Below are 280000 nucleotides of genomic sequence, written 5' to 3' on the forward strand. Positions count from 1 at the left end.
GAAACCGGGATAAACTCCGGCTCTCCATGGGCCGAATGGCTCTGAAGGACTACTTTCCAGAGTCCAGCAATTAACGGTTTAATATTTTAAAAACGAACCCCAACGCGTTTTGCATCATACGTAGGCTTTATTCATTATCAACAAACTAAGTGCTTCTTGCAAAATATAACGTGTTTTTATAAAGAGAAACAAACATTACGGGTTGATCATTAATTATCAATAAGCATATTCAAAATCAGACGTGATTTAGATGTTATAAACATTGCTATTTATTGGTATATTGTAGACATGGTAAAATGAAGCGGGCTTATGCAGGCTACAGTGTCGAAATTAAAGAGGGGGGGAGGGAGGACAGAAAGCCGGGAAAGAATTCAGTGACCAGTTGGTTAACAATGTATGGATCTTCCTATTTTTCTCTCGTCGTCCTTAAATTTAAACATTGCACTTTACACACAAAACTCACGGTTTATATTTTTTGTACACTGAAAAACAGAATATTTTCATTAAGGCTTGAAATAAAAACGTATAATTCATAAATCAATAGACAAAGATGATAGCCAAATCGTCAAAAAAGATTTAAACCCGAGACTTCTGGGGGAAACCTCAAATGTAAAACCTGTAGACAATTTGGAGGTTATCATTACCTTTTGATGACATGAAATAAAGCTTTCTGACCAAAATGAAATAAATATGTTTGTCAGAGTACAGTGGTATACGCACAAAAAGGTGGAAATGGAAAAGCTTCCGTGGAAACAGTACAAACAATGGAAGTTACGAATACAAATCCTTCGTCAGCAAAACAATAAACTAAGGAATGTTGAAACAAATAAAGTAAAATATGTGGACACGCTACAATTCTCACTACATTTGGTTTTATTTCTTTCCAACCTTACTTTGTTTACTGTTTTGCAGACTAAGGCGCTGTGCTCAAAACGTATATTGTTTGTACTCTGTCTATCTGAAGCTTTTCCATTTTTACCTTTTCGTTGGTAGTTTGACGCCCCAGGCTTCAGACAGACCCCATCGCTCTCTAGTAGTTTCATATTTGCAGTAATGGATGTTGTGAATTGTACGCACCTAAATAGCAACAAGCGTAATGTACAAAAATTATTATAACAACTTCAAAAAATAACCCCCCAGAAAAACAGTTAAAATGTTAAGACATTATTTGTTTTTATTATAGCTAAAGAAAGGGGGGGTTTTTTGTCCGAAACGTATAGTTTTTATTATTCCGTTCTTTTATAAGTTATTATATTTATTTTTTGCAAATTACTTTTTACAGTCTACATAGCATAGTATTCACAGCAACAAGTGTATTACGTAAGTGATCTTACTATGGCAGCAACATATTTTTCACGTTCGTTTCACCATTAGACTCGGAATCAATACTTCATTCGATATCGTCACCCTGCAGTATGAATAAACATATGTCAAAAGGGAATTATGGTAGCATTCGACAAAAAAAAGTCATCAATATTGAATTGTTTCTGAAAGCTGTGGAGATATTTAGTTTTCATCAGATTTTATAGGATAGATATTTTTTTTAATCATCTAAAAGCTGAAAGCACAAAACAAACGGTAGAGCTTCTCAAATGGTGTGGACACTTTTTCGACACTTTAAATTCTCTTATGGCAGCAAATCCCGACTTTTTTAGAATAATTTTCATTATTTAACCAAAAGTAAAACTGATGACAACGATATGTTTTCTCACTGTTACAAAATATTTGAATACTAGTGTCGACTGTCACGAAACGACCTTTCGGCGCAGCCTCAAATCTGTTGTACTCTGAAGGAAAGAAAAAACATTTAAAACATTTTGGTTACAAAACTTGTACTTCAAATATGGATCGATTAAACTGGCCCTTTTCTTGCCAAAATTCTGAAACCTTGAACTTCAAGGAAGACCTCGAGGAAGTCCCAGAAGTGATAGTTTTTGGCAAGACGAGGATCATTTAAATCGGTCACTATCTAAAGGACTAGTTTCCTGGCCATTAGTTTAAAAATGTATTTGGGTTTTGGTTTTTTGTTGTTTTTTTTTAAGAGTAGGCAGAACTGCTGAATCGGTGTTGCAAATAATTAGAATAATACTTTGTCGTTTGAATGGCTGAATTTTTAATTGGAAAACGTCACGAATTGCTTTTCAATTTTGGATTAATCTTAACGGTTTTGAGTTGGATAAGATATATAAAATTTTTGAGCAGTAACATATTTTGAGCTATGCCATTATCCAATGAACAATAACTTTCGAGGATGTAGTCGCCTGAGATGGATTATTTTCCTTGTTTTTGATTTCCCGCTGCATAATTGTCTTAGGGTCTTTGTGATTGGATAATTGCGGAACATTTTAGCAGACGGGAAAAGTCACGAGAAGGAAGTGACGGGATTTCAAATAAAACAAAATCGACTAGTTACTTAACCCTCTCCTTACCAACTGTAGTAAATCGTCACATTCGTTATGATACAAACAACATTTTTTTTTTACTGTTCAGATTTCTTTTATAAATCATTTAACAATGGAAGAAAAATCATTGTTATATCTCCAAGAACTTAATGCTGTTTTTGTAACGCCTGTTTTAATCAAGAAAATGATATATAGCATGCACTTATTGCTGTTAAACTGGATTTTTAAATTTTAATATGTGTAATGTGTACGTATGACAGGTCATGAAGAGGAATGAAAGAAGAGAGTTAAATTATTCACTTATTTAAGTAGGACATTTTAACAGCTGGTTATAATGTAAGTATTGTAAATATCAAAATATGTATTTGAAAAAAATGCTACTTTGAGATTTCAAAATGGTTCGTGATTTTGAGAAGTCCGCAATTAGAAAAGTTAGAAATGTGGCCAAAAACAATCATGTTTTTAAATAAAAGATCTCATGTTGATAGTCTTTGATGGGGAATAAATACTACATAATACAATAAACAAATGTTAAGATTTACCAAACCATAGCTTAATGAAAAGAATATTTGGATGGGTAGCCAAGAAATAAGTAAAAATGACTCAAATAGCCTGCAGCTGGGGCGAGATGGAGCTTGTTGATATTTTAACTCGAATGAGTGGATGGTTTTTGGTACAGACTGCATAGTGTTTATAAAACGTTTAGTAATAGAGGGATTTTTTTTTAATTACATTCTAATATCATTGTAATTAGATACACTGGAAAAAAAAACTTAAGTAATAGATAGATGGAATTAATTTTCGAATGTTACATTTTACTAGTATATCATTGTAAGTAGATACATTAAAAAATAACTTTTAATAATAGAATGACTTAATTTTCGAATGTTACATTATTACTAGTCATTCTAATTAGATGCGTTTGAAAAAGAAATCTTTAATTTATCCTCAGAGGAATATTTTCTTTTTGTGTGTCTTTCTCAAGCAATTCTTTATCCACTCAGTCTTCATCTCATTCAATGTCAATTTTCACCAGTTAACTGCCGTACTCTGGAAAAACAAGGATTAAAAACTTTGGCTAGAAAACTCGCCCTTTGGACTTTGCAAAGTCCCAGAATTTTTTTACTTTTTGCCAAGATGAGGGTCATTTAAATCGATCGATATTTGAAGGTCAAGTTTTCTGGCCAAATGTTTAAACACGTGTTTTCCAGAGCACAGCAGGTAACTGGTTAAACCTGTAAATGGCCGTGCTATAATCATTTCACCGAATTGCAGGGGGAAACGACATTTATTGAAAACCACGGCGTATTAATATCATTTCAATACATGCTGTATGCTTTCAATCAACATTCATAATAAATATTCAATCAAAACAATAGAATTTTTAAAATAGAGAAACAGAGTTAAAGGGAAATAATGGAATGAGAAAAAGTAAACAGAAAAGAGTGATAATAATATTGCTCAAAATTACGGAATCTTATATTTTCTGTTGGGCGATTTTAGTTTACATTTTTTCCAACATAGACAACGCTGGTAACGGTTAGATGCTCATTCAAAATTGAGTACCGTGAGAGAATTTGGGTAAAGAGCCTTTTCCAAGGACTCAACTAAGTGCCGCTCATGGCGGTAGTCGAACCCTGGACTTTTAAAGTCCACAAGTTTTGTATTAAAAAAATAAATTTCACTCATACCAGGCAGCATGCAATTTTTCCCTGACTTGTTACGCACGTCATGTGTGCACTATTTTTTTTTGTTTATAGACCAAATCTTCACTATTAATATTAAAGGAATAAAATTTCTGCCTCACAATACGTGATGGTATGCCATAAAACTTTGGTTTTGAGAACCGTAAAGAGAATTTTATAATTTTCATCAGGGCTAGATATATTATTATTGTATTCGTAATATGCAGACCAAAAGATTGGTTCCGTCTGTTTGAGCAATGTGGGATTAAAAACGAAAATGAATAATGGATAGACAGTAGAATGTAATTAAATAAAAATAGCAATAGCAGCAGAGAGTGTAGAAGATGAAGAAGAGTATGAGGGGGGTGGTGATAGTAGAAGTAATAGTAGTAGAAGTAGTAATAGTAGTGTTGTAGTAGTAGTAGTAGTAGTAGTAGTAGTAGTAGTAGTAGTAGTAGTAGTAGTAGTAGTAGTAGTAGTAGTAGTAGTAGTAGTAGTAGTGGAAGAAGAAGAAGAAGAAGAAGAAGAAGAAGAAGAAGAAGAAGAAGAAGAAGAAGAAGAAGAAGAAGAAGAAGAAGAAGAGGAGGAGGAGGAGGAGGAGGGGTAGGAAAAGGAGGAGGAGAAGAAGAAGAAGAAGAAGAAGAAGAAGAAGAAGAAGAAGAAGAAGAAGAAGAAGAAGAAGAAGAAGAAGAAGAAGAAGAAGAAGAAGAAGAAGAAGAAGAAGAAGAAGAAACAAGGAATAGAAAGATGAAGGAATGATGATGATGATGATGATGATGATGATGATGATGATGATGATGGTGATGATGATGATGATGATGATGATGATGATGATGATGATGATGATGATGATGATAGTGAAGCATATTTGCAGAGGAAAGAGTAAGAAAAAAAGAAGGGGGGGGGAATATCTAATACAACTAGAATAGTGATAGAAAAAACATTAATCTTGGCATAACACTGAGTGCAACTTGGAGGAATACAAACGTTATGGCTATACATGCATTAAAGATGACGCTTTCGACATACACGAGGACGACAGATTCTTCCTGGATCCAAAGCTCCGCAATTCTAGGCTGGAACTTTTCATCAACGGTTTAGCCGTTGTTCGGTTTGAAAGACCCCATACAAATATACAGCCATCGGTCGAGGTGGAGATAAAGCAACGGTTGTTGATGCTGAAAAAGAGGCCGCTGACATTGTGACTGCTGGTAATCGACAAAATTTTCCCGTCGGTGTAATTGATGGCGCTGATCGTCCTATCGGAGCATGCCGCTAAAAGTAAATTGCTCCTCGAATCCAGAGCGATCTTGTCCACGCGAATGTTAATGTTGTTGGAGGACCTGAAAACGCGGACTGGGTCGAACGTGTTCATGGAGAAAACGCTGATGTCGCCGCTGACCGTGCCGAATCCGAGAGTGTTATCACGTTCGTGGATGACACAGTCCATTATGCTGCTGGATAAGCATCGGTTGTAACAGACTGAGAAGGTAGGTAATAAATGTATATTGGAGACGGAGAGAACCATCGACCTGTCAAAGACAAAACAAAGATGTATTGATGCTGGATAGAATGTACCATCATACAAAACAATGTGTAACCTTAGAAGTTCATTGTCTTATTAATATAATTTAGTGAGAAGTAATCAATAAAATGGCTGTCTAAATATAATAACAAAAAGCTGAGTGACGTCAATTTCGTTCCTTCTATGTGAAAAGGAAATATCAGTCGGATGTCTTTAGGTGTGTACACTCAAAAAAACATAGATTATCTTTTTAATTCTCTCCTTACCGTCCATTTTCAGGATTTTCAAAAGATTTGACACCCAACCAAGACCAAAAAATAGAGCTTTTCACCCAAACACAAAAGCAGTAATCCCATGCTATATATATTTTTTCAGCAAAATATGCTTACAACACAGTGTTAATTTTTTTTTATAATTATGACAAAACAAAATTCTTATTATTTTGTGATCTACGAAGGCAATCAAAATGAGAGAACGTTTGGTTGTATCGTAAAATATGTAACGATATTCCTGTGGTTGGTAAAGAGAGGTTTAAGGTCGGATATTTATATTGCAAATAAAATATGATGGACATATCCAGAGGGAATGTGGATATCATTTTTATTCCACTGATAGTAATCAGGGTCCATTTCATGTAGAATGACTAAGTGCATAGACATTGACCCTAGTAATTTAATACGAAATTCAGTCCTTATATTATAGGCTTACTAAATTATAGTCCAATCCTAAATTTGCCCTTTAACCTTCAATCTTAGTCTGTCGGAACTCCCCCGACTTAATCTTCAGCCAAGGTCTAATGGCTAAGAAAACTTCTCTTGTCAAAAAAGCGGCAGCAATATCGATTGGAGATTTACACCTTCGATAAGAGAAAAAGAAATCGACCCGAGAACATGATAGAGGCATAAGTAACCTTGATGATCTTGTTATTAGCTTTAAATCTTCTAACCATTTACAGATTGTCAAAAGTACGCATTTTTCTATGTGGAAACTATAAAATTGAGTTTGATCGGTAGTTGTCAGTGAGAATTTTGTCTGAGACCGAAGCAGGTTTATCTCGAAGATAAATAAAACGATTAGAAAGTACAATGGAAATAATATGAGTTACTTTGCTGTTATTTTTGTGACTTACTGAAATAGTATTATGTAAACAGTGTGGTTCGTCTGAAAATAACTTCTGTTTTATTTGTTGGGTTGGTTTGTTTTGTTTTTTGTTGTTGTTGTTGTTTTTTTTTTGTTTTTTTTTTTTTTTTTTTTTTTTTGGGGGGTTTTTTGGGGGGGGGTTTTTGGGGGGTTTTTTTTTTGTTTGTTTGTTTTTGTTTTGTTTGTTTGTTTGTTGTTTTTTTTTTTTTTTGGGGGGGGGGCTTCGCTTGATTTTTTAATTATTTTTTTTGGTTATATTGTGCATGTGTTTGTGTGTGTTGAAAAAGTTAAATAAAATAAGTACTAAGTACACACATTGTGTTGTAAAGATGTGAATGTTACTCCATTGTGAATAACTATTTTACCCCTTAGGTCTCAAATGTGTCTACTTAGTAAAAGATGTCTTTGGTATATGAGTTACCTGTCCAAACCACATGACACTAAGAATATACGTCCCTCCCTCTCGAATACTTTCAAGACCGTTATTGTTCCAGAATGGAGGAGGGTCGAACTCAGTACTTTGAGTTTGTCGTTCAGATCGTACATAAAGATTTTTCGGTCCCTGCCTCCACTTAGAAGATACTGTAAAGGCAAGAGGATTCAATGATATACGTTGTTTATTCGCATGATACGCATATCAATACACATTTTATTTATGGAAGAGTAGTGTTTTGAGAAAAGTTTCACTTATTGAAAATGCAAAACAAAATTTCAATTTCATAAATTCCATATGCTATGTCATGAATATTGGTTGAAGTTTGTTTTTTTTTTTTAATTTTAAGTTTAAATTTCAACATAGTGAAAAAAAGGACAATAATAATTGCTTACTATCTTTTAGAAAGACACTAGTCTATCGCAAAGTACTTTCCGCCAGATCTAGCAGAGCCTGCTAACCAATCACTTTGGACAGAGGAGGGGGGGGGTGTCTCGAAATAATTTCGACTGCTCCTGGGATCGATCATGGTCCCTTTGCGTGTGAAGCGAGTGCTCTACCAACTAAGCTTTCGGGACCTATACATTATACGCCTTGATGTTCTTACTTTATGGTTGGTTACTTCTGAAGTAAAAATTTCCACACATGACACGGCACGAATATGTTGTTTGACGCTGGCCACGACTTGGAGATCACTCATATTGTAGGCAACAACATTCCCCTGGTTGTCTCCCGTCGCTATAAAATCCTCACACATCTGGTGAGAGAATAATATTATTGTTGCCGCAATTAAATTTTTGTTTCATATATTTGTATATAACCCTTCCTCTCTCCTCTGCTTTAATCTGATATTATAAGTAGATTACTCCAGAAAACGAGACATAATTTTTAATGTTCAAAGTTTCAAACTGAAATAATTTCTCTTCCATACAGCTCTTTAATTTAAGTTAGAATGTACGACATGGGAAAAGTAGAGAGCGACGGGGGCTGCCTGAAGCCTGGGATCGTGAAAATACTGACGAAAGAGTGAAAATGGAGAGGCTTCGGATAGGAACAACACAGACAATGGACGTTTCGGGTACAAACCCTTCGTCACCACAACAATAAATCATCGTGGAAAACATGTAAAATAAAATGCAGTATAACATGTATCGTCTGTACTCATCACGATGATATGCCTTTTTGATAAGTTACAGGAAGCCTATTTAAGTGTGAGTCTGTGTGTGTATTGTGCATTTGTGTGTGTGTGTGTTTGTTTGTTTATGGAAAGTTATAATATATTCAAAAATTGTTTTATTCCACCTCTCCTATTAGAAAACCCCATCATTTCTGAGTAAATACGTAATCGTTGAATAATGCTTTGGACGCGTTAAATATAAATTTTATTCAACGATTGCAAAATATTTTCGCACATTTTATTGGTATGAAATATGGTGTTTAAAAAAGACAGCTGTTGGCAAGAACTAATAGTATTTTAGTGCGCATGAATACAAATTCACCGTTTTTAAATTTTGGATCAAATTGTAATTCAAGCGGATGGAGAAAAACACAATTTTGAATAAAAGTACTAATACGATACACTCTGGTCACGAAATATCTAATAATCTTACATGGAGAGTGGAATAAACATATTCTTTCATTTCAAAAAATTTCTTAAACTCGTTATATTTTTATCGTGCAATTACACATACTCGCAAGCTCGCAGTGTTATTGGGCACGATAAAAATAACTCGTTTAATAAACACAAAGAAATGAAACAATTGTATATTCTTACGCCTTCCGTTTAAAAATACCAATCAGCAAAGATTGCTTTGAAATAAGATAAGAAATTATTTGATCATTTCATTTAACCGTTAAATACAAGGATACGCCATAAACAAACAAGAGATGCAATTATATTATTGCGCGTCTAAGAAACAAAAAGTAGTCGATTACTCCCCTTTGTTTACGATCTGCAACGCCTCTAATCATTACTAAGAGATGTATTCAATACTGGGTCTTGACGCGTAGGATTCCTGAGGTTGTGCTGTGTCAAGACCTCGACGCTGGAAATCATCAAAATTTCAGAACTCGTATATCATTTCATACCTTGCAAGCGGTGAGTAGGTCGCCCTGAATTGATTCGTCCGAATTGTAAAGGGAGTAGTCTATTTCATCGACAGGAGATGCCAAGTCGGTGGACATTATAGTGACACCATCACAACAAATAGTTTTCGTCACATCCAAGCCCCACAGACGAATGGTGGCATCGGTAGCCACTGTGACTAGCACTTCTCTCTTTTTATTGCTCTTGGATTTCAGTGGCAGAAGGTCTGACCCAGTGATACCACCGCAATGGTTATAGATGTACAGCCTTGGCTCAACAAGGAATAGAAGGAATACATGAAAATGGATTATGCATGGACTAATAGTACAAATTAGTTTGCCAACCAGCCAGATCGAATAACCTCTCAGTTTTTGAGCATTTATACTTGGACTCTTTGAATTGCATTATGACATTATATTGCGCCGTGCATTTCACTTTAACTTGTCCAATAATCTTGAAGAGTTTTCGAAATCTGAAAGACAGGTTACTTATTCAGCTGGCAGACATGTTTTGAAAATAACCAAGGCACAAAGGAAACTATTTTAAAAAATCAAGTTTCAAATTCAGAATATTAATTTAACTTCATAATTATATTGATAGCTTTTTGAGCTCATTTAAAATTCTCACCTGAATTACCTGAATAACAATGAATGAAAAATAGTTATGAACAACACACCCATTTTGATTTATACTTTACCGCTTAAGGCTAAGGGTAAATTAGAAAGAACTTAATCTGGGCTGATCACAACACTCGGTGGCTAATAATGGCAACACAAATAATAATTAAGTGACCTTAAGAGTATAATGTAATATCTTTAATTGCGTATAAATCGAGGTGCAGTAATTAACAACTCGGGAAATAGTACGATATAATGAGCTTATTCTAACATTCCTGTAATTGACTAAATGTTAACATTTGTTTGAGAGCGTTTTCATTACAAAAAGATACATATACATGTATATACATATGTGTGTTGTATCTCGCAATGAATCATACATATCATTCTTTTTTAGATTTTTTCTTTAATATTTTCCTTTTCATACAAATTGAGAGTCCCGGTAGCTCAGTTGGTCGAGCACTCGCTTCACACGCAAAGGGACCAAGATCGATCCCAGTGTAGTCGAGAATTTTTCTGACCCCTCGGTCCACCCAGCAGTGATTGGGTAGCTGGTTCTGTCAGGGCTGGCGGAAAGTACTTTGCGATTGACTCGTGTCAAATCCGAAGGATAGCGAGGAATTGCTAATGTCCATTTGAAGCAATAGAAACTGGGATAAACTCCGACTCTTTGGGTCTCATGGCTCTGATGGACTACTTTTTCCATACTAATCTAATTCTCTCATTCTTACATTTTCACAATGTTGTGAGGATCTTGGACATTCCAAATGGTCAGTTTGCCTCCCGTGGAAAATACGGACAATATTTTGTGGACTTGGTCATAGCAGATGTAAGTGTTCATGCGAGAATTAGTTCCCAGTAATCCCGAATTATTACTGAAGGCTTCGCCGTGAACGGCTTTTGGTGGCAGGCAACTTATCACCTTGGGAGACAAAGTAAACACATCTTCACATTTTGGAGGCAATAAATCAGGAATGAATTTTATTTCGTTTTACAGCAAACGCAATCGCCTCAAAACGGCATCATGTTGTCTAAAAAGATTCCAAACGGTTATCTTTAAGTTAAAATGACAAGAAAGATGAAATTTTAATTTTGGCTTTTCACGAAACTATTATCCACAGTTAAACATATAGATTTTTTTTAAGCATTTATTATATAGCGCAATATTCACTTTACATGCTCAGCACTTTTCAAGGAGTCCCTAGCCAACAGCAACACTTAACATATAAGACTAGACATGACGCCTTGTGAAGCTTTTTTACAATTTTTTCGGACAGAAACAACTCTATTAACGACCAGGTACTCATTAACACGTGATTACGGGTGAGAGAATGTGAGTAGATAGCCTTTTCCAAGCTAAAAAGCTAAACTCGAACCGAAGACGAGTGTTATACCACTAGACCACACAGCCGCACAAAGCCTCACCAAAGTTATATATTCTTCGTCTAAAAATTCAATTTTGAGCAACTAAATTACCCTCGACATATTCCGTTTTGAGGATGTGGGTCATACAAATCAATATACAATCATAATCGATACGTATCATATTAGTTCCAAAGCGAAACATTTCTCATCACCTTAATTGATATAGATACCCCCTTCAACGCCATAGCTAAGCCCTTGTTTGTTAAGCCATAAAATTATTCAAATTAAAGAACTAAACACGATTACACACTGTGGACCGTAAAACAAGAGGGAGGCTCTTAAAACAGTCATGACTTTAGTGATCATTTTTTCATCACTTTGACATTCAAATGAGAAAACTTGTTTATTGTTCAAGTTTTATGAACCATTAAAATAGAACGATGATAGCCGAATATTCACAAACATTGCGAGTATATATCTAAAAAAAGATTGGTCCGTTTCATGCTTTATTTTGTATAATGATCTGCATATCATATTAACTTGACCTTAATCCTAATTGATGTGTATCGTCAATGAGAAAAACATTTTGCAAAATCAATCTCATCGACTTTGACAAGTTCCGTGAAAAACTTGGTTCTTTTAATTTGTTGGTGGATAAATGAATAAGGGGCGGAGTACATTATGACGCATCAGAAAATGAAAACTTATGTCCAATTTGAAGCAGATTAGGCTCAGAAACAAAAATTGGGGGGAGTATTGGGAGCATTATATACATTACGTCACCAAGATTACCAAAATCAACATGAACTTAAAAGACCTCATTTTTCTCTCCTTTTATTTCAGAAAAGCAAAAAGGGCGACATAAATTGATTGTTTGGCGGGAGTGTGATCGATCTCTCACTATATGTCTCAACAAATTTAAGATATCCTAATAATTTTTTTAAAAGTTTTTTTCCTTTAATGGTCTGACTGGGCTATGAAAGCTTGTTAAGCTACGTTTGACGAGTTCGTTTCATGTAATCACATTACATAAAAAGATTTGGGTCGCACTTTTGACATTCCATAATAGAATAGAGAACAAAGGTCTTTTAAGTTCAGGTTGATTTTGCTAAATTTGGTTATGTAATGCGGGTTGATGACGAAAGGGCATAAATGTATGACTTTTCTTTAGAAGATGGCGAAAACAGATGCAAATATTACCTATAACGGTTTTAGAACAATAAGTCTTTGAAATCAAGGAAAGACGTTATGGATAACCTGTACTTCGATTATATGCAATCGCCTCTATCTTGGATTGTGGAGCTCCATAACGTTGGGAGTATAAAGTCTACGTTCTGAAATCTAGTCAGTCATACTCTAAAAAAGCACTTATGTATTTAAAAATTTGGTCAGAAAACTCGTACTTCAAATATCGATTGATTCAAGTGACCCTCGTCTTGCCAAATCAAAACTCTCAAACTTGGGACTTCCATTGTAGGACGGGTTTTCTGCCCACATTTATAAATACGTGGTACTTTTTTTTTAGAGTAAAGTTTTATTGATGTAATTCGTAAATACGTGATCCATCGCGTCAAATTGCTACTGTGATTAGTTGAACTAGATAAAACAAATTGAGATCAAGATTCAATTGATGACAATAAGGAAATGATTGTTTTAATCAAAGAATAAAAACTCACATTCAGAAGAGAAAGCTTTTATTTTAACACATGTTTTGACAACATAAACTCAAAAATGCAATTTTAAGCCTCGTTTATCCCTTTATAATACCGTTTTTGTAACGATGTGTCACATATGCACTGATTAGTTTACAATGAAATTCAAAAACATCAATTTTGCAAAAAATCCTGATTTCAGGACAATCCTTTTTCCCCCTTTAATGCCAAGCTGCAACTAAGCGACAAGGGAGATAAATGTCACAATTCCACGTGTCAAGCAACTTTATATTATTCATGTGTCTATCTCATTAACGTAAAGTTTTTATGTTTTTTGTTTTTTGTTTGTTTGTTTTTGTTTTTGTTTTGTTTTTTTTTTTTTTTTTTGTTTTTTTGTTTGTTGTTGTTTTTGGGGGGGGGGGCGGTTTGGGTTTTGTTTTTTTTTTAAGAAAAATATTCACATGACAACACAAATTGACGTTACCTCACCTCTAAACTCAATGCATTGCAGAAAAAAACGTTCCCGTCCTTGGCTGCAACAATGAGTGTCTCATCTTTGACTGAGATGCTGGACAGTTGCTTCTTACCGAGGCTTTTCAACCTGATAATGTCACGCATCCCAGAGGACAGCTAAAGAAGAAATACTGTTAGAATTACCGAGTTATCAAATCAATTGTGTAAAAATGAATTTAACATTCTAAACACTGGCTACTGAACTGTCGGCGTTGTGTGGATGTTGAAGCTACATAGTTATGGGCGGTAATATGGAATACCGAAATCCACCGAAATCTACCAAAATCCACTCAAGTGGGGAGACATTAGAGACTATGGTTCTCTCCCCACTGTTGCGCATCTTCCATAGCCGAAGGATTACTCCCCACTTATTCCCACCTCCCTTAGTTTCGGGTTCAATCCCCGGTGGTGTCCACCTCCCACAGTCCCAGGTTCACTCCAGACTTGTGACCATCCCACTTAGATTTGGGGTTACTCTCCACTAGGTGTCTTTTTCCTCCCGTCTTGGGTTCCATCCCTAGTAGTGTCCACATCTCACAGTCCCAGGTCAGGTGTATTTCAACCTATAGTCCTTTGATCATTCCCCATTGGTGTCCATTTCAATTGTTCCGGGTTCGCTCCCCATTGATGCTTACCTCCCATAGCCACGGGTTCACTCAATATTCACTTCTATCCATATCTTTGAGTCCCGAGTTCGCACCTCATTGGTTTCCGACTACCATTTTCCGATCCCAGGTTTTCTCTCCACCTGTGCCCACCTCCCTTAGTCCAGGTTCATCACCTCTGGTGTCGGCCTCCCACAGTCCCAGGATCAGTCCCCACTTTTGTCCACCCAAGGTATTACGAGCTAACTCTCCATTGGGTGTCTTCTTCCTCAGCCTTGGGCTCGCTCCCCAGTATTGTCCACATCTCACAGTCCCTGATTCACTCGCCAATTGTATCTCATCCTATAATCTTGTGTACGTCCCAGATTGGTGTCCACTCTTGTATACGTTCCAGATTGGTGTCCACATACCATAGTCCCAAGTTCATTAAACATTCATAGTACCAACATCTCAGTGTCCTGGGTTCGTTCCCTACTGGTGTACACTTCCAATAGATCACCCAAATAGATGACGTTAGGGTGCGTAACTCACTTTCAAGGCCTTCATTTTACTTAACCAGTAATTTTAAGTTCTTTTTTAACTGCCCAAATAGATGACATAATGATGTGTAGCTCATTTACAAGTCCTACATAACTAGAAATTTTAAGTTCGTTATTAATGGATGACCAAATAGATGACGCAATGGTGCAATACTTACTTATAAGACCTGCATAACCATTAAGTTTTAGTTCTTTTGATGGATCACCAGAATATGTGACGTAATGATGTGTAACTCACCTACAAGGCCTACATATCCTGTATTTTAAGTTCTTTTTAATGAACCACCTATTTGGATGACGTGACGATGTGCAACTCACTTACAAAGCTTATATAAACAGTAATTTTAAGTTCTTTTTTTTTTGTATGGATCACCCAAATAGATGACGTAATAATGCGTAACTCACTTACAAGGCCTACATAACCAGTACTGTTTATTATGTATACGAAATTGGACGTCCTGTCTGTTCCACACGCGACCCCGAGAAAGTTGGACATTTTGATATTGCCCAAGACAGCAGGCCGTCCATATAGGACGGTGCTTTCAATCGTATTTCTCGTCTTTCCCGTCCTGTCACGCTCAACGGGTTGTGGATACCAGAATTTGATGTGATGAATACCACAGGTGACAAAAAATGAGCTACTCGAATGGAATGCCACGTCCAATATTTCCTCTGCAATGATGAAAGAGATAAGTTAAGAGATACATATATACATATATATATATATATATATATATATATATATATATATATATATATATATATATATATATATATATATATATATATATATATATAAAATCTTCAGATTCTATTTCCTTCTTTCTGTGTGGTCTAGTGGTATGATAGTCGCCTTCGGATCGGTAGGTTCAGAGTTTGTTTATCTATCTGTTTATTTATCTATATATCTATTTATCTATTTATCTATCGATCTATCTATCTATCCATATATATATATATATATATATATATATATATATATATATAATATATATATATATATATATATATATATATATATATATATATATATATATATATATATATATATATAACCACAAATAACGTGAACTCTATTGTGTGGATTAGAATGGACACTCGCAAAAAAAATATTTAAGATAAGATATACTTTATTGATTCATAAAGGAAATTCCCATAATGTTACATATCATTCATCGTTATATTAGCGCAGATGTATGCACTATCGTGAACTAATTGATGAAATTACGAACTAATTTAAAACAAAATAAACATAAAATAGAATAAAATATTCATAAAATATACAGCAGGTACACGCAAAGCTATAAAAATCGGACATAAAGGTGGAACAGATTTGTAAAACAGGATGTGTAATGTAAATAGAATTTTGAAAATATATTGGGGTAGGATTGCACATAGCCAACACAGATTTATAAAAAGTAAATGTAGAGCATGGCATTTGAATGTATAAATATATACTAAATTATGTAAATATAGCACAACGTAAAAATGCATAAATTAATAAATTTTAGAGGGAATAAAGTATTTTTCAAATTTCCTATAATAAAAATCATCCTAAAGTTTCGCATTGCTCAATGGTAAAAATGAATTAAAATATCTTTGTCTTTTGGTTTCCGTGTGTATTATTAGGCTGTTACTCCTCTGGCCCATTCTAATTTCGCTGCTCATAGGATGGGACTCGTCTCTTTGAAATTTGTTAATCTTAGCATCAGCAATATCTTTGTGAAAATCTTCAAAATCGTCCCATACATAATTTTCTAACATTCGTTTAGCATGCTTTATAATTCTATTTATTTTTATTACTTCAGATTGTTTACATTTCCCACCCCAAGCAGCTACACAGAAACAAAAGAGACTTACAATACAAGATATATAAAAATCAAACTTACCTGCAAATCTATTGACGGCAAGTTTCTCTCTGTGTGGCCAGGCCCATATGTAAATAAACCCATCATAGATATTACCAATGGAGACAATTATGTCCATTTTTGGTGAGAACGACACACACTTGATTCCAAACTCGTGTCCATACATCATAGCAATGCACATCCGGTGGGCTACATCCCACACACACACGGGAGGCATATGCCCGCTACCCCCAGTCACAATGTACCTTCCATCTTCTGAGAAACGAATGGTCCCAAGTGGCTTTTTGGACTCCTTCATGTAACCTATTTGCCTGTAGGGACGCTTTCACATTTCAATGTCATCATCATCATCATCATCATCATCATCATCATCATCATCATCATCATCATCATCATCATCATCATCATCATCATCATCATTATCATCATCATCTTCATCATCATCAACAACAACAACAACAACAAGAACATCATCACAATTACCATCATCATTGCAGCAGCACCAACAAGAACAGCAACAGCATCGTTATCAGCGTCGTGGAGTCATCATCATTATCATTAACATAATCATCATTATCATAACCGTTAACACTATCATAATTATAATATAGTAAACCTTGTAAAATAAAGCTATATACTGATTTCAAGCCAAAAGTAATTTGTACACAAGGACTCTCAGAAAACTTTCAAATAGAGACTGATGTAAAACAGGGCTTTGTATTATCCCCATTTCTTTTTTTTTTTTTTTGGCACTCCATTGGGGGGTGAAAGAATCGATGAATGGGACCAAAACAGGAATCAGATTTAGACTTTTTTAGAGATGTTGGAAGATCTGGATTTTGCAGATGACATTGTTCTCATGTCACAAAAATTTCAGGACTTGGAAACAAAAACACAGAAGATCGCCCACAATGCCCTGAAAATAGGCTTAATGATAAACATAACCAAAAACAAAAACAATGACAATAAATGCAAAACTAAAAGAATCCATCAAACAATTGGGAGATAGGAGAGAAAACATGGCCGAATTTTGCTATCTTGGAAGATGGGGTCACAGTTAAGGAAATAAATGAAAGGTTTAAGCCCGTAAAAGTTTTGGCACCCTAAACAAATTTGGAATGCAGATAAAATTTCAACAAAATCAAAGATGCGCATATTCAATAGTAATGTGTTATCAGTTCTTTTATATGGAGCAGAATCTTGGAAATCAACAAAACCGTTTGTTGCAAATTCGATATTTTCCTAAACAAATGTCTACGAAAAATCTTCCACATTTTTTGGCCCAACAAAATAACAACTAAAGATCTTCTGCACAAAGCTGACATGACTCCTATTTCTGAAATGGTCAAATAAAGAAGATTGAGACGGATTGGCCATGTTTGTCGGATGAAGGAGGGAGCAATCTCGAAAACAGCGCTCAGTTAGACACTGCAGGGTAACCGCAATAGGGGAAAACCACTGGAGACTTGGATAAGATCGGTGGAAAGAGAGATGACATCCTTCGGTTGGACCGGGTGTGAGCTTCCGAAGCTGGCTGAAAATAGAATAATTATCATCATAAAAATGATCACCGTGAGGACGATCAGCATCACCACATCTGACGTACAATGACACTTTTTTAAAATTTGGCAAGAAAACTTTAGTTTTTCAAATATCTATCGATTGAAATGACTCTCAACATGCAACAAGATTTCAAAAATTTAGTGAAGTGTCCGGTATGAGGCTAATCAATTAATCTTATTCTTCTTTTTCTTCTCCATTATGTAGAGTTTTAAGTTTGAGGACCGAACTCCATTTGATGTTAGAATGGATTAGAAAATGATAGGAATTAATAAAGGATTGTGTTGAACGTGTCAAATAATGAAATTGTGCGATTGAGGGTGTTGCTGAATACGCAATGACACCAAACGATTAAAAAAAACAAGGTTGTCAAATTCCGCTGCATCAGATGGCGAATGATTTCATAGCCTAATAAAAGGTGGTAAGATGGAATTTATGTGGACGTTTGATTTTGATGGGTAGAATCATCAGTCGATAAGCATGCCCTCTAGTCGGTTTGTAGATGTGCTTAATGTTTTCTGGGAAATTAACTTCAATTCGTTTGTGGTAGACCTCATCGAGGAGGCATAAGTTGGCTCTTTTGGGGGGGGGGGGGGGGGGGGGGTTTGTAGTGCCGCGCTGAAGACCGGTCTGGACCGGCGGTCCCACGGTCTTTTAGCTGTGAACCGGAGACCGGTCCCATAGGGGAAGACCGGCGGCGGTCCTCACTTCTTATCAACTTGCAACTAGTGCGGGGCGGTCCTTGGCAAGCTTAAGGACCACGGTCCTACGGTCTCGCGCCATAGCCTACTACTTCCCCAGCGATTCGTTGCTTCGGTTGCCTATCTTCCACCAATCACCACCCATCCCACTTAATTAATCACACCCACCCCCCTTTGCCATACACTAAACGACACAGACGACCATACAGGCAGACGACCACCAACCTCCACTCCGCAAACCACCCTTTCGTGTGTGAGATGGGGGGAACAGGAGGCGCACGTCTTGGACGATTCCATTATACGGGGTAAATTTCAAAATTTACTACACCATAATGATCGCAATGACAATGATCTATGGTGAAGGCATGACCCCTCTTCTCTAATGGGTTATTGTTTGAAATGTATGTGACTACTAAAGATGTGTGTGTTTGTGTGTGTGTGTGTGTGTGTGTGTGTGTGTGTCGAACCTAGCAAGTAGCAAATCCGATTTTTTGTTTTCTTTTGTCCATCTCTTGTCACCACTCCTTTCTATCGCAGTGTTGTCATTTAAAATAATACAATAATATTAAAATTTCGTTTGGTGTTTTTACTAATCAAATAATATGAGTTTCATTAGTTTCTTCCTTCCAAAAAACCCAGTTATAACGTCTGAATTTTAAAAAAGTCCAATAGAATATTTGGAGACCCCGATAGCTCAGTTGATAGAGCACTCTCTATACGCAAAGGGCCAGAGATCGATCCCGGGTGCAGTCGAGTTTTTTCTGAATCCCTGTCTACTCAGCAATGAATGGGTAGCTGAGTTTGTTAGATCTGGCGAAAAGTCACCATCGACCCCTCTTATTACCTCATCCACCCCCTCTTATTATAACTTCACGTCTCTCTCTTACTCTTCAATGCTCGCTGCCCTCTTGCGTGTGTCTATCAACGCCACGAACAACTCGATCAACCCCTTGGGCGATGCCATTATCTCCGTTAATGGGGATAAATTTCAAATTTTATTAAATTATCGAAGTAACAATGAAGTACGGTGAGCAAATAAAGAAGGCATCACCCCTCTTCTCTAATTAGGTTACAATTTGAAATGAGTGTGACTACTCCGTGTGTTTTACTCCTGTAGACCACGGTTTTCATCGTGTAGCGGTCTTTAACGGTTCAAGAATGAACGATCCCACGGTCTCAAAGGTCAAACCGGTTCGAATTTCCAACAGTCTCTCAGGAATGTTCAATGTCGAAAAGGACCGGTCCTAGGACCGGTCCTTGCGGTCTTCATTTCCCAAGGACCGTAGGACCGTGGTCCTTAAGCTTGCCAAGGACCGCCCCGCACTAGTTTTTTGGTTGTTATTTTTTTGTTGGGTTTTTTTGTTTTTTTTTTTTTTTTTTGGCCGATCTAAAAGTTCACAAAGCTCAGACTTTTAACCAGTAACGAGGCTCTTGTTTGTGATGAGAAGTTGTAAATTTGCCTGGCATAACTCGCCTGTTTAATTCCAAAACGGTGATATATTTTCGGAGATAAGGGTCCCAGACAATACTCGCAGAGTCTAAAATTATTCGCACGAACGTTTTGTAGCAGTGGACTACGTGGATGTTATTTGGACAGCTTATCGGATTACAATAAATATATCCCCTTTATGTTCTTTAAGCCCTTGATATTATCTTTGCGATATGTTTGTTCCACTTCATTTTCGGAATATTCCAATTCTTTATCAGTGAATAATAAATGGACACCATATATTATACAAAGGCGAAACACTATTTTGTCCATAATCATTGTTCTCCTCCAAGTATCGATTAACTTGTCAAATACAAATTCTTAAACCTGACACTCTTTTTTTAAGTCACGGATGTAAATAATTTTTGACAAGTTGAGCGTCACCTTATTCCATTGATAATTGATGTATAAATAGGGAGTAAAACTGGGATGTCAAAATACTGGTTCCAATCTCATTGGAAGTGTAAAATCAAACTACCGGAGGACTGGATACATACCTTGTACATCTGCGCTTCTAGTGTCAGAGTGATGGCATCTTATTTTCTAGTCTATATAATGCTGGTCGTCAATAAAGAGCATCCATCCTCGCTCTTTTACGCCCCTAATCCTAAGAATATGCTTATACATTCTGCTGCTAAAATAGTTATGCCGCCTTATGATTCAATATTTAAATTGTTCCTCCAGAGGACTGGTTACACACTACCAATGAGTTTTGAACCGGAATAGAGGAAGGTGTGATGTCACGAATTCTCTACCCTATTTTAAGCTAAAATTTAAAAGGCGATGTGCCTACCTGGCATTTATTGTATCAAAGAGGACGACGGCGTTCGACGCTGTATAGGCACAGGTTCCTGACTCGGGGTGGACGGAGATGCAGTTACCAGCTGGATATGTCATCCCTAATACCATCTTTAATCTCATCGTCATCGAGAAGTTAGGCCTGAAAGAGGAGTTGTGGAGTAATAGCTTTTCGCAATGGTTCAGTCCTATATACCCCTATTTGCAGGTCTGATAACCCAATTTCTTGTCGCTTCATTGTCATAATGGAATATATTCTCAAACTCATACAAAAAATATTGTTCATTACAATATTGAATCAAACCAATAATTGTGTCTTCATACGCAGGTTCAACAGTACAAAGCCTTTTGTCGGCCCTCTAATTCTTTAGTATTTGTTACGCCGCCAAAACTGTTTCCACGGATGCATGAAAATTTTCAGGTTTTAAGGAATCGCGAGAGAGTCGTCTTTCAGGCAGACACGAATGTTCGAAAATTCCCTTTTTGTCCTAGGAGATGTCAGCCTGAAGTAAACTTCTAAACATTTTGATTGGCTCTTTCTAACTAAACCACAAACTAAATTGTAATTTTTTTAGATCAGAAACTTAAAATATAAGCAACAAAACTTGATAACGTTTAATTCGAAAATAAAAAGGATAAAAAAAAAAACGAAACAAGCGTCGGCAATAATTCTTATGATTATCAATCAGTATGCTAGGTCTTAACTTTTTTTTATTGATCGCTTTTCATTAATCTGGGGTTCCCAATAGCTCAGATGCTAGAGTTCCCGCCTCACGGGCAGAGTAGAGTGACTGGTATCAATAACGAGTGTAATCGAGAATTATTCTGCCCCCTCCCCCTTTCCCTCCCTTCTACTCTATCCATCTAGCAGTGATATGGTAGCTAGGTATGTAATAGATTTTTAAGAAGAAGAAGAAGAAGAAGAAGAAGAAGAAGAAGAAGAAGAAGAAGAAGAAGAAGAAGAAGAAGAAGAAGAAGAAGAAGAAGAAGAAGAAGAAAGTAGTCCTTCAGAGTCATTCGGCCCTTGGAGCATCAAATACTTTGCGATAGACTAACGTCCTATTCAAAATGTAAAAAGTATTTGCTACTGTCGTTTATCGCTTTAGAAAACAAGATAAACTCCGGCTCCAATGTCCTTATGGCTAGAAAGGTTTACTTTTTTTTATACATGTGTTCCTTGAAACTGGAGTGACGACAATCGAGCAAAGTGCCGTGGTCGACCCTTACCAATAATATACCCCTGCTCTAAGAGTCGCGCACAGTGCAAGAGGAAAGAAAAATACAATTAACTAGTTAACTGCCGTACTCTGAAGAGACACGTCTTTAAAAATTTGCCCAGAAAACTAGTTCTTAAAATACCGATCGATTAAAATGACCCTCATCTTGACTTCACGATGTCCCAGCTTTGAGAGTTTTTTCCAAGATGAGGGTCATTTGAATCGAGCGATATTTGAAGGGCGAGTTTTCTAGCCATTATTTTTACAAATATGCGTCTTTCCAGAGTATGGCATGATTCAGTATTCTTTCTTTACCACCAAGTTATGCTTCTAAAGGAACGTTACTGGCAACTGGCCAAGAACGCTTACCTGGCGTCCGCATCGCTGTAAGAACGAAATAAAATCTTCCTCTTCCTTGCGGATTTCGAGTCCTTTCCAAATCGTAAGATAGACGATGCGGACTGAACCATCATGGGTTGCGTGAAAGAGATAAACAGAATAAAACATTTATATTGGGCATTATCCGACTTTCTTCATAATCGTGAATTCCATGTAAATCACAGAGGAGATAAAATGGATGTTTAAACAGCGCATTTCTGGATTTTATTATATCTAAAAAGACTTAGACGTTTTTATATATAGAGCAATATCCATTCAAATGTGCTCAAAGCACTTTACAAGTGGTTCCAAGTCAATAGAAACACTCGAAATGTCAGACAAATTGTTGGACCACGCTGTTTCGAGACCGGGTTCTTATTTTACATCTGAGTACGGTGAGAAAATTACTGTGGGTAAAGAGCATTTCCCTGGAACTTAACCTTGCTCCACCAAGAGCGAGACTCCAACCAGGAACCCATCGGTCCAAAGGCGAGTGTAATACCACAAGACGATAAAGCTACACAATACCAGTCTCAAGGCGTTTCATAGTGCATAATTCAATTCAGCTGCAGGCCATGTCAAACCAAATTTCCGTTTTCTTTGACTCAACCCACATGTTAGGTGTCCTTTGTATAAAAAGGTCAGTGCGGCTATGTGGTCTTGTGGTACAGCACTCGCTTTCAGATCGGAAGGTCCTGGGTTCGAGTCTCGCTCGGCGCGTAGTTGAGTCGTTGGAAAAGGCTCTTTACTCAAATTCTCTCATCGTACTCAGGGGTAAAATGAGTACCTGGTCGTTAACAGCGTTGTTTTTGGTAATATCGCCTAACAGGCTTCATGTCCCGTCCTACATGTTAAATGTTGCTGTTGGCCTGGCACTCTTTGTAAAGCGCTGTGAGCATGTTTAGTGGATATTGCGCTTATAAAAGCTCAATTTCGTAATTTTTCTTTTTTACATTCTTCGCCTTGTTTATGACTAGGAAACTATTATTATTATTATTATTATTATTATTATTATTATTATTATTATTATTATTATTATTATTATTATTATTATTATTATTATTATTATTATTATTATTATTATTATTATTATCATTACTATTTTTTATCATTTTTTAAAATAATAATAATAATAATAATAATAATAATAATAATAATAATAATAATAATAATAATAATAATTATTATTATTATTATTATTATTATTATTATTATTATTATTATTATTATTATTATTATCATTATTCGATTATATGCGCGGACGGTTGTGCCCTTGCTTACCAGAGCAAGCAGTGACTGGGACCATCTCGAGAATGTACTTCAAGGACGTAAACAACTACAAAAACTACAACGTTCTTATAAAAAGCGGCTGGCACACACGGAAACTGAATGTTAAAGTCAGAGACCAGTTAGTCTCGTCAAGGGTATGCGATATACCTGGGGGTCACGTTGTACCGTATTGTGTCCATATCTAGGGGGTTTCCAACAACGGTCTTCTGATGGAGCTGATGGGAACAACTTGGGGTGCGGACTGGGCACATTTAAGGACCTCCGCGTTAGCAATATGATTATGATATTCCGCCGCGGACCATTGCGCTCAAGGGTGAGGTAGAACCAGAAACGTTGAGAGGGTAGATGCAAAACTTCACAAGTCTATGCAGATAGTGTGGAAAGCTAACAACAATACCCAAGGAATGGGACCCGGTAATTGGAGCAATACTTGGCTCTGGCTTGACAAAATTGAGAAGGTAAGCGGTATAACAGACGCCGGAATAAGTCCACAACCCTTGTACTTAGCTTCTCTGATTACTGACGGGGTGTTAACTCGAGATAAGTTGTCAGGCTTCTGTGCCATTAAAAGAATATACTGGGTGGCTCCAAACAGACTTCGGTCTAGAACCCGAAATAAGTCCCGGCAACCCTTGTACTTAGTTTCCCTGACCACGGACGAGGTTTCACCTCGAGAGAAATTGTCAGACTTATGTGCCAGTGTCATTAAAAGGAGATGTGTATTGGGTGGCTGTAAACAGACTTAGGTCTAGAACCCAACAGTGGCCACATTTCATCAGTTGGGGCTTTCCACCTCTCGCAGACCATCTGGTCAAACGTTGCATAGTGGGTGTTGGGTGGGTTCGCCACTGAACACGAATGTGGTAATGATTTCGCCACGTCGATGACGTTGAGAAGGTAGATGTAAAATTTCGCAGGTCGATGCACATAGTGTCAGGAACGCTGGCAACAACTCCTAGAGAATGGGGCCCGAGAATGGCAGCGATCCAGCCCCTCGATATCCGGAGGGAGACGATTAGGTAAACTGGCTAAATAAGATCCGAGAGAGAGGGAATGGGAATACCCCTCTGAAGCGCATTATGGACGGCGCCCCCGTTTCGACCCGAAATAAGTCCCGGCAACCCTTGTACGCAGCTTCCCTGACTACGGACAGAGATGCATATACGAGATGGAAGTCGGTTTGGACGAATTCAATCCCTCGTGGGGGCGGGGACGTACACTCCTCTAAGCTTGGTGAGAAGTTGCCAGGGTTTGATACTAGTAAGAGGAGACACTGGGTGGCTGTGAATCGGCTTCGGTCGAGGAGCTGCCTAACAGCAAGTGTGCTTGATCAGTGGGGACTTTCCACCTGTCCCACATGTACCCAATGTGGGCAAGAACCCGAAACGGCAGAGCCTCTAGTTGAACGGTGTGTTGTGACGATGCTACCGGGCGGGTTCGCGACGGTGCACGAGTGCGGCCCGGACTTTGCTGATTGGGTCGATCGTCATAACATAGTAGTGTGAGGACCATACGAGGCTGCTGCCACCTTGATAGACTGTCATAAAACTGTAGTTTGATGCCACCAGAAGCTGCTGCCATCTTGGTTAGTTACCAGTTTGTCCGAGAATTCCCGGTACTGTCCAAACGAAATAAAGACCCCAATTTTAGACCTGAAATGCATTTGGTAATATTAACCCATATAGTATTAGTGTTAATCCTACCAGTTCAGGTTCTTTCTGTGGATAAATAAAACTTTAATTCAAGGCGAGCAAATGTGTCATGTTTGCACTGGTAGAATTTTTCCTCTTTTTCTTTATCAATAAATCCATTTGAATTTGAATCTCGTGATGTTTTAAAATTGAAATATTATACGGAATAGAGCCCGAATTTAAGGGGAGGCCTTACGAAAGCTCCTCGTGCTAAGGGAAACAACCCAAATATTCCCTCAACTCACCCTAAGAAAAAATAAACCTATTACCTTTAACCAACGAGTATATAATATTATTGCTTTATCTAACCTTATTAGGAAAAACAAACACCCTATCTAGTACCTTTACTAAGACATATAACCCAATAGAAAGAAGAGAAAAACCCTTCGACCTCGAGCTAACCCCAATAGAAAAAAAACAAACTAGGACTACTTAGCACTACCTTTCCCTCCTTCTAAACACAAAATGGCAGCGTAGAACCAAAATACGTACTGGTCACATAATGGAAATTTTAAACTTTCACTAATCTATCAAGGCTTTTTCTAGTGTTTTTTTTAATTGAATAAATAAACGCCAAACAAAAGATCACGGTGAAAATACTAATTGAAAGAGATGCTAGACCGAGGAGCTTACGGAATTTCTCCCAATTTGTCTATAAGGCAACACCATTAATATATGCTGTTGTTCAATACGTCAGACTGTTTTTATTTAAATTTCTAACTCATCAACCTTGTTTTGATTTAAAACGGTGCACTTTTCAGTGTAATATTGATGATAGACAAAACCGGGAAAATCTTACCGCCACATCCATTCTTCCCATTAAGATGAAAAATCCGTGACACCTTTCAAACCTTTTCTTTTCCTAACATCTTTATTGTTATTATAAAAACAAACATCCCTACGGACCTAAAGTATGTGCAATGATTTTTCTCTTTTAATCGTTTAGTGAGAGTACGGAAGTGTGCGGATTCAAATTGATTCACATTTCTTGTCTAACTGAGTTGGTTTTTCTCACGATTGACATAGAACAGGATAAAATGCAGAAAAATAATCAAAAGAAACCAAAAAACGAAATAGGGCGCAAACGACGTGAACACATTTTGCAAATAAGTACTGTACACATTATGTACGAAAATGGCTGACAAGAAGTGGACAATTTTAGGTCTTCTACACAACATGAAGTTGGATTTCTGATGTTGCAATGAGTACCGTATCGTCTGCGTATCTTATATTATTTATGGTGTGACCTCCTACTTTTATTCCCTCCATATTATTTATGCCCCTCATGATTGTTTCTTGGTATAGATTAAACAGATCTGGTGAGGCAACACACCCTTGACGGACTCCTTTCTTAATAGGAATGGAATTTCCTGTAGAGTTTCCGATTTTGATAGATGCCTGCTGGGTGTAGTATAATGTTTGCATGAGTCTGAGGTCTTTCTCATCAGCGCCAATGGAGTGCAGTTGTTTTAGTATTTCTTCGTGGCGTACTCTATCAAAAGCTTTTTTGTAGTCGACAAAACAGAGGTATAGTGGGGTCTGAACCTGTATAGCTCTTTCACTTAAAACACGGAGGAGGTATATTGCGTTCCTTGTCCCTCTGTCAGGTTGGAATCCATATTGTTCTTCTGCGATTTCGGGGTTAATCTTATTCCTTAGCCTGTTGATAATTATACGCAACAGTATTTTGTTGATGTGGCTTATTAAACTTATAGTTCTAAAATTTTCGCATCTGAATGCACCTGCTTTCTTTGGTATTGCTATGAAAATAGAGTTACAGAGATCTTCTGGAATTTTCCCAGTATTGTATATATTGTTGAATAATATGTGAAGTTCATCAATTGCTAGATCTCCTAGGCTTTTTAATACCTCTACAGATATTTCATCAGGGCCTGTTGCTTTACCATCCCTCATTCGTTCCATGGCATGTTCAATTTCACTTTTGGTGATGTTTGGTCCGCTTAATGGTTCTTTGAATTTCAGTGGTGGTTCATTTCTATTTGGATCATTGTACAGTTCGCCTATGTATTCTACCCATCGGCTTTCTATATGTTGTTCTTCAAATAGCAGTTCCCCTTGTTTGTTTTGGATACAACTTCCTGCTGCTTTGCTTTTCCTTTTCCCTGATAGTTCTTTTATTCTTTGGTGAGCTTGTTGGGGGTTGGGTTTGTATTCTCTTTCGATTTCGCAGCATTTTCAGTCTAGATAGTTCTCGTGTGCCTCGATGCATTTGGATTTAATGTGGTTGTTCAATGTTTGGTATTCTGCAGACCCTCTGTTGCATTTTCGTCTTTCTTCAAATAGGTTTAGAATTTCATTTGTCATCCATTCCTTTTTGGTGTTTATTTGAGCTATTGGTAAATGCTTTTCTGCAGTTGCTTTGACACTTTTGGAATATATCAAATTGTTTTTCACATTTTTCGTTATCAGGTTCACTTTGGCTTTGTATCATGAGTGCATTTTCAAATTCTTCTCTCATTTTTGTTTGTATGCCATTGTCTTTGCATAACCTGTAATCCCTCTTTATTCTACCAGCTGTTCTCTGAATAGCTTTAAACTTTATCCTTACTGTACAAACAACTGGGACATGGTCACTGTCTACATCGGCGCCTGGGTAGGTACTCATTGCAACATCAGAAATCCAACTTCAAAAGATTGTTGACAAAGTGGTAGTAGATAGTGAAGCCAAGGGAATGGAAGTGAATATCACCAAAACGGAATGCATGGTAATACAGAAAAACCCCGAAAACAACAACACCTGCAATATAACGATTCACGACGAGCAACTTACCAACGTAGAAAGTTTTAAATACCTAGGTTCAATAGTGACAACAGATGGAAGATGTAACCGAGACATACGAGCAAGAATAACTCAAGCCAAACAGGCCTTCATGGACCTGGGAAACATTTTGAAAAACAAACAGATGTCGTTCGGGATTAGATTCCGAGTCTTGAAGTGCTACGTGTGGCCAATCTTGTTATACGGATGTGAAAGCTGGACTACAAATGCAGAAACACAAAAGAACATTGAAGCTTTTGAAATGTGGTGCTTGAGAAGGATGCAGAGAATATCGTATACTGCACACAAAACGAACGAAGAAGTGCTAAAACAAACATACCAACAAAGGAAACTAATGCCCTTAATAGTGGATCGACAACTATCCTTTTTCGGACACATAGTAAGGAAAGATAAGAATGAATACCTGGCAAGTTGTGGAAAAATACCTGGTAAACGCGCCCGGGGAGACAAAGAAAAACACTCATAGACCAACTGAAGGGCTTCACCAACCTAACAATCCAAGAGCTGTTTGAAAAAGCAAGAGACAGGGAGGAATGGAGAGAGATAATTCATGCAGTATCCGAAGCCTGGACCAGGCATGGAACCTAGAAGAAGAAGAAGAAGAACACAACATAAAGACAGAATCGAGACAAAAGTGGATATTGTCTAAACCCGACGTTATGGTCTCGTTGCTGTAATGGAAATATACTCTCAAACCCAGACAAAAAATTGTCCATTCCAATGTTAAATCAGGCCGACAAATGCGTTCGGTCATCAGCCTGCAAACAAGTGCACCTAGTCTCGTCCGAAACTCTTGTGTCTGCTTCTCCAACATATGTCTTTTCAATACATGTATTTAATCTGTCATGGCAGGTTTTTTTTTTTTTGCATCGCATGCGCCGCAAAAAATGGCAAAAAAAAAATGCTGATTTGCATTGCGGCCGCAAAATTTGAACATTGCAAATTTTTGCAAATTTACGAGATTTTGCAAAAAAAAAAAAATAAATAAATAAAATAAAATTTTTAAAAATTTAGTGGGGACCAGTGACGGTAATCTTCCGCGGAATTCCGGGATTTTATGATTTTTTTCATTATTGTTCCATTGTTTTTGTCATGTCAAACATTTTAAGCTAAGTGGCATTTCAGGAGAAAAATATGCCTTCTATCATTTTTTACACCTCTGCTCAGTTGCATGAATTTTGGTGACACTCCCTTATTTACGACGTTAGTCTAGACACACTGGCGCCAAATGTCAAAAGTAGCACAAGACACATGGTGGCCATGGGTGAGAAGATGATCGAAAGGGAAGGGGATGGAGCAAATGGGTGTAAATATTTGTGTACTTTTTAGCTGTAGCATGATACATAGTACATTTGACAATTTTATAAGTTTTATAAGCTGTCTTTTTTTTCTCTTCCTTTTTGATTAATTTTGTTTGTTTGATTGTTCTGAATTTATTAATGAATTCATTACAACTTGTGTCTAATTATAAACCATTTTTTTTTAAACAATTAAAAATCAATTCATAAAGTATTCTCTCTCTCTCTCTCTCTCTCTCTCTCTCTCTCTCTCTCTCTCTCTCTCTCTCTCTCTCTCTCTAATATCCATATTTCTCTCTCAGCCACCCTTCTATCTTCATATTATGTTTATATATATATATATATATATATATATATATATATATATATATATAATATATATATATATATATATATATATATATATATATATATATATATATATATAATTTGGTAATAGAGAGATAATATGTAACAGTAGGTTAGGCTGATCGATTTAAGAAATGATTGTTTAAAGGCTAGATTAAATTTGCTTTGTAGATCAGGGATGCCACCAGGCAAATTAAAAAAAGCCTGAAAACTTGCGCGGACGATATACAAATCAACGTCAAGGGCTTTGTAGGGATTTGAAAAATATCAAATTTGGAATATTGGTTCAGTACTTATTATTGCAATTGAGAGCAAATAACACACAAAAGAAAGGAGAGTTAACAGTTTTCAAATTGATAAAATAAGGTGCTGAAAACAAAATATAGACAAATTAATATCAATGGCTATCAGGGGTGAGAATGACTGGTCACATAAAAGGAGAAAATTTTGCATTGTGAAGATCATGACCCACCCATGCAACCATAACCTATAAATTTAAACTTCACTCAAATTCACTGAGATGCGAGCCAAAATTTGTCTCGCAGCAATTTCTGACACGACTCGGAGCATTTCAAAAGTTGAAAGTGTAATTGCATTTGGTGGTTGTAGTAGGGATGATGATGTGTTGATGGTTGTAGTAGTAGTGGTGGTGGTAGGAATGATGTGGTAGTGATTATAGTAGTAGTACTGGTCGTACGGATGATTGTATGGTGGTGGTTGTAGTAGCTGTGGTAGGAATGATGATGTAGTGGTAGTTGTAGTAGTAGTGGTGGTAGGGATGATGTGGTGTTATTTGTAGTAGTAGTGGTGGTAGGGATGATGGTGTGGTGGTGGTTGTAGTACTGGTAGTAGGGTTGATGATGTGGTTGTAGTTGTAGTGTGATGGTAGGGATGATGGTGTGGTGGTGGTTGTAGTAGGAGTGGTGGTAGGGATGATGTGGTAGTGGTGGTAGGGATGATAATGTGGTGGTGATTGTAGTAGTAGTAGTAGTAGTAGTAGTAGTAGTAGTAGTAGTAGTAGTAGTAGTAGTAGTAGTAGTAGTAGTCTTAGAGATGATGATGTGATGGTGGTTGTAGTTGTAGTGGTGGTAGGGATGATGATGTGGTGGTGGTTGTAATAGTAGTGGTGGTAGAGATGATGTAGTGGTTTTGGTGAGTGTTTTTTTTTTCAGTGATAATAATAGCAATTTGTCAAAAAGGAGGAAAAATGTCTCCGTCTATCGGTCAAACGCAAGCAAAGTGTAAAAATAACAGGAACATAGTTTTGAATTGGTATTATGTAATATAATACTATGACTAGTAGAAATCCATTCTTATCATTAAACATAAATTTAGTTTTTGTAAAGATTTAATGGATGGTTGCGAGAGAGAGAGAGAGAGAGAGAGAGAGAGAGAGAGAGAGAGAGAGAGAGAGAGAGAGAGAGAGAGAGAGAGAGAGAGAGAGAGAGAGAGAGAGAGAGAGAGAGAGGAGAGACTTCTCTACCAAAATAATTTATGAACTGATGTTAGGAATTCTATATCCAAAAAAAAAAAGAAAAGAGAAATGGGAAGAAAGTCAAAGGGAAAGAGGAAAAGAGAGAGAGAGAGAGAGAGAGAGAGAGAGAGAGAGAGAGAGAGAGAGAGAGAGAGAGAGAGAGAGAGAGAGAGAGAGAGAGAGAGAGAGAGAGATTTGTCCCTCCTCTTCCCCTTTAACCATCAACCAGCTAATAAAAGTACACCACTGGTCGTCTGTGTCAATTGTGACATCTGGTGCCATTCAGTCTGGCCCGACGTCATAAAAACGGGACCGTCACTAAATTTCACGAGACTATTGCACAGGTGTCAAAATATGACATAAGACATAATGGTGATTTTGTGGTTTTGAGGGAAATGTTTGACACGGCAAATTCAGCGGAAAATTTCTGAGAAATCCTCAAAATCACTATTTATTTATCAAAAAATCAAAAAAAAATTTTAAAAAGGAGGAATTGTGATGGCGTTGATAAACTATCATTTGGGTGCCCAAATATTCGACCGGCGGTGACAGCCCAAATTATTCACCCGGCGAAAAAGTTCCGGCTCAAATCTCGATCGCGATTTTTTTCTTCTTCTTTAAAAAAAAAAAATTTTTTTTTAATAGTGACGACGGACAAAAACCGGAGGTTCCGGATTAAAACCGGCTGGTGGTAAAAAAAAAACGGATTTCCGGCTAAAACCGGAAAAGTGGCATCCCTGGTAGATGGAATATGTTTTGCAATTGATTAAATATTCTTATTTATATTTATAAGCTGCATCATAAAAGGTTGCAATAATACAGACACTAGCCGGGTTTGTTATGTAAAAACAAATACCTCCTGGTCCTTTGGCCAAAAGTTTATCATATCTTGATATAGTAGGGAGCATTATAAATAGTTATAGGCCTCTAAAATGTATAATTGGAAATGACAATTCATTAAATTATATTTGCAAAAGGTCAGGATGTGTCTAATGATCAGAAGTGCTTTAGGACTAATAATATATTAAATAACTATGAATAGCTATGTTATATTTGCATTAGATTTGGGCTTGACTGACGGGAGGTAGATTTTCCTCCCTTTTGGCAAATTGTCATTATCACACTCGGGGACTTGTGCTTTTGTCAGGATGAAAGATTCAGATTATCTCAAAATAAGTACACTGATAGCGTGTTCTTCCTTTTTCTTGGGTACTGTAATTGTAATTCTACAACTTTTTACTAGATCCCATTTCCTTCCTTTTTACTGGCGGTGAAATGACCTTACTTACATTTGTTGCAAGCACCATGAAACCCTTAAAAACAAATACCTTTCTCTTTCATGAACTAATTATCTATGGGTTTTTAGGAAAATTAACCGCAAATTTTAGCACTTTTTTGTGCAAATTTTGCTGTTTTTAGCTTGCAAAATTCAGGATTTGTTTTTTTTTTTCAAAAAAACCCGCCATGTCAGATTAATCTTTGGTGTGCAGTAAATGTTATGTGGGTTTAAATTTTAATCGACAACAAAGCGGAGAAAACAATTGTTTTCGTGCATCGGTCGATTTCTGCTAATGTTGATGTTTTACTCTTAGATAAGGTGACAAGGTTCATCCTAAAAAAAAAATTTGAGAGCAAATGTATTCACCAGACTCTGGTGTAAAACGAGTACCTGGTCGTTAACATCGTCGGATAAAAATGTATGTACTATCATCTATTATCACAGGAGTCCCGTCTCGTTCTACAATGTCAAGTTGGCTTGGGATCCTTTGTAAAACGCGTTGAGCACGTTTAGTGAACATTGCACTATTTAAAAAAAGCTCAAGCTAATTGTTGAGTTGTTTTGTTTTAATTTACTGTGCCTCATCTCAGCTTAATTGGTACACTTACTATATTTATATTTTTAAGCAGTATGAAAAAGAAGGCTTAGACTTAGACATGATGAAATTTCCAATGCAGAAAACTACAATGGATTATATGTGGAAATGAATACTGTTTCTGGTCTATTCATCTCATTACATTTGGTAAAGCAACAAGCGAAAAAGTAAGACAAAAGGGAATGGTTTAAATAGGGATTGGATAACCTAAGTCTCCTCCAGACATAGGCACAAGATCCCACTAAGAGGAATGCACTCACTCATTAATATGTTTACAAACCAAGCAAAACAGTACATAACGGAGAGACGAGTTCCATTCAAGAAAAAACATATCTTGTCTCAAAATAATAATAATAATAACTATACATTCGACTGTTTCCCTCCCAACTCCCATCCAAGGACTCAGGGTAGTACCAATACCAAGTAAAACAGATACACACATAGGGGATATATGAGACAAGCGACCTGCCCATTATGGGAGGATATAAAAAAAAAAAAAAAAAAAAACCCACTGAGAACGACATATTTGCATTCATTTTAAGACACTTGCCTGCCACGCTTTTGGGCGACTTCACCAAAGGGCAAAAAAGAATTGACAAGTAAAATAAATTTTGAGTTGGCTTGTCTTTTGACAAGAAAAAAAATGCCAAGAAAAAGTGAGACAGAAAATAGATCACAAAATCTTTCCAGTGTCATCTGAAAGCGTCAAGAGTCCCAGATACAACGGTAAAGGATTCCTTCTAATAAAGATGTAGCAAAGGGGGAGGGAGGAGGTACAATTTGACAAGCAAATTTGACCGTTTCCCTGAATCCCAGCTTGGACAGGGTCAGATGCAATGTGGAAAAGTAGAGTTGTTTTGTCCTGTCCGATTTTTAGGGTTTTACTTTTACGGCACTTGTGACGGGACGCATTTTAAGGTCATATCAGCGCCAGTAAAAAGGCAGAAAATTGGATAAACAAAAAAAAAATATAGAATTACAAAGCACCCAATGGGGATTGGTTCAAACAGGGATAAGATGTAGATTCAAAGGGAATATCATCAATGTACTTGATTGAGATCACCTAAGTCTCATCCAGACATCAATACAGGATCCTACTAAGAGGAATACACTCAAAATGTTTATAAGATACGATCAAAGCAAACGATATAAATATATAATAAATAGCAAGATGACCTTAAAGGGGAAAAAATATCTAACAAAACTAACATCACACATTTGACTGGCAAGGGCCAGGACAAAACCTAGTGCTCCCATTCCAAGACAAAGACAGAGAGCAGCCAAGAAAATAGATGTAGGGGGATATAATACAGCAAGTCACCTCTTGTCCACTCAGGAGGTCAGAAAACCCCACCCAGATAGAGGCCAAGGAAAGTTCAGCAAGACTAACACCTGACCCACCACAGAAGGTCAAGAGCACCTTTTCCAATATGCAGAATGACAGAGGGAGATCACAGAGGTGTCACTGGTTCCAACTCGGTAAAAAATGAGTGAAGTCCTTGAAGCAAAGTTAAAAATAAATCGAACAATTCAAGGGTTCCAACACACCCAAACAAAACTGATTTGTTCACGTGACACATAAATTATCATTTTTGAGCTTTATTCATAATTGTTTTAAAATAATCCAATCCAACATAAAATGATGAAAACAGACTATACACGAACAAGATAAAAGTGACCAATGAGTGATGAAGTACATGAACATATGATCATTTATTAAAAGTGAGATTTCAGCAAATCTGGATGAGAGCAGCTGTAAGTAATTTATTCCGCAGGAGAGTCTTCCCTGTCATCATGATGATCATGATGATTATCCTTATCAGACTTTGCTGGACTCCTGGATTTGGATCTGCTTCTTGATCTGGAACAAATAAATATAAAGATAGCAAGATGATATACCATTGTTAACAATATTTTGATAGGACAGATTGTATTTACAAGAAAGATCTTGATTAATGATCATTGTTGATTTGTTTCTGTTTACAGGGGTTTTTAGCGCTTGCGACACTATTAGGTTATGTGTTTTGTTTATTAGGGTTTTACGGTATTTCCAACACATTTAGTCATTTCAGCGCCAGCAAAAAAGGAAAAAAATGGGATAGTAAAAGATTTGAGAGTTACAATTAAAACCATCCCAAAAATGATAGCAAAACAAACAAATGATGTAGATTCCAAGAGCTCACTTTCGGTGCACTAAATTTACATCATTAAAAGTCTCATCCAGACACAAGCAAAGGTCCCCACTTTGAGGAAGACACTCAAATGCTTACAAATCATGATTTTCTAAAGAAAGTAATAAGATAGTAGATAACAGAGATGATTTACAAGGAAAACTACGTCATCTCCCAAAAGTATAACTTTGACTTTTCCCTCCCAGCTATTGATTCTGGCCAAAACCAGCATAAAAAAGTAATCTCATTACAAGACAAAGAGAGTTGGAAAACAGACATAGGGGGAAAGAAGAGGGTAAGTACCCTCACATGAACCTCACTATAGGAGGACAAAAAACTCCACCTAGAATTAGGTCACTTCAGCACCAGTTAAAAGGAAGAGAAAAGAGAAAAAGATGTAGATCTGAATTTAAAAGAACCAAAGAAAAAAATTTACTTTAAAAAATAATCGTTGATCAAATTTTATCTAAAACTAATTCATTAGCCACTACTTAACAAACCATTCCAGATCCTTATGTATTTATATACCCAAAACCAAAAGCTCCATCAACAACATATAAAAACAAGGTTGCCAATTCAGGAGGCAAAAATTTACTGAACTTTTACGCAAACACAATGACCAACCCCTTTCTGAGAGTAGAACTCCAGTAAAAAGACATGATGTACTTACTTTTGCCGTTTAGCGGGTGATTGGTAAATATACTGAGGGTTTATAACAAAGTAAATTCCATAAATATATGTAAAATTGGCAACGTTGAAAAAAAGCTAGCATCAATTGTTACCACTAAGCTTATTTTAAATACTAGTGGCAAACCGGGAATTATTTCAAAGAAATAAAGGCTATTAGGAGCAGGCGGTCATCTATTATATTATATATACTTCTTCCACTACTGTATTGTACTTTTAGATTTTCCAGTAATTCTGTTTTGTTCTTAAGGGTTTTACAGTGCTTGCAATACACTTAGGTCATATCAGCGCCAGTCAAGAGGGGGAAAATGGGATGGTAAAAAGTTATAGAAATACGATGAAGGTACCCAAGAAAAAGTAAGACAAAGGGGAATTAGCTCAAATTGGGAACAGATGTAGATTCCAAGAGCACACTATCAGTGGACTTGAGATCACCTATAATGTCTCATCCTGACACATGCTCATGTCGCCACTAAAGGAACACACTCAAATGTTTACAAATCACATACATGTAAAACAAAAATAATACAATACATGAGAGAGATGATTTACATGGAAAAAAAAAAAATAGCTTCTCCCAAAACTCTAACTATACATTTGACGGGGCCAGGACAAAACCAAGTTATCTCATTCCAAACAAAGACAGAATGCATGTTGGAAAACAGACATAGGGGATAAAAGACAGTAAGTGCTTCCCTGCTCATTATGGAAGGTTAGGAACTGCAAAAGATATGAAGTTGTGAAATAAAAGGGAACAAGACTCACTGCTCATCTCGTTTTCTGTCATAAGAATTGGATCGGCTCCTTGATCGACTGTATGACCTCCTGCTGTAAGAGAAAGAAAATGATAAATGATTCCAATTGGAGTAACAAACAAAAAATCTATAGCAACATGGTTTGCACCAATTCTACCCCTATTTCTGTTTCTGTGATTTGTCAAATTCAAAATGCATCAAATTTGACAAACGATATGCAGTATGATCCTCTAAAAAGATTTTTTTAAATCCATATCAGGCTTTAAAAAAAAAATTAAATTAAATATTCATTAAATAAGTACAAGTGATGTAAGGGGCTGCCAACCCAAAATGCCATTGAGATAGCAAATTTAACAATTTTCTCTTTTCATTGAATTTTTCTTTCTTTAATCTGTTTTTGAAGATCAGACTTCATTCCATTTTTAAAAATCAGATAAACCCCTTCACACTGATAAAAATAGAAAGATTTGTGCGGACAGATAATTCTGAATAAAATTAGACACAGTGAATTGAAAGTCTTTGTAAATGAAATAAAACATATCATGAATACTAAATCTATCTCACAGTTTACGTCCCAACAAAAGACTGTAGATTGGGCCCAGGGCACAATAATAGTCTTACCACAGAGCAAAGCTGCAAGGAAAGGGCAAATAAAATAGGGGGACAGAAGAGATTGCAAGGCTATGGTCTGACTCAGAGAGGACCAACATTCCCCCACTCTAAAGAGAATTCCCAAAAAAAAAGCCTGTATATCTCTACCCAGATCAGCCAACCCTTCACAATCCATAAGCGGAATCAGAAAGTCAGAAAATGGGAATTTGAAACAAAAAATAGGAATATTTTAACAATGGACAATTCCGCATCAAAATGACCACCAACCACATAAAGACAGTATTCAGACAGCTGGCAAAACTACATGTCAGATGTATAAGGTAATGGAATGGGGAAGGGGGAAAGGAGTGCAATTAATTTCTCTATATGACAATCATTAAAAAAAAAATTTCACCTTTTTACAACAACCACCCCCCCCCCCCCCCCCCCCCCGCTTTCTTTTTACCATTATCATTTTTTTTTAGATTGAGACTTTAGGGACAATGGCATCATTAAACCAAGAAAGTTGACATAGAAAGCTAGTCATAGAAAAAATAAGAAATATAAGAAACTCATATAGCCAATGGCACAACTGGACCTATAAAGTAAAATCTATCCCTACAAACAATGTGCATAATTTTTTAAAAATTAAATAAAATTATTTACCTCTCTCTCCTTGGTGAACGACTTCTTGATCGAGAGCGCCTGTAAAAAAAAAAGATATATTAAGAGCATTTCTATAGCACTTTTTGCCAAGGCCTTGAAGCGATTTACATAGATCAATTGCAAAAAGCTAGGTAAATTTCCGAACTCACACATACCTGTGATGTTATGACTGGGATGTACAATACTGGTGACAAATAAATTATACCTAACAGCAACCCCATGAACCTGGACTCAATGTACAGGCAGGCCATTTAGAAGCGAACTAACTCTTTGCACATCAAGAGATGGTGACACACAAACACAAAGGCAGTGTTTATTATTTTTGACTTTATCAGCTTTTAAAATTGATATCACAAGATTCATGTGCACCTTGTATTGGTGACTCCCATAAAACATGGCATACATCACAGAGATGAATACTATTGCTTTTTAGCCCATTAGCCTAGGTGCATGGGAAAAGATCCCACAGGATACAGTTCAAATAGTTTTCACACGAGAGAGAGAGAGATGATTTTACAAGAATCAAAAGACATCTTTCTAATAAGACCCAAAGACCTATGTATGAAGATTTTCAACAAGGTTTTTTGTAATCAAATTATCATAAATCGACCAGGTGTTGATAAAATTAAAGTTCTTACAATTCACACATCAAAAAAAAAAGTAAAAAATATCATCCATGTTGAAAAGCAAGGAGGCTACCCCCCCCCCCCCCCCCTTATTTTTTTTTTTCGGTCTCATCTCCATGCCATGGGAAGAAGGGAGAGACAGCAACAGTGGATTGTCTTTTACTTACAAGTCCTAACCCTATTCCCCTCCCTCTCAACTGTAATTCTTAGCTGATAGGAAAGCAGATTAAAGGTTAATAAAAATTTTAAATACCTGCTGCTTCTGTATGGACTTCTTGAATATGACCTTTCATATCTGTGAAACAAAGAATGAAAAAAAAATGTTTTTGTTAGTATCAATCCATAGAGGAAACCACCAGCAGCCGAAACAATGCAATGCACCTCTGAACTTCTTGTTTGAACATCAGTCTTTAAAAAAATACTCCGATTAAAAAATATAATACGAAGTTTTAAAAACTTGAATCAAGTGTCGCAAGAAGAAATTCAAAATAGCAATTTACAATGTCAGCTGGATTGTTACATGAACATACCTGCTACTATGGTTAGGACTCCTGGAATGTGATCTGTACCTATTGAAAAAAGAAATGGAAAACATTTGCAGAATCACTGCAAGACAAGAGGCAAACCAAACTTTCAGTGACCACAAGAAAACTTAAAAGATGGAGATTTTTTTTTGTTGTTAATGTAAGAAAACCAATTTCTTTAAAATGGCATATGGTCACCTTAACCTAAAAAAAAAGAAGAAAAAAAGAAGAAGAATTCCCGACTTTTCCTCCCAGGAATTATAGAACAAGAACATTAAGTAGCAATGACTATCCCGCACAAATCTTTGGGCCTCTTTTTCGCTCACGAAGTGCCCAAATTCGCGACAAAATATGGGACGAAGTCGTTTGGTATATGCTATTTTAAAAAATTAATTACGACGCTGTTTATCGATGAATATGACTGAAAGTTGGCACACAGTTAGAAAAAAAGGTCATTTTAGATTATGTCAAGCGACAAAACTCATACGATTACCAGAAGACCGTTAAAAATAGATCTTTACTATTTGGAGTAAAATATTTCTAAAACTACCGGGCGTGTAGGTTTTGTCGCTGACAAGGTAATACATGAACATTTTTGTAAAATGGTTGTAAAATTTCATATGAATATGACGAGTACTTTTCCCGTATTTTTCAAAACACCATCCTAATCTGTTCTTCATTTGTAAAAGACAAAGCCATTTTGCCCCCCTACAGCCCGAATCACAAGTTCAAAACGATTTGGCACCAAACAGCGGCTGAGCGAGTCGTGGCAAAGCGCTTTCTGATTGGTTGACCTCGTTTTAAAGTTCATGACTAGTCAAAATGTCTTCAATAAACAGCTGATAATTTGACTGTTTAATTTACAAGAATTTAAGAAATTATAATGTTAAAAGTTTTCGATTGCAATATGATCTACAATCTCAGCATGGGTTTAATTATTGTGTTCCAAGTCACGTTCTATCAGTAACCTTTGTCCCCTTGTCCAATTTCTCTTTTCCTTCTTTATTTCTTTTGTTTACGTACGCAATCTCTCTCTCTCTCTCTCTCTCTGTGTGTGTGTTTATATACAAGTTAGAACTCTTCTAATGTTTTCATCATATTCTCTATCAAATTTGCCATAAAATTGCCAAATTTCAATCTTTTAATCCACTTATTACGCAAGATACAACCAAAGGTCGAAAAAAAATGCCGAAAAAGCGTCCCATATTTTCGCGTTTTTTTCCTCTTTGCGGGTCATCCAAATAAATGACACCTTTGAAACTGCATAGCTTGTTTATTTATGAATGGATTTTCAAAATTCAAAAACATTTTTACCCAGTGGAGATAGGGCTTTGATTTCAGACAAAAATGTTCCTCAAAAAGAGAAAAAAACATTTTTCATAGTCATTGCTACATTAAGTGGCACAGCATAATAATACAGCCATGTATGATTTTTATGAATTATATAGGCCATAGAACAGGGATTCCTGTGGTAACCGAGCTACCCCTCCCCAATTAACTCCCAGGTCATATAAGAAAGTGTAGGACTTAAAACAGCTGTTTAAACTATAGCAATTGAACAATGTGTAAAATCTTCAGCAGAAAGTGTACAATGAATGAAAATACTTAAGAATATGTATATTTGACGCAAGGTTGGCAGCACTGGTTTACGTACAATGTCCTTTACAAGAAAAAATATTGAATTTTCTTTTTAATTTGGATCAAGTGAAAGGATATAACCGTTATATATTAAAGCAATCTGTAAAACAAACCTTGGACTGCGACTTCTTGACCTGTATCTTTTTCTGTCATAATCATCATATCTGGAATAGGGTGAGCCACGCCTGCCTCCTCCTCTTTCTTTGCCTCTCATCTGATGAGGAGCTGGGGAAAAAAAACAAAATCAAAAATAACATTCAGCCAAAATCCACATACTTACACAGCAACAAAAATAATGTGTATTAAGTGAAAAAAAAAATCTGCACCCAACCACAATTCACAAATTTCAGTTTCTACGATTTTATGGCATTTACGACACATTGAGGTCCTTTCAACACCAGTAAAAAGGAAAAAATTCAAGTTTTAAAATTAAAACCACACAAGAAAAGTAAGATAAAAGAAAATGGTTCAAACAGGTAAAAATGTGGATTCCAAGATCACACTATCAGTGTACTTGATTTGAGGCCACCTAAAAGTCTCATCCAGACATAAGCACACAGGGTCCCACGGAGAGGAATACACTAGAATGCTTATAAACCATTGGATATTCATAACAAAAAAAAAAACAGTGCATAACATAGAGGTGATAGACAAAGAAAAAAAATCTACCAAAATTAAAATTATACATTTGACAGTTTCTCCCCTCAGCGAAGGACTCCCGCCAGAGTCAGGACAAAAACAAGTCTCATTCCAAGACATGTTTTTGTTTGTTTTTAAGGGTTTTACGGCGATTGCAACACATTTAGCTTATATCAGCGCCAGTAAAAAGGAAAAAATGGGATAGTAAAAAGTTCTGGAATTACAATTAAAGCACCCAAGAAAAAGTAAGACAAAAGGGGAACTAGGAACAAATAGGGATCAGATGTAGAATCCAAGAGCATACCACCAATGTACTTAGTTTGAGATCACCTTAAGTCTCATCCGGACACAAGCACAAAATCCAACAAAGAGAAAAACACTCAAATGCTTACATTATACATTAAAAATAAATATAATGATACATAACAGAGAGATGATTTACAAGGAAAAAAATATCATCTCCCAAAACAATAACTATGCATTCGACTGTTTCCCTCCCAGCCCGGACTCCAACCAGGGCCAGGACAAAACCAAGTGACCTCATTCCAAGACAAAGACAGAAAGCATGTTGGAAAACAGATATAAGGGGAAAGAAGACACAGTATGTACCCCCCTGCCCGCTATGGAGGTCAGGATCCCCACCCAGTCAAAAAATTTAATTAGCAGGTCAAATAGTAACAGTTACAATTTTATTATGGCAGTTGGCCATGATGTATCTAAATCTGTATATATTTCTCAAAATCCACATTTCAAGAGAGAAAAAAAATCATTGAGATGCATGACTCAAATCCTTCTTTCTATAAAATATATTGCTTTTAAAAAGACTTACTTTTTCGATCTCCTCTGGCAAATTCAATTTCAAGTTCACGGCCCATGAATCTCGATCTATCCAAGTGATACAAAGCATCATCAGCATCACGTGGGTGCTCAAACGTATAAATGGTTAAGGCATTGAATGACTTGGGGGTGGGGAAAAGGAGATTTTGCATTTAAAAGAAGAACAATCAAATGAAAGGTAAAAATTGAGAAACCGAACGAAACTCAACCGAAAGCCGAACAATTTTTTAAAAATGGACTACCATTTTTCTCTACAAAATGAATACAGGAACCTATTTGAAATGTGGCGGTAAATTGGAAAATTATCTTGAGAAAACTTTTTTTTTAAAGATTAACTTGGGAGTAGGGATAGCTTTTAAAATAGGCATTTGTTATTCATAAAAGTTGCATGGTTATGACAAGAAAAATTGGTTCCAGTACACCACTATTTTCTTTTGATTGATTAAAAAATCACTGGAGAATAGTTGTAAAAATAGAAAAACGTTCTTAACCAGCTACCCACTTCATTAGATTAGCTTCTTTCTTTTGTTTTAAATTCATCTCCCCTCCAGCCCAATGAGCCCTAATTTATAACCAAAAAATTGCTATAAATTTTGAGCGATGAGCTTGACTATTTTTCTTAATATGCACAAAATCCTGCAACTATAATAGTTCATTACATCTACATATTTAAAGGAAAATCTAGCTCTCGGTTTTTCCTAAGCATTATTTTTTTTTCCACTGGGGAAAATGTAATACAAGACACAAACCCAATCACCAAGCACATGACACTTTTTGAGGATATATGTGTCTTGCTTGACTTGCTTGCTTGCTAACTTGTAAAGAACACTTGAACTTGATCTTTATTTACTTTAACTTGGTTCATATGCTTGATCTTGCTCTTTAAAACTTTATCTTGAGCTTTAAGCGAATATTAACTCCCAACTAGACTTAGGCTGTGTTCTTGTTTTCTATTTCTTTCAACTTGAGGACTTGACAGCATAAAATATAACTTGCACTGGACTTTCTTTGAAGTCACTTGGCATTCTGATAAGAAAAAAAATGCAGAAAGATATTGAACTAATGCGAAGAAAGTCTTGATCTAGACATAGTAAATAACAAACTGGAAAATAAAACTATGATGTTAAAAGCTTCTTGACATAATTAACAGAAGTCAAGAGTTTAAGAAATATCGGATAATGGCTTTACTTGCTGACAATTAAACAGTGAAACTTTACAAAACATCAGTGAGCCTGTACAAGAACCAGCAAAGTCGTCATAGTTATGACGACCAAAACCCCCTGACCCAACATATTTTACTTTTGGGAAATAAAAATTAATATCTGGCCTAAATGATTTAGTGACATACATTTTGACTAGACTAAGATAAATCAATTGCATGCATAATTATGACATGTCACTATAAAATGAACTATGATCAAATCAGAACAGAAGACAAGTATTGTAAACCTGTTAGAATTCGATTTATGTAATGCATTGACCATACTGTCACATCTTGTGAAATTATTGTTAAAAAGCTTAGCCACATATGCCAAATAAGAATTACTTGCCACAGACCCTATAATAATAATAGTGACAGAAGTCTAAGATGACCTATTTGTAAGGCCAGAAAGTTTCTGCAATTTAAACATTTGAAATATTTTCAGGTCCAGCTCAGGAAATCTGTTAGACATTGAACAACCAAGATTATATTTTTCACTTATTTCCAACATTGTATGTGATAGGTAACAAACAAGGATATTGGACATAGGCAAACCCACGTGGGCGTCTTGTGTAGTAATCCAGTGGAAGGTAGACATCAGAAATGGGTCCATATTTCATGAACAAGCTTCGCAATTCATCTGATCTGTAAGCACAAAACAAAGGGTGAGAATTCAGTTGTGGCCAAAAATTTAGGATCAAGCTCTTTAGTATTTTGTTATAACAAATCATCTGAGATGCTGCCAGAACATTGTAAAATAAAATCTACAAGGATAATCTAATCAAATCCTACAGGAAAATATATCGAGTTGGGTTACGAACACGTAGATGCAGAAGTAAATGCTCAAAGCTCGCCGAATCGTCACTAAATGAGATATTGCTGCTTTCATCATTCAAAAGTCCCAAAAATATGGTCACAGTCAATATGCCATAATATCGACTCACCTCTAGAGTGCCAAATGGACGTTTACCAAAGTCAGTACCTACCCGCACTGCATCCCTACCACTGATTTTTCTCTAAGTCTCCAATACACAAAGCAAGTTCTCTGCTCTTTTACCAATGCTGTGAACCAAGACTCAACACCCCCTCACCCATCCCCGATAAGCCTCAGCCACAGTGAGCCTATCGGCAGGGCTGCTAAGAAAGTCAAAATGAGACATTTTGGGACAGAATGGGGGATGGAATGATATTGGTAATTTTGCTATGGTACTGGCACCTCAGATTAAGTACCATAAAGTGAGGTAACGACAGAGTGCTGTCAAACATGCTTCGCAATTCCCCCTCAGTTCCGCATGCATACCACACACACACACACACTACACGTAACAAATTCACTGACACTTAGCACAACGAGGAGAGCAATGTCATCTTTCATTTAACACAAACAGTTCCAAAAAAAAAATTCAACTGACCGCAAGGGAATGTCCAGTTTGTTCGAGAATTCTGTGTTGCCAATACTAACAAAATAGAGGGATTAAAGCGGGGTATTATACAAAGTGAGATTTCCGTGATTTGCATGTTCGAGATTTCCATGCTCGAGTGAAGTATAAAATATTTCAACACTGACCCTAGTATTGGAGGCATCATATAATAATACCTCGGTCATTGATCTCCCTAAAATATAATATCTGACATCAACTACATACACTTTGAAGGGACTATTCAGACACACAAAATGTGTATTGATTGACCTTGTAGGACGATATCAGTCATATTCTCCTCATAGTTATAACTATCATTAACTGGGCTAAAATGCAAGACATTCATGAAGATGTGATGCGGGACAGTCCCGCATGATGCAGGACATTTGGCAGCCCTGTATCGACAGCCACTTCTCATTATCATCAAGTGCCTATTTTACTTTTACTACGGAGCCCTATTTTACAGCCTTTCAATAACTTAACTCAAGTGGTAATAGTACACGTTACACAGGTCCATGAATAGGCATCAGATGAACATAACTGGGTCAGTGGCAGGGCCCGTTCACCAATTAGGATGAGTTGGTCTTGACAATGAGAGCCTCAGTCCAGTATTGAGGACAAGGTCAGCCATGTTTATGAATGGAATTGTTGACCTTTCTAATTTCTATATTTGGAAATTCGATTGATTCTGATTGGTTGATGGTGTCCTTCAACTTCAACTTGCTGAAAGAAAGTTGGTGACTGTTCAAGAAGATATGAAGTGAGTAGAAAAGTGCCAGAAGACAATAGAGAATAAAAATTTTTTTCGCGGCGGCGGTGAGGTTTGAACCTGCGACCTTATTGGTACGACAACTCCGCCTGGCAGGTGAGAGCGTGGCTCTACCGTGTGAGCTATCCACGAACACAAAAATATTCGTTTCAAACCCAAAGTCATTTCTAGATCCCTCTCACCCACTTCTTGAGATCGCCGATTCGTTCGCCACCATCGCGAAGTAATTTTGACCAGCAGTTAAGCTTAATAGCCAATATTCTCATCACAAACATATAACATAGAAACGATTGAGACATTGAGTATGCTCCGGTGTATGGGGTGAATTTTTAATTCAGAAAAGTGAGTGGAGCAGGCACTTATGTTGGTAACAACAAGATATGAAGTGAGTAGAAAAGTGCCAGAAGACAATAGAGAATAAAAAAATTTTTTTCGCGGCGGTGGTGAGGTTTGAACCTGCGACCTTATTGGTACGACAACTCCGCCTGGCAGGTGAGAGCGTGGCTCTACCGTGTGAGCTATCCACGAACACAAAAATATTCGTTTCAAACCCAAAGTCATTTCTAGATCCCTCTCTCACCCACTTCTTGAGATCGCCGATTCGTTCGCCACCATCGCGAAGTAATTTTGACCAGCAGTTAAGCTTAATAGCCAATATTCTCATCACAAACATATAACATAGAAACGATTGAGACATTGAGTATGCTCCGGTGTATGGGGTGAATTTTTAATTCAGAAAAGTGAGTGGAGCAGGCACTTATGTTGGTAACAACAAGATATGAAGTGAGTAGAAAAGTGCCAGAAGACAATAGAGAATAAAAAATTTTTTCGCGGCGGTGGTGAGGTTTGAACCTGCGACCTTATTGGTACGACAACTCCGCCTGGCAGGTGAGAGCGTGGCTCTACCGTGTGAGCTATCCACGAACACAAAAATATTCGTTTCAAACCCAAAGTCATTTCTAGATCCCTCTCTCCCCACTTCTTGAGATCGCCGATTCGTTCGCCACCATCGCGAAGTAATTTTGACCAGCAGTTAAGCTTAATAGCCAATATTCTCATCACAAACATATAACATAGAAACGATTGAGACATTGAGTATGCTCCGGTGTATGGGGTGAATTTTTAATTCAGAAAAGTGAGTGGAGCAGGCACTTATGTTGGTAACAACAAGATATGAAGTGAGTAGAAAAGTGCCAGAAGACAATAGAGAATAAAAAATTTTTTTTGGCGGCGGTGGTGAGGTTTGAACCTGCGACCTTATTGGTACGACAACTCCGCCTGGCAGGTGAGAGCGTGGCTCTACCGTGTGAGCTATCCACGAACACAAAAATATTCGTTTCAAACCCAAAGTCATTTCTAGATCCCTCTCTCACCCACTTCTTGAGATCGCCGATTCGTTCGCCACCATCGCGAAGTAATTTTGACCAGCAGTTAAGCTTAATAGCCAATATTCTCATCACAAACATATAACATAGAAACGATTGAGACATTGAGTATGCTCCGGTGTATGGGGTGAATTTTTAATTCAGAAAAGTGAGTGGAGCAGGCACTTATGTTGGTAACAACAAGATATGAAGTGAGTAGAAAAGTGCCAGAAGACAATAGAGAATAAAAAAAATTTTCGCGGCGGTGGTGAGGTTTGAACCTGCGACCTTATTGGTACGACAACTCCGCCTGGCAGGTGAGAGCGTGGCTCTACCGTGTGAGCTATCCACGAACACAAAAATATTCGTTTCAAACCCAAAGTCATTTCTAGATCCCTCTCTCACCCACTTCTTGAGATCGCCGATTCGTTCGCCACCATCGCGAAGTAATTTTGACCAGCAGTTAAGCTTAATAGCCAATATTCTCATCACAAACATATAACATAGAAACGATTGAGACATTGAGTATGCTCCGGTGTATGGGGTGAATTTTTAATTCAGAAAAGTGAGTGGAGCAGGCACTTATGTTGGTAACAACAAGATATGAAGTGAGTAGAAAAGTGCCAGAAGACAATAGAGAATAAAAATTTTTTTCGCGGCGGTGGTGAGGTTTGAACCTGCGACCTTATTGGTACGACAACTCCGCCTGGCAGGTGAGAGCGTGGCTCTACCGTGTGAGCTATCCACGAACACAAAAATATTCGTTTCAAACCCAAAGTCATTTCTAGATCCCTCTCTCACCCACTTCTTGAGATCGCCGATTCGTTCGCCACCATCGCGAAGTAATTTTGACCAGCAGTTAAGCTTAATAGCCAATATTCTCATCACAAACATATAACATAGAAACGATTGAGACATTGAGTATGCTCCGGTGTATGGGGTGAATTTTTAATTCAGAAAAGTGAGTGGAGCAGGCACTTATGTTGGTAACAACAAGATATGAAGTGAGTAGAAAAGTGCCAGAAGACAATAGAGAATAAAAATTTTTTTTTGGCGGCGGTGGTGAGGTTTGAACCTGCGACCTTATTGGTACGACAACTCCGCCTGGCAGGTGAGAGCGTGGCTCTACCGTGTGAGCTATCCACGAACACAAAAATATTCGTTTCAAACCCAAAGTCATTTCTAGATCCCTCTCTCACCCACTTCTTGAGATCGCCGATTCGTTCGCCACCATCGCGAAGTAATTTTGACCAGCAGTTAAGCTTAATAGCCAATATTCTCATCACAAACATATAACATAGAAACGATTGAGACATTGAGTATGCTCCGGTGTATGGGGTGAATTTTTAATTCAGAAAAGTGAGTGGAGCAGGCACTTATGTTGGTAACAACAAGATATGAAGTGAGTAGAAAAGTGCCAGAAGACAATAGAGAATAAAAATTTTTTTCGCGGCGGTGGTGAGGTTTGAACCTGCGACCTTATTGGTACGACAACTCCGCCTGGCAGGTGAGAGCGTGGCTCTACCGTGTGAGCTATCCACGAACACAAAAATATTCGTTTCAAACCCAAAGTCATTTCTAGATCCCTCTCTCACCCACTTCTTGAGATCGCCGATTCGTTCGCCACCATCGCGAAGTAATTTTGACCAGCAGTTAAGCTTAATAGCCAATATTCTCATCACAAACATATAACATAGAAACGATTGAGACATTGAGTATGCTCCGGTGTATGGGGTGAATTTTTAATTCAGAAAAGTGAGTGGAGCAGGCACTTATGTTGGTAACAACAAGATATGAAGTGAGTAGAAAAGTGCCAGAAGACAATAGAGAATAAAAAATTTTTTCGCGGCGGTGGTGAGGTTTGAACCTGCGACCTTATTGGTACGACAACTCCGCCTGTTTTCTGACTGTTCAAGCAAACACGAAGTCAAATCTAGACTGTAGACTTTCCCAAAAGTAAGGGCAATAAGTTAATAACTTATTGCCCTTACTTTTGGGAATGTCCCTTAGTCTTAGCACAAGGAAGGCCTTCCCTGTGCTAAGACTAAGGGCCAAGGGAAACAACCCTACAAATATTCCATCTCAACCACCCTAAGAATCAAGAAGAAACAGTAACCAGGCACCTCGCCACAGGATCTACGTTCAAGGTAACAACTGGTTTGCCATTGCTATACAAGCAATGGATGGACGTCGCTCTATGTTGTGTGTGTGTTGTTATTTTTAGAAATCAAGTAATCAAGGACAAGCACTGACGGCAATGGCAAGGCAAAGGCAAAGGCAAAGGCAAAAGAAAACCAACACTAACACATTCACATTCTGATTCATCATTCACAGAGTCAGAGTCACTCTCGCAAATAACCAAAAAAAATCTTGAGAACGGAAACCGTTCAGAGAAAAAAAAAATCAAGCTTATTTTCCCGAGCATTCGGAGAAATTTGAGAAATAGTCACTTCGTTTTTTGGGGGTTTTTTTGCACCGCTGACGAGTAACAGATGAGTCACTGTCAGAGTCGCACACAGGACAGAAGGATGTCCATTACGACCTGCAAACAAAAATATAAATAGAGCAAATTGCAAGATTTACCTTGTACCATCAGGAACATTTCTGATGTAAAGTGAAGTATTTGGTGGCCTTGAGTAACGAGACATTTCAAATACTCAGACATACAAAGGATAAAATCAAAATGGCGCTTGTCAAGAAGACAGCGGGGAGAAAGAAAGAGATTGATGATTTAGATGGGCATTGTATCGCAATATCGATATTGAATTATGACATTTCAAAAGGCCATATCGATATCAGTGCATTTTCGCAGATTTACCATGCTCAATGCGCATCACAATGTTTCATTTATTCTCCCAGTATGCCGTATGGAACCATATTTCCATTACATACAGTACTAGTCGCCTAATGTATATAAGAACAAATTCATAAATTCACCATACTTCTCAGTAAAGTTGAAGGGTGTAAAAATAAATATAGTCATTTTAAATGCATTCTGCACTTATCTTCAACTATATCATTTTACACTAACTTACGTGATAAGAATTTATTCAAACTATTGCCCAATCCAATACAAATACTGTACAGTTTTAATTCAACCTAGATACAGCCTATTTGACATTTATCATGAAAACATGTATATAACTTTTGGAACACTCCATTAACAAGAACTTGGCCTCTTCTTCTTCTTCTTCTTCTTCTTCTTCTTCTTCTTCTTCTTCTTCTTCTTCTTCTTCTTCTTCTTCTTCTTCTTCATATTATTATTATTATTATTCTTTTTTTTTTTTAATTATTTTTTTTTTTTTTTAACCTCAGACAGGGGAGACACCCTATGTTTGTGGTTGCTTTGCCAATTTAGATTTATCTCCGTCTTTTAAATACGACAATAAACAGGTATAGGGATATTGACCAAAAAAATTAATTAATTAATTTAAAAAACAATAAATTTAAAAAAAAAACATTAAATGATAACAACAAAATAAGAATTTGAAAAAAAGAAAATAAATAGATATATAAATAAATAAATAAACATATGTTTAAAATGAAACAGAAATGATTGATTTTATATGACTTAATAACCCTGTACACTCTTAGATAGGGGAATATAGATAGTAATCATGACTATCTACGTATTCGCTGCCTCTGATTACGGGTCATCGTACGGGTCATAATACTCCTCATTGATAATAATCTCATTGGCATTATATAATAAAATGATGAGACTCTTAGTAGTTATAATAATAATAATAATAATAATAATAATAATAATAATAATAATAATAATAATAATAATAATAATAATAATAATAATAATAATAATAATAATAATAATAATAATAATAATAATAATAATAATAATAATGATGATAATAATACCTATAATTATATTGATAATAATAATAATTATTATTATTATTATTATTATTATTATTATTATTATTATTATTATTATTATTATTATTATTATTATTATTATCATTATTATTTAATCAAGAACAGTAAAAGAATATTATTGCCAAGAAATATGAGTAAGGATGGGTAATTCCCTCCTGTAATATATATGATGAGCTACAACCCTATGCGGAATAGTTTGAGTGTACGTAGGTACGGATTGGATTAATCAGTCATTGAAAAATATAACAATAATAATATTGATCATCTAGTCAGCTGATCCTGCGTAGGACGTTGATTCCCGAACTTTCTTGCGAAACAGATTACGGTTTTCCGCCAGTCTACTTGCTTGAGTTGTTGTCATTCCCAGCCATTCACATACATGTATATCTTGTTCCCAGCCTCTTGTTGGTCTACCTCTTCCTCTCTTGCCGTCTACCCTTGTCTGCAGAATGCGCTTTTCTAATGATTCGTGGCGAGTCGTATGGCCAAAATAGTTCAGTTTCAATTTCTTTACAGTTTGAAGAAGAATTGGTGATTTTATTCCGATCCTTCTCAGGACTTCTTTGTTTGTTTGTTTTTCAGTCCATGATATTCTGAGTATTTTTCTGTAGCATGCCATTTCAAAAGCTGTGATCTTTGTGCTCTCTGCTTTGCTGATAGTCCACGCTTCGCATCCATATGTTGCAGTTGGGAAAACAACACTTTTGAGGATTTTGATTTTTGTTTGAATGCACTGCCCTTTCCCTATTTGGAAATAAGAAATAATTGTCCTTTACTTTTGGATGTCCCCGGAGATAAGATAATTTTCCCACCCCATTCATTTTCAACTAAATTTGAATCCTCCTCCAATAAATGTGTTTCCTGAAATCCTTCTATGTCTATTTTATTTTGCTTGATATTTTTTAAAATTGCATTCGTTTTTTCCTGTTTCTTAATCCACAAACATTTAGTGAAAGGATACTTAAATATTCTAAACCCCCATCTGAAAAAAAACGTGCTAAAATTGTTTGGATTCATTTTAATTGAAGTATTTTAAAATTAATAATATTTTATGTTTTAGCATTATTACTGTTACTACAATCTCTTTTTAACACCATTTTTACTCAGATAGTTTTGGGCGACGTCTTTTTCCTTCCTCTTCTGGTGACCCTACTCTCTTTCTACTAGAAGATCTTGTCATAACATAATCCTCCATTGTTTTAAACTTTTTTTTTTGCCTCCCTCACAACTTGTCTCCCCCTCTCTCTTTTTTTCTTCTCTTTCTCTTTCTGTCTCTATCTTTTCTTTTTATTTCCGACCTCTCCTTTCTTTTTCCTTTTCCTCTTCCATGAATTCATTTGATGTTCCTTTTCCACCAATCTCACCTTCTCGCATCTCTCTTATCTGTTCATCGTTACCTCGCTTCTTCTTTCCATTTCCTTCTTTTACCACTTCCATATCTTTTCTTACTTCCTCTCCTCCCCATCTATTAATTCTATCATGTGTTTTTTTTTTGTTTTTTTTTGTCCTTATCTTCCACCTCCCGATTCTCTCCACTTTTTGTCTCCTTTCTTCTCTCCTCCCTTTTCTCTCCCTTTCTCTCCTCTACTTCTTCCTCACCCTCCACCTCCTTCTCTCCCTCCTCTTCCGTCTCCTCTCTCTCCCCTTCCATTTCTTCTTCCGACTCCTTTTCCGACTCCTCCTCTTTCTCCTCCCTCTCCTCCTCCGTCTCATAGTTTTCTATTCATCCTCCTCTGTTTCCACTTCTTTTTTCCTCCAGATGCATTGGACAATCGACTTCCCTATTATTATTATTATTATTATTATTATTATTATTATTATTATTATTATTATTATTATTATTATATTATTATTATTATTATTATTATTATATTATTATTATTATTATTATTATTATTATTATTATTATTATTATTATTATTATTATTATTATTATTTGATAAAGCGCCAAAAATAGTGCTCAGAGGTGCTTTACAATAGCTTTTTTTTGGTATCATACAAGTTCATTCATTCAACTACAAAATCATCACAACAGTCATACACATACCTTGTTCTTCTTCTTCGTGGTCGTTGTAGTAGCCCCTTAAATAAAGGATCCAGACTATAGTTCACATTTATGAATTTCATGCAACACACAGACACACACGTACACACACACACACACGCATACACACACACACACACACACACACACACACAAACTCACTCACATATTTATAACACACGCTGTGATCATTTCATTTTTTTGATATTTTTTCCACGTTTCCAAGACCCTTTCATATTCTGTATTGTTTTTAGTTTCTATCAACTCCTGAGGTAGTTTGTTTCATAAACGAACGACAGAGGGAAAGAGAGAGTGTAGGCGGGTGTCTCTGTTCTTGATGTTTGAATTGATAGTTTGTTGTCGTGTCCTCTTGTTAGTCTTTTTTTTTTTTTTTTTTTTTGGGGGGGGGGGGGGGGCGGTTGTTTTGTTTTGTTTTGTTTTGTTGGGTTTTTTTTGGTTTTTTTTTTGTTTGTTTGTTTTTGTTTTTTTTTTGGTTTTTTTTTTTTTTGGTCTAATGTAGTTGGGGAGTTTAATGCTGGTGTTGTATTATTTTTTTTTTGCCAGGTACATATTTTGTATCCTTCGTGACGATGCTCCATTTTTTCCAAACCTAAGCTTTCTGTGAGTTTTGTTACGCTATTGTTATGCGAGTATTTATTAGTTATTCTCCTTGCAGCTCTATTTTGTACCATTTCGATCTTGTTGGTATCAGTTTTGGTATAGGGATCCCTTACTATGCTTGCATATTCGAGGATGAGCCTTACTATAGTTTGAGTGTCTAGTTTTGACGAGATAGCCACTCAGGTTTCGTGTTTTAAAAAGCGCTTGTTTTGTTTGCCTTTGATGCTATATTTTCGATGTGTGATTTCCATTTGATGTTATGGGTAATATTTAGTCCAATATATCTGAAAGATTGGATTTAATCTATTTTGATTGTATTTAAAAAGACAGGAAAGGATATGCTCATTGACCAACTGTCCTTCGGCGAATCTATTATTAAAAATTCTAATGTCGTTCGAAACTTTGGTTTCTTTTTTTGAGACTCACATAGACATCCGCGCACACATAAAGTGCTGTCAGGCGATTCATAACGCTCTCCAAATGATATGCAGAATACGAAATTTTATTGATGACGAAACATGCAAAACACTTATCTATGCCCTTGTTACCAGCCGCCTGGATTATTGTAACTCTCTTCTGAACGGCCTACAAAAAACATTGCTGAACAGACTACAGTTGATGCAAAATAAAGCTGCTCGTATAGTTGCAAGAACAAAGTCTTGGGACCATATAACACCGGTCCTTAAGTCACTACACTGGCTTCCAATAGAGAAAATAATAAAATACAAAATCGCATGTTTTGCTTACAATTGCCTTCACCATACATCACCTGAATACCTTGAATGCCTTGTCGGCGAATATAAACCAACTCGATCTCTGCGGTCAGGCAGTTCTTCGCTAATGGAGAAAAACATCCCAAGAACAAAGATTGCTGAGCGTGGTTTTGCATTTTCGGCTCCAATCATATGGAATTCTTTACCACCCGACAATGTGAAAGTCTACCAGTTTTCAAACGGCATCTAAAAACCAATCTTTTTCATTCTGCTTATCGTGATTCTATGTCAACTTCGAACAAGATATGTGTGTGCCTGTTGTAATGATTTTGTAGTCGAATGAATGAACATGTGTGATACTTTAAAAAAAAAAACACAAAAAACTATTGTAAACCACTTCTGAGCACTATTTGTGGACACTGGCGCTATATTATCAAATAATAATTATAATTATAATAGTGGTGGTCGTAGTTTACAGGTGTTTTGTTTTTATATCGTCAAACGTTGCATTTGTTTCCATTGAAGCTCATAAGCTATGACTTCTCCTAAGCTTTCAGTTTTGCCAAGTCCTTGTTTAGTTCAACGCTATCTTCAATTGAGTGGATGTGCTTGTAGAGTGCAGTGTCATCTGCAAATAAACGAACTTCAGATGTTAAGCCACCGGGGAGGTCGTTAATGAAAACAAGAAAAAGCAAATGACCTAGAACCGATCCCTGGGGGACTCCTAAGGTTACCGGGCCTATATCAAAGGTTCGACCTCTGATAACTACTTATTGGGATCAAGCACAGTTGAAGCAGGAACTCAAAAACTTCACAGTGGAAGTCACAGAAGTGAGCAACTCCAAGGAGCATCCGTCACCCAAGAAGCGAAGGCATTTATTTATTAACTAGTGATTTTCAAGCTTGCAGAGCCAATTTTCATATATAGAGCTAACCATATGATGACGCCGTCAAAATAAAAATAAACTGGCAGCACGTGGTAGAACACGTGCACCTACCTTATGATCGCCCACTTTCCATAACAAATTATAGAGAGGAAAAAAATAGGTAGTTAGGTGGCAAAAGAAGCACGCACTCATAAATATTCGATCACACAGCAAACACTGTCAAGATTTTCATATATTATGAAACGAGTGGAAACCTTTATCAAAATTACTGTCGATCTATTTTTAGACCACGGTGAAAATAATTATTAAAAATTAAAACACTTCGCTTGTGTGAACAAAACTATTTGGATCCAAATTTTAAGAATAATTTAGCCATATCTGATTAATTTAACTAACATAACATTTTATTTGTGGATGTTTGTTTTTACTAAAAGTGTATTATCTACAATGTAAACAACTATAAACGAGACCTGTTTTGTGCGCAACGTTTTCCGGCTTCTAATCACTAGCCTCGATCGCGGGACATGTCCCAACAAACCCCCCTTGAACCTGGCATAATGAGAGAAATACCACAGTCAGTTTAAAATTCATGTCTATTTACCCTAATCACAGTTTTTTTTTCAGGAAAGAGTCTTCACTATTAAAATAATAAACTTAAAAGTGAGCAAAAGTAAATAAATAAAAAATGTTAACAGTCGATCAATCTTCTCGAGCCTGGCGTCACCAGGAATGGTGTCAATGTGTTGAAGGTGAAAATTAAACATTGTGTCAAGGGATTACCAAAAAAAATAAATAAATAAATAAATAAAAATAAAAGAAAGAAATATTCCTAGAACGGAGCTCGAACTCTTAACTCGCCCCATCCCGGTTACAGTTACGCTGTGCTAAAACAGCTCCCTCGCGCTCGATCAAACAGTTTAGCCCTCTGGTACAGGGAATACACAGCTGTGTATTCAGTACATTAATTTACGGAATGCACAGTTCTATTTTTTTTTTTTTTATTTATTTATTTATTTTTTTTTGTAAGGGAACAAACAAATAATAAATGGAACTGTGTTTTCAGTCAATCAGTGGACTGAAAACACAGCTGTGTATACAGTCCACCGGAAATAAAAATATTTAAAAAGGACTAAATATCGTCTATACTTACCTTAATCGATACTGACGACATTGATACTGAGCCTATTATAGGCATCATCAGAAATGGACAGGCATACAATTTATGGCAATTCAACAGCTTAATAATACCATTTACAGCGTTTTATTTACTCTCTGAAAGTCTTGATTAAGAGTTGTTCGAAATCGGGCGCCTAAAATAGATACCAATTCTCTCCGTGGCTGCCAGATTGCCATTGGTCTGGCCAATTTGGCTAACATTGGCCACACAGATAATAATTTGTCTACAATTAATTTAAAATTAACATTTATTTATTTATTTTTCATTTTTCCTAGTCCCTTAGAATTTTTGTGATTATCAAATCCGATGTGTTTTCCAAGGAGATCAGTGTTTTAGTATTGTTTTCCCAAGTAAGGTTCTATGTGGTCACTTTTCATATCGATCACTGGCCTAGAGCATAATATTTTCTTTCTTTCTTTTTTTTTATATACTCCCTTGGAAAAATTTCCCCCTTAATTTTCAATTTCAACACGTTGACAACATTCCTGGTGTCTCGAGAAGTTTGATAGACTTTTAACATTTATTTATTTATTTACTTTTACTCATTTTTAAGATTATTATTTTAATTTATAACACAGTGAGACGTCAAAATTTATTGCCTTGTGCATTTATAGTACTTAACAATATGAGTCCGGAGAAAAACGAACAAACAAAACAAAAACCAACGAAAAAAAAAGAGAGAACAACTTTATAGTTATAGGGTCTTGAATATGTTCAAGGGAGCGTCACACACACACACACACACACACACACACACAGAGAGAGAGAGAGAGAGAGAGAGAGAGAGAGGTGGGAGAGATTAGAGATAGAAATAGATAGATAGATAGATAGATAGATAGATAGATAGATAGATAGATAGATAGATAGAGATAGAGTGAGAGAGAGAGAGAGAGAGAGAGAGAGAGAGAGAGAGAGAGAGAGAGAGAGAGAGTTTAAGGACTGCTTTGTAGCTACTTGTACTCGCACAATTTATTTTTATTTTCTTTTGGCTCATATCCTTATTTATTATTTATTTATTTACTTTTACTCACTTTCAAGATTATTATTTTAATTTAGAGCACAATGAGACGTCAAAATGTATTGCCTTGTGCATTTCTGTTACGTAACAATATGAGTCCAGAGAAAAACGAATCAAAAACGAACGAACAAAACAAAAACCAACGGAAAAAAAGAAAAAAAGGAGAACAACTTTATAATTATAGGGTCTTGGATATGTTTAAGGGAACGTCACACACACACACACACACACACACACACACACACACAGAGAGAGAGAGAGAGAGAGAGAGAGAGAGAGAGAGAGAGAGAGAGAGGAGAGCGGTAGGAGAGATTAGGGATAGAGAGATAGTTATATAGATAGATAGATAGATAGATAGATAGATAGAGAGAGGGAGAGAGAGAGAGAGAGAGAGAGAGAGAGAGAGAGAGAGAGAGAGAGAGAGAGGGAGAGAGGGGGAGCGGTGGGAGAGATTATGGATAGAGAGATAGATATATAGATAGATAGATAGATAGATAGATAGAGAGAGAGAGAGAGAGAGAGAGAGAGAGAGAGAGAGAGAGAGAGAGAGAGAGAGAGAGAGAGGTTAAGGACTGCTTTGTAGCTACTTGTACTCGCACAATTTATTTTTATTTTCTTTTGGCTCCTATCCTTATTTATAAGGTTGCGGGATTAGGACACTTTTGGAGAAGGCAATATCGGCGTGAGCTGCAAGGAAGATGACTCCACATTCTTTTAAGGACTCATTTTAAGGAAGCCTTGAGGCACAGCCATGCTCGAGGCCAGTGATCAATGTGAAAAGTGACCAAATAGAACCCTACTTGGGCAAACAATACTAAAACTCTGATCTCATTGGAAAACTCAGGTTTTGATAATCACAAAAATTCTATCGGACTAGGAGGAATTTTAAAAAGATATAAATGTTAATTTTAAATGAATTGTAGAAATAGTATTCTCTGTGAGGCCAATTTTGGCCAAATTTGCCAGGCCAATGGCTATCTGGAAGCCACGGTAAGAATCTATTTCAGGCGCCCGATTTCGAACAACACTCAATCAAGACTTTCCGAGAGTAAATAAAACTCTGTAAATGATACTATTAAGCCGTTGAATTGCCATACATTTTATGCCTGTCTATTTCTGATAAAGCCTATAATAGGCTCAATATCAATGTCGTCAGTGTCGATTAAGGTAAGTATAGACGATATTTTGGTCCTTTAAAAAATATTTTTATTTCCGGTGGACTGAATGCACAGTTCCCGTTTTCCACGGCTGGGTGGCTGGCTTATAAGTAGTCGACTTTCAGAATAAACGGTTAATCGCTCAGCCGTGCCCATGCTTAATGTGTCGTATGTCGTAAATTTGAGTGACTCGTTCTAAACATTTTTAAAAAAAATTTCTTGATCTGTTTCTCACCATTCACATGGCTATGCACGGATTGATAATAGTTGAAAATTAGGGTAAAAGAGTTATTACCGAGATTTGTTTTTCTACATTAATTCTTAAAACTCAATTTTACGACATTGAACGAGATCATGGGCGGGCTGATAAACTTTCATTTTTATTTTTACCCAGAGATTTTTTATGCTTTTACCACAAAATTACGGTCCTACTAATTGCCGTCCGGAGCCGTCCAAAGCCGTCCGTATGCCGCCTGAAGCCTGAAGCCGTCCGGAACCATCATGAGCCGTCTGGAGGCCGTCTGTTGCCATCCGGAGCCCACCCAGAAGCCTCTGGGACTGTCCGGAGGCCATTGAAACCGTCAATAACCGTCTGGAGCCGTCCGAAGCTTTCCAGAATTCGTCCAGATGACGTCCGGAGCCTCGTGATGGCTTCTAAACGCTTCAGATGGCCTCAGGACGGCTCCTGGTGGTTTCTGGAAAGCTTCGGACAGCTCTGAAGGCCTCCGGGTGGCTTCAGGATGCTTTAAATGACATCTGGACGGCATTCGGAGGCTCTATGTAGCCACCTACTATTTCAATGGCCTCTGGATAGTCCCAGCGGCTTCTGGGTGGCTCTTGACGGCTCAAGACGGCCTCCGGACATTTTTAAGAGCCTCTGGAAGGCTTCTAAATGCTTCAGAAGGTATTCCAACGGCTCCGGACGGCAATTGGTAGGACTGGGGCCTCTGGATGGCTTCAGAATACTATAGATGACATTCGGACGACTCCAATCAGCTCCGGACGGCAATTAATAATCCGGAAGGCTCCGACGTCAAATTTATTATTGGTCAACACTTGAGTACTTGTTAACTGAAGTACTTATTAAGATCCAGAACATTATTAGATATTGAGTACTGCTATTGATTAACTCCCATCCTTGCTTATCTGTCCGTGTCTAGTGTTGGGCGATATCACAAACTATTGATATATCGATATTTATGATAACACCTTCGAAACAAAGTGCCTGCCAGTGCGTGGTAAAACACTTGTTCCTACCGCAGACCGCTCACTTTCCATAGCAAATCATAGAAGAAAATAACTACAAATATGTAGTTGTTAGGTAGCAAAAGAAGCACCTGTACTCATAAGTATTCGATCACGCATCACGCATACTGTCAAGATTTATCTATCAAAATTACTGTCGATCTATTTTTAGGCCACGGTAAAGTTAATTATTCAAAATTAAAACGCTTCGCTTTCATGTTAATGTTAACAAAACAAGAACTATTTGTACTCTGATGAATTTAACTAATATAACATTTTATTTACGCATTTTTGTTTATTGTTGTTTACATTTTAGGTACAAATAAATTATATGATTATTATTATTATTATTATTATTATTATTATTATTATTATTATTATTATTATTATTATTATTATTATTATTATTATTATTATTATTATTATTATTATTATGTATTTATTTATTTATTAATTATCATCATCATCATCATCATCATCATCATCATCATCATCATCATTATTATTATTATTATTATTATTATTATTATTATTATTATTATTATTATTATTATTATTATTATTATTATTATCATTATTATTATTATTACTATCATCATCATCATCATTATCATCGTGGTGGTCTAAAGACATCGCGGACTGGATGGGGAAAACAACCACAGAGATAAGGACTATGGTACTGGTGGAAATCAAAATTAATTGTGGTTTTATATAATTGTGGAATGAAAATAAACGAAGCGTTATCAATATATTGGGCAAGGTGCATCTCTGATAAAGTACGATTACTACTATTACTCCTCCTCCTCCTCCTCCTTCTCCTACTACTACTACTACTACTACTACTACTACTACTACTACTACTACTACTACTACTACTACTACTACTACTACTACTACTACTATTATTATTATTATTATTATTATTATTATTATTATTATTATTATTATTATTATTATTATTATTATTATTATTATTATTATCATTATTATCATTATTATTATTGTTGTTGTTGTTATTATTATTATTATTATTATTATTATTATTATTATTATTATTATTATTATTATTATTATTATTATTATTATTATTATTATTATTATCATTATTATTATTATTATTAATATTATTATTATCATTATATTATTATTATTATTATTATTATTATTATTATTATTATTATTATTATTATTATTATTATTGTCATTATTATTTTTATTATTATTATCATTATTATTACGAATAATTTTATTCTCTACATAACGAGGGATTTTTATTCACCACTTTATTTTTAACATCGACGTTGCACCATCAATATGGTCAACAACCAACGTCTCTTGTAAAGGCCCCCACAGACGCTACGTTTTGTACCGGTGATGGAGCTCGTCTTGGTCGATGTGACCCAATCCAAGAGTCAGTCGCACACACGGTGAGGTATTAAACACCGACCGTCACCGTCCCAGTCACTGTCTCTCTATTCTATTTTTCGTCTTGCTCACAATAGTGATTACTTCTCACTAAATTATATCAATCAGACTATCGAAGGAACGAAATTGACGTCACTCAACTCTTTGTTATTTTATTAAAGCAACACGCGGATAGCTCATACGGTAGAGTCACGCTCTCACCGGCCAGGCAGAGTTGTCGTACCAATAAGGTCGCGGGTTCAAACCCCATCAACCGCCGGGAAAAAAATTATTCTCTATTGTCTTCTGGCACTTTTCTATTCACTTCATCTCTTTTTCATACTCCAACCACCATTGAGTATAGACGACAAAAGTTTTTTTGCATTATATTTTATTTGTTTTCCACGTTTATTTGTGTATTGTTGTACTGACGAAGGGTTTGTACCCGAAACGTTCATTGTTTGTTTTGTTCCCATACGAAGCCTCTCTATTCTCACTCTTTCGTTAGTATAATATTTTACCTTATCTCTTCCGCGGTGCAGGGAATGCATATGTGTGTATTTTGTGCCCTGGTGTAGGGAATACCAAGGAATTTACCCAATGGAAACCGTACGGTGCTCTTATTGGCTAACCAACCAGCGGCCTCGATGAGAAAAATATCCGCCATTGAGACATTGGCTGGGAATCGCGTTACTATAGTAAACAAGCGCTGATCGGCCGTTCATGAAATTTAAGAAAATAACTTCCTGATCGCTCGTTTAACTCAAAATTATTCAAAACGATGTCTCTAAAATGATATAAATGTGACTTCTTAAGGTTTTTTTCACGGTCAAAACAACACAACATTCTATTAATGATTACGTCCTAGGCAAAAAGGAATATTGACAGGTCGACCGAGAGTTGAACTCGTCAGACGACAAACATCAATGCGAAGTGTAGAGAGAGTCAAGCTCTTGTTTGTCTTGTCCTGTTCTATATTATAGAGAAAAGGATAAATAGTATAGCCTCGTTGTGAGTGGTTGCGTGTCATAGTCATGTTTTTAAATTGTTTCTGTTGTTTATGTGTGTAGTGATGATGTGGTGGTGGTTGTAGTAGTAGTGGTCGTGATGATGATGTGGTGGTGGTGGTTGTAGTAGTAGTGGTAATGATGCGGCTATGTGGTCTAGTAGTATGACTCTCGCTTTCGGATCGGAAGGTCCTGGGTTCGAGCGTCGCGCTCGGCGCATAGTTGAGTCCTTGGAAAAGGCTCTTTACTCACATACTCTCACCATACTCAGGTGTAAAATGAGTACCTGGCCGTTAACAGAGTTGTCTTTGTCCGAAAAATTGTAATATCGCCTAACAGGGTCATGCCCGCCCTACATGTTAAATGTTGACCAGGGATCCCATGTAAAGCGCTTTGAGCACATTTAGTAGATATTGCACTATATAAAGCTCAATTAAAAAAAAAAAAATTCAATGATGATGATATGGTGGTGGTGGTGGTTGCAGTAGTAGTGGTAGTGATGATAATGTGGTGGTGGTTGTAGTTGTAGTGATAGTGGTGATGATGTGGTGGTGGTTGTAGTAATAGTGGTAGTGATGATGATGTGGTGGTGGTGGTTGTAGTAGTAGTTGTAATGGTGATGATATGGTGGTGGTGGTGGTGGCTGCAGTAGTAGTGGTAGTGATGACGATGTGGTTGTGGTGGTTGTAGTAGTGGTAATGGTAATGATATGGTGGTGGTGGTGGTGGTTGTAGTAGTAGTGGTAGTGATGATGATGTGCTGGTGGTGGTGCAGTAGTGGTAGTGATAATGATGTGGTGCTGGTGGTTGTGGTAGTAGTGGTAGTGATATTGTGGTGGTGGTTGTAGTAGTTGAGGTAGTGATGATGATGTGGTGGTGGTTGTAGTAGTAGTGGTGGTGGTGGTTGTAGTAGTTGAGGTAGTGATGATGATGTGGTGGTGGTTGTAGTAGTAGTGGTGGTGGTGGTTGTAGTAGTAGTGGTAATGATGATGATATGGTGGTGGTGGTTGCGGTAGTAGTGGTAGTGATGACGATGTGGTTGTGGTGATTGTAGTAGTAGTGGTAGTGATGATGATGTGCTGGTGGTGGTGTAGTAGTAGTGGTAGTGATGATGATGTGGTGCTGGTGGTTGTAGTAGTAGTGTTAGTGATGATATTGTGGTGGTGGTTGTAGTAGTAGTGACAGTGATGATGTGGTGGTTGAAAAACACATTATAGGTACATTATAATACATGATTACACACATTCTCTAACTTCATTTTTTGACAGCTTCATTGTGCCATAAATATACGCAACAGTTCTGAACACAATTCTATTGTGGATTTTTATAATTTATATTGTTTGTTGTTTTTCTTGTGTCGTTATGTTGACATAGAGACCCGAATGAATGGTAATGCTTACATTCCCAGCCCAAGATATAATGGCGCTGAATGCTTTCATTGGTGGACACTTTTTAGGCTTCGTACGTATTCTCATTCGTTTAATTATATGGGGAATACACAGTTCTCTTTAAAAAAGGGTAATCTGGAAATCCTCATTGGCGGTTTGTTTACCAGGGCTGCCAGATGGCCAAGAGTGGAGCCAATTTGGCTAAAATTTACTGCACAGAGAATCGTGTTTTATTATTAAATTCTCTTTTATTTCTGCCAATACAAATTTTCCACTGGTCAGTCGAATTTTTGTTTCTCAAATCTGACGAGTATTTCAAGTGGTCAAGGTGTTAGACGTTTTTGGCCACATGAGGTTCTATTTCGCCAATTTTGAAGTTAAACTTTAGCCATCTCGCTGGCAGCCTGACTGCTTGCTACTACTCAGGGTTTCCAATTTGGCAGATTTTCTGCCAAATGTCCTTTTTTTTTGGCAGAATTTGAAGGCGTCTGGCAGAGAAAAATCGGTTTGGCAGTTTGCAGGTATTTGGCAGATTTTGTTTTCCGAGGCCTAGGGATGAATGTATAGGTCTACTCCACGTTTTCCATGGCAATTTTTATGTATTAGTGATTTTTTAAAACTGGAAAATGAAAAAAAAATTTATGACATCGGCCTTGAGAATTTTTTGTTTAACAAAACTGATGAGTTTTCAAAGGGGGTACTATAAATAATAGGGTTTGGCAGATTTTGTGGTATTTGGCAGATTTTTTTTATCCAGTTGGCAGAATGCCTGAAATTAATCTGGCAACCCTGCTACTACTGCGCTGGGATTACCCGCCCAAATCATTACCCGGGTAATACCCGGGTAGTGGTCTGATTACCCGGGTACCCGCGGGTACCCGTGGCAGGAGTGACTTTTGTCCCCAAAATTTTTTTGTGGGGGGGGGGGGGGGGGGGGGGGGGGGGGCTTTTTAAATTTTTTTTTTTTATTTTTTAATTAATTTATTATTTATTACAACAAATGAAGCGAAACTGAAGTAAGAAACAAAGATAATTAACTACAATGAAAAAAATAAATAAATAATAAATAAAATAAAAGTACCTGAGATTCCTTTAAAAGATAAAAACTAATATAATATAGTCTTACCCTATTGATTCCAAAATTGAATCAAATGTGTGTTAACAAATAAAACAAAAAATAAATGTAATTGAAAAATAAAGTAGGAAAATCTTTTGAAAAAATGTCATGTAAATGTAAATATGTAAATAAAATTGTATTATTTCCAATTTTTGTTCAAAAATATTAAAACAGCCAAAAATAATCACTCTCAGTTCGGTTTCCATTTGTTGAAGCGGGTACCCGTTACCCGCCCCTTTTACCCGAGTACCCGGTTTAACTTTATTACCCGCGGGTACTCGCGGGTACCCGCCCAGCCCTAACTACTGCTGATGGCCGATGGCTGATGCTATGAACTAAGTACAAGATAGCTTACATGATTCCCTCTGCTTCTAATAGTATTATTGTCACTTAATCGAAATAATCCAAGGCTAAAAACGAACATTCATTGGACATAAGAACATCATCAGCAGGACAAAATGAGGTGTAAGTAGAAGTTAATGAAATGTTGAATGCAGACGAATTCACTCCACACTCACCTCACAGTTTTCACTCCTCGCCACACGTCACTTTCACTAAGTTCGTTTGTAGAAGTTAGGATCATAATTAAGCCTCTGACTCTCAAAAACAACAGATTCAAAGCACTCCCTGAAAGAATTATAATGTCAATACATTTAATTTGCCATCATAAGTCATGCTGGATGAATGATGGGCAGGAGGTCACTTGTTGACTTGTTGTCTTCTTCTGTTTTTCTGAGTTGTTTTCTATCTTTGTCTTGGGAATGAGATTGATACTTGGTTTGTCCTGGTCTTGGCCGGAGTCCTTGGTTTAGGGAGAAACAGTCAAATATATAGTATAAGTGGGAGGCCTTCCGAAAGCTCCTACATCCCCAATCAATATTCTTGTTCTCTTGTTTTAGGATGGGGTTAAGGAAAACTTTTTATAATGCTATTTTAATGCTCTAGCATGGGTTAGGGGGGGGGGGGGGGGGGGGGGAGACTTACAACAACAAAAAAGTTTTCCCCCTCCCAAACCCCCTACTAGAACATTATAAAAAACAAGAATACTGGGGATGTAGGATCTTTCGGAAGGCCTCCCGTATAAGTTTTGATGGGGTTTTTACCCATCGTAAATTGATCTCTCTGTCACAGTAATATTTTGTTTTGTTTTGATTTTGAATGGCTGTCATTATTCCCAGACAGGTGTCTGGGAATAACCAATTTTCGTTATTCCCAGACACATGTGTAACAAGTTGGCAGAAAGATTTTATGCAAAATGCCAAACTAGATGTGAAAAAATACCAAATATTCTGAAAAAAATGCCAGTGGTTAATTATGTCCCAAAACAGTCAATATCAAGTGATATTTAGCACAAGATGAGAGTAAATAGTGATCAAATGTCAAATCCAGCTTTTTTTTTTTTTTTTTTTTTTTTTTTTTTTTGGGATGAATTTTCTTTTGTCACTTTGAACTGAAAACGTCAAACTGGCAATTCGCCTTTTTATTTTCAACCAGGAAGAAAGTTGCTAATCATCAAATCTGTTCATAGTCCACCAACCATTAAAATTTTCACTACCTACCTACCTGTTAACTGTATTGACCATATTTTGTTTCAATAATCTGTTCATTCTGGTCACAATTTTGGGGATAATGATGATGGCCTGGAATTTGTTTATTTCACGGACGAATTCCTAGGCCAAGGTGTTGTTTGCCCCAAAACTGACAACATCTGTTATTTTCCTGTCTTCTTCACACAAGACAAAAAAAAAAAAATCTATTCACTATCTATGTATTCCCATAGCTACCTATTTACTTAAGAGAAAGATTTTAAAATTTGACCCAAAAAATTGTTTATCGCAAAAAAAAGTAAAAAACAAAACCCCACCAAAAATACAACCTCTCTTTATTTCTGTTTTTTTTTTTTGTTTGTTTTTTCTTTTTGGAGCAAGTCTATTCTTTTCTCCTTTTTTGTTTGGCCTTGTTCCGTTTCTGAGCATGAATTTCTTAAAATTGTTTTTATTTTAAAAAAAATAAAATTATATGTTGTTTTTTTTCCCTCTATCTGACGATTTGGTCGCTCTCTGAATATTTCTGTTTGTTTGCTTTTTAATTATTTATTCGTTTTAGATACATTTTGAGACCAGAGTGGGGAATAATATGACAATTTGCTAGAAAGGAACCAAGAGAGAGAGAGAGAGATTTTTAACAAAAAAAGAGGTGGGGGAGGATGGATGGGACATTTATCCCTTGCAGCGCTCTGTAAAAAGAAGACTGAATTTAAAAAAAAAAAAAGTGGCGTAACCAAGATTCGAACCCACAACGTCGATTCTGACAAGCCCTCCAGGGCAGATGACTTAACCATTCGGCCATGACATCCACTTGGAAGACGACGCATATTGTGTATATATAGTAATGACTTATTTATTGTTGATTAATTTTATGTTTTTATAGATATTTTATTAACTTTACTTATTTCTATATGTGCATTTCGAAACATTCCATATTCTGGAACGTGGATAATTGTTTAAAAGAGCGGAGTTTCAAAAATGTGTCTGGGAATAAAGAAAATTGGTTATTCACAGACACCTGGGAATAACCAATTTTCATTATTGCCAGACCCTGTCTGGGAATAATCACAGCGTTTTGAATATCATGTTTTGTAAACATTTGAGTGTATTCCTCTTGGTGGGAGCCGGTGCCTGGACTGTGTCTGCATGAGGCTTTTACTTTTAGGCGATCTCAAATTAAGTACACACTGTTGGTGTGCTCTTGGAATCTATATCTGTTTCCTATTTGAACCATTTCTCTTGATCTTAGTTTTACTCATTCTCATTTGCTTTTTAAAAACAAATCTATACTTTTTTTGACTTCACATTCTGTCCTTTCACTGGTGCTGAAATTGAAATGACCGAATTGTGCCACAAATGCCGTGCATTCCTTAAAAACAAAATAATCTTCCCTGACATGTTTTAACCGAATTACACAAGAGAGCGTTTCTCTCTGTATAAGTACTGATAAATACTTAACATTTCCTGATACTGATGTTCTAAAAGATTCATGATTTTGTCTTTGAGAATTGAGAATTGATTCTATAACTCTACATAAGAAATATGTTAAAACTTATAGATCTGTAATTTCTTGATTCGTTTCTATTACCTTTTTATAAATGACCGTCACATTGGCTAATTTCCAGTCTTCTAGAATTGTACCTACTGATAGAAATATGTTAAATTAATACCAAGCCAGTAACAGTGTTGTCATTGCAGAAAAATGTGTGATAGTGCCTTACAGGTGTTACGTTAAGTCCTACAATTTAAGTTTTGATGTTTGTTTTGGGACCCTTTGTAAAGTTCTTTGAGCATATTTAGTGGACGTTGCACTATACATATAAAATGCTCATGTATTTATTTGTAGCAATAGTCCATGCTTGCAGGGCACAGGGCTGCTGTTAACGTCTGCACATCATGCTAGTTGATAAATAATTGTGTTTTGCCAGGAAGCTTGTGGTTTGGTTGTGAGGAAAAATAAAGCATATATATGCAGAAATATGAAACTTGTTTTCTATGTCTGTTTGATAATAATTTGTCAATTTGAGAGCTAATTTCATTTGTGGTTGAAAATGAATTATCTCTTAAGTTTTGGGCAATCTCTTACCTGTATTACACGTGAAACTTATTTCCTCCTCTCTTCTTTTAAAAAAATTTCAGCCAAAAAGAAAAGAAGGCCAAAATTAACTCGCCTGGAAAAAATGACCAAAGGATTAATGTTATCAAGGGAAGACATCAAATCTAAATTCAGTGTGAGAGAAGTTGAGGACAAAGGAAGAGCCCTCTTCCTGGCTTCAAGGATCATCAGAAAGGACTCATTTGTTCTTGAATATGAAGGAGATGTGATTACTCATGATGAGGCAGAATTTCGGGAGAAGATCTATGAAACAAATGACGAAGGATGTTATATATTATTTTTCAGATTTCAGGTAATACATGTTTTTAAGAGGATGAATATCTCACAATCCATTCTTTAAAAAAAAAGAATAGTGTTGGGGGTTAACTTTGTTCCATACAGCCCATGTTAAATTTTTGCCAACGAGTACAAAATAACTGGAAAATCCAAAAATTATAGAACTATTCTTTACTACATATTGATGTAAAAGAAACTTGCAATCCTTTCTTAAGTTAAGGGTAATTCTATCACATGTTGACTCAAATAATTATTTTGAACATCTGCTTGGACATAATGATCAGTCCTTTGATTATTTCATTTATAAAAGGTAGTGTCTGAGTCCTCTATTGTAAAAGTATGTAAACAGCGCATTTGCATCTACTCACCCGTGAGAAATGTAGAAATGGTGTATTCATTCGCAACGGAATAATGATCGGCCATTTGATATTGGGAATCGCTATCTGACCACCCTGCTGCCAAATTAATTTGTGTGCACTTACAAACTTTATTATCTGACTCTGACTGATTTAGATAGTTGATGGTTCAATAGTTTTGTTTCTATGTTAATCTCCGCAATGAAGAAGTATAATAATATAGATGAGTGTTTGTTCGTAATAGTCTTTATTTCTTTCCAAATATTGTGGGTTCTCCACTAGTAATTAAAAAGGATATAGTAAGATCTTTGTTCACAGCCCAGCATTCTTTAGTACAAGCAATAACAAAATAGTTCCAGATCATTCGGCTTCTCAATCACAGTCACAGACTTGAAATTAGGTAAATGGCATTTTAGAAACAAAGTCCGATTACATCAATTATAAATATAAAAATTTGAAGTTAAAGCATTGATTTGTAATAACATTTTTAAACTTGTCAGTGCCAGGGCTGAGAATCTTCCGCCTAAGGGCGGATTTCCGCCTAATTGGTGATTTATTTCCGCCCAATTCAGCCTTTTAAAAAGAATCACCATAACCTATACATCAAAATCCTTACCACCACCGTTACTACAACCACCACCACATCATTATCCCTACAATCACCACTACAACAACCACCAAATCATCATTCCTATCACCACTTCAACTACAACCACCACCACATCATCGTCCCTACCATTACTACAACTACAACCACCATCACATCATCATCCCCACCACCACTACAACCACCATCATATAATCATCTCTACCACCACTACTACTACTACAACCACCACCACATCATCACCCCTACCACCACCACTACTACAACTACCACCACGTCATACAGTGATGATAATCTTCCGCAGAATTTCGGGATTTTGGGATTTTCTTTGAAATGATTCGCTGTTTTTGCAGTGTCAAACATTTTCTATGAAAAGCACTCAAGTGGCTCCACAGTAGATCGATGAAAATATCATGTCTTGTGTCAATTTTTGACACCTGTGCTCATTGCATAAATTTTGGTGACATTCGCATTTTTTAATGGCATCAGCCAGGATGGCACCATATGCCTGTGATTTCCTTGGATGAATAGATGATGGGTAGGGATTGGAAAAGAAAAATGGAAAATCAATTCATAATCTCTCTCTCTCTCTCTCTCTCTCTCTCTCTCTCTCTCTCTCTCTCTCTCTCTCTCTCTCTCTCTCTCTCTCTCTCTCTCTCTCTCTCTCTCTCTCTCTCTCTCTCTCTCTCTCTCTCTCTCTCTCTCTCCTCTGTCTTATTTATTAACTGCATAACCACCAGGTTGCAGGTATTGTAGTGTGTTTTGTAAAGTAAAAACAAATACTTTCTAGCCTTTGGGGCAAAAATTTATAATTTATCAGCGGTATGATTAATATTGTGGGCCTTTAAAATCATTTTCGGGAAAGGACAATTTATTAAATATGTATAAAAGGAGTATATTATATAATGTTTTTGTAAATAAAAGGAGTGTATTATATAATGTTTTTGTAACTAACATATTGTATATGTAATTTTTGTATTTCCACTTGAGTTTGCCCGGTGGACTGATACATTTTCCCCCTTTTTGACAAATTGCAATTATCATCACTAATCATCATCCCTACCACCACTACTATTACAACTACCACCACATCGTCATCCATACCACCACTGCTACCAAAACCACCACCACATCGTCATCCATATCACCACTAGTACTACAACTACCACCACATCATCATTCCTACCACCATTACTACTACTACATCTACCACCACATCATCATCCCTACCACCACTACTACTACAACTACCACCACGTCGCCATCCATACCACCAATACTACCACAACCACCACCACACCATCATCATCCCTACCACCACTACTACTACAACCACCATCCACCATCATCATCCCTACCACCACTACTACTACAACCACCACCACATCATCATCATCCCTACCACCACCACTACTACAGCTACCACCACGTTGTCGTTCCTACCACCGCTACTACTACAACCACCACCACCACATCATCATCATCTCTACCAATACAAGTACTACAAACACCACAACATCATCATCATCCCTACCACCATTACTACTACAACTACCACCACGTCGTTATCCCTACCACCACTAAATAACAATGTGAAATTGAATGTAAGCTTCGATTTTAATATAAGAAAACTGATAAAATGGATGTTTCGGGTTTTCCCTTTATCAACTAAACAGGATGAATGAAACACCGCAGACGAATTGAACCTTATGTAATTTCACATTGTTATATATTTCTTCGAGCTTCGAGCAGCACCATACCACCACCACTACTACAACTACCTCATCATCATCCCTACCACCACCTGCTACAACTACCATGATATCATCATCCCTACCGCCACTACTAATACAACCACCACCACATCATCATCCCTACCACCAATACAACTACAACCACCACCACATCATCATCCCTACAACCACCACCACATCAATTCTACCACAACTACTACAACCACCACCACATCATCATCCCCAGAACCTCAACTACTACAACCACCACATCATCATCCCTACCACCGCCATTACTACAACCACATTATGTTGTAATTATACTTTCACGTTTTGAAATTCCTACGAGTGGTGTCAGGAATTGCTGCGAGACACATTATTTTGGATTGCATCTCAGTAAATTTTAAAATGAAGTTCAAATCTATAGGTCATCGTCATATGGATGGGTCTTGATCTACGTGCTGAAATATTTCCTCCTTTTTTGTAACTAGTCATTCTCACCCCTGAATGCTTAAAGATGGTAAAGACTTTAGTGTTGTGATTTTCTATACTCTCAATCCATTTATGATCACCCCTTGAATTGTTCATTGCTTGCATTGTCTATACTACCACACTGGAAAAACATAAATTTTAAATTTTGACCAGAAATCTCCTTCTTCAAATGACCCCCATCTTGGCAAAAACTTTCAAACTTGGGACTTCGCGAAGATGGCCAATATGAGGGTAATTTTGATTGATCAATATTTGAAGGACGAGTTTTCTGGCCAGAGGAAAGGATTATGGCTTTGTATGCGGTTATTTATTATAAACGTTGCTTGAACTTGAAGCTCTTAAAGTAATAGTGATAATCAATAAACGTGTCATTTTAGTCATCAAAAACAGATTAAATATTAAATTTTAAAGTAAATTGTCGTTAATCCACTCAAATGAGATGTAGCTTCATTTAAAAAGCTTTATAAGTTTATGCCAGAACCAGGTTTGTCGTCACACATCAGATCATTTGAACAGTAAAAAGCCCTTTACCAATTGTATTTGTGACCATCCATGTCACAATAGTATTATCTAGGTATGAGCTTAATGCTTTGAATTTAATTTTAAGCCTAAAGAAGATTAGCTAAAAATGCTTTTATCAAGGAGGGTTAGTTTTGTTTCTTAAATTTAAAAAATTATTAAATTTTTAAATTCTTTATCATTAATTTGCTTCAATCAGTTCGTTCTGACTAAAATATAAGATAAATTAAATCATGTACATGTCCATGACAGCTCATCCTACATTAGTCAGAAGTTAGAAGATTGTGTTCTTAACTTGATTAAGTTTAGTACATCTATTGCTTTTGAAGTCACTGTCAAAACAGATAAGGCATTGTTAAAACTTGGAACCAGATTTAAAGTACAAAGAAGACTTAGAAGAAATCATTTATGGGAATAAAAAAATATGCTTTTGTGGTGGAACTTCTCTTTGTACACTATTAGACCTCAATTTTATTGGTCACTGTCCTATTTATCCTCAATTGTACTATGGATTGATCAAAATATTTTATTTAGAGTTAAAAAATCCTTGTTAAATTTTTTGATTCTGTTAAAAAAGTTAAGATACGAAACGAAAGTTGAGTGGACTGGTTTGGTATATATAGAAAGAGGTTTGCTTGAAAGTTTTTTTACGTAAACATACAGCTGAAAGTATTGTTATTGTGGATGTCCTGTCTTCATGATAATTATGATATTCATATTTTATTTTTGGAAATAGTCAACGAATTGAATTGTTGATGGTCATGATTTTATTTTATATTATTCTTTTTTACAGGAGCGAAGGCTTGCTATTGATGCCACGCGGAGATTTGACTCTTATGCCCGTTACTTGAATCATTCAAGAGAACCAAATATACGTTTTCATCCTCCTCTACTTTTGGATTTAACTGGTCGGGGAGTTCCTCGAATTCCTGCCTATGCTCTTAGGGACATTTATGAAGGGGAAGAAATTGTGTTTGATTATGGAATCAAAGATGGAAAAATCTCATGGCTGCGTAATCGAAAGGTTTGGTCATTTAGATTTTTTTTTCAAAGATATGAAAATCCTTTAGCTGTATTTTCTTTCTATGGTGGTAGGTAGCTTAAAATTTTTTTTAAAGTACTTAATAAATCGTTAACTTCTTTTGGAACAACTAAAGAAAGTAATGCAGTGTGAAGAAAATGATATATCAGATTGCAGGCATGGTTTATTATCTGGGTTATGTTCGACTTTGTGGTCTTTTGATATGACCTTCAGACTCGTAGGTCCCTGGTTCAAGTCCCACTTTGGGACAGTACAAAGTTGAGTTCTTGGAAAAGGCTCTTTAGTCACATTCTGTCACTGGACTCGAGTGTAACATGAGTATCTTGCTGGTAATAATATCGTCTCTGTTGAAAAAAAAATTGTTATTTCTCCTCAGAGGCAGGGTGGCTCATCTTACATTTTACATGTTATCAAGTGTTGCTTTTGGCTTGGGGCTCCTTATTAACTCTTTAGTTGCCAAGCATCCTGGCAGTAAAAGATATCCCAGTTGCCAAGCCTTTTGGCCAAAATGGACGAAAATTGAGTGCTTTCAGAAACAAAATCACTAAAAAAAAGTAATCATCACACACACTTCATATTTTCATAGGTATATAAGAATAGTTGTAGGTACAGTTTGACGTAATGTGATATGCAAATTAGGTCACATGACCTTGGCGGCCATCTTGGATATCTAATTAATATTCATTTTTCATGCATTTCTGTGTTTATGGGCCTGTATCTCCACCATATATGTATAAAAATGTTTTTTATTGTTGTATGTTGTTGAGTAATGATTGAACAAAAAGTACAGAAAATATCATATTGATATCTCTTCATTTACTGTGGGTTTTTTTCTTCTTTGTGTGGGGGTGGGAGGGAGAAAAAATAAGTAACATATTTCCTCTTCCAAAATATCGGGGGAAAAAAGCTGAAAATACTTCACAAGATAACCTTTTCTTCATTATACCCAACATTCCTTGCTCCAGAATTGTTTTCAACCTTAATGAGCCATTCAGCTGGATTATGAGTCTCTTCATGTGTCAATACATTCCATATCCATTGGTTACCATCATCTCGAGCATTTGTGCCACGCCCCCTTCTGTTTACATTCTGTAAATTGTCTCCACGACCCCCTGGAACATCACTAAAATCACTGTCTGACCCTCCCTCTTCACTCCTTGAACTAGATTCAATGTCCGTAAACTCCAATTCTGATAAAAATTCATCTCCTGAGTCACTATCATGTCTATACACATCAATCTCTTCATCTGATTCCATTGTGGAATACAAACAAAGCCTTGGCAACGGAAATTTACGAAAAAAAAACAATGTAAAAATCGAATTTAAATCATGAATGCACGAGAAAATGCTGTCAATAGCCGTCAGTGAGATGTATGGCAGTTCAGCAGTATAATTACTGCTCGTAGAATTAATTATTCGCCTCGATAACAGCGGTCATTGACTCGTCGCCGTGGGGCGACCGTGGCAACTCAGCGACCTTTTTTTTTGGTCGCCGTACGGCGACCGGGCAACTAAAGAGTTCAGCAATTTGAATCCATTAAGTGGATATTGTGCTGTATAATAGTTCAAGTTTTAATTTCATGGTTTTCATAAATAATATTATTGTAAAAAAATTCACCATTTGTGGCTTAGATAGAAAGTATAAATATAGAATACCTGGCTCAAATTTTTATTAAGGCTGCCTTAAGTTGGCATCCCTCATACTCTCTCGTCCAATCCAGGTTCAGATGAGCTCTAACAAATTCAGTCTTGTGCCTTGATTTAAAAATGGGATTTCTCCTGTAGTTGTTGTAGGTGTCTGTAAATTTGCTATTTTCTCAGTTTTGTATATTATCCTGTATTTGGCACAATTATTTATGATTATTTTTTTCCCCCCCAGAGATGTCATGAATCTGAACTTACAGATTCATCGAGTGACGAAGATTCTAGTTCAAGTGATGATGATAGTGAAGCATCAAAAAAGGACCAGATTATGTCAATTACAAGAACTCCTAAGCAAAACCTGACCTTGAAACCGTCCAAATATCTATCACCTGTAAAGCTCCAGAGTTTAAATTCAAAGCCGCCCAGTTTAACTATACCAAGAGACGGATATGGTATACGATACATTGCATACCCCTCCCGTCCTGGCTTGAAAAAATGCTACATTGCAAGTATGGAGGGTTTGGGTCAACCTCTGAAAATCATGAGATCTGTAGAGGAGAGGACATCGACAGCTAGAGGAGCAGGTCTTAAATCTTCTCAAAGTGTCATTTCCTTGTCTGAATCGGATGATTCGTCAATGAAATCTCCTACCAATTTGACTCCTTCAGAATATCTTCCTGGCAGCACAAACTCTTGCTTACCAGTAAATTCAGCACCTAGTAGTTCCTCTAAAGTTATAGAGTGGCAGCAGAAAATTAAAACATCACCAGTAAAGCAAAAGGATACTGTTTCTGATATTAAAATTCTTCATGTTAGAAGCTTGATAGATGAAAAAGAGTCTCCAGCAGCATCACCGTCCTCAACATTATATTCAGTTAGGAATAATCATATTCTACAGAGGGATTCAGTCAACCCAGTTTCAACTATGCCATTTATCAGTGAAGGTGAAGTTATGAATGACAGTTCTGTACCAAAAAGCTTTTTTCCAAGTATGCATCCCAATATATCTAATAATTGCCCTGGCAGAATTAGAATGTCTGCCCATCACATTCCGTCCAACTCCATAGAACCAACCACTTCTAACTCATTTAAATTTCTTCCTAAGAAATTACATTATGATATTCATCGTCCATCAACTCAGGCCTATGCTCCTTCAAACATACACACTAACAATGACGATAACATCAATTGTGATCAAATAAAGAAAAGTCCTTGCAGGGCCATTCGTTCCCCCGTCAAACAAAATTCTGATATCAGACCTAATGTGTTGCATGAACAAACAGATGCAAATGAAATGATTTGTTTATCAGATTCAGATGACGATGATAATTTGCAGCCACCTATTTGCGAGGATAAAATTAATCAATCACAAATAAGTGCAGTTTCGTTTCATAATTCCTCAATGAAAAACCAAAGCTCATATCATAATTCCAAACACATGTTTAAAGTTGAATACTCAAGTAAGAGGCAGAATGTGCAAAATAAACAAGAGTTGAAGTGTAATGTCGATGATATTGTGATATCAAATGTAGAGTCTTTAAATCCTGTAGTCCATAACGTGTGTCAGAGGAACGGAGTTCATACTGTATTTCAACATAACATAAATAGATTTCAAGGTGAAAGGAGTGATCATAACTGGGATAGTCAAACTCCGGGCTTGTGTCAGAGTGAAAAATTTCAGTGTGAATATCAGATCCGTAATCCCATTAGAGTTCAAAGTGAATTTCAGAACAAGGGAGATCGAAATTGTAGTAAAGTCCTCAATAGCAATATTCAAAATGCATTTCAAGAAAAGGAAATTCTCAGTGATTTTCAAAATAGTAATAATAAAAATGAACACCTAAATCATAAAATGAAAGATCTCTATCAAAAGTCACCTGTTAATATCGAGACCACAAAGGATGATGTTGTCGAAATAGTTGATGATGAAGAAAGTGATTTTGAAATTGTTTCAGATGGGGAAATGACTCCATCCTCCCCAGCAAAATCTAATAGCCTTCATAGTAAAACCTTTTCACAAAAACATGAAGCTTTTTCATCAATCCAAAACAAACCTTCTTGTTCAAGAACATTAACAGTGCCTTCTGACCATGACAGTCATCATCGCCCTAACCCTCATATTGCAATAGTCAAGCCTTATTCAAAGGAGAATGACCAGAAGATTGTATCCGTAAGTAGTAGTTAGTACATATGCTTGAACACTGTGAGGTTGGTGTCTGGGAGAGATAACAATTCATTAATTTACTCCTTCCTTTTTAGAAAGTGTGGATTTAAATCCCAGTGAATTAAACACAAACATTTATGTAGCACATTTCCAAGGATTAACCATGCTCAATGCGCCTCACGTTGCTTGATGTATTCTCCAAGCTGGCCATCTTTAACCAAATTTTCATTTCGTACAAAACAAGATGCCTGTGAAGCACCCTTTTTTGTATCAGGGTTCTTAATATGTCATTCACATCTGGGTCTCGTGGGCTAATGTATGTAATGACACAAAGCTATCTTGCCCAAACGTTCTAGCTTTCTTGATAAGACACGACATTGAACCCCTAAGCCATTGGCACTGGGGTTAGAGACACAAGGTCGTTTTCAAGAATTTATCATTACAGACTGATTTTTTAAAAAGAGATGTTACTTTTGATATTATCTACAGTTTATTAATGACTTTGTGTCATTCAAATCTCAAAAAAATTAATGTTAAATGGCAAGACCTGGATTAAAACACATTTTCCAGAGGCTCCTGCCCTTCTGCTTTTTGCGGAATCATTCCACTTAATTGGTCTACATTCTGCGATTTCCGCATTTTTCATTTTCCCGCATTCAAGGCAAACATTCAGCTTTTCAATCCAGGAACATTTTTTAAAAATGTCCAGTTAAAAAAAAAAAAGGGGTGGGGGGGGGGGGGGGGGGGGGGGGCTATGGCTTATTTCGTCATCATCCTCTATGGTCATAGCAATCAGTGTATAGAGGGCACACATTTTGTGTGTCTAATTAGTCCCTCCAAGGCATGTGCAGTTAATGTCAGATAATACTATATTTTAGGGAGGGGGCGGGGGGGGGGGGGGGGGGGGGGGGGGGGTTGACCGAATTATTATTATTCTGTTGACTCCCATATGCGAGGTCAATGACCTAGGTAATATTATATGTTGGCTCCAATCGGTAGTATTAATGAGTATGGTCGGCTCCTTTCCTTATTTAATTTTAGCCTTGTGCATATGTGTGTGTCGGCACTGGCGTTTGTTTGCTTGGATGTGTATTGGGGAGGTTGGGGGAGTCATGACAAGGTTAAATCCATCCATTCAATGCTCTGCTCTGAGACTACCAGGGCCTGTGTCCTCTATTATTATTTAACTCCCTTTTTAGTCTTTAAATAATCTGCACATTTTTACACATTTTATATTTTATCATTTGAGTACTTTTGGATGGTCTATTACATTTTCTGTTGCAAAGCATGTCATAGTCAATAACAGTAAGTTGATTCCGCTTTTTGGCCTCAAATTCCGCTGTTCTGCTTCCTCTTTGGGGCTATTGGGAGAGGAGTTTCTGCATTTTCTTGAATCTTGTCGCTAACTAGCAATCCACCTTGCATTTATTTCCACACACTGCATTGATTAATGTTTGCCCAATTGGTATGGAGCAGTCTGTAGAATCTATTTAGAATCAATCCTTTTTACTTTTTTCTATGTTTATTGAATGATTTATTTTTATCTTTTTGCCATAAAAGAAGAGAATTTTTAAAAGATGATTATTTTATCTTTACCATTTTTTATCTTTTTATCTTTATCATGATATCAAGCCTGCCAATCAAACCCTATATGAAACAATTAAGTAAGCATTTGTGTAATTGAATTAATTAATTAATATTTTGATAACCCTTAAATGACAAATATTGGCAGAATATTTGAAATATATTTTAAAAAATTAAAGTCTATATCTGAAATCAAATCGCCTTCATATTGTATGATAATTATTCTTCATCTTTCAGAAGGAAAATACAGCAGGAGAGAATGTTGAAAGGCAATCACAAGAAAGAAAGCCATCAGAGGATGATGTCATAGAGGTGGTCGAAGAAAATTCTTCAGATGATGATGGCATTATATTGACTGACTATAAACCTGTCAGAAAGCATGAGGGTTGCATATTAACTCAGAGTGAAATAGAAACAATGAAGGAAATATTTCAACCATTGATTCTTTCATCAGACAGCTTGTCATCAACTTGTGTAAGTTAATAAGAGTTAATTTTCTTAATTATATAAAGAGCTTTGCTGTAACCAGGTATTTCATGCCCATTTTGAGAATTTTAGATAGTTTCACTTTCTACAATGAGATATTGCTCAACCTGTCCCTTTGGCTTGATCAAAATCTTTTTTCAATTATATTCCGTTTCAATTTTTACTGTTTTGTGAGCGTCTTAAAACCTCTAGAAATAAATGGGTTTGCTATTATTGTTATATGTATATGAGTCATTCTCAAAAGGTGGTCTCACTAATGTTGCACAAGAGCAAAAAATTGAAAATACCTCTGAGCATGATTCTACCTTCTAATGATTGCAAATTAAATCTCAGACTTGAGTCTGTAAAGAAAAAGATTACTCTACTCATCATTTCCAGGAAAAAGAATAATAAGTAAATTTCATGGGAAAATCTCCGACATCATTCCCCACATCATGATCATTGTGAAAAAGATGTCACTCTGATGTTGGAGATCATCACATTGCATAAAGCATGAACTTGAATCTAAATCCGATTAAATCGTTAAACATACACATATAAACATACATTATTATTATATCATCCGGGTATTTTAAAACATAAAAACAAACCAGAAGCCAATAAAGCAAGATTATGACATTATGAAGACATTGGAATTTTTGTCACTGTCATGTCTGAGACATTACTTTTATTATTGCAAGTAATTTGATGCTACCAAACAGCTGAATGAAACAAATAATATTAAAGAGAATTATGGCATTATTAAATATATTATGATTTTACTCACCCAAAACCAAAAAAATTAGGATTTGAAATTTTAGTGGCAACGTGGCTAACTTTGGCACTCACAAAGATCAGTTAAAAATTTATTTAGCCATATTTTCTTTTTCACAGACAAAGAAACAAAACACAAAAATGCTTACGCTTTTATTCACTGATGGCTACATTTAAGTTAGATTTTAGAGGATTTTGAATCACGCATCTTTCGACATCATGCAAGACAAGGATGACAAAAAGTCTTTATTCATATCCTGTTGGTACTCTGACTTGTTTCAGTCAAGGAGATTTCATGTTCTAGATTGCTGGAATTCAGAACATGGATCTAGGACACATATCAAACAGAAACAAGCTTTGTTGACTAACTTCTAATGGTGTATCTCCGACATCATAAAATGACGCAATTGCCTTATCACAGGTATATTGAAAGTCACTAAGAATTTTCAGATTTCATTTTTATTTCAGATATCCTTTCTCATTAACATTTTCAGTAATAATGTCAATAAGAAGAAATAATTGGGCCAACCTTTTATTTAATAATAGAAACTAAGTTTAAAAGTTCTAATGACATGAAGCATGATGTCGGAAACGCCAAATTTGACCATAAATTAAGATGTCATATTTTAAAAAATTGTTGTTTTTTTTTGTGTTTGAAAGCCTTATTTGAAGTTTATTTAATGATGGAAGCCAAATATTATCCTATTTCAAGTTGGTCTTCCTAGTTTAAATTCGCATTGAAATGAATAGATGTCTGCTGCAACATTTTTCTCAGAAATGGAGTATGTGTCTTAATGACTTGCCCATCATTTCAAAATTTGACAATCAAGATACCTGAATTGTCTCTACTATATATTTGATTTATATCCTTCATGTTAGGTACATTTTAAGTGCATTTACTCAAGTAGGATGATTTGTTTTTTCCAATTTAAAAGGCACCCTATCACAATCCCACCTTTTCAGAATGGCTCATTTTTGCTTCAGATCTTGTTCATCAAATTGTTAATTCATCTGAACACCTAAGCCCTTAATCAAACATATCATGTTTTTTTGCAAATGAAAACCCTTTTATCTATTCAAGATTATTTAAATAATTAAAAATGAGTACCCATGACAATATGACATGCGAACTGAGAAGATATGTTTTTAAAAATGCAGTTAGATTTAAATGTCTATTGTTTTTGACCAGTCAATATCAGAACTGACGAAAGCTTAGCCAAAACTTTGAACCCAATATGTAAGATAATAGCACCAATGACACCAAAACATCATGCTATTGCATGGCATGCCTATTACTGTCCCAGAATTTCCAGACTTGTCCTGACAATTTGAAAAAATACTGGCTGTCCCGGAAAATACGGAAATAAAAAAAATTGACCATTATATTACCACTTGGAATTAAGGAGTTTAGTTTACACCATTAGCACATCGTCTCATTCATCTGTAGTGTTTCATTCATCCTGTTTGTTGATAAAGGGGAAACCCGAAACATCCATCCTATCTGTTTTCGTAATTAAATTGAAGCTTACATTCAATTTCACATTGTTATTTATTTCCTGAACTGCTGTGACATCATCACCACTACGACAACCACCACCACATCATCATCATCATCATCCCCACCACCAAAACTACCACAATATCATCATCTCTACCACCACTATAACAACCACCACCACATCATTCTTGCCTCCACTATTACAACAACCGCCACCACATCATCATAATAACCACCACCACTACTACAACAACCACCACCACGTAATCATTACTACTGAATCCTACCACCAGTACTCCAACAACATCATCATCATCTCTACCACCACTACTACAACAACCACCACCACCACATCATCATTCCTACCACCACTAGTACAAGAACCACTATTACTACATCGTCTCTACCACTGCTACAACCACTGCCACCGCATCATCATTTCCGCTGAATTATTATTAGTATTTGTATTATTATTATTATTCAGGGCTGAGAATCTTCCGCCTAAAGGCGGATTTCCGCCTAAACGGTGTTTTATCTCCGCCCATCACCATCACAATTCCGCCTGTTAAAAAGACTCACCACAACCACTACATCAACATCCCTACCACCATTATTATACAACCACCACCACATCATCACCTCTACCACCACCACTATCACTACTACAACTACCACCACATCATCATTCCTATCACCATTAATACTACAACCACCCGCATCATCATCCGTACCACCACCACCACCATCCCTACGACAACTACCACCACATCATCATCCCAACCACCACTACTACACCAACCACCACCACATCATCATCCCTACCATCACCACCACTACAGCTACAACCACTACAACTACAACTACCATCACATCATCTTCCCTCAGTGATGATAATCTTCCGCAGAATTCCGCAGAATTCAAACTAACTACATTGATAGTTTGATCTTGAAGTCCGTTTCTCACAAACGGACTCCAAGATCAAACTATCAATGTAGTTAGTTTGAAGTCACCTATTTGAACCAGTCTCACCTTTTCTCCGGTACTTTTGATCTTAGTTAAATCTATATTGTTTTACAGCCCCATTTCTACCTTTTAAGTGGTGCTGAAATGACCTACAAGTAAAAGTGAAGCAAGCGCCGTAAAAACCCTTCGAACTAATAGCTCAAAACTCTCTCTCTCTCTCTCTCTCTCTCTCTCTCTCTCTCTCTCTCTCTCTCTCTCTCTCTCTCTCTCTCTCTCTCTCTCTCTCTCTCTCTCTCTCTCTCTCTTTACACAAACACACATAGACACACAAATCAATAAAGTACACTTATTTGTTTAGTCCCGATTAGTTTTCATGTTCATCCTCCACTACTTACCAATAACAGGTCATCACAAACACCTTGACTTCAGTCTCTCTCTCTCTCTCTCTCTCTCTCTCTCTCTCTCTCTCTCTCTCTCTCTCTCTCTATCCCTCTCTCTCTCTCTCTCTCTCTCTCTCTCTCTCTCTCTCTCTCTCTCTCTCTCTCTCTCTCTGTCATACACACTCATGACACATATGCACGTTCACATACAAATCAATAAAGTTCACTCAGTTCTTTAGCCTCATTAATTTTTCACTTTCATCGTTCTGTACTCATCACTAGATTTACTTTGAGAGCTCTCTCTCTCTCTCTCTCTCTCTCTCTCTCTCTCTCTCTCTCTCTCTCTCCCTCGCACGCACACACACACACACACTCTCTCTCTCTCTCTCTCTCTCTCTCTCCCTCGCACGCACACACACACACACACACACAAATCAGTAAAGAGCACCCAGTTCTTTAGCCTCAATATGTTTTCGTTTTTCATCTTCCTATACTTAACAGTGATACACACACACACACACACACACACACACACACACACACATATGATTCAATTAAATGTTAATTTCCTGGCAATTGCCAACATGAAACATACGTTAACTTAATATTTACGATTAACAAATAAAACACAACACACATAATAAAGTTCACTCCATACTTAAACCTAATCTTTCTGTACCTATCAGTATATTCAATTTGAGCAGTCGCTCTCTCTTTTCTCTCTCTCTCTCTCTCTCTCTCTCTCTCTCTCTCTCTCTCTCTCTCTCTCTCTCTCTTTTCTCTCTCTCTCTCTCTCTCTCTCTCTCTCTCTCTCTCTCTCTTTTCTCTCTCTCTTTCTCCCTCTTTCTCTCTCTCTCTCTCTCTCTCTCTCTCTCTCTCTCTCTCACTCTCTCTCTCTCCCCCTGTGTGTGTGTGTTTCTCTCTCTCTCACTCACATACACACACAAACACACACTATCTGTCCTTCTGTCAGACAAACCTAAATCTATAAAGTGGATCATATCCTTTTCACATCAGCCATCAATCTCTCTTTTCATCTCCAAGTACACACCTTATCACCACCACCACCACCACCACCACCATCATCATCGCCACACCATCATTTCATGAAGGACCACCACTACTACTACTACAACCACCTCCACCACATCATCATCATCACCATTATTACCACCACCACCACGACGACATCAAAACACTATCACCATTAAAACAACAATCACTACCACATCCTTACCACCACTGCTACAACCTCCTCCAACACAACAATATCACCACCACCACTTCTGCAACCACCACAACCACATACATCATCATTATCATTACTGCCACCAGTACAACAGCCACCATCATATCATTATTATCACCACCCCTACCATTCATTTTTATATTTTATACGTCATAATGAAATTGGTTTTGGAACTTTACTTGATTTGAAACAAGGGGTATTGGGATGATTATTGATCTCAATAGATTATATTTAGTTTGCAGAAATTCCTGTTGAAGCATTGAAATTATTCGGAATTGTTTCTGAAATTTACGTGAGCCAAATTGTAAGTTGGGCTCTCTGGTCAACTTGAAACAATGGGAGGTGGGCATTAGTGAATCTGTGAATAAGGGAGATGTGGCGACTCCCACTACAACTACAACCATCACAACATCATCATCCTTACCACAACTACTACAACCACCACCACATCATCATACCTATGACTACCATTACTACAACCACCATGTTATGATTACACTTTCAGTTTTTGAAATTCCTCCGAATGGTGTAAGAAATTGCTGCGAGACAAATTTTGGATTGCATCACAAAAATTTTAATGAAATTTAAATTTATAGGTTATTTTTGCATGGAAGCTTCTTGATCTTAGTGCTGAAAAATTTCCTCCTTTTTAGTGACCAGTCATTCTCACCCCTGATTATTATTGTTATTTATTTTTTTCTTACAGGTTGAAAACGCCATAAGTGAGAACTTTGCATTTTTCAGTGTGCTAATTGGTCGTGGGGTACCTGTGAATGAAATTAGAAGAACAGTGTGGAAATTATTCAAAGCATCAGGAAAGGAGACAGACATGCCATCATGACAGCGTTCTTCACATCCTGAAACATAAGGACACAACAAACATGCTTGTAATGAAGTGTTGGATATAACGAACTCATGTTTTTGCTCCATTGAAAAAAGTTATTATTTCAATTAACTTATAAAAGTTTTAAACAGGTTATAATGAACTGATGGTTTTAACTGACTCATGGGTATACCTACCAACGTTTTTTACTACTTTGTTTATGACTGAGATAATGATCCATCCTGTACAAGGGCTCTGTCCAACCATGCCAGCATTTTGGTTAAAATAATAACCTCCCAGGCATAAAAAATGTGTGTGAGACTGAGGTTGACTGAGGTAAAGAATTTCTTTTTATCTACCTGAGCTTGTTCGTTATATCCTGCTCAACTGTATTCGATCTGTCACTCTGATCAGAGAAAATAGTTCATTTGAAGTACACTTCATCTGTTCTAAAGTGTTTTAACAATTGTTATTTATTTAAAATGTGGCCTGAAATAATACATAATTTTATGGGAAAGCAATGTTTTTCTCCCATGACTTTGGATTTTATTGAAAAGTAAATAGGTATGTTTGTGGTCTCTGAAAGATCTACCAAACTTTAGTTGTCTTTTATCTGAAGTCTATAATTGTAATGGGTTATTTTTTATGTAGTATTTAAATGCTATTCATTCATCCCAGTGCCTACTTTTAGAGTAAAGTAATGCATATTTCAACATGTCTACTCAACCAGAATGCACATCTATAAAGTCAAAGGATAAGAATTAAAGTTTTGTTCTTGACAGGGTGTATTATTAAAATACAAACTATTATGGTCTTAACACAGGACCATGTTTTAAAACAAATAAATTTATACTCTCAGTCTCAAGAGACACTGCAGCATTCCTTTTTTATGTCTGATAAAGTTAACTAGAGTAGCACCATTTTCATGAATTTATAATTAATAGCAGTGCGATTAAATTATGATCCCTGGGTGGGGTTCCTGGCCTCCCATAATGGGCAGGGAGGTACCTGCTGTGTCTTCTATCCCCTTATATCTGTTTTCCAACATGCTTTCTGTCTTTGTCTGTGAATGAGATTACTTGGTTTTGTTTTGGGAGATGATATTTTTTTCCTTGTAAATCATCTCCCTGTCATGTAATATATTTGTTATTTTTAATGTATAATGTAAGCATATGAGTGTATTCCTCTTCGTTGGATTTTTTGCTTGTGTCCGGATGAGATTTATGGGTGATCTCAAACTAAGTACATTGGTGGTGTGTTCTTGGAATCTACATCTGATCCCTATTTGTTCCCAGTTCCCCTTTGTCTTACTTTCTCTTTGGTGCTTTAATTGTAATTCTTGAGCTTTCTATTATCCCATTTTCTTCCTTTTTACTTGTGCTGATATAACTTAAATGTGTTGCAAGTGCCGTAAAACCCTTAAAAACAAAACAAACAACAAAATTATGATCCTTGTAAAATGCCTTGTAAATTAATCACAAATTAATGTGGGGATATTATATTATTTTTACATAATGGCCAACTGTCCTGATAAAATCGGGGACTGTTCCTATATTTGGCAATCTGGAAAGAGAAAAATATTAGACTGTTTCTATGGAAATGACCCTTGCATGTTCCAGGATTATACGTTTCTGACAAGCAAGTTAAAACAAGGAACAGAAAAGGCTCTAAATCGAGACATTAGATTATATTACATAATATCTTAAATGGATGGGTTGACACCAATGTGCTTATGAATCGTTTAGGTTCGGGTTGATGGTAAATGAGCACCACATTCACAAGTGGATGGTTGTCATGGGAACATTGGTTCAAGCTTCCTAACCCAAAGGTTGACGATAAATGAACACCACATTCACAAGTGGATGGTTGTCATGGGAACATTGGTTCAAGCTTCCTAACCCAAAGGTTGACGATAAATGAACACCACATTCACAAGTGGATGGTTGTCATGGGAACATTGGTTCAAGCTTCCTAACCCAAAGGTTGACGATAAATGAACACCACATTCACAAGTGGATGGTTGCCATGGGAACATTGGTTTAAGCTTCCTAACCCAAAGGTTGACGATAAATGAACACCACATTCACAAGTGGATGGTTGTCATGGGAACATTAGGTCAGGTTTCCTAACCTACAGTGTATTCGCATATTCTTGTCTCCCCTACATTCATTTTATGTTCCAGGAGCTCTGCCTAGGCCGATAATCCCAACTTTCACCGGGTGACTATTCCTTTTGGTAGTCCCCTTTTTTCTATGGTGTCTGTAATGGTCCCTGAGGGAGAGAATTAAAAATTTTAATTGTTTAATTTGATAATAGATTTTTTCTCACTGGCACTTTGCTTGGCTACTCAGCTTCCCCACACATTAAATTCCTCCATCAAAATTCATTAAAAAGAAATAGAGTTATGCTAAGCTGATGATTTGCCTGTTAAATCAAGAAAAGGGTGATCAGCACTATTAGCTATCAAAGAGATGACCTTCATAATTTAAAAAAAAAAAAATAATGATAAAGATTTAGTTTTTTAAAATTCCACTTTCATTACGGTAATGTTAGTAGATTTATATAGCACCTTACATTCGATTTTAAAAAAAAATTCGAGTCAGATTTATTCTGATTATATATGTACATATGTTTTATAATTTATTTATATTTATAATTATTTTTAATAAATGAATGGCGCAGTCACCATTCGACTGTATCTTTTTCTGACACTTTATTTATTAATCTGCACTTGGGGTACTCTGCTGTATTTGTTGAGACTCTGTGTTGCATAGATCACAATCCATTCCTCTTTCCGAGCTCTTCTGTACGTTATAGCAGCAAGGCATCCCTTGGTCAAGTTGGCTGGTATTTAACTATCAGAATACTTGCATTTACTGCCCAGGATGGGATTGAACCCTCTCTCCTGAATTATACACAATCACAAATATTAAACCTGAAGATTCTGGTCTGAAAAGAACTAAAATTTGTACCTTTCTTCTTTGTCTTCCCTTTCTCTTGTGTCCTTTTAATTGTAAATCTAGAAATGTTTTTACTATACCATTTTACACTGAAATGACCTAAATGTGTTGCAGTGCCGTAAAACTTTTGTAAACATAAATATTTTTCAGCAGCACCAAAGATAGAAACAGGACTAGATTGCTGCTTGGAGTGACATTTATTTATTTTAATTTTATTTTTTTCTTCTTAGGCATTGGTAACTCAAGAGTATTATCTAACTGGGTGGGGTTCCTGACCACATAGCAGGCAGGGAGGTACTTACTGTGTGAATTCTATTTCTATCCCCCTGTATCTGTTTTCCAACATGCTTTCTGTCTTTGTCTTGGAATGAGATTTCTTGGTTTTGTCCTGGTCCTGGCTGAGAGGGAAACAGTCAAATGTCTAGTTAGTTTTGGGAAATGATATTTCTTTCCTTGTAAATCATCTCTCTGTTTTGCACTGTATTATGTTTTGTTTACGTATTGTATATGATTTGTAAACATTTGAGTGTATTCCTCTTGGTGGGAACATGTGCTTGTGTATGGATGAGACTTTTAGGTGATCTCAAACTAAGAACTTTGAGAGTGTGCTCTTGGAATCTACATTAGTTTCCTATTTGACTTACCTTTTCTTGGGTGCTTTAATTGTAATTCTAGAACTTTTTACTATCCCATTTTCTTCCTTTTTACTTGCGCTGATATGACCTTATTGTGTTGCAAGCGCCGTAAAACCCTTAAAAACAAAAACAAAGCAAGTATTATCTAACATAATCTTTTAACTGACCATTGTGTGTGTTTTATACATCTCTTCCCAGATGCTGATATGATAATTCAAAAATAACATCCTAAATTAAAAATTTTCCAGTGTCTTTGCATTATAAATTGTTGTGTTACAATGCGCGAATTATTGTATAATATATGTAAATATGTAATAAGATTCAAATTGATTTATTTTCTTAAATCCTTCATTCAACTTTGTGTCTTTTTTTAAAAGCAGAGATCACTCTGAGCAGTATAGAATTAATATAATACGTAATATAATATTTTGAGCTTTTTTTTTATATATAGCACAATATCCACTAAACGTGCTCCAATCGCTTTAAAAGGGGTCCCTGGCCAACAGCAACACTTAACATGTAGGACGTGACACGATGACTGATAGGCGACATTACAATTTTTCGAACCGAGACAACGTTGTTAACAGCCAGGTACTCGTTTTAAACCTGAGTACGGTGAGAGAATGTGAATAAAGAGTCTTTTCCTAGGACTCTATGTGCCGAACGAGGCTTGAATCCAGGACCTTCCGATCCGAAAGCGAGAATCATACCACTAGATCACATAGCAGCTATTATTGTTTAATAAAATCATTTATTGATATTCCCTTTTAATCAAGCGATGGGTACAGATCCACTAAAGGTTGGGGGAAAACTTGCCCCTGGGCTTTTTTATTTTATTCCTATGGAGATCCATCTGTTGTTTTTCTATCCCTTTTTATACTTTGAGACTGTTTATTGGTTTTTGTCTGGATCCTGCCGAGGTTCGTTTTTTTGTTTGTTGTTTTTTAATTTTTTTCCAGAAAAGGAAACGGGTGAAAGCATTTGATATGTTGGGATATTTTTATGGCTCGTACAATTGTATGTTACTGTAAAAATCTCCATTTGCCCACCCTTTATTCCACTGATTATCCACATTTTATTTTTTGAAAAAAGAAAAAAAAGAAATCAAACTAAAAACCAAAAAAACAACATAGCAGTAACTAACAAAGCTATCTAAATAGGTAATTATAAAAGAAAATTTCAGTTAAGATTATGAAGTGTAATAGTAATATAGTGCTCTCTCCCTCTAGGGAAAAAAAATGAGTCAAACACATATGTGTGGCTGGCTGAGAAAACCCGGAACGATGCGCAAATTTCATAAATTGAGTTATGTATGCAGTGGTATAGACCACATCTTTCTGATCATTTTCTATTTTCACTATCCCATTTTGTTCCTTTTTACTTGCACTGAAATGACCTACTAAATGTGTTGTAAAACCCTTAAAAACAAAACAAACAATTCTCTGAAATGCATCTTTTTCACAAAATAGCCTTTATTAATTTTAAGAAAAAATGTACCAAAAATTTACAGTTATATATGTAGCTTTTTTTTCCATAAAAAATAGGCTTGTTAAAAGGATCAAAGTAAAAAATGTTAGAATTTTTATTTTCAGCAATGCAGAAAGTGTTTTTTAGCCCTATCATTAGTTTTTTAAAAATGAGTTGATTTTCAAATTACAAGTTTTTCCCTTTTTGAGGGTATAACAGTCCCCCTTAACCTTAAGTCAAATTTTTACATCCTTAAAATGAACAAAAAATGTTCTAAATTGTAAAGTTAATTCAAAGGCAACATAGTATTGTATATGTATACAAATGTAATCATATTTTATTTACTTTTCACTGTGTAAGTGGAAGTATGTGCACGTGTGTGCATCTGGATGTGTGCTTAGTGAAAACAGGTTAAACTGAAAATGGAAAAACTAAATTGATTATTTGAAAACAAATGGAAATCTTGTGTTTTCCTCTTTGACTTTGATAGAACTGCATATTATCTCTTTTTTGTATTAGTTTGTTGTAGTGACCGGTCCTTGGGATCGGTCCCACGGTCTTTTAGCTGTGAACCGGGGATCGGTCCCATAGTGGAAGACCGGCGGCGGTCCTCACTTCTTATCACCTTTCAACGGTCTCGCGCCATACGACTTCCCCAGCGATTCGTTGCCTCTGTTCTTTGCCTATCTTCCACCAATCACCACCCATCCCACTTAATTAATCGCACCCACCCCCTTTGCCATACACTAAACGACACAGACGACCATAGAGGCAGACGACCACGTCCCTCCACTCCGCAAACCGCCCTTTCGTGTGTGAGATGGGGGGAACAGGAGGCGCACGCCTTGGACGATTCCATTAAACGGGGTAAATTTCAAAATTTACTACACCATAATGATCGCAATGACAATGATCTATGATGAAGGCATGACCCCTCTTCTCTAATGGGTTATTGTTTGAAATGCATGTGACTACTAAAGATCTGTGTGTGTGTGTGTGTGTGTCTCGAACCTAGCAAGTAGCAAGTCACCACTCCTTTCTATCGCATTGTTGTCATTTAAAATAATACAATAATATTAAAATTTCGTTTGGTGTTTTAACTAATCAAATAATATGAGTTTCATTAGTTTCTTCCTTCCAAAAAACCCAGTTATAACGTCTGTATTTTTAAAAAGTCCAATAGAATATTTGGGGACCCCGATAGCTCAGTTGATAGAGCACTCTCTTTATACGCAAAGGGCCAGAGATCGATCCCGGGTGAAGTCGAGTTTTTTCTGAATCCCTGTCTACTCAGCAGTGAATGGGTAGCTGGGTTTGTTAGATCTGGCGAAAAGTCACCATCGACCCCACTTATTACTTATTACCGCATCCACCCCTCTTATTATAACTTCACACGTCTCTCTCTTACTCTTCAATGCTCGCTGCCCTCTAATGTGTGTGTGTGTGGGGAAGGGGGGGGGGGGGTAGGAGTTGCGTGTGTGTATCAACGCCACGAACAACTCGATCAACGCCTTGGGCGATTCCATTATCTCCGTTAATGGGGATAAATTTCAAATTTTATTCACGCTAAATTATCGAAGTAACAATGAAGTACGGTGAGCAAATAAAGAAGGCATCACCCCTCTTCTCTAATTAGGTTACAATTTGAAATGAGTGTGACTACTCCGTGTGTTTTACTCCTGTAGACCACGGTTTTCATTAGTACGGGGCAGTCCCACGGTCCCAAAGGTCAAAACGATTCGAACTTCCAACAGTCTCTCAGGAATGTTCAATGTCGAAAAGGACCGGTCCTTGCGGTTTTCATTTCCCAGGGACCGTAGGACCGTGGTCCTTAAGCTTGCCAAGGACCGCCCCGCACTAGTTTGTTGGACAGTCTTCCCCTTTTTTAAAGTGATTTTATGTGTCCTTTCTTCAAACATTTCTTTCAAAATTTGCCCTGTAATTAAGTCCTTGCATCTGGGCGGAGTTCCTGACCTTCCATAGTCGGCAGGGAGGTATTTACTGTGTCTTCTATCCCCCATTATCTGTTTTACAACTTGCTTTCTGTTTTTGTCTTGGGATGAAATAACTTGGTTTTGTCCTGGTATTAGCCGGATGCCCTTGCTGAGAGGGAAACAGTCAAATGTATAGTTTGTTTTGGGAGATGTTATTTTTTTTCCTTGTAAATCATCTCTCTGTTTTACACTGTATAATGTTTTGTTTAGATATTATATATGATTTGTTAACATTTGAGTGTATTCCTTTTAGTGGGGACCTGTGCATTTGACTGGATGAGACTTTTAGGTGATCTCAAACTAAGTACTTTGACAGTGTGCTCTTGGAATCTACATCTATTTCCTATTTGAACCAATTCCCTTTGTCTTACCTTTTCTTGGATGCTTTAATTGTAATTCTAGAGCTCTTTACTATCCCATTTTCTTTCTTTTTACTGGCGATGATGTGACCTTAATGTTTTGCAAGTACTGTAAAACTCTTTAAAAAAACCCAAAAAGTCATTGCATAAGTCAAAGTAAAGCATGGGTGATTTCAAACTAAGTAACATTGATAGTTTGCTCTTGGAATTACTCCTTTTCCCTATTTCAACCAGTCCCCTTTGTATTACTTATCTCAGATGCTTTAAATTATAAATCTAGAATTATTTTTTGTTTTCCCATTTTCTTCCCTTTTACTGTTACTGAAATGACCTTAAAGTGTTGCAAACAAACAACTACGAGCTGTATCCATGATAAAGCAATACCCCTGGTTTTATGCCATTCACTTAAAACATAATAGATAGTCTGAATCTTCCTTTAATGTCCACCATCACTCATGAAGATTTTGACATGAACAATAACATTAAGGTGAAAATTCAGCAGTGATCTAGAAGTTCTGTAAATAAATCTAAAGTGGGAGCAGATGTAACTTCCTGCAGTAAATTGTTCCAATCTGTGATGGTTCTGGGCTAAAATGAGAATTTTCTGAGGTTTGGGGTGAATGTCAGGGGGATGAAACTCCATGTGGAAAGTCCTGGATGTTCGATGTTTGGAGATCAGGATTTGAAATTGCCACCAGGTTGTTCTTTATCTTATACATCATGGTCAGGCGTGCTATTTTCGTCCTAGTTTGGAGTGACTTCCATTCAAGTTGATCAATCATGCTGCTCACACTTGATGCTTTCTTGTAGTTTCCATAACAAAACGAGTGGCTCGTCTCTGTATTCCCTCCAGTTTATCAACAAGGTGTTTTGTGTGTGGGTCCCAAACAGTGCTTGCATTTGTGATCTAATGACTTTTAAACTAATGATTTTACACTTGTTGGTTTAATCTTTAAATCTCTTCGGAGGAAACACAAGGTCCTATTTGCTTTTTTTGTAATGTTGTTGACGTGCTCATCCCATTTTAAGTCTGATTTTATTTTTATTCTTAAATATTTGGCTGATCTTATGTGCTCTAAGGTGTGGTTGTGTAGCGTGTAATTGCATGTGATTGGAGATTTATTTCTGAAGATGGAAATGACATTGCATTTCTCTTGATGAAACTCCATGTTCCCAAGCCACCAGTTTCTCATGGTCGTGTTGCAGATGTGCTCTGTCTTCCTGTGATTTTATTATCAAGTATGCGATAGTGTCTTCTGCAAAAAGATGAACTTAAGATTCAAGAGCATCTGCTAGGTCGTTAATATAAAAAAGAAAGAGAGCGGGGCCAAGGACTGAGCCTTGAGGAGCACCAAATTCAACTGGAACAGACTTGGATGATTCGCTGTCAATAATCACTGATTGGATACGTCCTTTCAGGAGGTTGTCAATCCATCTGTTGATTTTTCCAATTATCCCATATTGTCGAAGCTTGTGGCATAATATGTTGTGGTCAAAAGCTGTGGTGAGGAACTTTCCATTGTCATTGATTGAGGCTATCCTACTTCTGTCCATTTTTCTGTGTTTAATGTATGACCAGAATTTTTTCATACCAGTAAATTGGTTTCCGTTCTCATCGTGGCTAAATATGTCCTCCACGTAGTCCCAATATTTTTTACATTATGCGGTACTAGAATTTATGTGTGTGTGAGAGAGAGAGAGAGAGTAAGGATATTCAAATTACACAGCAGTTTATGACAGGAAATATAAGCCTCCATCTCCATCCCTTGCATCACTGTTGTAAAGATATTCCTATTTTTACATCTAGCCCGGCTATTTATTTCCTTTAAATTTTTTGTTTATTTTTCTATTTATCTATTTTTTGTAAATCATACAATGATTGGAGCAATTGAGCAACTATCCAGGGGTGAAGAAGATAGGGTCCTCAAGGTTGAAAGGGATTCACATAATATTAATTTACAATTAAAATGAAACAGTTTAAGAAATTATCAAATTAATTTAGAGCTGAGATGAGTATTGGTATCAGAATTGTTTTAATTACGGAAATATTTTATTTCTTTTAATTTTTAAATGTTTTTTAAGAATTGTATTTACAAGTTGATACGTTTTACTGATTCCTGACCCAAATTACTGTTTTAATGACACAAAATTTATGTATCTACTCCTAAGCATTTGTTTATTGTTTTAAGCAGTCATAAGACACTGACTGAAAATCGGGATGATTGTAAAGTAAAATTCTAGCAAAAGCAGTGAAACTGGAGAGTTCTTTTCCTTTTTCCTTGTTTATGAAAGTATAGTGAATATTTATTGAGATTTCATGTAGAAAGACTAATTGTTTGTGTATGTGTGTCTGTGTTTTGAGTAAAATCTGCAATAATAAATTACAGACTTGTTATTTTATTTTTATTATAGGATTGTGTGGGATACCATTTGCCTCTATATTGTCTAGTGGTATGACACTCAATTTCGGACCAGAAGGTCTTGGGTCCGAGTCCAACTCTGAGCAGTGTAGTCGAGTCTTTGGAAAAGATTCTTTAGTCATACAGTGCAGAGTGGATATATCGACAATGAAATCAAAGTCTCGTTTTTTAAACATTAGTAAATAAAGATTGTCTATATCGACATAAATTTTACCCAAGACAGTTGTTTCGACATTGTGATCCATTGATACCTGCAATAATTTGTCTATAAAAAAAAAAAAGACAAGAATACAGTCATATAACCTGCAGTGAATTAAAACACAACAGCCAATGAAAGTTCAGAGATATCCTGCTGTGATGTCAAATAACAGTCATATAAAATCCGAGATTATTGTCCAATGACATCGCTATTTGTTGATCAGAACCGTGATGTCAGCGGTCAAGTCTAGTCCTGAGTAGTGCCAGCATTTCTCGGTACTGATAACAGTAATTCCTGATGTCAATATTTCTTGGCTTTCAACAAATAAACTATTGAGAAACGGTCCTATACCACTCACTACCTGTGACCTGCCTGGCCAATCCCGGTTTGGAACTGAGTTTGAGTATTAGTAAATAGGACAGACTCTTACTCCCCCCCCCCCCCCCCCCCAATAAAAAAAAAAACCAAAAAAAAAAAAATAACAAAAAAGTTAAAAAAGCACCCACTAAAACTCTGAATTTCTCTTATATGCAGTGCCTATGCTCAGCTTCTCAGTCTCGATATTATCGTCAAGGTCAATGCCACTATTGCTGGTATTCAGTCTCGACTCGATAGTTAAGCTTTAGAAAACGCCATTGTTAAATTAAATTAAATTAAATTAAATTGAGCTTTTATATAGCGCAATATCCACTAAATGTGCTCAAAGCGCTTTACAAGGGGTCCCTGGTCAACAGCAACATTTAACATGTAGGACGGGACATAACGCCTGTTAGGCGATATTACAATTTTTCGGACAAAGACAACGCTGTTTTACGGCCAGGTACTCATTTAACACCTGAGTACGTGAGAGAATGTGAATAAAGAGCCTTTTCCAAGGACTCAACTATGCGCCGAGTGCGAGGCTCGAACCCAGGACCTTCCGATCCGAAAGCGAGTGTCATACCACTAGACCACATAGCCGCACATTGTTGCCAATGTGGAGAATAGTGCACCATCGTGCCAGTTTCCGGCCATATAAGTATAGTGGCTATCAGGACCCTCCAGTGTTTTGCACAGCCATTTCATGAGGGCGCTTCCTTATTTGAATTTGACGTCCTTGTCAGTACTACTGAGGAAAGGGTCCATAAAATTATTCTTGACCACAAGTCAAATAAAGTGAACCATCATAAATTTCAAAATCGGTCCTTTAAATGGCCACCAAATCATCAAGATTGACTTCCCTTGTTAATATCACGCTTATATCAATATTTTACCGCTGTACTGACAATTTCGATATATCAGTCTTCGACTGTATTTTCTCACCGTACTCAAGCGTAAAATGATTACCTGGCCCTTAACAGCATTGTCTGTCTGAAAAAAAAAAAATTAATATGGTACCATGATTCATCCTATGTTTGTTAGAGACCCCATGTAAAGCACTTTGTACATGTTTAGTGGATATTGCACAATGTAATGCTCATGATTTTTAAAGGACGACATAATGATCAAGTGGAACTGTTAAAGATTCCCTTTCGTTTTACTCCTTCCATTCTCTTAATTATTATTTTTCATCAAAAATTTAACTGCCTTTTATCTGGGCCCTCGCTAGGTTCCTTCATTTAGAGGTTGACCTGTCAAATGGAACTGTGGGAGATTCTGTTTTGCTGGGTGGGGTTCCTGACCTCCCATAGTGGGCAGGGAGGTACTTACTGTGTCTTCTATCCCCCTATATCTGTTTTCCAACTTGCTTTCTGTCTTTGTCTTGGAATGAGATCACTTGGTTTTGTCCTGGCCCCTTCGTATATCCTGGCTGAGAGGGAAACAGGCAAATGTATAGTTTTGGGAGATGATATTTTTCCCTTGTAAAGCATCTCTCTGTTATGCACTGTATTATGTTTTGTTTACATATTAATATTATATATGATTTGTAAACATTTGAGTGTATTCCTCTTAGTGAGGACCTTGCTGGGCGAGACTTTTAGGTGATCTCAAACTAAGTACGTTGACAGTGTGCTCTTGGAATCTACATCTGTTCCCTATTTGAACCAATTCCCCTTTGTCTTACCTTTTCTTGGGTACATTGATTGTAATTCTAAAACTTTTTACTTTCCCATTTTTCTTACTTTTTACTGGCACTGATATGACCTTAATGTGTTGCATGCGCCGTAAAACCATGAAAAACAAAAACAAACAAACGATTCTATTTTGTTTGGGGTTTTTTCTTCTGAATTGTCACCTAGGCCCTGACTGGGATCGGATTTTAGAGAGGGAGATACGTAGTAAAATTATTTTTGGAGGTTTGATTTATTTTTCCTTCTCTTCTTCTTCTTCCATTAAGGTCAAAGCTTCAGGCTGAAGATTGTATAGCCGTCTTTTCAGTAACAAGGGTTTTAGAGGGAAGCAGGGAGAGATTTTTTGAAGTCATCAGTCGAAAGGGATTGTGTTGAAGAAAGGGCTTGTTTACAAATGGTTGGTAGGAGTTCCAAAGTCGGATGGTGGAGGGAAAGAAAGTGTAAATTCCGGTCTCTTTGTACCAAGTGCCTTAATGTGTTTGACAGTGTTCTCCTTTCATCAAGGATTCTGTGCTAATGTGAGAGAAAGTCCCATTCTTAAAAGCTTGAGACCCTAAATTATCGCTAGTCCTGATAAACTGAATCTTAAATTGTTTGACTGTCTTATCATCAACTTTTTCTTATACACCTTTATTACCTTAAAAATCAAGACCTGCTCAATTGTAAAGAATAATAACAATAATATTAATATTGATAATAATAATAATAATAATAATAATAATAATAATAATAATAATAATAATAATAATAATAATAATAATAATAATAATAATAATGATGGTGATAACTATAATAGTAATAATAATAATTTTAAAAAATAGTAATGATGATAATACACTCGCTTTTTCTTTGGTCCTTTTAACTTAAGATTTACAACCCCTCCTCTATATCTTCTTTTTTACCGTCGCTGAAATGACCTAATAGAATCATATGCGCAGTAAGACCCCTAAAAACTAAACAAAACAAAACTTTCATAGAGCTGAGGTGTAGAACTGACGAAATATGGAAACATCTTTTCTAATAAATGAGGGAATCCGTCCTGGATCTAATATTAGCAGCACCTGAGATTCGATGGAAACATTTTCCATTCAATTCAAATGCATGAGCATCAGTTCTGTAAGATGGATGATGACAACTGTGCTGATGCCAGATACAGAATTTTGAGCTATGTAGCGTTATAATTGCATGTGTTAATGACCACAATGGGATAGATGTGTTTGATGGCTTCAATCCCACTGTCTTAATAAGCTTGGTTCTCTGATCCAAAAAGTGGACGTAGTTGAGGATTTGAAAAGTGTGATTAGAATAATTGATAAAGGTAAGTAGAGGAAGGATAACAAGTGGAAAATAAGTCTCGAGGAACTGAATTTTTTTCTATGGGGCATGAGATTACAAAGACAATGAGTCCACCAGAAGGTAAATCTGCCAGGGTTTTAATCTTGTGAACCCTTGGCAACATATAAAAGCGAGGATTAAGCTGCTAATCTCCAATTTCAGCTCATCTACTCTATATGGAATATCGCCGTATATGACTATAGCAGAGCAATTACAATGTAAGGACATTAAAGGAAAATGCTGAACTCATCAATATATATATATATATATATATATATATATATATATATATATATATATATATATATATATATATATATATATATATATATATATATATATATAATATATATATATATATATATATATACAGGTGATGCCTGCGAAAGAGAAATCATTTTCAACAATTATTTGAAGTGATTTCATACAACACATGTAGTTCAATTCCTAACCAAGCAACAAATGCTCATTGAAACTCCACAAGACGGAGCCAGTGATCTTCTGCTTTCACAAGATATGAAGAAAACAACCGAGGACGAAGGGTCAGCCTTATTGAATAGGAAGTCAGAACATAATGTTCTTCAACTTAATTTTTGTATATTATTCATTAGAGTTTCTTTGAAATGACATATATGCTTCATTTTGGTGATTATTCTATGTTGTGTAATATTTTGTCTCAGATAAATTGAAATTGGCTACACGACTGTTGTTATTTATTTCTTCTTATAATCCTTTGATGTGTCTTGTTTTTTGGGGGGTTTTTTGTTGTTGTTTTTTCGACTAGGCATTTACTTGACCTAAATGTGTTACATGCACAAACAAAAAATAAAATTAGAATAGCTTATCAACAAACATGATTTCTTTGAAAAGTGGATTTATTTGCATACATATTCAAGATCATCAGGAATAAATAAATGTGTAAAAATATATTAAGTACAAACGATATTTAAAATATTTTGATTTGTGACATCAACAACAGATTTGGTATTGCTTAAACTTAAATTTTAGATTATAAGAAAGACATTGTTATAACATTAAGAGTGAGTTGTTGTAATTGTACCAAAAGTTGAACATACAGACAAGATGACGATGCCATTGACCTCATTTTTGTTTGTTTCATTTTTTAAAAAGTTATGACTTGTCTTATCTCTGAAAAACAATAATCATTGAATAATAAAGCTTTTTTTTTTGGGTGGGGTGGGGGGGGGGGGGGGGGGGGGGGGGGGGGGGGGGGGGGGAGTGGGTGTCATGAATATTATGGCTGTATTTGAAATGAATTTATCAACTTAATATAATATAGGATTAGTCAAGAAATAAACGAACTTTAAGGCATTGAAGTGAGATTTCATCTCCATGGCAAGAAGAAAATAACATAATACTGTTGTAAATTCAAATTTGTAAAAACACGGATAGGAACACAAATATGTTTATCACATTTTTAAAAATAGGATACAAAATATATCACACAAAGAAAAAGGTGGCCCATAACATTCTGTAAGAAATGAAATAATTTGAGAAATGTCAAGCTGCCTTTAACATTACAACTGTTTAAGATGAAAACAAATACATGTACATACAACGTTTACGAATAAATTGTGATCCGAATTCTTTTTATTATTATTATTATTATTATTATTATTATTATTATTATTATTATTATTATTATTATTATTATTATTATTATTATTATTATTATTATCATTATTTCTACTCTATGAGTAAGGGTAACATAACAAAGTGAGGTAGAGAGTGGACGCAAATTTTTTCTATGACAATAAATTTAAGTATTTATCCAAAAACTAAAGTATTTTAGTACACTTGTAAAATAGGATATTGAAAGGGAGAGATTGAAAGCTGCTTAGAATCTTTTGTTAGCATTTGACCCAAAAAAAAGGGGGAAAAATCCTTTCCCCTAGAAACACAGATAATTTTTTAATAAAATAACCGCAACTAATTGAAATTGTGTAAAACAGACAAAAGGTTTATTACAGTTTCTCATCATGATGTTAAAGTTTTGTAAACATTATTATTCTTGTAGGTACGAGTGCTTGACAGGGCTCTGGTGGTTGGGTCTTTTTTCATGTGACTCTTTATCCTTGTGCTGGAATGTGACGTCTTCATTCTGCAAAAATCTTGTGAAGGTCTCATTCCAGAGCAAGAACAGGGAACTACATGGGATAGGACGTCACAAATATAGAGTAAAGTGACAAGGAGAGGTAGGAGAAATTTCGAGTATATCATTAGTACACCAATGGAGTAAAACTACATGCGATAAAGGATGGCAAAGTAATTTGTTTAACAGTAACAAATAGTAATTGGCAATTCCTTTTTTTAAAAACGCAGAAATTTTGGTATGCAAGACTGACAACAAACAAAATGGTAAATGAAAGATAAAAATATTCATAAGCTGATGTAATGGGGTACAGTATGTCATACATATATGTTAGAAATTCACCGTATAAAATATATTTGATTTGATGCTTATTGCATGATAATAACATTGAAGATTACTTCATAAATACTTCTATAAAAGTTAAAAAATAGAAAATGAAGTAATCCCAATTTTAAATGTAGAATTCATATTGCAGCATAATATAGTTAATGAAATGAGTTTTATACATCGGTGTTCAGTAAAAATGAGCAATCATTTGGAAATAAAGTTATTCTAAAAATATAAAAATTTGTTTCTTGAATTTACATAAACATTAGAAATTTATAATTTCCCAAGTAAAATTAAGTATTGCATAAACATGTAGCGCACAGTACATATCTGACACAACAGTAGGATTCATAATATGCAAATAGATGTTAGATGGATGGCTCAATCTTAATCTTGCCAATCTAATTGCATCCAAGGTCCACTTAATAAAGTTATATGAGATCAGGGAAACAATTTGATTATGAATAGTATTATCACCATATAAAATTACATTTGACTTCATATAATCATGACAACTTTCTTTCACTGGAATTTTGAAAAATGTGCTAACATTCCTCGATTCATTACCAAAATTGATATTTGTTCACTAAATATATATTCATAATATAATATTGATATCACAGAATACTACATGTCGCAGATGTCTTCTGAGCAACTTCCTGTGTAGAAAACGTCAAGGCCACAGCTTGTGCTTTTTTAACAGTTGGAGGTACCGGTTTGTCAGGGATTTCTTTGAGAGCCTCTGTAGCTGCTTTGTTCAGTTTCAGGATTGCAACATTGGCTGATTGGTTTGGTATGAAGCAGATGGCAGATAGATCAGTGGCAACCACCATTTTATCAATAGGACAATGGGCACGGAAAGAACAGATGGCTGTTTTTGTTTTCATGCTCCAAATGGCGATAGTCTTATCCAAGCTACCTGTTATCAAAAACCGACTATCTAGCACAAGTTTCAATGATGTTATGAAATCTCCGTGTCTGGATAATTTGACCTTTAGTAAACCCTTTTCATCATCCGGGTGATCGTCACCAATATTCCAGACATAGACAGATTTGAATCCTGCTGTAACAAGTAAACGGCTGTCCCATGAAACCACAAATGTTGTAATGGAGGATGGTTGGACCATTGTGTGAAGATACCTGGAGATAACAGAGGAAAAACGAGAGGCTGTGTAAGGAATGGTATTGCAATGACTCAATGCTGTCTTACTATTAGATGTGTATTTTTAAAAAAAGCCATTTGAAATTTTTAAATTAAATTATTTGAATAATTTTAAATTCCAAGTGTTCTAATTTAAAAAAAAAAAAAAAGAAAATTGATAGAGAATATTTTTTGAGAGCTCAAACATCTAAAGATTCATAATTATTATGTGACATTTAAAAAGATTAGTTGACTTTACGGATGTGGATAAATGTGCATTAAAAATACAATCATTTTTTTTTTTAATTAAAGGAAACTAGTTCAGCAAATTATTTTAGTGTTTAGCACACCTGTTAAAAACATGAATTAACTGGATTCAATCCCCTTTTGGATCTTTTTTTCAGTGCTAAACTGTTCCCTGCAGAAATGGGAACAGTGATAGATAAAATATTTCTTGTTCTTGGATCGAACTACAAACAAAATAAACAAAGGGACTTTCAGGAACTGACAGCCATGAAATTGATTTAAGTCACATTCCAGATCTGAATTTGAAAAGAAATTGAGCACGCATTATTATGTCAATTATGTTGTCACTGGTTGTGTTCAACTGCTTGGAATGAAGGTCCATTATCTAATCTGAACTCCATGTTTGAAAATCATATCTGCTCCAGTTTAAAGTTTACCAATGTTTTAACGATGATTGTTAACACTCCTGATCTGTTGTAATGCAATTCAACACTATAACCACATTTTAAGAGAATTAAAGAAAAACAAATCAAAATATAACAACAAACAAAATTTCAGTATATAAACAAAGAAAATAAGAAAAAAAAAAGAAATCATTAATTCATTAAAAAAAAAAAATAATAAAAAAACCCCAACAAAATTTGAAGCAAACAAAACAACTCACTTCCCAGTCTCAGAGTCGATGACTCTAACACGTCCATCTGTACTTGATGAGACAAGCATTTTTCCATTCGGACTAAATTCTAAATGGGTGCATCCACTCATTAATGTGTCAACCTGCTCCATCTGGACGCCGTTTTCAACCTCTCCAGATCCAAACACGTCCACCATGATTGGGTATTCAAACATGGTTATACCAAGCTGTTAAAAGAAGAAAAGAATACTTTCCCCTAAAATCTTAAAAATCCTTTTTTAGGTCTTTAAATTATGTTACCTATTTCAAAAGACAACGCCAATATGACTGACTTCATAAGGCACTACATTGTAACAGGCTCGAGGCCTGCTTTTAGCCTTTTTTCCTTGGGTATCCCTGATAACGCCAATATGACTGACTTCATAAGGCACTACATTGTAACAGGCTCGAGGCCTGCTTTTAGCCTTTTTTCCTTGGGTATCCCTGATATTTATTGTTGATATTGTGCATTTATTCATTGAGATATACGGGTTTTAAAAAAATAATTTACAAATGAAAAGCTCCATTTATTTTCCTATTTTTATTCTTAAAAATGCGCTTTAGTTTCAAATTTGTTTGAAATGGAAACCAAGACATACTGTCACACTTTGGCTCAAGGCAGCAGCCAGTAAAGTTTTACAAGGGAGAAATAGGTTTCCATATTAAAATATTTCCGTTCGTGCCTCTGTCTAGAGAAAAATAAAATCCCTGTTAGGCTGAATTTAAATAAACATACTGCTGCGATTAAAGAGAATAGCCTTTCATTTTTAAGACTCAAGACAGGGCACTGTCCATTGAAACACTACATATATTCAAAATTTAGCTGTGGAGATACTGGCATGTGGTCTTGCCAAAATGACAACGAAAATGTGCCTCGTGTGCTCCAGGCGTGCCCACTATATGCTGTGGATAGAAACAGATGATGGGCCTGAGACTCAGTTGTCACTATAAAATCATGGCAATGTTGATGACCTTCAGAGGACTATGGAATTTGTTACCAGCATCGAAATCCTTCTACTACTTCAGGGGAATACAAGAAGAAGACCAAACATAAAATTACAAACAAAATAATGCTTACAGTATCAATTTTACTGTAGTCTTCGATAAACACAAATTAAAAAATGAATAGCGACCTTCTTTTGCATTAGTTCTATAATTTGATATTTGGGACTGAGAGACTAAGTCTGAACCTCCCTTTTTGCCAGCTTTGTATAAAATTTTCCTTGTCATTTTTCTCTAGCTTTTGTGACTAATTAATCCTTACACTTACACACTTTTCATCTTAAGAATTAGGTCTAGAAAATAAGAAAAAATACCTGTGTTCCTGAAGGGTTCATCGCAGTCTTATAGAAGGAGTACAAGAAGGAGACATCATTTATCACACGGCCTAGACAAAAGTACAAATAATGAATAAATAATGTGCATACTTGTTGCACTAGTCTGAGTAATAATTGAATATTGAGGATTTAATCAAGAATATAATATATAAAAATGGTAAGTAGCGACAAAAAGTTTTTTTTAAAAATAAATAAAAGCAAAACATTCTCCAAATGGCCTCTACATTAAAAAATAATAAGGAATTAACAATTATGAATGGAACGTGAGAAAAGGTAACTTTCCTTTAATCTCATGGTCTCTCCTCTTTTTTAAAAATCGTTTTTATACAACCCAATCATTGTAAAGGCAACCACGTACCATGCAAGTTGTTGAAAAGTACACAATTTCTTAAAACCTATTACTAGATTATTGATAAGTCGTGTGCAAGAAATATTTCTATAAAAGTATAGAGACAAACACTAACACTTGCTGTAATAATCAAGATTTTCTTACCACTGGATAAATCCCACAATCGACCCTTTGCCTCCATTCCTGAATGTCCAGCCACTAAGATGTTGTTACATTCTGCCATACAGGAAATAGGACTATTTTGACTTGACTGTAAGGTATACTCCATTTCTCCTGAAAAAAAAAAATCACCACATGGCTATCATAAACAACATTTTTGAAAAATTAAAAAATCACCAAGCAAAGCTCTCTGTTTAGTTCACTGCATCATAGTATGATAAGTTATTTCAGGGAACAAATATTGAATAAGTTAATGCTTTTTTTTTTTTGTTCACTTTTATCTGATGATAGTCAGCTTTACAATGTTAGTGTCCCGGAAAATATTACTTGTCTGGTCAAATCTATGGAGGAATGTATCTGGGTGGTTAAAAGTTGGATGAAATCGAATTCTTGAGCTTTTTAAAACGAGCTTTTATATAGGGCAATATCCTTTAAGTGTGCTCAAAGCACTTTACAAGGATTCCCTGACTTGCAGCAACACTTAACATGTAGAATGAGATATAACGCCTATTAGGCGATATTACAATTTTTTTCGGACAGAGACAACACTGTTAAAGGCCAGGTACTCATTTTACTCCTGAGTAGGGTGAGAGTGTGAGTAAAGAGCTTTTCCCAAGGACTCAACTATGCGCAGAGCGAGGCTCGAACCCAGGACCTTCCAATCCGACAGTGAGTGTCATACCACAAGACCACATAGCCGCACAATTTGAATTAGTTGAAGTTGAACGAATAATAAAAAATGGAATTGCTGTGGAGAGACTGCTGTGTAAGGGTGTCAGGCTTTGAGTTTAAATACTGGTGTATATAAATAAAACATACAACTTTACAGTGAATTGTCAGAATTTCAATATGTTCGGCATGTTCTATGGTGGTCATTAATCAAGGTTTCTTGATAACCAGTCCAATTTGGCATTCAAGCTGATAAAGTGACAATCATGGTATGATATACAGAAAGCTATTCTTTTCTGCCATGAAACAATGTGGTGAGAATGCAACACTCAAACAGAGTTTCCAGTTAGTAAGCTCCTGTTATGGTTGCAAGGTAATAACCGTAATGGCGCCCACTATAGTTTCAATTTTGCATCTCACCTAAAAATCATATTATTATATCATTTTTTAATTTTTAATTTCTTGCTGCTAAGGGTATGACCCAAAATAATCATTTTTTACGTTTTATTTTGAATGCTTTCAATTTCAAATTATGTCTTTTAAAACATGGAGAGGCATGCAGTCATGTGTTGCTTAAAAATCTAGCATAACTTACCACTTTCAGTGTAATAAACATATACCATGTCTTTGGCAGAAGCAATTAGGAATTTTCCATTTTTGGATACCAGCAGAAAATTGACAGGGTATTCAAGATCAGAAGCAAATGTCTTTTTTTCTCCATTGATCAAGGACATCTGTTCAACAAAACCTTCTGATGTTCCATAAAACACAGACTTGCAATCTCTGTAAATAAAACAAAGAGAATAAACATTTCAAAAACACATATTTTCCCATTTTGACAAATTAGGGAGCAGGCACTGGTGTAAGCTATAGGTATGAACAAATTTGTATGAGGACTTTCTTGCGCCAGGCAAGGCAGAGAAAAAATACAATAACTTATTAACAAAAACTTGGATATTTTTTTCTTGTAATTTTCTCCGTTTTGTTTGGTTATTTTATATAGAATTTTTCAGATCTTCATTTTTCAATTTGTTTGATAAAAAATTACATTTTCCTTTATTTGTGTAATTTTTAATAATTGTTCATAATTTAAGTAATTACAATTTAACTATATGTTAAAGTAATTATCAAATTTAACTTTCATAAATTGAGTGTCATTTATTCAAATTTCTTATACTTATATATAAAATAATCACCCAAATCAAGCCCAAAAGTGATCAATCAACTTCCCGTTGAATAATGGCTTTTGCTGTGCAGCAATTCAAATTGTTACTTCGATGGAAAAGGAAAAAAACAAATATAAAGTAAAAAAAAACAAACAACAAAAGGTCGGACTGTACTTTGCAATTGCTAGAGCTGTTGATTTCCCATAATCCTTTTTGATTTGCTTTGGTTCAGGTGTGAGGACTTGATCAAGATCCCAGAACTTGATGGTATTGTCACTAGAAGCAGAAACCAAACGTCGCCCACCCCCACCTCCTTCTGGAATGATAATTGACAATTGTAAAACTGGCAATGCATGTCCTTTAATTGTACGGATGAGTTTGGCTCCAGCCAAAGGCCTGTGCCGCAAACCAACACTGTAAATCTGATGATAAATAATAAGTAAATCAACTTGGACAATAAAATGCAATGTAAAAACAATTTATGATTTAACACAGTACATCAATTAATAAGTAACCAACGCACACTGAGTTCTATACAATTCAATCCAAATGGTTTATTTTAGGCAATTGACAATATGAAATATACATGTACATAGAGTTTCCAATCGATACAGGTAAAAGCAATAATTAACCAAAGGAAACTACTAAAATGATTAAATAAATAAGTATATTATATATATATATACAAATACATGGTGTATGATAGAGTACCAGAGTAAAGAGTCCTAAAAATATCTCTATTGACTGAGACACGAGGCAAACAAACTCTCACCTCAATATGAGGACTTAGATGAGCTGCAATGACATAAATGGTGTCTTTTTCCACAAATACTTTGACAGTTTGAAATGGCTCTGGGCTGGATACTCTAGATATCACTTTTCCAGTTTCAATATCCCACAGAAGAGCGGATCTATTATGGTACGGAATGAAGATTGCATTAAATATTGAGAGGTCTAGATTACAATGGTTTAGCTTGAGTGTAATGGTAGAATATCTGAGCTTTTTATTCAAAATTAATTATAATTATATACAGTTTAGTAAAAAGTTCACTAGTCGCTGGTGGTAAAGACAATAATGAATAGCAAATGATGATATTCAACACACAAAATTGTTATGCATCATTTACCAATTATGCAGTTTAGTGATACTGTCAATGGGGTTGACTTTGCTTCTTGGAGTGATTTTGCCTCAACCGATTTGGATCATTTTGAGTATTATCAGGCTTGTTTAGTTATTTTCCTAATTAAAAGACTTGATTTTTCATTAAAAAAAAAAAAATAACTTACAAAACTAAGTATAATCTAGTTTGTCCACATCTATAGAGGCAAAGTAACCCCTTAAGGCAAAGTGACCCCAGTTGACGGTATGCCATTTGCCTTTGATCAGGAGGGTAGGGTTAGAGTTCTGCTCTGAGCAGTGTATAGTTGACTCCTTGGAAAAGGCTCTTTACTCACATTTTCTCACCGTACTCAGGTGTAAAATTAGTACAGTGTTGTCTCTGTCGAAAAAAAAATGTGCTATGTTTCGTCCTACACATTAAGTGTTGCTGTTGGCTATGGACCCCTTGTAAAGCACTTTGAGCATGTAACGTGGATATTGCACAATAAAAAATCTCAAATTTCTTAATAATCTGATAGATATAATGAGGTGAACGCTGTCTATAATTGAAGAGCCTATTGCTAAAAGTACTAAAGTCACAGGAAGCCAGTTTTTAAAAAAATGGAATTTAAGATTTGGATTAGATCATATTGAGTATGCCAATAAAATAAAAATGTAGTATTGAGATAGGGAACTTTGATTGAGTTTATCATGAACGAAATTGGTGAGTAAACGGGGGTGATTATGATTAAAGTTTATCACTGATTAATTAAAATTTATGAAAATGTGACTTAAGTACTTTTAGTACTGGGGTCTGGGGTCTTCAATTATGGTTAGCCAAAACAACAAATACTAGTATAATGTCAATCACAATCTTTCTGTATGCCCAAAATTGTACGGCTTGTAAAAACATATCAACAGTGATTCTAATAGATAGTACTAAAAGTACTTAAGTCACATTTTCATAAATTTTAACTAGTTAGTGATAAACTTTAAGCATAATCACCCCCGTTTACTCACCAATTTTGTTCATGATAAACACAATCTAAGTACCCTAACTCAATAGTGATAAGTTTGGTGGAAAAATCAATTCGTTTTTAAAGAAAGAGAAGATATTCGTATTGACCAAAATATGGCTTGTTTGAATGTATTGATTATTGATAAGCATTGTTTGATGAAATAACCCCCCCCCCCCCTCCCATCTTCCCAAAAAAAACCCCCAAAAAAACAAAACAAACAAGCAAACAAGCTACTATTATCTATAGATAAGGACACATTTATGCTGTATTGCAGTACCACTCACTTTGCCCTCTTCCCATTAATAACATATGTACATTTTGTGGCAACCAGCAGATATTCTTCCTCTTCATCTGTTTCCATCAAGTCTATACTGTAAGTGAGTTCAGAGCTCTTCAGTTCATAGATAATTTCCCCACTTGACAAGTTATACATCAAAATGGTGCTCTCTTTGTCATAGCCGCTCAAAACCTAAGGAAGATTTTATGAAATAATCAAGATAAAATAAAGTTTTATTTTATGATAGAATGTAGATGTGAAATAAATTTCACGTATGCAGCTCTGTAATTGTAATACAAAGGCAATGCATACATTCAGTACAAGATGTTATCACATATAGCTCGATAAAAAAAAATATGTGGATTTCCGTAAGTACTAATTAGGTAAGTAAAGTCAAAGGTCAAAGGTCACAAAATATCTGAACAGAATAATCTTGTGTAGCTTACCAAATGGCTTATCAATCCAGTGTCAAATAAAACGAAGCTGTCGTATGATTTATAAATGGATTAAACAATTGCATTAAAATTCCTACAATTTTATAATTATTTAGATATCTATATTTCTAATCAATGTATCATGTTCAACGCATGATTCAGTTCTAAATTTATCCACAGTCCCCGGGGACCGCTATGAATCATGAATAGCAAAATTTCTATTTCACACAAAGTGAAAGTCCCCTTTTAGGGATTCCTTTCTGCAGTTCCACTTATAATAATAATTTTACTGTATTCACTCATACATGCATTCAATAGGGAATTGTGTAAAATGATCAAGTCAAAATACTATGTTTAATTTCATAGTCACTATTTGGCCACAGAGCACTTTCAATGTTATATAACTTTCATTAAAACCAGCATATATTAATAACTAATTGATTGACAACAAAATACATGAGGAGACAACAATAACAAAATGATCTCTAAAACTAAGCAAGTTTTAGAAAGCAAGACTTAAAATTAAAAAATATTAAGTTAAATTAATTCAAACCAAACATTATCATCATTTACCTGAAACAAGCGTTGAGTCTTTGTGATGTGTATCACGTGTCCTGATGTTGTTTTAAACCTTCCAAAAGAATTTTTATTGACTCCATCAATAGTAAGAGTAGCCTCCCCTCGACGAGGCACCCAAACCTTGAATCCGTCAGCATTGTTGAAAGTCAGAAGGTAGTAGGCGTCGGGTGAAAACTTGAGATTAGTGATAGACTCAGTGTGGTGAAGCCTGTAGATTACCTCTAGAGTTAAATTCTCTCTCTTCGGAGAACAAATGAAGCAGCAACCTGAAAACATATATGTATAATAAAAACAAAAACCATGAAATAATAGTGCTCAACTTTTTGATAAAAGGAGCTATTTATAAAATATTTCAAGTATACTTATGATCAACTTCTACAATATTGTTTCGAGTATTCACTCTCATCAGGAAATGAAAGTGAAAGTAGATTGTTGTGCTTATCATGTAATTACATAAAAGTTGTTTGTTTCTATGTCTGCATGAATATGTTAGTTCGTTTCTTCTATTGAGTGTTGCCATGTTTTTTTTTTTTCGTGATGATGTAGAATTTTTCTTCCAATCAGAGGTTGCAAATCTTAGAAGAGGGGGAGTACGACTGTGCTCTGGAGATGATTTTCCATGTAATGCTGTGTTGTATGTTTTTTTTCTTTGAGGTTCCAAATGTGTTCGCTTAGTGTAGTAGAATGTCGTTTGTGCATAAATCCTCCTTCAAAAACATACCCAAACGACTTTCTACTACACTAAGCGAACACATTTGGAACCTCAAAGAAAAAAACATACAAAACAACATTACATGGAAAATCATCTCCAGAGCAAAAACCATGAAATAATAGTGCTAAAATCTTTGAAAAAAGGAGCTATTTATAAAATATTTCAAGTATAATTTTATTAAACTTCCACAATATTGCTTTGAGCATTTGCTCTCTTAAGGAAGTAAAAGTGAAAATATATATTTATATATACATATATATCGTATATTTAGAAAAAAGACATATCATCTATTTGTTCATAAACTTTGCACACTTGTTAGGATATAATTGGTTTTCATTTCAACACAATAATTTTGCTTGATACAAGCAATGATTCAGGTAATAAAAGATTTCAATGTTTCGCTCCTCTTTTTTGTCCATCAATATATATAGATTTGAACTTGGCTTTTAAAAAATGAATAAAAAGATGAATAAATAAAGTTGGGTATTCGGGGGTTGATATATATATATATATATATATATATATATATATATATATATATATATATATATATATATATATATATATATATATATAGAGAGAGAGAGAGAGAGAGAGAGAGAGAGAGAGAGAGAGAGAGAGAAAGAGAGAGACAGACAGACAGAGAGACCGAGAAAGAGAGAATTAGAGATACATACGATCATCAGCATAAGCGACAATATCTCCCTCAGCAGAGACATCCATAGACAATGCCTCCTTCTCCAGACTATAAGGAGTCAGTTGCCTGCCCTCAAAAAGTTTGTAGAAATAGGAAGGATTATATCTAGACATTTCTTTATAGCAGCGCAAAATTAGAAACCTGTGAAAATAAGATAAAAGCCATTAATCGTTGTTTAAAAGATAATGAAAACTTATAAAAATAGCCATTATTTTGTTTAATTAGCAAATTGATTGTGTTGTATGAGCATCTTTGTGATCTAGTGGTATGACACTTGACTTGTGATCTGTGGGTCTTGGGTTTGAGTTCTGCTGTGAGGCAAGCATAGCTGAACCCTTGGATGGAAATGGCTCTTTATTCTTAATTTCTCACCATACTCCATGGTAAAATAAGTACCGAACCAGTGAGAGCGTTCTCTCTGTTTTGTTTTTAAAAAATTGTAATACAGTGGAATTCACATACATTCAACACTCTTAAAGACAACTTCTGTTTAAAGTCAACACCTCTTGTTGGTCCCAAATTTGTGTCTTTATCTAAGAGTGTACCATTGATAATGGATAAAGTCAACTTTGTTTAAAGTTAAAGACAACCAATCTCTCTGGTACGGCGGTGTCAGCTTTATCAGGATTCCACTGTAAAACCTTTCAGTGTACCATGTCTCATTCCATATATTTTAAATGTTGATGTTGGTTTGGGACTGCTCCTAAAGCTCTTTAGGCACATTAATATCGCACAACATAAAAGTTCACATTAAAAAAAAATAGTTGTGGTAGAAATAGTAGTTGTTATTGTTACGCTGAGAGAGAGAGAGAGAGAGAGAGAGAGAGAGAGAGAGAGAGAGAGAGAGAGAGAGAGAGAGAGAGAGAGGAGTAGAGAGAGAGAGAGAGAGAGAGAGAGAGAGAGAGAGAGAGAGAGAGAGAGAGCGTGGGGGGGGGGGGGGGGGGGATGAGGAATTCTAAAAGTAATACCAAGGAAGACAAAGAAAATCTTACTTGCGATTTTTGTTGAATTGGAAAGACTGGACACGTGTCTTGAGATCTGCGACCATGACTTTCTCTCCACCCTGAGCCATATCAAGGACGAGTAGTACATCTTTTTTTGGTGCTGCCTGGACTGCATAGAGATAGAAGTCATCTGCATTGTATCTCATGGGTGATTCATAAATTCTGTCTTCACCTGAAGAGAAAATAACAACAACAAAATTAATAAAAGGTTCAATTTTTAAATGGAGGATTCAATAAAGATGGGAAAAAATGCATTGAGGAAATTTAAAGAAACAATAAACCAACTTAAATAGATCAGAAGAAGTTAGAAGTGGAAAGGAGAAAGAGTGGGAGTAGCAGAAACAGGAGGAGGAAGAGGAGGAGGAGCAGGAGGAAGAGGAGGAGAAGCAAGAGGAAGAGGAGGAGGAGAAGGAGTAGGTGGTATTAGAAAAGAGAGTAAAGGAGGAAGGAAGATGAGAATATGGGTATAGGAAAAGGTGTAGGAAAAGTTCTGTTCAAGTTCAAGTCCATAAAATGCAAAAGGTACACTGTGCCTGCCCATGACCGCAAATCTTATAAAAATAAATGTTATCTATCACTGAGCACACCACAATAATCCTGTTACTCAAGTCATTCAATCCTCCTGGTGTGCTTTTATGTGTAGAAAATGCGTTGAAATGATGTTGGGTCTGTGATGTCTATTATGTCATGTGGTAGTTTGTTCTATTCACGAATTGTTCAAGGGGAAAAGCTGTAGTTGTATGTGTTTGCTCTTGCAAAGTGGAATTTATTGGTGTGATGAAGCCTGGTCGAGTATCTGTTTAAAAAAAAAATTAATGTAGATTGGGATGTTTATTGCTGAGTGTTTGCTTTTGATTGTTTTGTGAAATAGATCTTTACATGTGTTCTCTCTACGAGACTGGAGTGTTGGCCATCTTAGTGCGTCAAGAGTTGCTGTCACACACCTCGGTTCAATCTTGCAGCAATTTGTGGCAAATCTTGCAGCTGCTCTCTGAATATTTTCAATGGCTTTTATGTCCTTGATATTGTAGGGATCCCATGCAGTACAAGTTTACTCCAAAATATGTATCATGAGTTGAATATATGCCTGTGCCTTTGTCTTCTCGGAACATTGATGAATATTTCTCTTGATGAAATGTAATGTTTTGAAAGCCTTTGTCACAATAAAGTGTATATGATGTTCCCACTGCAGGGTGTTATTTAAGTGGACTCCAAGGCATGCTACACATGTTTAAATGTTTGGCCTAACATTTTGTAGTCAAAATTCAATGTGTCAAAACTCAATCTGAAAAATGAGGAAAATGCAAAGACACCTAACATTGGGAGGAGGACGAAGCTTGAGATTGAAAAGAAAAACATGAATAAGTAAGAGGACAGTAAAAAAAAAGAGGAAAGTAAAGATATAAGAAAAAAGAGATGGGAATGGTAAATAATGGAACGCAAGAATGGAATGGAATCGGAGAGGGTAGAAAACGAAGAGGGAGATGGAAATGGAAAGATGGATTAGACAGAGCGGATAAGGGAAAGACTTGAAAGAAGTAGATGACAAGTAGAGAATTTGGCCAAAAACAAAGAGTGGAATAAAAGTAATAGTGGTTGTAACAAAGGTAGTTACAATTATATTAACAACAACAACAACAACAACAACAACATATATAATAATAATAATAATAATAATGATAATAATAATAATAATAATAATAATAATAATAATAATAATAATAATAATAATAATAATAATAATAATAATAATAATAATAATAATGATGATGATGACGATGATGATGATGATGATGATGATGATGATAACAATGATGGCAGAAATTATTACAAAAGAAAAGCCACTTACCTATAATATGCATTTCGACATTGACGGATGTCTGAAGCATCCCACCAGGCATAGTCATACAGGCATCATTGGGTTTCAATAATGGTCTTTCATGTTCCTCTATGTACTCAAAGCAATCGTCCACCAATTTTTGTAGACTAGGAGTCGGTGCTTTTTGTTTGCCCAGCTGGCAGATGATCTAGTTGAAAATATAGTAGGATTATCAAACATAAAGTCAGTGAGGTGCTTTTTGTTTGCCCAACTGGCAGACGATCTAGTTGAAAATATAGTAGGATTATCAAATATAAAGTCAGTGACTTAAATTAGGTTTAAGTTGGAGAATAGATTGTAATAGATAGATTTGTAATCCGCATATCATAGATTATAAGATTTAAAAAGTAATCTGCATATCATTAACATTCCTAGTTCACAACAATCTCAATTAATAAACTGAAATAATGCTTTTCAGTATCAAGAGACCCATGTCTTCATGAAATATATCCGAAAAAAATAATGAAAAAAAAAATCCTCATACACTACACATATTTCTTAAATAAAAAATCACAAAAACTACTAAGTTCAAATTTCTTAAACTTATAATACCATAATTTTCTATCGTAAAACAATGTAAATTCAAAAATACCTGAGAGGGTAGATTTAACCCATTCTGTCGGACGGCATCAATTCCCAGGTTGATAATATCTATCAAAATCTCCACATCACGCAAAACTGTTTCTAAATCAGCCTGAAAACTGTTTTCCTTGATCTCTTCAATTGGAGAAGTAGTGGTCCCAGTTTTTTCCACAATCTCTTCCTTGACAGTCTCTCCTTGCTTTTTATTTTCAGTGAGAAATAAATCATCATCCTCACCTTTTTCTTCACCTTCTACTTGCTTATCATCGGAATCTGTTTTTTCTTCCCCTTCATTTTTCTCTCCAATTTCTTCCTCTTCATCTTCAGTGGGAGGGTCATCAACATCATCCTTTACTATTTCATCAGTGAATTCAAATCGGTACTTCAAACAATTCATCAAATCTGCTCTTAATTCTGCAACTCCATATGCTTGAACCTTGGCAACGAGGAAGTTTATGTTACAAACAACTTCTCTGTGGAACTCCCTCCACATACCAGCAAGAATAAGGTGGTGTGGGAGCTCAATTAGTTTCCTGTAATTCAAACGGCCATCTTTGAAGCTCAGAGGTTGAGCAGGAACCTGAAAGTTTGATATAACAGAATTTAAAGAAATAGCACGCCTTTTTTCAATAAAATTTCAAACGACAATAATTAATCATCTCATAATAAACATCAACATTGCTAAGATGATAATGTCATGATACCTTATCTAAAATAATATTCGTAATCTACAAATTCAATGAATTGCGTTGAAAGACTAAAATATATATTTTTGGAATCCCGCCCATGAGTGTGTTATAACAGAATTAAACTACAATATATAATCAAGAAAAAACAAACAAACACAACAACAAAAACACAAACACAGAAAGTAAAATCTGATAATACAATTATTCGACAAGTTAAAGAAAGTTCCTTGACTTTGGCAGTATCAAATAAATGAGAAAGACGAATGAAAAACGAGCTGTCTATCTAATAAAATATATATTTTTGGAATCCCGCCCCATGAGTGTGTTATAACAGAATTAAACTACAATATATAATCAAGAAAAACAAACAAACACAACAACAAAAACACAAACACAGAAAGTAAAATCTGATAACACAATTATTCGACAAGTTAAAGAAAGTTCCTTGACTTTGGCAGTATCAAATAAATGAGAAAGACGAATGAAAAACGAGCTGTCTATCTACTAACCCCCCCCCCCCCCAAAAAAAAAAAAAAAAAACCCCCCCCAAAAAAAACCAAAAAAAAACAAAGACTCGGACGTGTCTACCTGTCTGATGTTGTCAGGATACCATCCTTTCTTTTCCTTGTAAAGCTTTAGGGGTTTTACTTTATTGTGCCAGTAGCCCATAAAGAATTTGGCAGCAAAACAATGGATGCTCTTACTGAAGATAAGAAATAATTTATGAATAATGGAACCTCAATTTCAGTTACAAAATGATTTATCATTATCAATTCATATACAACACACATGATTTGCACTTGGTTAAATTGGACGATAAAAACGGAAGAGCTTGTATATGTGGATAAATATGTGTTCTTTTCAAATGTAGTGTGTGTGTGTGTGTGTGTGTGTGTGTGTATGTGTGTGTTCGTGATAATAATATTTTGAGTTCAGGGACATAACAACTAGAAACAGTTCTTCTGTATTTATTGTCTATCACTTTAATGGACAATTACTAACCTTGTTTCTTCAGTGAGATAACGTTCCGCACAAGCCTCTTGAAAAGCACGATGATACCAGGACATGGTCATATTTCCATGACTTCCTTCCGTTGTCAGGTACTCCATGGCATCAAGCCACAGCGATGACCAGACACTTGAAGGAAACCTGATATGAATGGGGTCTGGGGGTAGGTGGAATATGTAGGTGTCCTGAAGTACTTCGTTGTCCAAGGAAAGCAAGTGGTCTATTTCTGTATATGTAGCCCCTTGTTTCATGCTGGTTATATACCCTGAAAATAAATTTTAATGCTCTGTTCAATCCATTTAATCACACACTGGATAATCACACAATCTACGTTTCGGCACATTTACCTAAACAATAGATTTTTTTCCTTTGTTGCAAACGCCACTTGGGCAACACATTTATTTCAATTTTCAGGATTGCCAAATCAAATTAAGTGGAGTGACTGTATCTATAAAGGCCAAAAAGACGATTTCATTAAGTTCACATTAGCTGGTCATCAACATTTGATGCTGGAGACAATAGAAACTAAGAGCCCGTGTATTCAATGTTATTTCTAATTTCTGCTTCTCTATTATTCTTCCTCTTTACTTCTTTTAACTACAAATACTGGTGCTCCTCAAGGTTGTGTATTGTCCCCTGTATTATTCACAATATACACGAATGACTGTAGAAGTCAAAACCTGAGTGTCCCTTTAATAAAGTTTGCAGATGACACCGCTCTTCAAGGCCTCATAACAAATGGCAACGAAGTGGCTTATAGGCAAGAAATTGATAGATTTGTGTCTTGGTGTGATGCCCACCACCTAGAGCTTAACATAAGCAAGACAAAGGAGCTAGTGATTGACTTTAGGAGAGTGAAGGAACCGAGAGAACCGTTAAAATTAAAGGACCAATTCGTCCAGTGAGTTCCTCACTACAAATACCTTGGTGTAACAATTGATGACAGGCTCCAGTGGGATGAACACTTGAAAATAATTAGGCATAAGATGTGCAGACGTACATATTTTTTATCAGAACTCTCTCAGTTTAGAATAGATAAAACCCTCTGTACATTATTTTATAGACCAGTAATCGAAAGTGTTTTGTCATTTTCTATAACAGCTTGGGGAGGCAATTGCTTAGCAGTGGAAAGGAACAAAATAAATTCAAATATTAAAAAATCCATTAAACGCTATATAAATGATGTTGACGATGTAGATCTTTTATACGAGAAATTTTGTATAAATAAAATAACTAAAATATTAAATGACCAGTATCATCCACTAAGACCATCAGTTATTATGTCAGAAAGCAGTGGTCGCCCTTTCTCTATTTCAACGAAAACAGAGAGACACCGAAAATCTTTTCTGCCGTCCAGTATTAGGCTTTATAACAAGCAATAATCATTTTATATAATTATTTCGCATTTTTACTTTCAAAAAATGTAAATATTAATTTATTTGTTTTGCAATCTTTTCAATTTTCAATTTATAGTGACAGTTTTAACTATTTTACAGTGTTGAAATTAATTATTCATATTATAAAGCGCAGCTCTGGTTATGGAGCTGTTCCTTTTTTATATATACATCCTATTTCCATTGTATTTTTATCTTATTGTGTAAATTATAACACGTCTGTACAAAAAATTTCCTTTTTGGGATGCAATAAAGTATTATTATTATTATTATTATTATTATTATTATTATTATTATTATTATTATTATTATTATTATTATTATTATTATTATTATTATTATTATTATTATTATTTATGTTATGAACACAAAAGTATGTTTAAAACCAAACAGGAAATTACCTATTCCTACAAAATTACTCTTGAGGTATTCTCTTTGTAAATATGTCACAGCTATAAGAGATTAAGTTTAATTCTAGGAGTAGATAAATCATTCCATCTAAGTTTCGCAAGAATATTCGAATCATATTTTATTCTTCTTTTAGCAAAGGTCAAAGGATATTTGATTAACCTACCAAAAGCCTTGGAGACAAAGACAATGCCATGATTCTTCTCCATGTTCATCATAAGATGGTTGATAGCATGCACAACATTTGAGCCCAGAATGAGATCTTTTACCACTTGGTGAGATCTCCATTTCAGAGCTTGATCTGTGATTAATTTTAGGTATAGTGGGCTTGGGCATTCCTTAAATCGTTCTGGAAAACAAACAAGTAAAAATGCTCAAGATCGACTTCAAACTAATGTCAGTTGAAAATTGATGATGTCAAATTATAACAAATTTGATATGTTAGAACTCTCACAGGACCAGTCATCAATTTGCCAGTCTTAACAGTGCTAAAAATTTTGCAAATGTTTTGATTTCAAAATGAAGAGAAAAACATGATTTTTCCACTTTCTTCATAAAACAACAGTGAGAAACATTGGGAGCATTTTAAAAGATGTCCCGGCACAGTAATTGACATTGAAATTAAAATCTCGCGTATGAGATGAAAAGTACAATTAGAAAATGTTTACCATTGAAAGGGCTGCCAATTGCTAATACCTAGAAAAAAACCAAAACAAAAAACCCCCAAACAAACTCATTGCTTCTATCCAAAGCTCCATACAAATACTCTTGAAGCAATTGGCTTTGCTTAGACACACGTACAGATTGATGTAACGTCAAGTGTGCTTATAATTCAATGTCGTCACTAATCTAGTAACACATCAAAGTAGATAAGAAAAACAAGAGAAAATGGCAAATTCTAATGAGCGTCTAATCGAACAGAAAACTTTTATCTAATTTCTGACAGATGAAGGATGTTTTGCTGTAAACATTCATACAAGAATCAAAACTATTTATGGTGACAAGTATATTTTCATATTGCAATAGAAAATGGGTTAGAATGGAATGTTTAGAGGAGAGGATCCCATAGATTAAGTATCTTTGATTGCAAATGTCCAGGTAAGGCACTTTCTGCATCTGATACAAATCAAATTAAGAAGTTGACAGTAATCCAAGAAATTTCAAGCTTATTGTCTCAATTAAAAAAGGTACTGTTTACCCTTTTCTGAGACATCCAGGGTGTAGTTCACATAGAATTTTTAAAACAAGGGAAGAGCAAGAACTCAGAACAATATGTCTCAAGACTACGAGCTCTTAAAGCTAGACTGCTATGAGTTTAGCATGGTGGAGACTCATTACTGCAGCATGGCAATGCACACCCACACACGAATCATCAAGATGTCTTAATGCGGTTGAAGCTTCCAACTTTACAATATTCAGAATATCGTGTGAATCTTGCCCCATCTGATTATTTCTTGCTCCCTCAGCTCAAGAAGGGTCTAAAAGGAAACCATTATGACAGTGCTGGGAAAAGTCATTTCAGTTCTTTGCCGACAGATTGTGCCAACTAGTCCAACGCTGGCAACTATGTGAGGATGGGGATGGTGACTATTTGGTAAAATAAAGTGCATGGTTTATAGCCAAGATTTTAAGCTTTCTTTTGATATATGATTTGATTTATGCACTGGTGTTGAAAACAAAAACGTTATAACAGAATGGAAAATATTTATCAGCCCACCCTTGTGGTTCAAGTCAGATTTTCAGTATACGTTAAATATCGTTTCTGAGATTGTGTATTCTGTTTATCATGTAATCAAAATAGCATTTTGTCTTTAGTTATCAAGTTATTTCAATCCAGTTGGGTCTTACTTTGTATTGGTCAGATGCTACAAGCGGTGGTAAAATCTAAAGATAAATATAAATTAAAAATAAATATTGTGTGAAATATTATCAGTGGTAAAAACCCTGGATGCAATATGAGATAATATTTAAAATCTCACCTATCAAAAAATTCCTCTGTGGCCTTGTGATACTTCTACTTTTCATATGACTGATGGCACTTATAATCTTCTCAGCTGCCGACTCTCCTATTGGCAGAACTTCAACAAATTGTTCAGGCTTTGGCAAGACACGTCTGGCACTTTCTAGAATACTGTTGTGGTCAGGGAGAGTAGATATTATCAATGATCCATGGGGAGGTAGAATTGTTGGGAGCCAGGTTAGGCTGTGAGCCTGTTCCAAAGGCAGCAACTGGTCTAATGCATCCAGCAAGATGTACAATGGACGTTCTGAGGTAGAGACTTGCCAAATCAAAGCCTGTAAATACTGACCCATATATATTATGTCTGAGGACATATCAAGATCCTCATGCCTAACATTGTAAGCCATCCAAATATTCTTGATGATTGAGATGATAACATTGCGAATAGTTTTAGCCTGCATAGTTGTACCCAAGAAGCGAATTATTAATAGTGATTGAGGTTCCATGGTTTTTATCATATGAGCAACACGTGCAATGATGGCACTCTTCCCAGAGCCTGACTCTCCATAAATAATGATGGGATGTTTATGATCCTCAGTTTGTGTGAAAGTTATGAGCTCTTCTCGTATGTTGATCTTTGGATCAGATGATTTATCAGCTAAACCACGCCCTACAGTAGGAGGCTCCAATCCACGTTCTTTTAAATGCTCAACAATTAATTCTTCTGGATTCCTTTCTTCGGGTTTATTGTGTTCTTCCTCTTCCATTTCATTTTCTTTACCCTCCTCCTTGGATGGGCTTTCACTATCCGCCTTTTCTTCACTACTTTCATCATTCAAAATACTCTCTTCCCTTTTAGGTGGGTTAAACCCACTGTCTTTATTGTTATTTTCTGATTCATTTTCTTCAGCTTTGTCAGTCTCAGCAGCCTCGTTTTCCTCTTCATCATCTTCGTTATCTTCCCCATCAGCGATTTCCTTTATTGGACTTTCTTCTTTGGGCTCAATTGCTGGTTTCTGTATCAATCTTAATATTTCATTTATCAGCTCATCTTGACCATAAAAGCATTGACATTTATTGATTCCAGTTGCTAAATGTCTTGCGACTTCAGCATGAATATCGTTCTTTATCATGGCTTCATTACATTTATGTATAGCTTTGTCGATTTGTTCCTTCATTAGTGTTTTGAACCATTCACAAAACATAATCAAGTATCTTCCATGAATGTCATCATCTGGATTCACACCATTAGAGCTCCAATTAATTGCATTTTCTAGAATTTGGTGTGCAGGCAAAGCTTTTGGCAACTTCTCATTTGCTAATTTGTTTAACAAATCTTGAGCATCTTTGTCTATTTCACCCTCTGAAGTCATGTCAATAAACCGTTCTGAAATAACAAAATAGGAATACAGTCAACATATAACCATTATGCAATTCAGACAAAATAAAATGACACATATCAAAACATTATTATTTTGATATTGTTAATGCCACAATCAACACAGTATTGCTATCTTTGAAATTATTTACATCACATACATTATAAGATTATCGTTTTCCACACGGATTCAATACAAATTTGTTGTAATGGTAAATAAAAATAATAACATTAAAAATAATAATAATAATAATAATAATAATAATAATAATAATAATAATAATAATAATAATAATAATAATAATAATAATAATAACAATAATAATAATAATAATACTTTTTCAAATCTTTAGTTAAATCAATAATTCCGGCATTGGTGGTTAGTAATCAGGAACCAAGATTTTTTGTACTTCAAAATAAGTTTGAACATTGTGTCTTGGAGGATGGTGACACGCTATGGTCTCTAAAACATTCAAATGTTCTCCATATTTTACATATGGATTTTCTTTTTCATAACTGGCTAATCAATTTTTCATAATTGTTGTTGTTTGTTGTTTGTTGCTTTAGGTCTCTTCCAACACAATTGAGGTTATATGAGAGACCGCTGAACCAAAAAAACAAGCAATCTAACAAAAATAGTACAAATGTAAATCAAAATCATAACCTAAAGATATCATAAGCTAAATTATAAATAACCAAGAACAAACAGGCAGAAGATTTACAGAAAAAAAATATCCCCTGTCAAAAATACAATCACAAACCAAAGAAGCAGGATAGGCTAGTAAAGAGAAGAAGAAACGACATCACTATCGGATTGTACACCCATGCGAACATCATAGGTATATGATTCAAGGGTGATGCTCCCATCCAACCACCCGCTTTCATAATTGTTAAACTCTTTAAGTTGGATAGGGAATTCAATGGCTTGAATGTGCTTGGCAAATGAGAACGTATGCTCACATTTACTATTGATGGTGGGGAAGCGGAAGATACCTTGGGATTTGTTGGTGTTCTATAAATGGGATTGGGATTTATCAAAACTGACAGCCTTAAAATTAAGTCTGGATTATCACAGCGACTTACTTGCCACAGGATCATTTGTATCAATCTGCATCAGGGAACGATTGAAGCATAAGACTTTGTCTTTCACATCTCCATAGTTCAAAATCCCTTTGCTAACTTCAGATTCAGTGACTGAAATAAGGGGAAAGGAATAACAAAATGACATCTACTTTACATATATTTTTTTAATGTAGTAGATCACTTCCATACCAATAATTCAAAATTTATGATATAAGTGAAATGTTGAAACCTGAATCTAATTTCTATGAAAGAATGAGAAAAAAGTAAGAGAATGAAATCTATAAATGATTGTGACTAAGCATGATTTAGTTACTAAATTGATTAACTTATAATAAAATTTAGATTTCCAAATTTGGCTCAATATGCATGAGAAACATATCACTCTATGTGATAAATGAACTAAACCTTCAAGTATATATAACAGGAAACAAATAAACCAAAGAAAGCAAGCTATTCAAACAAAACCTCACCAGAAATAAAATATCGGTCGCATTGTTCAGCCGTTATTTTTCCTTGATTCAGCGCCATCACAGAAACTTTCCTGAGTACATTTCTCATATTTCTTTCATCACTTTCCCAGTTGGCTATGTGCTGTTTGCAATGAATGAAATTTTAAAAATCACATTACAGGCAATCTAAGATATTTCTTATTTACATATTTGTAACCAATGATAATTCCTGATAATGATAAGGGAACCTGCTCTTTAAAGTTATAAAACAAAACCCTGATTTCTTTACAATTTTGAAACGCTCATATAGAGACCAATTTTGAGACTGGAGAACAATTAAGCATTAAAAATATTTAATAACTATTTCAATCCTCTTAATTGAAGAGATAATAGTAAGGGCTAATTTATTTTTCGAATTCAGCAACTCTTGAGAATAATGCAGCTTCTTAATAAACTCTTGAATAATGGCCCCAGTCAAAACAGTTAAATCAACTTTTTACAATCTGTCTTAAGCAGTTTATACAATCAAACATTGGAAACAAAATTTTACTTACAATATAATATCATCCAAATGATAACATAGATATATTCCCTTCTAACAATATCCCTATGATGTGGTTCTCTCTTTTTCTTAAAAAGCGAAAAGTGAATCTCCAATATAGAAGTAGGAAAAGAAAAAATTGTTGCAAATTTAATAACATCAGCAAAGGAATTATGTTTACTACTTTCACACAAAATGAGCTACTTTTTAAGAACCATTCACACTCTCGATTGCCCCAAGAAAATGAACTGTATTATAATATTGACACCTAGCGAGAATAAATAAAATAAATAAATATGCACCTTGTCTGGCAGCAATGTTTTTATTATTTTAGGGCACCATGCGGTAAATTGATACTTTATGGGAATCTCTAATAATATGTAAGGAAAATATAGGCAATTTAAGAAGACTTGTGATGTTCTCTCACCACTAGACGGTTGGTTTTGTTGACGGGATTCATGTTGTTATAATAGGGAAGTAAAGTAGTGATGGGAAGCATTCGATATTCAGCTGGGACAGCATTTGTGTCGAGGAGGTACCACTTTTCCACAATTTCATAATTGATTTCCATCCAGTATGCAAGGCGTCGGAAGAGACGGAATTCTGTTACTGGAATTGCACTGGGCAATGGTCTGAACCCATATTTATTTCCCAGAAAAAACTGTATGATAGAATTAAGAATTTATGTTATTATAAATTAATGTTATATTATGCCAAATTAAACACAAAGTAAGACAAACCCAATTCAAATTTCTTCCCCTGATCTTTAATCATTCATTAAAAATCAACTACAGAATGCATATAATGAAGTACAACTGTCATACTTCTTTCATTTTGTTAATGAACAATTTTTTCTCAGACCATTTGTATCTAATGTATCATTGTTGAAATGTCATTTATGTAAAAATTAGATAAATCTGTTTCAAGGAGAAATGCGGTCACCTTAATTTTCCCCAAATAATCCTATAGGAGGGGGAGGGGCAGTTACATGACAGATGATTGGATAAGGCATTGCACTGAATGCCTAGGGGAGGGAGTGTTCGGGTTCCAACTCCACTCTTGTTTTCTTTGGGTAAAATAATAACCCCCGATTTGATTAATTGGCCAACATGGGTGATTTTTGTTGACAGCTGTTGTTTGTTTGAATGTATATATGTAATGTCTCGGTAGAAAGGTATTTTAAAAATTCCATAACAGCTGTTTTGGTTTCATTTTCTGCTGAATAAGACCCGCATTTCCAAGTCTGTCTTAATTCAATTAAAGGAATATTCTGTATGATTCAGTCAGTGAATTCAAATGATATGCAGGGGTTTAATGAAAATGTCATATTCCAACTTCAGCATGAGACCATTAGCGTCAGAAGTTATCACTTAAGCCTTCCTTAATGAAATAGCAATGATTTATCAAGAGATAGCAATATCAACAAAATGAAGTAAACATGAACAAATATGGATACTAAACTTGGGGCAAGTTTAGAAATTAAGGAGGGCACCGAAAATGTGAAATGAAAATTGGTTACTCAGAATACAGATAAGTGCCAGCTTCACATGACCATTATTCCAACAACAATTAAAGAAAAATGTCATAAAATCATCACTTATAAAATCAAATTACACACAACACACACACACACACACATACACACACACACACACACACACCAACACATACACAAATGCATGATTGGGAAATGCATAACTAATAACACGATATCCAATTAGACAATTATATCCCTTCCAATAATGACAGCATGTTAATACATTGTCATGATACATGATTATGACACGATCATCTAATGTTAGTTGCTGCCAAACTTCGGTAATGAATCATCACTTATAAAAGCAAAATACACACAACACACACACACACACACACACGAACACACACACAAATGCATAATTGGGAAATGCATAACTAATTACACGATATCCAATTAGACAATTATATCCCTTCCAATAATGACAGCATGTTAATACATTGTCATGATACATGATTATGACACGATCATCTAGTGTTAGTTGCTGCCTAACTTCGGTAATTCTTTTTTTATCTTTTAATCATCTTTTACCACAAAATTTGGACCCTCAGATAACTTCTGACAATTTTCTATAGCTCTCAAACAAATCTCTGCGGTTGCATGTTCTGTGGCAGCATCTTCCCTGACTCCCCATCTCATATCAACAATCTGGAGAAAAAAATTATTTATTTATTAAAGAACCATCGAGTTGGCTGATAAAAATATGTAATAAATATGCAAATACAAGTTCAGAATGAGCCAAAAGAATATTGATATACTTACTGCCTTTAGATTTTAATCCTGGTAAAACATTGAATTTTTAAAAATATTTGAGAGTTTTAATATAATACAATATTGGTAGAGCTTTTTTGCCTTTTTAAAGCAATTTTTAGCCACAAAATATTTCAAACCATTATATGTTTTGTTTTTCCCTTGTATGACCAGAATAGATTGTTATTGATAAGGTGAAAATCGTAGAAGTTCTTAAAATAAACAGAAAAATAAAAATAAAATAAAAACGTTGTTAACAAATATAAATTTGCGTTTATAAAATAAAAAATAAAATTAAAATAAAGCTGTAACTCTAATAAACCTTCTTTCACCCATAAAAAAAAAAAATCAGTACAGTTCTATAATAAAATTATATTTCTACTTTAAGCTTGCCTCCTGTCACAGGATAAACAATTGACTTGACATAAGTTTGACATAAATTAAAAGATAAAATTTTATCATTAACACTCACTTATAATACAAAATTGAGAGCTTTTATATTGCACAATATCCATTAAATATGCTCAAATTATATTTCTACTTTAAGCTTGCCTCCTGTCACAGGATAAACAATTGACTTGACATAAGTTTGACATAAATTAAAAGATAAAATTTTATCATTAACACTCACTTATAATACAAAATTGAGAGCTTTTATATTGCACAATATCCATTAAATATGCTCAAATGCTTTACAAAGGTGCATAAGCTAACAGCAACATTGAACAACCAGGAGGAGACATGTGAAGACAACACTGTTACTGACCAGATACTCATTTTACATATTAGTCCGGTGAAAAAATGTGAGTAAAGAGTTATTTTTGAGGACATCAATTTTCAGGATTAGAACTTTTGAATTACAGATCGTCAAGCCAAATGCCAAAGCCATAACACTAGACCACTTATTGGATATATTAATATTTAATGAGGAACTGTTGGTCTAAACTCCAGCTAGCACATAAAAGGATATTAAGCATTTTATTATTATTGTTGTTAATATATGAATATATGACATATAAATTGGTATGAAATTTTATAAAATATCACCTCTAGTTCAAATCCTTTCTCCTGACAATATGATTTGAGTTCTGGCAAGGCTTCCCTCATTAACAAATTTCGCTCCTCTTTCATGTCTGAAAAAAGAGAGACCATTTATAAACTATACATACAAAACACTTTTCATTGAACAGTCAAATGAAATCTTAAATCCAGTAAAATTAAACATCATAACAGACAAAGGCATAGTAAAGCAATTACTTTTTAACATTTTAATTGTATAGAGGTAGAAAAGAATACTAAATATTAATGTATTAACTCTATACAAAAGAATGATTAACAATATCAAATAAATTGATGTCAATTTAAGTAAATAAATACAGCAGTATTTAATTAAACAGAATGTATATAAAGTTTGAAAGCTGTTATTCCATTTGCCTTTATTATTGATGAACTCATTCAATTTGTGACGTCTTGAGAAATCTTCAATTCAGCCCTCCGGGTAGTCTTTCTCAAGTGTAGTTTATTTTGTTTGTTTGTTCGTTTTTGTGTGTGGATTTTTTTGGGGTTTTTTAAAAATGTAGAGTTTTTAAAAAATTAATTCATACATACCAGTAAAAGTAGAGCTAAAGAAAACTCTGATAATATTTGTAGAATTGGGGGTTAATTTATCCATCGACCCCTTGATGGCTTTCATCATTTCGTCTGACGCCATGATTGTTGTGGACAACTTCACACTAAAATGGCAGAAGAAGTGGAAGAAGATACGTTTTAAGTGTAAAATAAGCAAAACAAAGGCAATGCCATTATTAAATAACTTGAGAGCAGAAAATAGGAAAAACAAACTATCAAATGAACTTTGTCTCTAGGGCTATTAAATTCATGGAATTGGACTTAAATAATTGTAACATACAATGGATAGACCATGGAATATAATAAGTCTGCCTCATAAAACAGTTTGGTAAATACCAACAAAAAAAAAAAACATGTACATTGTTCATAAATTTGATTTTGAAACTTGATTTCTTAATTTCTACTTCAAGTACAGAAGAAAAAATTTGAGTTGAATCAATCTTTCTGGGATTCGTTTATCCATCTGAGTTTAGATGTGTCAGGTGGACAAAAAAGGGACTGACCGTTGTTTTTATATTTTAAATTGGGGGTGGGGGGGGGGGGGTGGCGAGGAAGAGAAAAAAAAAACTCTTTTAGCGTATCGAAATCTTAAACATCCCCGCCCCCTTTCTTTTTCAACATAATTTTAAACTTCTTGAACAGCTGTGCACTCCAGCCTCCAATTTTCAATTTACATGTCATCTCCTTGTCTTAAGAGTCACCCCCCCCCCCCCCCCCCCCCCACCTTTCCCTCTCTCTCCCTTGCACACAGAGTGACACAGACACAGACACAAACACACACACACACACACACACACACACACACACACACCTTACTCTTTCTTTCTCCCCCCCCCCCCCCACCTCCCTATACACACCCCTCTTTTTTTTCCGACATAATTTTATATAAATGTAAAATAAAATTAAAAAAAAAATCTTTCTAGTCATTATCCCCGTGCTTTTTGTGTGTACCAAAAAAAAATAAAATAAAAAAAAAAACAACCCCAAAAGTCGAAACGATGCTTGCTTTGTAGTGTTTCTTTTCATATAAGTCACAATCACTCACTTTATTTTTCTCTTCATCTTATTGGCTCAATTAGGTACCTCTAGCTTGTATGTATCCATGGTCAGGAAATTATATGTCGTTTTTATGTGCTATTATAATATTAATTTTGGCATGCAAATCAAATTTTAAAAATTCGTTTGCAGATTTCAATTACACTTTACTAAATAATGCGAATATGATAGTTTTACAATTACATGTAATTTTTTTTCTCCGAAAAGCTATGATTCAGATAATTAAGAGTTCGTACCCTTAAAACCCAATGTAAGATAGTTACTAATTACTAAAGTAGAAAGCAGTCCTTTAGAGCCATGGATCCCGAGTTTATCCCAGTTTCTATAGTCCCCCCCCCCCTTTCGCTAAAGACTTTCTTCCAGATTCAAAAATCAAATGTAGATCGGTCCTTAAACTTGAGGAATCTGCATAACGAAGAAGAAGAAGAAAAGAAGAAGAAGAAGAAGAAGAAGAAGAAGAAGAAGAAGAAGAAGAAGAAGAAGAAGAAGAAGAAGAAGAAGAAGAAGAAGGAAGAGAAAAAGAAGAAGATGAAGAAGATGAAGAAGAAGAAGAAGAAGAAAAGAAGAAGAAGAAGAAGAAGAAGAAGAAGAAGAAGAAGAAGAAGAAGAAGAAGAAGAAGAAGAAGAAGAAGAAGAAGAAGAGGAGGAAGAAGAAGTAGAAGGCAATGAAAAGCAAATCACAAAGAATGCTTACCTCCAATATTTTAAGAAATGAAAAGATTAACAATTCAAGAACAAGGCATCAGTATGTTGGCAAAATAATGAATTATAATGATAATACTATCTAATCATTCCAGTCACTGGAATTGGAGTTGAGTAGTGTTCATCTGTCATCAGTCAGTGCGCGAATTCTCTCAAAAAAATCAACGCCCACCAATTTATCGAGATAGGATCGTCCGGATTTAATTATAATTTTATGACAATAGTACATATGTCGATGTCCATTCTGACCATTTGAGGGCATGTTGCCTAATTTTCGATTGGCTACATGTTACAAGCCTTCGAAATTTTCCTGCAGTCTTTCAACACACCGGGCTCATAGACGGGAACCTGACAACAGATTTGTTTTGATGTTTCCCGGAAGTCATTTTCGTACCTCTTCGTATTCGAATATATTGGGAAAAAAACAACAACTTTATTCTACCTCTTCACTCTTGGGTGTTTTGCAGAGGTAAAGGGACGTAAGCACTATGAAATGAAAAGGCAAACACAAAACATTGTAAACAAACATCCTTTCGGTCGGTCTGACGTCAGCCTCAAGTACCTAGGTCTTAGTAGTAGGATTGTTGCAAGTTTTGTTTTCCACATCCCATCCAGGATCGTTAGGTGAAGAAGTTCAAGATAAGCTATTCCTATTGCTATTGAGCCATTTCGGAGCGAAATAGAATGAATGAAGTTGATATGATTCCTGTTTTTTTGACTGATTTTGACTGCCAAAGATGTAGGCTATCATATATAGTTATAGAACGTCCACCTTTGTTTTTAAAAATTCAAATTGGTTTTCTCTCTCTCTCTCTCTCTCTCTCTCTCTCTCTCTCTCTCTCTCTCTCTCTCTCTCTCTCTCTCTCTCTCTCTCTCTCATTGCCCTGCACACACACACCTTTTTCTTTTAGATGGTTCTGGCTGGGGGCTATTTTTACAGTCATTATCTCGTCCAACTCCAACCTTTGCGTTTAGGTCACCCAGCAATATAGGTACACCAAATACTAGAGGTGCCTACATACATGAGCCAGTAAAATGGAGAGAGATATAAAGGGAGTAAATGTGACTCATAATATATTGTGTTGTTCCCTTATGTACTTACTTACTTAATCCTCTTCGGGCCTTGAGGCACATAGGGCATCCACCAGACATCTCCATTTTTTGCGATCGGCTGCTTTTGCGGTGGCTGTATTCCAGGACAGGCTGCTTCCTTTAATTCTTTCTCCATGGTCCTTCGCCAGGTTTCTTTGGGTCTTCCCCGCTTTCTCTTCCCATCTGCTGTCCAGTACAAGGCTGTCTTGGGAAGTGACCCTTTTTCCATTCTGGCCACATGACCCAGCCAACGCCATCTTCTTCTTTTTATTTGGCTATCAATGCTAGTGCAGTCAGCTTTCTTTAATAGATCCACTGTTCTTATTTTTGTAGGCCAAAATAAATTAAAAATTCTTTTTAAACACTTGTTCTGAAAGGCTTCTAGTTTCTGTATTAAGGAGGATGTCATTTTCCAGCTTTCACTTCCATAAAGCAGTACACTTAAAACATTGCTCTTGTATATTTTCAGCTTTGTCTTTCTCATTATTTGCTTTGATTTCCAAAAGTTTTTCAGCATGCCGAAAGCCTGGTTTGCCTTTGGAATTCTGTGCTTGATATCGTGTTCTGCATTTCCGTCGTCTGTTATTTTGGATCCGAGGTAGGAGAACTGTGTTACCTCTTCAATTATATGTTCATCTATCCTAATTTCACTGTCATGTTTTGGATTCACCCTAATATTCACAGTCTTATCGAAATTTATTTTCAGTCCAATTTTCGAGGCGTTCTTGTGTAGTACGTTTAGTTTCTCTGAGGCGTCTCTGTGTGTACTGGAAACTAACGCGATATCATCTGCGTAGTCTATATCTTCCAGAAAGGATGTCAGTGTCCAGCGAATGCCTCTCTTCTTACCATCAATTGTATTTTTCATGAGCCAGTCTAGAGCCAGGATAAACAGAAGTGGGGAGAGTATGCAGCCTTGTTTTACACCAATTGTTACATTAAAGCTGTCTGTTAAATTGTTACCACAGATCACTTGGCATTGGTAGTTGCTGTACATTGCTTTGATTAGGTTGACTATCTTCATCGGTATACCATAATGGCGGAGTATTTTCCACAGGGACTCTCTGTGTAAGCTGTCAAAGGCTTTTTCAAAATCGACAAAAATGGTGTAGAGGGGGCTGTTCCATTCAATGCTTTGCTCCAGGATTTGTCTCAGGGTAAATATGTGGTCACTACATGACTTCCCTTTTCTGAACCCTGCCTGCTCTTTTCTAAGAATGTTTTCAATGTGAGGTGAGATTCTTTTCAGAAGGATTCTATTAAAAATTTTGCTCGTTACGGACAGGAGTGTGATTCCACGCCAGTTAGCACAATTTCCTAGGTCTCCTTTCTTGGCTATTTTATGGATGATGCCTTTCTGCCACTCCTCTGGTATTTCTTCCTTTTCCCAAATGTTGGTGAACAATTTACTGAGAATTTTGGACATTTCTTGCGAGTTCGCTTTAATCATTTCCGCACTGATTTTGTCAATACCTGGGGCCTTGCCATTTTTTTTTTGTTGTATTGCCTCGTGCACCTCATGCTCAGTGATTGGACCAAGATTAACCTCTACGTCCATTTCTGCTTCTGGGATATCTGTGTAAGAAGATGGGTCTGGTCTGTTCAGAAGGTTTGCGAAATATTCTCTCCATCTTTCAATTTTCTCCTTTTCGTCTGTGATGACACTACCATCTTGGGATTTTAATGGTTTCTCTTGACCATAACTTCTGTTTCCCGAGAGCTTTTTTGTGATTTTGTATAGTGTTTGTGTGTCTTGTCTTACAGCTGCATTTTCTGCTTCAGTTGCTAAATTTTCTGCAAAATCTCTTTTGTCTTTCCTTGTGGATTTTTTCACTTCTTTATCCTTCAATGAGTATTTACTGGATAGCCTTTCTTTCAGTCGGGGGGATTTAGCGTTCAGGAGATTTAGTTTGATTTTCTTTGGTTAATGAGCTCCCATGACCTTGCTGATATCCAATTCTCTGTATTGGGTTTATTGTGTCCTAAGTGTTCAGTGGCACTTTCCTGCATGACGTGGTTGAAATCTTGGATTGTCATGTTTGTAATATCTTGTATTGCACTGAATTTGTTTCTTACTGAGATATTGAAATTGTTTTGGATATCTGGGATTTTCAATTTATCTGTGTTGAAACGTTTCTCTTTCTGTTTTGCTATTTTTGTTTTCATCAATTTAGTAGAGATTTTGGCTGTGACAAGATGGTGGTCACTTCCAATGTCTGCCAATCTTCTGACTCTGACATCGTTTAAGCTGCTCTTCCATTTTCTGTTGATAATTATATGGTCTATCTGACTTTCTGTTTTCCCATCTGGTGATTTCCATGTCAATTTGTGTATGTTTTTGTGTGGGAAGAAAGTTCCACCAATAATGAAGTTGTGTTCTTCACAAAATTCTGCCAGTCTGCTTCCATTGTTGTTCAGTACCCCTATGCCCTCCTTTCCAACGGACTGATTTGTTTGTGTATTGCCAACTCTAGCATTAAGGTCTCCGATGATCATGAGCATATCATGTCTTGGAATGTTTTCAACGGCCATTCTTAGAAGAATTTTACGATATTCTAAGAATGTTCCCTTATGTAGGAGACACATTTGGACACGTTTACTCCCTTTATCTTTCTCTCTATATTATAGGTACATCATGCTTTGGACTCTCTTGTACTGTTCGATTTAGCTTATCATAAAAGCTTTATTTCTCGTCCTCACTCTGGTCCTCTTGTGGGGCATAACATACAATTACTGTCAATTTAGCATATTTTGAGTTGAATCTTGCCTCAAGCCATTGTTCTCCCATGCTACCCTTGTTTTTAAAAACACAGAGTATATACAATGTTAACCAATTGGCACATACTGTGTTCTTTAAAAAAAACGGCAGCATTGGCTTCCATTCTAGTAGAATATTTTTTTTCTTTTTTTCTTTTTTATAATAGACGAGCGATGCCCGTTTAAATGTAAAAATAGCCCCGGGAACCATCTTTACGGGACTGTAAAATAGCGTTTTCTTTTTTACTGTCTCCTTTATAATTTGATTTCATTATATAATTTTAAAATAAATATTTCGTCATTGTCTGCGTGTTTTGTCTTTCGCATGACGAATGCCAAAGGCAGAAACGTCGAATATTTGTGTATTGTCCACTTTAAGAGTAAGAGTCATATTTACTCTTTATATTTTCATCACAAACCAAGATTGTTAATGTTAAGAAAGATACTCATGTGTAGTTTATCCCCAAAAATGATTCAGTCGATTTCTCTAGTATGTGAAGGAATTTAAAAGACATCTGATATTATACTTTGTCTCCCTTTTCCCCCCCAAACCAACAGTGAATCATGCCAACCAGGATCTGTCTCTGCACCATGTGTGGCATACCAGCCAGTGGAAAGTCTTTTTTCTGTCAAAGACTGGATCAGAATCTTTCAAATGATTATATAGTTGTTCATGTCAACTATGACAAAATTCTTCTCACTTCAAACACAGACAGCATCCAACTGCATGAAAGCTTGCTTCTGCAACACCAGGATAAGGTTTATATTCCTCACTTTAAACTTTTCATGTGAGATAGCCGTAAGATGATTATTTGGCTGAATGCCATGCTCTGTGGGCTATATAGCAGGACATGTTTATGCATTCAATAATATTCCTGTTCAAGGAGTAATTTCTTTGTTAAGATTAAGATATAATATTTCTTTTCTTTTCCTTTTAATGTGTTTTTTTTTTTAATTTAAAAAATGCTGTTATTGTAAAGGCGATACTGTATTTTGTTGTGAAAAAACAAGATTATGAAATATATCTTTGTAGATAACCCACATTTTATTTAGCTATTTGTTAACTGTATATTATTTTATTGAAAAAAGAAATATCAGGAGACTATTTTGTTAAAGCAGTTGTTGTGAATAATTGCATTATCTTTCCATAGACTCAGACTGAGGGCAGTGTTTTCAAAACATCTCGTCATCAAGTGCTACAGTTGGTGGAAATCATCATTCACAATTTGAAGAAATTTGGGCTTTGGCTGGATTTCAAAAGATTGGATGGACTGGAAAAAATCAACAAGGATATCCAAGAACGTTTTCTGTTCGACTGTCAAAATAGTTTTTCAAACAACCCTGAACATATCAATGACGTCCTTTTTCTTATTGATGATAATTTATACTTCAGCAGTATGCGGTATGAATTTTATAAGCTAGCAAAACAGTGTGAGTTTACCATTTAGACATTTTAAGCCATGAAATATAATGAAATTAGAAGGAAAAAATATTGAGCACTTAGGTCGGATTCTACAGAACATAACGAAATTGCAAAAAAAATAAATATATTTAAACTGTTATTTCTCATATCATATCCATTCTTTTTCCAATATGATAATTTTTTTCTTGTTTGTTTTGTTACAAGGAATCTACATGAGCAAGAAAATGTGTTTTGCAATTTTTTTGTACAGACAATTTATGTTGGTCGAAATCACTTAATCCTGGTTTCGTCATTTACTATCTCTATGAAACAGTATTGAATTACCTAAAACAAATGAGAAAGGCTATTTTGTGTTCCAAATCAGGCTCTTTTCTGTAGAAAATGACAAAATGTGTTATTCTTAAAGAAAGAAGCAATTCCCATCGTCAGTAGAGGAAAAAATAGTTGTTTTTTAAAAAATCTATTTTAGAACCGCTTTCCCCGATGGTAACTTTCTAGGCAAAGTCCACCTAAATTCAAAATAAATCGTTGCAAGTCCAAAATATCTTCAAATTCCGTTGAAAATATAATTAAGCACACAAACAAGGTAAAAAAACGGTTAAAACATTTATCATAGTTTCTATCACAAGACTGTTGCGTGACCTGATTTCAATTGGTTTCGAATCAGGAAAAAATGGAAAAATTTTGAAATAACTGGGCCACAAAATAATAAGGTAAGTCAATTATTATCCGTATAAAGTTGTAATATTTCATGTAAAAACGTTTTTCCCCCGATCCGATTTGTTTTTAAAACTCATTTGATATAAACTCACACGTGTCACGATGATTTCAAACCATGAAACGAGGCGACAACTTTAAGGATGTTTCAATGAGCAAAAATTTAAGTTTGTGTTGAATTGAAATGACTAAAAAATGATTAAATAACAAGAAAGTTAATATTTTGTCCATCACAGTGAGTTATGAGCTTTATTTAATACAAATTAGGGATTTTCATTCTAGAAATAGTTTGAAATCTACAAATCGGGACACTCCTTGTGATTGCACGGGGTAAGCAACGAGTGGCGAAGTGTGTTACTCATGGCACGTTGATTTTTTCAGGAGATGAGCGTGTCGGTAAATTTGAAAGATTTATATTTTGTGAATTTCCTAATTATATTGGTGGGGGGTATAATGATAAACTGGATTTTTTTAGAACTTTTGACAGGAGAATTTTTAAACAGGATTTCAGGATGGTGGTAGTTGACATCATTCTTATACTCATCTATTAACAGCTCTTATAACAGATGATGATAATATGGTGCTACCTGTGCATTGATGTACCTTGTATGTCGCTCTTTGATTTAACTTACCATGCCACTATTTCAGTAAATCTTTACGCTTGTAATTTTCTTCCATAAGCCACCCATTGAATATTTTATTTTTATTTGAACTTAGAATCTGTATAATTGATGAATTCATTCTCCTGCTTACTGCTATATTGAAACAATTACCAGAGAATTCAGCACTGTAGAATATAATATTAATTTTTTATCCATTTTAAGATCGTCGTCCCACAACCCAGAGGACTATCAAATGATGGATTCTACATCATCTGCTACACCAAGAGCGCCTCTGTATCTTTTCTCTAAGGCACAGAGTGTGGCAGATCATATCTGGGACTATATAAATGGAGAAAAAAATAGAGCTGCCCAAAAAGGATTAGAGAGGCCATGTCTTTTTTCATTGATTTTTTCACAAGTATCATTGTTTGTTTTAATAAAAATAATAAAAAATGTTAAACCCTTAAGCAATATCTGTTGTATTCATTTATTTAAATCCTTTTGACAAGTTTAAGGTTTTGTGGAGTTATAATACATCAATTTATTTGGTTAAGGGTGTTTAAATAGGGCCAATCCTCTATAAATATCATATCATGATACTACATGATCCGCCTTAAAATAGTGGGGTATAAAATGGATGATGATAAATCTAAAGAATGAATTCTTTAGATTGGTATAGAGATTTGATGAAATGTCATTTTATGTTGGGAATAACAAAACTATTATCTAGCTATTTTGAAGAAGAAAAAGGAAAAGAAATAGATAATGGAAAATTTGATATAATGTAAGTCGGAATCGAAATCATGTTTTATCTTTCACCACTTTCACCATGCAACATACTTTTATCAAACCATTTTATATGTTCTCTGCAATATGCTCTCACCATGCTTAATTCCTCCAAATCAAAATTGTGATTTGTTAATTTTATAGTAGGTATGGAACAAAAACTGCCTCTAGATGATGCAAAAACCTCATGGCCTATTTTGCCAAAAATCTTTTCACACGACAAATCTTAAACTAGACTTTTTTTCAGTTTTTTAAATGTAAAATTCTTCCTAAATATAACTAAGCAAAATGATGATGATAATGATGTAATCATTAGTACTGATCAGAGATTGAAATTACCAGCTATGTATTTAAAGCATTTCTCAAATCACCAATGAGCTTAACATTTATTATCCACTTATCTATTTATTGCTTTTCTCAAGTCCCACCCAGTCTATTTCTCTGGTTTGCAAGAAATCAAATAGTTGCATTTTATAGTGTTTGCATATTTTATAAATATTCATCTTTTTTCCTCCTTATTTTAAGTGTGTTCTTTCTAATTCCATTTCTTCAGATGAAACAGGCTTTTGTGAAATTTACATGTATTCCTCGAAAGAAGATGCCCTAGAGAGAAATAAAACGAGAAAGGGAAAAGAGTTTGTCAGTGAAGCTGTCATTCTGAATATGACTGAAAAGTTGGAACCTCCAAATCCAGCAAAATTTCACTGGGAAAAATACAGTATGAGGGTGACTACAGATCAAATGACAGATGTGTAAGTTGGCATCTATGTATTTATATTGAATATTACTTTCATACCTTGAAGAAATTCCACTACAGGATCTTTTCTAATTCCATAATCCTAGACAACAAAACATAACGCAGTGAAAAACTCTCATGAGTAACGATGCAGTTTATCTTCTTCTTGCGAATAATTGAGGGATTCTCTATTCATTAAAATAAATAAATGAATTTGGAAGGAAAAAGGAGAAAGTTCATGCAAAAGCTGCTGCAAAATTGATTTCTGAATTGCTAATGACCTAAATAGTTCAGTAGTATGTCAGTTAGATGAAACTGACTTCACTGAGGAGAGGGGGGGGGGGGGGGGCTTTTTCTCTCTCTCCCCCTTCCCCCCACCCCCCGAAAAAGAAGAAGAAAGAAACTTAAAAGCACATCATCCCCCAGGTGTGTTTTTTATTTCGACTCCCATATTGCATGTTAGTTATTATAACTGTAATGATTGCATATTGAAGGGTGCCAAAGGCAATTATTTTTTATTGCCGGTCTCTTTGAAGACCTTATCAACAAGAAATTATTTAGGAAGAGCTCTCCAATAAATTTTATTACTTCTTGATAGCACTTTGCAGATACATTGGCAGCAATTACTCATTACTCTCAATAATGTATTGCATTGTGCAACTTCTCTGCATAATTAGCCAATATTGGTCGAAGAAAGATCAAGAGTGAGCTTTTTGATGAAGTAATTTATTGGCTACAACTCGAATTTTTTATTATTGAACTCAAAGTACCTCAGATATAGTACAAATAAATGGTCATCATAAATTTTCAGTTCAATATTTAATTGAATGAGAACTGATGACAAGTCAAAATAACTTAGAAGGAATGCAGAACTAGCTTTTGCTTTTTGATGATTTGATAACTTTTGGTAACCATTGCTTTAAGTAAATTGAGCAAGATGGCAAGGCATGACAATTTAGAGGAGGCAAAATCAATAATGAGAAGAAAGAAAGGCAGACCAGCAAAAAAGTGGGAGAACAAGAAAGAATGGCTAGGGAAGACTGTAGCTAAGGCTGAAGGGATAGCAACGAAGAGAGGAGAGTTACAAAAACGTGTGTGGGAGGCTAAAGCTGGACAGTGTTGCCGACTTGATGATAAACTATAATTTGCCTTATTAACGGCGAAGAATGATTGAACATCCAGCTTTTCCTGCCAGGACGCCTAACTGGAATGGTCTCATAATATGATTAAGCCACTAAGCTGCTTTCATCCTGAAATGGATTCCTTCAAATACATTTGAGTGATTAAGTTTATGTTTATGTTTTTAAGGGTTTTACGGCGATTGCAACACATTAAGGTCATATTAGCCCCGGTAAAAAGGAAGAAAATGGGATAGTAAAAAGTTCTAGAATTACAATTAAAGCATCCAAGAATAAGGCAGACAAAGAGGAATTGGTTCAAATAGGGAACAGATATAGATTCCAAGAGCACACTATCAGTGTACTTAGTTTGAGATCACCTAAATTCTCATCCAGACACAAGCACAGGTCCCCACTAAGAGGAATACACTCAAATGTTTACAAATCATATATAATACATAAACAAAACATAATACAGTGCATAATAGAGAGATGATTTACAAGGAAAAAAATATCATCTTCCAAAAGTAACTAACTTTTGACTCTTTCCCTCCCAGCCAGGGCCAGGACAAAACCAAGTAATCTCATTCCAAGACAAAGACAGGAAGCATGTTGGAAAACAGACATAGGGGGATAGAAGACACAGTATGTACCTCCCTGCCCACTATGGGAGGTCAGGAACCCCACCCAGTGAGTGATTAAATGCTCATATGTGTAAATCAAGCTGAATTTTTCTTCTCCTTTTTGTTTATTCCAGTATCCACCCAATGATTAAAGAAGCCTTTGAAAATCCAGTTCAACCAATTTCTCAATTAAATGAAGAAGAACTTGCATTGAGTCGTGCTGTATGTTCTAAAAACCTCATTCACCAAGCTGATCTTATTCTCCGTCAATGTGTGGCTAATGTGATAGCTCAAGGTAGGTTTATATTAGACAATGTGACAGGGCGAGTATGATTTTATGTTTCGATGCCTCGATCTCTCATGTGAGCTGGAGAGATCATTTGCTGTATGTTCTGTTTCCCTTTATCTATTATATCTTCCACAAGGCTTTGTAACCTTGTCTGGAGTGAGACCTTTTGGTTACCATTTGCTTTGTCCAAAAAAATCTTCAGGTATGACCCCCCCCCCCCCCCCCCCTCCTCTCTCTTTCTTCCTAAACCATTTGATAGCCAGTCATATGTTATGCGACACTGTAATTTTATTACCATTTTAATGTATTCTCTATGAGATTCAGTGCTATTTTATGTCTAGGAATTTTAGATGATCCCAGACTAAGCACAAAGATATATTACTCTTGGAACCTATTTCTGTTTTCTCATTGAACTAGTAATTTGTCTCAGCCTTTTCAATGCACTATGAGTGCTGACTTACTATTTTTTTAACTCTCCAATTATCTTTCCTGTTTCTGAACTGATATAAATTTTTTTAAAGCCTAAAAAAACAAACTAATGATTTTATTTCTTTGATTTGGTTTTCATTTATGCAGGGAAAAGGGATTCCCAGGACGTGAGATCACTCAGCAAACAAGCCATGGAAGTGAAGTATTACATTTTAAACGCCCTTAAAAGTGGATTCCTAAAAATTCCACACGAGGAGTCAGTAACAACTATACACGATGCTTCAAAAGGTGAAAACTGTGATTTATACAAATATTTTAATACATTATTCAGTGAAAAATTAAAAGCCACACATTGATTTAATTCGTACTTGTCTTTCTTTTTTCTTGAATTATAAATTGGTCGGAAATAAATGGATAACATTTATTTAATGTCTTATTCACTTATTTTTGATCAAATCGATTTAATATTTGACATCATTTTTCAAACCAATTTGTCCTTTAACCTATAAAATATTTTTCTATGGTATTCAAGGTAATACAATTTTTGGGCTCGTTTTCTTACTTGTTTTTAGGGTTTAATAGCGCTTGCACCACTATTAGGTCATTTCAGCGCCAATGAAAAGGAATGTGATAGAGGAAGAGTTGTAGATCAACAACACCAAAGAAAAAGCAAGACATAGGGAACTAGCTCAAATAGAGAACAGAAGATTCCTTGATTTTGACATTACCTAAAATTCCCACCAGGACACTAGCAAAGGATCCCGCTATAAAGAATACTCTCAAAGTACTAGATGTTGTTTAACCAAAAACTAGAGGTCCTAAATGAGCCAATAAAATGGAGAGAAAGATAAAGGGAGTAAATTGACTCATATATAAGGGAACAACACAAAACAAATGATGTTTCGGCCTTTGGCCTTTTTCAAGTAAACACGAAACGTCGTTTGTTTTGTGTTATCCCCTTATTTATGAGTCACATTTACTCCCTTTATCTTTCTCTCCATTTTAGATGTTTGTTTTGTTTTTAAGGGTTGTACAGTGCTTGAGACACTGTTAGGTTATTTCAGTACCAGTAAAAAGGAAGATGATAGAGGAAAATTTGTACAGGCATCAGAAAAAAGCAAGACAAAGGGGACTGGTTCAAATGGGGAACAGAAGGTTCCACGAGCAATCTATCAATGTGCCTGTTTTGACATTATCTAAAAGTCTCATAAAGGCACAAGCAAAGCATCCAGCTATGAAGGATTCACTCAAATGTCGACAAAGTACCTTATAATTAAAACCAATAACTATAATTATAATATTACATAACAGGTGATTTACAAGGGGTTTTATGGCGCTTATCCACCCATCATGGGAGGTCAAAAGATCCCACTAAAAAAAAAGGGGGATACACTCAAATACAGTAAAATTACTTTAAACCGAAAGAAGCTAAACCGAAAAATACCTTAAACCGCAAAGAATTTAATAAATTGTACTAGTTTCTTCATTATCTTTGTACTAATTCTTACGATGAACCAAAAAACTTCTAAGCAGGACTTTCTTTAAACCGAAATAACTTGAGAGCACCTTATCCTTTTCTCTCTCTATTTTCCTTCAAAAATTCGGGAAGGTGGCCAGACGTAATAATGCCCGGCGATATTAAACTAAGAGCATAAGTATAAGATGAGGGTGAGGGGTAGGCAAACACTTCAATCACTGCACTTGGGCTTGGCCAACAATACAATCGCACAGACTGGAAAAGGAAGACAATGGGTGACTGGTAGGCGAAAAATGAGGAAAGAGGGGGAGTTGGGTTGTAGAATCACGTAAGCGAGATGTTCTCGCTAGTGTGTTGATGCTTTGGAACTGACTGGATTTTCAAAACAATAGGGGGGGGGGGGGGGGGGGGAAGGTCTATGTAATTAGGCCTTTGAACCTAATGGCTTTTCAACAAAAGAGGGATGTGTAGTAGACAGCTTAGCATTGACACCCCTTTTCATTTCCATTTCACTTCACCTCTGAGTAGCTGCGCATCATTCATTATCAATTATCACACAAGACTTTTCGATCTTAGTTTAGCTTTACATTTTACTAAAAGATGTCTAAAAGAAAGCACTGTGCTTACACAGGGTTTAAAATCAAAATACTATGTGAAGTCGATGAAAAAAAAAGTTAATCAAGACAGAGATATGTAAAAAACACGGTATCACGAACTCACTCTTTCACCAATTTTGAATGGAAAACGAAAACCCCCAAAAATATTTTTAAAACACACAAAAAAAAAAAAAATTATAATAATAATTTTTTTAATGGTTACGAAGACGGCATTTTTTCAACAACTCCATTTAATGGGAAACCCGTGATGCAATTAAATGAGCAAATTCCTTAAATAGTTACTACTCTTGAAAAACATTGCAAAACGGGAACTTGCTTTAAACCAAAATGTCTTTAAACCGAAATGGTTTAGAAGGTCCCCAAAATTTCGGTTTAAAGTAATTCTACTGTAGTTAAAAACCAAAAAAATAAAAACCTTATTACATAATACATAACTAAGAGATAATTTACAAGATAAAAAAAATACATGAGTTCTGATAACTCTCATTTTAATTTTTCCTCCAGGCAGGTCTCATTCCTGAACAAGGAAAAAAAAAAGCTAAATTGAAAAGACAACTTATATAGGAATAGTCATAGGGGAATATAAAAGATATGAAGGGTGTTGACCACGGCCACCTTTAATATAGGTCTACCACTACCAGCAAAATAAGCTGGCCTTCCAGTTTGCGAGCATTCGTCACAGTGGTTTGCCATAGTGACACACAGCATGATACTTTTACATTGTGCCCACTTTTTTGGCTGTAGTCAAGAAAGTGATGGTGTTGACCAATGAGGAACCCACTGACCCAGGACATCAGTAATTATGTTTATGTATGTTTTTAAGGATTTTACAGCGCTTGCGGCACATTTAGGTCATACCTGTGCCAGTAAAAGGGAGAAAATGGGATAGTAAAAGAATTCTAGAATTACAATCATAAAACCCAAGAAAAAGTAAAACAAAGGAGAATATGTTGAAATAGGGAACAGATCTTGCAGATTCCAAAAGCATACCATCAATACACTTAGTTTGAGATCATCTAAACTGGATCCCATAAGAGGAACAGACTCGAACGTTTACAAGATGTGTTCAAAACAAAAATATTACTTGAGGAAAAAGTAAGACAAAGGGGAATGGTACAAATAGGGAACATATATAGATTTCAAGTGCACACTATCAGTATACTTAGTTTGTGATCCCCTAAAAGTCTCACCAAGATACCAGCACAAGATCCCACTAACAGGAATACACTCAAATGTTTACAAATCATATGTTTTTTTTTTAAAAACTACATAATGGAGAGATGATTTACAAGGAAAAGATATCATCTCCCACAATAATAACTATACATTCGACTGTTTCCCTCCCAGCCAAGGTCAGGACAAAACTAAGTAATCTTATTCCAAGACAAAGGCAGAAAATTCAAAAAGCAATTAGAAAAGAGATACAGGGGGATAAAAGTCACAAGTACCTCCCTGCCCACTATGGGAGGTCGGGAACCCCACCCAGGCCACTTCAGTATAGATCTACCAGCAAGTTAAGCTGGCTGTCCTGTGGTATGACACTCGCTTTTGGATCGGAAGGTGCTGTACTGAGTACGAGCCTCGCTCGGCGCATAGTTGAGTCCGTGGAAAAGGCTCTTTACTCACATTTCCTCACTGTACTCAGGTGTAAAACGATTACCCGGCCGTTAACAGAGTTGTCTGTCTGTAAAAATTGTAATATCGCCTTACAGGTCTCATGTCTCGTTCTACATGTTACATGTTGCTGTTTGTCAGGGACCCTTTGTAAAGCACTTTGAGTGGATATTGTTCTATATAAAAGCTCAAGTTCATTTTATTTTTTTAAATCTGGAGGGCCCGCTTTTTGGCTGGTTGTTATATAGTCAGGATAGCGATGGTGTTGACAGATGGGGAACTTACTGACCCAGGACATAAGTAATTGTTATGTTTTTATTTTTCAGGTCTGTATCTAATGCGTCTTGAATGAATGAATAATCCTGGTAGTCATAATTTTACATCACATTTTATTTCAACAAAATAGACAACCAAACTATATGGCAATCCTTTCTCACTTATCCAGCAGTAAATGTTAAATCCAACAATTCCACAATTTATACATATATATTTTCTTTTTCAAATTGATAACGAGCAATAACCAATGTAGTATCTTGAGATATAAACTTGTACATAATGGGTAGCATGGACATATTTACTTTTAAACTTTCAGCAAATGAAACTGATACACCCAAAATATTTATATGTTAATCTTTTTGTATCTTAGACAAAGCAATATTATATTCGACCAAAATCCTTAAAAATAAAAATAATTGAAAAACAAAAGAAGATAAATACATACTCCCACCCAATCCCTAACTGCCTGCAGTCGACATAAAATAGTTGAGCTCAAAGCTCCAAAGCATCCAAGGTTGAAAAAAGTTATAGCGGAGTTATAGCGCTATATAAGTTTTCAGCATTATTATTATTATTATTATTTACTTTGAAAAAAAAACGAACAAATTATAATAAAAATTCTTATATATTTTACAAGAATAAGAAAATATTTTCAACATACATTAAAGAAAATAATGTCAACATAAAATTACAATAGAACATATAATCTGTCCTTCCAGGAAAATGCACTGCATCCGCATATGCCTTCCGCGTGTCTTCACTGCATATTTCGTCAAAAAATTATTTTTTTTAAAAAATAGGAATTTTGGTAATTAAGTCAAAAAATCATCTGGTTTACAATTTCTGGATGACAAAGTGCGGAGAAAAACATAACGATGTACATATGCTTGAACATGTACTGTTACACTAATACGACTATTTCAATTAGATTATTATTTGGGATGTGAGTAATCAGGTACCCTAACAATATTTTGATATTTTGCAATGCAACGGTGAACTATCTCATCCAAAATAACTTCCTCAATTCTGTTGTGGACAGGTTTGTCAATTTGGCATTTTTAAATACCAAATTATAAAAATTTAGCATTTGTTAAAGCCGAAAAATTGGTTTGGCATTTCCGCATTTATTTTCAAATTACCTACTACACAGATAAATCTACACAAATTTTTTAAAAAGCACAAATTTTCACCCTTAAACTGACAATACGAGGTGAATTTAATAATTGGGGAACTATGTTATGGCCGCAGGATAAGAAAATTAAGTTTACTTCAACTTTTATGTGCATTTTAGCAGAAAATGTGACGCTTAGAGAAGTTTGGCATTTTTCTGTGACATTGTACATTTTTTGCAAAATTAATCTAGATTCAGCGACTGGGCAGTTCTTGAAGTCAACATTTGGTCTTCTGTTCCAGGACTGTTTGGAAGTTTGTGACAGCTTTGCTTTTGACATCATTATTGAGGCTTCAGATCATGATGGAAGTAAAATAGAAAACCTGACAAGGACATACATCACAAGTAGTTTGACGTTCCCTCCTCATCTTTGGGCCAGCACAAAAGTACAGAAAAAGACAACGACAAATAGATGTGAATCGTTCCATAAACACATGAAGTCTTATTATATGTTGCACACCCACCAATACTTGAACTAATTGAACGACTGCAAGATATCAGGGAAGAAATCGAATTCAAACAGCACTCAAACAACTCCAAAAATTCAAACTCTCAAGACAGAAAAAGAAGAGAATGGATATTATCGCTCAAGACTCCAAGTCTGGACTGATAACAAGACTTCAATACATTCAGTTGATCTGTAACATTTCACTGTCAACAACTCTGTATGTACAATTGCTGATGCTGGAATTCAACAATGATTTTACATGCCATTTTACATTTTATCAGCATTCATCTTTAAAACATTAAACATTTCTAATGCTGCCTCAAAGCAACAGACAGTCCCAAGCCTGTTAAAATGCAGAGGGGAAATGTTTAAGTTTAAGTTTGAAAAAAAAAATATTCAGAGTGCCCCAACTATCTATCTTATAAATCGACAGCAGATTAAAAGGGTGAACTATTCAAAATGACCATCAATACTAGAGGGGGGCAAAACAGATTGCTCTAAATGTCACACGACGGCTTTCTCTGATCTCATGTCCGACACCCTCTCAGGCAGCCGTAGGTTTTTGAGTGAGCAAAATTTGAATTCTGAAACTAATTTTCTCCATATTTTTAAATTTTAAATTTTGTCCTCCCCTAGTTATCTTTTGTTGTTGGTCTTCTTCTTGCTTTCAAACTTATGTATTTATTGCTTGTTTATTGTAATATTTTATTATTACTATTCCGTTCAAGACATGAATAAATATGTACGAATCGCTTGCAACAACACAACAAATCTTGGCATTTTTTGGGCATAATTTCCCTTTTTAAGGGACATTTTTGCGGCATGAATGAGCAGGGTGGGGGAGGGGAACGACATTTTCCTGGAGGATCAGTATAATGAGCGAGTGACAACACATATTTTGAATTACACAAAGTCAGATACACATGTACAACATACTTATGTGAAGCAATCATCAGCAAGATGAGAACAGAAACGAGGGACTAGAGAATGGGGGTGGGAAAGAAAGATTCAATAAAGATTTAAATGCACTTTCTTAAAGCCACATGCACCAAAAAGAAAACAAAAATTAATTACAGTAGAGCACAATTATTGCGAACACTCTTGAAACGAATTGGCAGAAATAAACACATGGAAGCTTTATAAAGCACAAGTAGGCAATATCCCATAGTTTTAAAAAACATATATGAGGCATTGTTTTCGTGAAATTTGCCATAAAAATCCTCCAACACTGTTATTTGGAAAAACAAAGGAGAAAAAACGTTTTCATCAGTATCTATGGGTTAAATAATGAAAAATAAACTGATGACCTGGCACCAAATCATAGTAGTTATAGCTTTTTAAAGTGTCGAAAAAATGTGATCAAAGCTTATACGTTGTCCACACTGTTTGGAACATTTGAGGAATTATTTCTACTATTTAATAGGATCACCAGTTTTTGGTTTATTTGCATTATTTAACTGGTGAAAACAATTTTTTTCTTTAGTTTTTCCAAATAACATTAAATAAATCTGACCTGTTAGCAAAGCTTCATATTCACTATCTCTTACTTTCTTAACCCAAGACACGAATAGTTTAGCACAAGATGTCTGAGTTTCATGTTAAAAAAATGTATAATCTTTAAGTTAAAACAAAACCATTTTATAAGGCATGTCTTTAAACCCAACATGTCATTGGCCAGTCTGTTGCTTACTATTTCAATAACATTATAATGTGTATAGCAATCAAGAAATAATCACCTCATGAGTAAGCATACCAACATTTTATCCACCTATGTTTAATACCGCTATAACAAGCCACCCCCTCCCAATCCAACGTGTAGGCATCATCAAGCAACTCGCAAACATTTTCAGTATTTTTATTCATTTACCAATTTGCTATTGCTGTTTAATCTCAATCAGGGAATGTTAGAAAACGTCAATCAGTATGCCTACAAGCAAAGGAAGCACAAAGTAAAGCCTTTTTAAAAAAGTTTTTATTTGCATAAATATATGTCTGTTTGTTTTCAAGGGTTTTATGGCTCTTGCCACACACTTAGGTCACATCAGCACCAGTAAATAGAAGAAAATGGAATAGTCAAAATATTCTAGATTTACAATCAAAGCACCCAATAAAAAGTAAGACAAAGGAGAATTGGTTCAAATAGGGAACAGATGTAGATTCCAAGAGCACGCCATCAATGTACTTAGTTTGAGATCACCTTAAAGTTTCATCCAGACACCAACACAGGACCCCACTAAGAGGAACACACTCAAATATTTACAGAATACATAAAACACATAACAGAGAGATGATTTACAGGAAAAAAAATATCATCTCCCAAAGCTATAACTATACATTTGGCTGTTTCCCTCCCAGTCAAGGATTCCATCCAGGGCTGGGACAAAATTAAGTAATCTAATTCCAAGACAAAGACAGAAAGCAACTTGGAAAACAGATATAAAGGGACAAAAGACACAGCAAGTAACCTCCTGCCCACCATGGGAGGTCAAAGGACCCTGCCCAAGCATGAATATGTTTTAAAATGATCTGATAACTTATCATTTGAATAATGATTGTTCGATTTTTCAAGTGAGCAGAGCAAAGGCAATCAGTTTTGCAAAGAAATTGGTGGAGCGCGTCGTGTTTATGCATGCATGTATCTTTTTTTTTTAAGGGAAGGGGAAGAAAGAAAGAAAGAGAGAGAGGGAGAGGGAGAGAGGTGGTGGGGGAAGAGAGATATAGATAGATAGAGAGAGAGAGAGATAGAGAGAGAGAGAGAGAGAGAGAGAGAGAGAGGGAGGGGGTATGTTGGGTGAGGCAGAGGGAAAGAAAGGCACTGGGCACGAAGAATGGATGCAAAAATGTAATGGGAATGAAATAATTTTATGCGAGAGGTCGAATGAAATAAATAACTACTGGCACAACGAATTTTATTCTCTGTCTAGACTTGTTCAATATATCTGTGCTCAACTGTAATTGAGTTTTCTCAACAGATAATGCCAACAAATTTCAATGGGTCATAGGTAGGTAATACAAAAAGCGAAATGCGAGATTCCTTCACTAATCACATGAGACCATGTTTCATTTTGTATTTGATCCTTGCTGCAGCTAGCATGGCTTGTTTGCGTTCAGCAAATGAAAGTTGACGATTTGCTGCATTGTTCTCAAACTTTTTTGCCTTGAATGACATGTTTGACTGAAATAAAATTGAAAGCAACCTATGAGAAAAGTTCATTTCATAATGTAAAACATAAATTATTAAACACAAGATTAAAAAAAAAATCAAAAGAAAAACTGCATTAAACCACCAAGTTTATGACAAGATGAAATTTGGGAGTGTAAATTCGATGGTGACAAATTTCTTTTATCATGGAAATAATACAGTTTGTGGTCATAATAACCCAGGGCAATAACTGGGGGTGGTATAACAAGATTACATTGTGTAACAATCCTGTTTCGTTTATAGGTGTGGAATAAAGTAAGATGGGAAGTATCATTTCAAATACAAAATAATAACAAGCAAATAAAGATATCTTTGACTATTTTCCTCCTGGGTAAGGATCTCATACCAGCCCGATGACAGAATGCGACGTTGAGAGTCAAAACAAATACAGAGAGATAGAAGACACTTTTCATTCCAGACTTGTAAATGACATATATAACAGTAATTTTTATGAAAAGTTAATTCGGTATGTTTAGAAGGATATACAAAATCGTCTCTGTGAAAAAAATAATTGACACATCAAGGTCTTACAAATATGACTTACCTCTGGTGGAGGACATGGATTGGAATACTGAACAGATTCTACCTTTCCTTCTAAAATATTGGTGATAGTCAAATCAACATCTTTTGTCTTTTCTGGAGAATGGAATTTCAAGAGATATAGCTTTAATATATATAACAATTATACAATTATTTGCGTGAACTCAAAGTAAAAAAATATATTTGAAAGAGTATCCACCTGAATCAAGAATGAAACATTTAGTCTAATTCAACAATGTTATCAAAGAAAAATCTTTAAAAATATTGTTCTTTATAATCTATCCATCCCTAAAGGACTATGACACTGCATCCTGATTGCTGTACTTATGCAGTATCAAAGAGACGCTCTATTACTCTACTATTTTTATTGGATTTTTATTTGGGATGTGAGTAATCAGATACTTTTACTTTGCAAAGCTGAATCGTCTCACCCAAAATTATCTCCTTGATTTTGTTGTGAAAACTGTTTCATTTGTGAGAGTTCCCTTCTGTTTGTTCACCACTTCTATCTCTCTTGTACTTTCATGCGATGCTCACATTAACCATTAAATCTGAAACAATGGACCAACCACACACATGTTTGGGGGAACATGTTGTTCTGCACAATTTGTAACGATGTACTGAACCATGAAAGAAAGTCTTTTGTGGACCAGCACAAGACATCTGCCTAGTACCAGGCAAGACAACAGGCTATGTGGTCTTGTGGTATGTCACTCACTTTCGGATCAGAAGGTCCCGGGTTCGAGCTTCGTGCTCTGCGCATAGTTGAGTCCTTGGAAAAGGCTCTTTACTCACTTTCTCTCACCATACTCAGGTGTAAAATGAGTACCTGGCCGTTAACAGTGTTGTCTTTGTCCGAAAAATTGTAATATCGCCTAACAGGCGGCATGTCTCGTCTTACATGTTAAATGTTGCTGTTGACCAGGGACCCCTTGTAAAGCGCTTTGAGCACATTGAGTGGATGTTGCGCTATATAAAGCTCAATCTTATTATTTTTATTTATTTACTAACACAGATGCAAATGCAAACAGGCTATCAGCAGAATAATAAAAAACAATAACGGCCTGTGGTGGTGTGACTATGTCAATCCGCCCTACATCGTCTCTGCAATATTCTCTTCAAAGCATGTATTCTACAACCAGTGGACTACTCACTTAAATCTGAAGTAATGGCTTGTTGGGAGAAATCAGGAAAGACTTCTCGGACTTGCATAACCATTTTATTAAAATCATCAAGTTCCCCAGATGTCAATGTTGATATTGAACTCGTCATCTGTGTTGATGAGGATGAAGGCGATTGAGAAGATGGATTAATTTTCTGCTCAGCGATAGGAGTCTCAATTTCTTCACCTGCAGAGAATAAAATTGAAAAAAAAAAAAAAAGGGATAAATGAGAAGTTCAACGACTTTTGTGACACTCAACAGCCATGTCTGCCAGACCTGCTACAAGAAAAATGTATAGAATCCACATTTCCTTCACACAAAAATAAATGTTTTATCCTCAGACACACAAACACAAAAAAAAAAAACAAAAAAAAAACGTAACAAATACAAACAAAAAACAACTAGTTATTGCAGCAGGAGAAAAATAAAAATTAACCGTTCCATGGACTTACTTCGTTGTAATGACCTGCTTTTGGAATATTCTATAACATCATGGTGAGAGTGATCTGAAGTGTTGACACCCATACTTTTTGCCATATTGGTTTGAACTCGAGAACTGAACGCTGCCCTGCTCTCAGTCAACTTCCTCTCTGTAACTGGTAAATACCTAATAAAAAGGACAAAATTCAACATGTCATAGAGCAGTGGTTAAAAATTCACTTTAAAATATATTTGGCACATGATGAAGCTCGGTCTGATTTGGAATATGGGTTCATTTCATCCTATACTTTATATTTTATTGGGCAGAGATGAAGGAATAGTGGTGGTCAATCCTTTTTATAAATGTAATATTGCTCCTTCTAAATAAAATGTAGTTAGGAGTTGTATTGTTGGAAAAGGAAGTCTTACTCTTTGGCAGAACATTGATCAAAACAACCCACCATGTTGATCACATCACTGATAATTACATAAATCTAATTGGGCCTGTTTTGTCAGAGGATCACTCTGGGATATAATGTGCTCAGAGGAACTAAATTTAAACATTTTGATTGTAATGCTGATAGTAAAAATCACTTTCTTGACAAGAATGTTATTTTTAACGTATAAGATTTATCAAGCTTATCAAATGGTATAATACATATCAAAAGCCCGTCAATAGAGGCACACATTATGTTAAATAACTAATACTCATGTCACTTACTTGATTGTGAAAAGAGTAAATGGTAATACCAGGCACCAGAAAATGTCCTCAGCTGTACTGCTTTGGAATGTTGACTGTTGATTACATAAAAGAAAGTAAATCTTTCAGACAAAACAAAAAAATGCATGAACAATCTGGACACCAATATGAATTTGTGTTACTATCATTCCATCAGCTCTGAGAATGTGATATGCTAAATCTTAGTTTTGTCAGAAATCTTTAGAGTTGCGTAATATTCAATTCAATGCAATAGTATTCTTTTTATAACGAGATAATGCTTAATTCCCCAAGGGAGACAATGAGATTTGTTTGGATTATGAAATTCTAATTTTCAATTATGCAGTTTTTTTTTTCTGTTTCTATACAGTTCAACTTCTTACTTTGAAGAGAAACATTTCAAATAAAGTATGAAAGCAGACTTAATCATTTGCTCTGTTTACTCGATTGTTGAAGTAAATATAAAGTCAATTTCCATTATCAGGTCTAATGAGCAATAACTAAAGCAACATAATAAGATGATTATAATTTTACTTTAGCCATGGTATCTACTCCGAAGTTGCAAACTGATATAAATTATGTAACTTACCACTGATATATCAAATAGAAATCTGCTTGTCTGGATCGTTACCTGGGGTGAAAAAAAAATTAAATAAAGCAACAAATATTTCACAAACATCTTTTCCAAAACATATATAATATAAACAGCTTACATACTGAATTGTGATATAACCTAAAAAAAAAATACATCATAAAGAAATGCCTCATACATCTCAAGGCTATGTTTATTTTTAAATTGATAAAGAGAAAGCAGACATGCCTACCCTGTCGCACGGCTTTGAGGAATCAGAATCATGAAAATGAGAAATTTTGACCAAAAATGAGGAAACCATTAAGCATATGCAGCAAATCAATTGTTTACCCCTGCTGTTTCAATGCGTTTTTACTTTTCTTTATATATAGATCAACAATTTACCATCACAAGAGTCAAATAACACTTCAAAATCCTTTAAATTAGTTAGCTTTCATTTTCAACGTTTTCATGACTTAGAGGTGCTCAGGAATTCTGAAACTGAAGCTAAAATTTTGTAAAATACGCATTTTGTTTTCACAAAGTATAAATAGTATAACTGGAATGATGTGTTTAAGGACACAAATATTCAACTGACCACTATCAACATCACCAATAATATTCCTACAGATCACCTTGTGATACTACTTCTACCTAACACAACTAATTATTTGAGATTTGAACATCTGTAAAATATTGACATATCTGCCTACTTGAAAATTTCAAATTCAGTAAGAAATACAAAATTCATCAGTAATTAATGGTCGAATTTCAGTAATACTAAAGCATACAAAAATAATGATAGATACACCCTTTTCTATATGTAAAATAAACTACCTGATGAGGGTAAAGTTTCCGTGTCGAATCGATGACGTCACTCGTTGCCAGCCAACGAGGCATTGAGATTTTTTATTGTAGCATGCGGTAAATAATGAAAAAAAAAATTTAAAAAATTTTTAATTTAACGTTGCGACAATTTGTATCAGTAATATTTCTTCTATTTCCGTAAGTCCGTAATTGTCCTTACACTTCCGTAACAATTACGCACGGTCCGTAATAATAGGCAGGTATGTTATGACCATTTTATCTTATTATAAGTGAGGCTCTTCAGAAAATAATAATAATAATAGATTCAGCAAAATGCGGAATTGTAAGCACGTCTAAGAAAGATGTAAGATTTGAAACATTATAAGACTTACAGGTTGAATTGGGGAATCAAGCTCAAATGGCAGATTACTGAAATGAAAAATATATACTGATATTAATTTAGTAAAAATTAACAACTATATATATATATATATATATACTTGAGATCAAAAGAAAATATACACATTTAAAATCGTCGTTACTTTTTTATCCAATGGCATTGGCTAATGATTTTCCACTGACTTGTTCACCATCAGCCTTTCTGTGTACCGATAGTCGATGTTTTTGTTTTTGACCTGAAATTCGCTCACCACGTCACGCACGTGCTAAAATAACCTTTTAGCCCCTTACTGTGGACAGGAAGTGTGTAGATTATTTTTTTTGTCATCCGTGTCTTCTTGAACTATTTTCAAGGCAGGAAAACACAATACAAAATGCCATCCATTAATCTACGCGATGCCACGACTTATTTTAGAACAACGTGCACGTGTCATTGGTCATCTTCAAGCTGGATAGTCTGTGACCAATGTTACAAGAATGTTTAATATCACAAGGAGAACTGTATATTCCTTAGTGGATCGATTTGAAATAACACAAACGGTAAGGTGCCGAAATCGAATTGGCAGACCACGAGTAACAACACAAGGTGAGGACCGTTTTATGCGCACCCTACATCTACGGGATTGTTTTAGGACGGCGACTGAAACTGCGCTAGAGTTCCCAGGTACACGAATAAGTCGACACACTGTTCGTTGCAGACTTAGAGAGCATGATATCATCGCATACGTCCGTTGATGCGACAACTTCTTAGAGCACATCACCGGTTGGCCCGTCTTCAGTGGGCCCGTACTCATCTGCACTGGACAATGCATGCGTGATCATTTGTACTCTTCTGGTTGGCCCGTCTTCAGTGGGCCCGTGCTCATTTGCGCTGGACAATGCATGCGTGGTCATTTGTTCTCTTCTCGGATGAATCACACTTTGTGATTGGAAGAAATGACTGTAGATTATGTTGTTACCGAAGATCACACGAGTGATTTCACGATTCATGTGTCGTGGAATCCCCAAACAGAGGATATGGACAAGTGATGGTGTGGGGTGGAATAAGTAGAGACTATAGGACACCTTTAGTCCAAGTAAATGCATCCCTAACCGGTGCAAGGTACATCCAGCACATTTTACAACCCCCATGTTATTTCATTTTTTCATGAACATCCTAATTTTTCATTCCAACACGACTATGCACCATCTCACCGAGCTATTGTAACAAGGGATTTTATAGCAGCAAATAATGTGAACATTATCAGCCCGTGGCCTGCAATATCCCCCGATCTAAATCTGATAGAACATATGTGGAACATAATCGGTCGCCAAGTCCGTTCATTAGACCCGCAAAATGAATAACAACTGTTCCACGCCATAAGAACAGCTTGGGAACACCAGCTAACCGGATTGACCAATTCCATGCGTAGGAGATGCAATGCTGTGTTGGAGGGAACGGGGGACCTACTCGTTACTGATTGAATTAGATTTACCTTCACTTCAAATGAAATGAACGCAAGTAATTTTATTAAAATGCCATTGTTTGTCAAAATTATAGTGTATGTTTTGACTTCTGACTTCCTTTTTTGAAGGACATGTTTTAAAAAGTCTATGTTGCATACAAGATCAACCATAAACGTTACAAATTCTAACAAATGATAGTACTATTATTACACATAGGTTTTAAATAAGCCAGAACAATATTTCACACCAATTCTGTAGGTAAAACAAGTGTATACTTTCTTTTGATCACTAGTATATATACATACACACACAGTCGACCTCGCTTAATCGCACACCCTCGTGAGTTCAGGTTAGTGTGTCGATTAAGTGGAGAAGCTAAAAATAGCACCTAAGCACCAGCTTTCATGTGCCATTCATGTAGGACCTTCACTTCTGAGTTTTCTAGGGGCTTGGGACCATCACATTCTAGACATAACCTCATTAGAATGTTTGTTTATTATTTATTTATTTGGGTTGGGTTTTTTTTCCTTCTTATTTTTAATCTGTTCTTTTTCATATAACAAAATGTGACATTATTGTTTGTTAGAACAGTAATCGCGAGGTGTTGATTGCCTTCTATTCTGTGCAAGCTGTTTATAAACCTTTGTCTCTAATCTTGCCAATGTAGATCCATCTGTCAAGTGTTCTTCTTAGATGAAGTGGCGTAGTTTGTCTAACATGTCAAGTTTTTCAGTGTTTGTCAGGGGTCTTGTGTCACATTCCGATGATTCAACCTCATTTTCATTATCTAGGCATTGTCTTTTGTGTGGCTGAACGAAGTCCAGTGGTTACTGAGATGTCAGTTTACCACTGACGTTGTCCATTGTTACGAATTGATCAACTGCTTTGGCAAAAAGTTGTGAGGATTTGGAACATCATCGTTGATTTCATATGGCTGTTGGTTGTCACTCCAATCAAGGTGTAGCGATTAAGCGGAGAAGGTGTGCAATCAATCAGAGCGATAATATAGAAAAAAATTCAGTTTTTCGGGAATGTGTAGCATATAAGCAGAGTGTGCGATATATATATATATATATATATATATATATATATATATATATATATATATATATATATATATATATATATATATATATATATAAATATATATATCCTTTTCTTTCTTTTAAATTGCCGCTTGCAAACATTAGAAACATTAAAACTTTGAAACAAGGTCAAAGAGTGCAAAATAAGAGGAGAATAAAAAGTGTGACCAACTGCCTCAAATCAGTATTAAATCAGAATGAACCCAATGGCAAAAGATAAAAAGATCAGAAAATCGAAACTTTAGTCTTTATATTTATTCTTCTCAGGTGAACATTTTACTTCAGCCAAATCTTTTTAATAATACGATTTTGACACATGGATCACATTTGGGCAATTCTTTTTATAAGAATTTACAACTGTAATAATGTTTTAGGTTAAGTGTAACATGATGAGAGATATCTTATGCAGATATCATAAAAACCATGCCAAGGCCCTATTGTGCATGAAAAATAATAAGTTTTTTCATTTGATTTTAGAGAAACACAAGAAAAGATTCTCATTCTTAATGCCTCTAACAATGAAACACTTAACTTCATTACAATATAATGGTAGTCATTTAATGATCTCCAGTAACATTTCTAAGGGCGATCGGCATAATATTGACATTTAATATGACGCAAAAAGTTTCATATTCAAAGTAGGCATTATTTTAAAATGTCACCTATCATAGAACACCCACTTTAGTTTAAGTGGCTAAAATTGGGTGTTATATGATAGGTAACATCTTGGTCACTCTATTCACAACTACTGGATATATTTGCCCGTGATTAAACATAAATCAATTAATATACTAATTAATTAATCAATAAATGAAAAATACACTACCTAAATTTCAACAGACTAACTTTTCCATTAGTTTTCAATTTCTCTGGGAAAAAAAGGAGAGGTTCTGTAGTACCTGTAAGAATAACAAACAAATAACACATAAAAACAATTCATTATTTCATATAACAGATTTTAAAACAACAGATTTTAACATGCATGCAATTGGTAAAAGAAATGCGTTTTTTTTTTCAGCCAACAAAGTGTTAATTCATTCCTTTTTTAAAATAGGCAGTTCTGGTACAAAGGTGTACTTCATATAAGCTTAAATTCATGTTTAAATATATGAATTGTTATGTATTTAGGACTATCAAATGCATGCGCTCAACTATGAATAAAACTTACTTACCAATAACCTCCTTAATTTTCTGTAAAATCTGCTCGTGATTATCACTGGCAGGAAGTGTAAAATGATGAAGAAATGGTCGCCTTGTTTTAATGACAGGGTCATCTATCACCTGCAATGAAGAAACAAAACATGTCGGTTCCATAACTGCGATCACAAATCAGGAGTTGTGATCTTTTCTGAGAGCATAACAAACTGCTTATTCTTTGTACCTCAGATACTATATTTATAAGCAAGGCTCTTTAGAAATTAAAGAGAAATCAAATACAAAAACATTAGAACAGTATATCTACTTAAAATTATATTAATGAAATTCTAAATAAAGAAGAAGCTGGCCAGAAGAAAGAGCAAGGAAGAAGAAAAAACAAAACAAAAACGTATCAAACATAACACTGCGACATTAGTGCTCACCACATTATTTGGACACAACACAGCAAGAATGAAAGGATCTAAATTGCTGACTTTATTGGAGACGATCAGTTTCTTGTTATCCACCTTGGGCACCCCATGCACAGAGATAGGAATACCAGTTATTGTCAGCATAGACCTCAAGATAAACCTTAAAAAAGAAAAAATTCATGTTACAAAAATCATACAAATATTATACTCATATACATCATTATTCTGCGTGGTCAAATCAAGCTATGATTATTTAAATTTAAAAAGAGTTGTCATTTTAGCAATTTTCTGTATAATATATACTCCATAATGAGTATAATTGTAAATCTTCTTTGTTCGACATCCAATGCCATGTTGTATGCACTCAGAGCGACCAGGAATTGTACATGACTTGGTGCTGTCACTATTTGTTGCAATGGACAGGGTTGTCAATTCAGGAGGCAAAAATTTACTGAACTTTTACGCAAACACATTGACCAACCCCTTTCTGAGCGCTGAACTCCAGTAAAAAGACACTATGTACTTACTTTTTTTCCGTTTAGCAGGTGATTGGAAAATTTACTGAGGGAGCGCTTATAACATACTGGATTGTGTAAATATACAGAAAATTGGCAACCTTGAATGGAGCAGTTGCAGATATGCTAGCATACATTAGCCATATTCAATTGTCAACATTTTGTAAATTGCATAACAAAGAAAACTTTTGTTGATAGGGTGTATATATTCATATCAAGTAATAAAGATATTTGTGCACCAGAAGCATGCTAAAAATGACAAAAACGTTTTTTGTCTTAACAAAAATCCTGTGTTTATTTAGCTTGTTCAAAATGATATCAATTCCCAATGCAACAATTTGCAGTTATTGTCTTGTTTCCTTACAAAAACACTTTCAACAACAAAAAAAGATCAAAATCGAGTCTTGGCCTTCTTCTAGTTGATTTAAGTGTAACTGGTATTTCAAAAAAAAAAAAAAAAATGCAAATCAGAAGGATAATTTTGGAAGCTTCAGAGACATTTCAAATGGAAACTGTGGATGATAAACCACATTCCAAATGGCTAAGATGCAAGTGTAAAAGCCACTTTTATTTTTTCATTTGGATAGATTTATCTATATAAACAAGATTATGCAATGTCATAAAGAATAAAAATCATCAGATTAGTGAAAAGATGGTAAAGAAAGGAATATCAAAGATTTGTCGCTTTGCACTTCACTGTACAAAATGTACAGTAGTTATGCATCATGCTACCAACAAAATATATTCATTGGACACAACACTTAGGACCAACTACAATGGTGCTTAATTGTTTATAGTGTCGAAAAAAGAATAAACATGATCAAAAGTTGAATAGCAAGTGTTATTCAGTTCATGGAGAGAGATACCTCAAAAACAAAAGACAATGTGAGGGCCCATTCCATTGATCGTACCAGACTTTCATTTATGAACATAAAATTTATATTTGGCTTTTTTCATCATCACAACTGATGGATTTCACTCCAAGAGAATAAAGTAAGATGATACCAAACAACCCACAGACACAAGAGCAGCACCTACAGGATGATTGCTAGTTGCTGCGCTTTAAAAAAAAATAATCTGGAGCATAAATCAAATGAATACTACCCAGAGCTCTATCTCTCCAATGTCACCAAACTGTGCTACTGTCTCAGAGAGATATGAGACGTTTAAGGAGAACTAAAACTAAAACTAAATTTTTTTTTTTTAAACCCTATTTTTTGTGACACAAAACATCGGTAACTATGATATTTCATATATACTGTTATTCTAATGCCTTGCTTTTGCCAAATTATGAATACATTGCAAATATAAAAATCTCTATGTTTTGATAATCATTCCACAGCCAGGGGTTCGATTCTTTTTTCTTATTCCCCAATTAAGTCAACCACAATCACTGAATTTGCTGTGCCATGAATATCATAAAATAGTGTAAAAAATATTACCATGAAGTTGATATAATAACCTGATATATAATATTCATTTGTTAAAAAGCCATAAACAACATTGAATTCACAATGTCTTGTTTTTCTTGTGGGTAAGCTTATTAACATCTGACTAGCTATTTTAGTATACTTAGTGTGGGCTTTACCATCGATCTTCTGGAGTGATCAACCACTAAATTAGGAATATTCGTGCTTATTTGTGCGGCTATGTGGTCTAGTGGTATGACACTCGTTTTCGGATCGGAAGGTCCTGGGTTCGAGCCTCGCTCAGCGCATAGTTGAGTCCTTGGAGAAGGTTCTTTACTCACATTCTGTCACCGTACTCAGGTGTAAAATGAGTACCTGGCCATTAACAGCGTTGTCTGTAAAAAAAAAATAAAAATTGAAATTTCGTCCAACAGGCGTCATGTCCCGTCCTTCATGTTAAATGTTGCTGTTGGCCAGGGACACCTTGTAAAGCGCTTTGAGCACGTTTAGTGGATATTGCGCTATATAAAAGATCAATTTAAATAGAATATTCATATAATATCAGGGCTCTCATCTGATGTTGATTGCGACCTACAGATAAGTTTCAGCAATCTGCAGTTGACAATTTAACACAGAGGAAGTGTGCATTGAAATAGATATATGTAAGCTGTATTATACATGAGGTGACAGCCATAATATCATATTTTAGAAGCATAATAAATGAATTCATGTCTCAACAGTTTTGTATATTTACTTTACATTATTAAAATTGAAAGTACCTTCTTAGTGGAAACTTGTAAGGTAAGATGTAAAACAGCAGCAATGCATGAAGAAAGATGAACAGCCTGAGCACACCCAACAGTAATCCAAATGGCAAGTAAACAGCCAGAGGAACAAATGATGTGTAATTCGAAAATCTGTAAGACAATAAAAATAGGATTTTAAAGATTAAATTTCTATGTTTTTGTTTGAAACCAAATATCATTATCTTTCCATTTATGTTGCAGCGAATATTTCAAGTTGTTACTGAAATCAGAGATGCCAACTTAACAGTTTGTCTCACAGAAATTTCTGACACTATTCAGAATAATTTGAAAGCTGAAACAGGAATTTTTGCCAAAATCTAATATGTCATACGTAAATTACAACTAGCCCAGCCTTCTTTTTTCCCACATTAAATAAAACTTCCAAAACTGAATGGGTGGGCAAGGATCAGGAATGTCATTTATAAAATGTGCCATTTTTCAGTTTTACTCTTGTATCCTTGCGAGATAATCAGTTTGTCATTGTTGACTGATGGCTAATAAAAGCATGTAATAAATTATAATGCATATAGTGTGACTGTGATTTCATATGCACAGCCCAGACACAATGCAATGGAAATATCTATTTAAAAAATTGATACAATTCAAACGGTATTATATCAATGGGATGGTACACTGCATCATTATAAACAGGTTCAATACTGTAATTTGAAAGGAACCAATTTGACAACTGAATGTCAGGGGTATGACTGGTCATAAGGAAGAAATTTTTCAGCGCATAGTTCATGACTCATCCATGCGACTATAACCTATAAAAATTTGAATTTCATCAAAATTTACTGAGACGCAATCCAAAATGTGTTTGCAGTAATTTCTGACACAACTGGGAAGAATCTCAAAAATTGAAAAAAAGTAATTACAACATATAAAATCTTATCTATTTAGAGCATAGTACCATGTGGTCATACTCTGTCAACAGCCACCACCTGTTAAGATAATGATTTAATCTTTTGCTTAATACATTATTATTATTTTGATTGGAAGTCTATGTGGAATCATTTCACTTTGTATTGTTACTTCCTATTTCCGGGTATGATTTGTCTACTTTCACTTTTCTTTTTATCCTGTCGACATGGCAGACGTTCCTGTTCATTAAAAACATATTAAACTTATCATCTGCCTCCATCGCGTTTATCCTTTAATTATAAAGATGGCCAAACATATTTTAACAGGTTATGGGCCCAGCGCAACCAGCAAAAACATATATTTCGATGGAGACGAACGAAAATTCGAATTATGGGAAACCAAGTTCTTAGCATACATGAAGCAGAGAGGCTTAAAAGATGTTTTTGACAATGAAACAGATGATACAGAAAGATGCGAAGAAGCATATGCTGAATTAGTGCAATGTTTAGATGATAGGTCCCTCTCAATAATTATGAGAGAGGCCAACAACAATGGTACTACTGCTCTCAACATTCTGTGGAGACATTACAGACCGAAAGGCAAGTCACGCATTATTGCACTCTATAACGAGTTGACGACACTAATTAAACAGCCGCATGAATCAATAACAGATTACATCATTAGAGCGGAGACTGCATCAAATTCACTGATACAAGCAGGTGAGAAAATAAGTGATTCACTTCTGATAGCTATGGTGCTTAAAGGATTACCTAACCAATACCAGTCATTCAAAACGGTGACTACACAAAGGGACAGTGAACAAACATTCCTAGAATTTAAAGAAAGTCTAAGAAATCAAGAAGACAATGTCTCTAACAATGAATCTTCTGTTCTTTCGGTACAGTATTCCCAGCGACCATCAAATTACTACGATACTCGTTCTGCTGAAGCATCCTCTTTGAGACGACAAAATCATTCTGCTGAAACATCCTCTTCGAGACGACAAAATCACTATCATGCTCCACAGAATTATACAAATGGTGCTACTTCCAAATGGTGCGCGAATTGTAAGACACATACCCACAACACCAAAGATTGTCGAAGAAAACAAAGATGGTGTGACAACTGCAAATCAAAAACCCACGACACATCATATTGTCGAAATATCAATAAACCTTCTGCAAAATTTATAGTAGATATCAATAAATCAGTAGAAACTGAAAATCGCCACTTCAGCTTTGCAGTCAACAATCCTGTCCAACTTCAACAACCGATCAACAGTGCTAACTTCTTGCTCGTGGATAGTGGTGCTTCGGCACATATAATCAACGATATTAATAAATTCGTTAAGTTAGATTCTTCATTTCAATCGTCAAACCACGCAATTGAATTGGCAGATGGCCAAAGAATAAATGATATGATCAAAGGTCAAGGTCATGCCCTTGTCACCCTTACGGATACAAAAGGAATCAAACATGAAGTAAGCTTGAAAAATGCTTTATATATTCCAGCTTTTAAACAAAATATTTTTTCTATATCGGCTGCTGTAAATGGAATAACTTCTCCAAAGATATCATTTGATAAGCATTGTGCTATGCTCACTTGTGATAACGATACAAAATTTGAAATGGAGAAACGAGGAAATTTATACTATCTATACTCATCATCGGTCAAAAAACGTTGTGCCACCCATACACTGAAAGAATGGCATACAATTCTCGGTCATTGCAATGTGAAAGATCTGATGAAATTAGAAAAATGTGTTGATGGTATGAAAATTGTTCCAAATGAAAATTCTGATAATGGATTATACGGCTTTAGATGTGAAACCTGTCTTCTTGGAAAGATGACTGAATCAAAGAACCGACAACCAGATGTACGTTCGACGAAAATCCTGGAGAAAGTTCATATTGATCTTGCGGGTCCAATAACTCCAATATCGAAAGACAATTTCCAATATGCTATGTGTATTATTGACGATTATTCTGGACTCATTAATGTTTATTTCCTAAAAAGTAAATCAGATGCATGTTATGCTTTTCAAAAATTCTTATCTGAAATGAGTCCATATGGACATGTTAAGTGTGTGAGAAGTGATGGAGATGGGGAATTTACTTCAAAAGAGTTTGAAACTTTATTGGTAAATAACAAAATAAAACATGAAAAATCTTGCCCACACAGTCCTCACCAGAACGGGACCGCCGAAAGTGTTTTCGAACCCTATTTGAAATGGCAAGGTGTCTGCTTATCTCGGCTAAATTACCGAAAGAGCTATGGACATATGCCGTCACTTACGCAGCTTACATACGAAACAGGTGTTTCAATCACCGACTCCAGTGTACCCCTTTTGAAGCCTTTACAAATTTGAAACCAAATCTGTCTGAGTTGCAGACATTTGGAAGCATCTGTTATGCTTTTGTACAAAATCCTAGGAAGCTTGATGATAGAAGCAAAAAGGGAATTTTCTTGGGATTTGATAAAAATAGTCCAGCTTATGCTGTATATTTTCCTGATACTAAAAATGTCTTGAAAGTAAGAATTGTCAAATTTACTCAATCAGTCAAATTCAAATATGATGATAATAATATTCATGATGTTGTAGATGAAAATGATTACATGCTTATTCCTTTAACCAAACCACAAGAAAACACAATACCAAATGCAGTAAATCCAACTGCTGATTGTGACCCTGAATACCAAGAGCCTGAACCCACTCTTGATGAAAGTGTGAACCCAAGTCAATCAGATACTGACGACACTGACACAAACACTAATTGTGAAAGAGACCCAAGAAGAATGAAAAAGAAGCCTAAGTATTTAGAGGACTATGTTGTTAATGATGAAATTGATCATTATTTGAATGCTACTACCCATTATTGTTATGCTATTCATGACATACCAAAATGCTATAAGGAAGCTATATCTAGTGTTTCATCTGAGAAATGGCAAAATGCTATGATTGAGGAAATAGAGACTTTGAATGAGAATGATACTTTTGAATTAACTCCTTTACCTCCAGGCAGGGAAGCAGTGGGGGGAAGATGGGTCTATGCTATTAAAGAAAATCAATCAGACCAAATTCAGTATAAAGCTAGATTTGTGGCAAAGGGATATTCTCAAGTGCCTGATATTGACTATACAGAAACATTCTCACCCACAGCTCGCATGACCTCAATCAGAACACTATTGCAGTTAGCAGCACAAAATGATATGGACATAGACCAAATGGATGTCAAAGCGGCATTTCTAAATGCTCCTATTGATACTGAGATATTTATTGAACAACCAGAAGGTTTTGAGATAAAACATAAGAATAACAAAAATGAAAGACTTGTATTCAGATTAAAGAAATCTTTATATGGGTTGAAACAGAGTGGTCGGAATTGGAACCTTACTCTACATTCTCATTTATCTGATCAGGGATTTACTCAGTCATTGGCTGACCCATGTCTATATGTGAAAACCTATTTTGATAAACAAAATAAGAAAGAAGTCAGAATTATTCTCATAGTTTGGGTCGATGATTTACTAATAGCATCTCACAGTAAGAGTGCAATAGAAAAAGTAAAGGATAAATTAAAGTCTAACTTTAAAATGAAAGATTTGGGAAGAGTTTCTAAGTTTTTGGGAATCAAATTTGAATTCCAGCAGGATATGATTTCTATGTCACAGACAGATTATATTACAAAGTTCATAAAAAGATTTGGACTTGAACACTGTAAGCCTAGATATACACCTAGTGAAATTGATACAAATAAAGTAAACAATGAAATATGTTCTGATCAAGATACTAGAAAGTATAGGGAAATAATTGGAGGTCTCATATACATTATGACTGCCACTAGACCTGATCTTTCATACATAGTCACAAAACTGTCTCAATTCATGTCCAAACCTGATACATACCATATGATTATGGCTAAGCATGTTTTAAGATATTTGAAGGGTACAATCAACCAGAAACTACTGTTTAAGAAGACAGACCAGCCACTATCCCTATCGGGATATTGTGATGCAGACTGGGGTAGCTCAAGTGACCGAAAAAGCATTACTGGTTATGGATTCGAACTATCTGATAAAGGCCCATTGATTTCATGGAAATCAAAGAAACAGCCAACGGTGGCTTTATCCTCATGTGAAGCCGAATATATGGCTTTAGCTGCTGCTACACAGGAAGGAAAATTTTTGAAAGCCTTGTTGAATGATATGTTTGACTTTGGTATCAACAAATTTACTCTATATTGTGACAACCAAGGTGCTATGGCACTAGCAAAGAACCCGGTTCAGCACCAAAGGTCAAAACACATTGATTTAAGATTCCATTTTATTAGAAATGAGATGATGGATGATAAGCTGCAATTGATATATGTTCCATCTGATAAGAATTTGGCAGATGTGTTTACTAAACCAGTTAGCAAATTTAGAAATACAAACTTTCTTGATCTTTTAATGGGGAAATGAATAATAATAATATTGTTCATTCTAATCTATATTCACATTATTATTCTTTATTATGCTCTCTTAACTTGAAGAAAATCAAGCTTGATTATCAATAAACTATTTTTTATTTTATTTTGTAATTTGTAATAGATAGGTACATAAATTTTCATTGTCCTATTCCTTTTTATTTTTATTAGTCTGTTGCTTGATTAACCAACATTTCATTAAAGTTAAATAAATCAGTTAAATAACCTTTTTTTTAATGATAGATTACACATCACATTTCTCTTTTCTTTAATTTAAATGTCAAAGGATATGATGTGTAACATAAAGGTATATATATATATATATATATTATATTTTAAAGCTAGATTAAATCAAGTGGGGGTGTTAAGATAATAATTTAATCTTTTGCTTAATACATTATTATTATTTTGATTGGAAGTCTATGTGGAATCATTACACTTTGTTTGCTATTGTATTGTTACTTCCTATTTCCGGGTATGATTTGTCTACTTTCACTTTTCTTTTTATCCTGTCGACATGGCAGACGTTCCTGTTCATTAAAAACATATTAAACTTATCATCTGCCTCCATCGCGTTTATCCTTTAATTATAAAGATGGCCAAACATATTTTAACACCACCCACCCCCATTTGTCACTTTAAAAATACTCATATGATTTGTTGGAATGATGGGGTGGTGGTAATAGTAGTACTATTGGTCGAGATGATGGTGTGCTGGTAGTTGTAGTACTCATAAGTAGGATGCTGTGGTAGTGGTTTTAATAGTGGTGGTAGGGATGATGTGAGGTGGTTCAAGTTCCAAGTCTATAAGATGCAAAAGGCACACTGTGCCCATCACTACAAATCTCATATACATAAATAAATCACACCTCACTTATCCTGTCACTCAATTCATTCAATCCTCCCGGTGTTTTTGTATATGTGGATAACGCGTTGAAATGATGTTGTGTCTGTAATGTCTATTATGTCATGTGGTAGTTTGTTCCAGTCATGAATTGTTCAAGGGAAAAAGCTGTATTTGTATGTTTGTTCTTGTAAATGGCTGGTGGAATTTGTTGGTGTGATGAAGCCTGGTCGAGTATCTGTGTTTTTAATTGTTAACGTAGATTGAAATGCTTATGGCTGAGTGTTTGCTTTTGACTGTTTTGTGAAATGGATGTATGCGCACTTTCTCTCTACGAGACTGGAGTGTTGGCCATCTTAGTGTGTCTAGAGCTGCTGTCACACACCCCGGTTCTGTCTTGTGGCACATCTTGCAGCTGATCTCTGAATGTTTTGAAGGCCTTTGTCACAATATGGTGAATATGATGTTCACACTGCAGGGTGTTATTTAAGTGGACTCCAAGGTACGCTATACTTATACTATTTACATGTTTAAGTGTTTGGTCTAATATTTTGTAGTCAAAACTCAATGTGTTTTTCATAGTGGAGATTGACATCAAAGAGCATTTTTCAGGATGGGAATTCATTTGCCACATGTTTGACCACTGTATCAGTGTGTCTAAATATGACTGGAGAATCTTTGCATCGTTATGATCTTCTATCGTTCTGAATCATCTGACTATCATCTGAGAATAGTTTGAGATTTGTTTCATAAGATAGATTTTTGCCCAAGTCATATATAAAAAATGAGGAAGCAAAGGGGTCCCAATACAGCTCCCTGCAGCACTCCAGATAGCAATCTGCATTTTTCTCCTGTTTTTCCATCAAGCACCACTTCTTGTGTCCAGTCACACAGCCAATCTTGAACCAATTATGTACTAGCTGGGACCTGTTACATATTCCGTAGTATTTTAATTTCTGAATGAAGCTGTTTGTGAGGTACAGTATAAAAGGCTTTTTAAAAGTCAAGTACTATTAAATCTGTGTTTCCTTTCATCTAATGCTTTTGTTATTTGTTCATCAAGTGTATTGATGAGTTGGGTCTCACATGATCTACCAGGGATGCCACCAGGCAAATTTAAAAAAGCCTGAAAACTTGCGCGGACGAGATACAAATCAACGTCAAGGGCTTTGTAGGGATTTGAAAAATATCAAATTTGGAATATTGTTTCAGTACTTATTATTGCAATTGAGAGCAAATAACACACAAAAAAAAAAGGAGACTTGACAGTTTTCAAATTAATCAAATAAGGTGCTGAAAACAAAATATATAGACAAATTAATATCAATAGCTATCAGGACTGGTCACATAAAAGGAGAAAATTTTTCATTGTGAAGATCATTACCCACCCATGCAACCATAACCTATAAATTTGAACTTAATTTAAATTCACTGAGATGCGATCCAAATAAGTCTCGCAGCAATTTCTGACACGACTCGGAGAATTTCAAAAGTTGAAAGTGTAATTACATTTGGTTGTTGTAGTAGGGATGATGATGTGGTGGTGGTTGTAGTAGTAGTGGTGGTAGGGATGATGTGGTAATGATTATAGTAGTACTGGTCGTATGGATGATTGTGTGGTGGTGGTTGTAGTAGCTGTGGTAGGAATGATGATGTAGTGGTAGTTGTAGTAGTAGTGGTGGTAGGGATGATGTGGTGTTATTTGTAGTAGTAGTGGTGTTAGGGATGATGGTGTGGTGGTGGTTGTAGTAGTGGGAGAAGGGTTGATGATGTGGTGGTAGTTGTAGTAGTAGTGGTGGTAGGGATGATGTGGTGTTATTTGTAGTAGTAGTGGTGCTAGGGATGATGGTGTGGTGGTGGTTGTAGTAGGAGTGGTGGTAGGGAGACTATTGCACAGGTGTCAAAATATGACATAAGACATAATGGTGATTTTGTGGTTTTGAGGGAAATGTTTGACACGGCAAATTCAGCGGAAAATTATGAAAAATTCTCAAAATCACTGTTTATTTATCAAAATTTTTAAAAAGGAGGAATTGTGATGGGTATGGGTGGAGATAAACTACCATTTAGGTGCCCAAATATTCGACCGGCGGTGATAGCCCAAATTATTCACCCGGCGAAAAAGTTCTGGCTCAAAGCTCGATCGCGATTTTTTTCTTCTTCTTTAAACAAAAAAATTTTTTTTTGGGGGGGGGGGGGGGGGGGGGAATAGTGACGACGGACAAAAAACGGAGGTTGCGTATTAAAACCTGCTGGTGGTAAAAAAACCGGATTTCCGGCTAAAACCGGCATCCCTGATCTACCCTTCCAAAAACCTTGTTGGTAGTCAACTAATATCTGATGGTGGTCAAAATGATCCATAATGCTGTGAAATAGAATATGCTCAAGTCCCTAGCAAGTAACAGATGTAAGTGAAACAGGCCTATAATACGAGGTCAAATGAGGTTGCGGTAGTTTTGGTGGATGATGATGTGGTGGTTGTAGTAGTAGACGTGATAGGGATGATGATGTGTGGTTGTAGTAGTTGTGGTAGATATGATGATGTGGTGGTGGTGGTAGTAGTAGTGGTGGCGGTGGTAGGGAGGCTGGTGTGGTGGTGGTGGTTGTAGTAGTAGTAGTAGTGGTGGTAGGGATGATGATGTGGATGTGGTTGTAGGTGTAGTAGTAGAGGTGGTAGGGATGATGGTGTGGTGGTGGTTGTATTAGTTCTTGTTTGTAGTAGGGATGAAGATGATGTCGTGGTGGTTGTTGTAGTAGTAGTGGTGGTAGAGATGATGATGTGGTAATGGTTGTAGTAGTATTGGTGGTACGGATGATGATGTGATGGTGATTGTAATTGTAGTAGTTGTGGTAGGCATGATGATGTGGTGGTGGTTGTAGTAGAGTAGTAGTCCTTAGTGGTGGTATTCTAGTAGTAGTGGTGATAGGAATGATGGCCTGAATGATGATGTGGTGGTTGTTGTAGTGGTTCTGGTAACTGGTAGGGATGATGATGCAGTGGTGGTTGTAGTTAAGTAGAGAGGTGGGCCTTTGGCCTACCAACCTCCGCTGCACGTCCAACTCGCCTTGAGCATGCATTCACGTAAAATATAAAGATTTTTTTTAAAAACCTACCTCTGTTTCAAAAACTAGCATCTTTCAACTTTCTAAGAAAATTTTGATTTTTCAGAACTTTAGTTCGTTAAAAAAATACCGGCCAATCTGACCCGTTGAGTCGAATGAAAACGAAATTTTGTTGATTACACGGTTCAAAGGAAATGTCGTAAATAAGCTTTCATGGACTTCCTGTGTTGTTTTTACAGTGTCACGTGACCTTTTTGAGAAATTTGTCGTCTGCTACAAATAATTAGACCGGTAGGGGGTAGATATTTTCGTTGGCGAAGAGAAAAAGTGAGTATTATTTCTTGGACTTGTAGAGAGGCCTAGGGTCCACCAGCAGTCAAGTTGATTGAATAAAAGAAAAAAAGGCCTTTTTTATCCGCCGCCACCACCACCGTGAGAGTGGAGGGGGGGGAGGTGCATGCCGACGAGAGGGAGACGTGTCGATTGGTGACCTTGGTGACGTAGACATCTCAAGGATGCTGGCAGTTGCAGTTGCAGGTGTTCTTAACCCCTTAACAGCGAAGCTAATTTTTTGCTTTTAGATAGTAGTTTGCTTTTATCTTTATTATTGTTAACGGGGAATACAGCGTTTCCACCAAGAGAGTAGTCAGACTATCGCAACTCGGACTTCAATTGTCTATAATAGTTTTGCCGTTACTTGTCTTTTGATGATAGAAGATTTGGTGTTAGGTCAAAGATCGAATTTCGCCGCTAAAAGGTTGCATTGCTACTGGGTGTGCTCTTCCCCCCTACCCACCTTTTTTTTCTTCTTTTTTTTTCACCATAGTATTGTTGATTGCTGCTATTTCCTTTTTTATGATTAGCAAGTGCCGTAGGAGTCTCACTGGATGCAGGAGTACTGCAATTAACCCTTTGCCAGTGACACTGATTTTTTTGTTTTTCAAATAATAGTCTTCATTTATATTATTTTTTAACGCAGAAAAAACAAACGTTTCCACCATAAGAGCAGTAAGAATATTGATAAAAAGCGCTTTGAGCACGTTGGGTGGATATTGCTCTATATAAAAGCTCAAGTTTTTAAATTGTAATTTGTTTTTTGTCTTTTGATGAAAACGGTAAGATTTTATTTTTGGTCCAAGTAAGATTGATATTCGCCTTTAAAAGGTTAAGTTGTTTTGTTTTTTCAGTTTTTTTGTTTGTTTTGTTTTTCAAATGCGGATACGCTGCTTCTTCCTTTTTTTCCTCAACTGGCAAGCTATCGCCGTACTTACCCGCATGGCTTGCACACACAAAAGGATACATCTAAGTCACAAAACCTTACATCCAGGTCACAAAATCAGACAACTAGGCCACACATCAAGACATCTCTGTTTCGTTTGTTCCAAGATAGCAAAACAAACCAGACGTCTTGGAGTTCGAAAAAGCTTTCCATAAAATATTTGGTATTTGCAAGACCCCCAGAAACCAATTCCCTATACGGCGGAAAACAGACTCGATCTGAAATCATCTACTTTGACAGGCCCATTTTTGTCAATTTTCATCTTTTATCTACAAATAAGTGTCATATGTCATTTTAAAGCTTGAAATATGAGGATTCAGAATTTGTAAATATTATGAGCGGGAGACGATTATGCAACTTTTAAAAGTAGGTCAATTAACGGTGACCCTGATTAACATGGAAATGCAAAATGAAAAGAAATGTTAACAATTTGAAGTGAAAAATGACTCAAAATACACGTACACAGGTCCACTTTTAAAAAAAAAATAACAAACAATATTTTTTTGTACTTTGTATTGAAACTAACTTTATTATACAACAAGGGGGATAATTACATGAGACAAATAACGAAAAAATATTTTTTTTAGTATTTTAAACTTTCATTTCAACTTTAAAAAAAAAAATGGGTCCTTGTTTTCAATTGTATTGTCAAAATGGGCGACAACAACCCAGGAATAGGTGTCTGGAGGATCCTCTTTTACCAATCACACACTCTGCTCTGCACATACACATAAATAAATTGTCCCGCTATTCCTTGGGAGAACTGCACGGTGAAACTCCCTCTCCTCCAGTACCTGGTATAAAAGTAAAAGCAATATATAAAGACATGGTTGATGACAAAAGCACTGCTTTAAGGATATTTGATTTCCACTGCTTTAAACATTTTTGATTACTCTCTTGAGAAAATAAGGCTTATAATTGCGCATACGAAAGGTGTTTTTAAGAACAAATACTCACACTTATAACTGTTGTTTGCTACACCACAGAGGTTCAAGTGTGGGGACATGAAATGATTTAGCATATGAATCTATAAAAAGATATATATAAATAAGACTAAAATCTGATAACAAATTTTTTTTTCTGGAACATCTTGGCAAGTCGTACAGCATTTTTTCCTTTCAACATGTAATTCAGTACTTAGTTGCTATTACGGATTTTATCCATATCGGTTAGCAAATTCACAGTTGTGGAGTAATATCTCTCAAGCCTGTGTATCTTGTATTGTAGCTAATCAAAATTTTCATACTGGATAAAATGCTTTTAGATCAGATGGTCAGATTCCAACGCTGCATCCTCCCTAAAAGCAGAGTGAATGTTGTGGTGACACGAAAATTCTGAGATAAGAGAGCGAATCAATATATTTAATATTAAATGTTTACAAATTCAATTGATTAGCAATTTGTGTTCTTAAACAGCTAGAAATGTTCAGATTTGTACTTACATTGAAATATTCAGCATAGGTTACCAAAGTTTACATTTATGAACTGTATATTCATCACCAATGTCCAAGTTTACACATTTCAGAATTTCTGGTGCCCATGCAGATGGTGCCCACGCAGGTGACACCAAACTTTATTTTGCTCAAAAAAACTTTTTCAAAAATTTCAAGCCAAAAATCAAAGTTTAAAACACAAAATCAGAGCAAGATTAATGTCTCCAATCAATTTTCAAACACTTTCTTTCATAATTAATAATAAAATAGGATATTGAAATTTGGTGCACGGGCAGAAAATTGAAGACACGAAATCTCCCATACCCCATTATTCACTCTAAAAACAACTAATAATGTTAATTTTTTTTGTTTTGTTAATTTTACAAGTTTCCTAGAACTAATTTTAGTCAGTTGAACACATTTTTAGTTAAAAATTTCAAAGCTTGCCTGATATATAGAATTAAGTTTCCTTTGTCACATTGGAGACACGAAAATAACGCGATTACATAATATGCAGGAAATAACTTATAAACAAAGATGGAAATAATTTTTTAAATTTTTAAATCATACAAATTGTAGTTAATACATCTAACTTTTGTTAAAAACAAAACATAAAGTTAACTTTAAATGGAAACTGTTGATTCACTTACCTCATTTGATCCATTCTAGAAACGAAAGTAAAACCTTCGTGTCTTCAAAACGCCACTTTCCCTCGGTAAAAAATCATTAAAAAATATAAAGGAGCAAAATTTCACCACCATTTTGCTACCACAGCTCCAGGAAGAGTTGATCTATCAAAAACAGCAACTATAATCACCGAATCTCAATTAGATTTTGATTTATTGTGTGGCCCATGCAGAAACTGCTTTTCCTGTCATTATTGTGTTTTCCGCCATACAGCTCTTGTGCACGGTTACTTATGACCTTGATTTCTTTCGTACCCACCCCCCAAAATCCCACTTATTGTGTGGTATAGGCAGAACATAGTAAATAGCTGGACTGCCACATGCGTGACTAAATTGGCCAAAGAGAGAATCTATACTTTGGCATTAGACACCCATTACCTGATGTCTTGGTTTTTAATCCTAGCCTAGTGAGAGAGAGAAAACAAAACAATCATCGAAGTGGTTATTTGTACTACCACTACAAATAGCGAAAACTACCGCTTTTCACTATTTGTACTCCCAGAACTCTTATGTGTTTAAAGTTGCAAACCACCGCTCCTTTACCTATTTGTAGCTACCTACTCCCAGCACTCTTATCATAAGAGTCTTATGCGTTTAAAGTTGCATTTGTGAGCTATCAAGGACCAGCCGACCCCAGCCTCCACTTTTCGCGGTCTGTCTTTGAGAAGTGTGAAGCAAAGAAAATGGCCCTCTCGGTAAACGAGACATTCTCATCTTTTCTCCAATTTGAAAACATTCGAAAATGAGAATAATGTACTTTTTATTAAAAAGTCAACAAAGAAGGTAAGTAAACTAGATACGACAATTTTTTTCCTTAATTAAGTGGCAACTCATTTCTCGTCATTCTCACTCTAACTCTATCAACTAAGAAGAGTACACCACCTCAAACATTTGTCAGTTCATATCTTTGCTTGCATGAGGTCTATTTTCATTTTGAAAAGTTCAAAGTGAACAACTAAATGACGCCGATTCAGTGGTGTATTTGGTCTATCTTCATGTGAATAAATATTTTATTATTGACTTTTCCAAAATTCCAATCGGCCATTCATTTGCATGTCGTGATCTATTTTTCCTTGATTTCAGCTGTCTCAGCTCTAAACTATACTTTTCTTTCTCAAAATAATTCATTTTCTGTTTGCAATGTATTACAGAGATGTTGATTTACCACATGTAAAAATTTGAAAGTTGTATCTGAAGCTGTTTCTGAATTATACGTGATTATCCATTGGGATGCTGTGCTTTTGTCACATTTTTTCCTATTAATTAGAGATTTTCCACCACATAAACGGTCATAACTTTTTAACCAGTTGAGACAGAGCGATAATTTTTCACTCTAGTTAATGTTTCACTACCCTTTATTTTTCTACGCTAAATTAATACCCATAGCCACTATTTTGAAAAATTCTTGCAAGTGCCTACTAAGAAGTTAAAGAAGAGGGTTGAACTTGAACCTGAACATGCTCCTTCTTCTTCTTCTTCTACTAATAACTACAACTAGATAGGTACTACTCCTCTCCTGACTGATCGGAACCGTTTAAGAAACTAAATTACGGGTTCCACCGGCGCAGCTCTCTAGACTTCCAGTCCCCCAGTGCCCAGTATGGGCGGGAGACCTTACCCCCGATGTTCCTCGAGCCTCGAGGTAGTTTCACTTTATAATTGTTTTAGCTTTTGAACTGTGGATCTTTTGTCAAACGTTTTATTTTAATTTTTCAAATTTAGTAGCACTTTAAAGGTCTGCGTTAGGTATAGCTCTGCTGTACTGTAACTGTAAGAGCGTAAGAATAACATGGTAAAAGTACTGTAAAAGTATGCTGATGACGGATGAAAATGATATTGACAATGAAATTATAATAAAAGAAGAACAATAGAACTTATAATCAAATCAATAAAGAAGCTTTAAAAAAATGAAATTTAAAAGAAGTAAGAAAAAACTGCCTCAAGAAGTGAAAAAAATTGTCCCTGTTGTTGAGATGTGAAGTGGACATAATCGTGTCTGTTAAGAATTAGAAGAAATGAAAGATGCCACTTTTTATTTTAAATGTAGATTGCACATTAGCAGAACACTAAAAAAAAAAGTAAAGAAAGAAAATCCAATGTGGCAACTTGGTTGCTAGTGAAAAAAGTAAAATTACTCCGCTCAGCATTGCTGCTGGTGTGATGTCTAGTGTTAGTTAGGTGTCACTATATTAGAGTGATATCTTGTTACTTCATATTTTCATTTTAAAACCTGTAGAACAACTTGATTGATTTGTAAATTTCCTTATATGACCATTGTTTTAGTTTTCCGCAGCCATTTTAATTCAATTTGAAATATTGAAAGGTACTGGAGAGGAGTCTTAGCGGGGGTTTTTTTTTTTGTCTGTTAGTTTTAGTTATAGGTCATAGTGCAGGTCCAAGTGTTGGAAATGTACAATGTTTTATTTTTTATTTTAAGGTTAGTTGAAGGAATACTTTCCTTAGCTCAAGGAATGTGCAGAAGACCTCCCCTATTTACTACTTACTACTACTACCCAAGTACTAATGCTAGACTACTTCTTCCGCCACCTCACTCCTAAACGGACTGACACCACAAGCAACTGATATTATTCTCTCTCTCTCTCTGAGTGTGTATCTGTCTGTCTATTTCTGCCCATCTCCCCTCTTTTTACTAATTAGTTTGTAGGTGTTTGGCAAATTCTCAAGAACAGCCAAGATATATGCGGCTGTGTGGCACTCACTTCCGGATTGGAAGGTCCTGGGGTCGAGCCTCATCAAGGACTCACATTCTCTCACTGTACTCATGTGTATGATTTCCTATCCGCTAAGAGCGTTGTCTGTCAGAAGAAAAACGTCGCCTAACGTTCTACTTGTTACGTGTTGCTGCTAGTCATGGATCCTTTGTAAAGTGCTTTGAGCATGTTTGGTGGATATTGCGGCTTATGAAAGCTCAATTCTTTTTTTAATATTTATATATATATAATAAAGATGCAGGATGATGACGGGCATGCGCTACTTTATGATGTAGTATAAACCATTCCTAATATATGATTTTGCTAAATAGGCCTACACTCAAATTTTACGAGTGTATCTGGTGGCAAATATTAGACACTCGTTGCCACTGTGATTTTGATGAAACTTGGCTTATACACAGATACATGAATTTTCCTAATACGGCTTCAAACATGCGATCTGAACTTCAATTTATAATGAAGTAATTTTTCTCAAATGACAGCTTGATTGAATGTGACAAGATCCTTTTACTTAATACAATTCAATTTAGTGTGGTCTGTAGTTGTTTGCCTAATATTAGAATGCACAGAATTTGAATTTTTATTGACTTTAAATATTGAAAACAACATGCCTTTGGCTTTCCATTTGTGCCATTCAGCTTTTGACCTAGTCCCTGATTTGAGTACCACGTCACAAATTTAAGTTCTTCGAGAAAACTCTCGACTTACTTTCTTATTCTTCTAACGTACTGAACTGTAACACCTTTGTCTCAGTTGGAGAAAATATTGCAATTTTTAACTTAATATTTAGGTGTTTATGTTATGATCTTTTATATTATTCCGTGTTTTTCAGCTTCCATCATATCACCCTGAGGAAAGTTGGCTAATTTATGACTTTTGTGTCTATGAATGCAAGCAGGGCAAAAAGCAATTGACTTCAAGCAAAGGAGTTCGCCCTAACCAGAGGTAGGAGGTTGTTTTTGGACGGGGGCAGGAGGTGTTTTTTTACTTTTACATATTTAAAAAAAAATGAAAATATTATATGCACAAGGTTATAATATTTCAGCATAACTCGGAAGTAAATTATCACCATCAGCTTTTCTATCTTGATTGCCAAGACAATTTTAATAAAGCAATCAAACTGATTCTGAATTTTAAAACATCCAGAGGAAGAGGCAATGTGTGCCTATCTGCAGCTCATTTACAGTCTTCAGTGGGCGGGCTGCACGATGTAATGCAGCAAGACAATAGTTCAACTATTACCAGAACAGTTTTAAAAAGTGAAAGACTTGATTTGTTCAAAAAATCTGATTGCGCTAGATTAGTATTATTATTGAATGTCTTATTAAGATTTATTTTCAATTGCTCTATAATCTGCATGTTGAAATCCTTCACAATTGAGGTATGCAAGTGACAACGCTATTATTTTATCATACTATGTTGTGGATAATTTTATTATTTTGTAATAAAAAGTTTTTCTTACCATACAGGACTCTGAAATTAATACTGGCTTCTGAGGGTTACAGGGGCTAATCACAACCATGAAAATCACCCATGCGATAAATTGGTAAGACTCATTCATTTTATACTTATTTTCCATCGACATTTTGTCCCTGCAGTTTTTCGCTGCCGAAAATTTTACACTTGACAGCAATTAATTGCAAATTCTATTTTAGTCGCAATTAGACTCAATTTTTTTTATAAATATGTATTATTTTTTCTTTTCTTGTTACTTTATATTTTCAGTACTTAATTGTCCCTCCTCCCTCCCACTATTGAGTGTAATATATAGTAATAGATTAGTTAGGTAAATGCACTGTTGACACCAGGACCAAATGTTTAAAGAACAACAGCCATTCCAACTCATATTTTATTACGATACATTCAAGGTGGCGCACTGAGATGGAGAGATGATGACCAGCTTGTGACAAAATTGACTGTTCCAGAATTTGTATTTTTTTTTTATTAAAAAAAAAATTTCTTGGAAGGGTTCTGGGCAGAGAGTTCACATTTTTCTATCCCTTATATTTGTTTTCCCTTTCCATGTTGCTCCCTGTCTTTGTTATGGATTAAGATTGCTCATTTTTTTCCTGGTCCTTGCGGGGGTCTTTAGTTGGGAGGCAGACAGTCAAATACAGTACCTTTCTTCTTGAGATGATTTTTTATACTGTAAATCATCTCTCTGTTATGTACTGTTATAGGTTTTGAATATTATTGCATTATGTAAATGTTTTAGCAGGATCCTTTGCTTGTGTCTCGGTGAGACTTTGAGGTAATGTCAAAATTGGTACATCTTTGAGGTGCTCGTGAAATCTACTGTTCCCTATTTATTGAATCAGTCACCATATCATCATCCTTTTTATAGTGTTGTAAGCGCTATTAAGTCCTGTAAGACAATATAAGCAGATCTAGGTGGTGGTATTTTTTTGGGTCTTTTTTTTTTTTTGTCTTTGTTTTTTTTTTTGTTCCAGATAAGGAATTTTAAGATTTGATGGTTGTCCATAGACTTTTCAAAATAAAATTTGACTTTGACTATGAGTACGATGCAGTTATAAGTGCTTGATTTCTGAAGACTAATTATAAATGGTGACCACTCTATTGCGTTTTTGTATGCCATGAAAATGTTACAAAGACAATGAAGCGACGTTTGTTGGGAATTCTGCAGTCATTCATTTAACCCTTGAATTTGATGAGCGCCTGTTGCATTTTAGTTCATTCAAGTATTTTAGAGTGACAAACACAACTCGTGCATTATGGGTTTATATGCAGATTTTTGTCTTTAAATTGTCAATAAAAAATAAAATGCTTTTTATTGTTTTGTTAGCTGGCAGGTCTGAATTGAATGCTATTGCATACAATTTTGTACTTTTAATCTTTTTTCTTTTTACATTTAGCCATCCTCACTTTATCCGGAGAATCGCCTGCCCTCGTGAATGAGACAGTGAAGGCTATGGCTAAAACAAAGGTGTCCACAACCCAACTTAGGCAATACATTCAATCAAGCCAAGGATAAAATGTATTGCCTAAAGATGTCGAAGATTTGCAGCGGAGATTGTTCAAGACTGATATTGACAGGACGGACGGTGAGACGGTACAGGAATTACTGAGAGAGATAGAGGAGGAAGGAGGTGTAACAAAGTTCAGTGTGAATGAGGATGTTGGTTTTGAGTATTTGTTTTAAGTAACGGGAAGAATGAGGCGTGATTTGAGTGTTTTTTGTGATGTGTTTGTTATGGATGCAACATACAAAGTAAATCGATATTTGTATCCACTTGTGAATATTATGTGCATAGATGATGAGGGTCATGGCGGGCGAAAGACTGGAAATCCATGACCAACCTGAAACTGACATTGTACCAGTATGACGTGTGACAAATACACAGGAAGGACTGTATCGAATTGTATCTTCAGTGACAAACAGGATCAATAGCTTATTTCAAGTTATGGTAGAACATCAGTTTCTGCAAAGAATCTCCCAGTTGGAACAATTTTTGACTATTGTCTCTGAAGATAAAGACTTTGACATTGTTGACATGACTGACTTAATACAGACAAATCCCCATTCTAACCCTCTTTCTGACTTTTCAGAGACACCAGACATTGTAAATGCACGTACTGACCAGACCCCACAGACATTATAAATACACACTCTGCCCAGACAGAGACCACAGAAGTTATGGACACACCGACTGACCAGACAGAGACCACAGATGTTATGGACACACAAACTGACCAGACAGAGAGACCAAAGACGTTATGGACACACAGACTGACCAGACAGGGACTCCAGATAACAGAGACATGCGACCATAAAGATGCCCTTGACACGACAGAGACAGTTAGACTGCGAAATTTTTCAAATGTGACTCTACACAGGAAATTTCATACAGAATTCCCTTAATACATTTACTCATTGTCCATTTGTAAAATTTATTTTCATGTAATAAACCACCAAAAAAGTAAATTTTTAACGTGGGTGGGGGCTGTCACGTTACTGTAGAACGAGCTTAAGTCTCAATGGGATATTAGCTTTAGGCAACCACAAGTTGGTATTTTTCAAACCTGTTGCTATGCTATCTTGTGATGACAATGTCTCTCAGTCGCCAAACGTCACTAGCTATCCTTCACATAATGCAGGGTTGATTGTGTGAAGTACGTTTGGGGCCGGAAGATAGCAAGGCATAGTGCAGGCTACTGTACTGTGTCAGTCCGTGAACGGGTGACCAATTCATAGTACAGAGAAGGCAAATCTGTTACTATATGTCCCAATAAAAATATAACACAGAGAAGGCAGAAACTGTGTTATACAGGTCGGTACAGAATAAAACAAATATAACACAGGAGACCAAACACTGTGTTGTAGAATATCAAAATTTCAAAGGTGGTCGGTCAGTGACGAAATAAAAAGGGACATTATAAGTCGTAATATCACATCCCAATAAAAGCGTGTGACAGTAAAAAGGTGCCCGTTAACAATTGAGTCGGTCAAGTCTCTATCCAGATTCAAAAGGATAGTGCAAAGTCCTGTATGTAAAACAAATTTGAGAAGCATGGTTGTTCTCAATACTTGTTGGGTCGTGATCGGTATAGAGTGAAGTAGTGTTCATGCTACACATCTTCACGAAATATCAGAGCAATGCTGTGTCAAGATTACAGAGGAGCAAGAAGACAAGATTTGTTTGTGTGTCTTTATATGTTACGGAATAGGTACATTTTGGTTGTCAAAACTTTCATTTTTATTTTGACATTTTCTTGATCTTTTAAAATAAAATTATAATTTAATTTAATCAACAGACTTGTTTAATAATTTAAAGATATAGTTTTTTGTGGGGACCTTTTGTAAAATCATTAGTCTGATTGTAGTTGTAAATTTCTTTATATTCTAATGTCATAAAATCAGTGACACCACTGAATTCCTACCAGCGCTTTTACTCACTGAGTCCCTACCACCAGCGCTATTACTCACCCAGTCCCTACCACCTGGGCGGGGTTCCTGACCTCCAAATGTGGGCAGGGGGGTTCATACTGTGTCTTCTATCCCCTTATATCTGTTTTCCAACATGCTTTCTGTCTTTGTCTTGGAATGAGATTACTTGGTTTTGTCCTGGTCCTGGCCGGATCCCCTGGCTGAGAGGGAAGCAGTCGAATGTATAGTTAGTTTTGGGAGATGATATTTTTTTCATTGTAAATCATCTCTCTGTTATGTACTGTATTATGTTTTATTTACATATTATATTTGATTTGTTAACATTTGAGTGTATTCCTCTTAGTCGGGACCTGTGCTTGTGTCTGGATGAGACTTTTAGGTGATCTTAAACTGAGTACTTTGATGGTGTGCTCTTGGAATCTACATCTGTTTCCCATTTGAACAAATTCCCCTTTGTCTTACCTTTTCTTGGGTGCTTTAATTGAATTCTATAACTTTTTACTATCCCATTTCTTCCTTTTTACTGGCGCTGATATGACCTTAATGTGTTGCAAGCGCCGTAAAACCCTCAAAAACAAAATAAATACACAAACAGTCCCTACCAGCAGCGCTTTTACTCATTGAGTCATAGAGCTTTTACTCACAGAGTCCCTACCACCAGTGCAATTACTCACCGAGTCCCTTCCACCAGCGCTTTTACTCACTGAGTCATAGAGCTTTTACTCACCGAGTCCCTACCACCAGTGCTATAACTCACCAAGTCCCTACCACCAGTGCTATAACTCACCAAGTCCCTACCACCAGCGCTTTTACTCACTGACACTGTCCCTACCACCATGTGCTATTACCGAGTTATAGAGCTTTTACTCACTGAGTCCCTACCACCAGTGCTTTTACTCTTCGAGTCCCTACCACCAGTGCTATTACCGAGTCATAGAGCTTTTACTCACTGAGTCCCTACGACCAGCGCTATTACTCACTGAGCCCCTACCACCAGCGCTATTACTCAGCGAGTCATAGAGCTTTTACTCATCGAGTCCCAACGACCAGCGCTTTTACTCACTGAGTCCCTACGACCAGCGCTATTACTCACTGAGTCCCTACCACCAGCGCTTTTACTCGTTGAATCCCTATCACCAGCACTTTTACTCGCCGAGTTCCTACGACATGGCTATTACTGAGTCCCTAACCAGTGCTAATACTATTAGCCACCAAATCCCTACCACCAGGGGGGACAATATAAGCTCAGATTAGACCCCAAAAATTCTTACAGTGATGCAGAAAAAAACAACGAACAGATCTCTTTCAAATTTACACAAAATGTTTCTTACAACAAGATGGATAGGTTTAGCAATAGTCTTGAAAATAAATTTTTCAGAATTTTTTTTCGATTTCTTAGTGAAAATTTGGTGTGACATGACAGGAAAAAAAATTGATTTAAAAATTCATAAAACTGCTAAATTTTTGTTTAGCCCAAAACCCAACCATCATGATGCAAAACACATCATAAGAAAAATTCTGACCAAATTTGAAGACAATCTGATGGGAAACAATCCAGATGTGAATGTTAGAAAATCAGAGAATGACGCACAATGAAATTTTGAGAAAATGAAAAATTTGTCTTTAATTTGATAATAAAGCTAATTATGCAGACAAAGGCCAACATTCATCAAGTATAACCAATATGGAACAAGAAAACAGTAATATTTTATAAATTGATCAAATTCTGAAAAAAATTATAAACGATTCGCTAACCCATACCTCTAAGAAAAAAAATTGCGAAATAATTTAATATCTGCTGTTATTCACCAAAAAATTACTTTAGTGGTCAAATATGCTTTATAGTTCTAAAATTCTTTAATTATATCTCATGAACTAATAATGTAATGTATAATTTGATGCTAAACACCAAAAATAACAATTAAAAAAAAAACTTTTTTAAGGGGCAACATAAGCTAAAATTAGACGTAAAACCCTAAAATTTCTAACATACATGCACCAAAAACTAGCATAAAAATTTCTTTCAAATTTAAACACAATGTTTCTTTCATAAATAGCTATATCATGAAAACTCTTGGAATAATTTTTTTAGAATTTTTATTTGATTTCAACTGAAAATTTAGCGCGGATCGACAGGAACAAATGAATTTTAAAATTTATAAAATTGCTAAATTTTAATTTACCCCCAAACACTTACATCATGATGTTTTTTTTTTGTTTGTTTGTTGCTTTAGGTCTCTTCCAACACAATTGAGGTTATATGAGAGACTGCTGAAACAAAAAAACAAGCAATCTAACAAAAATAGTACAAATGTCAATCAAAATCATAACCTAAAGATATCATCATAAGCTAAATTATAAATAACCAAGAACAAACAGGCAGAGGATTTACAGGAAAAAAATATCCCCTGTCAAAAATACAATCACAAACCAAAGAAGCAGGATAGGCTAGTAAAGAGAAGAAGAAACGACATCACTATCGGATCGTACACCCATGCGAACATCATAGGTATATGATTCAAGGATGATGCTCCCATCCAACCACCCTCACATCATGATGTAAAACACATCATAGAAAAGATTCTGAATAAATTTGAAGATAATTTAAAGGAAAATGATTGAGGTAGGATTGCTAGAAAATCAGACAAATGACATAAAACAGACATTTGAGAAAGCGCAAGCTTTTTCTATAATTTGACATAAAGTTAAAAGGCTGATTTTGCAGACAACTAAAAGAAATGATCCATCAAACTTTCAAAATATGACCGTAATAGGACAAGAAAACGAAAATTTTGTAGATTGATCTAAGTCTAAAAAAAATTATAATCAGTTCACTAACCCATACCCCTTAGATAAAAAAAAATGCTGTAAAATTGATTTTTTTACGCCCAGAGATAAAATAATTTTGTGGTCAAATATGATGTCATACCTTATGAATTCATCATTATAATCACAAAACCTAATTATTTACTGTATACAATAGGTTATACAGATGATTTCTAGATATATTAAATGATTTTTCAAAATATGATATGGCACGCTATCCTCATTTTTCATTTTTTTATTCTACTTGAGAGACAAGTCGTATAAAATTAGATATCTAGTCAAGTTGAACTGCAAAATCAATTCTATTTTAGACAATAAAACAGTTAAATAGTGCACTAGCTCTGAATAAAAAGCAATTTGCTTTCCCAAACCCTTGAAAATCTTACAGAAAAAGTCAACACTACTTGTTTGCCACCACTTTTTTTGTAGTTCCACAAAGAGGGTTGATCCTGCTCTGGATGGAAAAATTGAAATAAAAAAGAGACACATTTCATTAGCAATTTTTGGAAATGGCATTATTGTCATAAAATGCATTTGTCAAAGACATAGCAATTTTTAAAAAATGATCATTATTCACACCAACACACTTGAAATTTCATTGGTTTTACATCCATAGAACAAAACTCTTGGCAACAAACTATAGTCTGTCGTTAAGTTAATACATTCAGTAGTAATTCAATTCAAATGATGCTTTGCCATTTTCATTTAGAAAAATGAGCATTTATTTTATTGATCACCAATAAAAAATGTAAAGGCGCAATGGAGATTTGAAAACATTACTAACCATTGTCAAAAAGTGCATGCAGACACTCTGGTCTGCTGGCCCAGATGATGGTTTGCTGATTGATGAGTTTTGCCACAGGCAAAGGTTTGCCTCAACACACCTTGCCAGAATAGCCCTTGAGCCAGCATCTTTATGGATTGTCAGGACACCAGTAACGTCAACAGTGTTCTTTCATGTTAGCTGTCGATGAAAACAAAAAATTAAATTAAATTCACTACAGCAAAATAGGCACATACATGCCAATGCTAAAGTTTATAACAGCAACACTTCGCATGTTGAACGGGACATAACGTCTGTTAGGCGATATTACAATTACTTCGGACAGAGACAACGCAGTTAACGGCCAAGTACACATTTTACAACTGAGTCCGGTGAGAGAAAGTGAGCAAAGTGCCTTTTCCAAGGGCTCAACTATGCGCCGAGCGAGGCTCGAGCCCAGGACCTTCCGGTCCAAAAGCGAGTGTCATACCACTACGACATAGCCGTACGTAATTTTTAAAAATATAATAAAAATAATCACACTAATATAATTATCTCACATTGTCATCATCATAGGCATTTCAAAACTACTAATAATACTACCACTACAGATATCTTATCATTATAAAATTTTTCTCTCTCTCTCTCTCTCTCTCTCTCTCTCTCTCTCTCTCTCTCTCTCTCTCTCTCTCTCTCTCTCTCCATGAACATAACATACAAAACCCAATTTTCCGATATAAAAAAACAGCCCCCCCCCCCCAAAAAAAAAAGTTTTGAAAAAGTATGGACGATGTGTCGGCCATAATAAAGATAATAACAATAACTGAATGAAAAGTATTTTTTTAAAGGACCCTGAGCCTGGAATGTCGTGAGTACTCGAAACCTCTTGATCGTGATAAAATTAGCAACCTTTTGACTGGGGATCAGGGCCTTCTAAAAATAGTATCGGGCCTGTCCAACCGAATTGCGCGAGTTCTCTGCTGGGCTTAAAAGTTAAAACCCCGCGAAAGGACCCTGAGCCTGGAATGTCGTGAGTACTCGAAACCCCTTGATCGTGATAAAATTAGCAACCTTTTGACTGGGGATCAGGGCCTTCTCTGGGGATCGAACATTGAAACACCTGGTTTTAATCGCCTGACATGGAAGGATGATTTAAATTATTTGGGGGGGGGGGGGGGAATTAGTATTTCAATTTTTTTAAAACCCTGTTATTGTTATTTTTCACAAAATAAAGTAATAAAGTTAAGTAATTCGCGGTTAGCGACAAATGTGTCGTCAGCTGATGCACAATCAACAAACACACAACCCCAAAGCATGTTTAGTTATAAAAATAAGAAATGAATTAAAATGTGCATTTCGTATGCTTACCTTGTAAACTGAGTATTCTGTGACTTGAAAAGAGTGAAGAATTACCAAAGTCCGTCAAAATCAACTTGTAATAATAGTTATAATGTGATTGTGATGAGATGAAGTGGTCACTTTTTGACTTCCAGACTTCCAGATAATTCATTGTATATTGCAGTTCTATCCGTATAAAATGTTATATTTTTAGTAATTACGCAAATTCTATTTTTAGTAAGAGTACAAATAAGCTCTGGCGTTATTTGCAGTGGTAGTACAAATAAGCGTAGCCAACAATCATACATGTATCTGCAAACAACAGAACGTTTTCATTTTACATTGAGATGGGAAGGGGAAGGGATAACATTATAACAAGAGAGAGAGAGAGAGAGAGAGAGAGAGAGAGAGAGAGAGAGAGAGAGAGAGAGAGAGAGAGAGAGAGAGAGGGAGGGTGAGAGAGAGAGAGAGAGAGAGAGAGAGAGAGAGAGAGAGATGGGCGGATAGTAAGGGGGAATGGGTAAAGATGAAAGAAACAATGGGTTGCCTGATGACGTAGATCAAAGTCAAAGGATTGTTACAGCGGTGTTCACGGAGCGTACTTCGTGAAATTTTAACCTTTTACAGTGACACTGATTTTTTTCTCCAGATTGCTTATGCAGAATAAATCGTTTCCACCAAGAGAGCAGTAGTAAGAGTATATTTCGACTCGGGCTTCAATTAAACTATAAATCGCAAAGCTTGTCTTTTAATGATAACATTAAGACTAAGATCTGGAGTTTGGGGAGTGTAAGATGGAATCTCGCCATTAATGGTTAAAATTGTTTTGATTTAAAAAAAACAACTCACACACACACACACACACACACACACACGAGCGCGCGTGGTCACGACAGCGAGGACCATCACTGACAGAATGTTGCAACGGTAAACCGGTTTACGTGTACATAGATCCTGAGGCTAGATGCCCCGTTACCGTGTACGTAGGCACTCCCAAAAAAAAAGGAAGAAAGAAAGAGACACACACACACACATACTCACACACACACACACACACAGTCTCGCATCCTCTACGAACTAATTTTGCGCACCAATTTTTACTGCACTTATGCACCAAATTGCATACCTATCTAGGGACACTTTTTTCCGTATCTTTTTCTCAATAAACTTTTTAAAAAACCTTTGTTTTGCGCAGCTATTGCGCGGCAGGCGGCTGGCACTAGGGGGCACCAACCTATGGGTCAGACGAGAAAAACACACGATTTAGCGAGGAATGAATCATGAAAATATTTAGGATATAATTTCAAACACAACTTTTGAAATTCATCAAGGATTGTCTAGTACCGAATGTTTTTTTATAGAAAACAAATGTATCTTCAAATCTAAACTGCTTTTGACGGTAAGCGGTAAGTTTTTATTTATTTTTCTGTCCAAACGAATTATTTGTCCTGGTTATAGAAGCTAAGTATTGGTAACACCGGCTCAGCTCTCTAGTAGTGGTGGCCAGTGGTGGCGGTGGGTAAACGAATGATGATGTGGTGGTTGTTAGTTGTGGTGGTAGGGATGTTGATGTAGTGACTGTGGTGAGTCTTTTTTTACTTAAAGAATTGTGATGGTGATGGACGAAGATAAACCACCATTTAGGCCTGGAATGTTCATTTTAGATTAAATGATTAATAAATGAGTTAAAGTTAAAAGATAGAGAGGGCAGGAGAGTATTCAAGTTTTGAACACAACATGTCGAACACAAGCTGTTAAAAAGTGGACAAGAAGAAATTTTCCAAATATCGGTCTAAATTGGTATACCTCTTAAAATTAATAAAATCCTCAAAGCGTATTCCTGCCATGCCTGAAACTGTATCGCTTTTCATTTCATAACTGGGAGGCTAAATATATGATGAAGCCATCATTTCGTCTCTCACTTGTGCCAGCCAAAGGAAATGGTCTATGGGCGGGGGAAGTGAAGGGGTAGAATTTGTCGATAGAAACGATCACCAGTCGCCTCATCAAACAAAATTTTGATGATTTTGTCGCATACATATCATCATTTTCTGCAAAAATACCTTTCTCTTATCCCTGAAATGAACTGAAGGGTTGTCTCTCCCCACATTTCTTGTTTCCATCTCAAAGTATAATTTCAATATCATTGACTTATAACATAAATATTAAAATAATGAGCGCTCTTTGAGCGTTGTGTTCTTAATGTAGTGCATCCGGTTAAAAGAATACTTTCGCTTTCACTATATTTGTTGTAGTCGGTGGTGCATTGGGCATCTTATGGATGTGATGAAATTAGAAGTCAATTTTGTGTAATCATTTCATATCATGTCACGAATTGTATTAGATTTGTGTTCTGAAATTCTGAGATTGTATTATGGAGACCTTGTGTCTTCAGTCGGAATGTATTTACTTCGTAAGAAAGCGAGCAATATAATTACAATCTCTCGGAGTACAAACACTGATATCCATCAGGTAGGTTGTCGGTAAGGCAAGGGAAGGGCTGTCTATTAACTACTAGAGTGGCTAACTAATACTAGGTACTTTGGTAAACGTACATTTGGCACTCCAGCAGTGAGCTTGTAAATGACCTAGTGACTGTGACCCGATTTTTAAGGACTTGAGTGAAGGGTCTCAAAAAAAGGATTCATATCTGTGGGAACTGAATTGTTGTGTTTCAATGTATTTCAGTTTGTTGATGCCGCTTGGCAATGAAGTTGTTGTTGGAATAGTTTTTTATGTTGTGTAGCTCGTCCAACTGTTATGTTTTATTTCTTCCAGTGTGAGTTTTTGACGTCACATCAATAGGTATAAGTATAAAAGCCTTGCCTTCTTTTCCATCTTACTTCTGAATTCTCACTTCTTTTTATTCAGAATGGACTGTTACTTGACAATAAGTCAAATATTGACTTTGTATGTTATTACTGAATTACCGGGTTATTCGTGAGGTGTCGAGATGCAAATAATAATATGAAAGTGTCTAATAGGGAGACCAATATTTTGGTCTTTTGCGTGTTTAGTTTTTCTTGTATATCCTCTACTGTGAAGACCCTATTTTTCTATTTCTTTTTTGATAATCATAAGTTACAACCCGCTGTAACTAAGGTGGGAATGGGACGAAGTTAATTTTTCAGTCTTTTTGACTTTCGCCTGTTAAGAACACTGAATAATGTCTTAAATATTTTAGAAATATTTTTCTGATGAGAATTTACTCTTATACTGAAAATAAAATGGATATTGATGGGATTGATTTTTCGACCAGGGATTCCACATTCATATGCTGAAAGCGGGTAACTTTAATGTAGGATAGTCTTTACAAGTGAAAAATCACAGATGTCACAACATATGATATGTCACTTTGCCAGCTATAACTTTTAATTATCCATGCCTAGTCTTTTGCTATTCCAAAAATTATAGTGGCTAGCCGTACTTAAGGACGGGTAGACTGGCAGGCTAGACGTCATTAAGTACGGGGGGGCACAGGAGTCTAGCCGTACTTATTCTGGGGCCTTGACCCCTGGTCGTGTCAAAGGTCACATCCGGTAAGTCGACCGTGGTGGGCCGTGGCGCCAACCGCGAAGCCATGATTGTTTTCTCCCGATTTACGAGCATCATCAATTTCAATACGTAGTATTTCAATAATGGCCATCGCTATTGGTGACAATTTTTCATCTTATCAACAATTGCCAAAATGCAGTTAAGCAGTTGCAGACTGAGACTGACACCATTTTTATTCGTCAGGATTCTGTAAAGGTAAGAATTTGTCTTTTCTTCTTTTCTTTTAAAAAAAATTCTCAGTCAAGGCTCGGACTAGGACAGTGTAAAAAGTATTCGAGCGGTGGCGATATTTATGATGAGATATAATATGAATGAATGAGAAAGTAATTGTATTGTAATATCAACACGCCTTACTGACTGGCGCGTGTGTCATGTGTTCTGCATTCCAATTTGATCTTTATATGATGGATTAATCCTTCGTTGAGTTTATTTCTAGAGTACTGGTGTAACTGTAAATGTAACAACTGGGCTGGTGACTGGTGGGCAGTTTAGTGAGCAGCAGCAGTGGTAGTGGAACTCAAATTGTGATCCACTCGCCCAGAAGTATAAATTGTTACTGCAAATTGCCGAGCACATTGGTTGGGGGGGGGGGGGGGAGGGGAGGCAGTAACTCTAAAATTGTGGGAGTTGGTAATTGGTCGGAAACATCCAGTTTTTGTCATTCCAGCACTAAGCTAATTAGTGGCTGTGACTGTGACCCGATTTTTAGGACTTTGGAGTTGGAGTGAAATGCCTCATGATGATGATATTGATAATGACAATGTGTCACATAGTCTGTAGATATACAGTATTGTCAAATAATGAAAAACGATATTATTATCATTATTAATATTAATATTACTTTTTTTTCAATTTATTTTGTTATTATTATTATTATTATTATTATTATTATTATTATTATTATTATTATTATTATTATTATTATTATTATTATTATTATTTATAATTATTAACTTAAGCAATGGCATTGGTATGTGCCATTTTCACTGCAGTGAATTTAATTAATTTTTTTTTTCATCGACAGCCAACAGGAAAGAATTCAGTTGACCGTACTGGTGTCCTGACAATACAATCAAGAAAGATAGCTGGCTCAAGATGTGTTGTGGCAATCTTATCAATCAGCAAACCATCATCTGTGCCAGCAGAGCAGAGTATCTGCAAGCACTTTTTGAAACTGGTTAGTATTGTTTTCAAATCTTCATAGCGTCCTTACATTTTTATTGGTGATCAATAAAGTACACTCGAGCACGGAAATTTCGAACAAGTTGGGACCACGCCTATTTGTTCGAGGTTTTTGTGTTTTCGAGTTTTCCAAATTTGAGGATTTTATGGACGTAAATGAAAATGTGGGTGGTCTTGATAAAATTCATATGATTATAGCTCTCCGTTATTATGAACTCTGTCGAGAGTCGATAGTGAGACTATTCAATTTCCTTTTCTCGGCCAGTTCAACACAATTCGCGAAAAAAAAAATTCAATGGACCACAAGGGAATGTCCAGTTTGTTTGAGATTTTCGTTTTGCCAATACTAATGTAATAGAGGGTTTAAAACTGGGCATTGTACCAAGTTTGAGATTTGCATGCTCGGGTGTAAATGCTCATTTTTCTTAATGTAATTGACAAAGGATTATTTGAATTGAGTTACTACTGCATTTATGAACTTAATAGAGTTTGTTGCCAAGAGTTTTGGCCTGTGGATGTTAAACCAATGAAATTTCAACTGTGTTGGTGAGAACGATGACCAGTTTAAAAAAAATTGGTATGTGAATGATAAATTCATTTTATGACAATGATTTTAATTTTATAGCCATGTCTAAAATTGCTAATGAAAAGTCTCTTTTATTTCCATTTTTCAAACCAGAACAAGATCAACCCTCTTTGTGGAACTACAGAAAAAACAGTCGCAAACAAGTGGTGTTGACTTTTTTCCTGGAGGCGAAAGAAAATTTTTCTCCTATGAGTTTGCGAAAGAAAATTATTGCTTTTTATTTTGAGCTAGATATATTATCACCATTCAGCTGTTTTCTTGTCTAAAATAGATTTGATTTTGCAGTTCAAGTTGATTACATACTTATCTCACGAGCAGTAGCCTATTTTAGAAATTGAAAAATGAGGGTAGTACGTCATATCATATTTTGCGAAATCATATTTCGAGAATTTTTAATATATCAAGGAATCATCTGATAAGTAATCTGGTAAATAATTAGTTTTTCTGATTACAATGATGAATTCGTAAGGTATAAATCAACTCTGACCATAAAATGAAAGAGTACGGAAATATTTTAATTTTTCAGCATTTATTTCTCGAGGGAATGGGTTAGCGAATCATTTATACATTTTTTAGACAGATCAATCTACTCAATTTTCGTCATCTCTTGTCCTATGATGCTCATTATTTTGAAAATTTTATGGATCAGCTTATGTCGAATTAGTGCTTTCTCAAATTTCCGTTTTATGTCATTTTCTGATTTTCATACAATCATACATGTCATTTTCCTTTAGATTGTTTTCAAATATATTCAGAATCTTTTTTGTGTGTTTTGCATCATGATGGAAGTATTTTGGGGGAAATTTAAATATGTAAGATTTTTTAATTTTAAAAATTGATTTCTTCCTGTCGATCAGCGCCACAATTTCAGTCGAATTAAAAAAAAATATTCTAAAGAATTTCTTTTCAAGACCAGTGGTAAACTCTTCCATCATTATCTAGTTATTTATGTAATATACATTGTGTGTAATTTTGGAAGAAATTTCTACGCTGGTTTTTGGTTCATCTATGTTAGAAATTTTAGTTTTAGGGTTTTACATCTAATTTTAGCCTATAGGGTGCCCCTTTAAAATGTAAAAAAAATATATTAAAGAGTTGTTTTTTTTTGGGGGGGGGGGGGGGATTTTTTTTTGTGTTTAACATCAATCACATTATTAGTTTATGAGATTAACTATAAATCATAATTGACCACCAAATTATTTTTAAAAAAATGAAAAATGGATGTCAAAAAAAAAAAAAAAAATTCTAAGTGGTATAGGTTAGCGAATCAATTATATATTTTTTTTCCAGAGTTTGATCAATTTTCAAAATTCTACTATTTACTTGTTCCATATATATTGATGATACTTTGGAATTTTGATTGATGTTGTCTGCAAAATTAGCTTGTTTATCAAATTAAAGAAAGATTATGTTTTTTCTAACAAATCCATTTTGCATCATTTTCTGATTTTCTAACATTCATATCTGGATTATTTTCCATCAGATTGTCTTCAAATTTGTCAGAATCTTTCGTATGATGGGTTTTGCATCATGATGGATTTGGCTTTGGGCTAAACTAAAATTTAGTAGTTTGAATTTTTAAATTGTTTTTTTTCCTGTCGTTTCATGAGTGCCATATTTTCAATCGTAATCGAAAAACAATTCTTTAAATAAATTTTTCAAGACTTGCTAAACCTATCCATCATGATGTTGCTCTTGCTGTAGGAAACATTGTGTTTAAATTTGGAAGGTATCCGTTGGTTTTTGGTGCATCACTGTAGGAATTCATTTTTTTTTTTTGGGGGGGGGGGGGGGGGGGTTGGTGTTTGGTCTAAATTTAGCCTATATTGTCTGTGGAATTGAAGACATTTAAATATATATCCACTAAATGTGCTTAAAGCGCTTTACAAGGGGTCCCTGGTCAACAGCAACATTTAACATGTTGGACAGGACAGGACATGAGGCCTGTTAGGCGATATTACAATTCTTTGGACAGAGACAACACTGTTAACGGCCAGGTACTCATTTTACACCACGGTACGGTGAGAAAATGAGTAAAGAGCCTTTTACAAGAAATCACTCGAACCCATGACCTTCCGATATGAAAGCAAGTGTCATACCATAAGACCACATTGCTGCACATTTAATTTTTTTTGGTGTGTGTTCGTCATCAAATTAGACCTCCTACCACCTAAAAACAACAGGGAATACCAATATTGGCATTGCAATAAAAAAACGGATTTTTGACTATCTCATCTCATGTAGTTCCATATCTGAAGCAGACGTCGGAGGTCATCTTCCGCCAAGCTGATCTACTCTTGCCAATTCTATTAAAGCAGCGCCACCTTTCTCAGCTTCATCTGTCCAAGCTCTTATCCCTTTCAAGTACGTTATTCTTTGTCTTCCTCTTATTCTTTTTCCATTCATCTTTCCAGTCAAGGCGAGTATTTCCAAACCAGGGTGGCATATAATGTGTCCTAAAAATTCCATTTGGCGTTTGATGATTTTTGTTATCAGTGATCTTTTTCTGTTTGCCATTTCTAAAATTTCTTCATTTCTTTTCTTTTCCATCCATGACCCCCTCATCATTCTTCTGTAAAACCACATTTCCACTGCCTCCAGTATTTTAACCATGGTCTTGTTTATGGTCCAGCTCTCACAACCATATAGCAGCACAGACAGTACATAGCAATCCAGGACTTTGATTTTTGTTTTCATGCTAATATTCCTGTTTTTCATAATTGTATGCAGCTGGTTGAATGCATTCTTCGCCATACCTATTCTTTTCTTTATTTCACAATCTGATTTTCTATTGGATGTTACATTGAAGCCTAAATATTTGAAACATTCAACTTGTTGTATTGTTTGTCTATAGGTCCCCCTTTTAAGGTGAAATATTTCCTATCTCAGATGGTTTGTTTTAAGCGGACTGTAGTGCGTTCCACTGTGGGATTTTTTTTTTTTTTTTTCATATAATTGTATTCACTGTCAGTGGTGACATATAATTTTACTGCCTAGTTTTGATCTCCATTACACACTATCCCTACCACTACCACCAGTGCTTTTACAGACTGAGTCCCTACCATCAGGGCTATTACGCACTGAGTCCCTACCACCAGCGCAATTAGCCACTGAGTCCCTACCACCTGTGATTTTGTAGACATTGGGTCCCTACCACCAGCGCAATTAGCCATTGAGTCCCTACCACCTGTGATTTTGTAGACATTGGGTCCCTACCACCAGTGTTATTAGCCACTGAGTCCCTACCACCAGTGATTTTGTAGATATTGAGTCCCTACCATCAGTGCTATTAGCCACTGAGTCCCTACCACCAGTGATTTTGTAGACATTGAGTCCCTACCATCAGTGCTATTAGCCACTGAGTCCCTACCACTACCACCAGTGATTTTGTAGACATTGAGTCCCTACCATCAGTGCTATTAGCCACTGAGTCCCTACCACCAGTGATTTTGTAGACATTGAGTCCCTACCATCAGTGCTATTAGCCACTGAGTCCCTACCACCAGTGATTTTGTAGACATTGAGTCCCTACCACCAGCGCTATTAGCCATTGAGTCCCTACCACCAGTGATTTTGTAGACATTGGGTCCCTACAACCAGTGTTATTAGCCACTGAGTCCCTACCACCAGTGATTTTGTAGACATTGGGTCCCTACCACCAGTGTTATTAGCCACTGAGTCCCTACCACCAGTGATTTTGTAGACATTGAGTCCCTACCACCAGTGTTATTAGCCAGTAAGGCCCTACCACCAGTGCTATTAGCCTTTGATTCCCTATCACATCACCAGTGCAGTTAGCCACTGAGTCCCTACCACCAGTGCTATTAGCCAGTAAGTCCCTACCACCAGCGCTATTAGCCACTGAGTCCCTACCACCAGTGTTATTAGCCATTGAGTCTATACCACCAGTGCTATTTGCCATTGAGTCCCTACCACCAGCACTATTGGTCACTGAGCCCCTACCACCAGTACAATTAGTTACTGAGTCCCTACGACCAGTGCTATCCAGCCATAGAGACCCTACCACCAGTGCTATTAGCCACTGAGTCCCTACCACTACCACCAGCGCTATTACAATTATTACTATTAGCTGTTGAGTCCCTACCACCAGCGCAATTAGCCATTGAGTCCCTAACACCAGTGCTATTTGCCATTGAGTCCCTACCACCAGCGCAATTAGCCGTTGAGTCCCTTCCACCAGTGCTATTTGCCATTGAGTCCCTACCACCAGTGCAATTAGCCACTGAGTCCCTACCATCAGTGCTATTAGCCACTGAGCCCCTACCACCAGTGCTATTAGCCATTGAGCCCCTACCACCAGTGCTATTAGCCACTGAGTCCCTACCACCAGTGCTTTTAGCAACTGAGTCCCTACCACTTGTGCTATCCAGTCATAGAGACCCTACCACCTGTACTATTAGCCACTGAGTCCCTACCACCAGTGCTATCCAGCCATAGAGACCCTACCACCAGTGCTATGAGCCAGTGAGTCCCTACCACCAGTGCTATTAGCCACTCCCACTACCACCAGCGCTATTACTATTATTACTATTAGCCATTGTCATCGAGTCCCTACCACCAGTGCTATGTACCATTGAGTCCTTACCACCAGCGCTATTGGCCTTTGAGGCCCTACCACCAGTGCTATTAGCCATTGAGTCCCTACCACCAGTGCTATCCAGCCACTGAGTCCCTACCACCAGTGCTATGTGCCATTGGGTCCTTACCACCAGCGCTATTGGCCTTTGAGGCCCTACCACCAGTGCTATCCAGCCATAGAGCCCCTACCACCAGTGCTATCCAGCCACTGAGTCCCTACCACCAGTGCTATTACCCATTTGAGATAGAACAAAATTGACGTCACTCAGTTCTTTATTATCGTTTTTAGCCATTTTTTAAATGATTAGTTCTCATTGATTGTATCAAGACAAAACTATAAAAGGTTGAGGTTACACATCGATTAGTAGAGTGGTATCACGGAGATCAGTTTTCCCAAATAATTCCAGGTGATGGGGAAAAACACATCCGGTTAAAAAAGGTTTTGACGAAATATGCAGTGAAGACATGCGAAGGCAAAATATGCCACCGCACATAATAATAATAATAATAATAATAATAATAATAATAATAATAATAATAATAATAATAATAATAATAATAATAATAATAATAATATAATAATAATAATAATAATAATAATAATAATAATAATAATAAATAATCTACCAATCCTTAAGTACGGCTAGCCTGCCAGTCTGGCTGTCATTAAGTACGGCTAGACTGGTAGGCTAGACGTACTTAAGTATGCCTAGACTGGTAGGCTAGCCGTCATTAAGTACGGCTAGCCTTTTCCAAATTATAAAGTCAGAAAATCAGAAAATTAAATGCTTATGATAAACCTTTCTGGTTATTTCCCTTTACAACTCTGTGACATATAATGTACTCGTTGCTTTTCATTTCTTTTGTAATTCTTGTTGTTTTCAGACGAAAGAAGCCTTATGTGTTTTGATCCAACAAAATATTGTAAGGTTTGAGCAAGTTAAAGGTGGCATCATTGAGTATGAGGCAATTGCAGAGGAGGTATTGCACAGATTACAGTATTCCCATTATATCCATTGTGCCAAGAAGCTCTATGGAGATGCTGCAGAATTACTGATTGAGGAGCTTTTGCTTCAAGGACAAGCCACACTTGGGGAGACTGTTGAAAAGACCACATGCAAGCTTAATGAATCAATTGCATCAAATAATTCGTGTTAGTTCTGCTCTTATCAAAGTCTTGATTGTCATTCTGAATTACTATTATGAATCAATGTCAATCAGTGGCTAGCGGTGTAAATACAGTGGTCTCCGTTTATAAACAGGAATCAAACAGTGTGCTTATGCTGTTAGTTTGCAAATATATAATTTTCACCAGTCAATTAAAAAGACATGTTATCTATTTTTTTTTATTTTTTTTTTTTGGGGGGGGGGGGGGGGGGGGGGTATGTTTTTGTTAAGGTTAACCCAATAATTTTCTGTCACATTATGCAACAACACTATCCAGTAGGTTTTGGTTGAGGGGTAAAGAAACTCGGGATTGTGGTGCATATCTAAGTTTTCACTGGACAAAATCATGATTTCTTTGAACTAGTTTCGTTCTCACCTATTGTTTTGATGACATAGTCATAGTTGAACTGCTTTATTAATCTTTGTGACAGATGGTTCTCTCAAATGCATCCTTCTCCTCCCCCTCCCCTGAAATAAACAACTTTATGCTATACCACTTAGTGAGATAAAGAGATATACACATAAAAGGTGATGAATGTAAAGTGGCATAAAAACACAACTTATTCATAAGCTGACATTTTGCGATTGAATTAAAAGACTAAGACAGGGTGCCCAGAATTCTATTTTTAGTACGTAAGTCAAAATCTTTGCTTTGACAATTTCACTTTGCATTCTTTTTTTTTTCTTCTCAATTTTTTTAATGTAGAACCACATTCCTGAAGAAAATTGTCATTTTTAAGATTTTGAGATGACTTTGAATCATAAAGGAGGAAGCTTTATAAACTATAGATGCGTGTTTCAGACTTGATGTTTGTGAGATTCTCATTATAAAGTAGTTGAAAGCATTGATCAGTCATTGACAATATTATATCCAAACTTTAAAACAATTGATGACAGTGGATGTGGCCTTATTGCAAGTGGTTAGAGAATATCTCCATAAAGATCACAAAACTTAAGTATAAGAAAAAATTATTGACATCTCCATACCACTGCCAAAGGTTGAGTTTGAGATCCCAACGATGAAAATACAGGAACAAAAACTCTGAGCGAACTAAACATTTATATATCTGCTGAATGTTAATTATTGTCAACTTCGTTGCAAAGATCTTCAGGGAACTGTGAATATTGTAAACAAGAAGAAAATCATCAAAAGTAAAAATTATATAGAATTAAAGCAAGTGGAAACCACTACTTACCAGAAGACACAACATTTCAAAAGACATTTTTGCTTCAATCGTAGTTTTCGTATACCAACTTGGCACTCGAGAATCACGGGTTCACTCCCTGTCAGGGAATTATTTTTTAAATTTTTGTCTTTAGTTTGTGTTCACAGATCATTTTTATTGTTGTGAGAATTTTTTAAAGTGCTCTGTGTTTTCATTTTTAAATGTTTTATTTAAAATTCTTGTTTTGTTTTTATTATTTTTTTTTTTTGGTTTTGTTTGTTTTATCAATGTGGTGAAGGTTGTCTTAAGTTATTTTGCAAGTTTTGTCCACAAAGTAGGAATCCCTTTTTTTTAATTTGAAAAGTGATACTTTATGTATTCCTTAATTTTGAATTCATTTTATTTTTTTTATTTTTGTTTTATTTTAGTTATGGATGTCAATACACAAAAGTTCTCTCCATTCATGTCACATTTGTCTCTTAAAGTTATCTGAGTGCAATCTATTGAATTGTTACTTTTCATTGGTTTCTGAAGTTTTATATGATACAGTAGAAAAGTACAGTTTAATAGCATATTTCTGTCAGCGCTATATTTGTTTGTTTCAGTAAACTGAATGCAGTTCTATGAACTTTTACTTATCTATATTTTTTCAAAATTAAACAAACTTTTGTGACAAATGTCCTTTATTCTTTTATTTCCAGCACTTCCTCAAATCTCCCAGAATGTTGTTCGAGATAAAGTTTTGACATTGATAAAAGCTCGTCTTATAAGGAGGTGTGAAAATGTTTTGAAAAACAAGGAAGATAAAGCAATAGCCATTGATCCTTGCCCTGATCCTGAATCCCTTTTCCTGTTACCATCATCATCAGAATATGGTATGGAATGATAATAATAAGTTAAACTTTCTTCATCCAATACAGGTTTTTGAAATATTAGCCAGTGCTGATGCTTTTCAATGGAAATTAGCGATTTTGGAGACAGAGGAGGAATTTCCTCTTTTTCAACCGTTTCTCGGTTTTTCGCAAATTTTTTGAGAAATTATAATTCACTTTTCATTTCAACAAATTTTTCCATAAGCAATCGGTGAAAACATCTGAACTGTGCCTATCAATGATAGTTTAGCATCTCTGTTGCTGTAACATGGGAGTTAAATCCTAAAAATGAGGTAAAGGGCAAATGTTCAAAATGTTCTCCTCTTTCACTTTTTGTAACTATCAACACTGAATATCAATTTTTTATTGTTACTTATGTGAGCATTCCTCCTCAATTTATAAAGAAATTTTGCTCTAGCATAATCCTATCGAATATTTTAGCTGGCCTGTTTTTATAGGTGGTTTCTTTTTATTTCCTTTTTTAAATTTTTTATTTTGATTCATTTTTTAAAAATATGATTTTAAAAGAGCTTTAGAGCAGTTTGGTAATAAACAGAAAGTAGTAAAGTTGGAAAGCAAACTCCCCAATCCAAAAAAAATCAATAAGATAAATAGGTAAAAGCCAATTTTCCATCAACCCTGACAGATCTAGCTTCCCATTCACTGCTAGGTAGATAGAAGGGTAAGAAAACAACCTCTACACAACTTAGGATAGAAATCAGCCATTTGATCCTATCAGAATCCCTATGGAATTGGTTAAGAAGAGAAAGAAAATAATAAGTCTGGGCTTTTTGTTGAAGTTGGGTGTCCCGATAGCTTGGTGTATTGAGCAGTCACTTCACACGCAAAGTGGCCGGGATCAATTCCAGTTGCAGTCAGGATTTTTTCTCATCTCCCTGTCCTCTCAACAGTGATTAGGTAGCTGGGTCTATGTAATCTGGCAGACAGTACTTTGAGATAGACTAGCATCCTATTCAAAGGATAGCAAACAATTGCTATTGTCCGTTTCACACTATATAAACTAGGATAAACTCAGCTTCATGGGGCCTAATGGCCCTAAAGAACTACTTTTATTGATTGGAACTTAGATAGTTGCAACTGTTCAATACAATCAAACCTCGTTATAACTACCAACCTCACTTGCCGCCAACTTTTTGCCTGGAATGGATTGTTTATCTATATAAAAATGTCAAAAACCTCGTTTTAGCGACAACCCAATGGTGAGAACGCTTTATATAAGAATAATTTTAAAAACATTTGCTATACTACCAATGCTACTCAACAAAATTGTCTTCGAAGTCTTTGATCACAATGAAAAAATAATAAATCTGTTGGATACTTGCATTTTCATGTTTTTTGTGATATAATAGGTGTTTAGAACTAGTTATTAAAAGTATGATTTCTAATTAGAGTTCAGACAGTGATTCCAAATACTGATTGAGTCCCTTACAACCTTGACCAAATTCATTATACAGCCAAACTTGCTATACTGCCAATTGTGTCTTGGTCCCAAACATGGCAGTATAACTAGGTTTCACCGTATATGTTTATGTTTCTCACTCATTCATGTCATCGTTTTACTATTTTCCTGATACACACATTTTTAGAGTCTTCAACTAGTAAAACAAAAAGATCAGCAGAGGATGATCTCACAATGCCCTCTAAAAGAATTAAAATTGAAGGAGGCATAGCAGAGGTAAGTATCACTTTTTTTTTTTGGATCAATCATTATTAATTTCATTTTCATTATCAATTTATGGATAATGGTCATGTTATCATCAACTTAAAACATTGAAAGCATTGTAACTGCCATTGCCTCCTCTACCTCCTGTCCCCCCTCTTTTTCATCTTCAAATTGATTCGTTGTATTGATGCGATATAAACACATGAGACAGAGACACACACAGAGAGAGGGAGAGAGACTTAGATTGTTTTGACCCCAAGTGATATAGCAGTCGACCTACGTACCTGGGTCAAATCCATGTTCTTTGAGATTTCATCCCTCCTTTTTATCAGTCATTGTTGATAATGTTGTCTTAGACTTTTCCAATATTGATGATATAAATGTTTTATTAAAGGTTAATGCAAGAATAACATGAAAATATACTCTTATATTTTCCTCTTCGTTGGTTACCTGATAAGGGACTCTAATATTTTTTATGGCCTGTTAATAACCATATCAATATTTTTGTCAATATTTTAAATTGCCTATGATTAATATTTCAACTCACATAATTAAAACAGAAACAGTTAAACTAAAAAGATTGATAAACCACAAATAATTCAAATTAATAACTTTTATTTTTCTTTTGATATACAGTAGAATTACTTTAAACCGAAATTTTGGGGACCTTCTAAACCATTTTGGTTTAAAGACATTTTGGTTTAAAGCAAGTTCCCGTTTTGCAATGTTTTTCAAGGGTAGTAACTATTTAAGGAATTTGCTCATTTAATAGTATCATGGGTTTCCCGTTAAATGGATTTGTTGAATAAATGCAGTCTTCGTTACCATTCATTTTTTTATTTTTTTTTTTGTGTTTTAAAAATATTTTTGGTGGTTTTCGTTTTCAATTCAAAACTGTTGAAAGAGTTGAGTTTGGGATGCCGTGTATTCTACATATCTCCGTCTTGATCAACTTTTTTTTCATCGACTTACATAGTATTTTGATTTTAAACTGAAACATATAAGTATAAGCACAGTGCTTTCTTTTAGACATCTTTTAGTAAAATGCAAAGCTAAAATAAGATCGAAAGTTCTTGTGCGATAATTGATAATGAATGGTGCGCAGCTACTCAGAGGTGAAGTGAAATGGAAATGAAAAGGCATGTCAATGCTAAGCTGTCTACTACACATCTCTCTTTTGTTGAATTGCCATTGGGTTCAAAGGCCTAATTACATAGAGCCTCCCCCCCCCCCTCACACACACACATTTAAACAAAGTGGAAATGAAATGGCATGTCAATGGTAAGTTGTCTACCACCCCCCTCCTCATTGTCGTGTTGAAAAGTTCCAAAGCATCAACACACAAGCGAGAACATCTTGCTTTCGTGATTCTACACCCCAACTCCCCCTCTTTCCTCATTTTTCGCCTGCCAGTCACCCGCTGTCTTCCTTTTCCAGTCTGTGCGATTGTGGTGTTGACCAAGTCCAAGTGCAGTGATTGAAGTGTTTACCTACCCCCCACCCCCCACCCCACCCATCACCCTCATCTTAAACTTACGCTCTTTGTTTAATATCGCCGGGCATTATTACGTGTGGCCACCTTCCCGACTTTTTGAAGAAAAATAGATAGAGAAAAAAGGAAGGTGCTCTCAAGTTGTTTCGGTTTAAAGAAAGTCCTGCTTAGAAGTATTTCGGTTCATCGTAAGAATAGTACAAAGATAATGAAGAAACTAGTACAATTTATTAAATTCTGTGCGGTTTAAGGTATTTTTCGGTTTAGCTTCTTTCGGTTTAAAGTAATTTTACTGTAGTTAACAAATTCTCGATGATCTATAATCACAATTCTACACCCAGTTTGATGTTTTTATGGCCAAAACTTTAAAAAAAATAAAGTGGTTTCCAACATCATATACTCAAATCAAACTGAACTGTGATAAGCAGTAAATAGGATGTAGTACTGTAATTTCATTGATTATAAACAATTGTAGCACTCATGGATTTGCACCTGCCAAGATGATCTCTTGATTCTTAATTCTTAATCACAATGGTTCAAGCTAAATATATAAAAACCAAATTAGGTAACTGAGTCCCTTGAATTTCTGCTTTAACTGATTTTGTCGGTAGATTATTTTTCTATCTTTCTTTTTTTTTCTTTTTTTTAAAACGGAAACGATAGTTTTAAAAATCCCCCAATTTGTACAGATTTTATGAAATAGTTTTCTGTCTAATATGTCAATGGCTGTAAATTTCGCCTCCCTTCAGTGTGTAAAAGTGGAACCAGGTGAGCACTCAAGTTCAGAAGAATATTCCAATCTTTGGCGTGTTAATGTTTACCAGTTTCACCATCACTTCAAAGACCAGGCCATCGTCAGTGCTGTGGCAAGAACAATTGATCAGGTAAACTTGATTCTGTAGCAAATCAACACAGTTCAATCATGGGAATGATTAAATTATTACTTAATTAATGAGAAAAGAGAAGTTTTTTTGTTATATTTTTCAAGATCGTTCATAAATAGAATAAAATTAAAATATATTGACCCACTTCCTATATGGCATAATTTGTTGTGAAAGAGGTGTTTATCTTTTTTTGATTGAATATATTTTTTATTTTTCATTTTACAACAGACTTTCTTATGAGCATAGAATTACATACTTTGGTAAGCAAATTTGTCCAAAACAAAAGGCAACTATGAGAAAAGTCAGAAAAAAAGATGACAAAAAAAAAAAAACAACCCAACAACATCATTTAGAAAAATTTGACAACAGCTATTGGAATTCTTTAGTTCCCTTGTTGTTTTGTTGGGTTTTTTTTTTTTTGGACTCATTCCAAGGTTGAAGAATGCAGTATTTTTAATATCAGCGCAGGTCTTCAGCTGTAAAATGACATTTATGTCCTCCTGCTTTCTGCTAACTTGATCCATTAATAAGTATTGACATTTATAAGTAAATTGTTTAGTTAGACAGCTACTACAAGTTAAAACCTAACCCATACAAAAGGAATTTGGAGATTATGACGTAGATCTGCATGATAATAACATGGTCTATTTTATCAAACATCCTCTAACGTTTGGAACGCTGAGCTGAGCTGTTCTAGAGACATTGTGAACTTACAGTGGAAGGATAAAATCCCCAACATAGGTCTTTAGTCAAAGAATTGTGATAAAAACACTCATTTAAGCAATCAGATAGCAGCAATTAAAATATTGAGGTTGTGTTGAATGAAGAGATGCCTAAAGAAAGAATTGTATGCATCTACTGCATAACTGAAGACAAGCAGGATTGGATAGTCATGGTTGCAGAGATCTGTGACATATCTGGCTCTTGGGAATAAGAATGGTTATGATGATTATAGATTTCTTTTTCAGATTTTATTCTTGCACAAGTGCATGTAGCGCATCTTTATTTTCAAGCATTTTGTTTCAAGCTAATCATGAAACTTAGAGAATATTATTGTCTTGAATTTTACAGAAAGCGTCGGAAGTTATGAGAACTATGTTGAGACTAAGTGAGACAAAATCAGTTCCCACTGATGAAGAGAGTCTAGAATTATCATTTACAGAGGTATGCCTGTTTTTATTTATCTTTATTTCATTTTCTTATCGCTTATTATACAGTAGAAACTACATACAGACTAAGATAAAGATTTTTAAAAGAGTCAAAAGCACAATTTATTTCATCCGTAAATATCCTGAAATATAACATTTGTGGTCATGCTTTCATGTTTGTTAAAGTATGATCATTTTTCCTCACAGGAGTGTTATAGATTGATAAAAAATATGTCGCCAAGGTTGGAATAATACTTTTGCATGCATAGTATATTGAGTGTAGGCCCTGATAGATCAGATGGTATAGCAATCGCCTTAAAAGCAAAGGGACTGAAATTGACTCCAGGTGCAGTCAAAATCCCCTGTCCTCCAACCAGCAGTGATAGGATAGCCGGATCAATTAGTTATTGGGAAAAGTACTTTGCGATAGACTAACATTCTATCCAAAGAGGAGCAAGTAATTGGATTCAATAGTCTGATGTCACGTCGCCAAGCAACAGTGAGCAGCGTGGTTTTAAACAAAGAAAATTGGTACTTTTTATTCTTCATGCTGGCTAGAACTTTTCATATGTCATGTGATCAGAATGTATTAAAGTCAAAACATGATCATGTTTATAATATTTTACTTCTCTGGATACACTTTTGTGCTCGTCTGAGAAATATTTCATTAGGGCATCCGCCATTGTTCCGATAGTTTAGAGCCAGTTACTAAGTTACTATGCGTCATTACGAGGGAAGTGACGTCATGACTGTTGAAGCCAATTGCTGTTGTCCATTTAATGCTACAGAAATTAGGATAAACATTAGCTCTATGGGGATTATGTTTTTGAAGGACTACTTTTTTATAAATGAATTGAGTGGTGTAATATTTTTCTAATATTAGTATTACCAGAGAACCTATTTTCTTAAAATATTGAAAGAGCTTTGTAACATTTCTTCTGCAATTACCATTTTTTAACAGGTGTGTACATTAACTGAAGACTTGTAATATGTCACATATGGTTTCATAATTCTGATAAATATCTGTTCTGTTTTTTCTTATTAAGAAATACAACAAATGAAATGAGATCATGTTCTCATGCAATAGTGATTTATTGAATAACATTCAGGCTTATTGTCTCAATAATTTAAGATCTTCAGTGCCATCCCTAAAGACAAGATGATGTCTCGGGAGACTGTGGATCAATATCTGAAGTGTTTGTCTGAGAATTGTGTAAGTTTTAGCTCTTGTTATATACACTATAGCCCATTTAAGATAATCTCTGTTATGATTAACTTTTAGTTAAGATAAACGCTGAACCTAGCATTACTTTCACAGCCTAAGGAATGATTATGTGATTGCTTGCCATGAATTTTAAAATTGATTAACAAACCTGGTTAATCTGAAGCGGACTTTAGTGTATATATAAAGTATTTGATTTATTACTCTTTTTATAAGTATGTATTTATGTAATTGACAGATTAATTATAATTGAACTAATTTGGCTTATCCATACAGCTTGAATTAGAGCATTGGGAATATACAATAGATTTATGGGTTTGTTCAATTTTGATTATCAATTTGATGGTTTGACATTGGTTGGGTGATTTTAAAAAAAAAGATATTCTCTAGAATATTATTACTATATGTATAATCAAAATATTACTTTTTTTTTTCAACAGCATGACTTTGTCACAAGAGTTGGGGAGAGTGGTGGTGGCATGTTTAGAATCAGTATCTTTTTCTCGTTGATAATGTTGTTTAAATCAGAAATAACTTATATGATTTTTATCTCTTTTTTTTTTACCTTAAATAACTCTGGCCTCAGGTTACAATAAATTTCCTCAACATAAATACATTTCCCTTTGTTTTATAGTTGGTATGACTTGATCTCATTTTTTTGGAGTCGCCATCTATGATTCGATGATAAAAATGCGGTTCTGACCCTAAGGCTTTTTTGTTGTTTTTTTTCCCCCAGTCCTATTCCTGATATTATATGTCGATCTGCTGTAAAAAAAAAAAAGACAAACGGTTTATTTGTTGAATATAAATGCAGATATTTTTGATGGGCGGCACACAATATTTATAAGAGATAAAGGCTCTAGAGAAATGCCAAAAAAAAAGTGATTCATTTCCCATACTGCAATTATTATTTTTCTGTTTTCATTTTGGAACCTCTCATCACGTAACTATTTTGCTCAAAAATAACTATAAAAACAAGCAATGACCTCTATATTGGATGAGATTTAGAAATGCCATTTATTATTTTTGTTACAATATATTTATTAAAGTTATCTTCCAGTTATTCTTATCTGAAATTAGTTATAATGAGAGCAATACAAAGGAACATTCGGAAACTAATCTTCCCTATATCAACTAAAGTAAGATAAGGAGAATGGCTTCAGAAGCATCAATTTACAATTCCTTATCTTCTGTAAAGATTTTTACAAGGCAGTCAAAGCCATCTGTATTTCACAAATAGAAACAGTTGTGTTGGAAAGGTATGTGTGTCCTCTTGTATTTAAAACTTTAAAAAAAAAAGAATATGATAAACTATCTATACATAAATTATGCTTCTAGATGGGGTTCCTGACCTCCAATAGTGGACAGGAAGGCACCTACTGTCTTCTATCCCTCTATATATGTTTTCCAACGTGCTTTCTATCTTTGTCTTGGGATGAGATTACTTGGTTTTGTCCTGGCCCTGACCAGATACCCAAGCTGAGAGAGGAATAGTCAAATGTATAGTTAGAGTTTTGGGAGATTATATTATTTTGTCTTGTAAATCATCTCTCTGTTATGCACTGTATTGTTTTGTTTACATATTATATCGATTGCCCATTGATCTAACTTCAGTACGATCCGATAGTGATGTCGTTTCTTCTTCTCTTTACTAGCCTATCCTGCTTCTTTGGTTTGTGATTGTATTTTTGACAGGGGATATTTTTTTTTTCTGTAAATCTTCTGCCTGTTTGTTCTTGGTTATTTATAATTTAGCTTATGATATCTTTAGGTTATGATTTTGATTTACATTTGTACTATTTTTGTTAGATTGCTTGTTTTTTTTGTCTCAGCGGTCTCTCATATAACCTCAATTGTGTTGGTAGAGACCTAAAGCAACAAACAAACAAAAAAACATCTGAAGTTATGTCTTTGCAAATGGCTACTTCAGAGGTTAGATTAACGGGCCATCGAGATATGATTTGTAAACATTTGAGTTTATTCCTCTTAGTGGGGACTGTGTGCTTGTGTCTGGATGAGACCTTTAGGTGATCTCAAACTAAGTACTTTGATAGTGTACTCTTGGATTCTTCATCTGTTTCCTATTTGAACCAATTCCTCTTTGTCTTACCTTTCCTTGGGTGCTTTAATTGTAATTCCAGAACTTCTTACTATCCCATTTTCTTCCTTTTTACTGGCGCTGATGTGACATGTTGCAAGCGCTGTAAAACCCTTTAAAAAAATAATAAACGAAAAAAAACCCAAGTATGTGTCTGTTATTGTTAAGGGTTTTGATGACCTTTGATAAATAAGTGGTCGGTATATCTAAATTGGTTGAGCGTTCCCTCACAAGGAAAGGGACTAGTATCAGTTTCAGATACATTTAAGGTTTTTCGATCTCCCTGTCACCCAAGCTATTGAGTAGCTGAATCTGTAAGACCTACATCCTATTTAAATGGCAGCAGGCAATTTTTGTCATAACAACCTCGGAATCCAAGACTTTTTAAATTGTTTTTTTTTAATGAAAGGTGTTTAACTACTCACGATTTTCTTATTGTCTAAACCTTTACAAATTATTATTAATGAAGTATGATTAACTGAAATGGAAAAAAATAGAAATGAAATGCCATAATGAACTGTAATTTTTTTTCTTTCTCTTTCCATTTACAAAAATAAAGAAGAAAAGAATGCATACCATTACAGTTATTTTGCTAATTAGGGTTAGAGATAAATTTTTGTTTTGTTTAAGGTTTGGCTGTTTCTAAAGTTAAAAAAAAAAATATCTATATTTAAATGATGATTAACACGATGATTTCCATTATTATATTTTCTAAGGTTTGGGTCAAAAGCACTGAGGATATTTCATGTTTTAATGGTGAAAAAAAATGTGGAACAGAAACAGGTTAGAAATATGAAACATTATTATTATTATTATTATTATTATTATTATTATTATTATTATTATTATTATTATTATTATTATTATTATTATGATCATTATTGTTATTACAGAATCACAGAATACAGAATCAGGCAATAATCCTTGAAATAAACTATTTTCATGTCTTTTTGGCGTCAGTTTTAGATTTAGTAGTATTGCTTATCCTTTACTTATATTCCCATTTAAAAATCAATGGAAGAACTGTTTATCAATTCAGCTTATTCTTTTTAAGTATGAAGGTAGAACTCCAATTTAAAGTACCCGATCAATTTGAAATTGTCCTATCATCCTCTACCATTCCCCCCATTTTTGTCGTGATATTTTTCTAAAAGTAATTTGTTTGTCAATTTACTGTAGGGATCCAGATGTGAGACGTGCTATTAAAATGAGTTTCACTGTTTTTATTTTTGTTGTAGTAGTAGTAGTAGTTGTAGCAGTGGTTGTAGCAGTGGGAGGAGGAGGATTGCGATTTATTACTGTTTATTATAAGTCCTCTAAATTGTATCTAATTGAAGTTTTTGTAGATTGAAAGAGACGTGTTGAAACGTGTTTTGGTGGTAATATGATTTGTTTGAAGCTTGAAGGCAAAAATAGAATTAGACCTTTACAACAATTTCTAACAAGTCCTGCTGGTGGAATAAATGAAGCAATGTTAAAGGCATTGAGTTTATTAAATCCATGGAAATCCAAATTATATGTTCATCATTAATTTATTTTATTTATGCATTTGGGTTTGGATATGCTTTTCATTGGCATCTTGAACAATGAAATGGAATGTGGTTATTGTGTCACAATTTTTGTTATTTTCTTTCCCATGGGAAGAAAAAAATGTATTTTAAACAAACACCCGAATTGCTTCTGGGTTGGGACCTAGAATTTCAGTGAATGGTGAAAAATGATGTATAACGTGTGCACCATGCCAATTCTTTTGTAATATTTATGTCAATTTTTTTTAAATATTGGAACTTTCAATTTTTTACAGATGAAAATGTCTTGTGAAACTATTCTTGTTAATGTACAATCTTAGGTTGAAGAACAAGCAATGTTGTCTCCAAAGGAAGCCAAAGAGTTACTATATGCAATGTTTGCTGAAAATTTCGTTTCAATAACAGTGAGTATAGAAGACTTATAGTCGCCTTTTTCTTGTTTTGAAGACCAAGAGAATTTCATGTGTACTGTTCTTATTGTGTACGTCTCAAATGCTTAGGTTTGTAGAAAGTGACTGATATTGGTCTCAGGATCATTTGAGTTTTTTTCCGACCCTGCTGACTATCCAACAGTGATTACATTCTGACTTTTAGAAACGTTTAAAACAAAATGATAGTGCCCATTTGATGATATAAAAACTGGGTAACTAAGGCTCTATTAGCCCTAATAATTCTAACCCCCCCTCCCCTTCCCCCCCTTCCGAAAAGATTGGAAGGAAAATTGGCCAAGTCGATTGTGAAAACACAGGAGAACATATTTTTATCATAAGACAGATGTTGATAATGTTTTGTGACATTTTATCTTTTCTATGTATTTTGAAACCTCTCCATTTTATAAAAAAGATTTAGAAAGTATTAGTCTCCTACTTCATGGTAACTTTATATTATCATAATGACCAAATGAAATGATTAGAGAACAGCTTTATACTCTGTTTTTTTTTTTTTTCGAACATGTGTCTTGCTTTGGGTAGCCTAATGCAATCCAATTATCATTAATTAATTACTAACCCTGATAAATTTATTAAAAACATTCCATATAGGTTTGTAAAATAACAGCTTTTTGCAGGAACAACATTTTAAAAAAAATGGAAACAAGATGAATGTAGACTAGTTGATTACATGTCATTGATTAGTAATGGCCAATTCAAAACTGTTTCAGGAACTATCGAAAACCCCAGACCATGCACCTGCAAGAACATTTTATCTGTTTCATGTGAATATCATCCAACTTGCAAGAATGCTTCTGGAGAAATGCTACCAGGTAAGTATCTTAGCAAAAAGATGAAAGAAATGAATCTCTTTAAAAAAAAGTACCTGACAAAAAAATTTGCGCAAAGAAACTTTCTCAGCATACTAGTAAAATAGTGCAATCTCTGGATAGCGACAGTGACCTCTGGTCCCGATTTTTTTGCTTTATGTTATACATAATAAAAAACCCAAAATAGTGACATACATTTTAGTGAAACCTCTGTTTAGCGACATTATTATAACAATAATTGGCCGTTAATACCGATTCTTGATATCTGACCATCGTCATCTCCTACTCTTAACCAACAAAAAATTCTTTTCCCTCTCCCAATGAGATTGCCTTTTTAATGACCAATCAGAACTCATGTTTACTGCACTGCATGGAATCAGCAATAGTTCATATGGAACCACAGCAAAAGAAATGTATCAGTGGATGGAACTCTCAAGGGTCCATTAACATTCCCTGATAGCTACCTATCCGAGGTCAGGTTGACTGATATCAGGCAATGCCATGTCTTTTTGGGCAGTTATGGATATTTATGGTCTTATAATATGTTGGAATAGCAGGGAAAACAATAACAGCCTCTTTCACTTTATTATTTTCATTTGAAAAATCAGTTGTTTATCTAGACATCAGTCCAGATTTGATATTATTGTGGTTTTTACCAGTTGTTTTGGGTTTTTTTTTTCAGGTTTTTTTGTTTTTGTTTTCGCAAGATGTGGATCTCCTAATTTTAAGGGCTTGTAAATTTTGGTGCACATAAATAAAAATTTTGGTATTCAAAACTCATCAGCAGTATTGCATGGATTTTAATTAAAATCAAAACTAAATATGTGCATCTGTGTTCTTGTCCGGTATGTATTATCATATTGGCATTTGGTTTTCTTGATTTATTCTTAGTTTTGTTAAATAGCATTTGAACACTGTTTACGATCAAAACAATGACAGTACACATTGGAGAGTGAAAGCGTAATTGGTATACCCTTTGTAAACAGGAGAAATACACATTCACAACATCACTTTCTGGTCCCAGGCGATGTCGTTATCCAGGGGTTGCACTGTATAGCAGAGATTGTGATTGCAAGTATGTGTGTCCTTCTTATGGCATAGAGAAATAACGAGTAAAGAATAGGAGAAAGGCAGACATGTTTGGATAAAGGGTCTATTCCTGAAACATTTTTTTGTATTGCAGCCAGATTTAGTTTTCAAATAGGCATTTAGATTGGCTTCATTCTACTAAAGTAAATAAGTAAATAAGAAAAGATGTGATTGATTTGTCATTACTCTGACTGTACCCCAAGAAGATAAATGTTTTATTTGTGACACTGATAAAGGAGGGGATTTCAATGGTAAAAGGAACTAGTATTGGAAAACCGCAGTTGCTATCAACATTTTATCTAACCCCTCTGTCTAGCAGTGATTTAGTAGCTAGGTCTATTAGATTTTGTGGAAATTATTTATGACCTTGAAGGTTGCTACTCTCTCTTCTTTAAGCCTCATTTTCAGGCAAAAACCTAATAGCTTTAAGAAATTATAATTATTTCCTCATAATTGTGTCCTCTGTTATGCATCCAGTATGCCTCAAGAATATTAGAAGCATATTTTGAAGTTTGCAGATGTTTCTTATGCCCGCCCTTTTTTCACGTAGTGCATATTGTGATTTTTTTTTTTTTTAATTCCAGAAAGCTGGAACTGAAATCAAAATAAAGAGGATTCCCAAATCACTTGCAATTCATATTTAACAGACCAAATAATTTTTATTTTTCTTTTATTTAAAATTAAAAAAGAAAAATGAGCTTTGCATATTCTCTTCATTCACCTCATTACTTGAAATGAAAACTTGTTATATTTTAAAATGACTGTCAATGTCTCCCAAAACTGTATGTGGTTTGTGTCCCAAGTCAGCCATTAGAGCTCTGATTCAAAATCAATTAAATTGATCAAACTATCAAATTATTAGTGTAACAAATTTAGATCTTGAGAGTTCATGATCCAAGATGATGTGTAAGAATGGAAATGTTTGATTTTTAAATTAAGTTTTGGGAAATTTCAAATTTAGAAGAGGATTATTGACCCATGTCTCCCTCCTCTCTTCTATTTGTAAGCAAGTGAATTGCTGGTATCGATGGCAAATTTCTGTCAGGACAACAGATTTCATATAGTCTTTTATCATTGAATTAGCAAAATTCAGAAATAATATAAAATTATTTTATTTGTTCATTTTCCATCAGTCAATGCTGAACATAAAGATAAAACGTGACAAATTCATCTCTGAAAACAGGTGAGTCTTTTGACTTTTCTGATTGCATTTTATTTTTCCTTGTCTGGAAATACAAATTACTGAGTTCTGTCAAAAATTTAACAAGTCATTTTATATTTCATGCAAGTCATCTGTTAGCTGTCGAGACTTACTCTCTTGTTATTCTTCCCTTAACCAAGTGCTTATAAATTTATACTTAAGAGCCACCAAGAATGTGTGTGTGTGCGTGTGTGTGTGTGAAAAATACCTCGATTGTTTAACCCCGCCCATTTATGGGCATAAAAACTGGAAATTCAGTTAAAAGGAAGACGCTTTTGAAATGTTCCTATGAAGAATGGAATGTGCACTATACAGAACAAGACAAATAAAGACATTTTGAATCTTACAAGATATCAAAATTTTCAAATTGATTATAGACTCACAGCTAAGCTTTTTGGATATATCATCAAACAACAAAAACGAATTCCTCTCATATTGCGGAAACAGTGATGGAAAGAGAGCATGGGGCAAACAAAAACAATTTATTTTTAAACAAAAAGTATTGACATGACATCTTGGCAACTGTTTGAAACGGAAGAGACTCAGAGATGTTGAGAGAAATTACATTAGTAAGGCCATGGATGTAATAATAATGATAATGGACTTTATTCATCCAAAAGGAAATTTTTGTACAGACGTATAAAATGCCGACAATGATGCATACATAAACATAATATACGTAAATATAATGTGGTAAAGTAAAATTTGGTAATAGGTATATATCTGCCCTAACCAACAAAAGGACAGTATCTGGGCTGACCCAGATCCAGCCAGTTTTGCCGCAATCGACACATTTAGTTTTTTCATTCATAACTCTTTAATTCTATTACATAGTGGAAGTCTTCTAACATTAAATAATAGCTGATGATAAATTGCGTTTTTCTGTTAGTCGGCGATTTCATTGACGTAATATTTTGAGATACTGTTCTTTCTTGGTTAAAGCCAAGCAAATAACTCTACCTGTAACCAACAAAAGGACAGTATATTATACGACCGTCTCACATACTGTTCACCCTGGTTAACCGCAACACAAAATGCCTCGTCCGTATTCACCAAAAGAACAGTATCTCGGTTAAGAATATAGCAAAATACGAATAACTCGATCGACAAACGTTTCACGTCAGCGAGGGCGAGCACTCGCCATCACGGACGAGTGAGAGGCAAGGCTAAGTGTGTTTGACCTGGCGTGAGGGGATCTATCGGCTGTGGCGCTCGCTTGCCGAGATCAAACAAGTCAAGTTTGTAGGCGTAACTCTGATATAATATTACTACATTAGACTATTCCTCAATCTTTTAGACCCTGACTCCTTTTTCAAGATGAGTCTATTTTTATTAAGCATCATAGCTTTAATTTACGCGTATTGATGATTTTGGCTATCTTGCAAATTAGACTTTAATTGTGTATCAGGGTTTTGTCATTGTACAACGATATGGGGTGAGTGAGTGATAGTGAATTAAACCTAAGAATAGCTGGAAAATAGGGTATGTTCCCCCACACACACATCCCTTTTTGTTTTATAATCAATATCTTCATTGTCATAGGAAATGAAAAGCATGAAATGAAACGAAATCTGTTGGTACATTTATACTGAATGAAATAGGCGACACCATTCTTACTAAATTTAAAAGGTGCCTAAATTATGAGCTAATAAGATGAACAGAAAAATTATTTTGTCTTTAGCTAATTTCGCCCACAGGGAGTTACAATAGTACAATTTAGATAAAACAAGGGAATTAATTAAAAGTTTTGCTATATTAAATTACGAATTTTGCTTATTTTATTCATTTCTATGTACATAGATTTATGGTGTTATTCACGTAGCAGCATGTTATGGAAAGATGTTTATCAATGATGACGCTAAGGTTTTTTGCTTTATTTGAAAATTCTTTTGTGCTATTTCCGAGAGAAATAGGTGAATTATTTGCCTTCCACACTTTAAAATCTCAGTTTTACTATCATTTACTATAATTTAATTTTAACTTATGGTACATTCAAGATTTAATCTCATTAAAACAGCTCGAAATTCGTTGTATTAAGAATTGTAAATTACTTAGGAGTACTGAATCATAAATTTGCGTATCACCAGCATTAAAATGATAACTCAGATTTAATCTGGATATCACACTAGAAAGGGGGTGCTTATATACAGAAAAAAGGAGAGGGCCAAGACCGCACTCCAAAGTTTAGTAAAACTTGTTCTGACTGAATACCATTCACCACGACAGTCTGCCATCGATCCTGTTAAATACATTTTTGTATGATGTAAACCGTTTTAAGGGCAATTCCTTTTACGCCCTGGTATTTTCTAGTCTTCTTAACTAAATGTAATGGTCAATGGTGTCAAAGGCAGCTGAAAGATCTTAAAGGCATAATAAATTGATATTGTTAGCGTCCGCATTATATAACAAAAGATTTTAAGAAGCGCCGTTTCAGTTCTGTGTTGCTGTTTGTAGGCTGACTGAACTGTTGTTCTTAAGATGAGATAATAATTGTGTCAGTACTACCTTCTCCAAAAGTTTGGACAAAAAATTGAAGGATGTGTGGAAAGTGAGAGATATGAAGACGATTAAAAGAAAAACACACAAAAAAAAACAAAAAAAAACAACTAAACAAAAAACGCCTGGACAGACAGTCACACCGACACCCATACACACACAAACGCACACACACACACACACACACACACACACACACACTAATTAGTTGAAATGAATGAAAAATAAGTATACTTAAGTTAAATGTTTGGTTGAGCATCCGACCAACAAGTAAGGGGATCAGTTTTTTATTGCCAGCTGTATAAAGTTTTGTAATGGTTTTGCTTTCTTTTTTTTTTTCATTTTTATTACTTGTTTATAACGCCCCTCTGCCCACCAATCAGCCACTAAATAGCTAGCTTGATATGTTGATCTGGTGGAAAGTAATACGTGAATATTTCAACTTATGTCATAGATTAGATGGATTTTGAACTCAGTGTCTGCAAATCACGGGCGCATAATTTTGTCAAAGATATAAGAACTGCAATCCAAACAGTTGTTAAAAGCAGGTATTTCCACTTTTAACATCCAACGGACGAGGTCAAACTTAGATGTCGCTGGGTCAAACACACGCGTTGTGGTATGTCACTACTGCTGTCGGATGTGAAGGTCATTAGTTCGATTCTATATAGAGTATGCGGTTAGACTAAGGGAGTTAATTTTTGACATTTTACACGGTAATTTATTTATTTATTTATTAATTATTATTATTATTATTATTATTATTATTATTATTATTATTATTATTATTATTATTATTATTATTATTATTGGGGAGGGGGGAAGAAAGAAAGAGAGAGAGAGAGAGAGAGAGAGAGAGAGAGAGAGAGAGAGAGAGAGAGAGAGAGAGAGAGAGAGAGAGAGAGAGTGAGTGCTTGTGCATTGTAGAGGGCGAGAGCTTAATAGAATAAAGATATAAATATATATATATGTGTGTGTGTGTGTGTGTGTGTGTGTGTGTGTGTTTGTGTGTGTGTTTGTATGTGTGAAAGAAACACGAGGGAGACAAAGAGAGTGAGCGAGATTGGTAGATAAACAAACGGGGAAAAGAAGAGAGGGGGTGGAGCAAAGAATAGGTAGGGATAGTATAAGAAAGCCCTTCGTTTCAAAAGAAGTCAAAGTCAATCAATCTGAAACATATTGACCAATGAGATTGCAATTTAAAAAATGGGACTGGTCAAATCATTTGTTGCATTGTTTCCATTTTGAGTCAGATGACAGCTTGAAGAGGAGCGGGTTGGGCTTAATTTGTAATGACTTACAAGAAATCATATAATTGAATCTTCTTGTTTGAGTTGCAACGTCGAGTTATTTCGGACCTGCCACTCGTTATCACAACCCCTTGTGGTCAATTGTCAGCTATTAAACTCTCCTCCCCTTTTTCTTTGGGTTCACTCCAGTGACTTCTTATATAGTAGACAATGGTTCACTCACATTGTTTATTGTCTCAAAAGACCCCACCCTCCCTCCCATTCCCAATGAATACACGTTAAAACGCTCTCTCTCTCTCTCTCTCTCTCTCTCTCTCTCTCTCTCTCTCTCTCTCTCTCTCTTCTCTCTCTCTTATTTATTTATTTATTTTTAAAAATATATCTCTCTGCATCCATTTCTCTCTGTTTGTTACTGACTTTCTCTCTCTCTCTCTCTCTCTCTCTCTCTCTCTATCTCTATCTCTCTCTCTGTGTGTGTTTCTCTCTCTCTGTGTGTTTCTCTCTCTGTATGCCAGTCTCTCTCTCTCTCTCTTCTCTCTCTCTCTCATGTAAACAACAACGCGATAGAAAGTTACAGTGTTCCTCTATGATGTCATGTTACGGATGACGTCATTGGCGTTGGCGACTTATGCGTCAACCAATCAAATCGTCACCAACAGTTTCGCATGGTATTGCTCGCCATACGGCGGCATCTTCGTCACGCCACTCGTTGACGCCACCGCATGCTCACGGACACCGTCAATATTTACTGGGCGGACTACGGCCGTCGGAGATACTGTCCTTTTGTTGGTTAACGATGGGGTTGAAATAGGATACTGTTTCAAGCAAATTTTTAATTGCCTCTAATTTAAAAAATATTTGAGTTATGATCATTCTGACAACTTTGTAAGCTTTCCTATGTCCCAGAGATTCGATTTAGTAAAAAAAGTGATTTTATGATTTTTTGAGAGATACTGTCCTTTTGTTGGTTAGGGCAGATATAGTGTAATAATATTGTAGGCTGTAAGAATAATTACATCGTGTAAATTAAGGGACATACAGATTATAAAAGTGTAAAGATATAAATATCTAGAAAAGGTATATTGATGTCAACATATAAGAAAAAAAGATCAGTAAAAAGCTAAGAATTAGTTACAGTATAATACTATTGTAAATTGACTGAAAAAAATTACATAGTATAAATTACATGGCACGTAATGTAGAATAAAAAGGTCAATAGAAAAGTTGTAGTAAGCGATTTTATAAATTGATGTTTAAAAATTGTGGGTATGGAGTAATTTTAAAGAAAAGGTTTCAAAGTTAAAACAGACGTAGACCAAAATTTATAAATTATTTAACTTATTAAAAATTCTGCAACTGTAAGGTAAAAAGGATCGGAGGTGTCTTTCACTTTTTGTTCGTATAGACAACAATCGGTCACTTCTATTCGACTTAGTGATCTGAAGATTTAAAGGGTGAGTTGGATTATCTAAAATATTACTAATTTTCCTTAAGCAGTATTCTGAATATAAATCATTAAAAGACATGGATCCTGTAGTAAATTTATTAGCTCTTTTAATAATCCTGTCAAAGTTAGCTTTTGCTGAGCTAAGACAATTTCCCCCCCAGGCAGTAATACAAAAAAACCAAAACACTTTCTAATACAGATCTATGAAATAGCGTACAACGTGTTTTCTCAATGTTAAGTTGGGACAATTTCCGTACAAAGTACATTCTTTTATTAATTTTACTATTGATATAACTGGAATGTACGTCCCACCGTAGTTTGTTGTCCATGGTGACTCCTAGATATTTGTATTCTACTACCTGCTCTACTTTTTCATTTGTAATAGTACTATGGTCTTTTGTATTCTTATCTTTTCTAAAGTCTATAATTAATTCTTTGGTCTTACTAACATTCAATTCAAGGTGGTTATTGTCGCACCAGGAAACAAATTTATTTATTTATTTATTATAATTTATTTCATTATTATTAGTAATTAGTCCTTGTAGAGTTGTATCGTCAGCAAATTTTAAAAGGGGTATGTTTAAATCTGCGCTTTTACAGTCGTTTGTATAAAGTATAAAGAGCATGGGAGAGATTACACAGCCCTGCGGAGCACCAGTATTTATAGTAATGTTATAGGAGACATTTCCTTTTACTTGTATATATTGTGTTCTATTTGTAAGGAAGTCTAGCACCCAGGAGATGATATAAGGATTAATTTTAAAAGTAGAAAGTTTATGAGCAGGTGGGGCTGAATTGTGTTAAATGCGGATGAAAAATCAACAAAAAGAATTCTGCAGTAGCTTTTAGGCCTGTCTAAATGTTTGTAGATATTATTTGTAAAAAACTAGGATGGCATCTTCTACACTGCGTTTACTTTGGTAGGCAAATTGATAAGGGTCCAAAAGAGGTCTAACATGGTTATTAATTCGTAACAAAATAAGTTTTTCAAAACATTTCATGACAATTGATGTGAGAGTGACAGGTCCCAGATCATTCATTGATTTTACTTTGTCTTTTTTGGGGACAGGAACTATTTCTGAAGTTTTCCAAATACTAGGGATGGAAGAGCATGAAAAAGACATATTAAAAATGTGTGAGATGGACATAGAATTTGATAATGATTATGATTTAGTGCACTGATTCTGTTATACACTGCTTTTCATTTGATCTTTTTCTTTTTAAATTTTAGACGATTGTTGGACAAGCAAGAAAGAGTGGAGACCATTATTGCATCTTTGGATGCAGCAGGTGCAATTGAACAGAAAGAGGAAGTAGAGCAAATGGTGACCCCAGCTGAAAAAAGCCAACTAAATAAAGTTAGCCATGCTACAAAGCAGTAAGTTAATTCAACACAATACTTTTCTCAAGATAAGGTTATTTAAATATTCATATCTCTCACGAAATATGTGTATTTATTCTTGATGTTTTTAATTCTTTCTTTTATTATTACTTGGAATAGATTAATCCATTTCGATCTCCCCCCCCCCCCCCCCTCCTCCCCCAATTACAGATGTGATTAAGAAACGATTTACCATTTTTAGTTCGATGAACTTTTTCCAAATCTGTCCTCTTCCACTGAATTTAAGCTTAAATAATTAGTAAAGGTAAATTTCTCCAATAATATATTTTGTTCTCTTTGTTTTCAAAACAGACTAGAGATGTCAGAAGTTCAGCTCAATGACACCATCTTTATAATGGAGACTTTCCTGGCCTATACACTAAAACCACCCCCACCCAAAAGATGATGATGATAATGGAATTCCAGAAAGTTTTTTTAATCATGTTGCCTTAACTTTTTAAAATTTACTCAATACAGATAATTGAAAATTATATGTGTTAAGATTTTAGTTTATTTATTTGATTTTGAATTCTATTTTACCAGGAAGTGCATATCTGAAAAGACATTTTGAAGGACAATTATCAGGCCGGTCCCACATGTTTTCCATGACTATCATTTTCTGAGAAATTTAGTAAAACTTGGATGCATAAGTTTTGCAACAATGTGGAATTTTGGGATCCACGTTTTACAGCAAACAAAATCCATATAATCTATGCCCGTTTACAACAGGGTCATTTTTTTCCCTGGACACTCAGCTTCACTGGGGATGGCAAATCTGAAAGATTATCATTATCATCGGGGAACAATAAGAAAGGTAATTCATCTTGTTTGACACGTGTAGAGGATAGGAAGCTATGTAAAAGCCAGAACTGAACGTGTATGAAAGGTGACAGACTGATTTTTTTTTTTCTTGTACGGTATTTTTCTTTCTTGCTTTGTCTGGCACCTTTCATATACACTTGTTCAGTTCTTTCTTACACTGGTGCCTGCTCCTTAATTTCTTAATTTGATATGTAAAAGCCTTCGAGTGTTTTGGCTTTTTTATCCATGACGCTTTCCATCTCTCATTACCCTTTCCCCCCTTAAGTCTAAATCAAGTCTAAATGAAAAGTCACCAGGATTTCATCCTGGTGGGGCAAGAGGTTACGGTCAGCTTGAGATATATGTAAGATCAGGCCTTGAATATCATACAAGCCTTCTCCCACTGAATTCATTGGTTGGATGAGAGTCAGTGGGGACTAGTTGAGTTAACATCGCTTTTAGGTCATTTCAAAGCCTGAGAAAAGGAATATAGCATGCAACTCATGAGACAGTTAATAAATAGATTTTGAGTCCAGGTCTCAGCACTCAGATGATATGCAGGGCTACCAACCCAAACTGAAGAAAAGTCATTATCTAAGAATAAATCAGCCCCTTAATCAGAATCATGTCTGTTTATTTCCCCATCTTCGTCTGAGCCCCTCTCTGAGAGTTGTAACATAAACAATTTCAATAATTTCATTCCAAAATGTCAATGAGACCATCATTGTGCACCGACAATCTAAATAAATGTCTTAGAGAGTGCTTGCAGTCAAGCAGTCAGTTCAATATTGATATTCGTAGGCTTCATACTTTACTCATTTATCACGGCTATGAGTGACACCTTTTGGCATATTTAGCAACCCAGCCGGCGTATTTAGCAACTAAAGCGTTAATAAACATATACACTCCAGCACAGTTTTCTCCAACACAGATTCCTCTAATTCATTCGAATGTCCCGACTTTGTTCCTTATTATTCTTTGTTATCATTCCATTCCTTCCTCAACTAATTTTTGCTTCGAACAACCAGCCAACGTAAAAAAATGAATTAATAGGTGTGTTTTTTTAATGCGCCAGGGGATCACTCGCTTCCCATGCATAGGAACTGAGATTGATCCTGGGTGGAGTTGAGATTTACACTCTTTCTCCTTGGTGTTTGATTATAATAATAATACATACATACTTAACTACCCCTTGCTGTACCAGCTCACTTATTCCAACCTGATGGACACCTGTTTCAAGGGCTCAGTGGCATCCTTCCAAATGAGACATTACCAGAAGAGCACTTCAATATTAAAGTTAAATCAGCAGGGATGTCTTTATTAATGCAATCATTGCTGATATTACCAGAAAGCCTTAATCCGTGAACAAGATGAAGAAACTGTCCCACCAACAGGACCTTAGTCAAGAAAAGTGGCAATGGTAGCAATCAAACCTGCTTTAATTTCCCTAACATCACCCGTTTGATGTTTCACTCAAGATGGACATTTTTCGAGATGATATCAGGCACACATAAGCAGTCCACCATTACCAATTTCTTTAAATCCAATTTTTTAAAAGTCAGTAATATCCTTTATTTCTTCAAAATCGTCTCTTTTAAGAGCCGCCATATAATCTTGATTGACGTTAACTTGGTCATTATAACCATCCAGCACTGTATGAAATTCCTATAAATGGCTGCAATCTTGACGTGTATAATTACCAAAATCAAAAACAAAAAAATTATTGGGATTTAATTTTATTATGATTTTATTCTTTTGAGGTTTATTTCATTTATAGCATTTGTAAATATGCTGATATCTGCCTTGTGTTTCATGAGAAAATTTCCATTTAAATGAAAGACAGGGATGTCATATTTGTAAGCTTTCCACCAATTTCTGTTTTCTGGCTTTGTGATGTCAATCTTTTCTAACTGTACCTGTGAATAAAATAAAAGGCCACCAAAATTATTTTGTAATTGTTTGATTTAAAATTGGATACACAAATAGAAATGAAGACTTTGATAGGAATACTGGTCTCTGCTCAACAAATGTGTTACTTTCTTAACTAGGAAAGCTGTTAGGATCTCATTGATTTAGTTTTTTACTGATGGTCAGGCCCATATTCGAGGAACTAAAGTTTCACAGCAAAAATTGTCAGATTTTTTTTTTCATGTAACAAGATATACTACCCAGAGATGCCTTTTGCTATAGTAGGCTATAGCTATTAAATAACATGTATGAATATATTGTGTGCAAAGCGTCTCTTTATCAAAATGCTATCACCCTTAAATCATAGAAAAGGATACACATCCATCTAGCTTCCCCTTAACTGTTGCCTTTAAACAACCAATGCTTTCACCTTTTAAAAAAATCACTCACCAATACCGAACAAGGTCAGTCGGAAAATTTTAAGAAGCCGCTTTTCTGACTTCAGCCAGAAAAAGGGCATCTCTGAATACCTCCCAAAAATTGTATGTCATTTTGAAAGATTACGAATGTCAATTAATACTATGGATTACAGTTTGACAATAAAACAGAAGTCATAAGTCAATCTCTCATATAGAAAATCGTGCCTAGAGACTGAAAAAGATATAATATCTGCAACTTAAACATGACTTCTAAAGACTTAATGACAGCATAAACACTAACAACTGCAGTGTGAGCCACCTATAACATAATCTATTGTAAAGTCCCAATTCTTTTTTCCAATCAGCATGGAAATCTTGAACAAGTCGGCATCAGGCTTATTTGTTCAAGATTTCCATGTTGAGTATTTTAAAAAGAATACTAAGAATAATGAGAGTGAGGTAAATGTGGGTAGTTTGTAAGGTTCTGGTATCTATCATTATCTGCCTCAAGCCTATCCTCTGGAAGAGGGGTTATGTGCTAATCAAACATGCTTCACAGACAGAGCATTGGTATCTTTTGTTTCCGCTCAATACAAAAAAAAAGGCAAAAGAATTTTATCGTTCCTCGGACCTGCAAGTGAATGTCCAGTTTGTTCAAGACTTTTGTGTTAGCCTTTGAAAGTGTTTGAGATTTTCGAGTTGCCAATACTATGAAAATATATGAATTAAAACAGGGAAATGAAATGTGTTTGAGATTTCTGTGATTTCGAGATTATTCTACTGCACTTTATTACTAGTAATGAAATATCTAACATAATGACACAGAATTTCCCAAATCCCTTATGTAGAGACAAATAGACTGAAGAGAGATTTTTTTTTAATTTTTAAATTAAAAAATAGCAGTTTGTTTTTAATGTACCTTCTGTATTGAGTTCACAAATTTTCCAGCGTTTGGATAAGTCGCCATCATTATAATAGGACTATTTACAATTACAAGACAAAATAATGGGGAAACTATGAGATTTGAAAATATCTCCTTTTTGTGAGCTCTCGTTATTTCCGCTGTTGTTTAACTTAAAAGACCAGTGTAAATAAATAGAAAAATACAAATACTTAAAATATAACGAGGATAATTGCATAGAGTTGTGTCATATTTGATGAGTGCAGCACTGTTTACTTATGTGCACCAATCCACATGTTGAAGATACTATCATCTGCTCTGCTAGCCATGCCTATGCTTCTTGGCCTAAATGTTATCTATTCTGAGCGTCAATATAAACTGGCCAGAATTTAACGGCCTATCGCTTCTTAACAAAGTATTACACTTATAAATGCCAACTACACAAAATGTCTCAGGATCTACAAAATTCACAAACTTTTTTATACCTTTATCAAATCTACAAAATAGAGCAAATAATCGGCAGCTCAAAATGAATGAAAATGAAAATTGTTTGGATCGCAAAGGCGTTGGTTGCTATGTTTATTCCATTGTACACTGTTCATCCATATTGGGAAGAAACATGACAATGCTATGTTCTACCATTGTTTCAAATCCAGTATAAATAGTATAGCAATGAGAAAATAACATGATCACGTAACTTTCCAGTCTCCCGGGTCTTGGGAAGAAAAGAGGGACTTGTGTTGATGATGATAGACAATTAGTACAACATCATTATTACAACTGTTTGCATCAGCCAGATACTCTGAATAAATTTCAGATTTCATTATAAAATGTGAGAAGAAGACTGAAAGGCAGGGTTGTTATGCTGACGACCATGCGTCAGAATTTTTTTAGTGGACAGGAAGGCACTTACTATGTCTTCTATCCCCCTTTATCTGTTCTCCAACATGCTTTCTGTCTTTGTTTTGGAATGAGATTACTTGGTTTTGTCCTGGTCCTGGCCGAATACCCTGGCTGGGAGGGAAACAGTGAAATGGTTTAGAAGGTCCCCAAAATTTCGGTTTGAAGTAATTCTACTGTACACTAATAGTGTGCTCTTGGAATCAACATCTATTCCCTATTTGAACTAAATCCCGTTTGTCTTCATATTTCTTGGATACTTTAATTGTAATTCTAGAACTTTTAACTATCCCATTTTCTTCCTTGTGTCGCAAGCACGTAAAACCCTTTAAAACAATCATCATCATCATCATTACCTTTTTCACCCTGGGTCAGGGTATAGGCCACAGACAAACAGTTTCCATCCTTCTCTATCTTGAGCCAACTTTTTTATCTCATTCCAGGTCTTACCACTTCTCTGTATATCAGCTTCTTTAATTCTTCTCCATGTTCCTCGTGGCCTTCCCCTTGATCTTCTGCCCTGAGGGTTCCAGTCCAATACTTTCTTTGTTATAGTTGAGTCATTCTTTCTAAGCGTGTGTCCAATCCACCTCCATCGTCTTCTTCCTATATCCTCTCCCACTGGTTTCTGCTGTGTTCTTTTCCATACTTCTTCATTTTTTATTCTATCCATCCATTTTATTCTGAGTAGCTTACGCATGCACCTGTTTACGAAAATCTGTACCCTCCTTATACATGCCTGTGATGCGTTCCAAGTTTCACATCCATACAGGAGGACAGACTTCACGTTTGAGTTGAAAAGTCTTAGCTTCAGTTGAAGAGAGATATCTTTAGTTCTCCAAACTCTGTTCAAAGATGTGAATGCAGCCTGTGCCTTTCCTATTCGTGCTTTCACCTCTGCTTCCGTGCCTCCATCCTTGTCAATTATACTTCCGAGATAGCAGAAAGTGTCTATATCTTCGAGTTCCTGATCTTTTACTTTGATCTGCTCCCTTTGACGTGTACTTATCCTCAAGACCTTTGACTTTGCAGCGTGAATTCTTAGACCAATTGATTCCGAGAGGCTGTTTATAATTGTGGTTTTTGCTTGCATCTGGTCCTGGGTGTGGGACAAAAGACCAAGATCATCTGCAAAATCCAGATCATCCAACTGTGTCCAGGGGGTCCACTGTATCCCATTTCTTCTCCCTTTGGAGGTTTCCTTCATTAGCCAATCAATGGCAAGGATGAACAGGAATGGTGAGAGCAAGCATCCCTGCTTGACACCAGTCTTAATTTCAAAGCTGTCAGTAAGCTGATCTTCATGTACAACCCTGCAACTTGATCCTTCATACATTTCCTTAATGAGGTTTACTATCTTTTCAGGAGTCCATAATGTGCCAGAATTTTCCACAATGTTGCTCTGTCAATACTGTCGAAAGCCTTCTCGTAATCCAGAAAGTTGACAATAAGAGGAGAGTTCCATTCTATAGACTGTTCCACTATGACTCGCAGAGAGGCAATCTGGTCGGTGGTTGAACGGTTTTTTCCGAAAACCTGCCTGTTCGTCCCGCAGTTTAGCATCTGTTGCATTCTTAATTCTCTCTAAAATAATACGGTTGAAAACCTTTCCTGGGATAGAAAGAAGAGTGATGCCTCGATAATTATTACAATTACTGAGGTCCCCTTTCTTTGGAAGCTTGATAAGATGTCCTTCCTTCCAATCCTTTGGGAATAACCCGTCATTCCAGATTCTCTCAAATAGTGGGTGCAGGGCCTCAGCATTTCTTTCCGCATCAACTTTTAGAGCCTCCGGTGGAATCTGGTCTGGTCCAGCAGCTTTCCCCCTTTTCATCTTGTTAATGGCACCCACAATCTCTGCTATCGATGGTGGATCACAGCTAATTGGTAGCTCATTCCTTGCAGGCAAAATTTCTGGCTGGTTGTCTGGTGGTGGTCTGTTCAGAAGGCAGTTGAAATGTTCCCTCCATCGTTCAGATTGAGCCTCTTTTCCAAAAATATTTTTCCCATCTTTGTCTTTGACTGGTACCTCTGGTTTCCCATATTTTCCAGCAAGTGTCTTGGTAGTTTGATAAAGGATCCTCATGTGTCCTCCAGTCGCTGCTGCTTCTGCTTTCTCTGCAAGTCTGTTCATGAATGCTTCCTTGTCTTTCTTCACAGATCTTTTGACTTCCTTAGCTATGGCTCGATACTGCTCTTGTGCATCCAGTCTTGAAGACCTTGTTCGGCTTGCATTCACTTGTTCCTTCCTTGTTCTCCTCTTTTCAATAAGGTCCAAGGTGGTTGGACTTATCCATTCTTTATGTTCCGATTTCTTTACCCCCAATACCTCGTGGCAAGTTGTTATGTAGACTTCCTTGATCTTTGCCCAATGTGACTCTACATCTATGTCCTCCTCGAGCTCAGTAAGAGGTTGGAATCTTTGTAGTTTGACAAAATTGTAGTTTGAATTCCTCATTCTTTTCCCCATCAAGTGCATTCACCTCGAATTTTCTTCTTGTATGTGATCTGGCCCCGTGTTTTCTGAGTCGGAGCTTAAGCTTTGCCAATAGCAGGTGGTGGTCTGATCCAACATCTGCCCCTCTCCGTACTGTCACATCTTCCAATGAACGTCTGAATCTACGAGAGATACAAAAATGATCAATCTGATTCTCTGTCACACCATCTGGTGAGACCCAAGTTGCTTTGTGGATCCTCTTATGGGGGAACACTGATCCTCCAATCACCAAACTGTTGAATGCACAGAAATTTGCAAATCTCTCACCATTATCATTCATTTCTCCCATGCCATGACGTCCCATACCTTCATAGCCTACGTTATCCTGTCCCACTTTTGCATTAGCATCTCCCATCAATATGTTGATGTCTTTCCTTGGCAACTTGTCAATGACTTGTTGTAGCAGACCATAAAATGTATCTTTGTCCTCATCTGTTGCATCATTTGTTGGGGCATAGATCTGTACAATGTTCATGCTGATCTTCTTACTCCGTGTTGTAAAGGACGCCATGATGATCCTTTCTCCGCATTGTTCCCATCCTCTCAGTGACTTCTGGGCAAACTTGCTTAGAATTATTCCTACTCCCTGTGTATGAATCCCGTCCCCTCTCCCTGAATATAAAATCTTCTCCCCAGACTTGAGGTGTTTCTGTCCGGATTGTATCCAGTGGGTTTCGCTTACTCCAAGTATATGCAGCCTGTATCTTCTCATCTCAGTCACAACTTGAGAGCTTTTTCCTGCTTCATACATGGTGCGAACGTTCCACGACGCAATTCGAAGCTGCTTGTTTGGCGAAGACGTCATCGGGTCAGCAGAGTCCTTTCGGCTTTGTCTGTTGTCCTTCATAAATTCTGTAATTCCAGAAACTCTTCGGTCGCCCAAGCTAAAAAAAGGATTTAGTTTGTCTGTCTGTGTTTCTGTAACGGTTTGAGTTTAACGGAAAGGGGTGTTAACCCTTTGCCAACCCCCAACCTGGAGGACCAGGTGACTCAAAGATGGGGGAATCACACACCATTAGTCGCCTTTTACGACACGCTGGCTTGGCGTTGGGCTATTCTTGACCCTCTCAGTTGAGGGACCCCGGACACCACACGGGGACTTTAAAACAATACCAAAAAAAATAAAAAAATATTGCTAACAAAGGTTGGTTCCAGCTCAATTAGAACAGCTTTCTTTATTTTTCTGACAAAATCAGGTTTTAGCTTTCATTAGCTGACGAATGGAAATGAATATGGTCCGGGATGGTAATCGTTACACTGCTAAATGAATGAAAGAGGTCCAGTCCATTATGGTAAGAGCTAACTGTCTTACAAAGATTGTCATCATTGAGGGCTCCATAACTCACAGCACACGTGTACCATTACTCACTCCAGTTATCAAACATATTATCGTTAGTGTCACATTGTTTTGCTCAGTTACCAACAAAACTGCTAGTTTTTATTGAATTAATATAGCAAGAATTTTCAAAGTGTATAAATTAAAAATTACAAAGAACAAAAATTTTTGTTCATTGTAATTTTCAAATTAATTAAATTTCAACCAATAAAAAAAGCCCAGAGGGAAAACAATAGCACAAAGATAGTAAGAACACTCATACTCATGCGTTCTTCAATCTTGTGCATTTGCACTTACTTTTGCACTCCACAAAATTTAAAGTAAAATCCTGTCTGTCAACCCAAAAGTAACCATAAAACAAAACTGTAACCTTTAACATGGTCTATTAAGGAGAATTAAGACATTTGTGGTGGTTTTAAAATCAATAATAAAGAGCTGAGTGGTGTCAGTCAGCTATACTCACATTCTATATGAACAAGGTTAAGGGTTTATATATCTTTTGTCATTATCCTCTAGGGTAAAAAGTTCACTTCAATCGTATTTTCCAAATTGTCTTACATTGTGAAGATGGGGAGCCAACACCTCCAAAGCTTCATCACAAAGCGGGCATGGATCTTTGGTGTAAAGAGTAAGTACAGGGAGATCAGACGACTTTGTAGAGAGGCCCTTTACAAAGTTTTTAGAAAGTGGGCAGGGTAATGATATTATCCTTCTCAAGTTTGACCCAAAATAATTAAGCTGAATTCGAATCATCCCTCATCAAACACTGTCACTGTCACTGTTGCCTGAAAAGGACATTGTGGAAATAAAAAGAATTTTGTTTATATTTGAGAAATGTAGATTACAGAAAAGGCCATGCAACCTATTCATTACAATATTATGTGGATTCATTTCCCACTTACAATTTTAAAGTACACAGTAGGAGGATAAAAACATTTATTTTCACAATAAACTTAAACTTATGATAAACCAAATTCAAATTAGTCTTCTATAAGAACTATTGCTTCTACCATTCCTATGGGATAGAACCAAGGTGTGAGTCAAGTTTTCTACTTATTGATATTTACAATCTTTACTTTTCCAAAAAATGTTGTTTTATCAAAACTCCTGGTCAAGCAATGGCGAATTTGGCCAGTAATAGGATGAGTGACAAGCTTATTTGACTGAGGTGTGAATCAATAATGGTTGGAGGCAGTGATAGATGTTGTAAAAATGGTGGTACAAAAGGACAAAACTATCAAGAGACTTGTGTACTTTTACTTGTAGTTATGAAAAAGAAGATTGGTTCCAAGTTGCTTGCTGGGGAGATAAATGAGTATTGTGATGCGCACTGAGCTATATGTATCCGTGAAAATATGCTCTTTAAACGTTCATGCTTAGCAGACATAGTTTATAAATAATTAAGATAAAATATATCATTATGAATTTGACGTTGACAAACTTAGCTGAGCTATGGCACCAATAATTTACAACTCTGGCATTCTTCGAAATACAGATCACTGAACGTTGAGACTGAATTCCTTGGCTGTTTTTCCGCAAGTACCTAGCAATGATTTGCTTTGTTATTTAATTTTATCTATTATTATTTTATTTATTTATTTATTATTGGTGGCGTTTTTATGCACCTCCGTTGGAGGTGTACAAAAACACACCGTTTTTATGCACCTCCGTTGGCGGTGATGGTAAATTAATGAAAATGTTGCTGCATACGTCCATGAGGTTTAAATAGTTTTAGATTGTAGTTTAGCACGCTGCTTAGTGATTACCTATGTACGTTTTTACAATGATAATAAATTACAGAATAATAACAATAATTTAAAAAATCAAAAGTAAAAAGAGACGATGGCACACAAATACTGATCTCAAATAAATAAATAATTTTAGGAAATTAAAATCGAAGTTTTTTAAAAACATGATAAAAAGTTTTTGAAAAAAACAAAAAACAAAAAAAAAAAAACAAACAAAACAAAACAGAAAGAAAAAAACCCCAAAAAACAAAAATGATGTCTTTCTTAATAAAGTAAACTTTAACAAAAAAGTATGTCTACAATGGGAATCGAACCCAGTACTTTCGGTCTGACAGCTTGTCCACTGGGCTACAGAGCATGGGTGAAAGTTAACGGGGATCAATTTGCCTGAAAGACAGACACCGGTGAAGCTGGTTTGCCTGAAAAAGATGCTAATTTTTTTTTTTTGCGATCTATGACTTGCCGGTTGAGTGCCAACCTTCCCAGAGTGAAAAGTACATTAATTTCTATGACCCCATATGTGTTTTTTTTTAAAGCAAAAAAAAAAAGAAGAAAAAAGTATTTAGTCTACATGATTCAAAACAAAATTTATACAAAAACTAACACCAGACCCAAAGCAAAATAAATGATCTCGTCATTTAAACACTCATTCGCAGCAATCTCTAATGATTACAGTATTACCTGGTTTATGGAGACCCTAAGATATGTCATCACTTTAAATTTGTATGGTAAAAGGCTCAGAAATGCAATACCAAGGGCTATTACGATTCGAAACACCCCAAAGAAGTGATCAAGAGATCCCAACCATGATACTTGTTTTGTGATGTTAGTGTTGGTGTAGGTTGTTGTAGTGATGATGCTCTAGTGGTCGTGGTGATAATGATGATGATGTGGTGGTAGTGGTTGTGGCAGTGTCAATCCTGTGATGGTGTTTGTAGCAGTGATGACTACTATTACTACTACTACTACTACTACTACTCGTACTACAACTACTACTACATTTGGATCAAATATGGGAAATACCCACCTATGTGATATACAAGTTGAATACCCTAAAAATATTCTTAGTGCATTTTAAAAAAACCGACACTGTTCTTACAGCTCCCTATTTAATAATAATAAATTTTAAAATTAGACTCATACAAAATATTAAAGACAAAAATATTATAAATGTAAACAATCAAAATAAAGTATTTTCAGTTTTATTATAAAGGGAAATAACCCATTTATGTTTATGTTTATTGTCAATACAGTCCTTGATTGAAGGCTTCATTGTCAAAGATGTTGGTATTTTATTTTCACTTGACAAGTTCTATTTAACAAGAAGTAGAAGCTTAATTGAGATCTGAGACTATTTGAAGTATAAAATAAGCTTATATGCATAATTCAATGCAAATCTTCAAAAATGGTGTGAAAGGTTTTAGTGAAAACCAGCGTTTAATAACCAACTGAAAAGATAAATAACATAGTAGTACAAAATGCGACGCATCAGCAGATCAAATGTATGACAGAAAAGTGACATATATGTTTAATTGTCACCTTTGAAAGAAAATTAAATAGTCTATTGAAAGTTAACGTTCCGGTGGTGCAATCATGATAAAGCCGGCAGAAGAGTCAAAATGCCGGAAGGCAATTATTACATTTACTAAAAAAACGGAATTTCCGGCATATGCTGGCGAACTTTCACCCATGCTACAGAGCCACCTGACTGTTCATCAGATTTAATAAGGTCTTTCTAAAACATTATTTTTCCTTCAATGCGACTTCTATTTTCTGGTTTTATATTTCGATTTTAAAAATTATTATTATTTTGATATTAATTTATTAACAAAAACATCCTTCAGATGTCACAATATAACTTTCGCTGTCTCCAAATACAGAAACACAATATCGCTGATGAAATTGGGTGGGATGCGCAAGCGTGACGGAAGTGTATAAAAACGGTCCGTTAAGATACACCGTCAACGGAGGTGCATAAAAACACTACGTTTATTATTATACTAATCCTTTCTTTAAAAAACATAGCATTGTGGAGAACATTGTGCTTATTTGAGTCAATAAAAAAATTGATACGGCGCACAACTCTATTGAAAGAGTTGAAAATTAGAAATGTATTTTTTACAGATAGATAAACAGATAATTTGATTTCCTTTTATAATTTAAAGTCAGTTTGAAAGTTCGTTGAGTCAAACAGATATCATAAAATATGTACCGACGACACTAAGAAACTCCTCAAAATCGACTAATTTTTACACTGTAAAAAGTTGTCAGTTTGCGTCATCTATTTATGACATCAAGTATCATTATTACTTCCGTTGTGTTCTTGATTTAGCGGTGATCAGTGTTGTTATGTTCTAATTGCGAGTATGTTTGTATGTGTGCATGCGTGTGTGTGTGTGTGTTGTGTGTGGTGTATACATGTGTGTGTGTGTTGGCATTTTTCAGCAAATCGTGGCATTCATAGTGATATTATTCACTTGATCACATGAAGGTATTCGGATTTACACAAATTTTAAACAAATTTCACCGATTAACAACGTCTACTAATATTACTGCTGATATTACGGTCGTTTTTATGCCATCGATGTGATAATTATTGCCCTTGGAAATGTTTAGTTAAACGTTGTCGGCAAACTGTCAATTGTATCTGTCTAGCTTCTAGCCCGACAAATTTGATATTTTTGGCGTCTGCTTCAGATTTTCATTTGACCTCACATAAGTTAGGTAAAGGGGAGACATTCCAAAAGTTCCTACATCCCCAGTATTCTTTCAATTTTTATTTTCACCGTTGATCTTTTGTCAGGCGTTCATTTATTCAATTTGTCACCATATAGATTTGTGAGGATTTTTTTTTCTATTAGGGTTAGTCATAAGTCTTAGTAAAGGTGCTAGGGGGGAGACATTCCGAAAGTTCCTACATCCCCAGTATTCTTTCAATTTGTATTTTCACCGTAGATATTTTGTCAGGCGTTTATTTATTCAATTTGTCATCATATAGAAGCATTTCTAAAACTCGAGAACAAACCTTGATAGATTTGTGAAAGTTTAAAATCTCCTAATTTGACCATTGTTTTGATTCTCGGCCGCCATTTTAATTTGTGAAGTATTGAAAGGTAGTGCAAAGCAGTCTGAGAGTGTTTTTTTTTTTTAAATTAGGGTAAGTCATAATGCTAGAGTGTTTATTTTCCTATTAGGGTTAGTTAAAGGTACTCTAGGTTTTACTTTTTCTTGGGGTTAGTTGAGGGAATATTATTTAAGTTGTTTCCCTTTGTAGGAGCTTTCGGAAGGCTTCTCAAGTCAAGCGTGGTAAAGACTTTTGCCTTATTGATATTGATATCTACTGACTGATAAACTAAAATCATGCCGAATAAAGCATGGCAGCGACAAGCACATCGATTAAAGTGTGCATCTAATCGTAATCAAGATAATCAAGAAAATGATTCAGGCAATATCGAATGAAAATAGTTCTTTCCCCTCGAAATTGCGGGCTTTTTACTAGACTAGTATTATTTATATATCATCAATAAAGGATTGGCGGGGGGGGGGGGGGGGGGGGGGTGCCCTTCGCTGCTGGGAACTTGTGGAAAGACTCCCAATTTCTTTGATTAACAAGTCAATCCGACATAGAGGAAAAAGTCTGGAAGTTTGTATTTTAAAATTATATTGCTATCCATACATAAATAATCGGCTTTGCTAGAGAGTAGGATGGTCATCATAATAATAATAGTAAGTTCAGTTCGTCATCAGTCAGATCTGCTGACGAGTAAACATGTCGGAAGTGGCAATAAGCTGTCTATTTTCGAAGTTTTCAAAAACTTAACATTTACATTAAATTTAATGACACGCTAATACTTTGCATTGTTATATCTCACTCTTTAAGTTGGCCTCTCCTTTCAGTGTATTGCGTCAAAGTCAAAGAGCCAATTCAATATCTGTGTTTACAAATGATGTGAAAACTTGAGGAAGCCGCCCATATACAACTTCCTGTTACTTTTCGAAATACTTCGCTGATTATTAGGTTCGCATTGTAGTGAGCGAGACAGTACATTCCTACAATTAATAATAACCAAATTAATAATGGAGATAACAGAGGTATTATTTTTGGAACTTTTTGGGTGCAATCAAAATCATAGATACGTGAAAGACAGGGGATGGGGAGGGGGTTGATTATTTTTATTTTAGAATTTTTACGGCGTTTGTCGCATTTTAAAGGCATTTTTTGTTAGTAAAAATAAAGATGGTGGAAGATCAGACACTTTTTTTCCTTTGTCAATCATCATTTTTTCCCCCCTTTATTTTAGAAACGATTTTTAAAATTGCTATTTTTGGTTGTGAGTAGATAATATTGGTTGCTCTTGGACCTACATCTATGCCCATCTGTTTTGTTTGGTTGGTTTTTGTTTTGTTTTGTTTGTTTGGGGGGGGGGGGGGTCTATGTGTTGTAATGGCAGAAGAAAACGGGATAGTTAAATAAATATTCTTGATTTACAATTTAAATCACCCGGGAAAAAAGTAAGACAAAGAGGAAGGGTTGAAATAGGGAACAGATGAAGATTCCATGAGCACACTATCTGTACCTAAAGTCACCTAAAAGTCTCATCCAGACACACGCACAGGATCCCACAAAGAGGAATACACCCAAATACTTACTAAATGATTATATATTTAAAACAAAAATATAACAGTTCAGAACAAAGAGACGATTTACAAGGAAAAAATATTTCCCAAAACCTTTACTATACCTACATTTGACAGTTTCCCTCACATCCAAGGACTCCGACTGCCAGGGTCAGGACAAAACTAAGTAATCTCATTCCAAGACAAAGACAGAAAGCAAGTTGGAAAACACATGTTGATCTATACGTTTATGTAAACGTATCAACACACAAAGCTAAATGTAACCTTGGAACGTTTATAATCTGATATAATCTAGTGAAAACTAATAATCAAAATGGCTGTTTAAAAACAGTAACAATTTCTTTCTTCTGTAGGGGGATAGAAGACAAATTAAGTGACCTCCCTACCCACTATGGGTGTGTGTGTGTGTGGGGGGGGGGGGGGGGGGGGTTCAAAGAACTCCACCCAGCCGCTATGGAAGATACACTCAAACTTTCAAATGTTTATTACAATATACTCAAAACTCATAACTATAATATTACGTAACAGAGAGATGGTTTACAATTTATTTAAAAAATTGCATTCCCTTAAAAAAAGAAAAAGGCACTATGCATTTGACTGTCACAGCTCATGATCAGGATCCCCAAAAGAACGAGGAAAAAAAACCCCAGAGCAATCTAAATCTAGAACACAAGACAGTTAGCAACATCGAAAGGGTTTGTTTGTTTTTAGGGGTTTTACGGCACTTGCGACATTATTTAATGATTTCAGTACTAATAAAAAGAAAGATCACAGAGGAAAGATGTGGATGTGAAATTAAAAGCACCCAAGAAAAAGGAAGATAAGGGGGCTGAGTCAAAGAAATTTTTTTTCAACTTGAGCTTTTATATAGCACAATATCAACTAAACGTGCTTTACAAGGGGTTCCTTTGCCAACAGCAACACGTAACATGTAGGACGTGACATGGTGCCTGTTAGGCGATATTACAATTTTTCGGACAGAGAACGCTGTTAATGGCCAGGTACTCATTTTACACCTGAGTACAGTGAAAAAATGTGAGTAAAGAGCCTTTTCCAAGGACTCAACTATGCGCCGAGCGAGGCTCGAACCCAGGACCTTCCGATCCGAAAGCGGGTGTCATACCACAGGACCATATAGCACTAAAATGAGGAATAGAGGATTCCACTAGCAATCTATTATGTAAGGTTATTTCAGCGCCAGTAAAAAGGAAGAAAATTAATGGGATAGTAAAAAAAGATATAGATTTATAATTGAAAACACATGAGAAAAAGTAAGACAATGGAGAATGTTCAAATAGGAAACAGATAAAGATTCCAAGAGCACACCATCAGTGTACTTTGAGATCACCAAAAAGTCACATCCACACACAAACACAGGTCCCCACAAAGAGGAATACACTAAAATGTTTACAAACCAATATATTATAATTAAAACAAAAATAAAATGCGACAGTGCATAGCCGAGAAATGACTTATAAAAGAAAAAATCTCCCAAAACCATAAAAATACATTTGACGGTTTCCCCCCAAGTCAAGGACTCCAGCAAGGGCTAGGACAAAACAAAGTAATCCCATTCCAAGACAAAGACAGAAAGCAACTCGGAAAACTGATAAAAGGGATAGAAGACACAGCGTGACCTCTTGCCTGCCATGGGAGGTCAAAGACCCCACCCAGTAACCGGTAGCATCTGGTCACAAATATAACTTTAAATAAAAAGTAGTCAAAAAGGGTGTACAATAATCATTTTAATCATTTTTAATCTTTTTTTATGGCAAAAAAAAAAAAAATAAGAAAAAAAAATTGTTGAATTGAAAACGATTAAAGAAACACCACAGGGAACTCACAACAGGGTTTTCAACATGAACAGCGAAAAAGTTAATCATATATTATTTTATTTATCATTTTGAACGATCGTCATAACAGCTGAAGTGAAAAATTATTTCCTCATACACTTTAGAGTTTAAAACCTTATACATATATATGTATTGAAATATACAGAGAACTTCAGACTGTTGAATGTAAAATGAAGGTAATACAAAGTGTAGACGAATGAACAAATGTATGTATAATACACACGTTTTTGAAAAGAAAAAAATATATTTCCCATTCCTAACGATGACTACAAAAGCAATCATTTCCCCAATCAATATAACGGTGAGTAGAAAAAGTGCAAATTTTCGTAAATTGAATGGGAAAAAAATGTGGTACGATGCACAAATAAAAACTTGACATGCATTGGCACTTGATCACAATAATTCATGTAATGATGAAATAATGAATGAGGTGCAACTGCACGGGTGAAAACTTTTAACGTGATGAAAAAACAGAAATAGAAAAAAAGTGTATAAGAAATTGCGAATATAATTACATTCACACAGATTGATAGTTTAATGTGCTTTATATAATACAAAACAGCCATCTTAATATTTGAAATAAAACAAACCATAAAAAAAATAAAATAAATAAGTTCAGCAACACCTAAAGAAAAAGAAAAGAAACAAAAACAAAAAATAACACGAAAAAAAAAAAAACAACCCAAAATCAAACAAAGCAAAAAAGAAAAAAAAAGGGATTGAAAGGAGAAATGGGTTGTCTTGACATGTATGCCTATTCAGTTACGACAATCTTACATACAAACATATGTATACATACTTACGTAGTTGTACACAAACACGCGCATAAATACATAGATACATACGTACGTACACCTATCCATACACACATGCATACAGCAATCTATCAATGTGCCTGGTTTGAGAACAATTAAAAATCCCACTCAAGACGCAAGCACAGGATCTCGATATAGGCTAGTGGATACACTAAAAATTGTGTGTGTGTATGTGCGTGCTTAACTGAGCGGTGATTTACGTGAAAAAATATCATCTCTTCAATACCCCACCCCCACTTTCTCTCTCGGCTAAGGATCCCAGCTAGACCTAACGGAGAGTAAATGGTAAGGGAAAGACGATAGAAGACACAACGAGATTGTTCTAAAATAAAATATCTTTATCTTTTTAAAATACTTAAAAATAACTGGACCCGGTCTAAATATTTTTTTCTTTTTCTGTTTTGAAAAAAAAAAACACATCATTTAAGTAGGACGGCTCTTAAGTCAACCTAAGGAGATAACAGTCTCGGGGAAAATAAAAGACGAAAAGGACAGATTATAATTATAATAGAATTTGTCAGAGCCAGCAACATCAATGCAGCATTTCCATGCACCTAACGCATGATCCATTTAGGTCTCGCATAGTTGTGATCGTTTTGTTGTTTTTAAGGGTTTTACGGCGCTTGCAACGCATTTAGGTCATATCAGCGCCAGTAAAAAGAGAGAAAATGGGATAGTTGTTTGTTGTCTGTTAAGGGTTTTACGGCGCTTGCAACACATTTAGGTTATATCAGCGCCAATAAAAAGGAAGAAAATGGGATAGTAAAAAGTTCTAGAATTACAATTAAAAAGCACCCAAGAGAAAGTAAGACAAAGGGGAGCTGGTAACAATTAGGGATCAGATGTAGATTCCAAGAGCATACTACCAATGTACTTAGTTTGAGATAACCTATAAGTCTCATCCAGACGCGAGCACAGGTCCCTACTAAGAGGAATACACTCAAATGCTTACATTATAAATTCAAAACAACAAATATAATAATAATACATAACAAGATGATTTACAAGGAAAAAAATAGCATCTCCCAAAACAATAACTATACCTTTGACTGTTTCCCTCTCAGCCAGGGTATCCGGCCAGGTCCAGGACAAAACCAAGTAATCTCATTCCAATACAAAGACAGAAAGCAAGTTGGAAAACAGATATAGGGGGATAGAAGACACAGTAACTTACTGAGTAAGTACCTCCCTGCCCACTATGGGAGGTCAGGAACCCCACCCAGATAGTTGTGATCGGACTTTCACCAGAAGGCAGTGACCCAATTGCTTTAAACATTACAGGCATACACATGCACATGGATGTGAAGACGTATATGCGCATACACGTGCACACTCCCCCCCCCCCCCCCCCCCCCCCCCCCCCCACACACACACATCGCCCAAATATTCACATACACATTAAGTCAAAAAGAAAATCTATAATTATGAAAATTTAAATATGACAGTATCTCTCACATTGAAGTATCCCATCTAAAACTGGGCAAGAGACCAAACATGTCCTGTCACACCACTTGAGGCTTCATTCGCATTGATTTAGACAATAATTATAATAAATATAATGGAAAAGGCATCTTGTATCACAACTGACAAATGAGTATGGTACAAAATATCAACAATTCAAATTTCATTTATTTCACTTTTTAACAAGACTGTTTACTCAGAGCACCAACGATCACTAATTCTCATACAGCGTTAACTAAATACGTTTATTTTTCGAGATAATAGTCAAAAAGTCTATAATAACACCGTATGGTTTTTGCACATGAGGAAAAACGAACGAACAAACAAAATCACAGCAATGTACGCATAATGAAAAACAGCAGTCTGTGTAAAATCATAAGACAATTTTAATAATTTTATGCAATGTACAATATTGAAAATTAATAAGACGATGAAAAGACACTTAGTCTTAGTCAATATTATGATCACATGGAATTTTCACCGATTGGTTAAGTCTGGTCTTGTAAAAACTTAACAAAATCCAATCATTATTTTGACACGAGGTTTTCCTTTCAAAACTTGCATTGAAATCAATGCTCTCGAACTTTTAGCAGACTTGGCTTCAGCTTTTGAGACATTTGTAGGAAAGACAATTTTTTTTAAATCCCCAAAATTCCTCATTCAAAAATAAATCTCTTATTAAAATATACAAAGAGAATCATTTAAAGAAAAAACATTAAAAAACAATTTTTGGAAAATAATCTGTTGTTTTTATTTAACGATTACAATAAAGTCTCCTTGCAAACATTATACACAAACAAAATATGGAAACAGTCTCATCTTCCAACAAATATCCTGATGTCAATTTGAGGGTGAAAACGACAATTGGTGAATATTTTTCACTCTACAGGATAAAGAAAATGATTATCACATGTGAGTAATGGGTATTAAATAGGAGCACACTATCACAAGGGTACAAGTACTTTGCTGGGAGGAGAAAGAAAATCATTTTATGTTAATTCACATTATAACTTTTGTATGTCTCTTGCGTCAAAACAAGCAGTCTGGATTATAAGTATCTGCTAAACCCTAAAGTCAGCAGCTCATAAGTTTCCAGATTGGAAGGAAAAATAACCCAACTTAACTCTCATTTAATTGAAAGAGAGAAGGGGAGGGGGAGCGATATTTATCTGTACATGAATTCTAACAGCTACTTAGTGGTATTTATTCAACAATCAAATGGGGCTGGAAATAAAAAAGTCCAGCTGTGACTTAGACAATGACCGTAGCCATCGTTATGTTATAGCCTGATTCTGAAATCCAAAAGGACTGGCATTATTTGGTTTTTGCACTGCCTTGAGAGTTGTCGTTAGTAGAGCTCATGGAAACGAGTTATTTCATTGGTTAACTATTGAATACAACTCACGATTTGTTTTCTTTTGTCGCAAAAGACAGGCATTTTGATGTCATTTTTTGGTTAGTATCAGACGATAGCTTTACGAAGGCCACGCAATGACCGATATGGACATGTGACCACTAATCAAGAAAAGGGTCATTTTGAAATTGATCATTCACGTAAATGCAGGCGGGAAAGAGGAAGCGGTTATAATTTAGTTGGAATGTTGCTATCATTAGGATACAGGAAGGGTAAAAAGGAAAATCTATAAATACATAACTGTACAATGCTTTAAGTGTCTTTGATGTTGTTTCTTTTAAAGGGTTTTACGGCTCTTGCAACACATTTAGGTCACATCAGCGCAAGTAAAAAGGAAGAAAATGGGTAGTAAAAAGTTCTAGAATTACAATTAAAGCACCCAAGAAACCGTAAGACAAAGGGGAATCGGTTCAAATAGAGAACAGATGTAGATTTCAAGAGCATTTACCAGTGTACTTAGTTTGAGATCACCTGAATGTCTCATCCTGACACCAGCACATGTCCCCACTAAGAGGAACACACTCAAATGTTTAGAAATCATTCATATATATGTTTTTTTTTATACAATGCATAACAGAGATATGATTTACAAGACAAAAAATATCATCTCCCAAAACTCTAACTATACATTTGACTGTTTCCCTCCCAGCCAAGGTATCCGGCCAGAGCCAAGACAAAACCAAGTAATCACATTCCAAGACAGAAAGCATGTTAGAAAACAGATAAAGGAAGGCCAGGAACCCCACCCATAACACCCAGAACATGGGACAGTAAAAAGTTCTAGAATTACAATAAAAGCACCCAAGAAAAAGTAACACAAAGGGGAATTAGTTCAAATAGGGAACAGATGTAGAACAGATGTAGCCCTTTCTACATTTCAAATGTACTGTCCAGTTTAAACAACTTCATTGTTTAAGTCTTAGAGAGAAAAAATAATATCAAAACCAATTTACAAGAAAAGTAGAGAAAATGACAAAAGGTTATTGCAGACTCTTGAGTGGATTAAAAGAAAAGAAATAAGAGAAAAAGAGAGATAGAAAAACAAAATCACCAAAAATATAATCAGATCAAGTATTGAAAGCAAGCGTATGATCCGACAACTGTGCCTAAAATGTTTATAGTTCGATAACGCCATTTTATGGAATATATTTAAACGATGGATTTGAACTAACTACAATTCATCAGATATTCACTATTGTAATTCGGAATTTATTTGAGATCGGCACAAATGCTCATTTTTATTAAGGCACAGTAAGAGAAGTAAATTGTAATGTCCACATTACCACCAAGAGTGACATGACATAAAATATCCATCACAAAACCTGATAAAATATTTCAGAGCAAATTTCCTTTACAATTGAGTTTGTAAAGTCACTATAATGTACAGTGGAACCTCCCGATTACGACACCTCTGAAAAGCGACATTGACCCGTGGTCCCGATTTTTTTTCTATTTAAGATCAGTAAAAAAAAACCTCCAAATAACGACGCACTTTTTGATAAAACCTCAGAATAACGACATCATTTTGGCGATTTTCGGCAGTTTTCGTAGATATCTGATACTAAAAATACCGAGTATGAGTACTCAAAGTTTATAAAAACGATTCCTGTTTGAACCAATGAGAACGCAGCTTTTGAAACAAATGAGAACGCAGTTTTTTTTTTGACGAATCTTGGCTGATATGCATTAATAAAAACCAAGGTATAAATGTAAGTGTAAGCAAGTAAACACAAAATCTTGGAAAATGTGATATTATGTTGTGATAGTAGTAGTAGTAGTAGTAGTAGTAGTAGTAGTAGTAATAGTAGTAGTAGTAGTAGTAGTAGTAGTAGTAGTAGTAGTAGTAGTAGTAGTAGTAGTAGTAGTAGTAGTAGTAGTAGTTTTGTTTGTTTGTTTTTAAGGGTTTTGCAGCGCCTGCAACACATTTAGGTTATATCAGCGCCAGTAAAAAGGAAGAAAATGGGATAGTAAAAAGTTCTAGAATTATAATTAAAGCACCCAAGAGAAAGTAAGACAAAGGGGAACTGGGAACAAATAGGGATCAGATGTAGATTCCAAGAGCATACCACCAATGTACTTAGTTTGAGATCACCTATAAGTCTCATCCGGACACAAGCACAAAATCCAACAAGGAGGAATACACTCAAATGCTTACATTATAAATTCAAAATAACAAATATAATAGTACATAACAGAGAGATGATTTACAAGGAAAAAAATATCATCTCCCAAAACAATAACTATGCATTTGACTGTTTCCCTCCAAGCTAGGACTCCGGCCAGGGCTAGGACAAAACCAAGTAATCTCATTCCAAGACAAAGACAGAAAGCATGTTGGAAAACAGATATAAGGGGATAGAAGACATAGTATGTACCCCCCTGCCCACTATGGGAGGTCAGGAACCCCACCCAGAGTAGTAGTAGGAGTAGCAGTCGTAGTAGTAGCAGTAGTAGTAGTAGTAGTAGTAGTAGTAAATAATAATAATAGTAGTAGTAGTAGTAGTAGTGTTTTTATGGGAGGAGGAAGAGGAAGAGGATGAGGAATTTTATCTAACTCACAGCATCCGAATTACCTGTTCTTGTTTGTTTTAAAGGTTTTTACAGCGCTTGTGACACATCTATGTCATATCAGCGCCAGTAAAAAGGAAGAAAATTGGAGAATAAAAAACATTCTAGATTTACAATTGAAATGACAAAAGAAAAAGTAAGACGAAAGGGGAATGGTTTAAATAGAGAACAGATGTAGATTCTAGGAGCACACTATCAGTGTACTCAGTTCAGATCACCTAAAAGTCGCATCCAGACACACGCACAAGAACACTCTAAGAGGAATACACTACAATGTTTTGTTTGTTTTGTCAATGTTTATAAAAACTGGTCCCGCGGGCCTTACCACGCCCACTTTGTCCGCCATCTTGGAAACCTCTAAATAACGACACCTCCGGATAACGACATAAAAACTCGGTCCCTTGGCATGTCGTTATCGGGAGGTTCCACTGTATTATAGGGGAGAAAGAAGTGATGTTTTTAAATTCATAATGATACTAAAATAGCGGTAGACAAAGATTGACATTCATAAACTTGTTTTGCAAATCTCTAATTATCCTTGCATTACATTCAACCGAATTGACTCAACAGTGATGCATTAACTGCACAAAAGGAAGATGCAAGTATAAAGACTAGAAAAAAGATCTGGACTCTCTGCAAATATGGCCAAATACATGGCACTATAAATTTCATGTGTCAGAATGCTTTGTGACGATAAAAGCAAATAAGAAAACCCATTTATCATAGTAAAGAATGCGTGGTAACACATTACAACAACTATGAGTCCACATTAGTAAAATATTAAAATGAGACGCACATATCCAACATATCGCTGCAAAAGCATATAAGATGCTGAAATTTTCTGTAAAGGAATATCCATTAATGTCCTGTTAAACCAGTGTTAGAATATTCGACTGCAGCTTTGGATGTTTTAGTCAGTGCCAGCATAAAGGAAGATGGTAGAGGTAAAGTTGTAGGTCTGAAGTAAAAAGCACCAAAAAATAAGCAAGACAAAGGGGACTGGTTCATAAAGGGAACAGAAGACTGTGAACAATCCGCCAATGTGCCTATTTTGACATTAAATAAGTCTCATCCAGGAATTAGAGAAGGATCCCTTCCCCCCTCTCACCTTTGGAACTATTCTGAAATGGAACACATTATCGTCAGAAATCATTAAAAATACAGAAAAACATTAAACAGAGCACTTGACATGATTCAGTGAGCAAACACGTATGTGACCCATTGTCTCAAAACAGCATTATTTCAGGGACACTCAGTGAAAATAAAATTAATCATAAAAGTATGAAAGTTTGGGATTGGGATTTTTAAATTTTTTTTTTTTTTTTTTTGGGGGGGGGGGGGGGGGGGGGGGGTGTCGGACCATGGATATAGATACTTAAGATGACCACACAAAAAAATGTCCACATTTCTGACTTTTTACTTTTAAATCACTTTTAAGCAACTGGTTCATCCTAACATAGTACAGGGTTGGGGAGGTGGTTCTCATGTGTTTTATGGAGGATTTGTCACTTTAGCGATGGAGGGCATACAGCCTTTTGCAAAAATACAACTTGACGACTTGACTTAAAGGTGATAACAAAACCACTTACGCCATGACATTTTTAATGAAAGAAAAATTTGCTTTTTTTTTGTTTTTGTTCCAAGACAATAGTGAAGATGAAAGATTGATGATCGTTTTTAATGAGCTTGAGACAGCTCTAGGTCATTTTAGCAAGGTTAGTCCAAAATAATAATAAATATCATTTTAAATAATAAGACACAAGGGGACAGAGCAGCTACATACCTAGTATGTCCATCTGAACACCAGCTCAAGATATCACAAGGATGAATACACTCTGAGGCTAACAAAACACATCAATGACGGAAAGATGATTAATTAGGAGGGAAAAAAAATCTCTTATGATAAGATTTAACCAATCCAACAATAGACACACGGCAGGGCCTGAGCAAAACTCAATGGCCTTATTCAAGAAGGACAGAAAACTAAATTGAAACAAGACTGAAGACAGCAAGTGACCTCCCTCAACAGCAAAGGAACAAGATCTTCCATCTCATAAGTGAAAACAGGCGTCATTAGTTTAGACTTAAGTTACATTTAGATGTATGGTCAAGTTTTTCAAAATAGATTTATTATGATCAGATAATTCATTATCTTTTATATAAACGAAGGAATAATTTATTGGTAACCAAAACATTGATGATAATATTACTGTTCAAGCTTTTAAGGGTTTTACAGCGCTTGCAACACATATAGGCCATATCAGTCAGAGCCAGTAAGAAGGTAGAAAATGGGATAGTCGAAAAATTCTAGAATTAAAATAAAAATAGTTTGGTTATACGTTTTTAAGGGTTTAACGGCGCTTGCAACATATTAAGGTCATATCAGTGCCAGTGAACAGGAGGAAAATGGAATAGTAAAATAATTAGAGAATTACAATTAAAGCACCCAAGAAAAAGTAAGACAAAGGGAAATTGGTTCAAATAGGGAACAGATGTAGATTCCAAGAGTTTACAATCAATGTGCTAGAAGACGCGTTACTTCCTGCCCACCATGAAAGGTCAAAAGACCCCACCCAAGATTTTTAGTTTGAGAATAAATATCTTTTGATGCCACTGATACTTCATGTACAAAGATAAGACATTAAATAAGCTGATAACTATTTTATACACATCAGCTTGCTCATAATATATGAATTTTTCATTTGAGAACAAGGCCACATGGAAAGTACATTTACCTATTTAAAACCCTGGCAAATAAGAAGAACCTACTTAAATCCAATCGACACTGACCATTTTACTTGGGTGACAAACACAAACAAGTGAACAAAATCAGTGATAAACGACTCAATAAAGTGCACGATTTTTAAAGATCATTCTTTTTTCAGTAATAGAGGTATCTCTCCCAAGAGATTTGACACCAAAAAAAATTATCTCTTCTCAGTCTGCTTTTCTTTTCACCGGAATTTGTGGTAGAAATAAATAAGAAATCAGATGTTTTTATATTCACCATTCAACATGAAAGGACATGAGAATTGTCGACATACCATGCGAGCAATAAAAACAAAAACAAAAACAAGAACAAAATGAATAAATAAAATTTAAAAAATAAAAATATAAAGAATAAGAAATCAGACAGGAGAGGGAAAATTATTACAACAAATATTAGCAAATATAATCCAAATTAGATTGGATACCTTATAATTTCATATTTTTCAAAACCCATATGACCCGCAACACACATTCAAACTATAATCAAAATTATACACCACAATTCCGAGCTTGAGAGTCCAATAAATTGTAGTTAAAGTGATACTTTATACTTTGTTTTGTTTTTGTTTTTAAGGGTTTTACGGCGCTTGCAACACATTTAGGTTATATCAGCGCCAGTAAAAAGGAAGAAAATGGGATAGTAAAGAGTTATAGAATTACAATTAAAGCACCCAAGAAAAAGTAAGACATAGGGGAACTGGGAACAAATAGGGATCAGATGTAGATTTCAAGAGCATACCACCAATGTACTTAGTTTGAGATCACCTAAAAGTCTCATCCAGACACAAGCACAGGTCCCAACTAAGAGGAATACACTCAAATGTTTACCAATTATATAATATAATATGTAAACTAAACATAATACAATACAAGACAGAGAGATGATTTACAAGGAAAAAAATATCATCTCCCAAAACTATAACTATACATTCGACTGTTTTGTTTGTTTTTGAGGGTTTTACGGCGCTTGCAACACATTAAGGTCATATCAGCGCCAGTAAAAAGGAAGAAAATGGGATAGTAAAAAGTTCTAGAATTACAATTAAAGCACAAAAGAAAAGGTAAGACAAAGTGGAACTGAGAACAATAAATAGGGATCAGATGTAGATTCCAAGAGCAAACCACCAATGTACTTAGTTTGAGATCACCTAAAAGTCTCATCCAGACACAAGCACGGGTCCCAACTAAGAGGAATACAATCAAATGTGTAACAATCATATAACATAATATGTAAACTAAACATAAGACAATGCATAACAGAGAGATGATTTACAAGGAAAAAAATATCATCTCCCAAAACTATAACTATACATTCGACTGTTTCCCTCCCAGCCAAGGAACTCCGGCAAGGATCAGGACAAAACTAAGTAATCTCATTCCAAGACAATGACAGGAAACAATTGGAAAATGGGTATGGGGGGATATATACATTCGACTGTTTCCCTCCCAGCCAAGGAGCTCCGGCAAGGATCAGGACAAAACTAAGTAATCTCATTCCAAGACAATGACAGGGCACAATTGGGAAACGGGTATGGGGGGATAGAAGACAGAGCATGTACCTCCCACTATGGGAGGTCAGGATCCCCACCCAGACTTTATACTTTGGCACAAAATTTGAAGACACATGCTAATAAGTAACTTTGGCTTTGTCTCAATCATCTGACATTTTGACATCACAGAGACTCAAATGATAAAATTTAAAACAACTTCAAATAAAATATCAATAAATTAAGTTGTCACACATGCAACTGAGCAAGGCATTCAGGGAGCATAAAAATGAAAGAGTGTGGGGGTAGGGGGTTGAAATGGGGACAATAAGTCGTTCATGAATTGCCATTCGGACAACAAATATAAACAATACAAAAAAAAGGTTGCGAGAATAAAATACAGTATCACCAACAATTATCAACAAAAAAAAAAAATTTAGTACCATAGAATTAGCAAAAATATCTTAATTTCATAAAGCAAAGAGAACTCCTCTCTTCGTTCATACGGTGTTCAATCTTCCACAGGATTTGAATTCTCAGCTTATTTCAATCTACATCTTACACAGAAAGCAGAAACAATCTTTGCCAAAGAAAATTATTTTGAAAACTACATTAAGACAGAAGCAACATAAATTAGCATGTAAAACAAGAAATATATCTTTGTGACATATCAGCATGAATGCTATGCCAAAGGGTTAATACTATTAGCATGTCAAATGTGGAAAAGTCTAAGTGCCTTCAGAAATACTGACACAAACTAAGTGAAAATACACAACTAAGAAAGTATCAAGTATTAAGAAAGTTTTAATGCAAACCCTTTCCAATAGAAATTATTTCATTCCAAATCCTTTTGACGTATGTTCGTGATAAAGTAAATGGGACAGAGCCATCAAAATTTGACCTTTTGAACTAAAGCTTACCACTATGGCATGAGCTTGATTTCTAATTTTTAACTCTATTTTCTTGTTGTTGTTTGAGGAAGTTATCAGTGCTTGCAATATTTTTTCATCATATCAACACTAGAAAAAAGGAAATAAATTCACATGCATTACAAGCATTCAATAGAGAAGTAAGAAGAGGGAACTAGTCAAAATGGAAGAAGATCCTGCAAGCATTTCAATTCTAGTCTATGTGTCATTCTTGTCTCAAGTCAAAATGAACTCAATGTAGTCAATTGGAAATTTAAGTTTGTTGATATTTTAAAAAATCCAAACATCCCCTTTATCAAAATCATTTATTTTTATTAGAATTTATAAGTTGAACTTAAAATAATATTTTAAGCCTCGGGTTCACCCTGACCTAATATCAGGAGCAACTTAGATAAATGTTGGTTACAAAGGACAATACTCTACCTACAGCAAGAGGAACAATTTAGAACTTTAACTTTTAAAATTCCAAAGTTTATGAGTACCTTTATTAATGGCAACAAAAAAAATTTAGTTCTCTTAATACGATTAATCTTAACATTAAATGTTTGAAATTGTGTTCCCGTTTACTTGAAAAGATCTTTTGTCACAGCTTTTAATATGTGTCCATCGTTCAATGCACAGACTACCAAGCACATTTGTACCACTACATTGAAGATCACCACCACGACAATGATGTAGTGATTGATGCTTTACCAAACGTTACAGTTCCCTGTTTTAATAGGGATAATAAATCTTTATAAAATACATGACAAGAAAACAATATCGATAAAATAATGGAATATCATTCACAATGGGCAACATACAACATTTAAAATTTATCTTTAAAAATTTGAAGTTTAAAACAGATTTACAAGTACTTTAAATTTTTTTTTTCCTCATAATAATAATGATAATACAGTTTCATATCATAATGTCATAAAAATTTGAAATAAAGGCAGTGTTAAAACCCTGAACTTCTCAGCTCATAGAGCCATCATGTACATTCATTCAAATTTACTAAAAAAAAATATTTTAAAATCAATATGAAGTTGATCAACCTCTTAGATAAACTTCTTGTTATATAATGGTTTAGAAACACACAGCGTGCATTCATTTAGGAATGACTAAATTGTCATTTGTCTCTTGATATGTACACAATTGAACAATAGTTAACAAATTACCTTAGAAAAATGAACACTTATCCCGATGTTCAGTGAAAAGAACATCATTCATTGAGTTTAACCACAAGCCTCATATAATCAGGCCTGTAAATCGTCTTTTCCAAAATTGTCTGAAAATTTATTTTAACCATCAGTGACCTCAGGAGAAATTGATAATAGTATGACATGTCAAACATCCTGTTAGATGTATCATCTAATATGCTTTTAAAAGAATGTTAGTACTCACAAATCAAGTAGCCTGTCTGAACATAAAGGGAAGGGATAGTCGTCTTAATTCTGCTTTTTTAGTGATCAAAACTTACAGCTGTTTGGGTTCCGAATTAAATATTCACCTTTACATAAAAAATTTGCCAAAAAATTACAAAGGAATAGAGATGTCGAGAATTGTACGTTGAAGCTTGTTATAAATAAATATACAGACCTGCCAACCTTTTGAAAATGAAAAGAGGGACACCCGACCGAACTGAACATGCTTACGACACAAACCATTTTAACCGTAAACGATAGAACCCCATATAATTACTTGAAATCCATAGTAAATAAAGTAGAGGTTTTTTTATTATTATTATTTTCTTTTTATAGATGATTCGGATTTCTTTTTTTTTTTTGTGATTTTTTTATTTTTTTTTTAGAGATTCGATTTTCTAATAATTTTAGGCTTGTCGAAATCAATTTTGCAAAATGAGGGACGGTTGGCGCAATATAGCATGGTAGGTCGATGCAAATGACACTGTAATGGTTGGCAGGCCTGATATGCAACATTGTGTCAAATTGTGAAGAAGGAAAGACAAATCTAAATGTGGGGATAAATCCCCTTGATAAACAACAGTGAAGCAACAACGAACACAGAAAGGGAAATTGATGACAAGAGATGAATAGAGACGAGAGAGAGAGAGAGAGAGAGAGAGAGGAGGAGAGAGAGAGAGAGAGAGAGAGAGAGAGAGAGGAGAGAGAGAGAGAGAGAGAGAGAGAGAGAGAGAGAGGAGTAGAGAGGAGAGAGAGAGAGAGAGAGAGAGAGAGAGAGAGAGAGAGAGAGAGAACGACTCCTTCGGTAAACGTCGTTTGTTTTTAAGGGTTTTAAGGCGCTTGCAACACATTTAGGTTATATCAGCGCCAGTAAAAATGAAGGAGATGGTATAGTAAAATCCAACAAAGAGGAATACACTCAAATGCCTACATTATACATTGAAAATAACAAATATAATAATACATAACAGAGAGATGATTTACAAGGAAAAAAATATCATTTCCCAAAACAATAACTATGCATTTGACTGTTTCCCTCCCAGCTAGGACTCCGGCCAGGGCCAGGACAAAACCAAATAATCTCATTGCAAGAGAATGACAGAAAGCATGTTGGAAAACAGTTATAAGGGGATAGAAGACGGTATGTACCCCCCTGCCCACTATGGGAGGTCAGGAACCCCACCCAGGGTAAATGACGTAAGTATAGTACTAGCTACATGCTTCAGTATTGTCATCCATGGTTTTATGTTTCCCCGTAATTATTTATTTTAATTTAGGCTTTTTTTTTTCCATAGCGGAGCAAATGATTTCTTAAAATATTTATTTATGTCCTCTGAAGTTGAGAATAATGGATTGTCTGAATTCAGGCAATTGCCTGAGGATTTACAGGCCTATATTATGAAACAGAACACGTAACTTGTCCATATTATTTTAAAAAAAAAAAAAGAAACTGGAAGTAAGCCAAAATGAACACACGATGTGAATCATTACTTGATATTAACATTCTTTAACCATCATATAAGCATTCTTATTTATCAGACCTGCCATAACAACAACAAAAATCTATCATTTGGAGAATAAATATCCGAATTTCAAGAAGTTATTCCTGTATAAACCTAAAATGCATTATTCCTACCCCAATTTATATTTTTACAACTCCAAAATAATTCAAATTTTAGATTGGGGAGAATTAGATTTTCGGCTACAGCTGTATGAGAGGCAGGTCTGCAAATTACTTGTTAAGATTGCTTCTGTCAAAATAGTGTATCGATACTACATCCAGTAACTGTCCTAAAAACTGTTCAATCCAATACAATGCAAACCTTAGATTGCTTCTGCCAAAATAATGTATCCTACAACCCAGTGACTATCATACAAACTGTTCACTCCTAGACAATTCCGACCAAAAATAAATAAATTGTATATATATATATATATATATATATATATATATATATATATATTATATATATATATATATATATATATTATATATATATATATATATATATATATATATATATATATATATGCACAAGACATGTCTAACCATTTAGCAAATTTTGAATAATAAGAATTATAAACACTTGATAACACCTCTTACAACGATTCTGGAAACAGACAGTAAACGACTAAATTGTATTCATTCGTTAATTGTTCAAAGGAGGGGGGGGGGGGGGGGGGAGCTATATTTACATATATCAGTTTTAGTGTATGTAAAAATGAGATGACAAAATTTAAACCTATTAAAACAATCGATAATAAAGGTATCTCTTATAAACTATTTCAATCTTTGGATCAGAAATGTATCTCAATAGGTTCATGCTTGTAAGGGAAAGTAACTTGACATCATGTGCATTTAACCAGCAGTAATAGGGTACCTGGGTCTTCAAATTTGGCGACGTTCTACTGGTTATCCTGACACATGCACTAGGGTGATCGTTTTGTTTTTAAGGGTTTTACGGCGCTTGCAACACATTGAGGTCATATCAGCACCAGTAAAAAGGAAGAAAATGGGCTAGTAAAAAGTTCTAGTATTACAATTGAAGCATCCAAGAATAAGTCAGACAAAGGGGAATTGGTTCAAATAGGGAACAGATGTAGATTCCAAGAGCACACTAACAGTGTACTTAGTTTGAGATCACCTAAAAGTCTCATCCAGACACAAGCACAGGTCCCTACTAAGAGGAATACACTCAAATGTTAACAAATCATATATAATACATAAACAAAACATAATACAGTGCATAACAGAGAGATGATTTACAAGGAAAAAAATATCGTCTCCCAAAACTAACAATACATTTGACTGTTTCCCTCCCAGCCAGGGTATCCGGCCAGAGCCAGGACAAAACCAAGTAATCTCATTCCAAGACAAAGACAGAAATCAAGTTGGAAAACAAATATAGGGGGGCTAGAAGACCCAGTAAGTACCTCCCTGCCCACTATGGGAGGTCAGGAACCCCACCCAGCATGCACTAGGACATTTGACACTTTAACTTATTCTATGTTAATAAGTGTGATAGAATGGTTAAAATCCTGACAAATGGAAACCCTCCTGGGAAGACTTGATTTAACAAGGCTTGACAATAATAAAAATAGCAAAGTGATGATGATAATGATGATAAAAATAATAATAATAATAATAATAATAATAATAATAATAATAATAATAATAATAATAATAATAATAATAATAATAATAATAATAATAATAGTGAGGGGAAAGTGACTATTGAAAAGTACCAATTAAAATTACCCTTAAACAAAAGACAAAACCATGTTAGAGAAGTGGTGTGCGATGGCACATAGGTAGTAAGATGCTGTTAGAGTCTCCACTATCCTTCCTTTTTTTTTTTTTTTGAAGTGAAAAAAAATGAGAGATTTTCAGGTAACTGTAGGTTTTGTTTGTTTTTAGGCTTTACGGCGCTTGCACCACATTTAGGTTATCTCAACGTCAGTAAAACGGGAAAAAGATGGGATAGTAAAAAGTTCTAGAATTACAATTAAATGCACCCAAGAAAAAGTAAGACAAAGGGGAATTGGTTCAAATACGGAACAGATATAGATTCCGAGAGCATACTACGATCACATTACTTAGCTTTGAGATCACCTAAATGTCTTATCCTGACACAAGCACATGTCCCCACTAAGAGGAACAGTCAAATGTTTACAATGGAAAACAGATATAGGGGGATAGAAGACAGTAACAATAAGTGCCTCTCTGCCCACTATGGGAGGTCATGAACTCCACCCAGAATGGTAGGTTTGAGCTCTCTTTCAGGGTGACAATCATATATCACTAAATATGAGCATAAAATGCAGTCAAAACAATGACTTGACAAATGGATTACAAAGAGGATTACTACTGTTACATCAGAATGCAGAGGAATTATTTGTTTTAAAGAATTCTGCCATATGAGAAAAAAAAGAAGATGTTGGGATAGTTTTTAGATCAAGGGTCGAGTTGCACTTACTAGCATCAAAAAAGTTTGACAAGTAACAAGTTCTAATAGAGACGTTAAATTATTGATTAATAATAATCTAGATAATAATATTAATAATGATGATGATAATAATAATAATAATAATAATAGATGATTTACAAGGATGAAAAAGCCTCTCTCCCATCACACACACACACACACAAACTCACACAGCAAAAGGCGGAACCTCTATATTACTCCCTGTTCATAGAAGCCAATGTTACCTTGCCTAAGTCTTGCGAAACTCATTAGTTCATTTAACAGCAACAGCCCCATTTCAATTCCTATTGATGGTGAAAGGAAAGCTTGAGAAACAACAGATTAATGAAAGCTTTACAAGGATTCTGATATAATCTTTCCAATCAAAGTGATTTTTTTTAAATCATCAAAAACATGACAAATAATATTCATTGGCAATATCAAACTTCCTAAAAACAGAAAGACATATGTTAACATGAAAGCTCCATTTTTACTTCACAAAAACATTCATATCTATGTAAGCAATAAACCAAAACAATCTTTCATTGCACCTCTCATACGCCTTTTATTAGTTAGCTTTTTACTTGAAGAGAAATGCATTCAAATTTGGACTAAAAGCACCTCTAAATAATTGATAACTGGACACTTCAAAACAATAAAATGACAATATATTTAAAATGTCAACATATTTTCCCATTCCTTGCTTGTTGTGATGATTAACTGCCCCCTACCACCACCCCGTCCCCCCGAAAAAAAAGGAATAAATATAAATTAAAGAAAGAAAAAAGAAAAGAAAAGGAGAAGAAGAAGAAGAAGAAGAAGAAGAAGAAGAAGAAGAAGAAGAAGAAGAAGAAGAAGAAGAAGAAGAAGAAGAAGAAGAAGAAGAAGAAGAAGAAGAAGAAGAAGAAGAAGAAGAAGAAAAGAAAAAGAAGAAGAAAAAGAAGAAGAAGAAGAAGAAGAAGAAGAAGAAGAAGAAGAAGAAGAAGAAGAAGAAGAAGAAGAAGAAGAAGAAGAAGAAGAAGAAGAAGAAGAGAATACAATGTGAATCAAGTTGCACAGTGTCAAATGGTCAATGAAAATTGATGACAATGATAAATGTTTATGTCAGATCTAAAAATAGTATAGCGACAAAAATGAACAGAAATGACCAGTTTACTTATATCATATACAGATTCAAAACGAGAAAAATAATGTGTGAAATTTGCCCAGTAAAAACAAGGTGTGGGAGGAGAAAAGGAGGTTGAGGACACAAGATACAGTAACTGGTAGCTATCAAACTACACGAAACAATTACAGATGCATGGATTAGATTTACTCCATTTACTTCTCTGAACTCTTTATTGCAACAATCACACAAGAATCCCATTAGGTAAAAAAAAAAAAAATTATGAAAAAAAAAAAGAAGTAAAACAAAACAAAATAATAAAAAAAAAAAAAATATCACACAAGTGATTTCCAAATATAAAATATTAATAAAAAGGCATTATATTATAATCTGTCCAGCTTGAATGTATCTTCAGTCGCAGGATCAGCAACAAGACTAGCATTTGTCATCATCTGGATATCCTCAGGATCCAATGGATACAAGTCGGCTTTAAAGGCTTCTTCATTTTCCAGCAGGTCAGCATCAAAGTAATCAGCCAGCCCAGTGATAGCATTTCCGATATCTTTAGCAAAATCAAGAGGAGAACGGTATATGTCATCAACACCTAGAAATAAGGATAGAGGGGAAGAGGGAAGACGAAAGTAGACAAGATTTAGCTAAAAGCACAGCTTTCCACCATTACTCATTTTTCTTGTGTTATGAGAAAGTTACTTAAATGATACAGCTCAGATCACTTTACAATACGTAAAGGTTGCGACAGACGCAGAAAGAGAGAGATAGATACAAATATTCAACAAAGGCAACATCCAGGAAATGAGAGAAAGAGGTAATCATGGAATAAAACAGACTTAAAAGACTGCACAACAGAGAGTATCTATGCAAGTTGATCACTAAGAAAGTATTGCTAATTTGGAAAATTGTTACAGTATCATTTAGCTGTGCAACTTTAATATGAATCAAACATTTGATATAATAGATTTCTTGAAAATACACAACTTCAGAATATGCTGTTTCTTATGATTTCAAAGCTCCAGAAGACCCATTGTTTTTTTAAACGAACAATATGGTGCAGACTCGGCAACAATTTGAAAGGATGTTGCAAACTTATATGACCAAGAAAGAGAAAAAGAAAAAATATTTTTAAACTAAATACTATTTCAAAATGGCCCTAAAGGCATGCCAATATTCAAGGCAAATCCATTCCATGGGAAAAGAATAGGGAATGTAAAAAGCCTAGTCCGAGTGAAAGTAAAAACTGATATAATAGCATTTGGACAGGGCTAGCATACGAGTTCACACAGTGACAAGGAGAAGAGAGGTAAGAAGCTGTTGATGGTTAAAAGTATTTTGCAGGCAGTATATAAATTTGTACCAAGAAAAGAGACAGGACATTGATAATTCTCCTAAATGGTTTTAAAAAAATATAATAGAAATAAACGAATAATTATACAACATGAAATAAAATCTTTAAAAAAAATAAAAATGAGAAAAAAGAATAACAAAAGGAAGAAAAAAAAACTGAGGGCACAGAAAAGAAAGAAAGATTATATAAAGATTCGAGAAAAAGAAGAAGAAGAAGAAGAAGAAGAAGAAGAAGAAGAAGAAGAAGAAGAAGAAGAAGAAGAAGAAGAAGAAGAAGACATAAAAAAAGAAAAGAAAAAAAGAAAGAGAAAAATAAGGAAGAGAAAAGGAAGATGAAAGAAAGAGAGAAAGAAAGAAATTTGAAAAGAAAGAAATGAGTGTGGAGGGAAGGAAGAATTGAAAGGTTTTTATTAAAATATCATATATGTACCTGTAAGAACAATATCGGGTATCTTGCTGTTTGATGGGGATGATGAGAGAGAATTGAGAGAATTGTTAGGTTGTTGTTGCTGCTGCTGATGATGATGATGATTACCAGCATGACGACTCATTGTTGGAGAGGAGGTGGACTGAGAATAACGGTTGGAATTGCCACTGGCCATCACATCTATTGGGCCGAGAAAATGCGGCTGAAGGATGTCATCTGCTGAGGTCAAACCCAACATAGCTGCCTGGACATGGGAGCAGAAATAAAAAATGCTCAAGAAGCAGTCCGACAAATTTGTCACCCATTCAAACTTAGTTTTCTTCCTTTAAAAAAAATTTTTTTAATGAAGAAGGTAAGCAACTTTCTCAACCCTCTTTCTCTCCCTCCCTTGTCAAAGCATACATACAGATCAAATTGCTTAAAAGATTATTATATATCCAGAGTTTCTTTAGGGAATGCAATAAACGGAAAATCTGCGTTAAAATTTTTAAACATTGATTTATTAAGTACATAATGTAATGGTGATCATGACACTAATTAAGTCTTTATGCTCATAACCACTTTTGTACTATTTTGTTTTCACTCTTTGATTGAAGCTTTATATAGCTAACAAAAATAGAAAAAAAATTCAAAACTTATTTCATTCAATTGGTCCTCAACTATAGAAACAATAATAATAATAATAATAATAATAATAATAATAATAATAATAATAATAATAATAATAATAATAATAATAATAATAATAATAATAATAATAATAATAATAATATCTAAATCATAAACCTGTGAAAGTTGCAATGCTGCTTCTGGCTGCTGTTGTGAGAAGGCCAAACTATTAATGCCATTATTACTGCTGCTCACACAGAGGCCATTGGTTGTCAAGGCCATTGAGCCCATTGTTGTCAGTGGGGGTGGGTTCTGCTGCAATGATCAAGCAAAAAAAAAAAAAAATCATATTTTAAAGTTTTCTTATTGTTTTTGGGGGAGATGGTGGTAAAAATATACAATGTCCATTTCCAATAAAAAAAAAATAATAAAATAAAAATAAAGCAAGTGGCCAAGTTATAAAAGGAGATGATTAAAAAAATAAATATCATTAGATGAAAGTATTTTATCATTATTATTATAAACACATTCTACGGCTTAACTTCTCAGCTCTTATTTATGACATAGACCATAGACTGTTGGTAACATGTCGCATTCTTCCAATTAAATTACCCCCTCCCCCCTCCCTAAATAATTATATGGAAATATATTTTGTGCTGCTCAAACGTGTTTGATTCATTTTAAAACAAGGTAATCTGAGCCTCAAATAATCTTTATTATTTGTTCTTATCTATCAGCATTAAAGCAGTGTCTAGAATATGTTTCCTTTTTTTCTTAACCTTACAAACGTTAAAGGCAGTATGTTATTGTCCCCTCTAAAAAATATAGTGCTATGTTGCCATTGAACATTGCTGCTTTAGTTTTTTTCTTTGCATTTTTACATGGCAATTGTTGCGTCAAATGAGCAATGGATTTGAAAAAAATTGCAAATTACAAAATCTTAAATAATGATTTGCTTTTTACTTTTCATTTATTCATTTTCTTTTTGTTTAGTAAATAATGATAAATATACTTTGTAACTATCATCAGTTTTTAACATTGTTGATTTGAATTTTTTTTTAAATTAAAAATATGAAAATAAAAGGAATAGGCAGATCCTTGAACACTTGCAGTAAAAAGCAGATCATACCAAAGAAACATAGTTATCAGTACAAGACCAGATGCACATTTTCATTAGACTATTTCATCTCATGAAGATAAATCACAAGATCAATGAAGGCATGCCACTTTTCTGTTGGAATGAATTTAAATTATATGTTCAGTTTCTTTTATTGTTCTTCACAATTTGTCAAGTATTTATAAAAGCCATTTCAATGTCCTGAAAGATAATTTAATTATAAAATACATTGCAACATTCTTTGCTGAGTCTTGCAATTGCACTTGCAAAACTTTGAGGTCATATAAAACCCGGGGAAAAAAGGAAGACAAAATGGACTTGTTCAAACAAGAATATAGGAATACATCACAAGAGCGATCTGCAAAACACAGTAATAGGATCCCATCCAAGGACACAATCAGATATTACAATATATAACAATAACATGTAATTGGGAGATGATTTACAAGCAAATAATACCCCAAAATGAAACAGTAACTCGTTGTCCTCAACAATCAAGGCTTAATCGAAGTGTCATTATAGGACAGGGACAGAAAGCCACATAAAAGGGGTCAACAGATAAGGACAATAAAAGGGGAAGTGAGAGAATTTCCCTCAGTCCACAAGGGGAGGTCAAAATCCCCCAATCAGTTCCTCTAAGTTTTAAAATAGTTTTGATCAATGATGAAGCTACTTATTATATAACAGGTTACTGAATTCTCCCTCTCTCCCTCTTCTTCCTCAAATAATAAATGTAAGAAAAAAGATTGATCAAAAGTAATGAAATGGCAAGCAAACATTCCCAAAAGCAGATATTATCAGAATAGACAGTCCACATCAAGGCGTAAGTAACAATCAAAGGAGTAAAACAAATAACACCAAAACTTGGGACAAAAAGATGCTGCAAAACTATTCAAATCTTTAGGAGAAAAAAAATCACTGCAAACTACATACCATGTTGAACTGCTCAAACTGATGTTGGAGAGCATTCGTCTGCTGTTGCTGCTGCTGAACAAGGTATGTGTCACTGAAGGTGGAATGGACTTGAGTAGTGGGTGGGAGACTAGGGGACTGCACCGGGCTGTATGACGGAGCAGAATGGGGGGAGGTGGGTGACTGGCAGTTGTCACTCACTCCATTATTTCTGTACTGTGTCATGGATACCTGAATACAACAATTCTAGAATCAATCAACAATGGCAATGGTCATTACAAAATAAATAAATAAATAAATAAATAAAAAAAATAAAGTACATACTGACCATCACATTGACATTTCCATTTTGCAAAAGGCAATTTTTGAGTTACTAAGTAGTAGTAAAAACTGGTGATTCCCTTTATCATTCAATATGCAAAACCCTTCCATTTACCAGCACAGTGTGAGTGCCTTAATACTTATCCAAGATACCTAATATGTGGCCTTGGAGCAATTAATTCGAATGATGAGTCATATAAAGTCTCATATAATTAAGAAACATTGTAACAGAATAATACAAATCTCCACAGAGGATACATGGGAAAAAGTCACAAAGTATTTGAAGCATTGCCAAGTTTTTGATGATGGCAATGACATGCTATATATATTATTGGAATACGAAAAGTGTTTATCCTTGAGCGGAAAATATTGTGACAAGTATGTGGTACTCTACGCGGAATTTCAATTCAAATATTAATATTTAGACAATGAAAAAAAGGTTATTTACTTAGGTCAATAGAAAAGAATGAGCCCTGGGAGGGATTTTGTGGTTAATAATTATTAAAAGACCAGATGAAAAAAATAATTGCTCATATTTACCCATCTCCCAGGCATCCAAATAATAACCAAACTTCAGAATATTTTCGCAACATTTATATGAATCTTTAGATGAGCAAGGATTATGTTCTTCCCTATATTCAATTTTTTTTTTTTTAATATAGAAGATTTGATTTAACTTTCAAACAAGGCAATAATGAAATTAATCTATATATACAAATTCCTATACTGACAAAACCATAAATTTGACAAGATTTAACATTATAAAAAAAAAAAAAAGAAAAGAAAAAAAAAAAAAAAGAAAAATGGGAGGTGAGAGTTACATAAAGCCATTCATTTCATTCCACAAAACTATATCATGGCATGGCAGTTACAACAGCATGAAATTATCACATGAACACATGTACCAAAGCATTTAAAAATGAACCAAGAAATAAATCTCTACACGATCACTGAAAAAGATGCTTATAAATAAAAATAGCGGTTAATAATGTAATGTAAAACAAAATTATCCATTGAAAATCTTTAAAAAAGACTTGTTTAGTAATATGTATAAAGTTGAAATGATCGCTGTGATATACAAATGATAAAATAAAATAAAAATCAAGACCAAAACAAAAACTTTGAATTCATATTACCATTATGGATCAAAAGAACTGGTTCATGGAATTTTCTATTTATAGTTTCCTGATTAAATTTCTTTCTGCATTAAGGGATATTACAAAGGACAATGCCTGTTATAATTGTAATATATGACTATTTTTGCATTACATTTACAATTCCCTACCTCTGAACTGAAGTCATCACAGTCAGTGATTTTCACTTGAGGCACCGGGGGAGAACGAGGCGAGGGGAGTTGCTGCTGCTGTTGTTGTTGATGAACTGTTGAGTTATGATTTTGTTGCTGTTGTTGCTGCTGTTGTTGTAACGTATTTGCATATGAAGGAGGTTGGGGGAGAAGAGGGCTTTGTGAGGTGGGCGAATCTGTAGGAGACGTGGTTATATGAGGGGAATGGTGGTGATGAGGAGGACTATTGTGTAATGAGGGTTTCGTAGTTTGTCTCTGATGATGGTTGAGATGTTGAGTTTGGGTGGAATATAAAGGTGGGGGCTGACTGTAAACACCAAGTGGAGACGGAGGACCCCTTTGCCTCATCTGATTCTGTTGATGTTGGTGATGAGAGGGATGATGGTGATGATGATGATGTTGACTTTGTTGCTGCTGCTGCTGTTGTTGTTGTTGTTGCTGTAGAAGCTGCTGCTGTTGTAAACACAACATATACTGTTGACGCATGCGAGGATCCATCTCCGCCAAAGTAGCCTAAAAACCGACAAACATGTAAAAACTGACAAAGAAAGCAAATACCCTGGACTAACATCCACATGGTGACAGGAGCAAATGTCGCAAAGTCATTTTGAATTTTGGATTACTCAAACTGAATGTAATGATCATTGGTACAAGAACGAAGGGTTTAAAAAAATAATGAAATGCCTGCGACATTTACAAAACATGTCTTTGAAGAGAGGAAACAATACCCAAAGACTGTGTTTGCCTACCACATATCAAAGTGTGTTGACTCAAATCTTCACATCATTTCCCTAGCTGATCTAGAATTCTTTTGTGAAAAAAAAATAAAAAGATTCATGCATATTTTCAAACTATAAAATGCAATGCACTCCTTAGTGTATAAAAGTGATATTGTGAGAAACCAAATACTCGTTTTAGGCCCACCATTCCCACATCTAGAGGTAGCTAAACCATGAATGATCTCCATTTACATTAATGGAAGCTAATATAATTAGCAAAGTTCGGACATTCCAGACTAGTATTGGGTCTAAAAATGGTTTTATTTAATGTCAATCGTATATTCAATGTGAAATATTGGTGAGAAACAAAACCCCCCAAAAAAACCCGTTCTTGAAACTCCTACAAATGTACAAATGTTTAAGGTTGTATGGTCTAAAACCTTGTTATATGATATAAAAACTAGACCCTTTGAAGTATATAGTGGTTCCAATTAATGTGAATAAAAAGGAAAGGCCTTTATATAGCAGGGGAGTAAAATGGATCATGGGCAGTAAAGTCATCATAACTTATTGTTAAAGCCTTTTCAACCCCAAAGAGTGAGTGACCAAGGTTTATTGCATTCTTGGCGTGGAATAAGTAATAAAGTTCGTTAGGCCAGTCTGTTTCATAAAGATGTGATCCCAGGTATATACATCCACAATATGCATGATATTGCATGTCCAAATGTCATTTTCCCCCTCAATATCCTGTTATCATTTAACCCAATTGCCATGAGAACCTCACACAGCACTTTAAACATCTTTTTTTATTTTTCTTGAGGGGGGGGGGGGGGGGGGGGGGGGGGCTATAATAAACAATTTATTTTCCTGCTTTGTGTCGACTGAGCTGACAAATCTGTTAGTGGCGGATAGCAGTAAAATGTTTTAGCGCTTTTATACTTGAAAAATGTTGGCTTTGTAGCGGGGGGGGGGGGGGGGGGGGGGGGGGGGGGTAGCAAGGTTTCACTGTATTTAAAATTGATGAAAGACCAGGATTCAGGCGAAATTAATTTGAATTAAAAATAATAGGTTGAAAAAAAAAAAGAAAGAAATTTGGATATGACTTGAGATATTTCAAACAGTTTAAAAAAAAAAAGAAAGTAATAAATATTTGCAATTTAATTCCTTTGTTCTTCACTTTCATTCAGATCTGATTCCTGAAGAGACCAACATTTTCTCAGCAAACAAGTTATGTTATTTTTTGTGGACATCTTGTTTGGGCATGGTGTACATATGGTCATTTTATTTGGAAATGTTTTCTGGCACTGTCAAACAAAACACAAAAAATTGAGACTAAACAATTTTGCAACTATATATTATATGTCTCCAAATTCCAGAACACAAGGAGTTCAGTGCATCCAATAACTTTAAGAAATTACGGACTTTAAACATCTATTACCATCGAAATTCATTCAAAACATTTTACTCACGTTGAGAACCAGCTAGGGAATATATACAATCATGAGCTCTAAACACCAGGAACAAAAACAAGTAAATATTGAACAAGAAAAGAGCTGTGTTGATTTGTTGTCGTAATTGCACAAACACACTTTAAAAATTAATAAAATAATAAATAAAACCTAAGCCATGCATTAATTTGCCACACAACGTCAGACAAATATTATGGATTTGAAAGTGGTTCTTAACTTCTGTGCTCCACAACCTCCTTTGGGCAATACCTTTTACATAGCACACTTATGTGTTCTGACATATTATTTGTCTAAAATTGTTAATTAAAGACAGCTTCATGTTGAAAAGAAATAAAAGGAGGGGGAAAAAAAAACAAAAACAAAAACAAAACCAACAAAACCAAACTGACTAACTAACAGATTATAAAAAAAGAAGTCTTTAAAAAAGATTTCTTTATCTTGCAGGAGAAGAAATAAGAAAGCACATCATTTCTAAATCGTGCAGTGCTTTCAAACAATTAAAAATATTTTAATGACCAAGTTGAGGAGGAGCTGACAATAATATTATCTAGCCCCTTAATGTATTTCTTTTGGAGCAATCTCTCTCCTTTACACAGAATCCAATAAGATAATGAAAAGTGCTCTCAATAAAAATTACAATATTGTGGTAAACCATTGGTGTTCACAACAAAAGCTTTGTGCTAGTCTTAAAAGCATAGTTAACGACCTCACAAATCACAAAAAAAAAAAAAAAAATAAAAAAAAAAGTACCACAAAAATACACAATTGATATGCGAGGGGATGAGAGGAGACAAATAGACAAAATACTATCGAGAAACAACTGTTTAGTACCTGTGGCAACCAGAGTTGTTACTTTAAATATTTTAAAAAGAGATGCTATACTTCAATAAAAAAATTGAGTGCAACTTGTGAGCAACTATTAACTTTTATATTTTCCAACTAGTTGCAAGTGAAAAACATAAATTTGCTCTTCAAAGTACAAAATTGCAGCATCTTAGGTTATCTTTACTTATTTCATTTCATTTTTTTTTGTGGGGGGGGGGGGGGGGGGGGGGGGGGGCTTATTGGCATGCTGTTGAAATATTTTTCTTTCAAAGTTTGAATTCATCCTATATCACAACAAGAAAACAAAGACTCACGGGTGAAGGAGGGCCTCCCATCTGATTAATAACAAGAGGGCTAGGGATGGATACCCCACTGGGAACCTGACGTCTCCGCTGACTGGGACTCTGTGGGCTTTGGTGGGGCATCACCATGTGATGAGGACTGGTTGGGCTTAGACTTACAGGGCTTGATCCAGGATTGGCACCACTGAAACATAAAAAAAATTTCACATACAACCTTTTTATTTATCAATATATATATATATATATATATATATATATATATATATATATATATATATATATAAATATATATATATATCTTCTTCCATATCCTTAATGAGATATGTTTTGTTTTTAATGGTTTTACGGCGCTTGCAACACATTTAGGTAAAAGCGCCAGTAAAAAGGAAAAAATGGGATAGTAAAAAGTTCTAGAATTACAATTGAAGCACCCAAGAAAAGTAAGACACAGGGGAACTGAGAACAAATAGGAATCAGATATAGATTCCAAAAGCATGATACCAATGTACTTAGTTTGATATAAGTCTCATCGTGACACATTGTGTCACAAGCACAAATTCCAACAAAGAGGAATACACTCAAATGCTTACATTATACATTCAAAATAACAAATATAATAATACATAACAGAGAGATGATTTACAAGGAAAAAATATCTCCCAAAATAATAACTATGCATTTGACTGTTTCCCTCATTCCAAGACAAGACAAAGCATGTTGGAAAACAGAAATAAGGGGATAGAATATAGTATATACCCCCCTGCCCACTTTGGGAGGTCAGGAGCCCCACCCAGCTTAATGAGATACAGACTTGTCAAATGAAATTTTGAAAAATAAATTAGCTGGATTTGGCAGTAAATATGAAGATTTTGGCAAAACATGTGCAAAAAGTCCTAAAAGCAGTGCCATGTCTTATGTTCTGATTTACATCACATATTCTAACATAAAAAAGAACAACTGCAAATTAAATAAATTATGAATATATAATTCAAATTAACTTATCACATTAAAGACAGAAGTCTAATTTCTTCCTGGTTGCAAAAACATCGCAAACCCCCTTGACATGTAATGGAAACACATGCAAGAAAAATATCCATACCTGTATTGATCTTCTGAGTCCAAAGGCGTTGGTAGTGGAGGTGGGAATTGAAGCACTGAAAGGTCTGGTAAGGAGCCTGTGTTGTTGGCAGTCATGGGGATTGATTGGGACAGGGTTGCACTTTCTTGTTCTTGGCTTGGGTAAATGCTGAAATAGCAAACGGTGCAATATTCTCACACATGATCACAATTTATAAACATGCAGAAAGTTTTAAGATATTTTAGAATGGCTACAAACCAACTGACATGGGAGTCTTTGGTATCGTTGGCATTATCATGAGAAATTTAAAGACTCAAAGTGAGTCAAAGATAAAATGGCTAAATTAAAAGAATAAACCAGATCACATCCAATTAACCGAAAACTGATCTTTGGTGACAGCAATTTATTCATGTAGGTCTAAAATTTGATTCATTTTGATCTATTAAAGACTTAAAGGGATGATTTCTATCTTCGAGTAGGTGACGTTCAAAATGGACTGAGTCCCATATTCATCATTCAAATAAAAACACAATTTTTCGTCATTTTTTAAATTGACTTAAAGAGGAAAATTATAAGCCTCATAAAACAATACCCTGAATTCCATGGAGTCCAAAAGATGGCTTGAGGTTGTTAACTCATTTTCGATCAGGATACAACTTAGAACATTTTGAAAGTCAGCTACTCATTTGAGGGTATCAATGTTTCCTTCCATCATATTCAATTTTATGTACTTACAGCACATAGAAAAACCCACTCACCTACACACACACACACATGTATACATGCATATGTATACGTATATAATAAGTGCACCCCTGTGGTTGTATGTATGTGTGTCTGAATGTTGTGCGTGTATATATATGTGTGGCTGGCTGAGAAAACCCAGAAGGTTGAGCAAATTTCATAAATTGAGTTATGTATGTACTAGTGTAGACCACATCTTTCTGATCGTTTTCCATTACAAATTTTCTTTCTATGTGTATTAAAACTCAAGCTATGAATTTTTTTTCTGAATAAAATAGAATTATGGGAAACACTGAGAACAGAGAAAATCGAGTTTAAACCTTTTCCATAACTGAAATAAGATGATTGTCATCAACAGATAAGAATTTTTTACATTATCGGATAGAATAGACACTCTAGATGAATGGTAATGAAAAATAAAATATTCAGAATTTACCTCATTCTGAGCAGAAATCTGACAAAATAAGAAAAATATTTCTAATTTCTTTAGTGTTCAAGATATTGGCATGACATTTCAAACACATCATGACAATCTAATAAGTTATTACTTTTCTTTTAAACCATGTTTACCCAGATATAAATTATAAGCATTTCATTAATCTTTGGAGAAACAAATTATTCAAACTAAAATAATAAAATCCTTCAAACCAGTCATCAGTGACGTCCAAATAATCAGGGGAGACTACTGATTGCTGACGATGGTAATACTCTTATTAAGTTCATTATTTTTAGCTCAACTGACTAATTTTGTCTAATTGCCTGCTTCGCCTAAATGCCTGGTTTTCTGCTTCCCGACCCCCGGGCATTTAGTAATAGTAGCAGTATCATTATTATAAATATTTTTATTGTTATTTTTATTATTATTATCATTATTAGTTGGACAAATTGGACAAAATGTGGATATCTATAAATTTTTGGATGAAGAAAGTTTTTAAAAAAGTGGAAATGTCCTAATAAAATGACTCTTTTTTAAACGTCAAAAAATTGCCAGGGCATATATTTCAGACGAATAATCCCAGATGTTTCAAGAAATAAGCTCTGATACAAGCCCTTTATAACTGGAGATCAGAACCAACATAAAGAAAATCTTGTTATTAACCTACTTGATATTAGGAACTTCACATGATTTTGGTCTGGAGGGGCCAGCTATCTTTTTCGAGTCCCAGTAATTAAGTTGTAAATTATTCCCAGCAGTTTCTCCAACCATTTCAATAACTGAAATGAAGTAAAAAGTTACAGATTATCACATATTATGGGGGAGGAAGGAGTGGGCTGGAGAGAGTGGGAGAAGGGAGAGTATCATTATCACTAGTGAGAACAGTTTCATGTTAGGGTGAGGTGGTCCAATCCGGACAGTGTTCCAATTCGGACACCCTTCCCTATTCACCTTCTATTTAACGCTTCATTTTAAAAGAAGTATGATATAGAACTGAGTTCCGATTTAACACAGCCAGAGATAAATGCATGATATATTTAAGCCAATTTCAGAGCTTTTCCATGTTATTTAATTAAATAAATCGTCCCTTAAAATCCTGGTCTCACTCGGAAGACTGGGTACGAGCTTCTCCCTTTGCTTTTCACGAATTCGACGCATCTTACAGTCGAAATCGCAATATAAAGCAACAACATTTGCAATATAAATTCGTACTTTCACAGTTTCTTTTGAAATTTTTGTGGTCGAACATCATCTGGAATCAATAAATTAAGAATAGATGAACTTGTATAAGGTGGCCACCCATGGGACCCCACATAAGTGGCTGCCTTGTGTAAGTCAGATGTTTCTAAGAGTTACATGTTATATAATTTTTTAGTGAAACTGATCAGAGTCCCAACTGTAATAAATTGCATGCTTTTAATTCCCCAACTCTCTCTCTCTCTCAATTTTTTTTTTTTCTCTCTCTCTCTTTCTTCCTCCCTCCCTCCCTCTCACATAGCTGCCAACTTTTCAAAAATAAAATAAGGAACGCCCCTTGGCCCGGGATGAGGACAATGTATGCCCCCCCCCCCCCAGCCTTTTTAATTACTACTACTAGCACTAACAAATTTGAGATGACAGGGGCTAGTCCAAATGTTGCTCATTTATCGGGTATAGTTCCAGCACATTTGAATCGTTATGAAATGACACTTCCCACAATGAGATCAAAATTTCAGGACGGAAAGATTTCAACTGCCTCAATTTTGATAAGGACCAATACACAAGTACAATTGTAAAATAGATTAAATAACTTAGGATGTTTAGAAATACATAGCTGCCAACCTGTTACATCACTTGAGAGGGGTTTTGGGGTAAAAATAAGGGAGATTGGCTAAAAAGTAGGGGATTGCATATATATTTTCTTTCATTGTCTTTAAGCAGTACACTATAATAGTAGTTATAGTAAAATGAACCTCAAAATATTGGAGAATTCCTACCTCTTTACTTCAAATGACAATATAAACAAACCTAAAAATGGAGTATACTTATTTCTCTTGAACCTAAACCGTTATAAAAGCTTGCTTAAAAAAAAAAAAATAGAATCAGATCAAGATGTTTTTTTTTAAAAAAAAGGGATTGAATTTATATTTCATAAATTAATAAAGGGAAATAATCATTGTAATGTTTAATCTATATAAGCAATTGATTTTCTGATTGAATACCTTCCAATCAAAGATGTTGATTTACTTTTGTTTTAAATTAAAACAATATTTGTAATAAATAGTGAAAGCATCAATACTGTCTGAGAACACTAAAAGTATGTTCGAGGCTAACATGCAAATTTTATGCAAGTCTCCAATACAGTATGAAAGGTTTTAGTGAAAATCAGGCGTCATATAATCAATTGGAATTTTTTTAATTGTAGAAAATAAATTATGATTGAGAGGTTTATTTCAAATTAAAGAGCTACATAGAAATGGATATTATGCTGTGCTGAATTAAACCCTGTCCATCATCTCTCGCTGGACACCAATAATAAAAAAATAATAATTCATTAGTTTACCACAAATAAGCCAAAAATTACAAAATACGGATTTTGAACTAAAAATACGGACTTACGGACTCAGGAAGTCAAATACGGAACAAATCCGTTTTTAACGGAACGGTTGGCAGCTATGCTCTCACTTTCTCCCCTCTCTAAATCTCTTTAAAGTTTCAACTTTTTGAATCACACCTATGTAGGTAGTACAAAACCATTATGCCCATTGAGTTGGAGTTTATCCCAGTTAAAAGCAATTGGTTGCCACCCTTTGATATGACATTAGTCTGTTGCAAATGTACTTTCCTCCACATCTAAAAGATCAAGCTACCCAATCACTCCTGAGTGGACAGGGGTGTCAGAAAAACAAATCTCGGCTTTATCAATGATCAATCCGGTTTCCTTTACATGTGAAGTGAGTGCTTTACCAATGGGCTAGCAGGACTCCTAATCACACTTAAGGCATGTCTAATTCCAATTGAGTATAAAAACGATCATCTCAACGCAATTAAATGTTGTTTGACTCTAAAAAACGTCTGCATATGATCTAAAATAACCTTGGTCTTTGATTTGTGAATTGACAAGAGGATTTTGTAACCCAATAAGTATAAGTGTGTTATTTATCAACTCTTTGTATTGGCTTGCCGTTTAGCCTATGGGTATGATTGTCTTGAAAAGCATACAGTAAACTTTCAATCGGGGGATACAACACTCGTATGGATTCTCATTGTAGAAATAAGAGGACTTAAAAAAGAGGGACAATCAATTGAACTGGCCACAAAATGCTAGCTCTCTACAGGGTTCCCAGCCAAACCTGTAAAAAAAAATTCCAGACCAATTCTAGACCCAGTAAGACAAATTTCAGTCCCATAAAACTACTAAATACAACTAATTGGAGCGCTTGCCTATAAAGTATCTGGTGATTTTCTGTTCTATATTTTGTTCTGCTCTTCCATATTATCTTGTGTTTTCAACCATTAACTTACTTAATTTGGTCCTACACTGTTAATTTAAGAGTTACAACAAGCAAAATTTATATATTTAAAAAAAAAACAACAAAACAAATAACCTAATTTCCATTTACAATCTAAGGCCTCTGCAATTACAAAATTCGCCAGACAAATTTTTACCAACTCCTCCAGTTCCTCTTTCTTCTCTTTTGCAGTTTTCCTCAAAGCATTAGCCTGAGAGAACAGCATGGCTTGCTTTTTAATATTCATTTCACTTTCTGAACTATCACGTTTTTCCTCATTCTCTTTTTCCAGAGACTGCATTGCATCATTAACACAAACTTTCCTTTTCTCTTATGACAAAACATACTCTCTTCTAACATTTTTCTTTTCTCGCCCCTGCTTTCTTCTTTGTTATCTTTCTTGGAAGCTAAAGCACTGTTGTATCTATGAAAGGCTAGTGAGCATGATTTAACTAAATCAAGACTAATAGATAAATTCATGGTGCCACCTATAGACACTATGTAGTCTTTGATTTGTCTCTTTGCGACAAAGTGTTTCTTTCAATATTAGTCTGAAGGGTCTCCCTGTTTGGCGAAAATCACATTTCAACACTGACCTGTCCATGAGACAAAATAAGGATCTTTTTAAACTTTACACAAAGAAGATCAAATCCATCTAGAACATCATCAATATCAGATCATTTTAAAAGGTTCAGATCTATGAGATGCCAGGCTGCTTTATTTCATGAACTGCGGTGCCTTGGATGGGGAGATAATGATAAAGGCAGGAGAGAGACACTGATTCCGAATTTGAGGCGTGGGGATTGGCATGGGTATTAGAGTGGGTTTCCTTGCTCACTAAATGTGATGGCCCCTGATTAACTGCCTCATTTCCAATTGTTTTTGTTTTAGATTCTAATTTCCTTTTATGATATGTTCTACTGTCTTTTTTTTTTTTACATTCTCCATTTTTACCCCTCTTTTTCTCTCCCGCGGGAGAAGAAATTGGGTTTTTTGTATGAGTTAACACTCCCTCGGGAGATGCTATGGGAACTGTTTTAGTTTTCTCCCCCGCGGGGGTAGAAAGTTCCTTATTCAACTCTTCCACTTTATCTGGTTCCATTGTTTATTCGAAGCAATTTAAAACATTTTCTCAAAAGTTTAAATCATTAAGCACCACTTTCACAGTGTTAATAATATACTTTTGTATGAATTAACACTCCCTCGGGAGATGTTATGGGAACTGTTTTAGTTTTCTCCCCCGAGGGGGTAGAAAGTTCCCTATTCAAATCTTCAACTTTATCTGGTTCCATTTTTTATACGAAGTAATGAAAAAAGTTTTCCTCAAAAGTCTAAATCATTAAGTACCACTTTCACAGTGTTAATAATATACTTTTGTATGAATTAACACTCCCTCGGGAGATGTTATGGGAACTTTTTTAGTTTTCTCCCCCGTGAGGGTAGAAAGTTCCTTATTTAACTCTTCAACTTTATCTACTCAAAAGTTTAAATCATTAAGCACCACTTTCACAGTGTTAATAATATACTTTTGTATGAATTAACACTCCCTCGGGAGATGTTATGGGAACTGTTTTAGTTTTCTCCCCCGCGGGGGTAGAAAGTTCCCTATTCAAATCTTCAACTTTATCTGGCTCCATTGTTTATTAGAAGTAATTTAAACATTTTCCCTCAAATGTTTAAATCATTAAGCACCACTTTCACAGTGTTAATAATATGCTCCAATGGGAATAAATATGTCACAGGTCTAATAACAGATTAAAAATCCAATAAGGATAAGGAAAAATTAACACAATGGTTTGCATTAAATAGACAAAACAAGACGCGTCCAGCCTTCTTGACAGTCGAACGTGAACTGACAGTCACGACGTGATTCTTCATTTGAAACCCAATTCGGAATTGGGGTACGAGGTAGAGATGTAATTCAGTGGTGATTTCAGCAACAATCTCTTTACAAATTTCATGCAAGCCATTCTGAAATTCATAATTTGCTTTGAGGAACAGCTGAACTTGTCTTGGGTCTCCCTATCTTCACTTTGCTATAATTATAATGTTGTACATTGTCAGACTGTGAAAAGTCAACATCAAAACTGTCACTGAAATTCCAAATTTGAAATTTTTATTTACGCCCAAATGTCCAACAAAGCAAATTCCAGACCTTAAATTATATTTTAAAAATTTCAGACCAATTCCCAATTTCCCGATCAGCTGGGAATCCTGTTTCTGGTTTATACTGTAGATAGTCATCTTGTTCAATTGGTCTTTTGTTATTTATTATATGAAAAAATAGACAGTCCTTTTTCATTTGAAGATAGATTGATAGCGTTTGACCGCTGCAAAGACAAGCAAGTATCGTGAAGAAGAGATTTATTTGTTTTGGATAGTTTCAAAACCGAGTGGGAATAGGTTCAATTTTCTCAATTAGAGGTAATCTCTGGCCGCCTTACACAAGCCCACAGGCTTTTTTGGTTCCAGAAATAAGTGGCAGCGGCCGCGTTATGGAGTGGCCACCTTATGCAGAGGCAAAAAAAAAAAGGAAAAAAAAATTATAGTCAGCTACAAAGGCTGGCCGCCATGAACGGTGGCTGCCTTACAAAAGTGGTCAACCACAAGTTAGACTGTATAACAATGTATATTTTTAAAAAATATTTATTAAAATGGATCTTGAAAACATTTGCCACTAAATTACCAGTTGTTCCAATTCAGACACCCGGTTATTCAAATTCATATACCCAGTTGTTGCACTTCAAACATTACTTTTTCGATTTGCTCTGTTTTGCCATTGTTTATTTGTTTTCAATTTTAATTCTAAAAGATTTTACTAATTAATTTGAAGATTCATCCAAATAAAATATTGGTTTTCTGTGCAAACGATCAATTTGAATTAAGAGTGAAGTCTTCTCTCGTCATACAGCATCAGCTATTGTAGACTGTTACAACAACAAAATATTTATGATGACGTCACTGATTCTTGAGATCGTCTTATCAATATATTTGCTTAATCATGATCCTTTTCTTTTCTTTTTAATGCTTAAATTCATAAAGAAACTGACTTTGCATTTTATTTTTATCAAATCAATTCACTCTAATCGTGAAGGTAAGCTCATTTGACATCCATCTTAGTTCAAACTAAGAATAGTTGCATTTGTCTGAATTGTCAAGGGGGTGTTCGAATTGGCACAATGGGGTGTCACAATTGGAACACAGGGTGTCCGGATTCGGACAAGTGACAAGGGCCCATAAATCAAGGCCGAACACACAAATAAAATGTGATAATGGACAAGTATTTTATCTAAAACATTAGATTAATGGTGTTTGCAACATAAGCAACAGTTATTTTTTACAATTACTCTCAGTGTGTGACCAATAGAAGTCATTGAGCTGACAGCCATTTTGGGAGTCCGAATTGGAACATCCCATCCTATAAAGCATATGTTTTTCTGTGAGATGATGGATAGGAAAATAGTGTTCGTAATTATTTAAGATTTGCAAGTTATTATTAATTTTAGAAGCAATTTTACAACCATAAATTTTGTTGATCATACTATTAATATTTAATGAGAACTCATCAGTAGATTTTCCATTACAATTTTTTTTTAATGGTTTTATTAGACATTAGGTATTATTTTAGCACCAGTTAAAAGGATGATAATAGAATTGTAAAAGATATAGATCTAGCTAGGAACCATCTAAAAAAAAATTTTTTTGGCATTTAAAAAATGTACTTTTGCTTTAGAAAAAACAGCTATAACAACTTTTTAAAAAGAGAGAGTCTTACTTCTCCGATGAGATGGAGGAGTTACAGGAGGATGTGAATAATTCTTGTTGTTGTTGTCCATGGCATTCATATGTAAGGATGGATCCGAATGAACTCTGAGGATTGTCAAAAATAAAAAGGATTCTTAAAATTAAAAAGCATGGATGGTGAAAGAGTTAATGAGCATCAGCAATATGCTTGCAATATGAATAAGGGATATTAAGGGATATATTATGTATATGTATGGATAGCCAGATTGGATCGGACAGACAGCATGCAAAGCGACAAGCTGCCTTGAATGTTAATCCTTGTTAAATTCAAAACAACTAAGACAACTAAAAATTCTGATTAACAATAAAATAGGGAGATACAGATAGTAGCTTGTAGCTGAGTCTGTGTCAGGACCAGGTTGGTTGTTGTAGTTATTTTGTACATCAGATCTTGTTTGTCTTATAAATATTGCATTTGGGCAACTAAACCCCTTAACCAAGTGTATTTTACTTTTGAGAAATGACTTTTTATCTACAGTGTATTCAAAAATAAGGAATGATATCAACCATCTAAAACACTTTGAAAATCTCAATACCCTCTATCGTGGCTTTAGGCAAAACATGGCTGTGAATCACAGTTGATTACAACCATTAATTTCTTCAGCAATTGTTTTAATTAAAAAGGCCAAATTCATTCAATACTTTTAGATTTCTCTGAAGCTTTTGATAAAGTATACCATAAAAGGCTTTTAACAAAATTTAAAATGGAAGGAAATGTAGGAAAACCATTACATTGGATTGTTTTATGTTTTAAAGAGGTTTTCAGTGATTGTAATATTTTAAGGTCATTTCTATAAAGGAAGAAAATGGGAGAGTAAAAAAATTATAGATTTACAGTTAAAATCACTTGAAGAAAAGGAAGACAGTAGGGACTTGTTCAAATAGGGATCAGAAGTAGATTTCAATAGTAAACTATCGATGTGTTTGGTTTGAGCGCCTAAAAGTCCCATCCAGACACAAGCACAAGATACCCTTAAGGAGAACACATTCAAACGCTTATAAAATATATGCAAAACAATAACTAAATTTACAAGGGAAAAAATTATCATCTCCCCAAATTAATAAATTCTATTTGACTGTTTCTCCTTCAGCCAATGACTCCAGTCAGTTCCGAGACAAAACCATTCCAAGACAAGAACAGAAAGCTACCTGGAAAAAAAAAACATATAGGGGGGATAGAGGTGCCACAAGAGTGGCCTCTCTGCACACTACGGGAGGTCAAAATACCCCACCCTATAAATTGGATTAATTCATTTCTTTCAAACATTAAAAGTCAAATGTAATATCTATGAGATCAGGGATCCTTCAGGGCACAATTTTATGACCATAACTTTATCTTATAACACACGATATTGTTCCTGATGAGCGCAAAGTATATTATAAAAATAATAAATAATATTCATGTGACCACAGAAGAAAGAAAGTTTAAAGGTTATTTTACTGAACATGGAAAAATTCTAACACGTTTTGACATGATAACAGATACTTTACAAAGTGTGCGATGGCAATTTATAACAGAATACAGAAAGGGCAGATGCCATATTATGATATCGACAAAGTCAAAATTCTAATTGGGGCAAAATAAAATACATTGCAAGAGGGTGTGTATTATGACTTTGTGGTACTCAAACATTGATTACTCAACTAGTGACATCGTAACCGGGACATTGCTTGTTATATCAATAATGGTAATAATAATAACAAACCATTAGGAGATGATTAACAAGGAAACAAGCAAACTAGAACAATAATAATAATAATAATAATAATAATAATAATAATAATAATAATAATAATAATAATAATAATAATAATAATAATAATAATAATTGTTATTATTATTATTATCATTTATCATTATTTTTATTATTATTATTATTATTATTATTATTATTATTATTATTATTATTATTATTATTATTATTATCATTATTATCTTCTTACTATATTCGTCATTATCATTATTATTCAAATAATTATTATTATTATTATGAGTGGAGAGTTCAGGGAAATAAAGGGTATTACAAACAGGCACTCATCTATTTGACTTATCAAAATTAAATTACCACATTGTGGAAATTATCATAGAGTGTGACAAATCTTTTGAGCCATCAACGAGCAAAAACGGTTAGGCATTTGTTGACTACCAAATGGCGATTCGCAACTCCAAATAATGCCCAAGTGAGGGGACAGATGTCTTTTTTCTTTTTCAATTTAAACCCAAACAAGCTGTTTATTATACAGAGCATTGTACACTTTATCTTTTAAAAAAATACTTATATCTTAATAAAATAATGTATGAAGATAGGGTCAAAATTGTGAATTCCAGTAAATCATTTAAAGAATACTAATTAAATTGACAAGTAAAATATATTTTAATAAAGATTAATATTTTAAAAATAAAAATACATTTTTTAATGCTCAATCACTGTACTTTTAATAGTTCAAAACTTCCTTTTTGTCATCATCATTATCATTATGATGATGATCATACTCATCTTCATTATTATTATTATCCTCCTCCTCATCATCATCATTATTATTATTATTATTTTTATTATCATCATCATCGTCATCATAATTATTATCACCATCATTATCAATATTGTTGACAAATTTAATTGATTTTTCATTGATATTTTAATAATGATATAGAAATAATAATAACTATAATGAATTTTTTTTAAAAATAAAAATAAAAATTATCACTACAACAGCCTGAAATCAAATGTAAAGTCTTCGAATAGTTTTTGAAAGGATTTTCAATCATTTAATTTAACTTGTTAACACTAATTGTTAAAAGCAAACAGTTTAGAAATTAGCTAATGGCTTAAATCATCAAATCAACAAATTATTATATTGACCAAGATCATATGTTATATTGTTTTGCATCATTAATAGATCTATGAATGTGGCAGAAATTATGTTAACAAAGCAGTGCATGTATTTAAATCTTTCGACATATGAATGACCTATCTCAAGCAGTCAAATTCAAGCTAACTGAATCAATTATATTGGGGGAAGTGGATGTTGGTGTTCAAAGCAAAAACAAGTAAAGACAAAGCTGTATAATTTGGTTACTCTTGCAATAGAAATGTATTACAATATGTAACAGGTTAAATCTAAATATCATGAACGATGCTGGTAAAATCAATTATCTCTGAAAATATGTTATTGATACGTGATAAATATAAGCTTGTCTTATTCATTAATAACAACTGGCTGTTATAAAAAAATAAAAGAGAGAGAGAGAGAGAGAGAGAGAGAGAGAGAGAGAGAGAGAGAGAATGAGAGAGAGAGAGAGAGAGAGAGAGAGAGAGACACAGAGAGAGAGAGAGAGAGAGAGAGAGTTTCAATAATTATGAGTAGTAAAACCAAAAGCTATTGAGGATAAGTCTACTTGTAAAGAATCCATTCCAGCCGATCTCATTTTCTCCTACATACAAATGAAAAAAGATGTATTCGGCAGTGATTAAATAAATAAATAAATAAATAAATAAATAAATAAGTTAATTACATTTAAATAATGTAATTAACCTACCTCTTCCTTTAATCTTATACTGTTGCATATACACTGCTCCAGTTATTGTTAAATGAAAAAAGAAAACTTTTTTTTTTTCCATTTGCATGCTTAATAAAAATCTCAAAATTCTTATCTAAACCTCTAGTGATTGGCCATAAAAAACTGACTGTTTTCAATGAGAAGAAAATACAATAAAAAATGATGTTGAAGGTGATCCTGGGGAAATAAAATAATTCCCATATGATGATGGGAACAATTCAGTCAAATGCAAATTAAAAAAAGAAACCACACCAATAGTAACCTGTCCATCGGTAAAACTTTCTTCTGTGATATGCATTGTAGGAAAGTGGCAGGCAATGGTAGAATTATGATCACAGCTTGTTAGAGTATTTTTCTAACATTTGTTTAAACAAATTGAAAAATGTACAACCGGAATTTCAATTGTTTTCAAATCTAAATCATGATAAAAGAGCTCAGGACAAGAAATAGACTGATGATACTTTTTGACACCTATTCAATGCAAAGACCCTTTATTTTTCCTCAACTCCAGTTTTTTTCTCATTACCCTCTCTATTGAAGCTACTTTCTTTTATGAATAAATAGACATATGTATATATATATATATATATATATATATATATATATATATATATATATATATATATATATATATATATATATATATATATATATATACACACACACACACACACAAAACATTATCATTTCATCACAACTGCTGGTCACTTTAAATTCAAAAGACAGATGGATAGATCCCATGTAAATAGTTAATGCAATGATTTATGACTTGAGATGGTTAATTAACTATGATAATCTGTAAGAAACGTTTAGTGTAGTGAGTATATCATGCTGTAGTGACAATAACTAACACTCCTTTCATCAAATAAATAAGTTAAGTTGAAAAACAGATAAAACCCAAAGGGAGACCCTCCCATAAAAAATTTCACAGAAGCAATCTTTTCAAGTAAATAAGGCAAAATGAATCTTTTTAAGTAAACAATAGTCATGAAGCTTTGCAGACGTCATATTTTCCCTTAATATCAATTCTTATTCTTGAGCAATGAGAATTCTATTAATAAAAATGATAGAGTTGATTTGAAAATGTAAACCAAATGTCAAACACAAACCAGTAGCAGGAGGCAGTGATGTAGGACTAAGCCATATTTAAAACTTACAACTAAAAGAAGGCAAGAAAGAAAATTACGCCCATTAAACTATTAATTCCCCTTTTTTTTTTTTTTTTTTGGACTAAGGGTACAATGTTGAGAAAAAGAATATTTCGCAATGTAAAGAAAAAGTATGAGAAAATTGTAGCATCAACACAATTGAAGTGAACTCATTGTTTTAGGGTGGATTTATTTTCCTTTTCTTCGTTTTTATTATTTATATCTTCTGAAGCCATGATAATATAACAAGAGTTCATTTACAATGCTCCTGGATTACCTCAATTACTCTTGATAATTTCAGCTTTATCTTCATTCCAATTTTATTTATATTAGTTAATCCACTTCCTTTGAGGTTGTATGGTGGACTGTGCCCAAATAATTTGTTTGGGAGAAAAAAAAAAAAGATAGTACTTTCTTCATTTAGATGAAGATACAAATATTATAGGAAGAAATATGCCCGAGTGATGTACAAACAATAATTCGAAAAAGCTGGCGAAGTCAAACCACACTTAAAACACTCCATTAAAAAAATTAAGATCTAATATTGGGCTACAAATCAAGATACACAGGAAATGACCTTAAAAATTCATTTTTTACAATTGTATATGACCCTGAACAGTGCACTTGATATATACCATTTTGTTCATTCAATATATATCAAAAGCAAGACAAGACAGCAATGCTAAAGTAAGGGATCGGGAAAATCACCATTCAAATAACTGAAGATTGATGGAGGGGTTGAACTCACCGAGACAATGAAAGGCCATTATACAGATAGCGATGTGTCTTGGGAAGCCCACAACTGGCAAATGAAAATCAATTCAACAGCAAACTAAAGAGCAACGTTCAAATTAAAACAATGCAAGGCAAAATCAATTCAAAATTTAGGTGTGGGTGAAAGCAAAATATCAAAATCAAAACATGAAAAGCAAGTAAAAACATTTTTTAAAAACATTTTCTTTTAGTGGAATTTGTTAAAATTGTGGGGGGTTAAACAAAAAACAAACCACCATTAAAAATGAAAGTCGTCTTAAGAACAAAATGGACAACAGAAATCACACTCAAGGAAAAACAAGTATATTTTACATTATGAACATATAAAATGTATAAAGTGAAAAAAAAACCCAAAAAAAACTATCAATGGGACTTTATGGGACAAAATAAAAATCTGCTTAAACGAGATGAAAAAATACTTGCATGTTCACTAAATATTGAAGTCTTAACATTAACAAACAACGTGATCTGCATTCAAATGACAAAATTAGCAGTGACATGACGGAAGTCCACAATGACTTAATTAGAATTTAAGAAGCGGATTAATACAAGAATCATTATTCTGTGTTTGTTGAGATGATAGCCTAAATGGTTAATATAGGGTTTCTAAAAAAGGGATTGAACATGTTATTTATTATCAAAAAGACGGATTTGACAATGCCTGACCACCAGCAAGGCAATAACTACTAAATGAAAGAAAAACTTGCTTCCAAAATCAGGTTATAAAAATAACAAGACAAAAACAGGACATCTGGTAGACGCATGGAAAGAGGGATTGTGTGTGAGAGAGAGAGAGAGAGAGAGAGAGAGAGAGAGAGAGAGAGAGAGAGTGTGTGTGTGTGTTTTTTTGTGTAAATCTACTGTGAGGAAAAGAGAAATTGGACAAGTCTATTTCAAAGGGGACAAAGAATGTTAAAAAGTCTAATTATCAACTGATTATTAAAACAAAATGCGATAGAGGACAAGGTCAACACCCTATGATGTAATAATTTTTAAAATACCTAAAAAGCATGCAGCAGTTTGCGTCCTCAGACTGGCATGGCTGTCAGATGGTCACGCATATGGCCAAATATAGAATTTAGTTTCTTTTATTAGATTTTATTCATTTTTTTTTTGTCTCAGTGACATTTATCCTGTCTATTCAATTTTTTGTTTGTTATTTTCAATTAGTTTTTGAAGGGAGTCAGTTTTAGTGGTGAAAGCCATGTGAGTTTCTATTTTGCCACTTGAGAAGTCAAATTTGGTCATCGTGTTGAGCGATGGGGGAGGGTAGAAATGGCTGCCTCCTCTTCTCATTCATTGAAGTGCAAATTGGGTTGATGTTTTGTGATAATATGTGAAAAGTACTTATAGAAGAAATGTGCATATATAACCTTATTAACGGCAAAATCTCTCCTCTTGGTAGTTTTAGAAATATTTTACTCCATAGAGTATATATCTATTTTTAACGGTCTTCTAGTAATCACACAAATTTTGCCATTTGACATAACCTAAAATGACCTCTTTACTAATTGTCATTCTAATTTCATTCATAATAATGATAACAAATGAATTTTTATAAAATAGCATACATGAAATTGCCGTGTCCCATATTTTGACTTGAATTTGAGCCATTTCGGGACCCAAATCAAGGCCCAAGGATTTCCGTAAGATCGGCATTGCTATTAAAGGACATCAAAATTGATGCAAAAATGATAAGAGAAGTCCCAGTAAAGTTTTTTTTTTTAAAAAGTAAACCT

The 280000-nt window shown here is 35.1% G+C and overlaps 9 protein-coding genes and 2 long non-coding RNA genes across 19 annotated transcripts in view; 4 read left to right on the forward strand and 7 right to left on the reverse strand.

Moving 5' to 3' along the window:
* Positions 1-4145: 4145 nt before the first annotated feature.
* On the reverse strand, positions 4146-26498 carry LOC144964888 (mitogen-activated protein kinase-binding protein 1-like). Its single transcript, XM_078899620.1, has 11 exons — positions 26354-26498; positions 22565-22656; positions 20974-21120; positions 16452-16741; positions 14972-15234; positions 13395-13535; positions 10620-10810; positions 9274-9538; positions 7793-7942; positions 7174-7334; positions 4146-5619 (listed from the first exon to the last, which is right to left on the reverse strand). Exons 1-11 carry the CDS (start codon positions 26372-26374, stop codon positions 5082-5084), a joined length of 2259 nt encoding a protein of 752 aa, XP_078755746.1. The 5' UTR covers positions 26375-26498; the 3' UTR covers positions 4146-5081.
* Positions 26499-34931: 8433 nt separating this feature from the next.
* On the reverse strand, positions 34932-49978 carry LOC144964889 (serine/arginine-rich splicing factor 10-like). The gene is made up of 9 exons (XM_078899621.1): positions 49821-49978; positions 44224-44328; positions 42475-42578; positions 41120-41231; positions 39375-39413; positions 39098-39139; positions 38219-38257; positions 36972-37034; positions 34932-35209 (listed from the first exon to the last, which is right to left on the reverse strand). The coding sequence occupies exons 1-9, from the start codon at positions 49883-49885 to the stop codon at positions 35113-35115; spliced, it is 666 nt and encodes a 221-aa protein (XP_078755747.1). The 5' UTR covers positions 49886-49978; the 3' UTR covers positions 34932-35112.
* A 15193-nt stretch (positions 49979-65171) lies between these two features.
* LOC144964890 (uncharacterized) lies at positions 65172-87838 on the forward strand. Its single transcript, XM_078899622.1, has 6 exons — positions 65172-65373; positions 68595-68863; positions 73348-73578; positions 75476-77410; positions 79226-79462; positions 85024-87838. The coding sequence occupies exons 1-6, from the start codon at positions 65367-65369 to the stop codon at positions 85156-85158; spliced, it is 2814 nt and encodes a 937-aa protein (XP_078755748.1). The 5' UTR covers positions 65172-65366; the 3' UTR covers positions 85159-87838.
* Positions 87839-100520: 12682 nt separating this feature from the next.
* Positions 100521-129962, reverse strand: LOC144964892 (uncharacterized). Its single transcript, XM_078899623.1, has 24 exons — positions 129599-129962; positions 127828-127952; positions 127267-127352; positions 126001-126117; positions 124360-124593; positions 123413-123533; positions 122943-123053; positions 120501-121868; positions 118688-118870; positions 116714-116984; positions 116300-116414; positions 115033-115602; positions 114411-114588; positions 112550-112733; positions 111538-111698; positions 110143-110414; positions 109143-109327; positions 107513-107651; positions 106915-107162; positions 106170-106357; positions 104891-105019; positions 104377-104447; positions 103052-103248; positions 100521-102140 (listed from the first exon to the last, which is right to left on the reverse strand). The coding sequence occupies exons 2-24, from the start codon at positions 127928-127930 to the stop codon at positions 101618-101620; spliced, it is 5754 nt and encodes a 1917-aa protein (XP_078755749.1). The 5' UTR covers positions 127931-127952; positions 129599-129962; the 3' UTR covers positions 100521-101617.
* Positions 129963-130096: 134 nt separating this feature from the next.
* Positions 130097-140539, forward strand: LOC144964893 (L-seryl-tRNA(Sec) kinase-like). 2 transcript variants are annotated; one of them, XM_078899625.1, is made up of 6 exons: positions 130097-130230; positions 134014-134214; positions 134607-134886; positions 137537-137735; positions 139595-139755; positions 140326-140539. In XM_078899625.1, exons 2-6 carry the CDS (start codon positions 134020-134022, stop codon positions 140532-140534), a joined length of 1044 nt encoding a protein of 347 aa, XP_078755751.1. In that variant the 5' UTR covers positions 130097-130230; positions 134014-134019; the 3' UTR covers positions 140535-140539. The 2 variants fall into 2 exon arrangements, with proteins under 2 accessions (XP_078755751.1, XP_078755750.1); XM_078899624.1 differs by having other exon boundaries at positions 130137-130345.
* Positions 140540-144258: 3719 nt separating this feature from the next.
* Positions 144259-187591, reverse strand: LOC144964894 (lipid droplet-regulating VLDL assembly factor AUP1-like). Of its 3 annotated transcripts, none has more exons than XM_078899626.1 (12): positions 187436-187591; positions 160404-160541; positions 157713-157860; positions 157305-157413; positions 156959-157031; positions 153595-153631; positions 152414-152455; positions 151828-151901; positions 151139-151293; positions 150678-150872; positions 149528-149619; positions 144259-148956 (listed from the first exon to the last, which is right to left on the reverse strand). In XM_078899626.1, the coding sequence occupies exons 1-12, from the start codon at positions 187498-187500 to the stop codon at positions 148825-148827; spliced, it is 1260 nt and encodes a 419-aa protein (XP_078755752.1). In that variant the 5' UTR covers positions 187501-187591; the 3' UTR covers positions 144259-148824. The 3 variants fall into 3 exon arrangements, with proteins under 3 accessions (XP_078755752.1, XP_078755754.1, XP_078755753.1); XM_078899628.1 differs by lacking the exon at positions 187436-187591 and adding an exon at positions 173443-173569; XM_078899627.1 differs by lacking the exon at positions 187436-187591 and adding an exon at positions 173196-173347.
* On the reverse strand, positions 182296-185885 carry LOC144964895 (uncharacterized). The gene is made up of 3 exons (XR_013643942.1): positions 185660-185885; positions 184313-184492; positions 182296-183982 (listed from the first exon to the last, which is right to left on the reverse strand). It is a non-coding gene; the product is annotated as an uncharacterized LOC144964895 (long non-coding RNA).
* Positions 187592-187862: 271 nt separating the features above from the next.
* LOC144964896 (DNA-directed RNA polymerase III subunit RPC3-like) lies at positions 187863-219426 on the forward strand. The gene is made up of 15 exons (XM_078899629.1): positions 187863-188101; positions 196437-196704; positions 198586-198759; positions 200364-200452; positions 202682-202816; positions 203888-203980; positions 205097-205177; positions 205627-205678; positions 206385-206445; positions 208001-208067; positions 209134-209217; positions 209973-210074; positions 212294-212343; positions 218786-218932; positions 219248-219426. The coding sequence occupies exons 1-15, from the start codon at positions 187955-187957 to the stop codon at positions 219339-219341; spliced, it is 1644 nt and encodes a 547-aa protein (XP_078755755.1). The 5' UTR covers positions 187863-187954; the 3' UTR covers positions 219342-219426.
* LOC144964898 (uncharacterized) lies at positions 189105-191567 on the forward strand. Of its 2 annotated transcripts, XR_013643945.1 has the most exons (3): positions 189105-189379; positions 190209-190361; positions 191046-191567. It is a non-coding gene; the product is annotated as an uncharacterized LOC144964898 (long non-coding RNA). The 2 variants fall into 2 exon arrangements; XR_013643943.1 differs by lacking the exon at positions 189105-189379 and having other exon boundaries at positions 189955-190361.
* Positions 219427-221465: 2039 nt separating the features above from the next.
* LOC144964897 (glutaredoxin-like protein C5orf63 homolog) lies at positions 221466-233436 on the reverse strand. Of its 2 annotated transcripts, none has more exons than XM_078899630.1 (3): positions 233318-233436; positions 228256-228482; positions 221466-221652 (listed from the first exon to the last, which is right to left on the reverse strand). In XM_078899630.1, the coding sequence occupies exons 2-3, from the start codon at positions 228448-228450 to the stop codon at positions 221476-221478; spliced, it is 372 nt and encodes a 123-aa protein (XP_078755756.1). In that variant the 5' UTR covers positions 228451-228482; positions 233318-233436; the 3' UTR covers positions 221466-221475. The 2 variants fall into 2 exon arrangements, with proteins under 2 accessions (XP_078755756.1, XP_078755757.1); XM_078899631.1 differs by lacking the exon at positions 233318-233436 and adding an exon at positions 233122-233207.
* A 19854-nt stretch (positions 233437-253290) lies between these two features.
* The window catches only part of LOC144964899 (CREB-regulated transcription coactivator 1-like), a 40390-nt gene continuing 13680 nt past the window's right edge, over positions 253291-280000 (reverse strand). The window contains exons 5-14 of one of the 4 annotated variants that reach the window (XM_078899633.1): positions 278236-278289; positions 272749-272843; positions 266150-266261; positions 264324-264470; positions 263237-263408; positions 259889-260422; positions 258304-258513; positions 256431-256568; positions 255648-255888; positions 253291-254417 (exon numbers count right to left, since the gene is read on the reverse strand). In XM_078899633.1, coding sequence (XP_078755759.1) covers positions 254239-254417; positions 255648-255888; positions 256431-256568; positions 258304-258513; positions 259889-260422; positions 263237-263408; positions 264324-264470; positions 266150-266261; positions 272749-272843; positions 278236-278289 — 1882 coding nt within the window. In that variant the 3' untranslated portion in view covers positions 253291-254238. Of the gene's footprint in view, positions 254460-255647; positions 255889-256430; positions 256569-258303; positions 258514-259888; positions 260423-263236; positions 263409-264323; positions 264471-266149; positions 266262-272748; positions 272844-278235; positions 278290-280000 lie in introns of all 4 variants that reach the window. The other 3 variants (XM_078899632.1, XM_078899635.1, XM_078899634.1) reach the window with 3 other exon arrangements.

The sequence above is a fragment of the Berghia stephanieae genome, chromosome 2 (assembly GCF_034508935.2).
Source record: "Berghia stephanieae isolate SIO BIC M18660-M18661 chromosome 2, UCSD_Bste_1.3, whole genome shotgun sequence".
NCBI classification, from domain to species: Eukaryota; Metazoa; Mollusca; class Gastropoda; order Nudibranchia; family Aeolidiidae; genus Berghia; species Berghia stephanieae.

Bases quoted from the DNA above. Each gene is read 5' to 3' on its own strand.
- LOC144964896 (XM_078899629.1), top strand. From the start codon at position 187,955: ATGTCACGAATTGTATTAGATTTGTGTTCTGAAATTCTGAGATTGTAT. The intron at 188,102-196,436 runs GTAGGTTGTCGG...TGTTGTTTTCAG, and splicing joins CAAACACTGATATCCATCAG to ACGAAAGAAGCCTTATGTGT. The intron at 196,705-198,585 runs GTTAGTTCTGCT...TTTTATTTCCAG, and splicing joins AATTGCATCAAATAATTCGT to CACTTCCTCAAATCTCCCAG.
- LOC144964894 (XM_078899626.1), bottom strand. From the start codon at position 187,500: ATGAAAAGCGATACAGTTTCAGGCATGGCAGGAATACGCTTTGAGGAT. The intron at 157,861-160,403 runs GTACTTTCAATT...TTCTTTTTTAAG, and splicing joins TACAAGTTTCCACTAAGAAG to GTTTATCTTGAGGTCTATGC. The intron at 148,957-149,527 runs GTAAGTCATATT...ATTTTATTTCAG, and splicing joins ATCCATGTCCTCCACCAGAG to TCAAACATGTCATTCAAGGC.
- LOC144964889 (XM_078899621.1), bottom strand. From the start codon at position 49,885: ATGTCTCGTTACTCAAGGCCACCAAATACTTCACTTTACATCAGAAAT. The intron at 44,329-49,820 runs GTAAATCTTGCA...TTGTGCTTACAG, and splicing joins AATGTTCCTGATGGTACAAG to ATCAGATGAATTGCGAAGCT. The intron at 42,579-44,223 runs ATATCCTTGTTT...AACCATTTATAC, and splicing joins CGTGGGTTTGCCTATGTCCA to GTTTGAGCACCCACGTGATG.
- LOC144964888 (XM_078899620.1), bottom strand. From the start codon at position 26,374: ATGGGAAGAATGGATGTGGCG. The intron at 16,742-20,973 runs GTAGGCACATCG...GCGTCCCTACAG, and splicing joins TTTGATACAATAAATGCCAG to GCAAATAGGTTACATGAAGG. The intron at 7,335-7,792 runs GTAAGAACATCA...TTGCCTTTACAG, and splicing joins CAGAAGTAACCAACCATAAA to TATCTTCTAAGTGGAGGCAG.
- LOC144964892 (XM_078899623.1), bottom strand. From the start codon at position 127,930: ATGGCGTCAGACGAAATGATGAAAGCCATCAAGGGGTCGATGGATAAA. The intron at 116,415-116,713 runs GTTAGTAATTGT...TCTTATCTTCAG, and splicing joins TATCTCACTGAAGAAACAAG to TAAGAGCATCCATTGTTTTG. The intron at 114,589-115,032 runs GTATTTTTGAAT...ATTTTCAACTAG, and splicing joins GGTTAAATCTACCCTCTCAG to ATCATCTGCCAGCTGGGCAA.
- LOC144964893 (XM_078899625.1), top strand. From the start codon at position 134,020: ATGCCAACCAGGATCTGTCTCTGCACCATGTGTGGCATACCAGCCAGT. The intron at 137,736-139,594 runs GTAAGTTGGCAT...TGTTTATTCCAG, and splicing joins ACAGATCAAATGACAGATGT to TATCCACCCAATGATTAAAG. The intron at 139,756-140,325 runs GTAGGTTTATAT...TCATTTATGCAG, and splicing joins GGCTAATGTGATAGCTCAAG to GGAAAAGGGATTCCCAGGAC.
- LOC144964890 (XM_078899622.1), top strand. The intron at 68,864-73,347 runs GTAATACATGTT...TCTTTTTTACAG, and splicing joins TATTATTTTTCAGATTTCAG to GAGCGAAGGCTTGCTATTGA. The intron at 79,463-85,023 runs GTAAGTTAATAA...TTTTTCTTACAG, and splicing joins ACAGCTTGTCATCAACTTGT to GTTGAAAACGCCATAAGTGA.
- LOC144964897 (XM_078899630.1), bottom strand. From the start codon at position 228,450: ATGATTCGAATTCAGCTTAATTATTTTGGGTCAAACTTGAGAAGGATA. The intron at 221,653-228,255 runs GTAAGACAATTT...TTTTATTCACAG, and splicing joins TGGCTCCCCATCTTCACAAT to GTACAGTTAGAAAAGATTGA.